Consider the following 280,350-nt stretch of genomic DNA (forward strand, 5'->3'; position numbering starts at 1 on the left):
TCCAAGGGGGGATGAGGGGTCTCTGACCTGAGAGAAAACGAGACCCTCTTGCTTCAAAAACAAATCCCCCTTGACCTATTTCTTTGTCCTCCCAGCAAGGAATGTTGTTTAGGCTGAGCAAGGATGAAGTTCTTGGGGGATGGGGTGAAGCGCGCTTTGATGGAAGGAGGGTCCACGGGGGAGGAGAGAGGGCAGGGAGGCCCCCACCCTCCAACCCTCAGAGGACAGGGCTAGCGTGTCTCTTCCCCCTGCTGGGTAGAAGCGATCTGAGGGCCTGAAGGCTACTGCACCTTCTCCCCCTGCACGCAGCCAAAGACGAGTGGAATTCATGACAGAGAAAGAAATCTTCCTCCTTTCCCTACTTTCAGTGGAAGCAGCGACTCCCCTGGCGCGGGCCACTCAGTTGCGTTTCAAGGCGGGGGAGGAGTGGGTGGACTGAGGCTCCGGGATCGGCTGCAGTGACGTAGTCCTGCCATTAGGTGTCAGCAAAAGCTCAGGGCCTCGGTGGGATGGGCGGCTCAGCGCTTCGCCCGCGTCCCCAGCCCTCTTTCCTCCCCGATTTCCAGTCGCCTCTGGCCTGGCAGGGTAGCCCGCTACCCGCATTTCCTCGTGTACATAGTTCCTCCTAGTCTACTAGGGAAGCTTTAGCTTGCTCTCCTTTTAGGACCCCGGAGGTGTGCCAGGCTCCCCTCTGTCTCCGCGCCCCTGACACCCCCTCGTCCTGCAGGGCCGCCTCCTCCCCAGCCCCTCCTGCGGCGTCTCTGCTCCGGACCTCGCCTCCTCCTGCTCTCCCTGGGCCTCAGCCTCCTGCTGCTGGTGGTTGTCTGTGTGATCGGATCCCAAAGTGGGTGCCCCAGGGGTGGACAGGGAAGGTGGCCATACTGGGGGGTGTTGACCGGCGACCGTGGCGGGGGAGTGGTGGGTGCAGGGGTGGTGGACGTAGCCCTCCCATTTTGTTCTCTCTGCACCCTCTCCTGGCCAGACTCCCAGCTGCAGGAGGAGTTGCGGGCCCTGAGAGAGACGTTCAGCAACTTCACAGCGATCACTGAGGCCCAGGTCAAGGGCCTGAGCACCCAGGGTGAGGGGGCTGGGGCCAGGCTGGGTCAGGGTCTGGGTCTGGAACCGGGGCAGGACTGGGGCTGGGGCTGGAACTAGGGCTGGGGTTGGGGCTGGGGCGGAAGCTGGGGCTGGGGCCGGGGCCGGGCTGGGGGGCCTGGAGCTGGCACTGGGGCCTGGCTGGGGGCTGTAGGGGCGCTGAGCAAGTCTCTCCCCCAGGAGGCAATGTGGGAAGAAAGATGAAGTCCCTGGAATCCCAGCTGGAGAAACAGCAAAAGGACTTGAGTGAAGGTCAGAGAGGGAGTGTGGATGGCTGTATGTGAGTGTGAGTCTGTGTGTGTATGTGTGTCAGTGTGTGAGAATGTGTGTATGTGTTAGTGTGGGTGTGAATGTGTGTTGAGTGTATGTGTAAGTATATATGTAAATGCATGTACGTATGTGTGTGTTGTGTGAATGTGTTTTATGTGTGTTGTGTGTGCATGTAAATGTGAAGGAGTATATGTGTGTTGTGTATGTGTGTATGTATGTGGGGGTGAGAGTGTGTTGTGTGTGTAGTGTGTGTAGTGGGTAGAGGTGTGTTGTGTGTGAGTGTATGTGGGTGTGTTGAGTGTGTATGTGGGTGAGGGTGTGATGTTAGTGTGTGTGTATGTGTGGGTGAGGGTGTGTCATGTGTGGGAGTGTTTGTGTGAGGGTGTGTTTTGTGTATGCGGGGGTGTGTTTGTGTGTGTGGGTGTGTTGTTAGTGTGTGTTGTGTGTTTGGGTGAGGGCTTGGTTGTGTGTGTGTTGGGTGAGGGTTTGTTATGTGTGTTTGTGTTTGAGAGTGTGGGTGAATTTGTGTTGTGTGTGAGTGTATGATGTGTGTTTTTTGTGTGTGGGTGAGGGTGTGTTATGTGTGTGTGTCTGTGTGTGAGGGTGTGTTGTGTCTGTGCGTGAGGGTGTGTTTGTGTGTGTTGTGTTGTGCTTGTGAGTTAGGGTATGTTGTGCGTTTTGTGTGTTGTCTGTGTGTGTATGTGGGTTAGGGTGCATTGTGTGTCTGTGTGTGGTGTGTGTGTGGGTTAGGGTGGTTGTGTGTCTGTGAGTGTGTGGGGGAGGGTGTGTTGTGTTTTGTGTGTCTGTATGTGTTGTGTGAGAGTATATATGGGTTAGGGTATGTTGTGTGTCTGTTTCGTGTTTTGTGTTGTCTGTGTATGTGGGTTAGGGTGTGTTGTGTGTATGCATGTGTGTGAGGATGTTTTGTGTGTATTGTGTATGTGGGTTAGGGTGTGTTGTATGAGTGTGTATGTATGAGGGTGTTTTGTGTGCGTTGTGTATATGTGGGTTAGGGTGTGTTTTGTGTCTGTGTTGTGTATGTTGTCTGTGTATGTGGGTTAGGGTGCGTTGTGTGTGTTGTGTGTGTCTATGTGGGTTAGGGTGTGGGGGGTGTATGTGTATTGTGTGTGAGGGTATGTTGTGTGTGTATTGTGTGTGTGGGAGTGTGTGTGTGTGTGTGTGTGTGTGGTGTGGGGGCCTCTGAGGCCAACTCCACTGCTGTTAGTGGCACCGCAATTGGCCCCAGCTGGAGGATGCGGGGCTGACCTCGTTCCCCTCCCCTCATTCCGCATCTCCGCAGATCACTCCAGCCTGCTGCTCCACGTGAAGCAGTTCGTGTCTGACCTGCGGAGCCTGAGCTGTCAGGTGTTGGCGCTCCAGGGCAATGGTGAGGAGGCCAGCCTGGCCCACTCGCGGCCTTCCCCGTGCCCCGGCGTTCCAGGCAGCGCCTCAGCCCCTGCGCCCCGTTTCTTTCTCCCGCTCAGGCTCGGAAAGTGCCTGCTGCCCGGTCAACTGGGTGGAGCACGGGCGCAGCTGCTACTGGTTCTCTCGCTCCGGGAAGGCCTGGGCCGAAGCCGACAACTACTGCCGGCTGGAGAACGCGCACCTGGTGGTGGTCACGTCCTGGGAGGAGCAGGTGAGGGCCCCGACGGCCTGGGAGGCTGGCTGGCCTCAGGAAGAGATCACCACCTGCCTCCTCTCTCCTCAGAAATTTGTCCAGCATCATACAGGCCCTGTGAACACCTGGATGGGCCTCCACGACCAAAATGGGCCCTGGAAGTGGGTGGACGGGACGGACTACGAGACGGGCTTCAAGTGAGTGCGCGCCCCCGCTAGGTCTGTCCGGCCGCCTTCCCGCCTGTGGCCCTGGGTGGAGGGGTCTGCAGCAACCTGGCTGCGGGTCCGACCTCCTGGGGGCCACAGCTGGCTTTGTCCCCAGGAACTGGAGGCCGGACCAGCCGGACGACTGGTACGGCCACGGGCTCGGAGGAGGCGAGGACTGTGCCCACTTCACCGCCGACGGCCGCTGGAACGACGACGTGTGCCAGAGGCCTTACCGCTGGGTCTGTGAGGCAGAGCTGCACAAGCCCAGCCAGGAGCCTCCTCTCTCTTAATTTATTTCCTCAATGCCTAGACCTGCCGAAGGTGTCCGGGACTGGGGATCCGCCCATCTGGGGGCCTCTTGTGCTTTCTCGGGGCTTTGCATCTGGGATTTCAAGGGCAGGGGAAGGATGGTGTCTGAGAAATGTCGGTGATGTTTGGACGGTGGGGAGCTTGAAACCTGGGGCGCCTTCTGCAGTTTGCAGGTTATCATTGTCAACTTTTTTTTTTTAGAGTAAAAAGAAATAAATATACCTAAACGTTCTATGAGTTGTCTGGTTATTGGGGATTAGGAAAGCAGGAGTGGGTTGGTTGGCATTAAGAAGCCTGGGGAGGGCAGGGCACTGTGGCATCTTGAGAACTGTGTGGGCTTTGGGCCAGAATGGCCAGACTTTGTTATTTACAGATATGTGAGTTTGGGCAAATTATTCTGTTTTCTGTGTCCCAGCTGTAAACGAGCCATCTTACTGGAGGCCATTCTACTTGGAGCAATAACCTCAGAACAGAACCACCCAAGATATATATATATGGAGAGAGAAAGAGAGAGAGAGAGAGAGAGAGAGAGAGAGAGAGAGAGATGGTGTCTTGCTCTGTTGCCCAGGCTGGAGTGCGGTGGCACGATCTCAACTCACTGCAACCTCCACCTCCTGGGTTCAAGCAATTCTCTTTCCTCAGCCTCTGGAGTAGCTGGGATCACGGGAGTGCAACACCACACCCAGCTAATTTTTGTATTTTTAGTAGAGATGGGGTTTCACCATATTGGACAGGCTGGTCTCGGGTGATCTGTTCGCCTCGGGTTCCCAAAGTGTTGGAATTACAGATGTGAGCCACTTTGGTTGGCAGAACCACCCAAATTTGTTGAGTGCTTCAACAACTTTGAATGAAACTCACTGGTGTCCTTTGCATTCATTACAGCGAACAGAAGCAGTATTCATAAACAGGTAGCAGATACAATGTAGACACAACCAAGAATCACCAAACATACCAGAAAAACCAGTACCGCAGAACAGAAGCACCAAAGTGGATGGAATCAACAACCAAGGATGGGAGTTAGGACAAACCGATTCAGACACAGAACTGTGGACAGAAATTGCCAAAGTATTCACCCATAAATAAGACCTCAGGTAATTCTGAAAAGTAGCGATGCTCTGACCAAGGTAAAATAAAGTTTGAAATGAACATGAAAGTACAGCCAAGAAGAGATCTATCAACATGTATTTTCTCACCATCTTCCTAAGTAATTACGAGTTTAAGAGAAAATCAAAATGAAAAAGTCAAGTGTTTTAGAAATGAACTACAAGAGTACTACATGCTGAAACCGTGGGATGGTCAAAGTAGTTCTTGGGAGAATATGTAGCGATAAGCACTTTTATTTTTATTTTTTTTTGAGATGGAGTTTTGCTCTTATTGCCCAGGCTGGAGTGCAATGGCGTGACCTTGGCTCACTACAATGCCCGCCTCCTGGGTTCAAGGGATCCTCCTGCCTCAACCTCCCAAGTAGCTGGGATTACAGGCACCCACCACCATACCCGGCTAATTTTTTGTATTTTTAGTGGAGATGGGTTTCACCATTTTGATCAGGCTGGTCTCGAAGATAAGCACCTTTTTTTTTTTTTAGAGAGATGGGGTTTCACCATGTTGGCCAGGCTGTTCTAAAATTCCTGACCTCAAGTGCTCCACCCACCTCAGCCTCCCAAAGTGCTGGGATTACAAGTGTGAGCCACCAAGCCCGGCCGAAGATAAGCACTTTTATTAAAAAACAAGAAAGGCTGACTTGAAATATGCTGTTTGAACTCAAGAAACTTGAAACAGAAAAATAAAATAAATCCCCTAAAGTAGAATAAAATAACGTATAAAAATATAAGCAGAAATAAGTAGAAAATAAAAATGTAGACATGATCATTAAAGTAAAATTTGATGCTTAAAAAAGTCAGATAAATATGAAGGAGAAAAAAAGGAGATACAGACATAACTTTAGAAAGGAGAAGATTACATAAGTACAGACATAGGAGATGTAATTACGTAACACTTCTGGATTTAAAACAGTAGAGCAAAGATAGTGTTTTTCCTGCCATAATTGTAATTTTTAGGCAAATCTCTGAGAAGCAGGGGTAATAACTTTCAAACTTATAAGCAAGAAAAATGAAGAGAAAATATTAAACTAAAGGAAGATAATAAAGGAGAACTCCTTCCCCACCCGAGAAAGAGGTAGATAAGAAAAAATCACAAAATAAAAGGTTGTTTATGAATCCAAATATGTTGCTGATTTTGTTAAATGCAAAATACCAAGTTATCTTGTTAAAAGACGAAAAAAATATTTCGAGGCAGAATAAAAATAAAATCTAACTATATGCCCAAGAGACACATCTGAAACAGAGGCTGGAAGCAAAATGGTGAAAGACATATTGGTCAAATTCCAACCAAATGGCTATCATGTAAAGTACACCTTATAACAAAAAGTATTACTAGAGATAAAGAGGATCACTTCCTAATAATAAAAGGTTCAATTCAACAGGAAGATATACCAGTATTAAATATGTATGCACTGAATAACATAGCCACAAAATATGTCAAACAAAAATTTTAGTATAAGAAAACAGACAAGTTTACATTCAAATAGATTATAAAACCTCTCTCAGTAATTGATAAGCAGACAAAAAAAATAAGGATACAGATATTTTGAATCGCAGATTATTACGATGTAACGTACACATTTAGTACACTGTACTCATTAAATATAAAATATCCTTTTTTTTTTTTTGAGATGGAGTTCTTGCTATGTTGCCAGGCAGGTCTCAACTCCTTGGCTCAAGCGATCCTCCTGGTTTAGCCCCCCGAGCAGCTGGAATTACAGCCATAAGCCCCCATACCCAGTGGAATACCTGTTCTTTTCAAGTATACTGAGACATTCTCAAAAAATTGAGCAAATACTGGGCCATTAAGCATGCTTTAAAGATTTCCAAATGGAGACTTTTCATTATAATGACCAGGAATGTAAAATTCTTCCTTTTTTTTTTTTTTTTTTGTCTTGAGACAGAGTCTTGCTCTGTCGCCCAGGCTAGAGAGCAGTGGATCTAAGCTCACTGCAACTTCTCCTTCCCAGGTTCAAGTGATTCTTGTGCCTCAGCCTCCTGAGTAGCTGGGATTACAGGTGCCCACCACCATGCCTGGCTAATTTTTATATTTAGTAGAGCTGGGTTTTGCCATATTAGCCAAGCTGGTCTCGAACTCCTGGCCTCAAGTGATCTGCCCATTGGGCTCCCAAAGTACTGGGATTATAGGCGTGAGCCACGTCGCCCAGCCTAAAATTCTTTTATCAGATAGTAACCTATCAAATCAAATGCAGCATTAAAAAGATAACATGTTCAAGGAGTATATATGCCAAGAATTCAAAGATGGTTTAACATGAGAAAAATCTGTTAATATAACAGATTTAGAGAGTGCAGAAAAATAGGTTAAATGTGTACAAAAGAAAACAATTACACAACGCAGAAAAAACACTCGGCAAAAGTTCAACTCTGATTTATGATGAAATCTTCCAGGACCCTAGCTGCTTCTATTTTATTGCTACGCTGTTTCAACCTATGGCTTCCATCACGTGTTCCAAGATGTTCGCCCTACTCCTGTCATGACACATTCCGGACAAGACAAAGGGGAAAAGAGAAGGAGAATGGCACATTCTGTCTATGAGGACACTTCCACCACTTCACTTTGTATCTCTTTGATCAGAACTCGTCCCAGGGCCACAGATAGCTGCAAATGGGGCTGAGAAATGAACTCTTTTCCATGAGGCCACATTCTAGCTAAAAACACAGGCTTCTCTTATTGTAGAGCAGAAGTCAGTAAACTTTGGCCCTGACCTGCTTCTGTAAATAAAGCTTTCTTTTTTCTACTCTTTCCTTTTTTCTTGAGACAGAGTCTCAATCTTTTCTCACTAACTTGCCCAGGCTGGAGTGCAGTGGCACAATCTCAGCTCACTATAACTTCCACCTCCCGTGTTCAAGCAGTTCTCGTGCCTCAGCCTCCCGAGTAGCTGGGATTACAGATGTGCGCCACTAAACGTTTTTTTTTTTTTTTTTTTTTTTTTTAGTAGAGATGGGGTTTCACCATGTTGACCAGGCTGGTCTTGAACTCCTGGCCCTTTTTTTTTTTGAGATGGAGTCTCAGTCTGTCATTCAGGCTGGAGTGCAAAGGTGAGATCTCGGCTCACTGCAACCTCCACCTCCAGGGTTCAAGTGATTCTCCTGCCTCAGCCTCCCGAGTAGCTGGGATCACAGGTGCAAGCCACCACACCCTGTTAATTTTTGTAGTTTTTGTAGAGATGCAGTTTCACCACATTGCTCAGGCTGGTCTTGAACTCCTGTGCTCAAGTGATCTGCCTGCCTTTGCCTCCAAAGTGCTGGGTTACAGGCATGAGCTACCAAGCTCAGCCTGTAAATAAAGTTTTATTGGAACACAGCCATACTTGTTTATCTACATGTCACTTATGACCGCTTTTGTGCTGCAAGAGCGGAGTTGAGTAGTTATGATAAAGACTGTATGGCCGTGTAAGCCTAAAATATTTGCTATCTGGCCCTTTATAGGAGATGTTTCTGGATCCCTGGCAAAACAAAAAGGGGATAATTGATATTAGGGGTAATTAGAAGCCTCCGTTACACTGCCGTTATTGCTGTTCAGCATCATCCCGGGTGTGCTGGCCTCACTGCACAAGACAGAAAAAGACATTTCAAGTTGTAAGAATTGGAAAGGAAGAGTTAAACAATATGCTCATTATACAGAAAATCAACACCATCAACAAATAATTAGCCCTAATAAGAAGCTTTGGCAGGTGTATTAGTCAGCTATCACCACATTAAAACGTAAAGAACATACAAGAAAAAAGTTAAATTCTTTTCAAATTAACGTATACATTCAATGCAATAAAAATAAAATTTTCAGTTGGTTTTTTTGTTTGAGACAGAGTCTCTCTCTGCCACCAAGGCTGCAGTGCAATGGTGCAACCTCCGCCTCCCAGGTTCAAGTGATTCTCCTGTCTCAGCCTCCCGAGTAACTAGGAGTACAGGTGCGCGTCACCATGCCTGGCTAATTTTTGTGTTTTTAGTAGAGTTGGGGTTTCAACATGTTGGCCAGACTGGTCTCGAAATCCTGACCTCAGGTGATCCACCTGCTTCAGCCTCCCAAAGTGCTGGGATTACAGGAGTGAGCCACCACACCCGGCCTAAATTGGATTTTCTTTTCTTTTTTGAGATGGAGTCTTGCTCTGTTGCCCAGGCTGGAGTGCAATGGCACGATCTCAGCTCACCGCAACCTCCACCTCCCAGGTTCAAGCAATTCTCTTGCCTCAGCCTCCTGAACAGCTGGGACTACAGGCGCCCACCACCATGCCCGGCTAATTTTATATTTTTAGTAGAGACGGGGTTTCACCATATTGGCCAGGCTGGTCTCAAACTCCTGACTTTGTGATCCACCCGCCTCCACTTCCCAAAGTGCTGGGGTTACAGGTGTGAGCCACCGTGCCTGGCCTCAATTGGGTTTTTAAAAGCAATCCAACAACCTTTAAGAAAATATATGTGGCAAGATAAAAGTCAATATAGGAAAAAAAGAAGAAATTGGAGGAAGGGGGAGCTAGCTTTATTAGACATTAAAATATAATACAAAGCTATAGTAATAAAAATAGTACAGTAATGATACAAGAACAAATAGGCCAGGTGTGGTGGCTCACACCTGTACTGTAGGCTCTCACACGTAGTTGTGGTGAGCTGAGATTGCACCACTGCACTCCAGCCTGGGCAACAAGAGGTGAATCTCCATCTCAAAAAAAAAAAAAAAAAAAAAAAAGAACAGACAAATAGACCAATGGAAAATTAATATACAATAAAGGTAACATCTCAAATTGGTAGAAGAAAGACATTATTGGGAAAACTGGCTATCTACATGAAGATAAATAAAATTGAATTTATACCTAACAGGCTATACTGGATACTGGATAGACTGAAGACCTAAACATATAATGTAAAATTACAGAGCTAGTAGGAAAAAAAAGAAAGACAGAAAAATCTATACTACTAGGAGTATAGAAGGGCTTCTTTTTTTTTTCTTTTTTGAGGTGGAGTCTGGCTCTGTTGCCCAGGCTGGAGTGCAGTGGCGTGATCTCAGCTCACTGCAAACTCCACCTCCTGGGTTCAAAGAGATTCTCCTGCCTCAGCCTCCTGAGTAGCTGGGACTACAGGCGCCTGCCACCATGCCTGCCTAATTTTTTGTATTTTTAGTAGAGATGAGGTTTCACCATGTTGTCCAGGATGGTCTTGATCTCCTGACCTTGTGATCCACCTCAGCCTCCCAAAGTGCTGAGATTACAGGCATGAGCCACCACGCCTGGTCAAAGAGCTTCTTAAATAAGGCCTCCAAAGCACATTCCAAAAAGCTAAAAGAATTTGTGAAATTGCATGAAAATTACAAATTTCAGTTCAACAGCAATGTATCAGGTAGGCTCCTAGCAAGCAACAGATGGCACACCCAAAAATGGGTAAGTGCAAGATTTTAAAATATGGGGACTATCTACAAAGGTGTGAACAGGCTTAGGGAAGCCACAAGAAATGGGGCAAGAACCCAGGCCTCCCAGAGTGGGGAGCTGTTACCACCTCCAGGACCGCAGGGAGAGGGCCTCTCAACAGGAGCCATGATACTCAGTGGGAGGGGGAGTGAGCTCACAGCTACTCTGCAGGGAGGGGCCTCACTTCCCTCCTCTTCCTGGAAGGAGGCTGGGAGCCAGATGGCAAGGGAGCAATTTGATGCAGTCATACAGCTCAGCCTCCCAGGCCACAGAACAACATGGAGAAGGATAGAGAGTGGATCTGGAAGGACAAATGGAAGACATTCAACACAGAAGGAGCCCGAGATGAAGAAATAGATAGGAAACCTATTGGAAAAGTAGCATCAGTATAAACAAGTAGTTCACAGATGAGGAAGCCTGGGGGTCTAATGTGCACGTGAAGACATGCTCGCAATTACTAGTGACTAGAGAAATCAAACATTAGCGAGCCATCTCTTTACACTTGTCCAACTGACAAACATTAGGAGGAAGTCAAGTGCTGCCAAGGTTGTGGGAGAACTTGCTGATACATTGGAATAGCCATTCTGCAAGGTATTTAGTGGAATTAGGAATGCCAGGTGTGGTGGCTCACGCCTATAATCCCAGCACTTTGGGAGGCCGAGGCGAGTTGATCACAAGGTCAAGAGTTCAAGACCAGCCTGGTCAACACAGTGAAACTCTGTCTCTACTAAAAATACTTTTAAAAAAAGAAAAATAGCTGGATGTGGTGGCAGGCACCTGTAATCCCTGCTACTCGGGAGGCTGAGGCAGGAGAATCGCTTGAACCTGGGAGGTGGATGTTGCAGTGAGCTGAGATTGTGCCATTGCTCTCCAGTCTGGGTGAGAAGAGCGAAACTCTGTCTCAAAAAAAAGAAAATGCATATCTATCATGATCCCCAAAATCCTACTTCCAAGTATATACACCAGAGAGATTCTCTGACAGGTCCATTATGGGACACTGTGAAGATGTTCACTGCGGTGCTGTTTGGGTAGCGAGGAGTTGGAGGCAACCTGGATGCTTACGGAGAGCAGAATGCAGGGAGCATGTCTGATGGGCTACTCTCCAGCGTTTAGAAACAGTGACTAGGGCCAGGTGCAGTGCCTCATGCCTGTAATCCCAGCACTTTGGAAGGCCGAGGTGGGTGGATCACGAGGTCAGAAGTTCGAGACCAGCCTGGCCAATATGGTGAAACCCCGTCTCTAGTAAAAATACAAAAATTAGCTGGGCATGGTGGTGCGTGCCTGTAATCCTTGCTACTCGGGAGGCTGAGGCAGGAGAATAGTTTGAACCTGGGAGGTGGAGGTCGCAGTGAGCTGAGATCAATTGCTTGAACCTGGGAGGCAGAGGTCGCAGTGAGTTGAGACCAATTGCTTGAACCTGGGAGGTGGAGGTTGCAGTGAGCTGAGATCTTGCCATTGCGCTCCAGCCTGGGCGATAAAATAGAGTGAGACTCCACCTCATAAAAAAAAAATTAGGAAAGAGGAGGTCAGTTTTTGTACGTTTGCAGACACTATGTACTTACTATTGTGATGCAATAGAGATGCCGCAGCACCGCCTGCACAATGTTGTTGTCAGAGAACCTTGAACTGAATCTAATTAGCACTAACTACCAGCTTATTGGCAATGCAGTGGGAAGGGAACATCCACACAGGCATGCATGCCGTCAGATCCAGAAGGCAGAAGATTTTGCAGCCTACTTATGCTTTCTTCAACAAAAAAAAAAGGTAAGAAAAAAAGAGGGGACAGGTTCAGTGGCTCACCCCTGGAATCCCAGTACTTTGGGAGGCTGAGGCAGGCAGATCACTTGAGCTCAAGAGTTCGAGACCAGCCTGGGCAACAACCCTGTCTCTGCAACAAATACAAAAATTAGTTGGGTGTGGTGGTGTGTGCCTGTAGTCCCAGCTACTCTGGAGGCTGAGGTGGGAGGATCACGTGAGCCAAGAAATATCGAGACTGCAGTGAGTGGTGATTGCACCACTGCACTCCGGCCTGGGCAACAGAGTGAGACCCTGAAAAAAAAAAGAAGCAATAGACTTAGATGAAATATTTGTAACATTTATAACAAGTAATTAATATCCAGACTATAAAGAGCTGCTACACAATTACAAGAAAAAAACCAACAACAACCCATCAGAGAAATGGGCAAAGAATATTATAGTAGGCATTCGTCATTTGTGTTTTAGAGAGACCCTTAATAATGTGCATACTTCGGGGGGGCACCAGTAGCCATAGGACCATATTCTTTGTCTCGCCCCCGATGTAGCTGGAGCAGGGTGGCATGTACCATGGTTGTCACCCACCTGGCACTCTCTCCAAGAACCTTGAGTCTTGAGTGTATAATGAAAATTTGTAGAAATAATTGAGAGGTCATGTGTAAGATCTTTAAGAAATCTTTAAGTAAAAAATGCAGGCTGGGTGTGGTGGCTCACCTCTAATCCCAGCACTTTGGGAGGCTGAGGTGGGCAGATCACCTGAGGTCAGGAGTTTGAGACCATCCTGGCCAACGTGGTGAAACCTCGTTTCTGCTAAAAATACAAAAATTAGCTGGGCGTGGTGACAGGTGCCTGTAATCCTAGCTACTTGGGAGGCTGAGGCAGGAGAATTGCTTGAACCTGGGAAGCAGAGGTTGCAGTGAGCCAAGATTGCACCATTGCACTCCAGCCTGCGTGACAAAGTGAAACTCTGTCTAAAAAAAAAAATGCAACCTGCAAAATTATGCATACAATATGATTCCATCTACATAGTGCACCCCTCCAAAAGAGCCACCTGCAATAGCTATGGATTTCCTTAACCTCCCAATGGTCATTACTCTTCTGTATACTCATCCTCTCTCTGTCACTGGATTCTTTCCATCTCAAAGATTTTTCTATCAAATAACCCTCGCTTGCTCCCCTGGTCCCTCTCCAGACATTGTTGAATCTCCTTCTTCTTCTTTTTTTTTTGAGACGGAGTTTCGCTCTGTCACCCAGGCTGGAGTGCAGTGGCTCGATCTTGGCTCACTGCAACTTTTGCCTCCTGGGTTCAAGCAATTCTCCTGTCTCAGACTCCCAAGTAGCTGAGATTACAGGTGCCTGCTACTATGTTCGACTAATTTTTTGTATTTTTAGTAGAGATGGGGTTTCATCATGTTGGCCAGGCTGGTCTTGAACTCCTGACCTCAGGTGATCCTCCTGCCTTGGCCTCCCAAGGTGCTGGAATTACAGGTGTGAGCCACCACATCCGACCTAAATCTCCTTCTTTATTGCTTCAAGTTAACTGTGCTTGGGGTATAAAGGGAGGAGTCTGAATTTGGAGTGAGGCAGATAGGGGGTCACTGTGTACTGTGAAGGAGTTACAAGCTTCTTGGAGGTATTAGAGAGAGGAGTTCTACACGTGAGGCTGAAGAATGCAGGGTTACAGCAGGACCCGTGTGTGTGTGTGTGTGTGTGTGTGTGTGTTTGTGTGTGTGTACTCCAGGCCAGACTGGTCCCAGCTCTGCTCAACAGCTATGTAGAGTGGGTGTGATATTTCTTGGCAGTGGGGAAACCAACTGGTTCAAGTGATTCTCCTATAAAACTTAATTGCCTCACTATGAGCCAGAATCCCATAGGAGGTCTGCCTTAGTTTGGGTAACTCCCAAAAGCAGAGCCTGAGAGAGGGACTTGAAGGAGATAGTTTTCTTGGGAGCTGATCCCAGAAAACAGGAGTGAAAAAGACGAGGGAGTGAGGAGGCGAGCCCAATAGGGGTGCATTATCAAGGCTGCTGCACATTTTGGGTGATGGAGCTCACCAGCATCTCCAAGCTTACAGAATGGCTGATCTGAAGGAGGGGTGGCTGGAGGATTTACCCAGCAGCTTCCATTCCCCATGGGCACCAACTCCCCAGCACGTCTGGGCTGTACTCCTGTTGGCTGAGCAAACTCCTATTGGTGCTAGAGAAAGCCCTGGGGCAGAAAGTGTGGCTCATGCTTGAGGGGGGACATTTTCAGCACAACGACCTGGTTGAGCGCTCATGGAACGACAGAATTTTTAGTAGAGAACTTTATAATATGCATATAATTTTTAGTAGAAAAATTCTGTCATGGTTGAAATCAGTGGGTCAAAGAGGTGCAACGTGGGGCATCAGAGGTGTCTGCTACAAGACCCCACACTCAGTCTCCAGTAAGAATCTGGGGATGCACAAGAATGAACTGAAGAAGCGTACAAGATCTGGATGAGAACAACTGTAAAACTCTAATGAAGGTCATAAAAATACTTGCATACACTTGCTGGGTGAGGTGGCTCATGCCTGTAATCCCAGCACTTTGGGAGGCCGAGGCAGGTAGATCACCTGAAGTCGGGAGTTTGAGACCAACCTGACCAACATGGAGAAACCCCATCTCTACTAAAAAGTCAAAATTAGCAGGGCATGGTGGTGCATGCCTGTAGTCCCAGCTACTCGGGAAGCTGAGGCAGGAGAATGGCTTAAACCCGGGAGGCAGAGGTTGCAGTGAGCCAAGATTGTGCCATTGCACTTCAGCCTGGGCAACAAGATCAAAATTCTGTCTCAAAAAAACAAAAAACAAACAAAACAAAAAACCCTGCAACTTTTTTTTTTTTTGAGATGGAGTTTTGTTCTTGTTGCTCAGGCTGGAATGCAATGGCAAGATCTTGGCTTACCGCAACCTCCACCTCCGGGGTTCAAGTGATTCTCCTGCATCAGCCTCCCGAGTAGCAGAGATTACACGTACCTGCCACCATATCCAGCTGTTTTTCTTTTTAAAATTATTTTTAGTAGAGACAGCGTTTCACTGTGTTGACCAGGCTGGTATTGAACTCTTGACCTCAGGTGATCCACCTTCCTTGGCCTCCCAAAGTGCTGGGATTACAGGCGTGAGCCACCACGCCCAGCCCACAGCTAACTAATTCTTGACTAGGTTGTCTCAATATTGACCTAGACTGATCTATAAATTCAAGGTTATGGAAATGAAAATTCTTGGGCTATGTCTTTTTGGAATTTGACAAAATCAGCCTAAATTTCTCTAGAAGACTAAACATATGAGAACAGCCAGCAGAAAAAAAACTTAAGCAATAATAAGGGGACTTGTCCTATCAAATATTAAGATATATCATAGATCTACATAATTAAAACACACTTGACACTGTCATAGGAATGGGCAGAGGAGTCAGTGACTGACGTAGAATAGACTCCAGAAATGAATCCAGGGAACTAGTTGAGGATGTTTTGGTTGTAAGTAACAGAAATCCAATGAGAACCAGCTTAAGTAAAGAAGGGAAGAAGTCATATGAAAAAGACACATGCCCAGGTATGTTTACCGTGGGCCAATTCACAATTGCAAAGCTATAGAACCCACCTAAGTGCCCCTCAACCACTGAGTAGATGAAGAAAATGTGGTGGCTGGGCACGGTGGCTCATGCCTGCAATCCCAGAACTTTGGGATGCTGAGGCATGTGGATAACTTGAGGTCAGGAGTTCCAGACCAGCCTGGCCAACATGGCGAAACCTCCTGTCTACTAAAAATACAAAAATTTGTTCGGCATGGTGGTGTGTGCTTAGAGTCCCAGCTACTTGGGGGACTGAGCAGGAGAATCACTTGAACTTTGGAGGCAGAGGTTGCACTGAGCTGAGATTACACCACTGCACTCCAGTCTGGGTGACGGAGCGAGACTCTGTCTCAAAAAAAAAAGAAATGTGGCATATATACACCATGAAATACTACCCAGCCATAAAAAGGAACAACATAATGTATTTTGCAGCAACTTGGATGGAGCTGGAGGCCATTATTCTAAGTGAAGTAACTCAGCAATGGAAAACCAAACACCGTATGTTCTCACTTACAAGTGGGAGCTGAGCTATGAATATGCAAAGACATACAGAGTGATATGATGCACTTTGGAGACTCAGAAGGGCTGAGTGGGGTGGTGGATAAAAGCGGGGGTGTGGAATTTAAAACTACATACTGGATACATGTACACTACTCAGGTGACAGGTGCACTAAAATCTCAGACTTCACCACTATTCAATTCATCCATATAACCAAAAACCACTTGTACCCTAAAAGCTGTTGAAATAAAATAGTTTAAATAAAGAAGGGAGTTTATCAGAAAGATAGTGGAATATCTTGGGAGTTTCTGGGCAGGGTTGCAACTGGGCCTTGTGTCAAAGTGGGGATGGGTGCTTTGTCAGGGACCTGGGACGTTCTCTCTGTACGTGAGCGCTACCTCTTTCAGAGGTTCAGATGCTCTGCCTTGCAATTTTCTCTCTCTCTCTCTCTTTTTTTCTGAGATGGAGTTTCATTCTTGTTGCCCAGGCTGGAGTGCAGTGACTCAGTCTTGGCTCACTGCAACCTCTACCTCCGGGTTCAAGTGATTCTCCTGCCTCAGCCTCCTGAGTAGCTGGGATTACAGGCATGTGCCACTATGTCCAGCTAATTTTTGTATTTTTAGTAGAGATGGGATTTTGCCATGTTAGCAAGCTGGTCTCGAACTCCTAACCTCAGGTGATCCACCCGCCTCAGCCTCCCAAAGTGCTGGGATTACAGGCATGAGCCACCATGCCCGGTTGCTCTTTCCTCTTATGGTGGACTGGCTTCTCTGTTCTTCAGTTCAAATCTTTACAACACTCCCCATTTTTTTTTTTTTTTTTTTTTTGCTTTTTAATTTTTTCATCCAACCCAAAATGCCAAACTCCCAAGTCTTATAGCTTGCAGATTCTCCCTACTCCCCCTGCCTCTTTTTAAAAATTAAAGTGCTGGGCCGGGCGCAGTGGCTCATGCCTGTAATCCCAGCACTTTGGGAGGCCGAGGCGGGTGGATCACGAGGTCAAGAGATCGAGAGCATCCTGGTCAACATGGTGAAACCCCGTCTCTACTAAAAATACAAAAAATTAGCTGGGCATGGTGGCGCGTGCCTGTAATCCCAGCTACTCAGGAGGCTGAGGCAGGAGAAATGCCTGAACCCAGGAGGTGGAGGTTGCGGTGAGCCGAGATCACGCCATTGCACTCCAGCCTGGGTAACAACAGCGAAACTCCGTCTCAAAAAAAAAAAAAAAAAAAATTAAAGTGCTAGATTTATTTTAACACATTCTGAATTGAGTGTGGAAAGGTGAAACAAACGCACAAGAACATATATACAGTATTTCAAAGTGAAAGTCTTTTCAAAAAATGATACTGCAGAAGAGATAAAGAATGTAATAATGGGGAATAGTTTAATCAAGAAGTTCTTATGACATTTGATTTTAAACCATATGTAAATACAGCAGTCTCTGAAGGATTTGGCAAAGATTTATTTTTTTTTCTAGTTTCAGTCTTTTAAAGTAGATACAGATTTCCTTAGGATGGAGCTGACTTTAAGAGAGTGCAAAAGTTGAGCACAAAGGATAGGATTAAATTCAGAAATGCAGAGTGATGAAGAGGAAAAGATACGGAGTAGGTGCCTTCAGCAGAAAACTGACCATCCGAGGTGATTACCTAATAGTCTCTCCTCTCTCTCTCTCTCGCTTTCTCTCTTTTCTTCCCAAAGTACTGGGAAAGACGCCAATTGACTCTGCTGGATCAGCTGACTAACACTGGCAGGATCAATTGCAGCCAGAGGTCCTGCCGTGGAAACGTGGAGGCGGTGTTGGGAGTGGGACATAGGGGAGGGAAAGTTAAACAGTAGCCGTCTCTTATATGCAAGTGCACATAGGAATTCAGTAGCTAACCAAGGAGGAGTTTCAACTCAGAATAGAAAAGATGAGTAAATGGTGGGGGGAACGTGGGACATTACTATCCCATCTATTGATCCCATCACTTTTTTTTTTTAACATTTGATGACGATAATAATTTTTTTTTTTTTGAGATGGAGTCTTTCTCTGTTGCCCAGGCTGGAGTGCAGTGGTGTAATCTCAGCTCACCACAACCTCCACCTCCCTGGTTCAAGTGATTCTCCTGCCTCAGCCTCCCAAGTAGCTGGGATTATAGGTGCCCACCACCGCACCTGGCTAATTTTTGTATTTTTTAGTAGAGATGGGGTTTCACCGTGTTGGCCAGGCTGGTCTCAAACTCCTGACCTGGTGATCCACCTGCCTCGGCGTTGGCCTCTCAAAGTGCTGGGATTACAGGCACGAGCCACCGTGCCCAGCAATAATATATTTCTTATGTGTGATTTTTCTCAATTCTGAATGCCTAGGATAATACTTCTCAAACATCCTTGTTAAAGGATTATACTTTGTACTAACTGAATAAAGAAATGGTAGAATCAGTACAAAGAGCTATGGCTCCTTTTCTATGACATAAGAACTCAAGAAATTCTTCCCTCCCCATCTCAAGTTGCTTGCTTTACTATAAATAAACCCTTTGAAACAGCTACTGAAGGTATAACCTGTGTGGTGGAAAACATCCCATGGCTAATGTCTTAATGCTTTCCTGGAATGATTTGCTAAAACGAACCATTCCATGATGTACTCCTATCAGTTGGTTCCCTAAAGGCCTTTCCACTAAATACAATGCCTTCAGCACAACAGATACTTTTAACATAAATTCATTCTATATTCAGATCTTTCAATTATAGTGGTTATGCTGTCATTTTTGTCAGGATAATAGTCACAGGTATAAATAGCTCTCTTTCTGTGATCCAAAACTAACAGTAAAAGAAAGTAGACACTAAGATACCAAAAATATTTCATACTTAAAGCCAAATGCATTTAGTTCTTTTCCAGGCAGCATGTCATAACAAGGTATCTATACACTTACTGTTTCTTTTCCAAAGCAACCGTTTGGGCCAAGCTTTGAGGATCTACTTGTCACCCATGATGAGTCATCTTACAATGTGTGTGTGTGTTTTTTTTCTTTGGAGACAGAGTCTCGCTCTGTCAAGGAGGTCAGAATGCAATGGCATGATCTCAGCTCACTTCAACCTCCGTGATATGGTTTGGCTGTATCCCCACCCAAATCTCATCTTGAGTTGTGGCTCCCATAATCCCCACATGTTGTGGGAGGAACCAGTGGGAGGCAATTGAAACATGGGGGCAGGTCTTTCCCGTGCTGTTCTCGTGATAGCAAATAAGTCCCACGAGATCTGATGGTTTTATAAATGGGAGTTCCCCTGCACAAGCTCTCTTGCCTGCCACCATTTAAGACATATCTTTGCTCCTTCTTTGCCTTCTGCCATGATTGTGGGTCTTCCCCAGCCATGTGAAAATGTGAGTCCATTAAACCTCTTTTTCTTTGTAAATTAGTCTCAGGTATGTCTTTATTAGCATGTGAAAACAGACTAATACAGTAAATTGGTACTGGTAGAGTGGGGTGCTGCTGTAAAGATAGCTGATAATGTGGAAGTGACGTTGAAACTGGGTAACGGGCAGAGGTTGGAACAGTTTGGAGGGCTCAGAAGAAGATAGGAAAATGTGGGGAAGTTTGGAACTTCCTAGAGACTTGTTGAATGGCTTTGACCAAAATGTTGATAGTGATATAAAGTCCAGGCTGATGTAGTCTCAGATGGAGTTGAGGAGCTTGTTGGGAACTAGAGCAAAGGTGACTTGCTGTGCTTTAGCAAAGAGACTGGCAGCTTTTTGTCCCTGCCCTAGAGATGTGTGGAACTTTGAACTTAAGAGAGATGATTTGGGGTCTCTGATGGAAGAATTTCCAAGCAGCAATGCATTCAAGAGGAAGCATAGCAAAAAAGTTTGGAAAATTTGCAGGCTGATGATGCAATAGAGTAGAAAAACGTGGCCGGTGCAGTGGCTCATATCTGTAATACCAGCACTTTGGGAGGCCGAGGCAGGTGGATCACCTGAGGTCAGGAGTTCAAGACCAGCCTGAACAACATGGAGAAACACCATCTCTATTAAAAATACAAAATTAGCTAAGCATGGTGGTGCATGCCTCTAATCCCAGCTACTCAGGAGGCTGAGGCAGGGGAATCGCTTGAACCCAGGAGGCAGAGGTTGCAGTGAGCCCAGATTGTGCCATTGCACTCCAGCCTGGGCAAAAAGAGTGAAACTTCATCTCAAAAAAAAAAAAAAAGGATAGAAAAACCTATTTTCTGGGGAGAAATTCAAGGCTGCTGCAGACATTTCCATAAGTAACAAGGAGCTGAATGGTTATCACCAAGATAAGGGGAAAATATCTCCAAGGCATGTCAGAGACCTTTGTGGCAGCTCCTCTCATTATCGGCACAGAGGCCTAGGAGGAAAAAATGGTTTTCTCTGTCAGGCCCAGGGTCCCCCTGCTGTGTGCAGCCTGGGGACTTGGTGTCCTGTGTCCTAGCCACTCCAGCCGTGGTTAAAATGTTCCAAGGTACAGCTCTGGATGTGGCTTCAGAGGGTGCAAGCCCCAAGACTTGGGAGCTTCCACATGGTGTTGAGGCTGCTGGTGGCACAGAAGTGGAGAGCTGAGGTTTGGGAACCTCCATCTAGATTTCAGAGGATGTATGGAAATGCCTGGATGTCCAGGCAGAGGTCTGCTGCAGGAGCAGGGCCCTCATGGAGAATCTCTGCTAGGGCAGAGTGAAAGGGAAATGTGAGGTTGGAGTTCCCACACAGAGTCCCCCCTGAGGCACTGCCTCATGGAGCTGTGAGAAGGGGGTCACCATCCTTCAGACCCCAGAATGGTAGATCCTCTAGCAGCTTGCACTGTGAGCCTGGAAAAGGCACAGACACTCAATGCCAGTCCATGAATACAGCCAGGAGGGGAGCTGTGCCCTGCAAATCTACAGAGGCAGAGCCGCCCAAGGCCATGGGAGCCCACCTCTTGCATCGGTGTGTCCTGGATGTGAGACATGGAGTCAAAGGAGATCATTTTGGAGCTTTAAGATTTGTCTGCCTTGCTGGATTTCAGACTTGTATGGGGCCTGTAGCTCCTTCATTTTGGCCAATTTCTCCCATTTAGAATGAGTACATTTACCCAATGCTTGTACCCCCATTGTGTTTGGGAAATAACTAACTTGCTTCTGATTTTGCAGGCTCATAGGTGGAAGGAACTTGCCTTGTCTCAGGTGAGACTTTGGACTATGGACTTTTGAGTTAATGCTGAAGTGAGTTAAGAATTTGGGGGACTGTTGGGAAGGCATGATTGGTTTTGAAATGTGAGGACATGAGATTTTTTTTTTTTTTTTTTTTGAGACGGAGTTTCGCTCTTGTTACCCAGGCTGGAGTGCAATGGCGCGATCTCTGCTCACCGCAACTTCCGCCTCCTGGGTTCAGGCAATTCTCCTGCCTCAGCCTCCTGAGTAGCTGGGATTACAGGCACGCGCCACCATGCCCAGCTAATTTTTTGTATTAGTAGAGACGGGGTTTCACCATGTTGACCAGGATGGTCTCGATCTCTTGACCTCGTGATCCACCCGCCTCGGCCTCCCAAAGTGCTGGGATTACAGGCTTGAGCCACCGCGCCCGGCCAGGACATGAGATTTGAGAGGGGCAAGGGACAGAATGACATGGTTTGGCTGTGTCCCCACCCAAATCTCATCTTGAATTGTAGCTGCCATAATCCCCATGTGTTATGGGAGGGACCTGGTGGGAGGTAATTGAATCATGGGGGCAGGTCTTTCCTGTGCTGTTCTTGTGACAGTGAATAAGTCTCATGAGATCTTATTGTTTTATAAATGGGAGGTCCCCTGCACAAGCTCTCTTGGCTGCTGCCATGTAAGACATATCTTTGCTCTTTCTTTGCCTTCTGCCATGACTGTGAGGCCTCCCCAGACATGTGAAACAGTGAGTTTGTTAAACCTCTTTTTCTTAATAAATTACCTAGTCCCAGGTATGTCTTCAATAGCAGTGTGAGAACAGAATAATACACTCCACCTCCTGAATTCAAAGGATTCTCATTTCTCAGCCTCTTAAGTAGCTGGGATTACAGGCATGTGCCACCATGCCCAGCTAATTTTTTCAAAACATATTTTTAGTAGAGATGGGGTTTTGCCATGTTGGCCAGGCTGGTCTCAAACTCCTGACTTCAAGTGATCTGCCCACCTGGGCCTCCCAAAGGGTTGAGATTACAGGCATGAGCCACTGCACCTGGCTGCAATCTGTTCTGATAAGTGTCTTATATAGGGGGAGAAGAAATGTTCTGGCTAAGCTACAGAGTCATCAGGTGAGGAGTGTTGTGGGAGAGGGGCAAGACGTTCCAGCTCTTCCATTGTCATCAAGTTCATGTTAGGACCTCATCAGTTAACCTGGACCAACAGATCCCTACAGAAAACCATTCAGATTTGCCACTGCAGGAGGAAGGCACAGGAGAAGAGGAGGAGGAGAGATTCAGTCTACTGTGATGCAGTGTAGAGGCTGCTGGTTAGAAAAAGTCAACTGACACAATGTGATGACAGAGAAGAAGAAGAGGAAGAGGAAGACAAAGAAGAGGAAGGAGAAGAAGAGGAAGAGGAAGAAGAAGAAGGAGGAGGAGGAGGAAGAGGAAGGAGAAGAATAAGGAGGAGGGAAGAAGAAAGAAGGAGGAGGAAGAGGAGGAGGAAGAGGAAGGAGAAGAATAAGGAGGAGGGAAGAAGAAGGAGGAGGAGGAGGAAGAGGAAGGAGAAGAATAAGGAGGAGGGAAGAAGAAGGAGGAGGAGGAAGAGGAAGGAGAAGAATAAGGAGGAGGGAAGAAGAAGGAGGAGGAGGAGGAGGAAGAGGAAGGAGAAGAATGAGGAGGAGGGAAGAAGGAGGAAGAAGGAGGAGGAGGAGGAGGAAGAGGAAGGAGAAGAATAAGGAGGAGGGAAGAAGAAGGAGGAGGAGGAAGAGGAAGGAGAAGAATAAGGAGGAGGGAAGAAGAAGAAGGAGGAGGAGGAAGGGGAAGGAGAAGAATAAGGAGGAGGGAAGAAGGAGGAAGAAGGAGGAGGAGGAGGAAGAGGAAGGAGAAGAATAAGGAGGAGGGAAGAAGGAGGAGGAGGAGGAAGAGGAAGGAGAAGAATAAGGAGGAGGGAAGAAGAAGAAGGAGGAGGAGGAGGAGGAAGAGGAAGGAGAAGAATAAGGAGGAGGGAAGAAGGAGGAAGAAGGAGGAGGAGGAGGAGGAAGAGGAAGGAGAAGAATAAGGAGGAGGGAAGAAGAAGGAGGAGGAGGAGGAGGAAGAGGAAGGAGAAGAATAAGGAGGAGGGAAGAAGAAGAAGGAGGAGGAGGAGGAAGAGGAAGGAGAAGAATAAGGAGGAGGGAAGAAGGAGGAAGAAGGAGGAGGAGGAGGAGGAAGAGGAAGGAGAAGAATAAGGAGGAGGGAAGAAGAAGGAGGAGGAGGAGGAAGAGGAAGGAGAAGAATAAGGAGGAGGGAAGAAGGAGGAAGAAGGAGGAGGAGGAGGAGGAAGAGGAAGGAGAAGAATAAGGAGGAGGGAAGAAGAAGGAGGAGGAGGAGGAAGAGGAAGGAGAAGAATAAGGAGGAGGGAAGAAGGAGGAAGAAGGAGGAGGAGGAGGAGGAAGAGGAAGGAGAAGAATAAGGAGGAGGGAAGAAGAAGGAGGAGGAGGAGGAAGAGGAAGGAGAAGAATAAGGAGGAGGGAAGAAGAAGAAGGAGGAGGAGGAAGAGGAAGGAGAAGAATAAGGAGGAGGGAAGAAGGAGGAAGAAGGAGGAGGAGGAGGAGGAAGAGGAAGGAGAAGAATAAGGAGGAGGGAAGAAGAAGGAGGAGGAGGAGGAAGAGGAAGGAGAAGAATAAGGAGGAGGGAAGAAGGAGGAAGAAGGAGGAGGAGGAGGAGGAGGAGGAGGAGAAATGAAGACCACCCAAACACAATGTGATGAGAGAAAGAAGAAGTAGAAAAAAAACAAAACCCAAACAAACCAGGCAGAATGGAAGTGAAGTAGTTCCCTTTAGGACGCCATGCCAAGTAGAAAGCCTCCCAAATCCTCCAGTTACTGGAACGTTCTTCCTCACAGATGATCCCACCTCCTCGCTTTGCTTTGCCATCAACAGTTATCTGGTTGCTCTTAGGGCTTTTCACCAGTTCCTTGGCTGTATTCACATCCTCCTCTACTTGCTTCCAATCAACTTTGCTGTACCCAGTATGGTTTGCAAACTGAAATAGAGAGAAAAAAATACAAAACTACCTTCCCCAGCTGTTGCAGCCAAAGTGCCAGCCTCCTGGAATATGGCACCTGTGCCCTACCCAGGGCTACCTCTGACGGACAGTGGGGTGGCCATGCTAGGCATTTGGCCCAGATTCCTGCCTAAATATGGCTACTTTGTAGCAAATTCTGCAAGGTCCAGAGACTTCAAACTTTTCCCAGAGTTTCCTTGACTGGACAGAGCCATTCTGTTGGGCTTATCTCTTGAGGACACTGTGGGGGCTCTGTGCCATCTTTTCCCACTGTCTTTCTGGAATCAACACAATTTTTCCACAAAACTGATGTTTACAGTTTTTTTTTTTTTTTTTTAATGAGACATAGAAATTGACCCTCCTGGTCTTAAAGCTCAAGAAACTTCCATTCATCTTCTCTGAATTCCTTTCTCAGGAAACTGACCATCAGGCATCCGGGATAGTATGTATAGGGGGCTGGCTGAAACTGTCCAGATCACTGCATCTGGACAGTGAGGTGCCGGACCTCTCATCTGACCACCCACTGGGTGTTAACCAACTCTTTTTCCTTACTTCACCCTAATTCCTGTTTTCCTGTATGTAGTTATATTTCTTTCTTGCTGTATAGACTCCTAACTTTAGTGGTCGGAGAGATGGATTTGAGACTTGTTTCCTGGCTGACATCACTCACAATAAAAGCCTTTCTTTCCTGGTAATACTCATTGTCTCAGTGATTGGCTTTCTGTCAGGTGGACCTAGACTGAACCCCTGGCATTCAGCAACACTGCCTGCCCTTGTTCTGTCCTCACTGCCCCTGAAGTCTTCAGTGCAGCATTATAACCACTCCTTTCATATCCTGAACTCTCCTGCTCCTCTTTCCTCTGTCTTTCTTGCCAGGTAAAACCCCAACCCTGGTTAAATGCTTCCTCTCTCTTACTTTGTTCCTGAGTGGCTGAAAAAAGCCATTCTGCACCTGAATGCCTGAGTGTGGCTATATAATAACAATAACAACAAAACCACCGTTATTTGATGGTCTGCCTGACTCTTTTTTTGTCTTCATAAGACACAATATTTATTATAACCAGGCAAGGGGCAGGAGACAGTTCCATTTTTAAATAAGACTGTTTTGTAGTCATTGCAAAGCCCCAAGTTTAGTTTTCTTCACTTAAACATTTGATATAAATAGGAAGCTATTTTCTTTCTTTTTTTTTTTTTTTTGAGTGGAAAAAAGGTGGTACCATCTCAGCTCACTGCAACCTCTGCCTCCAGGGTTCCAGTAATTCTCATGTCTCAGCCTCTCAAGTAGCTGTAATTACAGGCACGCACCACCACTTCTAGCTATTTTTTTTTTTTTTTGTATTTTTAGTAGAGTTGGGGTCTTGCCACATTGCCCAGGCTGCTTTGAAATTCCTGAGCTTGGGCAATCCACCCACCTTGGCCTCCCAAAGTGCTAGGATTACAGTTGTGATCCACCGTGCCCAGTCTAAAGCTATTTTCTTAATAGTTACATTTGTACCAAACATTAAATAAAATGGACATTCTTATCAGTTTTATATTTTTAAATGTAAGTACTATACCAGTTCTGAAACAGTGACTTCCAGCCTCTGTTATTTTTTCTTTAATTTTTTAATTAAAAAAATTTTTTTTGATCAGGTGAAATAATTTTATTTAGACTGAGAGCTGGAGAATGAGAAAAGGACCTGAGATTGTATACTGGGCTAAGGAGGAGAAGTGAGGTTCCAAAATGTCAGTCAAAGCTCATCGACCAAACGGACTCCACTTCCCAGCAACCTTGCGGTTAGTGCAACCATCAAAAGGCCTGCTGGGGAATGTAGTTGCCACTAAATTCTCCAAGTATGCCGACGTTACAAAAAAGATAGAGGTTTTTCATCATAATTAAATTTCCACAAACCTCCCCAATCACAAGTATTAGAAGAGGAAGTAAAAATCACATTTTACAGATCTCAAACTTGTCTTCAACATTTAGTTCATCATCTTCAAAAAACAGCTTCCCTGCTAAACTCATTAGCTATGTGATCTATCCCAGCAGCAAGAAGACGGCCATGGCATGGCAATCCTCTCCCCATTTTCCCTAGCCACTCAGGGCTGAACAGCAGGGTGAGGCTCAGGTAGGGGTGGGGGAGGGGAGCACAAGGGCCATTTTCCCCCAGTACAACATGGCATCTGAAGTTTGATGGGAGAGCAGAACTGGTGAAACTTGAGGGAAGGGTCACTGCTGGAAGAGGAGGAGGAATGCTCGCCGTGCTTGTGGTGCTGATGCATCTTTTCATGAGCTTTCTTCATTTTCTTCTGCATCTTCTTGTGCATCTCCGACCATGCCAGGAGCCAGGGGATTCACAGGAGGCATTCCAGGGGCAGGCGGTGGGTATGGAGGAGTGTAGGGACCGAGGGTTGGCATCCTGGATACCTGGCTGTGGCACAGGAGGAGGGGGCCCATCTGAGGGGAAAGCTGGATTGCCCTGGGGAGCTTCTGGGGGCGGAGGAAAGGGGCCTGGGGGAAAGGGTGGATTGACGGGTGGTGGGTGGCCAGGATTGGAACCTCCAGGGTATTTGATGTTGGGGGGATGTGGATTTGGCCCTGGCTGTCCGGCATTGGGGTTCCACATGTTTAGGTGTGTCCTCCACTCTTTCTACCACCACTTGGGCTTGATGTGTTCTCTGTGTTATTTTTAAACAACCATTATTTCACCTTTCCAGCAAGTGCTAAAGGGTGTACTTTTTTTTTTTTTTTTTGAGACAGGGTCTCACTCTGTCACCCAGGCTGCAGTGCAGTGGTGTTTTCTTGGCTCACTGCAACCTCCAGCTCCTGGGCTCCAGTGATCCTCCCACCTCAGCCTCCCAAGTAGCTGGGACCACAGGCGCATGCCACCACATGCAGCTCCTTTTTTTTTTTTTTTTTGGTAGAGATAGGATCTCACTACAGACTACAGGTTGCTCTCCAGCTCCTGGGGTCAAGCAGTCCTCCCACCTCAGCCTCCCAAAGTGCTGGGATTACGGGCATGGGCCACCATGCCTGGCTATTTTTGTTAATTGAAGCAAATTAAAAGTAAATTCAATTAAAAGTAAATTCATTTCTAAAAATTTCCTAATATTCTGGGAGGTCAAAACTAAGGCTCACTGTTCTTACAATACATACAGTCCTATGTTTATAAACAATATGTTTAAAAAAAGTACCCATTTCAGTAAGAAGAGTCTTTAAAGCTTCAAGTTCTTGAACTGTTAATGGAACAATGGCATTTTAATTTTATTCATTTAATTTTTTTTTTTTAATTTTTGAGGCAGAATCTCACTCTGTTATACAGGTTGGTATGCAGTGGCGCAATCTCAACTCACTGCAACCTCTGGCTCTCATGTTCAAACAATTCTCCTGCTTCAGCCTCCCAAGCAGCTGGGATTACCTATCACCACGCCCAGCTAATTTTTGTATTTTTACTAGAGATGGGGTTTCACCATGTTGGCGAGGCTGGTCTCGAACTCCTGACCCCAAGTGATCCACCTGCATCAGCCTCCCAAGGTGTTGGGATTAAAGGTGTGAGCCACTGCGCCCAGCCACCGGCATTTTTAAATGTGTAAATGCAGCAGAATACACTGTCTAGTATTGACATTGGCTCAAGTGAACTTTCAGTGCTCCTCAACATTCCTACAGACCCTATAAATCCATCCATTCTTTGTTTCTCTGAAATCATGGTTCCAAATGTTCTCCTTGCTTTGATCCTTTCTCACTCTCAACTGATGACTTTGTTTCCAATGTTGCTGGGAAAATGGCAGCCGAGGACTCACCCTCCTGCTATGTCTGGTGGTGGAGACTGTCTGGAGAGTCCCGAACTCATCCTTTTTTTTTTTTTTTTTTTGAGATGGAGTCTCACTTCTTCGCTCAGGCTGGAGTGCAGTGGAGTGATCTCAGCCCACTGCAACCTCTGCCTCAAGGGTTCAAGCAAATCTATGCCTCAGCCTCCTGAGTAGCTGGGATTACAGGTGCACGCCACCATGCCCAGCTAATTTTTGTATTTTTTAGTAGAGATGGGGGTATCACTATGTTGGTCAGGCTGGTCTCGAATTCCTGACCTTGTGATCCGCCCGCCTCAGCCTCCCAAAGTGCTGAGATTACAGGCGTGAGCCATGGTGCCCGGCCTTTCTTTGTACTCTTTAGAGCATAACTCCTTTCACTCTTTTCACTTCCTCACCCTCTATTATTTTTTAATTTAAAAAGTAATATGATGAGGCTGGGTGGGGTGGCTCGCACCTGTCGTTCCAGCACTTCGGGAGGCTGAGGAGGAAGGATTGCTTGAACCCAGGGGTTTAAGACAGTGAGCTGTGACAGAGCCACTGCACCCCAGTCTGGGAGACACAGCAAAACCCTGTCTGAAAAAAAAGTTTAATGTTTTAAGATATTTCAGATCTACACAAAAGTGTAGAGAAAAAGATTTTAAAAGATCAACAACCAGGCCAGGTGTGGTGGCCCACTCCTGTAATCCCAGAACTTTGGGAGGCTAAGACAGGCAGATCACTTGAACTCAGGAGTTCAAGACCCGCATGGGAAACATGGTAAAACCCGGTCTCTACAAAAAAATACAAAAATTAGCCAGGTGAGCCGGGTGCGGTGGCTCACGCCTGTAATCCCAGCACTTTGGGAGGCCGAGGCGGATGGATCACGAGGTCAGGAGATCGAGACCATCCTGGCCAACATGGTGAAACCCCGTCTCTACTAAAATACGAAAAATTAGCCCGGCATGCTGGCACGTGCCTGTAGTCCCAACTACTTGGGAGGCTGAGGCAGGCGCTTGAACCCAGGAGGCAGAGGCTGCAGTGAGCTGAGATCGTGTCACTGACCTCAAACCTGGTAACAGATCCAGACACCATCTTAAAAAAAAAAATTTAGCCAGGTGTGGTGGTGCACACCCGTAGTCCTAGCTACTTGGAGGTTGAGGTGAGAGGATCGCCTGAGCACGGGACGTCGAGGCTGCAGTGAGCCGTGTTCATGCCGCTGCACTCCAACCTGGGCGACACAGCGAGACCCTGTCTTTTTTTTTTTTTGGCTGTAAGTTATTCAATGCAAAATAATCTCCAATTTTACTGAGGTGGCTGACCACGTCCATGACTAAATTCGCCTCTAAACTGGAATTTGGTTGCTGACCCAGCCCCAGCCTCGGCTTTCTTGTCGGCACCAGGGGGCACAGCACTCTGCAGGTATCTCTGTCGGCTTCCCCTCTTGTGAGTCTTGCAGGTCGCTCACCCTCCAGACCTTTAGGTGGAGGCCTGCCCATCTCTGAATGGCTGCGGCATGGGGTGGCAGGCACCACCTCCAGGCAGATGAAGGTCATCATGGAGATACTTGATACACTCATTGGTAAGGTACCAGTAGAAACGTCTCCAGGCAAACTGTTCCTTCACGTAGCCTTGGGACTTGAGAGATTGCACGGCCTTCATGACATGCAGGTTGGGCACATTATCTCATCTGCCAGCTCTGGGTGCTTAGGCATGTGGACATCTGTCTTGGCCACCATGAAACCCTCCTTAAAAAGGAGTTCATGAATGGCAATCCAGTTCTTAGGCATCAACCTCTCTGAGGCTTTAGGGTCTGGGACCCAGAAAGGTGAGACCCTGTCTTAAAAACAAAAAAACAGGCCAGGCGTGGTGGCTCACACCTGTAATCCCAGCACTTTGGGAGGCCAAGGCGGGCGGATCACCTGAGGTCAGGAGATCAAGACCATCCTGGCTAACACCTATCCTGGCTAACATGGTGAAACCCCATCTCAATTAAAAATAATTCAAAAAAAAAAAAAAAAATCAGCTGGGCGTGGTGGCACGCGCCTGTAGTCCCAGCTAAACTCCTGGGGTTGAGGCAGGAGAATTGCTTGAACCCCAGAAGCCGAGGTTGCAGTGAGCCAAGATCACGTCACTGCACTCCAGCCTGGGTGACAGAGTGAGACTGTCTCAAAAAAAAAAAAAAAAAAAAAAAACCAAAAAAGCCATATACCTAGCATCTAGACTTCGTGTCTTTATATTTGGCCATATGTATTTCTGATACAGTTTAAAAGTGAGGCACCCACACTTAAAACTACCAATGGCTCCCTCTCCAATCCCAATCCCTGTTCCTTCTCTCACTGCGTAAAAAACACCTGAAGTTGCTGAGTATGGCTGTCAAGTTTTTGTGTTCTTGTATTCTAATTTTTTGTATATGTGCCCATTACCAGTGAGTAGCATGGTTTTGTGTGTTTCTAAACTCTAAATGATATTCTACTTAACATTAATCTGTGAATTGCTTTTCTTCACTCAGCATTTTGCTTTTGGGATTTATTTATGTTAATACATGTAGTTGGCTGGGAGCGGTGGCTCACGCCTGTAATCCTGGCAATTTGGGAGGCCGAGGTGGGAGGATGACCTGAGGTCAGGAGTTTGAGACCACCCTGGCCAACATGGTGAAATCCCATTTCTACTGAAAACAAAACAAAAAAACAACAAAAATTAGCTGGGCATGGTGGCCCATGCCTGTAATCCTAGCTACTCTGGAGGTTGAGGCAGGAGAATCACTTGAACCTGGGAGCAGTGAACCGAGATCATGCCACTGCACTTCAGCCTGGGAAACAGAGCGAGACTCTGTCTCAAAAACAAACAAACAAAAACAAACACACACACACAAAATATATATGGAGATATATTTTCACTTCAGTATAAAATAAGAAATGTGTTCCATTGTTTGACTATACTATACTTCCTACCACTTCAGTTTTGATTTTTAAGCTCGTTTAGGTTGTTTTCAATGTTTGCTGTTACAAATTATTCAAGGTTTCTATTTCTTATTGAGTAATTTTTGGAAAGTTGTATTTTTTTTCTAGTAATTTGTCCATTTTGTTTACATTGTTGAAAATATTGGCTCAGTATTGTTTATAATATTCCATTTTCTTTTTAATCTCTGCTGTATCTGGATTATGTCTCTTTTTTAATCCATCCTTTTTCTTGATCAGTGTTTTCAGATTGTGTTAATTTCAAAGAAGCAACGTTTGGCTTTGCTGATTGTTTCTACTGAGTCTTTGTTTTCTATGTAACTAATTTTAGTTCTCGGCCTTTTTTTTCCTTTCCATTGGCTGTGGGTAATTCTTTTTCTAACTTTTTAAGAAGGATGTTTAGTCTTTATGTTTTTCTTTCTTTCTTTTTTTCTCTTCTTTTGAGACAGGGTCTCACTCTGTTGCCAGGCTGAAGGGCACCATCACGGCTCACTGCAGCCTTGACCTCCCAGGCTCAGGGAATCCTCCTGTCTGTGCCACCATACCATGTGCCACCATACCAGGCATGTGCCACCATACCATGCCTGGCTAATTTTTTGTATTTTTAGTAGAGACGGGTTTCACCATGTTGCTTAGGCTGGTTTTGAACTCCTGATCTCAAGGGATTCACTGGGCCTCTTAAAGTGCTGGGATTACAGGCATGAGCCACTGTGGCTGGCCTCTTTATGTTTTTCTAATGTGAACCTATAAGAATATAAATGTTCTCCTATTGGTCTTTTGCTGCATCCCACAAGTTTTGATGTGTAATATTTGAATATTTTATTATAATTTTTTTTTCTGAGATAGAATTTTGCTCTTGTTGCCCAGACTGGAGTGCGACGGCACGATCTTGGCTCACTGCAACTTCTGCCTCCCGGATTCAAGTGATTCTCGTGCCTCAGCCTTCTGAGTAGCTGGGACTACAGGTGTGTGCCATCAACCTACCTAATTTTTGTATTTTGTATTTTTTTTTGAGATGAAATCTTACTCTGTCGCCCAGGCTGGAGCGCAGTGGTGTGATCGCGGCTCACTGCAACCTCTGCCTCTGGGTTCAAGAGATTCTCCTGCCTCAGTCACCTGAGTAGCTGGGACTACAGATGTGTGCCACCACACCCAGCTAATGTTTTGTTTTTAGTAGAGATGGGGTTTCACCATGCTAACCAGGATGGTCTTAATCTCCTGACCTCGTGATCCACCTGCCTCGGCCTCCAAAAGTGCTGGGATTACAGGCGTGAGCCACCGCACCTGGCCTATTATAATTTTTTTCTTTGATTTATAACATGTTAGAAGTAGGTTTTAAAATTTCCAAGAGTACAATAATGTTTAAATTGATCTGTTTGTTGATAGCTACTCACTAATTGCATTTTAGTGAGAGATCTATATGATATTCTTTCCTTGAAATTTTTTGAGACTTGCTTTATAGCTTATTACTTGGTCAATTTAGCATATATATATTCTAAGCATGCTTAAGTTGAATGTATAATCTTTAATCTTTAAGTATTTGGAGCAAGGTTTTATATGTTCTTAAATCAAGCTTTTACATTCTGTTTTTCAAATCTTTGCGTGCGCTCGCTCTCTCTCTCTCTCTCTCTCTCTATATATATATATATATATATGTATGTATGTATATTTTGTTCACTTGTTTGATTTTTTTTTTAATTGAGACAGGGTCTTGTTCTTTTGCCCAGGCTGGAGTGCAGTGGTGAGATCACGGCTTACTGCAGCTTTGACCTCCCAAGATCTAGCAATTCTCCCAACACAACCTCCCGAGTAGCTGAGACTACAGGCCCAAGCCACCATGCCCAGCTGATGTTTTAATTTTTCAGCAGAGACCAAGTTTCACTATGTTGCCCAGGCTGGTCTCAAACTCGTCTCAAGTGATCTGCCCATGCCGTCCTCCCAGAGTGCTGGGATTACAGGCATGAGCCACAATGCCTGACCTGATCTTTCAATAATCGTGGGAGATATGTTGAAATTCTCCATTCTGGTGGTGAATTTGTCAGTTTCTTTCTATGGATCTATCAGGTTTTTCCTTTTTTGTTGAAGTTTCTTTTTTTTTTTTCTTTTGAGATGGAGGCTTGCTCTGTCGCCAGGCTGGAGTACAGTGGTGCGATCTCCACTCACTGCAACCTCCACCTCCCAGAATCAAGCGATTCTCTAGCCTCAGCCTCCAGAGTATCTGGGATTACAGGCGTCTGCCACCATGCCCAGCTAATTTTTTGCATTTTTAGTAGAGATGGTGTTTCACCATGTTGGCCAGGATGGTCTCAATCTCCTGACCTCGTGATTCACCAACCTTGGCCTCCCAAATTGCTGGGATTGTAAGCATGAGCCACCGCACCTGGCCTGTTGAAGTTATTTTATTGAATTCATATAATTTTACAATCATCAGATCTTCCAGGTGGACTGAATCTCTTATTATTGCCACAAAACCTTCTATCCTTAAAATGCCTTTCTGTGGGCCCAGCCCACTGGTCCATGTGTGGCTCTGGGCACTAGGCTGCAGTCTTGGGAGCAGCATCCAGGTCTGGACGTGGTGTCCCTGGTGGACTGGGAATGCAGAGCCGAGGGAGGAGGGTGGGGAAGAGGGGAGGACAGCATGGAGAGTGGACACTGACATGTTGGATGGTGGCAGGATGGACCATTCAAAATGGGACTGTCCCCATGTCCTGGCATCTGTGTTGCCTGTCCACAGCTGGTGGCCAGCCTTCTGCTCCCCATGTGTGAGCGTGCTAAGTGCCAGGGCAGTGGTGCTGGCTGGAGAAACCCAGCCCAGGAGGCAAGATCAGCAGAGGGCGCGGCCACTTCCTGTATGAATCAGAACTCCCTGTTTGGAAGTGACAGAGACAGAAAGAATGTATTAACTCATAAAACCACCTCTTGTAAAGGGCAGAGGCAGAACTGTTCTTTGAGATTCCTGGGAGGAACCCAAATGTGGTTAGGAAGGCCTCCTTCCCTGCAGATGGGTCTCACTGTCCCAGACCCACCTCTGCAGGAGGCCATGCCCAGGGCTGCAGGCAACTCTGTCTTCACCTCCTCAGGACTCCGGGTGGGACTCCCGCTATGAACAAGTTTGCACAAGTCAGCTTCTTTTATATTTTTTTTTTTTTTTTTTTTTTTTGAGATGGAGTTTCGCTCTCGTTAGCCAGGCTGGAGTGCAATGGCGCGATCTCGGCTCACTGCAACCTCCGCCTCCTGGGTTCAGGCAATTCTCCTGCCTCAGCTTCCTGAGTAGCTGGGATTACAGGCACGCGCCACCATGCCCAGCTAATTTTTTTGTATTAGTAGAGACGGGGTTTCACAATGTTGACCAGGATGGTCTCGATCTCTTGACCTCGTGATCCACCCGCCTCGGCCTCCCAAAGTGCTGGGATTACAGGCTTGAGCCACCGCGCCCGGCCTTCTTTTATATTTTTGAGATGGAGTTTTGTTCTTGTTGTCCAGGCTGGAGTGTAATGGCACAATCTCGGCTCACCACAACCTCTGCCTCCCAGGTTCAGGCAATTCTCCTGTCTCAGCCTCCCAAGTAGCTGGGATTACAGGCACGCACCACCGTGCCTGGCTAATTTTGTATTTTTAGTAGAGACAGGGTTTCTTCATGTTGCTCAGGCTGGTCTTGAACTCTGGACCTCCCGTGATCCGCCCGCCTCAGCCTCCCAAAGTGCTGGGACTACAGGTGTGAGCCACTGCACCTAGCACAAGTCAGCTTTAAACTCTGCTTGAAAAATCACATAAAAGAAATAAGGAGAATGAAAAAAACCATGGAAGATTTCCTTTTAAGGGAAACCCGAAAACAGACATACCCACCGACTCGCAGAAACTGCGGTGAGGAGGAGGGGAAGCAGGGAATGTGTCCGAGGGTGAAGAGGCCGCGGCTCTCTGGAAGCCACAGGAAAAATATACTCCTGAAGGTGAGAAGCTCCCTGGTGTATCCTTGGGAGTATCAAGTATCAGGCACTGGAAGAAACAAGGCTGGGGTCAGTGTTCTGTTCACCAACTGTCCAGTGAAGTGGAGGGATTGGAGCTACTCAACCCCACGGTTGAGCCTTGTGTACGGAAACAGCCCGTCCCTTCAGAGCCAAGAAGGGAGCCTTTGAGTTGCGATGCTGGGAAGGCCACCATGCAAATATTCCTCCCCGCAAATCCAACCCATTCAATAATGAGTCTAAAAAAGTAACTAGCACAGCATTGATAAGATATGCCAAAGAAAAAATGTGGAAAACAGCAATAAAATTCAGCAGTAGATGAAGAATACTTACCAGAAAAAATGTTGCCATGGAGCAATTGAAAACTGTGCCTAACATTTTGCTGTGAACTAAAAAAATTAATTAAGTCATCCCCTTCGCTGGGCATGGTGGCTTACGCTTGTAATCCCAGCAGTTTGGGAGGCTGAGGTAGGTGGATCACCTGAGGTCAGGAGTTCAAGACCAGTGTGGCTAACATGGTGAAACCCCGTCTCTACTAAAAATACAAAAATTAGCTGGGCATGGTGGCACATGCCTTTATTCCCAGCTACTTGGGAGGATGAGGCAGGAGAATCACTTCAACCCGGGGGGTGGAGGTTGCAGTGAGCCAAGATTGTGCCATTGCACTCCAGCCTGGGCAACAGAGCAAAACTTGCACTCCCCGCCGCAAAAGGTAATTACCCTGATGCAGGAAGAGAATAAGGCAGAAATGTAAGAGCTCATAAAAGAGATTATGGGACAACAGGAACAGATGAAATGGAAGCTGAATTTCAGAACTGGAAGAAAAACCACACACTAGAGTAATGAAAAAGGAGGTCGGGTACAGTGGCTCATGCCTGTAATCTCAGCACTTTGGAAGGCGTAGGTGGTAGGATCGCCTGAGCCTTGGAGTTCAAGACCAGCCTGGGCAACAGAATCAGACCCTCCTCTCTACAAGAAGTTTAAAAATTAGCCAGGTATGGTGGTGCATGCCTATAGTCCCAGCTACTTGGGAGGCTGAGGCAGGAGGATCATTTTGTCCCAGGAGGTTGAGGTTGCAGTGAGCTATGGATGCACCACTGCCCTTTAGCCTGGGTAACACAGTGAGACTCTGATTCAAAAAAAGAAAAAGAAAAAAGAAATTGGAGGGAGCATAAATGAGAACAGTTACTATGGAAAACACTGTAAAGGACTAAAGAATAGAAATGAGAAAAGTAAACCAATGAAGTGGAAATACAGTAGATTAAAAACAAAATGAGAAAATTATGTATACATATATATCTATATGAGATGCAAAGGAAATTCAATATGCAATATATTCATAGTTGAAATCTCTAAAAAAGAAAACCAAAACAACAGATAAAACATACAGCTAAAGCTATAATTCAAAAAAGTTTTATTGAAATTGTCCAGGCATGGAGGCTATGCCTGTAATCCTGGCACTTTGGGAGGCCAAGGAAGGAGGATGGCTTGAGACCAGGCATTTGAGACCAGACCAGGTAACATAGTGAGACTCTGTCTCTACTTTAAAAAGAAAAGAAAGCTTTCCTGAAACAAAAGAGGCTTGAATCTATGCTGAAAGAGAAAGATAGATGTAAGGGAAAACTGATTGAGAATGTTTTTGTTGAGATCTAGCCTAGTAAAGTTATTGAGTTTCAAAAATAAAAAACTTTTTGAGCAACCAGGAAAAAAGATCAACTCTGTTTTTCTTTTAGGGGATAAAAATTAGGCTAGCCCTGGATGTCTGCAGACCCATGTTGAATGACAGGAGACACTGTGGGAAACAGATGCTTAGTGCCACAAAGAAAAATTAGCACTGAGACAAAGGATGTTTCAGTGAGGCAATTTTACATTCTGCAGAAAGGGTGCTGCTGTTAGCCATCTTGCCATGTGAGTACAATGAACAAAGGAAAAGCAGACATATTTATCCTTTACCCATTTGGGATTGTCCTTACTGCTGTGTCTGATCTTCATTGGTTGGAGCCAGACATCACAATCTAAACTGAAGCCCGATTGGCTAACAACTTAAAACTTTTCTAAACAGGTAAAAGCAATGGAGAACAAAAGGAAAAGAGGAAGTCCAAATAAGGAAGGACAGAAAGTTGCTTGTGAAAGGACTTAGAAAAGTAATAATGTAAAATCTTCATTAAAGTACAAGAACAGACTGTACTACATGCCTGTGAGCATGTCTAGCACAAATATCTTGGTTAAAGAACATAAAATATCTTAGTTATAGGACGTAGAATATACTTATTCCTTTATATCTAGCAGCTGTAGCTACACAGGATAGGGCTTAACAGTCACTAGTAAAAAGCAAAAAGGCTTTGAAGAAAGTCTTTAAAAGAGACTATTTCTAACATTTATTATTGTTATTATTATTCTTTAGCAAGAAAGGAAACTTTGAAGAGGAACATTTCTACTTCCTGCAGAGACAGAGCAAGATATTCAAGGAAAGAAAACGTGAGTCAGGGATTTCATTACAAGACCATAAAATTTTTTTCCCTCTCCCCTCTCTCCTCCTTCTGGCAACCACTGATCTTTTTACCATCTCGATAGTTTTGCCTTTCCAGAATATAGTATTATATAGTGGATGTATATAGTTTATAGCTTTTTTAGACTGACTTTTTTTTTTTTTTTTTGAGATGGAGTTTCACTCTTGTTTACGAGGCTGGAGTGCAATGGCGCGATCTCGGCTCATTGCAACCTCTGCCTCCTGAGTTAAAGCGATTCTCCTGCCTCGGCCTCCTGAGTAACTGCGATTACAGGCATGCGCCACCATGCCCCACTAATTTTGTATTTTTAGTAGAGACGGGCTTTCTCCACGTTGGTTAGGCTGGTCTGAAACCTCAGGTGATCTGTCCACCTTGGCCTCCCAAAGTGCTGGGATTATAGGCATGAGCCACCTCGCCCAGCCCAGACTGACTTCTTTCACTTAGCAATATACACTTAAGCTTCCTCCATGTCTTTTCATGGCTTGATAGTGCAATTCATTTTCCATTGTATGGAGGTACCATAGTTTGCTTATCATTTTGTGTACTGAAGGATCTGCTGGTCTCTTCCAATTTTTTGGCAATTATGAAAAGCTGCTATAGACATTTGTGTGGAGGTTTTTGTGTGGAGAGAAGCGTTCATTTCATTTGGGTAAATACCTAGGAGCATGATTGCTGGATTGTATGGTAAGCCTATTTTTAGCTTTATAAGAAACTTCCCAACTGTTTTCCAAAGTGGTTATACTATTTTACGTTCCCATCAGCAACGAAAGAGTTTCTCCTGTTCCACATCCTTGCCAACATTTGGTGTTGTCAGTGTTTCAGATTTTAGCCATTTAAATAGGTTTGTAGTAGAGTTCGACTGTTATTTTATTTTTTATTTTTTTGAGACAGAGTCTTACTCTGCTGCCCAGGCTGGAGTGCAGTGGTGCAATCACTGCTCACTGCTGCTTTGACCTCCTGGGCTCCAGCAACTCTTCTACCTCAGCCTCCCAAGTAGCTGGAACCACAGGTGTGTGCCACTATGCCTGGCTAATTTAAAGAATTTTTTGTGGAGAAGGGAGGTCTCCCTATGTTGCTCAGACTGGTCTCGAACTCCTGGGCTCAAGTGATTCTCCCTCTTTGGCCTCCCAGGTGTGAGCCATCATGCCTGACCCTCCAAATGTTACTTTAATTTTAAATTCCCTCATGACATATGACACTGAGCATCTTTTCATATGCTATTTGCCATTATGTATGTCTTCTTTGGCGAGGTGTCTCTTCAGATATTTTGCCCATTTTAAAATTGTATATATAGCTTGTCTTCTTGATGTTGAGTTTTTGGAGTTTAATGTAAATTTTGAATACAAGCTCATTATCAGCTATGTGTTTTGCAAATATTTTCTCCTAGTCTGTGGCTTCTCTTTATTCTCTAAACCATAGACAATTTTGAGAATGCACGATCTTAGGAAATATAGTCCTCATGAACCCTTCTTGAGGACATTACAGGAGGATAAACTTAAGTCAACTAAGGGCTAGCAAAAAGTAAATTTTAGCAAAAGGAAGGCAGTGAATGTTTAATATATTTACCATAGAACTAAGGCTAAAACAGGCCAGGTGCAGTGACTCACACCTGTAATTCCAGCACTTTGGGAGACTGAGGCAGGTGGATTACTTGAGCCCAGGAGTTTGAGATTAGCCTGGGCAACATGGCAAACCCTGTCTCTACAACAAAATACAAAAATTAGCCGCCTATGGTGGCTTGCCCCTGTAGTCCCAGCTGCTCAGGAGGCTGAGGTAGGAAGATTGCTTGAGCATGGGAGGCAGATGTGGCAGTGAGCTGAAATTGTGCCACTGCAATCTAGCCTGGGTAACAACAGCAACAAAAAAAACTCAAACACAAGTTCGTTGGTAGAATTGAGAGAGGGAATGAGGGAAGATGTAGATATAAGCCAATTTATTCATTGTTTTTAAAAACCAAATTTAAAAAGCGAAATCATTTTCTAGGAAAATATTATTTATCAAAAATACTCCAGAAGAGAGAAAATATAAGCAAACATGTCTATAAAGGAAATCCAGAAAGTTTTCAGAGAGCTGCCAGCTTACCCCAAAGAATCAGACTCGGATGGTTTCACAGGAAAACGCTAACCAACCTTTATTTTTATTTAATTAAAACATTTTTTGAGGCATGGTCTTACTTTGTTGCCCAGGTTGGGGTACAGTGACCCTGCCATGCTCACTGCAGCCTCGACCTCCCAGACTCAAGCGATCCTCGTGTCTCAGCCTCTAGAGTAGGTGGGACTACAGACACATGCCACCACGCCCTGGCTAATTTTTAATTTTTTTGTAGGATCTTGCTGTATTGCCCAAGCTGCTCTTGAACTCCTGGGCTCAAGCGATCCTCCTGCCTCGGCCTCCCAGGTGTTAGGATTAGAGGTGTGAGCCACTGTGCCTGGCCTAACAAACTTTTAGAGGAGATTATGCAAATACTGTTCCAGAGCACAGAGAAAGAGAAAAAAAGAATCTCTAAATTATTATTATTGTTGTTGTTTAGGTTTGTTTATTTATTTAAAATGTAAATTGACAATTTATAATTGTATAAATATATCAAGTACAAAGTAATGTTACAATGTATGAATACAGTGTGAAATAATTAAATCAAGCTGGTTAACCTACCTATTACCTGAAATATTTAGCATTTCTGTGGCAAGAACATTAGAAATTACTCTCTTGGCTCCAAATTATCTTTAAAAAACTCAGGGCATAGGCCAGGCACAGTGGCTCAAGCCTGTAATCCCAGCACTTTGGGAGGCCCAGGCGGGTAGATCACCTGAGATCAGGAGTTCGAGACTAGGTTGGCCAACATATAGTGAAATCTCGTCTCTACAAAAGTAACTACAAAACTAGCTGGGCATGGTGGAGCATGCCTGTAATCCCAGCTACTTGGGAAGCTGAGGCAGGAGAATCACTTGAACCTGGAAGGCAGAGGTTGCAGTGAGCTGAGATTGCGCCATTGCACTCCAACTTGGGCAATAAGAGTGAAACTCCATCTCAAAAAATATATATGTGTGTGTGTGTGTGTGTGTGTGTGTGTGTGTATACAAAAAATTAGCCAGGCATGGTGGCGTGAGCCTGTAGTCCCAGCCACTCCGGAGGCTGAGGCAGGGGAATTGCTTGAACCCAGGCGGTGGAGGTTGCAGTGAGCCAAGATTGCACCACTGCACACTCCAGCTGGGCGACAGGGCAAGACTCGGTCTCAAAAAAAGAAAGCCAGGGTGTTATTAATTCCACAGCTTAATAAAAATTACACAAACATTGCTTACCTATTTTAGATATAAATATAGATGCAAAAATCCTAAATAATATATTAGCAAATGATATCTAGCAATACATTAAAGGAATTAAGACCATTTTAACCAAATGGATTTTATTTAGGATATGCAAGAATGGCTCATTGTGATGATCACTCTTCTACCCATTCTCATTTACAGACAATAATAACAGTAATATCGTGCTACCACCTAACATGGTACAACATGGTAACAGAGGTGCCCCAAAAAGGAAGACGGAAAATCCCGTCTCTCACCTCATCCGTCTTTGGGTGGGTTGATTTCTCTTCTAGTTCAGTCACAACCCCACCTGGATATTCTGTGACTTGAAAACCAAAACTTAAAGCTAATCACTTCCAACACTCTTTATATGAGATAGGAGGGAAAAGGGGAAGAAAGAAATAATTAATTAATATATACATATTTATAACAAGCAAGAAAAGATACCCATGTTTGCTAAAGCACTTATTTCTACTGTAGTTGATGTGAATTCCTTCTTCTTTTTTTTTTTTATTTTTTATTTTGAGATGGCGTCTCCCTCTGTTACCCAGGCTCGAGTGCAGTGGCATGATCTTGGCTCACTGCAAACTCTGCCTCCCGGGTTCAATCGATTCTCCTGCTTCAGCCTCCCAAGTAGCTGGGATTACAGGCGCCTTCCACCATGCCAGGCAAATTCTTGTATTTTTAGTAGAGATGGGGTTTTACCATCTTGGCCAGGCTGATCTGGAACTCCTGACCTCAAGTGATCCACCTGCCTTGGCCTCCTGAAGTGCTGGGATTACAGGCAGGAGCCACTGCATCCACCTGTAATTTCCTTCCTTCACTACCCATTGAATGTTCCCTTTGCCTTCAACCAGCACTTTGGCAAATAGGGGATCTTTCTCTGATGGGAAAACACAAACCATCATTTCTGCAGGGTCTGAGTTCTTGGGTTTTCTGCCTTTCTTGGGTTGTTATTGTTTCTGTGAAATTTTGTTACAAGGCACGGAACTCGGAGTTCTAGATATAGCCCTCCCCATTGTGTAGCAGCACCCGCCTTTCCCCTTGATAACCAGGATGGGTCATTCCAGGCAGTACAGGGACCTCTCTTTTCCTGTTGCTCAGTAGTATGAAGGACCCCAAATGGCCACAGGGGAAACCTGCACTTCCGGTTCAGTGGAACCGATTGTTTCCTGATGGAAGGAAGCATTTCACCCTTGGGAAGTATGACCTCTAAAGTTGGTAGAACTCAAACACCAGTGTTATTAAATAAAATAGGGAGAGGCCATGTGCAGTGGCTTACGCCTTTAATCCCAGCACTTTGGGAGACCAAGGCAGGCAGATCATGAGATCAGGAGTTCGAGACCCTCCTGACCAACATGGTGAAACTCTGTCTCTACTAAAAGTACAAAAATTAGCCAGGCGTGGTGGTGGGTGCCTGTAATCCTAGCTGCTTGGGAGGCTGAGGCAGGAGAATTGCCTGAACCCGACCCGGGAGGCAGAGATTGCAGTGAGCTGAGATTGCGCCATTGCACCCTGGCCTGGGTGACAGAGCAAGACTCTATCTCAAAAAAAAAAAAAGTAATAGGGAGAAAAACACTTTGATTTCTGGACCTGTGAATTCTCACTATGGAGGAATTGTTCAAACTCTGTGGAGCATCCTGTAGGCTACCACCCCCATCCTGCAGGGGCCTGTCTTCCAGCTGGTGCAATTGTGGAGTTTTTACTAGGTAATTCCATTGTATTAGGTAAGCTGCATCTGGGTGATGGGGTACATGGGGTACATGGTAAGATCAGTGGATTCCATGGCTTGAGCCCATATACTGCACTTCTTTTGCTGTGAGTTGCTTGCTCTGCAGTGTGTTGTATATACTAATGACAATGAACACGGCCTTCTGAAAGTCCATGGGGGATAGTGCTGGCAGGAGCACTGCAGGCAGGGAAAGGCCAACCTACACGCTGAATTATGAGTCAATTTATATGTTACACCTTTCATGAGGTCTTTTGCCATTAACTTGTAACCTGCTACCAGGTAGGTGACTGGCTGATCTGCCATTCCCACCCACCTCTGAGGTCCAGCCTTTGGATTCTTTCTTCTATAATACATTATACCTGGGAAGTTTGGTATTGTGTGAATCTCAGTCAGCAGAGACCACTCCTGAGGACACCAGATTTCAGTCAACCAATCAAGCAAATCATTAGAGCTGCGCTCAGCTACTTCCACTAACCCCAGTGACCCTACAATCTCTAGGAAGTGCACCCTTACTATTAAAGGCCTAGGTGGCACATAGGCCTGTCTCTGTAATGTCATGGCTCAGAACAGGCAATGACTAAATCACAAATGCATTATCAAGGGCCGCCTGGCTAGATCATGAACACAGAAACTTGACCTAGCTCTGCCTAAGCTGTGTCTCCTGCCCAGACCGCCTTGAGGCTCTCTGGTATAACCTACAGCTGATTGATCGGTGATTGATCGGAGCTGCTTTGGCTGTAGGTTATCCTAGAGTACCTCAAGGTGGTCTGTGGAGGAGACAGCTTAGGCGGATCTCCATAGTGAGGGGATGTACCAGCAATGCCAAGAGAGGCTTGGACAGGTGAGGAATAGCCAGACATGCATCTCTCAGGACAGGTGGGGAATGGCCAGACATGCATCTCTCAGGACAGGTGGGGAGGACATTGTGGACTGCAAGTTCTCCTATCTCGCTCTGAACACTTATGATCAGAGACACCAGGAATGACCTCCTGGGGCCGAAAAGTGCCACCTCCTTCAAGGGCCCAAGGTAACAAATAGTGAGAGTACAATCACTTTTTCAGGGTTGGTGGTGGGTAAAACTCACAGAAAGAACAATGTATTTCCAGAGACCAGCCCCAACCTGTGTACAGACGCAGAAGCAGTCTCCAGTGGCAGACTTTGCTTGTCCAGGAACAGGAAGCAAATCCGTATGTTGGCCATAGGATTCTTTGCTCATCAACTTTATATCTGATGTACACATAAAGCATGTGGTCATCTTTAAAAACCTGTGCTGTTGGCCAGGTATGGTGGCTCACGCCTGTAAGCCCAGTACTTTGAAAGGCCGAGGTGGGTGGATCACGAGGTCAGGAGTTCGAGACCAGCCTGGCCAACATGGTGAAACCCCATCTCTACTAAATATACAAAAATTAGCCGGGCGTGGTGGCAGATGTAATCTCAGCTACTTGGGAGGCAGAGGAAGGAGAATCGCTTGAACCCAGGAGGCAGAGGTTGTGGTGAGCCGGGATCATGCCACTGCACTCCAGCCTGGGTGACAGAGCAAGATTCTGTCTCAAAAAAAAAAAAAGGAAAAGAAAAAACAAAAAACCTGTGCTGTTGCTGAGCATGGTGGCTAACATCTGTATTCCCAGCACTTTGGGAGGCTGAGATGGGCAGATCACGGGGTCAAGAGACTGAGACCATCCTGGCCATCACAGTGGAACTCCATCTCTACTATGTTGGAATCAGATGCTCAGTGCCACAAAGGGAAATCAGCACTGAGACAAAGGATCTTTCAGCAACACAATTTTTACTTCCTGGACTGCAGGAAGGGTACTCTCGCTAGCCATCTTGCCACAAGAGAACAATGAACAAAGGAAAGCAGACATATTTATTCCTTATGCATTTGGGGTCGTCCGTACAGCTGTGTCTGGTCCCCATTGGTTGGAGCCAGACCTCACAATCTAAACTAAACCCCGATTGGCTAACAACTTAAAACTTTTCTGTAAAAGCAATGGAGAGCTGGGACATTCCTGTGAGCATGTCCAGCACAGATATCTTGGTTAAAGTACAAGGACATAGAATGTACTACGTGCCTGTAGGCACGGCATGTCTAACAACTACATAGGATAGGGCTTAACAAAGTTATTAGCACACTTATTCTTTTTTTTTTTTTAAGCACACTTATTCTTCAACAAGAAAAGGAAACTTTAAAGAGGAACTTTTCTACTTCCCACAGCTAAAAATACAAAAATTAGCTGGGGGTGGTGGCATGCGCCTGTAGTCCCAGCTACTCAAAGGCTGAGGCAGGAGAATATGCTGGAACCTGGGAGGCGGAGGTTGCAGTGAGCCAAGATGGCACCACTGCACTCCAGCCTGGTGACAGAGTGAGACTTCATCTAAAAACAAAAAACAAAACAAAAAAACCTGTGCTGCCAGAAAATAACCAAATCCACCAATAAACATTTCTCTTCATACAAAGATTAGAATTATTATGTAATAAAATCCTGCAAGTGAGGAATGCATCCTGCAAGATTTGTGCTAATGAATTCCTATTTTGGAACCCATATTTGATTGATTAAGTTCCTCATTGGCAAGATTCCAGAGTTGGCAAAAAGGGCCAGGGTAAGATGGCATCACTGCTTTCACAGCTGCGCCGATCTGGAGAATTAGAAATGAAGTTTGCTCTTTTTGTCCTTTTAAGACCCGCTCCAGGCTGGGTGCCATGGCTCACACCTGTAATCCCAGCACTTTGGGAAGCCGAGGCGGGTGGATCACCTGAGGTCAGGAGTTTGAAACCAGCCTGGCCAACATGGTGAAACCCCGTTTCTACTAAAAATACAAAAAAAATTAGCCGGGCATGGTGGCAGGCATCTGTAATTCCAGCCACTCAGGAGTCTGAGGCAGGAGAATCACTTGAACCTGGAGGCGGAGGTTGCAGTGAGCCGAGATTGCACCACTGCACTCCAGCCTGGGTGACAGAGCGAGACTCTGTCTTAAAAAAAGACCTGCTCTGGGCCGTTCTTCTATGGCTACTTTGAAGTGATTTGACCCCCACCCGCCTTTGTTTTTCTCTGCAGTTTCTAGGTCACTCCATGGAGGAAATTCCTTCTTTCCTTTGAATAAATTCCTCTAAGTTAAGCTCCCATCATCATAGCGATCTGCATTCCATCATCCACAAGGCAAAGGGAAGCCTTTGCCATCAAAAGCTTTAGCTGTATTTTCTGTGGTTTGTTTTTCTCCAGAGGAGTTCCAGGCTGGTGGGTGGCTCTGGGCAGGGCATGGGCTTGGCAGCTTCCCTTTCTCCCTGCTCCCTCTCTTTTCCTTGGGCTTGGGGGCTTCCCTGCTCAGGTGACTGGGCTGACCCCACCCTCTCCAGCGCAGGGCCACACTTCCTGATTTTGTGGAGTAGAGAACAATTTACACACACCCACAATCCAAAATGCAACCCGATTTACCGTAATCCTTTTTATCTGTGAATCCACGATATCTGAGACAGGTTTCCACCAATTTAGAAAGTTTATTTTGCCAAGGTTAAGGACGCACCCATGACACAGTCTCAGGAGGGCCTGATGACATATGCCCAGGGTGGTTGGGGTACAGCTTGCTTTCATACATTTTAGAGAGACATGAGACAGTGGGGGTAGAGAAGGGGAGGGGGGAGGGGCTTCCAGATAAGAGACATAAGGTTGCATCCTTTTAAGTCTTTGATCTGATCAGGCTTTCACTGAATACACAATTTAGTCTGGCTCAGTGTGGGCAAATTGTGAGGGAGGTATGTAGGCTTTTTTATCTTTGTAGCTATCTTATTCAGATTCAGGAATAAAACTGGAGGAATAAGTCAGGCAAGACTTTTCCTTTGGCTTAGTGATTTTGGGGTACCGAGATTTCTTTATTTTTTTTTTAGATGGAGTTGCCCAGGCTGGAGTGCAGAGGCATGTAGCTCACTGCAACCTCCATCTCCTGGGTCCAAGCAATTCTCCTGCCTCAGCCTCTAGAACAGGTGGGATTATAGGTGTGCACCACTGTTAGGCCTCCAAGTCCAGGCCTGGCCATTTTAGCCTTGGTGACCTGCACGTACATCTCTGGAAAGTCCCCAGGAGCCAGAAAGTCTAAAGTAAGCACAAGTGATCAGGTGGCCACAGAAAGAAGTAAAATAACTTGTTCCTGCCTCAACTAATTGCTCTGCAAACCTGTACCCATTATTCCTGTTCAGCCTTGCAAAAATTTCTCTCAGACCTTGGGTTTCTCAAGCCCCCGACCCTTGTAACTATGTAATCACCGCATCCTCCCCTCTGACTGCAACTAATACTCCCCCACCCTTATGATCATGCCTGATTGTAATAAATGACCCCTACCTTGTGATCATGCATCCCGTGATGCCTCCGCCTCCCCAAGATGATTACCACCTTTAGCTGACCACTTGCTCCAACCTGTATAATCCATCCCCTCTCCTACCCCCTTCGCCTGACTCCTTTCTTGGACTTGGCCCGCTTGCACCCAAGCACAAAATAAATGACCTTGTTGCCCACACAAAGCCTGTTTGGTGGTCTCTTTACGTGAGCAGCACACATGACAGCCACCATACCCGGCTAATTTTGTAATTTTAATAGAGACGGGGTTTCTCCATGTTGGTCAGGCTGGTCTCGAACAACCTCAGGTGATCCCCCTGCCTCGGCCTCCCAAAGTGCTGGGATTACAGGCCTGAGCCACCACGCCCAGCCTATTTATTTATTGAGACAAGGTCTTGCTCTGTGATCCAGGCTGGAGTGCAGTGGTATAATCATGGCTCACTGCAGCCTTGAGCTCCTGGGCTCAAGTGACCTTCCTGCCTCAGACTCCTGAGTAGCCGGGACCCAGACAGGAGTTCGGCAGGACTGGTTTTGCAAGGTACAGGTCACAAGGACCTGGCTGCTAAAACAAGATGTGGTAAATAAGCGGATCAAAACCTGCCAAAACCAAGACGATGACTAGAGTGACCTCTGGTTCTCCTCACTATTCTTCATACGCTCGTTACAATCCATGAGCTTGCTAAAAGACACTCCCACCAGCGCCACGACAGTTTACAAATGCCATGGCAACACTTGGAAGTTACCCTAAGTGGTCTGAATGGGGAGGAACCCTCAGTTCCAGAAAATGCCTGCCCCTTTCCTGAAAACCATGAGTAATCCACCCCTTGTTTAGCATATAATCAAGAAATAATACTCCATTTAAAAAAAGATTAAAAAAAGAGAAATAAGCATAAAAATAGCCAACTAGTGGCCCTCGGCCCTTGGGTCTGCTCTGCCCATGGCGTAGGCAGGCTCTTCTCCTTCTTAGTAAACTTGCATTCGGTTTACTCTGTTGTGTTGGCTCCCTCTTCTTCTTCTTCTTCTTTTTTTTTTTTTGAGATGGAGTTTCACTCTCGTTGCCAGGCTGGAGCGTAATAGCAGCAGTCTGGGCTTACTGCAAACTTTGTCTCCCGGCTTTAAGTGATTCTCCTGCCTCAGCCTCCCGAGTAGCTGGGATTACAGGCACACGTCACCACACCTGGCTAATTTTTGTATTTTTAGTAGAAATGGGGTTTCACCATGTTTGCCTCATCTGGTTCAAGGCCAGGCTGGTCTCGAACTCCTGACCTCAGGTGATCTGCCCACCTTGGCCTCCCAAAGTGCTGGGATTATAGGCGTGAGCTGTTGGCTCCCTCTTGAATTCCTTCCTGTGTAAAGCCAAGAACCCATGTGACCTCCTGGGCTGACCTCTAATTTTGGGGTTTGCCCTGTGACAGGATTACAGGCAGTGCTGCCACGCCTGGCTAATTTTTTTTTTTTTTTTTTTTTTTTAGAGAGAGAGGGGTCTCACTATGTTGCCTGGGCTGTTCTCAAACTCCCGGACACAAGCCATCCTTTCATCTCAGCCTCCCAAAGTGCTGGGATGACAGGCATGAGCCACCCCGCTGGACCAATAGTTTTTTTGAAGGAGAATTTAAAAAAATTATGTACAGAAAACTCAACAGTGGATGTTCAACCGAGTTTAGTGGCAAGTTCTTTAGCCTTTGCCTTTTCCAGCTTAGTGACGTCTGAGCTACAGATTTTGGACCCAGGGCATTGCCGTAACCACCCAGCAGGTTCACCTTGCCCGCTGCCTAGACAGAGCCGATTTATTAAGACGGGGGAATTGCAACGGAGGGAGAGCGATTCATGCAGAGCCGGCTGTGCGGGAGACCAGAATTTTACTATCACTCAAATCAGTCTCCAAAGGTCAGAGGTTTTTTTTTAATTTTTATTTTTATTATTTTTTTCTTTTTCCCATGATGTTCTCATGATATAGATCAGAGTTTTTAAAGATGATTTGGCAGGTAGGGGCTTGAGAAGCGGGCAGTGCTGATTGGTTGTGGGGGGGAAACCCCGCAAGAGCTGAGGCAAGGGTCTGAAGCCTCAGCTTGTTCTCATTTAAATATAGAATTAGTAAATAATTAGAGATATAGTTACATAGTTATTGCTATATATAATCATAAATAATCACATAGCTATTCATATGTAATCACGAATATATACATCTATATGATCATATAATCTTTAATCTTACTATTAAGTCTCAGGTCAAGAAGGATGGGACTGAAGTGGCATTGGGAAAGAGGTGACCTTAAGGCAAGATGCTCTAAGCCCTCTGTCACGCCCGCATAAGCTGCTGGAGGACGCCTCAGCTATGCCACAGAGTCAGTGCTGTGAAAGCGCCTGCTGTTTAGCCAGCTAGGGAAGGAGATGTCCAAGATGGCCGAGACGTCTCCTTCCTTGGGGGAGTGAGGAGAAAACTCCGCTTCTCCAAGCTCCTGTGATAGGCCTGATGGCTGTCAGGGAGGCCCGCAGACATCTGGGGGCTTAACTGTTTCTATGTGATGCTGTGCTTCAGCGGTCACGTTCCATGTCTACTTTCATGTTCTGCTTCTGCACCTGGTTCCTCTTTTTCTTAGAAGGTAAGAATTAGTAATAGTAACATAAATCTTAGTGACCTTGTTATTTCTTGACAAGTATGAGAAAAGTGCTGTCGCCTTAGGTTTTCTCCTGGTCGCAGCTACTTGAAAGACCTGAGCCCCTATCTCCAAGACACGTGATTTACCTGACCCTATCACTGACCACCATTACCTCACCCTACCTACCCTGCCCCCTGCTTTGTACTCAGTAAAAGTCAGAACGTCCAGGCACTCAGGGCCACTGCTGGACTCCATGCTTTGGTTGGTAGTGGACCCCTGGGCCCAAACTCTGTTTTCTCTTTCTCATTGTCTTGTGTCTTTTATTTCCACAGTTTCTGGTCTCCACACCTGCAGAGAGGGGCTCACGGGACCCTGTAGGGCTGGACCCTACAATTGGTCAGGTTGGAGATGGAATCCTAGGGGGTCAAAGTGAGATTTCCTTGCTGTCTTCTGTTCCTGGGTGCGACGGCAGAACTGGTTGGGTCAGATTAGGGGTCTGCGTGGTGTCAGCTGATCCATCGAGTGGAGGGTCTGCAAAATATCTCAAGCACTGCTCTTAGGTTTTACAGCAGTGATGTTATTCCCAGAAGCAATTTGGGGAAGGTCAGACTCTTGGAGCCAGAGGCTATGTGACCCCTAAACTGTGATTTCTAATCTTGTAGCTAATTTGTTGGTCCTGCAAAGGCAGACTGAACCCCGGGCAAGAAGGGGGGCTTTTCAGGAAAGGGCTGTTATCAATTTTGTTTCAGAGTCAAAGCATGAACTAAATTCCTTCCTAAAGTTAGTTCAGCCTACGCCCAGGAATGAACAAGGACAGCTTTAAAGGTTAGAAGCAAGATGGAGTCCGTTAGGTCTGATTTCTTTCACTGTCATCATTTCCTGAGTTATAATTTTTGCAAAGGAGGTTTCATTGCCTCCCCAGTGACTGCGGAGCTCATCATATCTGCCATTGTAATCGGTCCTGATAGCTTCCACCACCTTAGCCAGAGCTGCTTTGTCTTCCTAGTGAGCCTGTGTGAAGGTGACAGTCTTCCTGGGGTCTTCCTGCGGGCTAGGCATCTCCATCCTGCCTTTCCCTGGGTAATGCGATAAGGGACCCCCAGTGTAGGACACGGCTCAGGCAGGGAGACAGCCAGCTCAGTGGGAGTCACGTGCAGTCACCCCCAGCTGAAGCTTCTTGTTCTCCGCCAAGGTGCTGACGGGGTTAACCCTGCTCACAAGGACAGGTGGGCTCTTCCCTGCCAGCAGCTTTCTTCTCCACCTGGGCCAACAGCCACTGCTTCTTTTCTTTCTTTTTTTTTGAGACTCAGTCTCACACTGTCGCCCAGGCTGTAGTGCAGTGGCACGATCTCGGCTCACTGCAATCTCCACCTCCTGGGTTCAAGCAATTCTCCTGCCTCAGCCTCCTGAGTAGCTGGGACTACAGGCGTGCGTTGCCACGCCCAGCTAGGTTTTTTTTTTGTACTTTTAGTAGAGACGGGGTTTCACCATGTTGACCCGGATGGTCTTGATCTCCTGACCTTGTGATCCGCCCGCCTTGGCCTCCCAAAGTGCTGGGATTCAGGCGTGAGCCACCGCGCCCGGCCTTCTACTTCTTTTCTTGCTTTGTCTCTGGTCTGTACCATGGTCCAGCTGACGCAGTGAGAAGCTGTTTCTTGGTCCCAGGCCTGGCTGAGTGGGTCACTCGCAGGAGTTGCTTTCAGCTGCTCATGGAGGTCAGCCCTTTGCCACTGCCACCAGATGTAGTCAGGCATTCAACAAAGCAGGTGAGGTCCCTTTGGGATGGATTTCTGTTCAATGCCACATGCTTAGGCCTTATCTCAAATGCCGAAGTTCTTAGGTGAGTGGGACTCACCACCTCCTCAGCTTCCTGCTTCTTCATGACAGCAGGGCTGGGGCTGTCTTCTGTCCTTGGCCTTCTTTCCTTTTGGCCTCTGGGGCGGCTAGAAAGGAAAGGCAATAGGCCTCTGTGCCTTCTGCTCAGTTTTGCTGTGACTGTAAAACTCGTCTCAAAAATAAAGTCCAGTAATAAAGGACAAAAACAAAAACAAAATCCCAAATCTATTATGGTTTCCAAGGCTGAAATGTGGAGTTTTAATTAGGCAATCTAGCTGTGTGTTTAAAGAAAAAGTCATTTCCTTAAACAAATCAATGCTTTTTTTTTTTAGACGGAGTCTCGCTTTGTCGCCCAGGATAGAGTGCACGATCTTGGCTTACTTCAACCTCTGCCTCCCGGGTTCAAGTGATTCTCCTGCTTCAGCCTCCCAAGTAGCTGAAATACAGGCACCTGCCACCACGCCCAGCTGATTTTTGTATTTTTAGTAGAGATGGGGTTTTGCAATGTTGGTCAGGCTGGTCTCTAACTCCTGACTTCAGGTGATCCACTCGCCTCAGCCTCCCAAAATGCTGGGATTATAGGCATGAACTACCTCACCCGGCCTTTTTTTTAAGATGGAGTTTTGCTCTTGTTGCCCAGGCTGAAGTGCAGTGGCACAATCTTGGCTCACTGCAGCCTCTGCCTCCTGGTTTCAAGCAATTCTCCTGCCTCAGCCTCCTGAGTAGCTGGGACTACAGGCACGCGCCACCATGCCCTGCTAATTTTTTTTGTATTTTTAGTAGAGACGGGGTTTCACTATGTTGGCCAGTATGGTCTTGATCTCTTGACCTCATGATCCGCCCACCTCGGCCTCCCAAAGTGCTGGGATTTCAGGCGTGAACCACCGCGCCTGGCCTAATTTTGTATTTTTTAGTAGAGAGGGTTTCTCCATGTTGGCCAGACTGGTCTCGAACTCCTGACCTCAGGTGATTCGCCCGCCTCAGCCTCCCAGAGTCCTGGGATTACAGGCCTGGTGCCTGTCTTGAAGGAAGGCTGTAACTCATTCACTTGAGGGTCTGTTAGTTGCTCGGTATTTTGCATACACTCTGTCTCAATCCTTCCAATGACTTTACTGGGTAGGTGAGATGATTATAATTGTAATAGATGGGCTGGGCGCAGTGGCTCACGCCTATAATTCCAGCACTTTGGGAGGCCAAGGCGGGCAGATCACCTGAGGACAGGAGTTTGAGAACAGCTTGGCCAACATGGTGAAACGCTGTCTCTACTAAAAAAATACAGAAATTACCTGGGTGTGATGCTGGGCACCTGCGATTTCAGCTACTCGGTAGGCTGAGGCAGGAGAATTGCTTGAACCTGGTTGCAGTGAGCTGAGCCATAAACAATAGCATGAGCACAGGTGCCTTAACGACATGTTCCAGCTGCAGTAGATGAGCGAGCCAGAGCCTGTTTCTTGCCAATGTAAAGAATGCTTTGTTCCCTGTGAAGAATCCTTTTAGTTAAATGATGATTATCACTTGCTTGCTGTCAATAAATGTGTGAGTCAGAATCTGAGGCTCTCAGCTGGGCATGCTGAGGCCCCCTGTCGTCCCACTCCTTTTTGCGCTCTCTGTGTCTGTTTCTCAATTCCTTCAGCACTGCCTGGGTTGGGGTCTCCACGACCGAGCTGGTCTCCGCACTCCATCTCAAAAAAAAATTTTTTTATAGATGAAGAAACTGAGTCCTAGGCCGGGCGTGATCACTCACACCTGTAATCCCAGCACTTTGGGAGGCCGAAGTGGGCGGATCACCTAGGTTGGGAGTTCGAGACCAGCCTGACCAACATGGAGAAACCCCGTCTCTACTAAAAATACAAAAAATTAGCCGGGCGTGGTGGCACATGCCTGTAGTCCCAGCTACTCGGGAGGCAGAGGCAGGAGAATCGCTTGAACTTGGGAAGTGGAAGTTGCGGTGAGCCAAGATTGCACCATTGCGCTCCAGCCTGGGTGAGTCCTAAGTGACTTGACTAAGGTCATTCAGTTGCAGCATGGTGGAGGCTGGAAACCTGCTTCTTCTCTCCCACTGCGAGGTTTATGGCCAGTCTCTTTACCACGCAATGGAGGAGAGGAAACAAGACATGTTAATTGTTACGCACATGACTGGCTTCACCAGCTTGGGGTACGAGTGAGGTTATGTCTCTTTTTAATATTCAAAGTTATTGCTCAAGTCCTCATAAGCCCAGATTAATGGGAAGTCCCTTGCCCGATTTCTTGGAGAATATATGGAGACTTACGCAGTTTAAAAGAGCCAGACCTGGGGAGTGTGGTGGCATTGGCCTGTAGTGGCAGCTACTTAGGAGGCTGAGGTTGGAAGATTGTGTGAGCCTGGGAGGTCGAGGCTGCGGTGAGCCATGGCCATGTCTCTGCACTCCAGACCCTGTCTAAAAAAAAAAAAAAAAGGAACCAGACCTTTTGCAGACAGAGATCCGGAGAATTCATTAAGTCCACCAACAGGCTCCGTTCTCTACTGTGACAGAGTTTCACTTTTGTTGCCCAGGCTGGAATGCGGTGGCACAATCTCAGCTCACTGCAACCTCTGCCTCCCAAGTTCAAGCGATTCTCCTGCCTCAGCCTTCTGAGTAGCTGGTATTATAGGCGCCTGCCACCATGCCCCGCTAATTTTTGTATTTTTAGTAGAGACTGGGTTCACCATGTTTGCCAGGCTGGTCTCGAACCTCCGACCTCAGGTGATCTGCCCGTCTCAGCCTCCTTAAGTGCTGGGATTTCAGGTGTGAGCCACTGTGTCTGGCCTCTACTGCCTTCTTGTTTCTGGGATTGCCACCAGATGCTGCTGCAGCAAACGGGTCCTACTCAGCCAGAGGCCACCCCTGCTTTGGCTGTGCTGTAGTCACCGTGGATCTGGCAAAGTAATAGAGGAGCTAAAAAGAAATTACTTAGGCAGTTGGTGAGAATAAGAGAGTCCTCCGTAAGGCATCCCTTTTAACAAAAAGCAGCCCCCAAATGATTTCTTTTCTAACCAAGAGCAGCCTGCAAAATCAAGCTGCAGGGCCCAGCGTGGTGGCTCATGCCTGTAATCCCAGGACTTTGGGAGGCTGAGGTGGGCAGATCACAAGGTCAGGAGTTTGAGACCAGCCTGGCCACCACAGTGAAACCCCTGTCTCTACTGAAAATACAAAAATTAGCTGGGTGTATCATGCCTGTGGTCCCAGCTATTATATTTGGGAGGCTGAGGCAGGAGAATCGGTTGAACCTGGGGGAGTGGAGGCTGCAGTGAGCCAAGATTGTGCCAATGCACTCCAGCCTGCAGTGACAGAGGGAGACTCCATCTCAAAAATATCCAGCCAGGCGCAGTGGCTCATGCCTGTAATCCCAGCACTTTGGAAGGCTGAGGTGGGCGGATCACCTGAGGTGAGGAGTTTGAGACCAGCCCGATCAACACGGAGAAACCCCGTCTCTGCTAAAGATACAAAATTAGCCAGGCATGGTCGCACATGCCTGTAATCCCAGCTACTCGGGAGGCTGAGGCACAAGAATCGCTTGAACCCGGGAGGCCGAGGTGGTGGTGAGCCGAGGTTGTGCCACTGCACTCCAGCCTGGGCAACAAGAGCGAAACTCCATCTCAAACAAAAAGAGAGAAGTGTTACGCGTGCCGCTTGTGCAGAGACCACCAGGCAGGCTTTGTGTGAGCAACATGGCCATTTATTCCCCTGAGTGCAGGCAGGTTGAGGCTGAAAAGGGCATCAGCAGAGGGTGGTGGGGTAGGAGTTGGTTCTATAGGTTGGAGCAAGTGGTCAGTCAGAGGTGGTAATTATCTTGGGGAAGGGAAAGGCGTCACGGGATGCATGATCACAAGGTAGGGGTCGTTTATTACAAACAGGCATGATCATAAGGGTGGGGAGTATCGGTTGCAGTCAGAGGGGAGGGTACAGTAGATTACATAGTTACGGGGTGGGGGTCTTGAGAAACCCAATGTCTGGGGGAAATTTTTGCAAGGCTGAACAGGAACAATGGGTACAGGTTGTCAGAACAATTAGTTGAGGCAGGAACAAGTTGTTTTACAGAGCCACCTGGTCATTTGTGGTTACTTTAGACTTTCTGGCTCCTGGGGACTTTCCAGAGGTGTACATGCGGGTTACCAAGGCTAAAATGGCCAGGCCTGGACTTAGAGGCCTAACAAGAAGGAACACACAAGTCTATTAGGGCAGAGAGGCTGTGGATTGCATTTAGTCTTTCTGTCAAAAGTAAAACTCGAAGAGCTATTTTTCAAAGAGTCTTTTAAATCTGGGGCTTAAAAATGCAATTGTCCTGGTTTCTGAACTCCATTGAATAGATCTGGGGATGAAACAGAAGCTATCAGCTTCCATGCCAAGCTGCCTCAGCACCTTTAGAGGATTCACAAGCCTTTTTCCACTCTAAGATGTGAACCAGAAAGTGTTTGTGATTCAAGCTAGAATGAGTTAAAAGTTGGCAAAAGAGAGATAATGAGAGGTAAGAGTTGTCAGATGGTTCTCAGGAGCTGAATAATTGAGTACTCTTAGCTATAGAAGAATTATCTCGGCCAGACACAGTGGCTCATGCATGTAATCCCAGCACTTTGGGAGCCTGAGGCGGGTGGATCATGAGTTCGAGACCAGCCTGACCGATATGGTGAAACCCTGTCTCTACTAAAAATACAAAAATTAGGCAGGCTTGGTGGTGTAAGTCTGTAATCCCAGCCACTTGGGAGGCTGAGGCAGGAGAATCACTTGAACCCAGGAGGCAGAGGTTGCAGTGAGCCAAGATTGCACCACTGCACTCCAGCCTGGGCCACAGAGCCAGACTCTCAAAAAAAAAAAAAGAAAAGAAATAATCTCTTTACTGTTTAATGTTTCACTTCAGCTACTTAGAGAGAAGCATAATGCAGGTTGAGTATCCCTTTTCCAAAATGCCTGGGATCAGAAGTGTTTTGGAGTTTTAATTAACAAAAATTTTTGGAATATATTTGCATAAACATAATGAGATATGTCAGGGATGGGACCCAAGTCTAAACGCAAAATTTATTTAGTTTCATATGTACCTTACACGCAAAGCATTAAACAAATTAAAAAATGTTTTTCTGAGACAAGGTTTTGCTCTGTCACTTAGGCTGGAGTGCAGTGGTGCGATCATAGCTCACTCTAGTCTCAAACTCCTGGGTACAAGTGATCTTCCTGACTCAGCCTCCTCAGTAGTTGGGACTACAGGCGTGCCACACAGACCTGGCTAATTTTTAAATTTTTTCTAGAGACAGAGTTTTGCTATGTTGTCCAGGTTATGAAGGTGATTTTATACAATCTTTTAAATAGTTTTGTGCATGAAACAGTTTCAATGGCATTTTGATTGAAACCTGTCACAGGAGGCCAGGTGTGAAATTTTCCACTTGTGGCTTAGAAAATTTTGGATTTTGGAGCCTTTCGGATTTTGGATTTTTGGGTTAGGGTTGCTCAACCTGTAGTAAAAAATAGTTGGCTGGCAGGGGAGTCTCTGTCCTTGCAGACTGGCATCTGCAGCTGTGACCACACGGTGGCGCTGCTATCATGATGTTGGGAACATAAGCGAAAAAGAAAAAAACCCAACTTTTTTTTTTTTGAGACGGAGTTTTGCTCTTGTTGCCCAGGCAGGAGTGCAATGGCGCGATCTCGGCTCACCACAACCTCTGCCTCCTGGATTCAAGTGATTCTCCTGCCTCAGCCTCCCGAGTAGCTGGGATTACAAGCATGCGCCATCCACGCCTGACTAATTTTGTATTTTTAGTAGAGACGCGTTTCACCATGTTGGTCAGACTGGTCTCCAACTCCCAACCTCAGGTGATCAGCCCGCCTTGGCCTCCCAAAGTGCTGGGATTATAGGCATGAGCTGCCTCGCCCGGCATAAACCCAACTTCTTAAGTGGTGAAAGAGTAAACTCCTAGAAATATGCAATAAGGTTTAACATCTATTGCAGTAATGTTTTAAAACTTTGCCTTTTGCATAAAAAATCGTGGTAAAATGCACATGACATAAAATTTAACCGTTTTTAAGCATGCATTTCTGTTGCATGCAGCACATTCATGGTTGTACAACCATCCACACAACTCTTTTCATCTTGCGAAACTGAAACTCTGAACCCACTGAGCAGTAACTCCCCATTCCCTGCCCCCCAACCCCACCCCCTGGCAATCACCATTCTACTTTTTGTTTCTATGAATTTGACTACCTTAGTAGCGGAATTATACAATATTTATCCCTGTGTGACTGGCTTATTTCACTCAGCATAATATCTTCAAGGTTTATCCATGGTTTAGCACGTGTCAGAATTTATTTATTTATTTATTTTGAGACAGTGAAGAAGGAGACCCAGGCATCTGAGATCAACTTTCCCTTTGACTATCACACTGCGTTTCAATAGAAGAAAAGGCTGACCGACTGGCGCCTCCTGTTTCACCTTCCTGTAGGTGGCAGGCTTGGTCTAGGGAAACTCTCCGGAAGACACTGTTTTTGCTTAAAACAGTATCGAACCCGAAACCTTTTCACATGTGAGTCCTAAAACTGTAAACCGGAACCCTTTCACATGTGAGTCTTAAGACTGTAAACCCAAGATTCTTCCATGTGTAATATCTAAAGTATAAGCCTATATAAAGTCGGAACCTTCCTTTGTTAGACGAACTGAGCTTTGGACCAATTATCGCTCAGGCTCCGGGGCTGGAATAAACTTCCTCCTTTTCCATTCAGTGTTCATGAGATCTGTTTCCCGCAGCAGCTCCTGCTACAACGGAGTCTTGCTCTGTTGCCCAGGCTGGAGGGCAGTGGCATGATCTCGGCTCACTGCAATCTCTGCCGCCCGGAATCAAGCGATTCTCCTGCCTCAGCCTCCTGAGTAAACCAGCTGGGATTACAGGTGTGCGCCACCACGCCTGGCTAGTTTTCGTATTTTTAGTAGAGACAGGGTTTCAACATGTTGGTCGGGCTGGTCTTGAATTCCTGAGCTTGTGATCCACCCACCTCGGCCTCCCAAAGTGCTGGGATTACAGGTGTGAGCCACCGCACCCAGCCAGAATTTCTTTATTTGTATTTTTTGAGATGAGTCTGGCTCTGTCACCCAGGCTGGAATGCAGTGGCTCAATCATAGCTCACTGCAGCCTTGAACTCCTGGGCTCGAAAGATCCTCTCACTTCAGCCTCCTGAGTAGTGGGATTATAGGCCCATGCCACTACACCCTGCTAAATTAAAAATTTTTTTTGTACAGGTGGGGATTTTGTCATGTTGTCTGGGCTGGTCTCAAACTCCTGGCCTCAACTGATCCACCTGCCTTGCCCTCCCAAAGTGCTGGGATTACAGGTGTGAGCCATTGTGCCTAGCCCAACTAATGTTTCTTGAGAGCCTACTCTGTGCTAAATGCTCTTCTATGTTGCAGGGTCACAGCACTGAGCAAGACCATGAAAAGCCTCACTTCCCCGGGACCTGCGATCTCAAGGATTCTATGGGGTCATCTACTGAATAGAATATGTTGGGCAGGTGCTGGGGGTAAGTGGGGAGCAGTGGAGATGGGGCTCAAGAGAGCCCTTGGGGGGGCCTCTGTTGAAACCCTGTCTACCCTCCAAGTGGTGACTTCTACTTAGCCCTAACAGGGAGAGAATGCAAATTCTCTTAGAGAGCCCTAACAGGTTACCAAATGCAAATGATTGTAAAGCTGATAGATGAATCGCATTGTTCCTTACTTTTTGATGAGCTGTTTCTTGAGACTTTTCCAGTGTTTACACAAAAACACTAGCCTTCCTCTGTCATGACTCTAAGGGCAAAGTTGAGGAGTCTGGGCCAGCTGTGTGCTGGGTTCTGTACAGGATGTTAGACACACAGAAATGACAAAGCCACGGGTCCTGCCTGGCCTGGTGCAGCAGGGGAGATAGTCAGTGTCCCCAAACAAAGATTACAGAATATTCCTGCATGGAGGTGGTGCCCAAGAGGGCCTGGTGAGCTCTACTTGGTAAGTCAGAGAAGGCTTCCTGGAGGAGGAGTTTACTCTTCTCTGAAGTCACATCCTGGAAGATGAGCTGAAGGGCATGAGATTGATGCCTGGACTGGGATTCCAGGGACTCAGCACATGAGAAAGCTGGAGATGGTCATGTGTGGAGCTCAAAGTTAGGTGCAGGGGGTTTGGACCTTTCGTATCTTGTACTGCTGAAACAGAGGCAGGTCTGCGATGCCAGGAATGTACCCCAGGGGTACAGAGTAGCAAGAGCTTTGGTTCTGGAGTCAGATGGAACTGGGTCTGTGTTCATTTGTACTGATACAGCCAGATGCCTTAGAATGGGTAATTTATCAACAACAGAAGTTTGTTGATCACAATTCTGGAGGCTGAGAAGGCCAAAATCAAGTACCAGGAGGTTTGGTGCCTGATGAGGACCATTCATCACAGACACCAACTTCTTTTTTTTTTGCATTTTACACTTTATTTAACATTAACAAAAAGATACATATAGTTACAGGCAAATGACAATTCAGTATACTTATTTAGGTAATAGTTTAAAATTTACATCCTTCACCGCCATAGAATATTTTAGTCTATGTAGTCAAAGTCTTCTGGAATTCCAAAAGTTTTATCAATTTTATTTTCTTCAAACCCAAATTTTCTTTTGGCCCAAGATTTTATTGCAAGTATGTTATCAGTCCATCTGTTAGCAGCTTCTTTGGCTACTTTATTTGCTTGGCATATTTCTTCCACGACTTGTGGGTCACAATCTTTGTATTTTTCTACTTCTGCCTTTAGCTGTTCCCTTTGGTCTTGAAGTGAAGAAAGTTCTTTTGCTAGCGTGGTTCGCTCTTCCGTTTCACATCGGCCAATTTTAGCTTTTTCAGTGCTTTTCTGTAGGCTTGCATGCCTTTGGCTTCCCTCAGACAACTGAGATTCCAGGGCCTCTAACGTTTCCTTGCATGAAGAGCTTTACCTGGAAAAGCCCAATAATAATTAGAAGTTCCGATCCTCTCGCAGTCAACCATACCATCATCAACTAAGCTTTGAAGGACTTCTTTTACTGACATAGAAGTAATGCCTTTCTCCTTGGGAGCAATCTTCTCCAAGTCTTTTAATTGAAATATATCTTTTGTTTCAAAAAACATTTCCATCATGCAAGTTCTCTTTTCTTCTGCACTCAATCCTTTTTTCTTTGACATGGTGCCGGCATGGGGGCTTCCGCTGGCGGGGCCTGCACACGGGGTGAGGGCTTCTTATTTTTTTTTGAGACTGAGTCTTGCTCTGTCACCCAGGCTGGAGTACAATGGTGTGACCTCAGCTCACTGCAACCTTCACCTCCCGAGTTTAAGCAATTTCCTGCCTCAGCCTCCTGAGTAGCTGGGAATACAGACGTGTGCCCCATGCCCAGCTAATTTTTGTATTTTTAGTACAGATGGGGTTTCATCCTGTTGACCAGGCTGGTCTTGAACTCCTGCCCTCAGGTGATCTGCTCGCCTCGGCTTTTCAAAGTACCGGGATTATAGGCATGAGCCATCACGCCCAGCCACAGACAGCAACTCTATGTGGAAGGGGCATGACGGAAGGGGCAAAACAGCTACCTCCAGCCTCTTTTATAATACCACGAATCCCATCCATGAGGGCAAACCTCTTGACTTAAATCACATCCCAAACGCCCCACCTCTTAATACTATCCTACTGGGTATTAGGTTCTAACATATGAATTCTGGGGGATACCAACATTCAGACCATAGCAGTCTGCATCTTGGCTGAGCCACTCACTTATGATTGACTTGGTTTTTTATTTTTGTAGAGGTGGGTCTCACCATGTTCCCAAGCTGGTCTGGAACCCCTGAGCTCAAGCAATCCGCCTGCCTCAGCCTCTCAAAGTGCTGGAATTACAGGTGTGAGCCACCGTGCCCATCCTTATGAGTGACTTCAATGAAGTTGCTTAATTGCTCTCTAGGCCTTAGTTTGCTCATCTGTAAATGGGGATAACAGCAGACCCTTTTCCCTAGGCCTATTATGAGGCTTAATTGAGATAATGATGTAGAGCACGGGGTACAACGCCTGGCATATAATAAGCTCTAACATATGTTAACCTGGTATTACAGCATTACTTGATCATGTGTCAGGAGCATTTTTTTTCTTTTTGAGATGGAGTTTTGCTCTGTCGCCCAGGCTGGAGTGCAGTGATGCCATCTCGGCTCACTGCAACCTCTGCCTCCCTGGTTCAAGCAATCCTCCTGCCTCAGCCTCCCAAGTAGTGGGTACTACAGGCATGTGCCACCGTGCCCAGCTAATTTTTTGTGTTTAGTAGAGACCCCAGGTTTTACCATGTTGGCCAGGATGGTCTCGATCCCTTGACCTCATGATCTGTCTGCCTTGGCCTCCCAAAGTGCTGGGATTACAGGCATGATGCACCGCGTCCGGCCACCTCAGCCCAAATTTTGTATTTTTAGTAGAGATGGGGTTTCACCATATTGGCCAGGCTGGTCTCAAACTCCTGACCTCATGATCTGCCTGCCTTGGCATCCCAAAGTGCTGGGATTACAGGCGTGAGCCACCGTGTCCAGCCTGGAGCATTTTTTTTTTGGTTAGTTCATTTTGACTCAAGTAGTATTTATTTCAAAAGTGTTGCTTCTTAGCTTTATGTGTTTATTTTTATAAATTTATGGGAAGTGAGCGTAATGTGGTTATATGCATAGATCATGGAGTGGTGAGCTCAGGGCTTTTCAGGTATCCATCACCCAAACAGTGTACCTGGTACCCATTAGGTAACTCCTCATCATCCAGGAATATTTAATTTAAAATTAATTTTATATGAAAACAAACAAATATATCAGATACCATATACTTGTGGCCAGTGGCTCTCCTGGCGTTTGCTCTCCTCTGACAGACAGGTGTGTGGGTGGGAAGTCTGGAGGGTGAGGCTCTGGACTGAGGCTTTTCTGGGGGCGGTCGAGGCATTTCTCCAGAAAGGCCTCCTTGGATGCCTTATTTCTGGGGTCCACTCACTCCAAGCTTGCGAACCTGTATATTTTCCTCTTAACTGTGGTCTTTCTGAAGGCAGGGTCCCTTCATTTCTGTGCTCCTGATACAGGCAAGAGCTGCCATCCTGTGGGCATATGATGCCACCCCCCAGGCCCCTCTGACTGTGCTTGGCCTCATAGACCCTTGTGATCACATCAAGACGACAGAAAACCATTTGGTTCTGATATGGGAGTGGGGCAGGGATGTGCTGGGTAGAGAAGGGCAAGTCTCTGGCTAGGGTTTCACACCTGGTCCTGTGCCCACGGACCTGGGTGAGGACAGGCATTTCTGTTTTCATGCCCAAATGTTGCATTTCCCAAGACCATCTCGGCTTCCACACCCCCATCCTGTGCCTATAAAAACCCTGACACCCTAGCGGGTAGACACACAGAGGCTGGACGTGGAGAGGAACACACCGGCATAAGAGCACGCTGACAGGCAGATGCCGGCAGGCCACTGACCAGCAGAATGGTGCGGAGTTTGGCTGAGGCAGCTGGAGGAGAGCCCAGCCACTGGGCAGCCTGACTCCGGCAGGGGGCAGGGGTGGGGTGGGAGACCACTTTCCCACTCCATCCCCCTTCTGGCCACCCCATCCACCCTGCTGAGAACTACCACTCAATAAAAAAAAAACCTTGCAGTCATTCTTCAAGTCCACATGTGATCCGATTCTTTCAGTATACCAAGGCAAGAACCCCAGGATACAGAAAGCCCTCTGTGCTTGTGGTAAGACAGAGGGTCTAATAGAGCTGATTACACATGCCACCTACAGACGGCAAAACTAAAAGAGGACCCTGTGGCTGGGCGCGTTGGCTCACGCCTGTAATCCCAGCACTTTGGGAGGCTGAGGCAGGCAGATCACAAGGTCAGGAGATCGAGACCAGACTGACCAACATGGTGAAACCCCATCTCTACTAAAAATACAAAAAATTAGCTGGATGTGGTAGCATGTGCCTGTAATCCCAGCTACTCAGGAGGCTGGGGCAGGAGAATTGCTTGTACCCAGGAGGCAGAGGTTGCAGTGAGCCAAGATCGTGCCATTGCACTCCAGGCCGGGTGACAGAGTGAGACTCCATCCCCACCTCTCCCCAAAAAAGAGGACCCTGTAACACACGCCCACTGGGGCTTCAGGAGCTGTAAGCATTCACCCCCAGACGCTGCCAAGGGGTCGGAGCCCCACAACCTGCCCGTCTGCATGCACCCCTAGGGGTTTGAGCAGCAGGACTCTGAAGGAGTGAGCCACTCTCCCTGTTGCAAGCCCTGTGAGAGGGACAAGGGAACCGTTCCCCCTTCAGTTCCACATTCCAGCCCCCAGTGCATTGTGACATTTCAAAAGCATGCATATCCTTTTGACATAGAGTATCCACACCACAAAAAAAAATCCTGAGTTACATGAATTTTATAAGCCAGGCAGGGAGAATTAGGCCTCTAGCAGCAAGACCACAAACCCTGCAGATGTAGATAAATGCAGAACACAGTGGATTAGGAAGGCGTGATCCACTCAAGGACAAGACAAAGAAAAGCAGAGTTTAGAATCCTGCAGGCTGTCACTGCTCACAGGAAGTGCCAGTCCTTATGAGCTGTTGCAAAAGCTGGGACTTTCTGGTGTTTGAGCTGCTGATGTCTTTTTTTTTTTTTTTTTTTTTTTTAATGAAGTCTCGCTCTGTCGCCAGGCTGGAGTGCAGTGTTGTGATATCAGCTCACTGCAATCTGTGCCTCCCGGGTTCAAAAGTAATTCTCCTGCCTCAGCCTCCTGAGTAGCTGGGATTAAAGGCACGCACCACCACACCCAGCTAATTTTTGTATTTTCAGTAGAGACAGGGTTTCACCATGTTGGCCAGGTTAGTCTCAAGCTCCTGACCTTGTGATCCGCCCATCTCAACCTCCCAAAGTGCTGGAATTACAGGCGTGAGCCACTGCGCCTGGTGATTTCATGGCTTAAATGGGGCTTCTTGTACCTCACCCTGCCTTTCCAGTGCACCCAGTGGAGACCGAGGGACAGTGGCCCTGGGGGCCAGTGACTTGAGAAGGAGACACAGATCTGAGGCCAGTGTGACCAGGGGTCAGGGGCCAGCTGGGCAGGAGCAGGGCTATCTCTTCAGGTCAATGGAGAGCAAGGCATTGGTGTTAATGTGTGGAGTGTGTGTGTCCCTGCCCCGATTGTGTATTCAGCTTCCTCCCTGCATCTCACCTCGGGGTCTAACGGGGACCTCAAACACAGTCTATTCCAAAATGAGCTTTTTTTTAGTTCCTCTTTCTACACTGCGCATTTAACCCACTCCAGCCCCCTCTTCCTGGCTCAGTTAAACTGCTCTCACTTTCTCAGCTGCATCCAAAGCTTCTTCGGGAAGCCTTGCTTTCCCTGCCCAGAGGCCCTCCCCAGCCAGTGCTGAATTGATGGTTCTTCCTCCAAGATCTACCTACCTTTTTTTTTTTTTTCAATTTTATTTTTTATTGTTTGTAGAGTCAAGGTCTCACTATGTTGCCCAGGCTGGTCTCAAAACTGGCCTCAAGCCATTCTCTTGTCCCTCTGTCCCTAAGTGCTGGGTTTACAGGTGTGAGCCACTGCACCTGGCCCAAAAAGTCCTTTTTTTTTTTTTTTTGAGATGGAGTCTTTGCTCTTGTTGCCCAGGCTGGAGTGCAGTGGCATGATCTTGGCTTACTGCAACCTCCACCTCCTGGGTTCAAGCAATTCTCCTGCCTCAGCCTCTGAGTAGGTGGGATTGCAGGTACCCACCACCACGCCCAGCTAATTTTTTTTTGTATTTTTAGTAGAGACAGGATTTCTTCATGTTGGCTAGGCTGGTCTTGAACTCCTAACCTCAGATGATCCACCCGCCTCAACCTCCCAAAGTGCTGGGATTACAGGCGTGAGACACCGCACCTGGCCATAATCTGCTTTTAATCTGACATCTCCTCACTGTCATCACAGCCACTTCCGTCCCAAACACCATCGTCACCTCTTTTCTGGGACTTTGGCACCAACATCCCCTGCTCACTCTCACCCCTAAAGGTTCATCCTTATATAGCAGTCTGAAGGTGACTTTAAAAAATGTATATCAGACCGTGTGTTGCCTTGTTTAACTCATCAGTGATCCCCCATTTCACAGAGGAGAAAACTCCTCAGGACGTCCATGCTCTTGAGGCCCCGTGATCTAGCCCCTTCCTCTCTCTCTGGCCCTGTCCTCTGCTTCCTCTGCTTCCCCTTCTTTGACTCAATGGCCTTCTCCCTCTTCCCCAGCGCATACCTGCTGTGCAATATGTGAGCGAATGAGCCAGAGGGAGGCAGAGAGAGAGAGCCTGTGGAGGAGAGAACGGCAGAAGCATGGAATGAGGCAGATAAACGGAGGAAGTCAGGGACCAGGAGAAGTGGAAACAGAAGGCAGAGAGGCCAGGGGAGTTCTCCTGTGATTTGGGTGTAGGGTCTTTTAGGCTGACGGTGCGATGGACTGCATGGTAAGCTCTGTGACTTGCACGTACACCTCCAGATGAGTTCCTGGAACTAGAAAGTCTGAAGTAACTGGAAAACCACAAAAAGGAGAAGAATGACCAGCGCTTGCAGTGCCTAATTAACTCTGAGACATTCTTCTATTGTTCCTTATTCCTGCCTCAACTGTTAAGGCAACTGGACTTTGTAACTGACCTTGTTCAACTGATAGGTCAACCTCATGACTCCAGACCCTACGCCCCCCTCCCAGTTTGCATGAAACCTCCCTAAACTGTAACTTCCGCAACTTTCCACTGCCTACCCCAAACCTACAAAACCAACTCCTAGCCCACCGCGCTCCGCTGACCCTCTTTTTGGACTCAGCCCGACCACACCTGGTGAGTAAACAGCCATGTTGCTCACACAAAGCTTGTCTGGGGGGCCCCTTCATTCAGAGTGCGCGTTTAACATTGGGGAACCTCAATTTTCTTCAGGGCCCCACCTCTTCTCTTTGTTGGAATTGGGCCTGGGACAGGTGGCTAGTGGGTCTGGGGCTGATGGAGTTGTGGGGGCTGGGAGCTGAGTTCAGGACTGAGTTCTGGACCAGGCTGGAAGATGGGCCTGGGTGGGACCTGGGAATTCGGGGAATTTGTCCCTTCCTGTTGGCTCTCCTGTGTTCCTCATTTCTGTGACTTGGGAGTGGGAAGGGGCTGTCTAGAAGGGGCTGACTGCTGTTCCCCCTCTCTATCACATCTTTTTCTCTGCTTCCCGTCCTTGAAGTTCCCAAAATTGTTGATGTCTCCAAATTCCCAACCAGGAACTGATTCTTCTGCTCCCATCCGCCAGCCTGAGCTGCAGGAAGCTGGGGCCTTCCTCCGAGGCACAGACGCCAGGCCCTCCAGCCCACCCCTACTGACTCCTGTCACTCCCCAGGGCGGTAAATGTAAGTCAAGCACCAGCTCAGCGGGAGGGAAGCCGAGCTTTCTCCGCAGCAATTGGAGGAGGTTAAAAGGAGTCGAGGAATTGATATTCATTGAGCACCTACAGTGAGAGGGCTTTGCTTATACAAAACAACAACAAAAAACAAAAAACACCCAAAACGGTCAGGTCAGCGTTAGACACTTTGCCTTACATTAACCCGTTTAATTCCAACAAGAACAGAGTGAGGCAGGTATTATCATCCCCGTTTCCAGCTGAAGAAACTGAAGAACAGAAACCTTGAGTCACTTGTCCAAGGTTCCCTTAGGGCTGGTAAGTGGCAGAACCAGCATTGAAAATCACGTTTGTTTGATTCCAAAGGGCCTGCCTGGCTTCCCACAGGGAGTCACTTGTACATGGATTAGACTTTTGTTTTTTGTTTTTTTCTGGGTTGGTGCTGGGCACAGAGATTGAATGTTGAATAAGGTCGTTCCTGAGGTCAGGGAGCTGGCAGTTGAGACAGGGAGAGAGACACAAAGGCCTTCATGCAGCACAGATTGATTGGGAGCAGACCAAGCGCGGGGACCTTTCTAGGTGCTGGGGATTTAGGACTGAGTGAGACAAAGTCCCTGCTGTCGCGGTGCCTGCCCGTATGTGTAGAAAGATAATAACCTAAATATATGACATTCATTATCAAATGGTGACGAGTACCATGGAGAAAAAGACAGCAGGGAAGAAAGAGAGGAGGGAGTGGCAGGGGGTGGACACAGAGCTTCCTGATGTGGGGACATGGGTGGACAGGGCAGGAAGCCCACCTTCTTGGCCTCAGGGCCTCTCAGACGGGCACTAGGAGCCTGTCCATTTCTGCCCTGTCCACTTGCCTGGCAAAAGGGGAGTCCAGGGTGGCTCTGCTGCAGGTGGTTTGGCATGGGTGGGCGCTCTCTCAGGTGGCCCCTTGGACACTGCCCTTTGGCATGTGGATCTTAAAGTCAAGGAGAGTTTTTCACGTTCATGCTGGTATTTGTGTACCGAATGGACTGTTACCATTTTGTTTCCTTAAAATAATTAATAGTCAGTTTGTTAAAGTACATTTTAAACCTAGTTTTCCTTAAGCTTCTTGTAAGTTCAGCTTATAAACGTAATTATTCGCCAGGCACAGTGGCTCATGCCTATAATCCCAGCACTTTGGGAGGCCAAGGCATGTGGATCACCTGAGGTCAGGAGTTCGAGACCAGCATGACCAACATGGAGAAACCCCATCTCTACTAAAAACACAAAATTAGCCAGGCGTGGTGACACATACCTGTAATCCCAGTTACTTGGGAGGCTGAGACACAAGAATCGCTTGAACCCGGGAGGCAGAGGTTGTGGTGAGCTGAGATGGCGCCACTGCACTCCAGCCTGGGTGACAAGAGCAAAACTCTGCCTCAAAACAAACAAACAAAAAAACATAATGATTATTATTTTTTTTTGAGACAGAGTTTCGCTCTTGTCATCCAGGCTGGAGTGCAATGGCATAACCTTGGCTCACTGCAACCTCTGCCTCCTGGGTTCAAATGATTCTCCTCCCTCAGCCTCCAGAGTAGCTGAGATTACAGGTGCCCGCCACCGCACCTGGCTGATTTTTTGTATTTTTATTAGAGATGGGGTTTCACCATTTTGGCAGGCTGGTCTCCAACTCCTGATATCAGGTGACCCACCCGCCTTGGCCTCCCAGAGTGCTGGGATTACAGGTGTGACCCACCAGGCCCTGCAGTAATTATTCTTTTAATAAATTGTGCTAAATAAGAGCCACCAACTTTACTTTCTCACTGATTAATGCATAATAATGAAAGTCAAAGACACAAAACTCTCTTAAATAATCAGTTTCATTCACCATGCAGTTAAATGCCTAGAAACGTTTTAAATTGAGTTTACACATTTGGTGTATTTTAGGGATTTGATTTTAACAATCAAAAACTAAGTAAATAAGGCAAATTAATATTGATAAGGAATCTCAAGGTCTCGTCAACATTCCAATATTGTTTACAAACCTCATCAAATTATTTCATACCTTTCAACTGAAAAAGAAACCACGAGTCTAAAATCAAGTACTTCATTTTATATTTTGATTTGTTATCTCAGGCTAATTCCAAATCTTTTAGTATGCTGAATTTTCTTACACATTATAATACCAAATATAGATTGCTCTTAAATTTAGCACAGATGTATTAATACTACATGTTAGATTTACTTCACCGTCTATATATTTAGTTTCACACCTTCCTAGGTTTGGAATACACTTTACTGAAGGAAAAGCATTCACACCTGTGTCTGCTGGGGTTGCCAGGCGTTGCCTGGGGCTACTTGCTGGACAGAGTTCTGACACTGGATGTGGGGTCTGGGCTGCTCATCACTAGAATAATTTTCCTGGAGCCACAGGGAGAAGTTCTCTATCCTTTCTAGTTGCTAAATCCATGCTCTCCAGATGGGATTGAACTCACAGCCCATATTTCTTGGGTTCTATATTTTTCCATATTCCATATTCTTTTTTGGTTGACTTGAATAGATGGAATACTGAACCACCACTATCATTGCAAATACATTCCTTCACTTTCCTGCTGGGGTGAACACAGAATTCTTTTTTTTTTTTTTTTGAGATGGAGTTTCACTCTTGTTGCCCAGGTTGGAGTGCAATGGCGCGATCTTGGCTCACTGCAACCTCCACCTCCCGGGTTCAAGCGATCTCCTTCCTCAGCCTCCCGAGTAGCTGGGATTACAGGCATGCATCAACACACCCAGCTAATTTTGTATTTTTAGTAGAGATGGGGTTTCTCCAAGTTGGTAGGCTGGTCTTGAACTCCTGATCTCAGGTGATCCACCCGCCTTGGCCTCCCAAAGTGCTGGGATTACAGGCGTTAGCCACTGCGCCCGGCCACAGAATTCGTTACCATTTATTCAGTGTGAGCAGGATCCAACTCTAGCAGGAATTTATGATTGGCTTATGTGGATGACCTTACGGGGGAATGCATTCTTTTCAGTCCCTATGGTGGTCTTCACCGTATCCACCTTCTGGGTGGGTTCCTTTTGCTCGACCTTTTGCCTTCTGGGGCAGCCCAGGACTTTCTCTTGGAAAGGGAACGTAGAAGAATCAGCAGAAGAATCAGTAGCACTCTCACTCTCACCCCTAAAGGTTCATCCTCATACAGAAGAAGGAGTCAGCAGGAGAATCAATAGCACTCATGCTTTGCTTTACACTGCGAGGTTACAGGAACTCTTGAAAAATCTCTTCCAGTCTTCCACGAGCTGTGGGTTGCTGAGCAGGAACACCCTTCACCTTAGGTAGGGGTGGCTCTTTCAGGCTTTGTTTGAGCAAGGTCATTCTTAGGTCTCTGGCCCTCAGAAAACTCCAGTTAGGACACAACATTCCCTTTACCTATTTCTTTTTCTTCTTTTTTTTTTTTTTAGACAGAGTCTGGCTGTCGCCCATGCTGTAGTGCAGTGGCATAATCTTGACTCACTACAACCTCTGCCTCCCTGGTTCAAGCAATTCTCCTGCCTCAGCCTCCCGAGTAGCTGGGACTGCAGGCGTGTGCTACCATGCTCGGCTTATTTTTGTCTTTTTAGTAGAAAAGGAGTTTCACTATGTTGGCCAGGCTGGTCTCGAACTCCTGACTTCAAGTGATTCACCTGCCTCAGCCTCCCAAAGTGCTGGGATTACAGGCGTGAGCCACTGTGCCTGGCCCCCTTTACGTACTTCTGAAATTATAGCTAAACTTCTGAGAGGGTCCTCCTGAAAGCCTTCACTTCATGGGAGTCTTGTGGGCGTCTCCTGCCCCCTGAGGTGGGAGAGGGGAGGACAAGCCCCCTCTCACCTGTAGAAACGCTTCTCCAAATGCCTCCTTCTCTTCCTTCCAGCCTGCTTTTTGTTTTTGTTTTAAAATCTCATCTGCTGTTATAAAGAACATCCACTTCTTCTGGAAAAATAAAACCCGCTCGTTTCCATGGACAGTTGGTGTGGAGGCAAAAGTGACTCCATCTTGGCTGTTTTTTTTTTCTTTTTTGAGACAGAGTATTGCTCTGTTGCCCAGGCTGGAGTGCAGTGGCGTGATCTCAGCTCACTGCAACCTCCACCTCCCAGGTTCAAGCAATTCTCCTGCCTCAGCCTCCTGAGTAGCTGGGATTACAGGTGCCTGCCACCACGCACGGCTGATTTTTTTATATTTGTAATAGAGACGGAGTGTCGCCATCTTGGCCAGGCTCTGGAATTTCACCAGTTAGCATTTTCAGAAAAAAAGTCGGCCTGTAGGCAAAACGTACAGAAAGAGCTGAATAAAATTTTCTTTTCTAATAATGAAAAGGGCTTATGTTGAGATGTTCTTCTATGTGTATTGTTTTGGATGATCTCCTCACTTTCTAGGGTAATTCCTGACATAGCAGTAGGAAATAAATCCTCTGAGAACTGGAGTATCTGACAGTTCTATAGTCTACCCTCTCATGCCATTGATAGTTTGACTCTACAATTCTAGGTTGAAAAAAATTTTCCTTGGAAGTTTGAAGACATCATCCTGTTGTCTCTTTGTGTTCAGTGTAACAGCTGAAAAGTGAAATCCATTCTGATTCTTGTTTCTTTGTAGGTGATTTACCCCCACCCCTGGTGGTTTTTAAAATTTTCTCTTTATCTGTGGCATTCTGAAATTTCATGGTGGTATACTTTGGGTCATTTTTGAATGAATGAGCTCAGCTGGGCTATTACTAGAACACCTAAATCTGGAGACCTATCCTTTTTTTTTTGAAGTGGAGTCTTACTTTGTTGCCAGGCTGGAATGCAGTGGCGTGATTTTGGCTCACTGCAACCTCCAACTCTCAGGTTCAAGCAATTCTCCTGCCTCAGCCTCCCGAGTAGCTGGGATTATAGGCACCTGCCACCATGCCCAGCTAAAATTTGTATTTTTTGTAGAGACAGAGTTTCACCATGTTGGTCAGGCTGGTCTTGATCTCCTGACCTCGTGATCCCCCCTGCCTCGGCCTCCCAAAGTGCTGGCATTACACGTGTGAGCCACTGTGCCTGGCCGAGACCTATCCGTTTTAATTCTAAGTAACGTCCTTGTATTATTTCTTTGATAATGTTTCTCCCTTTTCTTCCTCTTATTTATCTTCTAGAACTCCTATTAGTTGGATAGTCATTCTTTGAACTTATTGTTTGTGTTATTTTGGAGGTTTTATGGAGCTAATAGAAAAAGAACCCTTGTTTTTCCTCTTAAGTTTGAAATCCATTGAGAATCAAGACACAGTAGAGAGGTGAGTGGATATCGAGATGTTGGCATAATTGCTGATAAGCAACAAGGAGGATTTGACTTAAAATATTAGATCAAAATACTTCGAGTTAAGCAGATGCTTCCACCCAGTCACAGGCAGAGTTGGGCAAAGCAGGAGCAGCTCTACGTTGCAGGCAGAAAGTAGAATACATGGTGTGCTCCTTGTGGGCGGAAAGATACCAAAGGGAGTCCCCAAGGGGCGGAGCCAGGCATGCCAATCAGTCAGTCTCCTCCCCTGAGGAGGAGTGGGTTAAGAAGGGGAGTCTGTGCTGGGTGTGGTGGCTGATGCCCGTAATCCCAGAATTTTGGGAGGCTGAGGCGGGTGAATCACCTGAGGTCGGGAGTTTGAGACCAGCCTGGTCAACATGGGGAAACCCCCATCTCTACTAAAAATACAAAAATTAGCTGGGTGTGGTGGAGTGTGCCTGTAACTCGGGAGGTTGAGGCAGGGGAATCGCTTGAACTCAGGAGGCAGAGGTTACAGTGAGCCGAGATTGCACCATTACACTCCAGCCTGGGCAGCCAGAGGGAAACTCGGTCTCCAAAAAAAAAAAAAAGGTTGGGGGGAGTCTGGAGATAGAGTTTCCCTAGTGGGAAATATATTCAATAACCTGAGACCAGAGAAAAAATAATTTCTTCCAATTTAACTGTTTTATCATTAAAAAAAAACTATGTCTTTTTTTTTCCTGGAAGATTTTCTAAATTTTATATTTCATGGCATCTATTCATTTTTTGGAGTTAACAATATATATATTTTTAATTTTCAAAAGGTCTTGTTTTGTGAACAAGTAGAATATACAGGAAATTCCGGCTTGTCAACAAAGTGAATTCGGGAAAGCCCATAGAAAAACGGGTAAAGGATATGAAAAGGTAATTGATGCAAGAGGAAACCCAAATGACTAATAAATCGATGAAGAAATGTTCAAACCCACTCTTAGCCAGAAATGCAAAATAAAAGAACAAGGATATAGCATCAGCTTGGCAACAACTGGGATGTTAATAACATCAAGTGACAGAGCCGAATAGAGAACCATCATATACTGCTGGTGGGAATGTGGACTGGCAGAGTCATTCTGGAAAACAGTCTGGCAGCCCGCAGTGGAATTAGGTATGATAATACTCTGTGACCGAGCAATACCAGTCTTACTTCCCTCCCTCCCTCCTTCCTTCCCTCCCTTCCTTCCATTCTTTTCTTTCTCTTTCTCTCCCTGTTTCCTTTCTCTCTTTCTTTCCCTCTTTCTTTTCTTTTCTTTCTTCTCTCCCTTCCCTTCCTTTCTTTCTCTCTCTCTTTCTCTTCCTTTTCTTTTCCTTTTTGGGTCCTGCTGTTGCCCAGGCTGGAATGCTCTTGTGTGATCATAGTTCCCTGTGGCCTCGAACTCCTGGCCTCAAGTGATCCTCCCAACTCCAACTTCCCAAGGTGTTGGGATTGCAGGCATGAGCCACCACACCTGACCTGGATACAGTTTCCAGAGAAATTCTCACCTGGGTGCACATGGGAACACGATGAGGACATTAGTCATAGTGTTAATTGCGATAGTTGTTGGCAAGAACCCAGATTCATTATTAGGGGAAATAAACTATGATAGATACACACTCCTATTTCTCTCTCTCTCTCTCTCTTTTTTTGAGATGGAGTTTTTGCTCTTGTCATCTAGGCTGGAGTGCAATGGCATGATCTTGGCTCACTGCAACCTCCACCTCCCGGATTCAAGTGATTCTCCTGTCTCCACCTCCCGATAGCTGGGACTATAGGCACCTGCCACCATGCCCAGCTAATTTATGTATTTTTGGTAGAGACGGGTTTTCACCATGTTGGCCAGGCTGGTCTCGAACTCCTGACTCCAGGTGATCTGCCCACCTCAGCCCTATAAAGTGCTGGGATTACAAGTGTGAGCCACTGTGCCCGGCCTATTTTCCCCTCTTGACTCCATTTCGCTTTTCCAATTTCTCTACCCACCTGGGCCTCCACCTAGAGCAAGTTGTCTCATCTCTCCGTGGCTCCACTTCCTCCCCCGTGAAATGGGAATAATAAAAGTCCCTGCCTCATCAGGGCGTGTGATACATGAGAAAACACCTTGGAGAATTTAGGGCAGTGGCTGGGCCTGAGGACAGCATTTGTGTTGCCTGGGCCGGGGCAGGGTCTGGGCTGAGGGGGCTCTCTGGAGTTGGATTCCTCCTGCTGCAGGGAGAACTGTTTTTCTGCAAAGCCCTTTCCTCCTCCTGCTGCAGCTTCTGGATTTGAGGGACTTTACTCCCCAGGAGAGTGAAGTGAGTTGGGCCGGAGCTGAGAGTCTGGTGGCCAAGCCCACAGGAAGCTGGGGTCTGTGTCTCAGATGCGGGATTGGGCAAGAGCAGAGAACTGGTCCCTGTGATCCTGGTCAGAGATATTTGGAGACACCCACAATTCCGGGAAATTCAGAGGCAGGAAGTGAAAGGGGGAGGGAGAGAGGGGAAATAGAAAACTGTACCCCAGTTCCTCCTGGCCTGTCACCCCTTCCAAATGGTGCAATGAGTGAGGTGACTGGTGTGTGGAGGTGAGGAGAGCAGCCCAGGGGACCCCCTTCTCTGGGGATAAGAACAGAGATGGCCCTGTCCCCTGCCCCCACTCTCCAGGTGAGTTACAGCTCTGTTTCCTCTTATGTTTACTGTCCAAAGTCCCAGGCCAGGAGGTCCCAGGTTAGAGCTGGGACACCCAGACATTCGGGGGCAGGCCTTGCCCAGACCAGCCCCTCCTCCACTCTCCTTCTCCTCCTTGAGTGCCACCTGCCCCAGTTCTCCTGGCTTTAACCCCTCCTTGCCCAAGGCCAGGGCTGCCTGTGGGAACCAGGTGTCCGCTCTCCACACCTTTAGCAGGTAACTGAGGCTGGGGAGGCAGCTGGGACGGGGTTGTTTGGGAACGAGGAGACCTTGGTTCAAGGATGGTGAGGACCCTGTGGAAAACTGCTGGGTGGTCTTGTCCATTAGTATGTGGAGGGGTCTCCTGACCAGGTCAAGGCCCAAGTGGTCTCCTGAGAAGGGACAGGAACCAGCGGGATTTCAAACCTCAGCCCAAACCCCCTGCCAACTTCAGATCCAACCCAGGCCACCACCCTGACCCCTCAGACCCTGCCCTCCATCCCAGCGTCAGCCTTGACGTGAATCTGCACCTCTGCCGCAGCCCCCAGAGCAACCCCAGCCCAGTCCAGCTCCAGCCCGGGCCCATCATGGCCAAGGACTTCCAAGACATCCAGCAGCTGAGCTCGGAGGAAAATGACCGTCCCTTCCAGCGAGGGGAGGGGCCAGGCACTCACAGGCTGAGTCCCAGGAGAGAAAATCTATTTCGGAAAGGCAAGTGTGCAGTTTCTGCGGCGTTGCTCCACTCTATCACAGCTCGTGATGGCTCTGGCCCTTTGGGGTCTCTGCCGCATCCACTCTGAACAGGGACTGCGGAGGGCCCAACACCCCTGCTTGCCCCCTGACCCCACCTTCCTTTCTACACCAGGACCCCAGGAAAGGTGTGTGCCCAGAGGTGTGGGGAGATCTGGAAGATAACCCGCTGCCCTTCTCCCAACCCAAGAACACATGTGCCCCGTGTGTGCATGTGCACATATGTGCATATGAGGAGTGCAGATTCAGCTAGGACTCTGTGTATGTGTATCTTTGTGTGTGAGCGTGCATATGTTGTGTGTGTGTTGTATGTTGTGTATGTTCTGTGAGTATGTGTGTTGTGTGAGTGTACGTTGTGTGTATGTTGTGTGTGAGTGTGTGTTGTGTGTGTGTGTGTGTGTGTAGAGGTGGGGTGAGTTGGGGCAGGTGGGGGAAATAGGCACAGAGAGATCCTGGAAGCTTCCTGCTCCCCCCGTCTCCCAAGACCCCTTCTCTGGATCCTTCTCTAGTAAATCTTGACTGAAAGACCCAGGTGTCTTGGAAATGTTTTTCTAAATGGGAGTATTGTGGCAGGATCATAGCTCACTGCAGTCTCAAACTCCTGGGTTCAAGCCATCCTCCCACCTCAGCCTCTCAAGTAGCTTGGACTACAGGTGTGCACCACTGAGCCCAGCTAATTAAAATTTTTTGTAGAGATGGGGTCTTGCTGTGTTGCCCAGGCTGGTGGGAAAAGATTTTAAGGTGAGAAAGAGATCTGAGCAGTTCTAGGCAGAAGGCAAGAGCCAGGGATGGAGGAGTGTCAGTTGTGTGGGTACGGGTGGTGGAGCCAGGTTCCATGGAGGCAGGAGGGGCAGGGGCTTGGAGCTTACGAAGGGGATTGGTTAGCTGGGCTGGGAGGAGGGACTCCTCATTCCTAAGGCTGGCCAACCAACTGAGGGAGGGCTGCTGCTGGGTCGGGCAGGGCAGGGCAGGGGACAGGAGGAATAGATGGTCCCTCCTGGGGACCACTCGGGAACACCAGCAGTATCTTCTCTCCCTATAGTGGGCTGGCAGGACTTCCCACCAGGTGGGGGCCCCCACAGGCAGAGGCCCTGTCAGCCTCACTCTCCTCTGCAACTCCAGTGTCCATGTGGCGCCCTGTACATGGTGAACACTCAGACAGGATATATTGGATGCTGCTGAATCTTCTGAGGGTGAGAGAACTTAGAGTTCGAGCAGGAGGCTTGGCGAGAGGCCAGGATTTCTGAAATTAATGGGAGAGCGAGCTCACTCTGATGGACTGAGGGACACCAGTGAGGGGCCCGTCTGAAGGGATGTAGCCAAGTCCCTGCATTTCTCTCCAGCAGCCTGGGAGGTGGGGGCTGGGGGAATGTCATCATGTGAGCTGAAAAAGGTGAAGGGTTGTGGGATTCACTTACAGGGGTGGTGTCTGACTCAGGACAGTGACCTGGGGAGGAAGATTCTGGGCCCCTGACTCAGTCTCCCCAGCATGTGGTGGTGCTGGGCGGGGTAATAGAAATGAGAAGACAGGGTAGTCCACAGTCAGCGTCCAAGGCCAAGAAGAGCAGGCGTTCTGTTTGCAGGTGGATGCTGCAAAGACAGGAGCTCGGGGCTGGGGTAACTGGCATTGAACTGGAGGCAGCAGAGCAGGAGCCCAGCTCTGTGTGCAGGAGGACGTGAGTGCGCGAGTGTATGATTAGCATATATGTGCACATGTGAGTGTGTACAACAGAACCTGTGTTCATGTGTGTGCAAATGTGTTTTTGAGTGAAGCAAGAATGTGTGTGTGAGGGTATGTGAATGTGTGTGTGTTTGTGAGGGTATGTGCGTGTGTGTGTGAGTTTATGAGGGTATGTGAATTGTGTGTGTGTGAGTTTGTGAAGTGTGTGTGTGAGGGCATGTGTGTGTGAGGGTATATGTGTGAGTGTATGTGTTTGTGAGGGTGTGTGAGGGTATGTGAGTGTGAGTTTGTGAGGGTATATGAATGTGTATGTGAGTGTGCGTGAGTTTGTGAGGGTATGTGAGTGTGTTTGTGAGGGTATGTGAGTGTGTGTGTGAGGGTATGTGAATGTGTGTGTGTTTGTGAGGGTATGTGAGTGTGTGTGTTTGTGAGGGTGAGTGTGTGTGGGTTTGTGAATGTGTGTGAGCTTGTGAAGGTATGTGAATGTGTCTGTGAGTTTGTGAGAGTGAGTGTGTGAGTGTGAGTTTGTGAGGGTATGTGAATGTGTGGGTGAGTGCTGTCAGGGTGTGGATGGATCAAGGGGCGGGCGCGGTACCTGTGAGACGGCCTCTGGCTGAGGCGAGCAAATTCAGAGTGGAATGAGGTCTCTAGGGGAGTGAGGGCAGAGGCCATTGGGGAGGAGGCCTTGAGTGGTGGGCGTGAGGACAACAGGTGGGACCTGGAGGGCTGTCCTTGGAGAGTGGGCTTGGTGGAATGACCAGACTTAAGGATCTCAATGGAATTTGGGGAGGGGAGGGATTGTTCCAGTATGGATTTTAGGAAGAACACAGGACCCAGCTTCTGGAGTCTCCAATCTGAGGGGACAGGGGCCTTAGAAGAGCTGAGACTAAGGCCCAAGGTGATCTGGAGGCCTCTGCCACTGGCTGGATGGGAGGAAGAGCATTCACAGATCCCCTTCTCTGGATATGTGCCTATGCAGGGATGGGTCTGTCCCAGCCCCCTCTGTGTCTCCCAGTCCCCCAGCTCCAGGATCGGGGCTTTCAACACAGCTGATGTGAATATCCTGTGTCACGAGCATGGGTGTGTGCACCCGGGTAGCTGTGTGTGTATGTTTGAACATGGCGATATGGGTGCGAGGGTATAAGAGAGTGTGTGTGTGTGTGTGTGTGTGTGTGTGTGTGCGCGCGCGCGCAATACTCAAATGCTGGGGTTAAGGCCCGCGATGACTCCCCCATGGCCCCAACCAATCTCCCCACCCAGGTTATGCCTCCTCAGGCTTCGGGGCCCTGCCTTTACCCTCTGACTCCTGGCGCCCTGGCTGCTGGCTCCTGATGCCCCTCTCCCACAGGGCCACCTCCTGCCCAGCTCCTGCCACAGCGTCTCTGCTCCATAGTCCGCTTCAGTCTGCTTGCCCTGGGCTTCAACATCCTGCTGCTGGTGGTGATCTGTGTGGTTGGGTCCCAAAGTGAGGGTCACAGGGGCCAGCAGGGATGGGCAAGGAGTGGGGGAAGAGACACGGGCAGTGGTGGGCAGTGATGGGGGTGGTGGGAGGGGAAGGGATGGAGGTGGGGCGAATGTGGGGGCCGTAAGGGGCTGGTCACATGGACAGTGATGGGGACACAGCCCCTCTCCCTCGTCCTGACCCCGCTGCCACCTGACAAGGTGCACGGCTGCAAGCAGAGCTGCGGACCCTGGAGGAAGCTTTCAGCAACTTTTCCTCAAGCACCCTGGTGGAGATCTATGCTCTCGGCACCCACGGTGAGGGGCTGGATGGCTGGGCTCTCGTTTATCCGCACAGGTTTGCTGGGCTCAGTGAGGAGTCTGAGTCAGGGCTGTGTTGGGTGCTGTGGGGTGCAGGCTGGGCAGGGTGTTCAGGGGCCCTGGAGGATGTAGAAGAGGGAGGCTGGTGGGGACGGAGGAGGTTAGTGCCAGGTGGAGAGGTTGGATCTGCGACATCTGGAGGCCAGGAAGGCACCACGTCTTGGGGCAGTGAGCAGATGGAGTGTGGTGGGAGCCCTTCGGAGGGACAGGCAGATAAGGGTTATCCAGAGAGGTGAGGAGGGGCCCGGCCATGCAGGCGAGCCATGATGACAGAGCAAGGCTTTATTTTGAGAAAATGGGAACCCATTGAACGAATTTAGGCAGGAGAGTGGCCTAAGCCACTGTGGCAGTGCAGGGAGCTTGGGCGGGGTCGTGGAGGCCAGGAGGTGGACGCCTGCAACACCCAGGACGAGGTGCTGGCCCCCTGGTGCCCCAGGAGCATGAGGACGGAGGGAGGCTGAGCAGGGAAACAGTTGGCTTTCCACTTTCAGGAGGCAGCGTGGGTGACAAGATAACATCTCTGGGAGCCAAGCTGGAGAAACAAAAGCAGGACCTGAAAGCAGGTCAGAGAGCCTCCCGGGGTGTGTGTGCATGTGCGTGCATGTGTACGTGTGCAGTGTGTGTGTAGTGTGTGCGTGTGTGTGTCTGTCTCCGTACATGTGGGGTGGTGTGTCATGGATGTATGTGTAGTGTGTAGTGTGTATAGGTGTGTGTTGTGTGTGTGCATGTGTGGTGTTGTGTGATGGGTCCGTGTGTGTGGTATGATGTATGTGTGTGTTTGCATGTGATGTGTGTGGTGCATCTCTTGGTGTGTTTGTGAGTGTGATGAATCTGTGTGTGGGGTGGTGTATGTGTGTATCTGTGTGTGTGTGGTGTATGTGTGTGTGATGATCTGTGTGTGGGGTGGTGTATGTGTGTATCTGTGTGTGTGTGACAGATCTGTGTGTGGGGTGGTGTATGTGTGTATCTGTGTGCGTGTGGTGTATGTGTGTGTGATGGGTCTGTGTGTGGGGTGGTGTATGTGTGTATCTGTGTGTGTGGTGTATGTATGTGTGTGTGATGGGTCTGTGTGGTGTGGTATCTGTAGTGTGTATGGTGTTTGTGTGTGTGGTTTGATATGTGTGGTGTGTGAAAGTGTGTATGTGTGTGTGTGGTGTGTCTCTATGTGGGGGTGTGTGCCTATGTGTGTGGTGGGTGTATGTGTTGGTATGATGTGTCTGTGTGTGCATGTGGGGTAGTGTGGTATGTGTGTGTATGTATGTGGTCCGGGTGGCCTGAATGTGTGTGTGATGGGTCTGTGTGACCTGTGTGATATATGTATCTGTGGTGTGTGTTTGTGTGGTATGGTGTGTGGTGTGGTGTGTGTGGTGTGGTGTGATCTAGGCATGGTATATGTGTCTTTGTGGTGTGTGGTATGGTTGGGCATGGTATACATGTCTGTGTGGTGTGTGGTGTGGTGCGGTGTGGTCTAGGCATGGTAGAGTCTGTGTGGTGTGTGGTGTGTGTGGTGTGTGGTGTGGTGTGGTCTAGGCATGGTAGAGTCTGTGTGGTGTGTGGTGTGTGTGGTGTGTGGTGTGGTGCGGTGTGGTCTAGGCATGGTAGAGTCTGTGTGGTGTGTGGTGTGTGTGGTGTGTGTGGTGTGTGGTGTGGTGTGGTCTAGGCATGGTAGAGTCTGTGTGGTGTGTGGTGTGTGTGGTGTGTGGTGTGGTGTGGTGTGGTCTAGGCATGGTAGAGTCTGTGAGGTGTGTGGTGTGTGTGGTGTGTGGTGTGTGTGGTGTGTGTGGTGTGTGGTGTGGTGTGGTCTAGGCATGGTAGAGTCTGTGTGGTGTGTCTGGTGTGTGGTGTGGTCTAGGCATGGTAGAGTCTGTGTGGTGTGTGGTATGTGTGGTGTGTGGTGTGGTGTGATCTAGGCATGGTATGTGTGTCTTTGTGGTGTGTGGTGTGGTGTGGTCTATGCATGGTAGAGTCTGTGGGGTGGATGTGCTTCCCCAGCCACAGGCTGGAGCCGGGCAGGAGGGGACGTGCAGCACTTTCACCTGCCTGTCCTAGATCACGACTCCCTGCTCCTGCATCTGAAGCACTTCCCCATGGACCTGCGCTTCCTGACCTGCCAGATGGAGCTCCTCCACAGTAACGGTAGGGGTGGGACGTCTGCAGTCCCAGTGTGCGCGCCTCTGACTGGATCTCATCCCCCTGCCCCCTGCCCCCTCAGGCTCCCAAAGGACCTGCTGCCCTGTCAACTGGGTGGAGCACCAAGCCAGCTGCTACTGGTTCTCTCACTCGGGGAAGGCCTGGGCTGAGGCGGAGAAGTACTGCCAGCTGGAGAATGCACACCTGGTGGTCATCAACTCCTGGGAGGAGCAGGTGAGGCCACGCTTCCCGCAGGCAGGAGGACACCCTTGGAAGGCAGGCTATGGGAGGCTGGATCGGGCTTATTTTATCCTTTTAACCTAAAAAGAGAGTCCAGAAGCAGAATTGTAGTGGAGCTCTGGGAGGTTCAGTGAAACAACCATTGTTTCTTTTTTTTTTTTTTTTTGAAACAGAGTTTCACTCTTGTTGCCCAGGCTGGAGTGCAATGGCGCGATCTTGGCTCACTGCAACCTCCACCTCCTGGGTTCAAGCAATTCTCCTGCCTCAGCCTCCTGAGTAGCTGGGACTACAGGCTCATGCCACCATGCCTGGCTAATTTTTTGTATTTTTAGTAGAGACGAGGTTTCATCATGTAAGCCAGGATGGTTTCAATCTTCTGACTTCATAATCCGCCCACCTCAGCCTCCCAAAGTGCCGGATTACAGGCGTGAGCCCCCGCGCCTGGCCTCTTTTTTGTTTTGTTTTGTTTTTTAATATGTTCAGCTTTCTGATTTAAGGCAGGCGCTGATTCTGAGAGGTAGGAGGTTGCAGCCTGGAGCTTGGCAAAGAGACAGGAGCCAGGCAACCAGGTGATATGGAGCAGGTCAGGGGACAGGATACGGGACAGGATGACCAAAGAGGCCAGGACAGGCCGGAGAACACAGGGAGGGCACCGAGGGTCCCTTCTTGCTGTGCTGGGCTTCGAGTGCTGGTCACTTGGATGAAGGGAACCGAGCAAGGAGGAGCCCAGTGACTCACCTGCAGAGGGTTACTGGTTCCCTCCAAGGTGCTCTGTCTCCGCTTCCCATGGCCACTGCCAGACAGCAAAGTTCACGGAGAAGAATCAACCCATTAGAATAGATGGGACAGCTCTGGAAAAGGAGGGTAATAATGGTAACATTTACTAAGCACTTACTATGTGCTTTCATACATTTCTTCAAACCTCACAATCCCAGGGCACAGGCACTCGTATTATTCCCAGTTCAAGGGAGTGGGGGATGTCAGCACTAAGGGACAGAGAGGTTAAGTAACTTGTCACAAATTGAGCAAGAGATGGGACCACAATTCAGACCCACCCAGCCTCTTTAGCCAGTGTCTTCAACTGCTACGTGCTGCTTTGATCCTGTGGGGTCTGTGAGGGCCTTGTTCTCTATGAACTTGGAAGTTTTTTTTTTTTTTTTTTTTTTTGAGACAGAGTTTCATTCTTGTTGCCCAGGCTGGAGTGCGATGGCGTGATCTAGGCTCACTGCAACCTCTGCCACCAGGTTTAAGTGATTCTCCTGCCTCAGCCTCCCGAATAGCTGAGATTACAGGTGCATGCTACCACACCTGGCTAATTTTTGTGTTGTTAGTAGAGATGGGGGTCGCCATTTTGGCCAGGCTGATCTCAAACTCCTAACCTCAGGTGATATGCCTGCCTCAGCCTCCCAAAGTGCTGATATTACAGACATGAGCCACTGCGCCTGGCCTGAACTTGGAAGGATTTTATTGCCGCAGTAGTTAAGGCATGTGATACAGGGGCCAGAATATATGTAGTGTTTGCTTTGCATCAGGCTGCGTTAGTGCTTTACAGCATAGAGTGAGTATGAACGTATTTTGCTTACTGATCAGGTTGAACTTGCCAACATTTAATCAGTTTTGACCTCTACAAATGTCAGTTTCATGCAGTTAAACCTGATTTCAGTATTCTGTGACTTGGCACACAACAGGTTCATGACCGCTACAACTTCATGTTGGACAGAGCTTTCGTCATCATGAAGCAAACGTGTGTCCCACTTAATGCTTTTTTGCCTTGAATTTATCTGATATATAAATACCGGTCCTTGATTTTTTTTCACTTGAATTTGCTTGCTGTATCTCTGTCTATCCTTTCATTTCTTATCTTTTCAAATCTCTGTTTTAAAGGAATGATTCTCAGTCTTCACTGAACATTGTAATCGCTTTAAGAGTTAAAAAAATATATCGACTCCTGGGTCTCACCCTTAAAAATGCCGATTTAAATTAATCTTGGCCTTATCCTGGACCATTCCCTGAGGAGTGCCATGAGGCAGCTAAACTTAAGGTATTTCTCCTGTATAGATTTTTTGTTTTGTTTTGTTTTGTTTTTGAGACAAGGTCTGGCTCTATCGCCCAGGCTGGAGTGCAGTGGCATGATCTCAGCTCACTGTAACCTCTGCCTCCCAGACTCAAGCGATCCTCCCACCTCAGCCTCTTGAGAAGCTGGGACTACAGGCGCACCCCACCATGCCTGGCTAGTTTTTTGTATTTTTAGTAGAGACGATGTTTCACCATGTTGCCCAGGCTCGTCTTGAACTCCTGGCCTCAAGCGATTTGCCCACCTGGGCCTCCCAAAGGGTTGGGATTACAGGTGTGAGCCACTGTAATCCAAAAACTGTGCCTGGCAGGTTTTGTTTTTGATGTTTAAAAAATCTAATAAGTACCTTTCCTTATAATAGTTGAGTGTCTCATTTATATTTTAGATATGTTTCACCTTAGTCCTTTCTTTTTTCTGCTTTACATGCTTTTTAATTTTCTTACAATTGCTCTGTGAGAGGTGCTTTTTTTGTTTTCTCCTTTTTGGAATTTTGGAATCTATGTAGTTTATTTTGAGTTATTCCAGTGATTACTTGTATAACTTTAAATAATAGGCTGAAAATTACTGCTTTGAAAACTAAAAGTTTGTATGACTTCCATAGGAAAGGTGAGGAGACCAGGATACCTCTTACTCCCACATGCCTAAATCTTTTCTTTCCTAAGTTCCTCAAGTGTTTTATCTAAAATTTTTTGTTTTGTTTTTGAGATGGAGTCTTGCTCTGTCACCCAGGCTGGAGTACAATGGCGCGATCTTGGCTCACTGCAACCTCTGCCTCCTGGGTTCAAGTGATTCTCCTGCCTCAGCCTCCCGAGTAGCTGGGATTACAGAGGCCCGCCACCACAACTGGCTAATTTTTGTATTTTTAGTAGAGATGGGGTTTCACCATGTTGGCCAGGCTGGTCTTGAACTCTTGACCTCAGGTGATCTCCCCACCCCAGCCTCTGAAAGTGCTGGGATTACAGGCTTGAACCACTGCACCTGACCTTTTTTTTTTTTTTTTTTTTAATATATAGCTCAAACTTTTCAGTTCCTTTACTTATTCTCTTTTATTGATGTCTTCTTTCATGTTTTATGTCATTTTTAAAAAATTTTTTAAGCATGTAAAGAAATTGTTCTCCAACACCCCCTCACATTCTGAAGAAAGGCTTCTTTTCAAAGTCTGCTTTTCACCCCTCTCTTTGATATCCCAGTTCTTTTTCCTCTGTCTCATCTTCCTCTTTGGGGGCATAAGCTCCATGGTGGTTTTCCTTCTCTGTTACTTTTGTGAATGTGTACAATGCATTCTTTCCTGTGATTCACCCGGGAAAGGGGGGATGAATGATCCCGGACTGTCTTCTCTGATCATCTGGCACGATTTGAAACTCCTCTCCATCTTTAACACCGAGGGCTGGATCCTGCTAATTTGTAATCTCTGCCAGTTGTTCAGTTTCTTGTGGTGATGGGAGGGAGGGCTGCCAGCGGGCAGCGGCACGGAGCATATCTTGTCTCCAGGCACTTTCTCTCCAACTCTGCTGACTCCTCTGGACTTGGGGCAGCCTCACCTGCCTCTGAGGGCTGCCCCTTCATGCTTCTACTTCCTACGTGGAAAGTAGAAAATTTCCTCCTCAGAGTTTCCTTTCTTGTTAAAGAATAAATCCTTCTTGCTAATAACTCTTTGTTAAGCCCTATCCTATGTAGCTGTTAGACATGTTCACAGGGACGTAGTACATACTATGTCCTTGTATTTTAAACAAGATATGTGTGCCGGACGTGCTCACAGGCATGTCCCAGCTCGCAGCCTATGCTCCTTCCTTATGCCTTTTTGTTCTCCATTGCTTTTACCTGTTTAAAAAAGTTTTATTAGCCAATCAGGTTTTAGTTTAAATTGTAAGGTCTGGCTCCAACCAATGAAAATCAGACACAGCAGTAAGAACAACCCCAAATGCGTAAGGGATAAATATGTCTGCTTTTCCCTTTGTTCATTGTACTCTCGTGGCTAGTGAAGGTACCCTTCCTGCTGGCAAGAGTACCCTTGCCAGCAGGAAGTAAAAATTGCTTTGCTGAAAAGTCCTTTGTCTCAGTGTTAATTTTTCTTTGTGGCACCGACACAATAGGATGTTTCCAACATCCTATTTGTGGGATTCCAGAATTTTGGGATACAACAGTTTCTGATAATCAGATGAGGTGAATAACTGGAACCTTAGTTGTTTTTCTAGGGACTGAGAGTAGATTTAGGCAATTTTCCTTCAATGTTGGGGCCCCTTCGCTGGCTGTCAAAGAGAATTGTTGATTGTGCACGTTGCTCAATGGATCCATCCCTCCACTTCCTCCACAAAACCAGGTGACCACACCTCCCCCTGCTACCCTACCAAACTATGGGACCTAAGTCCCCAGGAACAGCTGTATGTGTAAGAGAAAGCCACTTGGAGGGGCTACTGTGCTGGGGCTGTGGGTGCGTGTGAGTCGCGGGGAGCCGCTTTCACTCAAGCCCCTGCCAGCTGGCTGACTGGGCTGTGTCCTCACACTCAGGCATTTTCCTATTTTGCACCGATTGCCAGATTCCACATAGCTAGATCATAATGGAGCCCTGGGCAGTGGGTCCAAGCTTAGAGGCTCCTGGGCCTGACAAATCTCAGAAAATGACAGCTACACATAAAGCGAGAGTGACCAGGGGACGATGTACCTGAGAGGCGAGTGAAACTGAGATCTTTAGTGGGTCTGGGGTCTGGGGAGGCAGTAGGAGCAGAGACCGGGATCAGGATCCCAGGAGTTTGAGGCTGTGGGCAGAAGACAGGGAGAGGACCAGAGCTTGGGTAGAGCCATAAGCTGGGAATGAAGGGGGATGCCGGGCCAGGGCTGTGAACAGGACAGTGTCCACTAACTCAGGTACAGGATTGGCTCTCTGGGCTCTGCAACTCCCTGCAAAGTGTGGTCGCTGCAGTGCCCATCTTAGAGGGCTTCTGAGGATTAAATGAGATCATCTTTGCACAGGCAGCATAAAGTCTAGCCCAGTAAATGTGCACTGAACAATAGCTATAGTGACAGAAGGAAAAGCTAGGAAGCAGTCTTGTTGGGAGCTGATGCTTCAGCCTGGGGGCAGATCAGGCTGGGAAAGGCTGAGGGGGCCACAGTTCCATGGCTGCATGGAGGGAGGATAAAGGCACAGGAGACTAGAAACTTCCTTGTCGTCTGTTTTTCCAGAAATTCATCGCACAACACACGAACCCCTTTCATACCTGGATAGGTCTCACGGACAGCGATGGCTCCTGGAAATGGGTGGATGGCACAGACTATAGTCACAACTACAAGTAAGTGGCCTCTTCCCTCTCCCCCTTGTTAGATTTCTCTGGGGACAGCCCCCTGGCCTTTCATTCCAAGCCACCCTGACTCGTCTCTCAGGGACCAAATTCCCCAATTCTCTCTTCCCCAGACTCCCAAACCCTCCAAGGCTGTGCTTTTCCGGGCTCGGGGTGAGGGTTGCTGGGACTGGGGGCAGAAGTTAGAGTCTGAGTTTTCTCTTGCCTCCTTAGGAACTGGGCTGCCACTCAGCCTGATGATTGGCACGGGCATGAGCTGGGTGAAAGTGAAGACTGTGCTGAAATCCAGCCAGATGGACGCTGGAATGATGACTTCTGCCTGCAGGTGCACCGCTGGGTGTGTGAGAAGAAACGAAATAGCACCAGCGAGGTGGCCTGACCCCAGAGCACCTCTGTCTAACCCATAGGCCACAGCTCCCCAGCTCTGGCTTCTCTGTTAAGGGTTTTGAAGAAAGGAAGAAAAATGGAGACAGGGGTATGGGGAAGAGCCGAGCAAAGATAGAAAGGAGGTAGTTTAAGAGTCCTTGACCCTGGAGGGCGGAGATCCCACCTCCTTCCCTAATTCATTGTAATTGTTAGAATTGTCAGCCTCTTCAATGGAGCAGGAAAAGAAGAAACAAATACTTGAATCTCTGTGTGGCTTGGTTATTTGGAACTGAGAAATGTAGTATGCAAACAAGGGAGAGGGGAGGGCGTGGGAGAGGCAAGGTATGAATCCTAGACAGCTGCTCCTTGGTCCCAAATCCTGAGGGAAACAAGAAAGGGGTTTGGAGTGGATGGGTTTGTGGCTGGCACCTGTGGGAGAAAGGGGTTTGGAGCGGATGGGTTTGTGGCTGGCACCTGTGGGAAAGGGGCTGGCTGGGCTGTGACTGGAGGGTCCACTTGGCTCCCAGGGCTCCCAAAGGAAGCATCTTTCTCTGCGGTTGGCTTCTCCCCAGACTGGGTCACAGGGAACACCCCAGCTTCACTCTCAGCCTTCAAGGAAAATGGTCATGAGGAGAAGGAGGATTGGTAAGTTGCTTTCTCACCACCATAGCTATCTCTTTTTGACCCCAAGCAGATCTAGGCAAATCTCCAGCACAGGTGTCACCAACAATCCCCACAGTGAGTAAACTAACCCCTCCGAGAACATTCTGAAACTGACCTTAAAAAGACCGTTAAGCCGGCCGGGCACGGTGGCTCACACCTGTAATCCCAGCACTTTGGGAGGCCGAGGCGGGCGGATCACCTGAGGTCAGGAGTTTAAGACCAGCCAGACCAACATGGAGAAACCCAACTGTACTAAAAACACAAAATTAGCCAGGCGTGGTGGCGTATGCCTGTGATCCCAGCTACTTGGGAGGCTGAGGCAGGAGAATCACTTGAGCCTGGGAGGTGGAGGTTGCAGTGAACCAAGATCGCACCATTGTACTCCTGCCTGGGCAGCAAGAGTGAAACTCCGTCTCAAAAACAAAACAAAACAAAACAAAAGACTGTTAAGCCATTATATTTTTTTATTTTTTAGGTTACAGAAGTAATACATTCTATTAGTAAAAAATGTTTTAAATGCCACACACACACACACACACACACACATACATACACAGACATACACACATATACATACACAGATACACACAAACACACACAAACACAAACATACACACAAACACATAGATGCACACATACACACACAAACATACACACAAACACATACATACACACATACACACACACACACACACACACGAGTGTCCTCTCAGCCCTCCGTCGTCTCCCCAGAATCCATTCTTCCATGTGTCCCATCAGAGCCCTTCCTGTGTACATGCTTAGATGCAGTATTATATGTCATTACATAGCTTGCCTGTTCCACTTGACAATACTTCATGGACATTGATCTAATCTATGCCATTACCTGAGAGCTGTTACCTCCTTAACTTAGCAGCTGTAGAGAATTCCAAAGTAAGGATGTGCCATAGATTATGGAATCATTCTCTGTGGTGGGCAAATGGCTGCCACTTTTGTTTCTTCGTTTTCCTATAGAGTGTTTCAAAGTAATTTTTGCTTGTAAGCTTGTGATAGGTCAAGACTTCCCAGTTTTCAGTTGCAAAATTTTCTAGGATTGCCCCTTCAAAATGTACATGATCGGCATTAAATTTAAAAAATTGTGAAAATAGTCTGGGCACATTGGTTCACGCCTGTAATCTCAGGATTTTGAGAGGCTGAAGTGGTGGATCGCCTGAGTTGAGACTAGCCTGGGCAATATGGTGAAACCGTCTGTACAACACACACACACACACACACACACCCACTGGGTGTGGTGGTGCATGCCTGCAGTCCCAGTTGCTTGGGAGGCTGAGATGGGAGGATACTTTGAGCCCAGGAAATTGAGGCTGTAGGAAGCTGTGATTGTGCCACTACACTGCAGCCTGGGTGGAGCGCGAGGTCCTGTCTCAAAAAATAAATGATGGAAGTAATAATACACACACTCTAAAGTTTCATAGGGCCAGAATTTTTACAGAAAACTGAAGTTTTATAAAGTATGTAAAACTAGAAGTATAAAGTCTATAAGACCAGAGGTTTTGCAGGGCAATAGGTCACTTGAACGGCCCCCTTTAGCTTCTCTTGCTGCCTGGAGAAGCTGCTTTTGGTGGTTCCAGCTGTTTCTTCTAGTACTGACATCTGCAGTTCTAAGTAAGACACACAAACTGATATTTCATCTTTTTATTAGTTGTAGACATTAGTCACTATCATGTAAATTAGGTAAAGTCATCCAATTTAGTCTACAATTTGTATTTAAATATTACTTTAAAATGTGTATCAGTTGTACCGGTAACAATATTGTTCCTGCTGAGTCAACTACTATAATCTGATTACATTTCCTTTCTTTCACAACTCTTATTTGTTCTGAAATCAGAATGAAAAGTGTTCCATTTAAAAAATTTGCCTCATATTCTTTGAACTTATTGCTGAGTCTTCCCGAACCGTAAAAAGCTTGACAATATCATTTTTCCAGATATTCAAGCCAGTCATATAATCAGTATTTTAGCTGTACTTGATGTTCTTTTTCCTAGAGCCAGAGATGTGATTCCAAGTTTTATGGGGTCTGAGGTGTAGACAATTATTCTCTGTAAGAATAATTACAATATTATGGATATAAAATTAAGCATAAAATTACCATTTATTTAAATTAGAAAAAAATCACAAATTTAAAAAGCAGAAAGATACCTGAAACATCACAGAATCTAGAAAATGCTATTTTTTATATATATATAAATTGTGTGTGTACGTATATATGTATACGTACACACACACACACAAACACACACACACACATATATATTTTGAGACAAGGTCTTGCTCTGTCACCCTGGCTGGAGCACAGTGGTATGATCATGGCTCTCTGCAGCCTCAAACACCTGGGCTGAAGGGATCCTCCCACTTCAGCCTCCCAAGTAGCTGGGACTATAGGTGCATACTTCCACGCCTAGCTAATTTTTAAATTTTTAATAAAGACAGGGTCTCACTAAACTGAATTTGAGATCAGAAGGCCTTCTGGTTGAAGACCAGTTTGAACCTCCTGGTCTCAAACTCCTGTGCTGCTCAAGTGATCCACCTGCCTCGGTCTCCCAAAATGCTGAATTTCCATGTGTTGTTATAGGTAGTTAGGCATAAGCGGGCAGGAGGGGGCTTTCCTAGCCATTAGGAATGTCAGGTGATGGTTCAGCAATGATCACATTGCCTCTCTAAAAGTGATAAATTGGCAACTGGTAGTGTCAGGGAGAGGCCATTTACCGAGGGTCAACACCTGTTGTGCTGAAGTGTCGATTGGATACAGATTCCAGGGAGAGGTAACTTTCTGGGCACGCACATTAAGAGACAAAATGGGCCGGGCGCGGTGGCTCACGCCTGTAATCCCAGCACTTTGGGAGGCCAAGGTGGGTGGATCACGAGGTCAGGAGTTTGAGACCAGCCTGGCCAATATGGTGAAACTCCATCTCTACTAGAAATATAAAAAATTAGCTGGGCGTGGTGGTGCGTGCCTGTAGTCCCAGCTACTCGGGAGGCTGAGGCAGAAGAATCGCTTGAACCTGGGAGGCAGAGGTTGCAGTGAGCTGAGATGGTGCGACTGCATTCCAGCCTGGGCAACAAAACGAGGCTCTGTCTCAAAAAAAAAAAAAAAAAAAAAAAAAAAAATGCCAAAATGGCGTAGTATGACCTTCTGGAGCACTCCACTGGGAAAAGGAAGAAAGCCTCAGATGGGTGTGCATACAACTTCCTAAACCAGCTGGGCGTGCTCACCTCCCCAGGATAAGGTGGGCGCATGGGAGCAGCCACCTAAAAGGAAGAATCATGGGAAAGGAGCCAGCCTAGAAAGTCCCTGGATCAACGTTAAACGTCGAGCTTGTTCTTCAAGTAGCCGGCTTGGGTCTCTTCCAAATGTACTTTCCTTTCCTGTTCTAAAGTCTTTTAAAATAAGCTTCCACTCCTGCTCTGAAATATGCCTTGGTCTCTTTTTCTGCCTTATGCCCCTCAGTCAAATTCTTTCTTCTGAAGAGGCAAGAATTGAGGTTGCTGCAGACCTGTAAGGATTCACCGCTGGTAACTTGGACTCCTGCCACGGGTGACAGTGTGAGCCACTGCGCTGGTCCTATAATATTTTAATAATTAATCTTTCAACATTCCTCAAAAACCCATCCCTCCCCTTTTTTGCTGCATACTGTTTGCTTCTGCATATTACAAACTCATTTTCTTTTACTTTTCTTTTCTTTTTTGAGACAGAGCCTTGCCCTGTTGCCCAGGCTGGAGCACAGTGGTGCAATCTCCGCTTACTGCAACCTTCGCCTCCCGAGTTCAAGTGATTCTCCTCACTCAGCCTCCTGAGTAGCTGGTATTACAGGCACCTGCCACCACACCTGGCCAATTTTGGATTTTTAGTAGAGACGGTGTTTCACCATGTTAGCCAGGCTGGTCTTGAACTCTGGATCTCCAGTGATCCACCTGCCTCGGCCTCCCAAAGTGCTGGGATTACAGGTTTGAGCCACTGTGCCTGGCCTTCTCATTTTCTAATTGAGGTTTTTTTTTTTTTTACTGTTGAGTTTTGATAAGTCATTGCATATTCTAGGTACTAACCCTTTGTTGGACATGTGGTTTGCAAATATTTTCTACAAGTCTGTAGCTTGTCATTTTATCCTCTTAACAAAAACCCATTTCCAAAAAGACTAATAGGATAAATAACATCTTGGCAAGTCCAATTAAGGAACTGAGAAAAGTGACAGGACCACAGGAAATAGGAAGGTTAAATGATACTTTTCCTGTTTTTATTTGGCTGGATTCCCAAAGCTGAGAATGATTGTTGATAAGGGTCTATTTAAAACAGGCTCACGCCTGTAATCCCAGCACTTTGGGAGGCCTAGGTGGGTGGATCACCTGAGGTCAGGAGTTCGAAACCAGCCTGACCAACATGGAGAAACCCCCGTCTCTACTAAAAATACAAAATTAGCTGGGCATGATGGTGCATGCCTGTAATCCCAGCTACTTGAGAGGCAGAGGCAGGAGAATCGCTTGAACCTGGGAGGCGGAGGTTGTGGTGAGGTGAAATCACCCCATTGCACTCCAGCCCGGGCAACAAGAGCAAAACTCCATCTCAAAGAAAAAAAAAAAAAAGGCCAGTGTTGGGTGCTTGCTGTGAAGTGCACCTTGACCGTCACACCAGCACAGATGGCCGGCCCCATTTCCTTGCATTCTTCTCTCCCCTGCCCAAGCTTTGAGGAGAACTGAGAAGAGGAGGAAAAGAAAGAGAAAGGAGGAGCAGAACGGCCCATGACTCCAGTCCTGGCTTGTGCAGTTTCTGAGATGATTCTTAGGAAAGCGATTCATTAAAAGGGTTCTTTGGAGAACTGGACAGGAGAATGGGGAAGCGGGAAGAGGAAGGGAAGGAAGTCCAGTGCCTGTGAGATAGAAGCTCACTGTGAGAGGAGGGTTCTTGTGAAAGGAATTCAGGAAGTGCTTGAAGGCAAGTCTTGCGTTGTTGGTGGTGGTGTAACTTTAGCTCGATCCCACTGGGGAGCATTAGAATCAGTGTAGGTCGCATCTCAGAATTGCCCCCATTAGGAACAGGGGAGCTGGAGGACTCACACCTCAAAACCCAACAGTCAGGGGTTAACATCCATTCCAAGATTTCCTGCCTTCTGGGTGCCCCAAAGAGGCATGCGCTAGCGGCTTGACGGCAGTCCTCTGACACAGAGACACTGGTGCTGATTGTTAAGAATACAATCAGCTGGAGACCAGGCGCTGTGGCTCATGCCTGTAATCCCAGCACTTTGGGAGGCCAAGGTGGGCTGATCACAAGGTCAGGAGATGGAGACCACCCTGGCTAACATGGTGAAACCTGTACTAAAAATACACACACACATACACACACACAAAATTAGCCAGGCATGGTGGTGTGCGCCTGCAGTCCCAGCTACTCAGGTGACTGAGGCAGGAGAATTGCTTGAACCTGGGAGGTGGAGGTTGAAGTGAGCCGAGATCGTGCCACTGCACTCCAGCCTGGGAGACAGAGTGAGTGAACCTGGGAGGTGGAGGTTGAAGTGAGCCGAGATCGTGCCACTGCACTCCAGCCTGGGAGACAGAGTGAGACTCTGACTCAAAAAAAAATCATAAATGCATATTGAATTTTGTCTAATGCCTTCTCTGCATGAGTTGATACAATTATGTAGTTTTTCTTCTTAGATTGTTAATATGGTGAATTACATTAATTGATTTCTGAATATGGAACCAGCCCTTCAGGCCTGAGATAAGCCCTACTTAGTTGTAGTGTGTTATTCTTTTATGCATTGCTAGGTTCCAGTTGCTAATATTTTGTTGAGATTTTTATGTCTATGTTCATGAGAGATATTGGTCTGTAGTTTTCTCCTATTACCTTTGTCTGCTTTCAGTATCAGAGCAAATGCTAGCCTAATAAATGACTTGGGGAGTGGTCCCTCTTTTTCTATTTTCTGGAAGAGATTGTATAAAATTGGTGTTGTTTTATCTTTAAATGTGTGGTAGAATTCTCTAGTTAAGCCATCTGGGCTGGTGATTTCTTTTTTGGAAGTTTTTAAACTATGAATTCAATTTCTTTCCTTCTTTCTTTCTTTGAGAAAGTATCTCTATTGCCTAGGCTGGAGCTCAGTGGTGCAATGATGGCTCACTGCAGCCTTGACCTCCTGCAGTGGCTGTACAGCTGGTGGGTGTTCAGCTCAGGTCACTGCCCACCTCAGCCTCCCGAGTAGCTGGGGCCACAGATGCACCCCACCACACCAGGCTCATTTTTATATTTTTTGTAGAGATGAAGTTTCGCCAGGTTGCCCAGGCTAGTCTCAAACTCCTGAGCTCAAGTGATCCTCCGGCCTCGGCCTCCCAAAGTGCTGGGATTACAGGCATGCGCCACCATGCCCGGCTAATTTTTTGTTTTTGAGACGGAGTCTCACTCTGTCACCAGGCTGGAGTGCAGTGGCACGATCTCGGCTCAGTGCAACTTCCACCTTCCAAGTTCAAGCAATTCTTCTGCCTCAGCCTCCCAAGTAGCTGGGACTACAGGCATGTGCTACCATGCCTGGCTAATTTTTGTATATTTAGTAGAGACAGGGTTTCACCGTGTTGGCCAGGATGGTCTCCATCTTTTGACCTTGTGATCCACCTGCCTTGGCCTCCCAAAGTGCTGGGGATACAGGTGTGAGTCACTGTGCCCAGCCTCAATTTCTTTATATTTCTAGAATGATTCAGTTTATTTAGTCTTGGGTAAATTTTGGTAATTAGTGGTTTTTCAGGCATTGTTACAAATTACTGAAATTTTGTGCATATTCATAATGGTCTGGAAACAGACGCTCGCTGCCACAAAGAAAAATGAGCACTGAGACAAAGGATCTTTTAGCAACGCAGTTTTTGTTTCCTGCACTGCAGGAAGGGTACTCTTGCTAGCCATCTTGCCACGAGAGTACGACGAACAAAGGAAAGCAGACAAAAATTTATCCCTTACACACTTGGGGTCGTCCTTACTGCTGTGTCTGGTCTCCCTTGGCTGGAGCCAGACCTCACAATCTAAACTAAACCCCGATTGGCTAATAACTTAAAACTTTTCTAAACAGGTAAAAGCAATGGTGAGCTGGGGCATGCCTGTGAGCACGTCCAGCACAGACATCTTGGTTAAAGTACAAGGACATAGAATGTTCTACGTGCCTGTAAGCATGGCATGTCTAACAGGATAGGGCTTAACAAAGAGTTATTAGCATTCTTATGATTTATTCTTTAACAAGAAGGGAAACTTTAAAGAGGAAGTTTTTTACTTCCCACGATTATTATCCTTTTAATCTCTTCAGGGTCTGTAGTAAAATCCCCTCTTTTATTCTTCTTTTTTTTTTTTGAGACGGAGTTTCGCTCATTACCCAGGCTGGAGTGCAATGGCTCGATCTCGGCTCACTGCAACCTCTGCCTCCTGGGTTCAGGCAATTCTCCTGCCTCAGCCTCCTGAGTAGCTGGGATTACAGGCACGCGCCACCATGCCCAGCTAATTTTTTGTATTTTTAGTAGAGACGGGGTTTCACCATGTTGACCAGGATGGTCTTGATCTCTTGACCTCGTGATCCACCCGCCTCGGCCTCCCAAAGTGCTGGGATTACAGGCGTGAGCCACCGCGCCCGGCCCCTCTTTTATTCTTAATAATAGTATTTTGTGGTGTCTGCTTTTTTTCTTCTTCATCAGTTTTGCTAGAGGTTTATCAATTGTATTGATCATTTCAAGTAACCAGATTTTGGTTTCGTTGATTTTCTCTACTGTTTTTCTGTTTTTAGCTTCACTGATATCTGCTCTAATCTTTGTTATTTTCTTTCTTCTGCTTGTTTGGGGTTTGTTTTGTGTTTCTTTTTTTAATTTTGTAAGGTGGGAGCTTAGGCTAATTGACTTAAGAGAGCTTTCTTCTTTTTAACACAAGCATTTTATATTATAAATTTCTCTCTAAGTGGCTAGGTGTGATGGCTCACACCTGTAATCCCAGAACTTTGGGAGGCTGAGGTGGGTGGATCATTTGAGGTCAGAAGTTTGAGACCAGCCTGGCCAACATGGTGAAACCTCATCTCTACCAAAAATAGAAAAATTAGCCAGGCATGGTGATGTGCACCTGTAATCCCAGCTACCCAGGAGGCTGAGGCAGGAGAATTGCTGGAATCTGGGAGGTGGAGGCTGCAGTGAGCAAAGATCGTGTCATGCACTCCAGCCTGGGTGACAGAGTGAGACTCTATCTCAAAAAAAATTGGGCAACAGGCCCCTGAGGCTCTGCCACTTTTTTTCCTATCTTTTTTTTCTCTGTTGCTTGGAGACACTTTTAGGGAGCGTCTATTGATATATATTCAGATTCACTGACTCCTTTATTATTCCATTCTGCTCTAGGTTCAACCATTGAGTTTTTTGTTTCAACTATTGTGCCTTTCAATTTTAACATTTTTATTTTTTAATTTTAAAAAATTCTACTTATTTAATTTTTTTTGAGATAGGGTCTTGCTATGTTGCCCAGGCTAGAGTGCAGTGGTGTGACCATGGCTCATTGCAGCCTTGACCTCCTGGCCTTGAGCAATCCTCTCACCTTAGCCTTCTCAGTAGCTGGGACTACAGTTGCATGCCACCATACCCAGCTAATTTTTAATTTCTTTTTCATAGAGAGAGAGGTTCACACTATGTTGCCCAGGCTGGTCTTGAACTCATGGGCTTAACTGACTCTCCTGCCTTGGGCTCCAAAAGTGCTGGGATTACAGGCATGAGCCACTGCACCTGGCCTGTTTTAACATTTTTAATTGGTTCTTCTTTATAGCCTCTACTTCTTTCTTTTTTTTTTTTCTTTTTTTTTTTGAGATGGAGTCTTGCCCTGCCACCCAGGCTGGAGTGCAGTGGCATGATCTTGGCTCATTGCAACCTCTGGCTCCCGGGTTCCAGCAATTCTCCTGCCTCAGCCTTCTGAGTAGCTGAGATTACAGGTGTCCACCACCACGCCCAGCTAATTTTTGCATTTTTAGTAGAGATGGGGTTTCTCCACATTGACCAGGCTGGTATCAAACTCCTGACCTCAGGTGATCGGCCCTCCTTGGCCTCTCAAAGTGCTGGGATTACTGGCATGAACCACTGCACCTGGCCTATAGCCTCTATTTCTTCACCAAGCCTTTCTATTTTTAACATTTGTTTCAAGAGTGTTATCAATGGCTCACTCAGGCATTCTTATAATATCTGATTTAAAGTCTGTCAGAGAATTTCAACATCATTGTCATCTTGGGATTGCCCTTTTGTCAAAGTTTTAGTTGTTATTTATATGTCAAATGATTTTGGATTGTATTCTGGACATTTTATTTTAGTTTTGAGATGGAGTCTTGCTCTGTCACCCAGGCTGGAGTGCAATGGCGTGATCTCGGCTCACTGCAACCTCGACCTCCCAAGTAGCTGGGATTACAGGTGCATTCTGCCATGCCCAGCTAATTTTTGTATTTTTAGTAGCAACATGGTTTTCTTGAACTCCTGACCTCAGATGATCCACCCACCTTGGCCTCCCAAGTGCTGAGATTACAGGCATGAGCCACTGGACCCAACCTATCCTGGACATTTTAAATGTTAAGTTATGAGATTCCAGGTCTTGTTTAAATTCTATAGAGAATGTTGATATTTTTGTTTAGCAGGCAATTGACCTGGTTAGGTCGAGGCTGTATGTTCCAACACACCTCTGTAGGCCATGCTTCCAATGTCAGTTCAGTTCTAAGGCCTTTTGATATGTTATGTTCTCTTCTGGTTTTTTAGACCTCTTTAGGTCCGTCATGGCTGTGTACCACTCAGTGGTTAGTGTGGAAAGTAAGCGGTAGTTTATTTATTAGTTTAGATCTCAAAGTCTTTAGGATGCTAATTAGGATAAGATCCTTACAAAAAGGGCTCAGTAGTTAGCCCTGGAGCTCATCTCCAACTTCATGGCATAGCTTTCCCAAGCACACGTATCTTCATGGTCTCCCTGGTACCCTCTGGTTTCCTGCAGCTCCTCTTTTTGGGACTACTATGAGAAACCCGAAGGTCTAAATGGAGGAAGGGCACAGAAAGGAAAGAAAAAAAAAAAAAACATTAACAACACAATGGTATTCACAATTTATTAGACCTTAGGCCAAAACTCTAAGGAAAGTTCCTCTCCCTTAGAGTTTTGGCCTCTGATGGCCCCAGTTATGCCACTACTGCCATTACTGCCATGAGATTGACCGTGGACATGGGCACAAGAAAAGAAAGGGGAGGAAAAAGCCCACAGGAGATTTCTGTACATGCTGTAAGTGTTAGGAGTTTCTATTTCTAGGCCTCCAGCCAGATCTAGAGAGCATGTCTTGGAGCCCCCTCTAACCATGCCACAGTGTTCATTTCTAGAATTTTGGCCATGCTGAACTCAGGTTGGGGAACAGTAGAAGAAATAATGGTAAACTCACTGCCAATTCAGTGGTGCTTCAAATTCTGATGTTTTTCTACAACAAACATGTTACGATTCATTTTTCAGGGTTTTCAAAAAGCGAATGCATATGTTCTACCCACCTTTTAGAGTTGTATTCCGTGGGAGAGAAAGGGTGGAATGTGTTTATGTCATTTTACCTGGAACTGGAAGCCCTCAGTAAATGTTTAAAAGCTCAAAATCCCAGTCAAGGCATTACACAACTGGAGTTGTTTAAAATGTTTAGTTTAGTTGAGTATGTATTGTATTGTCTACTCTCATTTATCTATGAGACCAGAGAAGGGCTATGACCCACAGTAATGGGGATCTAAAAAGCCTGTCCTCTCCTGCAAAATAACATCATATAGTAGATGTTCTGACCACATACTATAATCTCATAATCAAATGATCAAGTGCTTGTCAATCCAAATAAAATTTTGACTTAAAAAGAAAAGGAAACCGAGTGGCAATTGGGTTAAGACATGAAATGGTCAGTTTCCTTCTGCCTGCAATGAGTTTATTTTCTCCACGTACTCTTTTGCTTTTTTTCAAGTGAAATGGCACATTTTCTGGATGTGAGAGTTCATCAAATGATCACAAAAAAAGTCAAAAAATAATTCTAATCTGTGAATGAAAAATGGACATTCATACTTACCTTCATAAGTATTAAAAGAAAAATAATGCATGAAATTCCAAAAAAAAAGCTCAAAATAATACATTTTCTATGATCAAAATGGAATGAAATATTAAATATGTTAAAATCAATAACAAAAAAATAGAAAAAATCTCAAATATTTTGAAATTAATACACCTCTAAATCACCTATGGATTAAAAAAGAAATCACAAGATAAATTAGAAAATATTTTTAACTGAATGAAAATGAGGGCTGGGCACTGTGGCTCACGCCTATAATCCCAGCACTTTGGGAGGCTGAGGCAGGTGGATCACGAGGTCAGGAGATTGAGACCATCCCGGCCAACATGGTGGAACCCAAACAGTGCTTAGACGAAATTTTACAACATTCAGTGCTTATACTAGAAAAGAAAAAGGGCCAAAAATAAAAGAATCTAAGCTTTTACCTTAAGAGACCAGAAAAAGATGTTTGTATCTAAAATATGAAAATGAAGAAAATAAGAGCAGAAATCAATTAAATAAAAAACAAACAAAAATAAGGAAAATTAATTATACCAGAAATGGTTTTTGAAAAGATCAATAAAATTGATAAAAGTTAGATTGATTGAAAAAAAGCATGAAGACACAAATTGTCAGTGCTGGCCAGGCACAGTGGCTCATGCCTGTAATCTCAGCACTTAAAATGTTTAGTTTAGTATGTATTGGGAGGCTGAGGTGGGCAGATTACTTAAAGTCAGGAGTTTGAGACCAGCCTGGCCAACGTGTGAAATCCCATTTCTACTAAAAATACAAAAATTAGCTGGGCATGGTGGCGCACCCTTATAATCCTAGCTACTTGGAAGGCTGAGGCATAAGAATTGCTTGAACCTGGTAAGCAGAGGCTGCAGTGAGCTGAGATCGTGCCACTGCACTCCAGCCTGGGCAACAGAGTGAGACTCTGTCTCAAAAACAAACAAACAACAAAACCCCAAATTGCCAGTGTCAAGAATTAAAGAGGCCAGGCTCACACCTGTAATCCCAGCATTTTGGGAGGCAGGGTCAGGAGTTTGAGACCAGCCTGGTGAAACTCTGTCTCTAGTGAAAAATAAAAAATTAGCTGGGTGTTGTGGCACGTGCCTGTAGTCCCAGCTACTTGGGAGGCTGAGGCAGGAGAATTGCTTGAACCCAGGAGGCGGAGGTTGCAGTGAGCCAAGATTGCACCACTGCACTCCAGCTTGGGAGACAGAGTGAGACTCCATCTCAAAAAAAAAAAAAAAAAAAAAAAAAAGAATTAAAGAATATAAATAAGGATCCTACATACATACATCAAGAGGATAAAATGAACAACTTTTGCCAATAAATTTGCTCATAAATAGAATAAAATGGACTAATTACTTGAAAGATACATATTACCAAAACTAAAAAAGCGATAGGAAATCTGAACAGACCTATCTGAATTCAAATAAATTCACAATTTAAAATCTTTCAACAAAGAAAATATCCAGTTTCAGATGACTTCTCTGATGAATTCTATCAAATATATAGGTAACAATAATTAATTAAATGGAGAAAAGTATTTTCAATAAGTGGTGCTTGAACATGTATATATATGAAAAAATTGAATTCATAATGATCATAGACACACATAAAAGCTGAAACTATAACAATTATAAAAGAAAACACAGGCTGGGCATGATGGCTCACACCTGTAATCCCAGTACCTTGGGAGGCTGAGATGGGAGGACTGCTTGAGGCCAGGAGTTTGAGAGCAGGCTGGGCAACAATAGCGATATCTGGTTGCTATAAAATAGAATATTTAACTGGTGTGGTAGTGCATGCCTGTAGTCCTAGCTACTTTAGGAGGCTGAGGTGGGAGGATCACTTGACCCCAGGAATTCAAGTCTGCAGTGAGCCTGATTGTGCCGCTGCACTCTTGCCTGGGTGACAGCAAGACCTTGTTATCTTGAAAAAAAATTTTTTTTAATGGACAAGAGGTTTGAATGGAAACTTCACAAAAGAAGATATCCAAATGACCCATAAAATCTATGAAAAGACATTCAGTATCATTAGTGATCAGGGAAATACATATTAAAACCAAAATAAGACACCATTACAGAACTATTAGAATAGATATAATTTAAAAGTCTGAAAATATCAACTATGGGCACGAACGTGTAATAACTGGAAAGCTCATACATTGTTTTTAGAAAGGTATAATAGAAATATATTGGAAAATAGTTTGGGAGTTTCTTATAAAGTTTAATACATATTTACCATATAATCCAGTAATTTCCCATTGAGAGAAATGAACAAACATGGCTACGTAAAGACTTGTACCAAACGTCCATAGTAGCAAATGTTGATAATGGCCAGAATCTGGAAACAACACAAATGTCTATGAACAGGTGTGTGGATAAATGAATTGTGATACATTCATGCAATGGAATATTACTCAGCAATAAAAAGAGTGAACTACAATATTTGCAACAACATGGATGAATCTGAAAAACATGATGAGTGAAAGAGCCAGACCCCAAAAATGTACATAGTGTATTATTACATTTATTTGAAACTCTAAAAAAGGAAAACCTAATTTACAATGACAGAATGCAGATCTTTGGTTATCCCGGGACAGGGATCAGGGTGATTGACTGAGAAGTGGCACAATGGAAATTTTAGAGTGGTGGAAATGTTTTTGATCTTGATTATGATGGGGAATTACTGGATTATATGGTAAATATGTGGAGGTTGCAGTGAGCCGAGATCGCGCCATTGCGCTCCATCCTGGGGGACAGATAAATCTGTGCGCTGATTCTCTTGGATTTTTAAAGTAGACAATCATATCATTTACCCATAATGACAGTTTTCTTTCCCTTTTAACCTTCACATGTTTCAGTCACTTGTCTTTCTGTATGGTCTGGGAGAATCTCATGGAGAACTGGTGGCACGAGCGTGCTTTCTCTTGTTTCTAGCTTTAAAAAAAAAAATCCTGACAGGTAAAGGTTCTAGGAGAGGGTAAGAATTCACGAAAAAATGGCTACTTCTCGTGGTTCCAGTCGGGAGAGGAGGAAGCAGGGAGCGGGGTGGCTACAGGGGGACCCCCCGCGGCTGCTGCCACCACCGCCTCTGCTCCTAGTGTGGGAAAGGAGGTGTGAGTCCCAGCTGCGATCTGGCGGCAGCGCTGCTGGGGGAGGGTCGGCGGTGGGAAGGCGATGGCCGATTTAGATAAACTCCACATCGACAGCATCATCCAACGGCTGCTGGAAGTGAGAGGGTTCAGGCCTGGGAAGAATGTCCAGTTTCATTACAATGAAATCGGAGGACTGTGGTTAAAGTCTCGTGAAATCTTTCTCGGTCAGCCTATCCTGCTAGAACTTGAAGCACCACTCAGAATATGTGGTAACATCCATGGGTGATGCTATGATTTGCTGCGACTTTTTAAGTACGGTGGTTTCCCGCCAGGAAGCAACTACCTGTATCTTGGGGACTATGTGGACAGGGGAAATGAGTCACTGGAGAAGATCTGCTACAAAATCAAATATCCTGAGAATTTTTTTTTCTTCTCAGAGGGAACCAAGAATGTGCTAGCATCAACAGAATTTATGGATTGTATGATGAATATAAAAGAAGATACAACATTAAACTATGGAAAACTTTCAGACTGTTTTAACTGTCTACTGGTAGCAGCCATTGTGGATGAGAAGCTATTCTGCTGTTCTGGAGATTTATTACTAGATCTTCAATCTGTGGAGCAGATTCCGAGAATCAAGATCAAGGTCTTCTTCGTGATGTTTTGTGGCCTGACCCTGATAAAGATGTCTTAGGCTGGGACAAAAATGACAGAGGAGTGTCCTTCACATTTGGTGCAGAAGTGGTTGCAAAATTTCTCTGTAAGCATAATTTGGATCTTACATATAGAGCCCATCAGATGAAGATGGATGTGAATTTTTTTGCAAAGAGGCAGTTGGTCACTCTGTTTTCTGCACCCAATGATTGTGGAGAGTTTGACAATGCAGGTGCCATGAAGAGTGTGGACGAAACACTAATGTGTTCTTTTCAGATTTTAAAGCCTGCAGAGAAAAAGAAGCCAAATGCCATGAGACCTGTAACACCTCCAAGGCGTATGATCACAAAGCAGGCAAAGAAATAGATGTATTTTGACACTGCCTAGTTGGGACTTGTAACATAGAGTACATGACCTTCATTTTTTTTTTTTTTTTTGAGAGTTTCACTTTTGTTACCCAGGCTGGAGTGCAATGGCGCGATCTCGGCTCACCGCAACCTCCGCCTCCTGGGTTCAGGCAATTCTCCTGCCTCAGCCTCCTGAGTAGCTGGGATTACAGGCGCGCGTCACCATGTCCAGCTAATTTTTTGTATTTTTAGTGGAGACGGGATTTCACCATGTCGACCAGGATGGTCTCGATCTCTTGACCTCATGATCCACCCGCCTCAGCCTCCCAAAGTGCTGGGATTACAGGCGTGAGCCACCGCGCCTGGCCCGAGCTTCATTTTTAAGACTGTAATGTGTACTGGTCAGCGTGCTCAGATAGATCTGTGTTTGTGGGCACCGTTCCTTCCATTTTTGATTTAGTGAATGGCATTGGCTGGTTAGAACAACAAATGAAAGACTCCTCACTCCAAAAAGAAAAGTGTCTTGTGTTTTAATTCTCTTTTACTTTTGCAAACAATTTTAATGATGGTGTTAAAGCTGTACACCCCAGGACAGTTTATCCTGTCTAAGGGGTAAGTATACAATTGATCTTTTTTCAGTTCAGTGTAACCCATAATCATGTAAATGCTCGTTTTCTTTAGGACATAAAGAGAGCCCGAGGGTGCTCTGAATCTGTACATGTTCTTGTCATACAATGCATACTGTTGATACAAACCACTGTGAACATTCTTTATTTGAGAATTTCATTTCAAAGGGATTGTTTTTTCCTCTCATTGTCTTGTTATGTACAAACTAGTTTTTATAGCTAGCAACATTAGGAGTAACTTTCAACCTTGCCAGCGTCATTGGTATGATGTATATTTAATTAAATCACTCTTTTCCCCTACTGTATACTTAAGACAATGATTAAAGCCATTCTTTTCTTTCTTTCTTCTCTTTCTTTCTTTTTCTTCTTTTTCTTTCTTTCTTTCTTAAAAAAAGAATTCACAGAACATGTGGTGGAAGAAGGAAGCGATCATTGTCAACTGTGAAAAGGGGTCTCAGGGACAGAAGCATTTAGGAGAGAAAAGGAGATTGCTTGCCAAGACCTGGCAAAGGAATCAGACTTTAGGAGGACAGGCTTGCCAGACTAAAAGCACAACAGGTATTGAAAGGGAAATTCTGCAAGATTACCATTGTTAACAAGTTTTATCAGTCTGCTCATGATGGCAAAACCCAGAGCTTTTCTCACATGATTTTCATATTCACAAAAGGTCATGACATATCCAGGCGTCAGCATTGCAAATGTCAGAGATAGAGTTGTTTTTCCTAGGGAGTCAGCAATTTATAGAAAATGCTCAATGTTTATTTTGGGGACTAGAAGGAGAACTATTTTTTTTTTTTTGTATGTGAAACCCACAAGCAATTTATCAGCGAAATTCTGTGTGTTCCACCTTCACAATATATCCAAAATCACAACACTTCTCACAACCTCATTTCTCACCCAGATGTTATAGCAGCTTTTTAACTAGACTCTCTGTTTCCAGCTTGTTCTTATTCATCAAATTCACAATACAAATGCCACACTGTTACAGTTAACATATAAGTCAGGTTATGCCATTCCTCTGCTTCAACACCTTCAAAGTCTGCATCTCTGACTCAGGGTAAAAACAAATCCTTGATAACGGCCAACAAGGCCCACATTTTCCCCTGTCGCTCATCTACTCTTCTCCTTCCTGACTCACTTCTCTGTAAAATCTCTGGCAACTCTGTCAAATGGATGATCCACATACACATCAGACCTTCTCCCACCTCAGGGCCTTTGCCCTTGCCCTGCCCTCTCCCTGGAGCACTCTTCCTGCCAGAACTCCCTTGTCACTTGCTTCCTTACCTCCTTCAAGCTTTGCTCAGATATCACCTTCCCAGTGAGGCCTTTCTTGATATTTTGGTATGATTTGGATCTGTGTCCCCACCCAAATCTCATGTTGAATTGTAATCCTCAATGTTGGAGGTGGGGCCTGGTAGGAGGTGACTGGATTATGGTGTGGATTTTTCATGAATGGCTTAGCACCATCTCCTTGGTGCTGTTCTCATGATAATGAGGGAGTTCTTGTGAGATCTCGTCATTTAAAATCTGATGCCCTCTCTTCTCTTGCTCCTGTTCTTAACACATAAGGTGCCTGCTCCCCCTTCACCTTTCACCATGATTGTAAATTTCCTGAGGCCTCCCCAGAAGTTGAGCAGAGGCCAGCACCATGCTTCCTGAACATCCTGCAGAACTATGAGGCAGTTAAACCCCTTTTCTTGATAAACTACCAAGTCTCACGTATTTATTTAGAGTACTGTGAGAATGGACTAATATATGCCGTATACTTGAGGGACATTAAAAATCAACCCTATCTCATATCCCTGCTCTTTTTCCCCAAAGCACTATTGCCATGTGAGTGCTTTAGGGAAAAAGAGCAGGGATATGATATATATTGCCATAATATATATATATATATATATATATATATATATATATATATTAGGAGATGGAGTCTCGCTCGGTCACTAAGCTAGAGTGCAGTGGGGTGATCTTGGCTCACTGCAACCTCTGCCTCCCGAGTTCAAGCGATTCTCATGCCTCAGCCTCCTGAGTAACTGGGACTACAGGCGTGCACCACCACACCCAGCTAATTTTTGCATTTTTGGTAGAGATGGGGTTTTACCATGTTGGATGGTCTTGATCTCCTGACGTTGTGATCTGCCCTCCTCAGCCTCCCAAAGTGCTGGGATTACAGATGTGAGCCACTGCACCCGGCCTGTGACTTATGTATATTTTATTCATTTATTTTGTTTATTGATCACCCACTGGAAGGTAAGCTCTATGAAGGCAGGCCTTTTTTGTCTGTTCACTTTTGAACTCCTGAACTCTGCCTCTTGGGAAGGAGAGTGCTTGGCATGCCATACACGCTCAATAAGTCTTCGAATAGATGAATAAATGCATGTAAGAGTGAATGGATATAGCTTTATTGCAGCACTATTTACAATAGCAAAGACTTGGAACCAACCCAATGCCCATCAATGACAGACTGGATAAAGAAATTGTGGTACATATACACCATGGAATACTATGCAGCCATAAAAAAGAATGAGTTCATGTCCTTTGCAGGGACATGGATGAAGCTGGAAACCATCATCCTCAGTAAACTAACACAGAAACAGAAAACCAAACACCACATGTTCTCACTCATAAGTGGGAGTTGAACATTGAGAACACGTGGACTCAGGCAGGGGAACATCACACACCAGGGCCTGTCGGGGGGGTAGGGGGCAAGGGAAGGGAGAGCATTAAGACACATTCCTAATGCATGCAGGGCTTAAGACCTAGATGATGGGTTGAAAGGTGCAGCAAACCACCGTGGCACGTGTATACGTATGTAACAAACCTGCACATTCAGCACATTGTATACCAGAACTTAAAGTGAAAAAAAAAAAAGAGGAAGAAGAAGCTTCAAACTCACTGAACCAGATTCAAAAAAAAAAAGGGTGAATGGAGAAACATCATGTTCTTTTTTTTTTTTTGAGATGGAGTCTTGCTCTGTCACCAGGCTGGAGTGTAGTGGTGTGATCTCAGCTCACTGCAATCTCTGTCTCCCAGGTTCAAGTGATTTCCCTACCTCAGCCTCCTGAGTAGCTGGGACTACAGGCACGCACTACCATGCCTGGCTAATTTTTTGTATTTTAGTAGAGACGAGGTTTCACCATGTTGGCCAGGATTGGCTTGATCTCCTGGCCTTGCGATCCACCCACCTTGGCCTCCCAAAGTGCTGGGATTACAGGTGTGAGCCACTGCATCTGGCTCATCATGTTTTTTCATGGAAGATTCGACAATGTCAAAGTGTTGATCCCCAAATTAATATGTCAATACACTGCAAGACTGTGGTAGACACATATGTGAGCTACCCACGTCCCCCTTCTGGGAAGGATATGGTGTCCCATTGTGGGGAGTGTAACCTGCAGAGAGCTGCTTCCCAAGGTCACACCCATGTCGGGGTTGACCGCCAGTGACTGAAGGAGGTGGTGCTCTACAGGCCCCTGTGTCAGGCCAGTGCTGGACAGCTCCCAGGGGCAGCACTGTTTGAACTCCCAGAGCTCCCTGTTGGTTTGGTTGAAGGTCTCCAAAGTGCTGGGTTTCTCCCTCTGCGCAGTGCTGTTTCATCCACTTTTCTTTTCCAAGTGCTAATCCCTAATAAACAGCCTGCACCCCAAGTTCAGCCTCAACCTTGGCTTCCGAAAACCTAACCTACAACATATACTAATCAAAATACCAAATACCAAATAAAAACAAAACCGGAAACAACCTGGTCAGTCGCGGTGGCTCATGTCTGTAATCCCAGCACTTTGGGAGGCTGAGGCGAGGCAGATCATCTGAGGTCAGAAGTTTGAGACCAGCCTGGCCAACATGATGAAACCTCATCTCTACTAAAAATACAAAAATTAGCCAGGCATGGCGGCAGGTGCCTGTAATCCCAGCTACTCGGGAGGCTGAGACATGAGAATCTTTTGAACCCAGGAGGTGGAGGTTGCAGTGAGCTGAGAGCGTGCCACTGCACTCCAGACTGGGTGAGAGAGCGAGACTCTGTCTCAAAAAAAAAAAAAAAGGAAACAACCTAAATTTCTGATTTCTGTCAATGGAGAAGTGCTAAATAAATAAATTATGGTGCCTATGATGAAATGGGTGCAGGTAGACCAAGTACATTTTGTAAACTGATGCGGAGAAATGTTCCTGATAGATTAACTCCTAAAAAAGCACATAGCAGAACACAATCCCATGTACATAGAAAATATAACCTAAAATGTATTTCTTCTCCTTCTCCACCTTGTAAGACACTCAGGTTCCTTTCTACTGAAAGGGATATGCACATGGATTCGGGGCAACTCCCTTAGGGGCTTGGCAGGGGTCATGGGATGAGATGGAATCCTGTTCATGAAGACAGTGCATGTGCCGAGAGCCAGACCAGGATGCCAGACTTTCCCTCTTACAAGCTGTGTGTGATCTCCGGCCCTGAGCATTAGTCCATCATCCAAAATGCCTCCCCAGATGCTTGCGGGGAATGGTTATGTAAGGTAAGTGTCTGGAATAATGCCATCACAGATTAGATACTCAATAAAAGTTTGCTCTTTTCCTTGGCTTCTCCCTTCCTATTCTGGCCAAGAAGTTCTGTTCTCTGTCATCCCCTTCCCTCCTTCCGAGTGGAGTGAGGCGAATGAGGCCAGAGCTGGGCAGCTTAATGACTGGGACCCAGAGGATGCTGATGCTAGGGACTCAGGCCAGGATTGAGCAAGAGCACAGAATGGGCTTCTCTAGGACCAGGGTTGCAATGATGGAGACCCAAGAATTCTGGGAAATTTAAAGGCAGGAAGTGAAAGGAAGTGTGGGGTAGAGGAGAAACAGCAGCTTGCACCTCTGACTGCCTTTGATCCAGCCCTGCTCCCAGATGGTAAAAATGAGGAAGTTAGAGGCGCTCCAAAAACGAGGAAAGGAAGTGGCATGTCCTGGAGGAGGAGAGCAGAGCTGGCCTCAAACCCAACTCTCCCCACCCACACACAACTGCTGTGTGTTCCAATTCCAGTACATTCTCATTTACTGGAGGAAATGTTGAGGAAATGGGATGTCCCAGATTATAAGGCTCCTGGGATTTCAGACACAAGACCAGCAGGACTCCAGTCACCCCTACCCCAGCTCTCCAGGGCTCAGTGCTTCCGGCTCTAAGTGACGTCCCAGCTCTGGTCCTTGCTGCACAACCAAGGTGGGAATCACAGCCTCCAGACCCCCCACAGGTAATGGTGCTGTAGGGGCTGCTGAGATCCAGGGGACAGGGAATGTCAGAGGAAGCAGGGAGAGGGGGACTTTGGGTCTTGGGCGGGACTAAATGAAAATAAATTCAAGGGGGCGGTGTGGGATTTAATTACTATGTAGAGATTTAAGACTCTGTTCCCTTCACTGGATTCTAGATTGGGTTATGGCAGCCACAATCCCCTGTTATAAATTAAGACTCTAGGAGGCTGAGGCAGGAGAATCGCTTGAACCCAGGAGGCAGAGGTTGCAGTGAGTCAAGACTGTGCCATTGCACTCCAGCCTGGGTGACAAGAGTGAAACTCCGTCTCAAAAAAAATAAAAATAAAAATAAACTAAGACTCAAACTCAGACTCATGGCTGGCCCATTTCCAGCCTTATCTTCCGCCCCAGCCCAGCCATGCCCTAACCCCAATACTAACCCCAGCTCCTACTTTTTTTTGATACTGAATCTCACTCTGTCACCCAGGTTGGAGTGCAGTGACACGATCTCAGCTCACTGCAAACTCTGCCTCCTGGGTTCAAGTGATCTCCTGCCTCATGCTCCCAAGTAGCTGGGATTAAAGGTTTGCACCACCACACCCAGCTAATTTTTGTATTTTTAGTAGACATGGGGTTTCACCATGTTGGCCAGGCTGGTCTCGAACTCCTGACCTGAAGTGATCTGTCTGTGTTGGCCTCCCAAAGTGCTGGGATTACAGGAGTGAGCCACTGCAACTGCCCCCACCACCGCTATCACCAAGCTCCTACTCTAACCCCAGATTCAACTTGAATCTTAATGCCAGCCCAAAGCCAAAACCTCGACTGTATTCTATTTCTGAATTCAGCCCCAAAGTTAACCCCAGTTTCATCTATGGCTCCAACATGGATAGTGACCCCAGTCCTAGCATGAGACACGACCTCAAGTCCTGCCCGATTACTGGCCCACTGGGCAGTCCTGGCAATACATTTAGCTCTCACTTTACCCTCCAGTTTCACTCCCAAACTCAACCTGACCCCACTTCTAACTTGGCTGCAAACGCAGGCCCATTTCCGTCTTAGCCTTAACCCTGGGCTCCTTCTCAACCTGAGCCTCTTCTCCCAACTCAACTTCAGCCCTGCCTTCGGCTCCAACCTAGTCCCAACCTCCTATGCCCCAGCTCCGCCCCAGCCTGACCACTGGCCCTGCCTCCATTTCAGCTGTGACAGCCTCAGAGCCGTGTTGGCCCAAGCATGACAATGAATTATGAAAACTTGCAGCACTTGGAGAGTGAGGAGAAAGTCCAGGGGTTTAGAAATGGTAAGAGGAAAGAGGAAACTCTCCTAAAATGCCCTCTTTATATGTCTAGAAGAATTTCTCTTGTCATTTCTGTCCCTCCACCATGTGGGTCCCCATGCTGAGACCCAGGCTCCAGCCTCTGATGGGCTCAGTGTGGATGCAAGGTCCCCAGAAAGACCGGGACAGGGAGGATCACTGGACCTGGCTTCTCATGCTCTGCGGGGTGGGGACGAGAGCTGCGCTTTGGTAGAGGGGAAGATAAGTGGTTGGGTTTGGAGGAAACTCATTTGTGAACCTGACAGCAGGTAGGTGAGTCTGAGCCTGTGAAGGGCCTGGCTGCCCCCAGCTCTCCCTGTGTCCTCCTGCCTCCGCCCCCAGCTCTGACTATGGGACCCCTCATATTGCTATCGTCCCCCATCTGTGTGTGTGCACATGGGTCCCCAGGGGTGGGAGGGGACTGTGTGACTGAGGACTTGTGCTGATCCCTGAGATCCAAGGCCTGGGCATCCTCTGCCCTGAAATCCACCTCGTCCGGTCCTCCCCTGGCGTCCCCTGTGCCCAGCCCTCCTCGCTGGACAGCTCCCTGGGCCCTCTCCTTCTCCTGTCTCTGTCATGTCTGGACCCTCCTCATCCTGACACCCTCTCGTCTTGCAGGGCTGTCTCCTTCCCAGTCCCTCCTGCATCGTCTCCGCTCTAGGCCCTGGCTCCTCCTGCTGGCCCTGGGCCTTGGCCTCCTGCTGCTGGTCATCATCTGTGTGGTTGGATCCCAAAGTGAGGGTCACAGGGGTGGACAGGGAAGAGAGAAATAATGGGGTGCTACAGCAGGGCAGTGGTGGGGCAATGGTGAGGCCCACAGTAGGAGCAAGGGAGGGCACAGTGCTGGGGGCAGCTGTGGAGATGACAGTGGGCCATGGTGATGGCAATGCCACCAACAGCCACGGGGGTCATTACAGGGCCACTGAAGCACTAATGGGGTGATGGATGGGAACAGTGGTGGGGGCACTGATGGAGAGAGTTGATGGACCCATAATCAGATGGCTGCTGGCTCTGTCACTCATTAGTTGGGTTATGTACTCAAATTACTTCACCTCTCAGAGGCTTAGTTTCATCATCTGCAATACTGGACAATAATAGTGTCGGCCCCACGGGGTTGCCACGAGGACCCAACGCAGCAATGCTTATGGAAGGCCCTGCTCGGTGCTGGCACAGAGGACCCGATGAATCCCAGCTCTGACCTTCCCATCCACCTGTCTAGATTCCAAATTTCAGAGGGACCTGGTGACTCTGAGAACAGATTTTAGCAACTTCACTTCCAACACTGTGGCTGAGATACAGGCAGTGACTTCCCAGGGTGAGCCTGGCTTGGATGGGGCTCTGGGCTGGGGCCGGGCTGGGGAGGAGGAAGCTGACCCCTAAGCCGAGTCTCCATGTCCTTCAGGGAGCAGCTTGCAAGAAATGATAGCATCTCTGAAAGCTGAAGTGGAGGGTCACAAGCAGGAACTGCAGACACGTGAGAGACCCTGCGAGTGTGGGTGTGGGGGGCTAGGCTCTCAGACACACGTGGGGGTGGCAGCAGATTCAAATTTCAGAGGGACCTGGTGACTCTGAGAACAGATTTTAGCAACTTCACTTCCAACACTGTGGCTGAGATACAGGCAGTGACTTCCCAGGGTGAGCCTGGCTTGGATGGGGCTCTGGGCTGGGGCCGGGCTGGGGAGGAGGAAGCTGACCCCTAAGCCGAGTGTCCATGTCCTCCAGGGAGCAGCTTGCAAGAAATGATAGCATCTCTGAAAGCTGAAGTGGAGGGTCACAAGCAGGAACTGCAGACACGTGAGAGACCCTCCGAGTGTGGGTGTGGGGGGCTAGGCTCTCAGACACACGTGGGGGTGGCAGCAGACTGCTGGTGCCGAACTGCCCGCCCCTTCAGCCAGTAGCTTGAAAGGCAGCCTGCCTTCTCTGGAGAACAGGCTGGAGAAACGGGAGCAGAGGAATCCAGAGCAGATTTGATGACTGCGCCTGGGCATGATGTGGGGGATGGGTGGGGGCGGGAAGGAACGTTCCTAGGCCTGGCCCTGCGCAGGGGCATCTGAGCTCCAGGAACACAATAAGCAGAAGGCACACCTGGGCCGCTGTCCCCACTGCCCATCTGTGTATGTCCCAGTTCATTCTGAAATGCTCCTACGAGTCCAGCAGCTGGTGCAAGACCTGAACAAACTGACCTGCCAGGTGGCTGTTCTCAAGAACAACGGTGAGGAAGGTGTGGGGAGGGCCAGACCCTGCTTTTCTGCCCACAGCCCACTGGGCAGCGCCTCAGCCTCTCCACCTTATTTCGCCCCACTCAGGCTCCACCGAGAGGACCTGCTGTCCCATCAACTGGGTGGAGCACCAAGGCAGCTGCTACTGGTTCTCTCGCTCCGGGAAGACCTGGCCCGAGGCTGAGAGGTACTGCCAGCTGGAGAACGCACACCTGGTGGTCATTAACGCCAGGGAGGAGCAGGTGAGGCTTCTGGTACTCAGTTCCTAAGACACGTCACATGTAGGGAAATGGTGCTTAATCTTGGCAGCACATTGGAATCATCTGGGAGCTTCCAGAATGACTGTCATCTGTGCCACGCCCTCAGATTTAATAGGCCTGAGCACGGGGAGAAACATCCCCAAACTCCTCAGTTGATTTAATGAAGAGCTAAAGTTTAGAATCCCTAGTTCCAGGAATTGGCTGGGATGGGAAATCACCACTGCCCTTCTGTCACCCCAGAGTTTTGTCCAGGCATATCTGGGCTCTGCATACACCTGGATGGGCCTCAGTGACCCCGAAGGAGTCTGGAAGTGGGTGGATGGAACTGACTATGCGTCCGGCTTCCAGTGAGTACACCCCGACTTTCCATGCCAATGTCCTCCGTCAGCACTGCCCCCCGGGAATCTGACTGGCAGCTTCTCCTCCCCTGAACTGAATTTTACTCCATCTACCCTTCCTAGCTTGCTGTTGTCCTCTCCCCTCAGGAACTGGAAGCCAGGCCAGCCAGATGACTGGCAGGGACACGGGCTGGGCGGAGGCGAGGACTGTGCCCACTTCCACCCAGATGGCAGGTGGAATGACGACGTGTGCCAGAGGTCCTACCACTGGGTCTGTGAGGCTGGCCTGACCCAGGCAAGTCAGGATAGTCACTGAGCTGCCTTTTGCTGGACTACCCGGCCATGGAAATGGTGGTGGGAGGAGGATTCTTCCCAGGACCTCTGGGAGAGGAATAAACCCTGGAAGATTGGAAGCGCTGCCAACATTTTGCATTTTTTTCTCCTTAATTTTACAAAGATGATATAGAGTTCCTAAGCTTTTATTTGTTTTTCAACTTTTGAAAGTCAACTTCCTTAAGGTATAATTTTTGCATAATAAAAATGCACTCTTTTAAAGAGTAGAGATGACTTTGGCAAATATGCATGCCTAGGTGACTACCACTCCAGTGGCAAAAGAGAACATTGCCATCACCCTCCCAGTCCCCTCACGCCGCTGTGCAGCCTAACCTCTTCCCTGTTCCCAGGCAACAGGCAGTCTGCTTTCTTTCACTATTTATTGGCCTCGCCTCTTCTAGAGCTTCTAGAACTTCAAGTAAATGAAATCATACAGTATATACTCTCGTGACATCTTACGTATCTTGCGTTGCTTGATTTTTGGCAATTTAAAAATGGCAGAGTGGAGAAGCCAGGTGAAGCCTTTGAAAGTCCTATGTTATTGTGAAAACAGCATTTTCTTCTCATATAGATTTCAGTTCAAATCTTTTCTGTCACTTAAAGATGGCATAAACTTAGGATGATTAGGAAAAGCCATTGTTTAATTTCTCTGAAGATGCAAAGCAGATTTGTTGGGAGATGAAGATAAGATCCCCAAGTGTATTGGTTAGCAACTGGTGTGTAACAAACCACTCCAAAGCTCAGGGCTTAAACAATAAGCATTGATTATAGCTCAAGAGGTCATAGGTCTGGTCTGGCCAGGTTTGGGTCATCTTGCCTGGGCTTGTTCATGCATCTGTGGTCAGCTGGGGGGTTGGCTGGTCTAGGGTAGCCTTGCTTCCAAGTCTGACATTTGGCTGACTCTAGGCTGGGACAGTGGGGATGATTGGGTCACATTAGCCTAGCCTGGCCTTGTTCACAGAATGGTTGGGTAGGGGTCCAAGAGAGAAACTGAAAGAGTCTTGCTTGGAACTGAAGCATCATTTCTGCTGCATCCTATTGGCGAAAGCAGATTACAAGGCTGCCCAGATTCAAGGATCAGAGAAATAGATTCCACCTTTTGTTGGGGGAAACTACAAAGTCATAATGTGGAGAGAATGAATATAGAGGAGGGGTAGAGATTTTTATTTTTCAATCAATCCAGCATACCAGGGGAAGCATCTCAGCTATTAAGATCCAGCTTATAGGCTGGACATGGTGGCTCACGCCTGTAATTCCAGCACTTTGGGAGGCTGAGGTGGGCAGATCACCTGAGGTTCAGGAGTTTGAGACCAGCCTGACCAACATGGTGAAACCCCGTCTCTACTAAAAAAAAAAAAATCAGCCAGGTGTGTTGGCAGTCTCCTGTAATCCCAGCTACTCAGGAGGCTGAGGTGGGAGAATTGTTTGAACCCAGGAGGCAGAGATGGCGCCACTGTACTCCAGCCTGGGCAACAGCAAGACTCCATCTCCAAAAAAAAAAAAAAAAAAGAATCAGCTTATTAAGTTAAGCGAGGGCAGGACCCATTCATTGCTGTTTTACTGTACCCAGAAAACTCCCTGGCATATAGGAATGTTTCAATTAGATGTCAGGATTTGCTGATGGGTTGGTTGAGGGGTTTGAGAGAATGAGAGAGTCAAGGATAATTCCAGGTTTGGGGCTTGAAAACCTAGAAGTATGGCGTCCCAGTTAATCAAGATGGGGAAGACTATGTGAGAAGCTGGTTTTGTGGTGGGATGGGGAGATGAGAAGCTTTGTTTTGGCCATGTTGAGTTTGAGAAGCCTGCTAGATTTCCAAATGGAGTTTATTCTTTCTGTGTACCATAGTAAACATTTATAATTTTATTTAAAAGAGTTTTTTTTTAAATCAGTTCCACCAAGATACAGGTGTCAAAACAAAAGGATTTATTTCTCTTTCTCTCTCTCTCTACATATATATAGAGAGACAGGTCCTTGCTGTCACCCAGGCTAGAATGCAGTGGTGTGATCATAGCTCACTGCAGTGCTGAGCTCCTGGGCTTAAGCAATCCTCTCTCCTCAGCCTCCCAAGTAACTGGGATTCTAGGTGTGTGCCCCCATGCCTGGCTAAGTTTAATTTTGTAGAGATAGGGTCTCACAATATTGCCCAGGCTGATTTCAACCTCCTGGGCTCAAGCGATTGTCCTTCCTCGGCTTCCCAAACTGCTGGTATTACATGTGTGAGCTGCAGTGCTTGGCCACAAAAGGGTTTATTGAAAAGAGTTGAATGACATTTACAGAGTGTGAGCAGGATTGAGGAAGCCGACAAAGTGGTGGAGTCCCTGTGGCTGAGAACAGCAGAGACATCACCACTCTGAGGCCTGGAGGCACAAAAGGGAAGAGCATCCACCCAGATCACCCACCCAAGCAGCTGTGTGCCTGTCTCCCCTGGGCCTGAAAGGTTTTGGACCATGGAAGAGAAGCCACCCAGCAGGAGCATTAGACCACAGTTCTACCAGGGCCACAGAAGGTAGAGGGGAACAGAGCAGGAGAACCAATACACGGGAGTTCCCTCCAGAATTTCCTGACCTGGTAACTGTGCTACCTAAGAAACAATTACATTCTCCAGTTTTATACAGGTAACAGGACTAGGGAGGCAGGGAGGACATTAGGGAAAGTACAGGGAGGGCAACTGTGTGTTACAGATGGAAATAACTGGAAAGATAGATCACAGATTGAATTAGTCATTGGAGGAGATTGAAATGATCTCTCTGCTGACTTCCAGATTGGGTTGGACAGCCCCAAAGCAGTACAATCCCAGTTCCAGCCCCAATTCCAGTGCAACGTCAGCTCTAATATCATCCCTAAATTCAACCTCTGTCCCCATTGCAGCTCCAGCCTAGCTGTACTACACCCCCACGCTCGGCCCCACCATGTTTCCAGTCTCAGCCCCAAACTCAGACCCAACCCCAGAGAAGCCCTGTCTACAATCTTACCTCGACACCCAATCTCATTTTTAGCCCCAAGTATGTCAACCCATCCTAACCCCAGATACAACAGGCGTAATCCCTGTTTCAACCTCACCTGCGAACCCAGCCCCAGCCCTGCTCCTAGTCCCAATGCCTGGCTCCATATCCACTGGATCCTCATTGCCTACCTCAAAACCACCTTCACACCTACCTCCAGCCCTTATCTTGTGCTCCCCCTTGGAGTCCTTTCTCTGCCTCCATCTCAGCTCTCACAGCTGCAGAGACCACTTGGGCCAAGGATGTCAATGAGGTATGAAGACCTCAAGTGCTTAGAGAGAGGGAAGGAACATGATCTTAGAAAAGGTAAGACAAGCAGAAGATCCCCAAGACAGGCCTACTCCCCAAAGTTTGCAGAGGGCTGAGCTAGTTCCTCTTGAGCCCACTCCCCTGTGCTCCCCTCCCCCGGCTCAGTCTTGCACCTTGAGGAGCCTGGGGCACACATGGGGACACCTCCAGTATGGCCCACACCCTCCATTCACCCCCCAACCCCTGCCCATGCCTACTACTTAGGCCTTGGGTGTGCATGGCAGCAGCAGGGTCTGCCACCCAGAGTACAGGCCCAGGGAAGAGAGGTACATAGCTGCTTGTGTGGATGATCTGGGCTCCCAGGTGCTCAGAGGGTGGTCTAGAAGGGAAGGTACGGCTTGGGGTGAGCACACCACCTTTGGCCCTGGAGATTCCCAGTCCCACAGGAAGGGATGGAGTCAGAGGAGGGCCCGTGAGGGACCTTTAAAAGTGTGAAGCACAGGAGGTGTGGTAGCTGTAGTCTAAGGATGGAGCTTCTTTCTGAGACAGTGCCTCTTTCTATCTGCAATGAGGGAGTTCTCGTATCTCCCCTGTTGCTGTAGCTCCAGGGCTCCTGGTTTTGGTCATTTCTGTGACTCCAGTATGGACTGTGGTGATCCCCCTCTCTGAGGGTTCAGGGGCTGGCCTCTGTGGTCCTAGTCTTCAGGGGAGTTAGGGTCCTCAGTGGCACAGGAACAGGGAGGAGGAAAAACATGGGCTATTTAGGAAAGTCTTAAAAGGGAGACCATAACTTAACCTGCTTTCACAGATGAGTGTGAGCCTGTGAGGGGCCTGGCTGCCCCCAACTCTCCCTGTGTCCTTCTGCTCCTTCCCCCAGCTCTGACCATGGAGCCTCACGTACCACCATCATCTCCCATCTCTCTCTCTCTGTGTCTGTGTGTTTGGTGGTCCCCAGGGGTGTGAGGGGCCTGTGTGACTGAGGACTTGTGCTGGACCCTAGGTCCAAGGCCTGGGCATCCCCTACCCTGAAATCCTTCCCATCCTGCCCTTTCTTGGCATCCCCTATGCTCAGCCCTCCTCCCTAGACAGCTCCCCTGGGCCCTCTGCTCTTCCCGTCTCTGTCATGTCCTGTGCCCTCCTCGTCCTGACATCCCCCCCTCTTGCATGGCCACCTCCTCCCCCGTCCTTCCTGCAGTTTCTCCACTCTGGGCCCTGTCTTCTCCTGCTGTCCCTGGGCTTCGGCCTCCTGGTGCTGGTCGTCATCTGTGTGGTCAGATCCCAAAGTGAAGGTCACAGGGGTGGACAGAGAAGAGAGAAATAATGGGGTGCAGTGGTGGGGTGGTAATGGTGAGGTACAGGGTTAGTGATGGATGGTCAGAGAAAAAGTCTTGAGACAAGAAACAAATCTTTCAAAATTGTTGGAGCAGTGGTGGGTAGTGACGTGGTTCGAATCTGTATCCCTGCCCAAACCTCATGTTCAATTCCCAACATTGGAGACCTGCTGGGAGGTGACTGGATCGTGGGAGCAGTTTCTCACGGTTTGGCAGCATCCCCATTGGTTCTTCTGTTATGGCAGTGAGTTCTTGCGAGATCTAGTTGTTAAAAAGTGTGTAGCACCTCCCTGCTCTCTTTTCCTCCTGCTTTGGACATGAAAGATGCTTCACCTCCTCTTTACCTTCCGCCATGATTGTAAGTTTCCTGAGGTCTCTCGAGAAGCCAGACAGATGCCACCATCCTTGCTGTATAGCCTGCAGAACCCTGAACCAATTAAACCTTTTTCTCTCTATAAATTACCCAGTCTCAGGTATTTCTTTATAGCAGTGAGAGAACAAACTAATAAAGAAAATTGGTACCAAGATGTGGGGCATTGCCATAAAGTTACCTGAAAATGTGGAAGTGACTTTGGAACTTGGTAATGGGCAGAGGTTGGAAAAGTGTGGAGGGCTCAGAAGAAGACAGGAAGATGAGGGGAAGTTTGGAACTTTCTAGAGACTTGTTGAATGGTTGTGACCCAAATGCTGCTAGTGATATGGACAGAGATGGCCAGGCTGATGAGGTCTCAGATGGAAATGAGAAACTTACTGGGAATAGGAGCAAAGGTCACTTTTGTTACACCTTGGAAAAGAGCTTGGTTGGATTGTGCTGCTGCTCTAGGGATCTGTGGAACTTTGAACTTGAGAGAGATGATTTAAGGTATCTGGTGGAAGAAATTTCCAAGCAGCAAAGTGTTGAAGCGGTGACCTGGGTGCTTCTAACAACATGAATTCATATGCATGAGCAAATAAATGACCAAAAGCTAGCACTTACATTTAAAGGGGAAGCAGAGCATAAAAGTTTGGAAAAGTTGTGGCTCTGCCATGTGGTAGAAAAGAAAAGCCCATTTTTAGAGGAGGAATTCAAGCAGGTCACAGAAATTTGCATAACTGAAAGGAAGGCAAGTGCTAATAGGGAGGACAATGGGGAAAAATCCTTGAAGGCATTTTAGAGACTTTTGTGGCAGCCCCTCCTATCACAGGCCTGGAGGCCTAGGAGGGAAGAATGGTTTCCTGGGCCAGGCCCAGGACTCTGCTGTTCTGCATAGCCTTGGGACGCTGGTCTCTGCATCCAGCTCCACATGTGGGTAAAAGGGGTCCAGGTACAGCTTGGGGTATTGCTTCAGAGGGTGCAAGTGATAAGTCTTAGTGGCTTCCATATGGTGTTAAGCTTGCAGGTACACTGAATACAAGAGTTGAGGTTTGGGAGTCTCTGTCTAGATTTCAGAGGATATATGGAAAAGCTTGAATGTTCAGGTAGAAGCCTACTGCAGGCGTGGAGCCCTCATGGAGAACCTCTACTAGGGCAGTGGGGAGGGGAAATGTGGGGTTGAAACCCCCAAACAAAGCCCCCACTGGGTCACTGCCTAGTAGAGTTTTGAGAAGAGGACCACCATCCTCCAGACCCCAGAATGGTAGATGCAGCAGCTTGCACCCTGTGCCTGGAAAAGCCTCAGGCACTCAACACTAGCCCATGAGAGTGGTTGCAGAGGCTGAACCCTGCAAAGCCTCGCAAGACTTTGGGAGTCCACCCCTCATACCAGTGTGCCCTGGATGTGAGGCATGGAGTCAAAGGAGGTTACTGTGAAGTTTTAAGATTTAATGATTGTCCTGCTGGGTTTCAGATTTGCATGCATCCTGTAGCACCTTTATTTTGGCTGATTTCTCTCTTTTAGAATGGGAGTATTTAACCCAATACATATACCTGCATTGTATCTTGGGAATAACTAAATTGTTTTTTATTTTTGCAGGCTCATAGGTGGAAGGTACTAGCCTTGTCTCAGATGAGACTTTGGACTGTGGACTTTTGAGTTAATATTGAATGAGTTAGGACTTTGGAGGACTGTTGGGAAAGCATGCTTTGTATTTTGAAATACGAGAAGAACATGAGATTGGGAGGGGCCGGGGTGGAATAATATGGTTTGAATGTAAGTCCCCACCCAAATCTCATATTCGATTGTAATTCCCAATGTCGGAGGTGGGGCCTAGTGGGAGGTGATTGGATCATCGGGGCAGTTTCTCATGGTTTAACACCATTTCCCTTGGTGCTGCCACGATGACAGAGAGTTGTTTAAAAGTGTGTAGCCCGTCCCCTCCTCTTCCCCCCTCCCCTCCCTCCCTCCCCCCTTCTTTTTGGTAGCGCTTCCCCCTGTCGCCCAGTCTGGAGTACAATGATGCAATCTCGGCTCGCTGCAACCTCTGCCTCCCGGGTTCAAGCAATTTTCCTGCCTCAGCCTCCCAAGTAGCTGGGATTAACAGGCACTCACCACCATGCCTGGCTAACTTTTTGTATCTTTAGTAGAGACAGGGTTTCACCATGTTGGCCAGGCTGGTCTTGAACTCCTGACCTCATGATCCACCTACCTCATGATCCACCTGCCTCGGTCTCCCAAAGTGCTGGGATTACAGGTGTGAGCCACCGTGCCCTGCCAGCACCTCCCCCCACTTTCTTTCTCCTGCTTCAGCCATGTAAGATGCCTCACTTTCCCTTTGCCTTCTGCCATGATTGTGAGTTTCCTGAGGCCTCCCCAGAAGCCAAGCAGATGCCATTATGCTTCCTGTACAGCCTTTAGAACCATGCACCAATTAAACCTCTTTTCTTTATAAATTACCAAGTCTCAGGTATTTCTTTATATCAGTTCAAGAATGGACAAATATAGGCAATCAGGACAGAGTATTTGGGGACAGTGATGAGGGCAGCTTTGGGCCAGTTGTGTGGCAACTAGGGGACAGACAGGAAGGCAGTGTTGGGCTGTGATGGTGAACTGGGTGTTTTGTAGTCAAACACACCAGAGCCTTGAATCCTGGCTCCTTCTTTTTTTTTTTTTTTTTTTTTTTGCAACCCCAGCTGTTGCAATCCCGGCTCCTTCTTACTAGTTGTACAACATGGACAAATCATTTTACCTCTCTGAGCCTTAGTTTCATCCTCTATAACATCGGGACTACGATAGTGCCTGCCCCACTGGGTGACTGTGAGGAATGAGGGAGACACTGTGTATGAAGTGCCCTGCTCAGTGCTGGCACAGAGGCCACCTGATGAATCTCATCTCTGATCATCCCAAATACATTCTCCACCTGATCAGGTTTTCCAGATCAGATGGACTTGCAGGCCCTGAAAAATTTTCAGCCCTTTCACGTCAAGCAACGTGGGGGAGGTTCTGGCACTGAATTCCCAGGGTGAGCCTGGCTCGAAGTGAGCCTGGGTGGGGAGTCGGGGCAACTGATTCTTGGGGACTGAGTTCCCTTATCTTCCAGGTGGAAGCTTGCCGAAAAGGGTGACTGCTCTAGAAATTGAGGTACAGGAACTGATTGGGAACTGCACGCAGGTAAGAGACCCCCAAGGAGCGTGGGTGGAAGTGTCCCGTGGGCTCTCAGGACAAAGGCAGGGGTGGTAGCAGCCTTGTGAGTGCTGAGCCACCCTCCCCTCCAGCCTGCAACATGAATGACACTCCGTCGTACAGTGTGGGGAGCAAGCTGGAGAAGCAGGAGCAGGAACTCAGCAGGTCCGAGGCCACCCTGGATGTTGTGTGTGGAGGGTGAGCGCTGCTAGGGCCCGGGCAGGGCACTGTTGAGGGGATTAGGGGTGTCTGACCTCCTGGGACCTTTGCTGTCCCCCACTGCCCATCTGTGTATGTCCCCAGGATGGATGACCACGTTCCCTCAAGTCCTGCATCTGGTGGCTGACGTGCAATGTCCTGTCCTATAATATGGCTGCCCTTGAGAGCCCAGGCTTCATCCCACCCTCCCCCATGGGATCCTGGCCTTCATTGCCCTCCCCCATGGGATCCTGGCCTCTGTCCATCAGGCTCCATGGGAATCTGGTGCCCCCGGAGCTGGCTGGAATCCAGAGACAGCTTGAAATACCCCAGCTTGGCTATAATGAATACATTTTAAACAATCCTGCTAACTCCATTTTGTCCAGTCTGAGCTATGTAGGGCATTCTGTTCTGAGAGCTTGTGGTCTGAGACACCTGGCATCTTTGTAACCAATTTTCTGAGAAACAGGGCCTACATCCTGTACATTCTGTTTTGCAACTGTGTAACTGCTCACCCCATAGCCTGAGTAAAAACAACAACTTTAAATAGAATTTTTTTCTTAGGCACTCCCCCTTCCCCAACCTGCTCCTTCTACTTCTGTAATAATCTGCTTACCGCCCCCTGACCCTAAACTAGTATAAAAATGTTGGCAGCCATTTGTTCTGGGCTGAGAAGTGTGAGCTCTAACTGACTCTCGGACACTGGCCGTTAAAGGTGGACTCTCAACACACTCAGAGTGTAGCACTTCTGTTTCCAACTCGCTCGGGTATAACAAGCTGCCAACAGCCATCTTGCTTTTAGGCATTTTGGCCCAAGGCTGAGAACCCTCCACCAGCTGGAGAACGCCCACCTGGTTGCCATTCACTCCAGGAAGCGCTGATGAGGCCCTGATGATGAGACCCCCCAGCCTAGGAGCACCTACATCTGGGTGGAGAGAAGTCACCACCACCCATGTGTCTCAGATATTTGTCCAGACCTTCAAAGGCAGCATATATGTCAGGATGAGCCTCAGTGAACATGTGGGAGCTTGGGAATGAGGGGATGGCTCAGATGATGGGACACACTTCAGGGGAGTGCGCCACCGTCCCGTGACTCACACTCTGCTCAGCTTTGCCTTCATGGTCCGACTTCTCCCCTCTGTCCCTTACCCGAACGCTGCTCTGTTGACCTGCATGGTCGTCTTTGTAGTCCGAATCTTCCCCTTGTTTAGAATCTACTCATCCTTCAGATGAGCCAGGCACAGAAAGACAAATACTTCATGATCTCACACATGTGGAATCTAGAAAAGTCCAATTCATAGAAATTGAGGGTAGAATGGTGGATACCAGAGGCTGGGGCTCGCCGGAGCAGGAGAGGAGACGCAGGTCAAAGAATACAAAGTTGCAGTTAGACAGGAAGAGTAAGTTTTCCAGATCTATTATGTGGCTTGGTGACTATAGTTAGTAACAATGGAATGTAAATTTTTTTGTTTTTTTGAGACAGAGTCTCGCTCTGTCACCCAGGCTGGAGTGCAGTGGTGCGATCTTGGCTTACTGCAACCTTCACCTCCTGGGTTCAGGTGAGTTTCCTGCCTCAGCCTCCCGAGTAGCTGAGATTACAGGTGCCCAACACGGCACCCAGCTAATTTTTGTATTTTTAGTAGAGACAGAGTTTCGCCGTGTTGGCCAGGCTGGTTTCAAACTCCTGAACTCAGGCGATCCACCCACCTCGGCCTCCCAAAGTGCTGGGATTACAAGTGTGAGCCAACGCGGCTGGCCAGAATATAAATTTTAAAACTGCGAAGAGAATAGATTATAAATAGTTGCCTCACACGCCAAAAAATGTATCTGAGGTGATGGGTATATTAATTAGCTTTATTTAATCATCCTCTAACTATACATATATCAAAATATCACACTGTACCTCATAAATATATATAATAATTATTTGCCAATTTAAAAAATAAAAGGGCCAGGCATGGTGGCTTATGCCTGTAATCCCAGCACTTTGGGAAGCTGAGGTGGAAAGATCAGTTGAGTTTGAGACCAGCCTGGGCAACATAGTGAGACCCCATCTCTATTTCTATTTAAAATAAATAAATAATACAATTAAATGTTTAAAAAGGTAAAAATCTCTTCATCCTTCAGATCTCAGTTTAAACATTACTTCTTTCATGGCTGGGCACAGTGGCTCATGCCTGTAATTTCAACACCTTGGGAGGTAGAGGTGGGAGGATTGCTTGAGCTCAGGAGTTTGAGACCAGCCTTGGCAACATGGCGAAACTCCATCTCTACAAAAAATACAAAAACTACGGCCAGGTGTGGAGGCTTACGCCTGTAATCCCAGCACTTTGAGAGGCAGATGTGGGCGGATCACGAGGTCAGAAGTTCAAGAACTGACTGGCCAATATAATGAAACCCCATTTCTACTAAAAAATACAAAAAAATTAGCCAGGCACGGTGGTGTGTGCTTGTAGTCCCAGCTACTTGGGAGGCTGAAGCAGAATTCCCTGAACCCGGGAGGCAGAGGTTGCAGTGAGCTGAGATCGCGCCAGTACACTCCAGCTTGGGCAACAGAGTGAGACTTTGTTTCAAAATAAAAAAAAAAAAAAAGCAAAAACTAGCCAGGTGTGGTAGCTCATGCCTGTAGTCCTAGCTACTCAGGAGGCTGAGGTGGGAGGATTGCTTGAGCTTGGGAGGTGGAGGTTGCAGTGAGCCAAGACTGGGCCATTGCACTCCAGCCTCAGCAACAGAGCAAAACGCTATCTCAAACAAAACAAAACAAAATTACTTCTTTCAGGATAGGCTGCCCCATTCCCTGTAGGAAAAGGAATTTCCTGCGGTTCTAAGTCCCTCTGTAACTCTGTGCTTCTTCCTCTGTGCCCCCATCCCCTGGCCATTACTAGTCCAGATGTCTGTCCTACCTCATGGACAGAGCCCCAGGACGGAGGGACCACAGCTGCCCCTCCACTGATGTCCTCTCAGCTGCTGGTGCTGGGAGGTGGGTGGAGGGAAGGAGGGTCCCAAGGAGCAGACATAGTATTCCACAGTCCCAGGGCTCACATGGGAATTTTACTTAGATCTCTCTGCCAGATCCTGGCAGTGCTCTGGTGCACACATTATCGCTAACAGCTGAAAACCACCTTGCTGACTCTGAATCAGCCGTCACTCCTAGATTTTCGTCATTTTTGGCCTTGGTCGATTCTGGATTCTCTCCCTTCCATCTTCTCCCTGATTTTCCTGGGGATGATCTCTCTCTCTTTGGAGTGGGGCCTTCTCCTCACAGGCGTCTGCTTCTCCTCCTCCTCCTTCCTCCCCCGAGGTGTCCATACTCCTTTCTGTTCTGCAGGCTCCTGGTCACACAGGTCACCCTGTATCCTCCCTGCCCCATGTACCATGCCTCTGTGTCTACTGGCTCAACCTTACCTCTTACACAAACCTCTGAGGATGCAGGAATCTTTAGATAACTCTCTTGCTGCTCTTTGGGGTGATGGGAGATTCAGAGTTTGTCTTCAGCTCCCTTTGCCCACACACCAGCTGTCATCCCTGCCTTCTGTCAGTGGCGCCTGCTGCTGCAAGGGCCTCTCCCTGATGTCTTTTGCCTGCCCTTCACCTGAGAGGCAAAGCACAACCCTCTCTGCTCTGTTCAACCCCAACCCCATGCACAGTCAATCATCCTTGTTCCCAGAAGTTCCACCCCATCCGTGGTCAGAGCTCTGACCCCTTTTACGATGAACCACGCCAATGACTCACTTTCTGATTCTCCTCTCGCTTTTCCCAGCGGAACTGTATCTCATTCTGCAATGCAGTGAGGCTAGCATTGGATTATTGTCTCATCTCTGGACTTGGCTTTATGCAGGCCTATGATCTGCATCATGGAAGCTTTGGCTGTTGGTGTTGAAAGTTAAACCTTTGAAATTCAAAAAATCTTCTCTCGGGCCAGGCACGGTAGCTTCTGCCTGTAATCCCAACACTTTGGGAGGCTGAAGTGGGCAGATCACAAGGTCAGGAGTTTGAGACCTGCCTGATCAACATGGTGAAATCCTGTCTCTACTAAAAATACAATAATTAGCCAGGCGCGGTGGTGCATGCCTGTAATCCCAGCTACTCGGGAGGCTGAGGCAGGAGAATCGCTTGAACCTGGGAGAGAAAGATTGCCATGAGCTGAGATTGTACCACTGCACTCCAGCCTGTGCAACAGAGCGAGACTCCATCTCAAAAAAAAAAAATCTTTTCTCTCCTCTGTGGCCTGACTCTTGCAATCTAGAATCACCTTGGCTTTCAGAAGTTTGCTTTTGTTAGGAGTTTGAAAATCCATTCAGAAGTGCAGCTGACTTATATCGTCTATTGTTCATACCCACCCCCAATTTAGGGCTGTGACTAAGGAGAGCTGTCGCTGAGGCCTGAGCGCTGGGCAGTATAATGCTTACACAGGGGTTTGCTGTGCGTGACAGAGGCCTCCTTTGCTGCTCCAAATATTATCTACTGTAAGCCTTTCATTTAATGTCTTTCTGCACTGCTTGGATTTTTTACCTGCATAAATCGTATTATTTAAATTAAAAACCAACAAATAAATGAATGAGTTAAGATCGTGCTATAATGGTCACCCCCACAGTGAAAACAAAATCAGACAATTCCAGCCTGGTTGGGAGAGGATGATATGGGGCAGGTTGCAGCCACCAGGAAGGGACAGACAGGGGAGGTTGTCACAGCTCTGAGAAGCTGGAATGCTTACAGTGGGATTAGGTTAAATTGGGGCATTCGGTTGGTGGCAGGCTCCATACAGTAAGTATACTCAGAAAGTGGGACAGGGACTGGGAGGAAGCTCAACTGATCAGGCACAGCTCATGCACCAGTACACTCACAGACTGAGCAAAACAGTGCTTTTTATTTTATTTCACTTTATTTTATTTTATTTTTAGATGCAGTGTGGCTCTGTCCCCCAGGCTAGAGTGCAATGGTGTGATCTTGGCTCACTGCAACCTCTGCCTCCCAGGTTCAAGCGATTCTCCTGCCTTGGCCTCCCAAGTAGTTGGGATTACAGGCACCCACCACCACGCCCAGCTAATTTTTTTTTTTTTTTGAGACAGAGTCTCTCTCTGTTGCCAGGCTGGAGTACAGTGGTGTGATCTTGGCCACCTCAGCCTCCCAAAGTGCTGGGATTACAGACGTGAGCCACCACGCCTGGCCAGTGGCTTTCTTGTCTCGTGTGTCTGTGTCTCCTCTCTTCTTGTAAGGACATCAGCCATATTGGATTAAGGGCATGGCCTACTCCCACATGACTGCATCTTAATTTATTACATCTGCAACGACCTATTTCCAAAAGATGACATTCTGAGATACCGGGGGTTAGAACTTCAACCTGTCTTTTGAAGGATACAATTCAACTCATAGCAAGTTGTGTGAGATGCCCTTGTATAATGAATAGTCTCTGCGTTACCTAATTCCAAAGATTTTCTGTAGTTTATGACCCCAGAGTCCTTTTTTTTTTTTTTTTTTTGCTGGAGTCTCGCCCTGTTACCTCCGCTAGAGTGGTGTGATGGCGCGATCTCAGTGGCTCACCTCCCTGGTTCAAGCAATTCTCTTGCCTCCACCTCCTGAGTTTAAAAAAAAAAAAAAGACTGTAAAAGAGGAGCTGTGCTTGTTACCTTCCTGTTGTGGGTGTTTCCTTGTGAGGGCAGGAGATCCGGAACAGTGGCTGCTGTCTCATGACTACGAAGGGAAGGCTAAGAGTCGCGTCGAGCTGTTACTGTTTGGCAGCTGTAGCAAGGTGAACGTGCTGTGACCCTTGGGGGAAGGCAGAGAGCTGGGAGTTCAGCTGTCCACGTAGCAGGTCCACCACCAGCTTCACACCAGGCACTAAGTAAAGTGACCAGCACGTCCTGCCTCTCATCCAGAATGAAAAGATCCACTTATCTTACAGTTAACCCACTTCCAGGTTTGGAAGAAAAAGGAATGGCTAGGGTTAACAGAATCTGAAGAAAATGTATGAATCATGCTAGAAAAGTAGACAAATGCTTCTAGTATTGCCCCGGCAATTCTTAGGCTTTGTAATATCAGAATAAGTCACAACTGGTTATGTTTTAAAAGTGAAAAAGCAATCTCATCGTATATTATTCATGGGGTACATGATTACTTCATGGGGGTGGACAGGAACGGTCTACTGCCATTTGATAGAATGGTTTCAGAATGAGAAAAGAAAACCATTAAATAAATCAGAATGAGTAATGGGCACCGCTCTTAACTATCCGTTTTCCACAGCTTGATTTGCACCATCTAAGAATGAGGGAGCTAGACATCTATACCTTCCAAACACTCAGGCATAGCTACTACCACTTAAAATCAGCCAGTTCAGAAGTTAACACATATGGCCAGGTGTGGTGGCTCATGCCTGTAATCCCAGCACTTTGGTAGGCCAAAGCGGGTGGATCACCTGAGGTCAAGAGTTCGAGACCAGCCTGGCCAACCTGGTGAAACCCTGTCTCTGCTAAAAAATGCACACATACACAAAAATTAGCCAGGCGTGGTGGCAGGCACCTGTAATCCCAACTACTCGGGAGGCTGAGGCAGGAGACTCGCTTGAACATGGGAGGTAGAGGTTGCAGTGAGTTGAGATCGTGCCACTGCATGCCCGCCTGGGTGACAAGAGCAAAACTCCATCTCAAAAAAAAAAAAAAAAGTTAACACATAAATTCTCCAGTTTCATACCTTGACCATGATGAATTGAGACTAGGAATGGAGTAATTGTGTTCCAGAAACTCACAAGGAACAGAATGAGGCGAGACTGCCTTGGATATCTGTAGAAAAACTAAAAACAGTTTTTAGTTTTTGCAACTGCAAAAAACTAAAAACTGCTGCCCTCTGTGTTCCACCACTGCTCTTCAGGCTTTTATAAGATTCTCAGCACATCCTCCTTCTTAAAGGGAAAATCTTCTCCATCACTCTCATTAAAGGCAAAGAGGGATTGAGTCATACATACTCTGCCTCCTTCTGCCTGAGAATCACCCCGTTTCCTTCTTGAACCTAGAAGCTGGTTCTGTCAACATTGTGGGATCCAAATTGTGCAGGAGGACCAGTTAGAATGACCTTCTATAGTGTTAGAAGACCTTCTATACACGCAGCCATAGCTACTTCCACTTAAAATCAGCCAATTCAGAAGTTAAGACATATGGCCGGGTGCGGTGGCTGTAGCCATCTAGGCTGGGGAAGAGAGATACATATTTATTCATTGCTGCTACACTGATGCCCATGGACCGTTGATGCCCATGCCAGTTATGATAGGATGCCAGGTTCTTTGCACACGGTGTAGGTATTTCTTCTTGCTCCTTGGGCGGTATATGTTTAGTGGGGGATAGAGGAATTGATGGTAAAAATCAGGACAAATCATGTTTCTAGTAATAAACAAAAAAAACCTCAGCAGATTTCCAAGAATAGTCCCCTTCAGAGTCATCTTTGGTTTACAGCCTCCCCAAGTTCCTTCAGGCACCAACAGGCAGTCCTAGATGGTTTAGTCAATACTCTTGGCGTTCTATGCAACATTGACTCTAACTTTGTCCTCTCTTAACTGTCCCCAACTGGTGTTTAGGAATTTATGCTACCCTACGACAGCAATGGTCTTCGGGTGAGGCTGGCTCCAGCCAGTCCTAGAGGTAGGACCCAATGAAGTAAGTCAATCGTGGTGGAACCAGCCCCTTTGTCGGTGGCTGGTTTAGTCATAGACATGTGGCACAATTCTGGCAATGGCTGAGGGACTGTCTGCCGGGGGCTGTAGGAGCAGAGATCCTTACTGCTAAGGGGCACCCACTGGAAGAGACGTGATCATCTTCCTCTGCACGTTGTTACGCCTAGATGCCATATCTGCAACTTTAAGAGGAAAAAGCTAAAACACTGAGGGGATAGACTGAAAATATGGGAAGAACCTGAGTCTTTGATGATGATGTTGAGACACTGATAAGCTAATCTTGGAGTATTCCTACTTCTAGTTTTATTGATTTATGAGAGCAATAAAACTGAATGTGTTGGTGTTCCCCGTCCCCCAAATGTATATGTTAACTCCTGAAGCCCAATGCGATGGTATTTGGAGGTGGAGCCTTTGGGAGGTGACTCAGTCATAAGAGTGGAGGACGCGGGCCAGACATGGTGGCTCACACCTGTAATCCCAGCACTTTGGGAAGCCAAGGCAGGTGGATCACAGGTCAGGAGTTCAAGACCAGCCTGGCCAACATGGTGAAACCACATCTCTACTAAAAATACAAAAATTAGCCTGGAATGGTGGCAGGCACCTGTAGTCCCAGCTACTCGGGAGACTGAGGCAGGATAATCACTTGAACCTGGGAGGCGGAGGTTGTAGTGAGCGGAGATTGCGCCACTGTACTCCTGTCTGGGTGACAAGAGCAAGACTCTCTCAAAAAAAAAAAAAGAACTCATGAATGGGATTGATTAGTGCCCTTATGAAAGATGCTTTACCAGATGTAGCAGCTCATGCCTGTAATCCCAGCACCTTGAGAGGCCAAGGTGAGAGAGGATTGCTTGAGGCCAGGAGTTTGACACCAGCCTGGGCAACAAAGTGAGACTCCCCCCCAATCTGTTATTAAAAAAATTAAAAGTTAGCCAGGCCTGCTGGTGTGTGCCTGTAGTCCTAGCTACTTGGGAGTCTGAGGTGAGAGGACTGCGTGAGCCCAGGAGTTTGAGGCTGTAGGGAGTTATGACTGTGCCGGTGCCCCAGCCTGGGCGACACGGTGAGACCCCGTCTCTGACAACAACAACAACAAAACCCAGAGAGCTAACTGTCCTTTTCTGCCGCGTGAGGACACAGTGAGAAGGCATCAGGAATGGGCCCTCACCAGACACCTAATCTGCTGGTGCCTTGATCTTGGACTTCCCAGCCTCCAGAACGGTGAAAAGTCAATTTCTGTTGTTTGTACCACCCAGTCTATGGTATTTTGTTACAGCAGCCCAAACAGAATAAGATATGAGAGAATCTATTTCCTTACTGTTTAAGTCAAGTTGTATTCTTTGGTGCTTACTGCCAGCAAGAACTAATTGAGATGATTTATGTAGCCAGTGAGCACACTGCTTACTTATGCTCTCCTGGATGGCTTGTGACTCAAAGTCAACATGGTCTTCCCTTCATTCTGGGGCTGGTCGTACCAGAACACCACTGAGCCTTCTGGGCACTGCCAGTTCTCATCACCATCTGCAATATGGGGTGGGATCATGGGAAGCTGAGCCCATCATGAGAGGCAAAGACAAGGGCAAAAGTGAGAGAGACAGATTGAGAAGAAATGGTGAGTTGGGCATAGTGGCTCATGCCTGTAATCTCAGCACTTTGGGAGGCCAAGGTAGGAGGATCCCTTGATACCAGGAGTTTGAGACCAGCCTGGGCAACATAGTGAGATGCCATCTCTCTTTACCCCTCCAAAAAAAGAAAAGCCAGGTGTCGTGGTACATGCCTGTAGTCTCAGCTACATGGGAGGCTAAGGTAAGAGAATTGCTTGAGCCTTGGAGGTTGAGACTACAGGGAGCCATGGACCATGCCACTGCACTCCAGCCTGAATGACAGAGTGAGACCCTGTCTCAAAAAATAATAATAATAAAAGAATGGGTAGAGTCAAGGAGGTGTATGTGTTGTGTTGGGTGCTCAGCAAAATCAACAACCACTGAAGGATCCAGCAGGTCAGTGTAGAAATCGATAATGAGATTTGAGAGGAGTTAGGAAGATAGCTTCCTTAATAAAACTAAACTTCAGGCCGGGCATAGTGGCTCACGTCTGTAATCTCAGCACTTTGGGAGGCTGAGGTGAGTGGATCACTTGAGGTCAGGAGTTCGAGACCAGCCTGGCCAACATGGTGAAACCCCATCTCTACTAAAAACACAAAAATTAGCCAGGCATGGTGGCATGTGCCTGTAATTCCAGCTACTCTGGAGGCTGAGGCAGGAAAATCGCTTGAATCTGGAAGGCAGAGGTTGTAGTGAGCCGAGATTGTGCCACTGCACTCCAGCCTGGGTGACAGAACAAGACTCAGTCCCAAGAAACAAACAAACAAACAAAACCCCACCAAACCTGGAAATTCCATGGGTTAGCCCAGGTAGGAAAGGCCCTAACGCTGGATGGTAACTCCAGGGTCTCTGAGTTTTCCCCTCTTCTTGGGGCCGTTTTTGCTCTGCCTCCATGCTGAAAACACAGCAGGTTCTTCTCATAGCTGTGGCCTGTCTGCAAACCACACGGGGTTCACTAGCCAGGTGAATCGAGATGGAGCCTTCTTAAAGACTTAAGCAAATACTTAGGGATCAAAAGCTCGCCTACATTTGTTTATTTAAACAAACAAACAAGGCCAGGCGTGGTGCCTCTCACCTGTAATCCCAGCACTTTGGGAGGTCGAGACAGGTGGATCATTTGAGGTCAGGAGTTGGAGATCAGCCTGGCCAATATGGTGAAACCCCATCTCTACGAAAAAAAGATACAAAAATTAGCCAGGCAGTAGTGGCGCACGCCTGTAATCCCAGCTATTTGGGAGGCTGAGGCAGGAGAATCACTTGAGCTCAAGAGGCAGAGGTTGCAGTGAGCCAAGATCGTGCCATTGCATTCCAGCCTGGGCAACAGAGTGAGACCCTGTCTCAAAAAACAAGCAAGCAGACAAACCCTTAAATAGCCCTTACTTCTTGCTAGGAATTGTTCCAAAAACTGTACAAATATTCACTCCTTTAATCCTTTCAACATTCCTAAGAAGTTGTGCTAATAGTAACAAGGTGCTATTATTGTGTTAGTTCATTCGAGGTGCTATAACAAGACACCTTAAACTATTAATTTATAAGCAACAGAAATGTGAGCTAATGCCTGTAATCCCAGCAACTCTGGAGGCTGAGGTGAGAGAATTGCTTGAGGTCAGGACTAGTTTGGGCAACCAAGTCAGACTCATCTTTGAAAAAACAAACAAGAAACAACAGAAATTGATTGCTCACATTTCTGGAGGCTGGGAAGCCAGACGATTTGGTGTCTGGTGAGGGCTTGCTCTTGTAGATGGCACTTTCCAGCTGTGTCCTCACAGGGCAGAAGGAGTGAATAGGCTTCTTCAGGCCTCTTTCATAAGGGCACTAATCCCATTCACAAGGTCTTCCTCCTCATGAAGAACTCAGTCACCTCCTAAAGATCCCACCTCTTTTTTTTTTTGAGATGAAATTTTGCTCTTGTTGCACAACCTGCAGCGCAATGGCGTGACCTCAGCTCACTGCAGCCTCCGCCTCCTGGGTTCAAGTGATTCTCCTGCCTCAGTCTCCCGAGTAGCTGAGATTACAGGTATGCGCCACCATGCCTGGCTAATTTTTGTACGTTTAGTAGAGATGGGGTTTCACCATGTTGTCCAGACTGGTCTTGAACTCCTGACCTCAGGTGATCCACCCGCCTTAGCCTCCCAAAGTGCTGGGATTATAGGCGTGAGCCGTTGTGCCCAGCCAAGGTCCTGCCTTGCACTGGGGATTAGATTTCAACATATGAATTTGGCAGAGAGAGGCACAAACATTAAGATCATAGCAATTATCTTTTTTTCTCAAAAGTAGGAACTATGATGTTTTTTGGGGGATGAGAGAACTATTGCAAAGAGAGGTTGAATAACTTGCTGTAGATTATACAGCCAGTAAGTGCCAAAGCCAGAGCTTGAACCCAGGCAATCTGCTTCCAAGACTCATGTTTGTCCCACCATGCTGTATTACCTCTTAATATCATATACTAAAATGTACTCACATTCCACACTCAATATATTTTTACAATTAAAATTTTAAAAGACTTCTAAGATTTTTGCCATTTCAAATCTTAAAAGGAAGTTTATTCTTTTAAAGGATTATTCATCTGCAGGGTGCTCACTGAATCTATGATCAGCTCTGATTTCTCAGCAATCATGAAAAACATTTAGAAAATCCTGCAAAGTGAAAAAAAGCTTCAAATTGTTATCCAATATAATGAAAATTTAAGAATATGAAATTTAACAAAGAAATGGACTCATGTTTTGTAGACATTTTTTAAACACTTCAGCATTCATTACTTTAGATTTTTAAGTGTTCCTTTTGTATTTGGAAATCAATACACTTTTTCCTATCCTTAGCATTTCTATAAGCAAGGGGAATGCTTTTAGCCCTAAGCCCTGCATACTCAGGGAATAAATAAACTCTCCTCACGGACAACAGGGAAATAAACCCAGAAACCACAAGCCACCCAAGAACAGCTGGGCTTTTTTTTTTTTTTTAAGACAGAGTTTCGCTCTTGTTGCCCAGGTTGGAGTGCAGTGGCGCGATCTTGGCTCATCACAACATCCACCTCCTGAGTTCAAGCAGTTCTCCTGCCTCAGCCCAACAAGTAGCTGGGATTATAGGCCTGTGCCATCACGCCCGGCTAACTTTTGTATTTTTAGTACAGACGGGGTTTCTCCATTTTGGTCAGGCTGGTCTCGAACTCCTGACCTCAGGTGATCCACCTGCCTTGGCCTCCCAAAGTGCTGGGATTACAGGCGTGAGCCGCCGCACCCAGCCAACAGCTGGGCTTTTACATGTTATGGAGCTCAGGTCTCAGCCCACCCTGCTGCTCACTGTGTTCAGCACTCACTGGCCACGGTCCTGAAACATCAGCTCTTGGGTCTGTGGCATCAACTTCCTGTCTCCCAGATCCCTGGGCTTAGGGAAGGGGAAGCTGATTACCCATATATCAGCGTACCCTTCCTATGCACCTGGTTGAGGAGGTGCCTGAGGCCTTGCCTCACCTCTCTGTAGGCTTATGCAGGTGTGACTTCCCCCCAGGGGAGACCCTGACATCCCTTCCTCACAAATGCATTTTAAACCAAGATCGCTCTCATTGCAAGAGACTCCTGATTGTGAAACCAGGAGAGAGACATAGGATGAAAGCTTGAGATGGAGGTAGATAACGCTGGGTACAGCTCTTTGAATGGGATAGAGGGAAGGAACCCTAAGGAAAAGAGGCTGCCTAGCATTTAAATGTTTTGACAGGGCCTGGTGCTGTGGCTTATGCCTGTAATCCCAGCACTTTGGGAGGCCGAGGTGGGTGGATCACCTGAGGTTAGGAGTTTGAGACCAGCCTGACCAACACAGAGAAACCCCGTCTCTCCTCAAAATACAAAATTAGCTGGGTGTGGTGGCGCATGCTTGTAATCCCAGCTACTTGGGGTGGGGGTGGGGGTGGGGGTGGGGTGGGGGTGGGGGTGGGGGTGGGGTGGGGGTGGGGGGTGAGGGGGTGGGTGCTGAGGCAGGAGAATCACTTAAACCTTGGAGGCGGAAGTTGCGATGAGCCAAGATCATGCCATTGTACTCCAGCCTAGGCAACAAGAGCAAAACTCCACCTCAAAAATAAAATAAATATTTTGACAGTAGGGGAGAGGGAGGAGAAGGCTTTGCAGAGGAAATGGCATGGAGACGTGGGCAGGGGCAAAGGAAATTCCTGGCCAAGAAGAGGCACAGAAACAAGCGCACTGGGAGGGATAAGCCCCGCCCTGCTGAAGGACAGGAAGAGGCTTGTGTGGCATCCGCTGCAACCAGTTACAGCCTCCTCAGTGTCTGGGCCCTCTTATGGCTTTGGGACTTTCTTGGGGCTTGGCCAGCCCCCACGTGACTCCTCCTAGTGTTCACAAAGGCTCCTCTGTCTTGGGGACAGAAAGCAGGCACCCTTTACTTACTTGGCCCCCAAAAACTCTGCCTTGCTATGTTAGATCCTCTAGGATGTGTAATTTGCATCCCTACAGAAAACCTGTTACCTGACTCCCTGTCCGCTCCCACCTTCGCTTCTGGTTCTGATTGACATTCCTTGGAGAGGTAGAGACTCTGGCCAGGCCAACCCCTGAGGGCTGATGTGGGCACTGTTACCATGTCCACTAAGAGCCTGAGTCCTTCAAGTCAGATGCCCAGGTCTCAGGCTGGGACGGGGAAGGTAGACAAAGGGGGCCAAAAAACTCAAAAGTAGCTGAGAGGTTGGTACAGCAGTGGGGAGATGACAAATACCACCCTCTGGCCCCTTCTGGTCCGACCTACAAATCCAGACAGGAGGGCACAGCGACTCGGAGTAGAATTGGACTGGAGTAGAATTGGACTGGAGTAGAGATGAAGGGGCGGCTACCTGTGGCCAGAAAATGGGATGAAATGAAACGGACAGGAACCAACCTTTGTAGGATGCCTGCCCTGTGCCTGGAGTTGTGCTGGGTCCTTTCCAAGCTTAACTTCACTGAAGTCTCACCAACAATCCTTTAAAGCATTACCCCCTTGTTATAGATGCCTGGAAATGATTGGAGTTAGAACTCAGGAACTGTGCTTTTAATAATTCACCAGGTCCAATTGGAATCTCATTCCTATTCTAATAATCCATTTTAGTTGGGCTTACACAGTTTTAGGATTTTTTGGCCTTCTTGCATCTGAACCCTTTCCTTTAAAAAAATTTCCATCATATTATTATTATTTTTGAGATGGAGTCTCACTCTGTCATCCAGGCTGGAGTGCAGTGGCACAGTCTCAACTCACTGCACCTCTGCCTCCCTGGTTCAAGCGATTCTCCCACCTCAGCCTCCCAAGTAGCTGGGATTACAGGCCCATGCCACCACACCCGGATAAATTTTGTATTTTTAGTAGAGACGGGGTTTTGCCATGTTGGCCAGGCTGGTGTCAAACTCCTGACCTCAGGTGATTTGCCCGCTAAAGTGCTGGGCTTATAGGGGTGAGCCACTGTGCCCCAGCCCCACCTTATTATTTATGAAAGGAGGCAGAACCCATCTGCCTCTAGACACTGAAAGTACCAGGTTCTCACTCTTCCTGCCACCCCTTCCAGCTAGGATGAGAGCATGTGGCCTAGGTTCCCGTGGTCAGGATCACTGGACTTGGATTTGGGAGTGCAGAAGCAGAAAACATTTCTTTTTTTCTTTTCTCCTTTTTTTTTTCAGATGGAGTGTCGCTCTGTCACCCAGGCTGGAGTGCAATGGCATGGTGTCAGCTCACTGCAACCTCCACCTCCCCGGTTCAAGATTATTCTCCTGGCTCAGCCTCCTGAGTAGCTGGGAATACAGACTGGGAATTCAATGATTCTCCTGCCTCAGTCTCCCGAGTAGCTGGGAATACAGGTGCCCACCACCACACCCAGCTAATTTTTGTATTTTTAGTAGAGATGGGATTTCACCATGTTGACCAGGCTGGTCTTGAGCTCCTGACCCTGTGATTGCGCCCAGAGACAGCAGAGAACATTTCTGAGGAGTAGCAGCAGTGTCTAGGCCCAGTGGTTATAGAGGGCTGCCAGCAGCGACATCTGGTGTCCTGTGGTGATAACGGTGGCTTTAGCAACCCATTTAGGCTTGTGGCCATCTGCATTCCTGCCAAACCTGGCTCTGTAGGTGTCTTGGTGATTTGATGAACTACACAGCATCCTGTGATAAATCATTTCCTTCCTTAAATAAGTTAGAGTTAGTGTCCATGGCTTACGACTCAAAACTTTGATAGAGATGTTGGCCAAGTACCAGACTTAATTAATAGAATATGCCACGCAAGACATATTTAGGCCGGGCTTGGTGGCTCACGCCTGTAATCCCAGCACTTTGGGAGGCTGAGGTGGGTGGATTACCCGAGGTCAGGAGTTCAAGACCAACCTGACCAACATGGTGGAACTCCTTCTCTACTAAAAATCCCCCCAAAAAATTAGCCAGGTGTAGTGGCAGGCACCTATAATCCCAGCTACTCAGGAGGCTGAGGTAGGAGAACTGCTTGAACCCAGGAGGCAGAGGTTGCAGTGAGCCTAGATCACACCATTGCACTCCAGACTGGGCAACAGAGTAAGACTCTGTTAAAAAAAAAAAAAAAAAAAAAAAAAATTGGAGATTTAGACACAGACCAGGTACAGAGCCTTTAGCTGGGAACTTTCCCCAGGCACTTTCCCCTACTGTCCCTGATCTCCTGTCCTGGACACTGGGCTGTCCAGAGAGACCCAGGAGTCAGGTCCTCCAGACCCCCAACATGTAATAGGGTGGGAATGGGTTGGTGACGACAGAGGGAAGGGATGGGGCCTGGATTGGAATAGGCACTAGAGACAGATTTGGTAGAAGGCATAAGAAAGGGGGGTAATGTAAATACAAAAGTTAGCCAAGCGTAGTGGTGGGCTCCTTTCATCCCAGCTACTTGGGAGGCTGATGCAGGAGAATCACTTAAACCCAAGAGGCGGACGTTGTAGTGAAGTGAGATCACACCACTGCACTCCAACCTGGTCGACAGAGTGAGACTCTGCCTCGAAAAAAAGGAAGAAGTACTGTGAGGTAGGATTCCCAGCACATCCGAGGCCTTGGCTCCGCCCTAGCTCCAGCCTTAGCTCTGTCTCATCTGTGCCCCCCTCAACCCTATCACCAGCCTCCCCGCAGCCCCAGACTCAGCAAAGTCCTACCCCAGTTCCAGTCCCCACACCAGGAAAGCTCAGGAGACTTGGCTCCGTGTCCTTCTTCCAGCTGGTGTGGTCGTCCAAGCAGACTTGTTCCAGGTACACAGGGAGCCCCTACCCTCCTGCTTCATTACCCACTTCCCCTTTCATTCAGAGCCTCTCATCGATGTGCTCCCCAACCCTGAGCCACAAACCCTGAACTCTGTGTCCTTATCGCCTCCCCAGGTCACGTGCTTCTCCCACTTTTCCAGGCCCTGGGTGTGGGCTTTAGCTCTATGCTGACTTTCCACAGCCTGGTCTCTGGGTGATCCAGGGAAGGGGGCATTCTTGGGGGTGAGGGGTGACAGGCAGCTCTATTAGGTCTTAGAAACCCAAATCAGCTGAGCCAAACAATATAGAGCCTCGTATTTTTGAGCACCTTCAATAGAGCAGTGCTTCCTGTGGGTAACCTACTCACTCAAGCCTGCCCACCTCCCTCCTGGTCCACCTTCTGCAGAGGGAGCCCGTTGGTGGGGGTACTGGGAAATAGATGGGCTCAGTTCAGGGCTTCCCTGAGGTGGCAGGCTTCAGAGGCCCCAAGAACCTCCAGCAGGAGCTCCCATGAAAAAGCCGTGTTGGGAGCATTTGAAAGCAGGCCCTAAGCCCGGCATAAACAGGCCTTAAAGAAACTGGCCATAAACTGAATATCCATAGCATTGTGACATCCTCGTGATGGAGGGATGCACATTGCTAGAAGTTGTTGGTTTACTGGAGCCAGGGAAAGAAAGAGCTAACCCGCCCTTGGGTGGAAGACCGATGGGGGGTTTCTGAACCACAAACAATAGCATGAGTGACACGTGCCTTAATGACATGTTCCAGCTGCAGTAGATAAGCGAGCCAGAGCCTGATTCTTGCTACTAGTAAAGAATGCTTTGTTCCCTGCAAAGAACGCTTTTATTTAAATTATCATGCGCTTGCTGGCAATAAATATGTGGGTCAAACTCTGTTCGAGGCTCTCAGTGGGGAATGCTGAGGTCCCCCGTCTGTCCCTTAACTTTTTGCTCTCTATCTCTATGTCTGTTTCTTCAGTGCCACCTGGGTTGAGGTCTCTACCACCGAGCTGGTCTCGGCGAGCCCCAGAGCAGTTCTAGAGTTTGCAAACATAGATGCATTCCCAGATCCTGTGGTTCCCAAAGCAAACGATGTACCATGCTTGGCCCTTTTTTATGATCTCCCTATAGACATCATCTAGCTCAGCATCTGCTGTGGGGGCTTTCCCCGCATGGCCGGGCTTTGTGGTTTGGTCCATCCGTGTCTCCTTGTGCTACTGCTGCATTCCGTGGAGCACCAGGCACCGGCTCCACTCATTCAACGACTTCTTTGTCCAATGTTTCTGTCATTCAGTGATTCAGCACTCACTTTTGGCATCTTTGTGTGTGAAAAATCCAGAAATCAATGATGTAAGGTCCCACCTCTAGGGCCTCGTGGTGTAAGGGTAATATGAAGGATAAAGGGCCTAAGACAAAAATGGAGAATTTCCTCCCGGGCTGATCAGAAGCGGGATAGCACCTGTGAATAGCCACTGTACTCCAGCCTGAGCAACATAGTGTGACCCTGCCTCTAAAAAAAAAGAAATTAAAAAAATTAAAAGATGATTTCACTACAGGCTGAGAAGTAGTCTGATGGGGTTGGCACAGGCAGATAGGAGCTGGCATGGTCAGGGACTCTGCAGGGGAGGCTTTTCTGCACCATAGTGGCTCCCCATCACCCCAACAGCAGTGTGCCAGGGAAAACGAAACCTTGGAATAAATATATACATCTTCTTGGAGAGTTTATATATATATATATGTATTTTTTTTTTTTAAGGCAGAGTCTTGCTCTGTCGCCCAGGCTGGAGGGCAATGGCGCCATCTTGGCTCACTACAACTTCCTCCTCCTGGGTTCAAGCTATTCTCCTGCCTCAGCCTCCCGAGTAGCTTGGACTACAGGCGCCCATCATCACACCCAGCTAATTTTTGTATTTTTAGTAGAGACAAGGTTTCACCATGTTGGCCAGGCTGGTCTTGAACTCCTAACCTTGTGATCCACCCGCCTCAGCCTCCCAAAGTGCTGTGATTACAGGCGTGAGCCACTGCACCTGGCCGAGAGTTATATTTTTTTCTTGAAGGTATGAGGAGAAAAGGTTAAATTATTTATCTTGTCACTGAAAGCATTATTTTCCTATGAACACACGCATCAAAAATGGTTATAAAGTAGAATGCAGCTGGGTGCGGTGGGTGACGCCTGTAATCCCAGCACTCTGGGAGGCTGTGGTGGGTAGATCACTTGATCTCAGGAGTTTGAGACCAGCCTGGACAACATGGAAAAAAACCTGTGTTTTGCCAAAATACAAAAATTAGCCAGGTAAGGTGGTGTAGACTTGATATCCCAGCCACTTGGGAGGCTGAGGTGAGATGATCACTTGGGAGGCTGAGGTGAGATGATCACTTGAGCCCAGGACGCGGAGGTTGCAGTGAGCCGAGATTGTGCTGCCGCACTTGGCAACAGAGTGAGACACTGTCTAAAAAAAGAGTAGAATGCAAAATTCTGCATGAATTTTCAACATAAAACAAGATGTTTCAAAGAAATTTCCCACATGCAAAAGGCAAGCGCTTCTTACCCCTCTGATTGCGGCCTGACTCCTCTCTCCTCTGTCTTCAGCTTCCAGTACCAGTGAGTGCTACTTCAGTGGACATTTGGGAGCAGTATCAGCCTCTGGAATAATATCTAACTTCTTTAGCCTGGCCTTCAGGGCCTTTCAGACAGGACCTCCTGCCCCAGCAGCTTCATCCTACGTTATTCTACACATTCTCTGTTCTCTACACAGCGGCTATTTATAGCTCCCCAAACAATAAACAATGTGCCAAGCTAGTTCATGCCTTTGTGATTTTCCACAAGCTGCTCCCTTTGCCTGGAATGCCCCTGCCCACATATCCATCTGGCAAACTCCTACTCATCCTTCAAGACCCAGCTCAAGGAGCCCCTCTTCTGTGAAGCCTCCCAGCAGGCCTAAGTAGAATGAGTCAGTTCCTCCCATGCAGCACTCTACGGTGTAAGTGTCCCTGTCCTTGTGCTGACAATTTTTTTCTTTATATGATGATCCTCTGATTTGATTGTGAGGCTGAGAGGGGAGAGACTGTATATTATTTATATTTGTATCTCCAGCCCTAAGCATAGCACCTGGCATGTGGTAGCTGTCTATAAATATTTTGTATGAAGTTTTATTTTGGTTTGTTTATTTATTTATTTATTTATTTATTTTTGAGATGGAGCCTTGCTTTGTCTCCCAGGCTGGAGTACAGTAGCAAGATCTCAGCTCACTGCAACCTCTGCCTCCCAGGTTCAAGCGATTCTCTTGCCTCAGCCTCCTCAGTAGCTGGGACTACAGGTGTGTGCCACCACACTTGGCTACTTTTTTGTATTTTTAGTCAAGATGGGGTTTCACCACGTTAGCCAGGATGGTCTTGATCTCCTGACCTCATGATCCGCCTGCCTTGGGCTCCCAAAGTGCTGGGATTACAGGCGTGAGCCACTGCGCTCAGCCTATTTTTTAATTTTTTTTTTTTTTTTTGAGATGGAATCTCCCTCTTGTCACCCAGGCTGGAGTGCAGTGGCATAATCTTGTCTCACTGCAACCTCCGCTTCCCAGGTTCAAGTGATTCCTCCTGCCTCAGCCTCCCAAGTAGCTGGGATTACAGGCATGTGTCACCATGTCTGCTAGTTTTTGGATTTTTAGTAGAGACGGGGTTTCACCATGTTGGCTCCTTCTACAGAAGGTGGTTGGGGAGGGAAGTGGGCAGGCAAGAGTGAGTGGTCTCAAGCTCCTGACCTCGTGATCCACCCGCCTCAGCCTCCCGAAGTACTGGGATTACGGGTGTAAGCCACCCGCCTCAGCCTCCCAAAGTGCTGGGATTACAGGTGTGAGCCACCGTATCTGGCCTTCTCTTTTGCTTTTAGAGTCAAGACAGGGAGACTAGCATTTTCTCACAAACTTTGGAAAATGCTAAGGGAAAAGAAAGAAGAAAAAATAATGAGAAAAGTAGAAATTTCCATTGAATCTCTTTATAGCCACTTACATTTTATAACCCATGTGACTCTACTCAGAATTTACCAGGCCAATATGGTGCCTTGACCTTGAGGCATTTTTGTCATCAGAAGTAGCCAGGTGAGAAAGGGGCTGCCGTGCTGTTCAGTCCAGCCAGTTTCCTCAAGCCACAGCAATAGCGGCGACAGAGGCCAAGCGTGGTGGCTCGTGCCTGTAATCCCAGCACTTTGAGAGGCTGAGGTGGGAGGATCATCTAAGGTCAGGAGTTCAAAACCAGCCTGGCAAACATGGTGAAACCCTGTCTCTACTGAAAACACACAAAAAATAGCTGAGTGTGGCGGCAGGCACCTGGAATCTCAGCTTCTTGGGAGGCTGAGGCAGGAGGATCACTTGAACCCGGGAGGCAGAAGTTGCAGTGAGCTGAGATTTCACCACTCCAATCCAGCCTGGGCAACAGAGCGAGACTCCATGTCAAAAGGAAAACAAATAGTGGCAATGGGCTCTAACACATATCATATTTCAGCACTGTTCGAAGTCCCTTACTTATGTATGTAATCAGTGACCCATTTAATCCTTATAGCGACTCATCAGGTAGCTACTGTTATTACCCCCATTGTAGAGATGAGGAAACTGAGGCACAGAGAGGTTGAGTAACACTTGCTCACAATCATATAGTTACTAAGTGGTAGAGCTGGAATTCAACCCCAGGAAAGCCAGCTTGGGAGTCCATTCTCCTAGTCTCTGTGCTATTTTACCTCCATGAGCAAATGATGACAAATTTTGCTAAGAATATAGGGAGCCTGAGGTAGGAGAGGAATGTGTCCTTTCACAGCCCTAGTCCCAGGCTCTGGGATGCCCTTCTGGCTTCGTAAGCATTCTGCCAAGGTCCTCAGACTTACTTAGCACAACACCCAGACACAGAGGGCCCAGGCTTCTCTTTGACTGCCCAGCATTCTGCCTCACCAGGGGAGACAGTGATTCATTTAGCTTGGAGCAGAGTCCTCAGCAGCCTTCTCAGGAAGTGGGATCCCCGCCATCCCCAGTGGCTGAGGACCTGCTGGTTCTGCCTCCCTGGTGACTTTCACAACAGCTCTCCAGGCTGGGGAGACAGGTGGAGCCACTTTCCTAAGCTGTGTCTGTCAGGACCTTAAACCTTCACGAACTCCTGTACTCCATCCAGGGCATTTCAAGCAGAGAGCAGGACATATACAAAAATTGAAGAGCAAGAAAAAGCTAGGCATGTCCACAGATCAGAGGAGAGAGTGGCTGACGGGAGGGTGCCAGAGGGAGGGCGGAGAACGTTTGAAATGGTAACCTAGGTCTACCTTCGATTATTGCAAAAGTACAGAAATGTAATTTTTCCCCTCTATAGGCAATGGAGAGTCATTGAAGGTCATGCTGTGTTTTTTAGGTTTACAGTTTAGCTCTTCAAGAAGCTGTTTTTCTTCTGTATATGCAGATTCTTTCCCAACGATTAGGACACACTGCCATCATGTGGCTCAGTGTATGCATGATCCCAACTTAAGTTGCTGAATGTTCTGTTCACATTGTTTAATAATTAAACCAAAGAACACATCTCGGAATTCAAACAGCTGAGGTAAAGCAATGTTACCCTGTAAAAAAAGGACATTTTCTATAAAGTGGTTCAAAATATCAATACCTGGGTTCGATGATCTGATTTCTTACTTTGCTTTTAAAACTCTAACCTGGCCAGGTATGGTAGACTGTAATCCCAGCACTTTGGGAGACTGAGGTGGAAGGATTGCTTAAGTCCGGGGGTGTGAGAACAGCCTGTGCAACATACTGTGACCCCCTCTCCACAAGAAGTGAACAAATTTAGCCAGGGGTGGTGGCATGGAGTCTGTAGTCCCAGCTACTTGGGAGGTGGAGGTGGAGGATTGCTTGAGCCTGGGAGGTCGAGGCTACAGTGAGCCTTGATGGTGCCACTGCCCTTCAGCCTGGACAAGACCCTGTCTCTAAAAATAAATAATGAAATAAAAATAAAATTCTAACCTAAGTGTTTAGAGGTTCTGATCTCAAGGATCTCAAGAGACACCTTAGGAAAGTGGCCCTACCAGTTTCTCCAGCCTGGCGTGCTGTTGTGGTCCCTTGTTTTAGAATCCTAAGTTTTCCGTCCCTGCAATGGTTCCGCCCTTTTCAGGGTAGTTTGCATCAAGCTGCCTCCAGGACATTTCCTTTAACCGTGCCAGATTTTGTTTCCGCGCTGGGATTATTCTCCCTGGAGGTTCCACAGTTGACAAACCTAAATTCAATTTTTTTTTTTTTTTTTTTTGAGACGGAGTTTCGCTCTTATTACCCAGGCTGGAGTGCAATGGTGCGATCTCGGCTCACCACAACCTCCACCTCCTGGGTTCAGGCAATTCTCCTGCCTCAGCCTCCTGAGCAGCTGGGATTACAGGCACGCGCCAACATGCCCATTTACACCATTTTTTTTTCTCTGAGCTTCAGTTACTGCATCTGTAAAAGAGGAACAACACCGGCCGGGTGCAGTGGCTCACACCTGTAATCCCAGCAATTTGGGTGGCCGAGGCAGGTGGATTACCTGAGGTCAGGAGTTCGAGACCAGCCTGGCCAGAGGGCAAAACCTTGTCTCTACTAAAAAATACAAAAATTAGCTGGGCATGGTGGCAGGTGTCTGTATCCCAGCTACTCAGGAGGCTGAGGCAGGAGAATTGCTTGAACCCAGGAGGTGGAGGTTGTAGTAGCTGAAATCTTGCCACTGCACTCCAGCCTGGGCGACAGAGTAAGACTCTGTCTAAAAAAAAAAAAAAAAAGATGACACCTGTAGGGTCTAGCCCTACAGGGTCCATTGAGCCCCTCTCTGCTGGTGGGGAGACAAGAAATTGTAGAAGTAAAAGACACAAGACACAGAGAAAGAGAAAAGAGAGTTTGGGCCCATTGGTTCACTGCTAACCAAAGCCTGGAGTTTGGCAGTCGCCCCAATGCCAGGACACTCTGACTTTTATTGAGTTGCAAATCTGGGGGCAGGGTAGGTAGGGTGTGGCCTTGGTGGTCCGCGACTGGGGGCAGGGTAGATAGTGTGTGGCAGTGATAGGGTCAAGTACATCACGTGTTATACAGGTAGGGTCTCAGGAATTTCTAGTAGCTGAGATGAGGTAAGGAGCATAATGCATCAGCACTTTTCCATACTTGTTAAGAAAGAACAAAGACATTAAGATTGATATTACTTTTACTGATTATCTCTTCTAAAAACAAAGGAAATAGGTACAGAAACGGAACATCAAAGTAGATATGGGACATGACCACTGAAGCACAGCACAACACAGATGCATGACAGAGGCCTTAAAGTGTCTTGCCTTAGGGTCATTTCTTTCACAATGTCGCCCCAGGTTCACACTTCCAACCTGAGAGGCATGAGTGAAAGAATTCAAATCACCTATGAATAACTAATAACTACTACGATTATATTTCTAGTTACTTTCTTCTTCATTATTTAGATGGAAATAGGCTGAGGCTTATGGCTTCTGCCTCGGTGTTTATGGGATCTCCCCGCTACGGACACCTTCATAGGGTCACAGGGTTATCATAAGATTAAAGGATAGCATGTGTAAACAGTGCCTGGCACATTGCAGGTCCTCACATTGAGGGAGTCCTGTTTCATCCCTCTGTCCTTGAGGGCCTGTCATTTTTATTTTGTTTATATTTATTTATTATTATATTTTTGAGAGGTAATCTCTGTCACCCAGGCTGGAGTGCAGTGGTGCAATTTCGGCTCACTGCAACCTCTGCCTCCCGGGTTCAGGCGATTCCCCTGCCTCAGCCTCTCAAGTAGCTGGGATTACAGGTATGCACTACCACGCCTGGCTAATTTTTTTTTTTTTTTTTTTTTTTTTTTTGCATTTTTAGTAGAGAAAGGATTTCACTATGTTGGCCACACTGATCTCGAGCTCCTGACCTTAGGTGATCCACCCACGTCGGCCTCCCAAAGTGTTGGGATTACAGGCGTAAGCCGCTGCGCCTGGCCTGGGGGCCTGCTATATTAAGCACAGAGCAGGCACGCAGTGGAGGTCTGTGATTTGATATCCGAGATTTACCTGGTCCTCAGCAACGTTCCTGAGAACAAAACTACTCATCCCCTCAGGCTTTTGGGACCACTTCTATTTCCACGCGTTGGCAGTGGACCCCGGGCTCGATGGCGTTTGCAATCCACGTGTCTCCGCTGTGCGCAGCAGGAGGCAGGTGCATGGGTGTGGGCAGGGCCCCGCGGCATTCATTCCTCGCCGCTCCCTCCCCGGAGCTCGGGGTTGTGTGTGTACATAATTCAATCCCCGTGGGACTGGAGTCTGGCCTCACCGGCGGCTTAGCGGATTGGCTGTCACAGCTCTCCCCCGCCCTCCATACCCCCCGCGTCCCAGGTGGCTCAGGCCCCCGGGTGATTTCTGTTTACCAAGAGAGCTTGTCCAAGTTGGGCTCCATCTCTGCCCTCGCTCCCCTTTGGGGCCCCCGCCCGCCTGGGAAGCGGAGAGAAAGCCGGGCCCAGCCCTTCCTCGCCCTTCCCCTCCCCGCACAGCCCCCCTGGAGAGGTCGGGTAAGGGGGAAGGAGTATGCGTGGGACTGGGAGCCCTGGGCCTGGGGGATCTGGCTGTTCCCATCCCGGTGCGTCGCGCGGACCCGGGAGTTCCAGCCCTCGGACTGGCTCCGGCTCCCTCCGCCCCGTGCCATCGCTCTCGGGGTGACTGGCCCACCGCGGACGAGCAGCCAGAGGCTGGATCTCAGGGATGCCAGCTCCCCAGCGAATGCACAGGCGTGGAGGCTTCTCTCACAGGTTTTTTCCCACCCCCGCAGACGGCGATGACCCTCCAGCCCGCCGGACCCCCGGATGGGGGCTGGGGCTGGGTGGTGGTGGCCGCAGCCTTCATGGTGAACGGGCTGTCCTACGGGCTGCTGCGCTCGCTGGGCCTGGCCTTCCCTGACCTTGCCGAACACTTTGACCGAAGTGCCCAGGACACTGCGTGGATCAGCGCCCTGGCCCTGGCCGTGCAGCAGGCAGCCAGTGAGGGGGGCCCTGAGGCGGGAGACGGGAACGGGGTGGAGGGGCTCCGAGTGGAGGGATAGGAGACCCACCTAATTATCCAACAACCTGAGAAAGGGCTACCGGCTCTAGAAAAGAGTGCACCTTTAGGTCCAGGAGAGGAATCATTAGTTCGAGGGAGGCAAACAGCCAATGAGAAGTGTTGGAGAGAGTTTGGGGGCCCAGGGGCCTGTCTTCCATTGACCCCGCCCCCTTCCAGGCCCCGTGGGCAGCGCCCTGAGCACGCGCTGGGGGGCCCGCCCGGTGGTGATGGTTGGTGGTGTCCTCGCCTCGCTGGGCTTCGTCTTCTCGGCTTTCGCCCGCAGTCTGCTGCACCTCTACCTTGGCCTGGGCCTCGTCGCTGGTGAGGGAAGTGGGGTGCCCGCTTCGTTCAGGGTGAAGGTGGGGACCGGAGCTTGTTGGGACCTGCGGTAACAAACGAGGTGGGGGGCCTGGTGTGGAGGGCGGGGCTGGGAATGCAGGGACTGGTGTCCCCAGGGCCAGCCTCATCCCCTCCCATTCATTCGCAGGCTCTGGCTGGGCCCTGGTATTCGCCCCTACCCTGGGCACCCTCTCCCGATACTTCTCCCGCCGTCGAGTCTTGGCGGTGGGGGTAGCGCTCACCGGCAACGGGGCCTCTTCGCTGCTCCTGGCGCCCGTCTTGCAGCTTCTCCTCGATACTTTCGGCTGGCGGGGCGCTCTGCTCCTCCTCGGCGCGATCACCCTCCACCTCACCCCCTGTGGTGCCCTGCTGCTACCCCTGGCCCTTCCTGGAGACCCCCCAGCTCCACCGCGTAGCCCCCTAGCTGCCCTTGGCATGGGTCTCTTCACACGCCGGGCCTTCTCAATCTTTGCTGTAGGCACAGCCCTGGTTGGGGGCGGGTACTTCGTTCCTTACGCTCACTTGGCCCCCCACGCTTTAGACCGGGGCCTAGGGGGGTACGGGGCAGCGCTGGTGGTGGCCGTGGCTGCGGTGGGGGATGCGGGTGCCCGGCTAGTCTGCGGCTGGCTGGCAGACCAAGGCTGGGTGCCCCTCCCGCGGCTGCTGGCCGTGTTCGGGGCTCTGACAGGGCTGGGGCTGTGGGCGGTGGGTCTGGTGCCTGTGGTGGGGGGCGAAGAGGGCTGGGGGGGTCCCCTGCTGGCCGCAGCTGTGGCCTATGGGCTGAGCGCCGGGAGTTATGCCCCGCTGGTTTTCGGTGTCCTCCCTGGGCTCGTGGGCATCGAAGGTGTGGTGCAGGCCACAGGGCTGATGATGATGCTGATGAGCCTCGGGGGGCTCCTGGGCCCTCCTCTGTCAGGTAAGGACCTGAGCCCGCAGATCCACTTACAACTATCCTCTGCCCCTGGGCTTCAAGGCTTCTGAATTCCTTTACTTATCCTCCTAGGCTTCCTAAGGGATGAGACAGGAGACTTCACCACCTCTTTCCTCGTGTCTGGCTCTTTGATCCTCTCCGGCAGCTTCATCTACATAGGGTTGCCCAAGGTGCTGCCTTCCTGTGGTCCAGCCTCCCCTCCAGCCACACCTCCCCCAGAGAGTGGGGAGCTGCTTCCCACTCCCCAGGTTGTCTTACTCTCCCCAGGAGGCCCTCACCCCACTCTGGATACCACTTGTTGATTATTTTATTGTTTGAGCCCCTCTCCCAATAAAGAATTTTTATCGGGTTTTCCTGAAACCTCCAACTGTTCACCAATCTAGGACCCTGAAAACATTCTACTTAAAACAGCCAGAAAGGCTGGTTCAAAGGAACAGGCTCCCAGAAGGCCCTGGGGATGAAGAAGTGTTACTGTCTGTCCAGCCAACCCCTTTTTCTTTGCCCAAGTCCTCGCTGTAATAGGGAAGCTTTGAGAAGTTGTCTCCCAGCCAGTTTCAGTTAGTTCCTGGGGCTGGGGGTAGGTTGCTCGTGGGTGCTATCTGCCCCATCTTCATGTCTCTTACTCTAGTACCCAGACCTCCCAGACTGACTCTCCCCTGCATTTCAATCGCCTTCTTCTTCTTGCTCTGTTGCCCAGGCTAGAGTGCAGTGGCGTGATCTCGGCTCACTGCGTCCTCTGCCTCTGGGTTCCAGCAATTCTCCTGCCTCAGCCTCCTGGGTAGCTGGGATTATAGGCGTGTGCCACCACACCTGGCTAATTTTTATATTTTCAGTAGAGAAAGCGTTTCTCCATGTTGACCATGTTGGTCTTGAACTCCTGGCCTCAGGTGATCTGCCCGTCTCCGCCTCCCAAAGTGCTGGGATTACAAGCATGAGCCACCAAGCCCAGCCTCAATCTCCTTCTATGGGCCTGAGGGAAATACAAGAATCCTAGGCCCAGACTTCAGCTTTATCTGCTCTTTCCAAAGCTATCTGCACATCTATACCCTGTGTCCTCAGCATTCTCTCAATTTCTTTTCTAAGCCACAAGGATAATAGGGAAGAGGGAGGTATGTGGTGCGCTAGAGAGCAGAGTCCAGGGTTAAAATGCCTTGGGTCATCAGAGCTCCTGGATACGCTCCCCCACTCCCAGGCATGACTCCATTCAGCCAACCCAAGCATGTGGGCCCCAGCTCATTTTGAGGTTGTGATTATTATCTAATTTTCTTATTTGATTTTATCTCAAAGGGACATTCTTTTCTTATTTGATTTTATCTCAAAGGGACATTCTTGTTTCCCAAACATGAGTGTTCAGAGAAGAAACTTAAGAGGTAACACTAGAGATGGTATACGAAACATGATAAGTCTCTTGGCCTTTGATTTCACAGTTGATGCACAGCTCAGTGAAGCAGGAACTCCTGGATGTTTAAAAACTCCTGGGTCCTTTAGAAAAAGTTAGGAAAGTAAAGGAGGAGAAATAAGAGTCCTCAAGAAAATACAAGAAGGGGTTGGCACACACTTTGCAGGAGCCCCAGGCCTGCTCCAGGGGGAGGCAGATCAAGGATCTTAAGGCACTGTGGTTCTGTGGAGGCCAAGACGTGGAAAGAGAAGACCTGGAGCTGTCACGCTCTGACTTTCTGGGCCTGACTCTGTGGAGTTCAGTCCTCTTCCAGCCCTTCCTTGGGCAGGGGAACTTTAGTATCCAGTGCTTCTGTTACAAGGTCCTGGGGCCTGGAGGTAGCAGCTGAGAAGCAGGAGAAGAAGTGGGGCAGGGTGATAAGAACTCCACTCCCTGAAAGAAGGAAGGCTCCAGCCACCACAAAAGAAGCCGTATAGTTGCCTGTCACATCCCGGAGGAAGCCTAGGTCCAAGAGAGAAATAAGAATACACATGGGTGATCTGTTTGCTGGGGCTGATGGCTCAAACACATTTTTGGGTGGGGGGAAGACTTATCTCAGAGGAGGTGGAACTCCCATGGAATAGTTGGATAAACTTGAGAACTCTGGTTTCCCAAAAGGGCCTCAAAAGTTAATTTCAACTACCTCCCTGCCTTCAGAAAGGACCTCCAAACTAGCCGGCAGGTATCTGGAGATCCAGATGGAATCAGGCATACTTATGTCTTTCTTTCTGCCAAATGTGGCCTTTCTAAACCTTCAGTTAATAGCTAAGAGGAGATAAGGGTCTGAAAGTTCTGGCACTCTGAGCCAGCAGAACTTTGACCAGGTGCCTCAGACACCTGGTTTAGGGCCCGGTGGGCCCAAGGTCAGGGTAGACACTGGAATGCTACATCTATGTCTGGCCAGGTTCTGCCGGGTCTTCAGAAAACCCAAGCTGTAGGCACCCTGCCAAGGGTTCCACTTAGTTTCTCTTTGTCTTTGCACTCAGACTTTCTCGGCCCCACGTTCTTTGCCCCTTGGACCTATTTCAGGGATGCTATGGTTGGCCACGCAGGCTGTGTACTGTACTACACCAGAGTACAATATTCACGTATACTGTAATGAGAATAGTAGCCTCCCCAGCCGGGTGCGGTGGCTCATGCCTGTAATCCCAGCTAATTCTAGCACTTTGGGAGGCTGTGGACAGATCACCTGAGGCCAGGAGTTTGAGACCAGCCAGGCCAACATGGCGAAACGCTGTCTCTACTAAAAATACAAAAACTAGCTGGGTGTGGTGGCGCAAGCCTGTAATCCCAGCTACTCAGGAGGCTGAGGCAGGATAATCGCTTGAACCCAGGAGGTGGAGGTTGCAGTGAGTTGAGATTGTGGCACTGCACTCCAGCCTGGGCGACAAAGCAAGACTCCATTGCAAAAAAAACCCAAAAAAATAGGCTGCCCTAGCTGTGCAACATGGCAGCCCTGATCCCCTGGGAACCCCATTCCACTTACCTGATAGAGGAGGTCCCAGCAGCCCCCCGATGCTCTCTATCATCTGCAACAGTCCCAGGCCACAGTAAATCCTGCTAGTCCCTACTAGTTCAGGCAGCACGGAGAAGGCCAGTGGGGCCAGCGCCCCTGATGTGAAGCCGTAGGCCACAGCCAGAGCTACCAGGGCTGTGGGAGCCCGAGCTATAGGGAACAGGGCTAGTGACACCCCAGTCAGTGTGGTCCAGAGCATCAGGAGTCGTGTCACGGGCCCTGGGACTGCGTCTCCTAGCCATCCAGAGGCCACACGCCCCACGAGGTCAGAAATAGCAGCAACTGAGAGTAGGAAGGCAGCAGGCAGTGGGTCCCAATCCAGGTCCTGCAAATGGGCCACCAGGTGGAGGTAGGGAATGAAGTAGCCAGTGTTGATCAGGGTGAGGGCAACAGTGTAACGGAGGAAGGGGCCATGATGGAGGAGGGAGGTGAGTTGGGCCCTGGGACCACCCACAGCAGTCTCTTCAGCCAGGGAGGGTGGCCGGAGGAGAGCACCACAGGCCACCAGGTGGAGGGAGATGGCAGACAGCAGCAGTAGGGACCCCCGCCAGGCGTAGCAGCTGAGCAGCCACTGGAAAAGGGGGGCAAATGCGAAGGAGGAGAGGCCCACGCCTGTCAGTGCCAGCCCAGTGGCCAGGGATCGACGGCGAGAGAAGTAACAGGATAGGCAGGCCAGGGTCGGAGCGAAGGTCAAGGCCCAGCCAGAGCCTGTCAAAAAGGAAGAAGTGGGGTTAGGGACTCTCTTTTTTTTTTTTTTTTTTTAATTTTTTTTCAGATGGAGTCTCACTCTGTTGCTCAGGCTGGAGTGCAGTGGCACGATCTTGGCTCACTGCAACCTCCACCTCCTAGGTTCAAGTAGTTCTCCTGTCTCAGCCTCCCAAGCAGATGGGATTACAGGCACATGCCACCACACCCATCTAATTTTTTGTATTTTTTAGTAGAGACGGGGTTTCACCATATTGGCCAGGCTGGTCTCAAACTCGTGACCTCATGATCCACCCGCCTCAGCCTCCTAAAGTGCTCACCGGCATGAGCAACTGTTCCAGTCGGGGTTAGGGACACTTAGGGAGCTCAGGGCACCCGGTAATCCCCACATCGCCCAGCAGCAGAATGTAGTACTTAACTTGGTGTCCCACAGACCTGGGATACAGTCTTGGTTTGGACACTTTCTAGCTGTGTAAACTTGTATTTTACTTACACTAGCAGCCTCAACCTTCTCAACTGCACAATGTAATAATACGCTTTTTGGGATTGTGAGGATTAGAGACAGAGTCTGTAAGGTAACTAGCACAGAACTTCGGAGTTAGACCTGGGCTGTACCATTTCTGGCTGTGTAACCTTCATTTGCCAAGTTGTATAAGCTTTAAAGCGTTTCCTCAGCTGTAAATAGAATAATGATATCAATTTCACAGTCACAGAACCTAGCACCATTTTATAGTAATTCTTCCTTTTACACTCCAGTCCAACTAGCCCTGGGCTTGTAAATTGGTTTCATTTTTTTTCTTTTTCTTTTTTTGAGACGGAGTCTCGCTCTGCTGCCCAGACTGGAGTGCAGTGGTGCAATCTCAGCTCACTGCAACCTTTGCCTCCCGGGTTCAAGGGATTCTTCTGTCTCGGTTTCCCCAGTAGCTGAGATTACAGGCATGTGACACCACGCTCAGTTAACTTTTTGTATTTTTAATAGAGATGGGGTTTCACCATGTTGGCCAAGCTGGACTGGAACTCCTGACCTCAAGGGACTCGCCTGCCTCAGTCTCCCAAAGTGCTGGGATTACAGGTGTGAGCCACCACGACTGGCCGGTTTTCGTCAACTTTGAATTTCCTAATTCCTCACCATGTTTGTCTGTTTAGCAACCGGCCAGATTTCATCATCTCTGAATTTCCTAGTTCCTCACCACGTTTGTAGGTTTAGTCATTCCTTTTAAGATTTGCCTTCTGGGCACAGGTGCTAGCTAAACTTTCTCTCAGCTTCTCCCTGAACCTTTTGGAAGAAGCAGGAAGGAGGTGACCATCCAACCATCTAAGCATTTGACTCTTCTGCCTTGTGCAGGCTCTCACCTGACAGCAACCCAATACTCAGGTATAGGTGGGTCAAGGAGGTAGCAAAAGAGGCGAGCAGCATCCCCAGCGCAGCCAAGACGCCTCCAGTCATCACCACCGGCCTGGGCCCGAACTTCGTGCTCAGGGCACTGCCTACCGGGCCTGAGGAAGTGGAAGGGGCGCTGCGAGAAGATCTCGGGCGTCTCCCCGCTTGCATCTCCCACCCCTCGCCTTCCCCTTTCCGGTCCCCGCATTCCCTCTCCCTTCTGAGGGTCGAAGTCCGCCAGATCCAGGCACAGCACTCACTCCCAAACTGCTGCACCGCGATTCCTATGGAGGCGATCCAGGAGATCCGCGATGCTTGCTCCTCAAACGCCGCCACAAACTCCACGAAGAAGACCCCAAAGGAGCGGAGCACCCCGAACACCAGCGCCGACTGGAAGAATGCCGAGAGCACCACCATCCAGCCCCAGCCCCCGTCGGGGGGCTCGGCCGCACGCACCATCTGGGCGGTAACAGGGCTGCTTGCTACCCAGAGCCTCTGCGGGAGCCGGGTTCTGGACGCCGCACCTCTGCACACCCACCCACGCAGCCAGGTGGCTCGGGGCCGAGAGGGTTTGGAAAGGCAGGTAGAGAGGAAGGACCCGACGAGGCGGCGAGAGGCTCATGCACTTTTTCCCAAGTGGGGGCGATGTACGATTGAAGACCAGGCCCGCGCTGGCCAGGCAGTAGGCTCCCAGGGGCGTGGTTCCCCGGGCTCGGAGCTGAGCTAGTCCAGGCCGGGGCCGGATCGATCCCGGCTTAGTGTTTGGCTGGGAGCTAGAGGGCAGAACTGCGTTTGGGCCACACCCCTGGAGCGCGCCGGTCTCCGTGTGGAAGATCTATTTTATCGCTGGGGTGTCGGCGCCGGGCCACCCAGGCCAACATCCAGGTCCAGAGTTAGCCAATCAGGACGCGGGACTCCCGGGCAGGGCGGGATTTAGGCTTTCTTGGGACCCGCGCAGTGAAAGGGCGCATGCGTAAGAAGGGGAGTTAGGAGGCAGACTAGATTGGGCCCCACGTGACGCGGGGACTGCCAGGAAGCTCCCGGGGTGCTTCCGTTTCCTCTTCACCTAGCGGGCCGACTCATCCTCATTTCTGCACCCAGACCCACACCGAAGGGTTATTGGTGGGTAAACTGGTTCTGGAGAGGAAAGCACTGTCTTGCTTTAATGAGGTGTTCCGGAATTGCAAGGCCCTGTTGGGGGTAGGGGAGGGGTTACGAGAGGAGACGGAAACGGAGTATCTGTCGGAGCGCGTGAAGCTACTAACACGCAGCCCTGTCCACGCGGATCTAGAGGCCTGGATCCCTGAGAAGTTCAAAGGCTAAGGGAAGAGAGAAGGGGAATCAGTTGGACTCCCGGCCTTCATTTCTGTAGTGGGAATTCGTTCCTGTCATTTCTGTTCCCACTAACAGGAAACCTACAGGTCACAGAGACCAAAAATAACTGAGGAGAGGAAGGGCGGCTGTAAGCTCACACAGGGCCCTGCCAACACCACCTGCCTCTTCCTCACTGGCGCTGGAACTTTTTCCTCTGCCCTCTAGTAACAGCCACTTCCTAACCACCTTTTATGATCTCATGGTGGGATAGACTAAAGAGACAAACTCTGACCCTGGCCACTGGAGCAGTCAGCTCTCTCCTACCCAACTGGTCCTCAGGCCCCTGGCCAACACCCCCCCAGTCCTTCCCATTCTCCATAATACCAATGACTTGGATTTCCTGTTCCTTCATTATAAGCCAAGCTTCTTAGGCACGTGCCTGTAGTCTCCCAGCTACTCAGGAGGCCGAGGCAGGAAAATCGCTTGAACCCGGGAGGCAGAGGTTGCAGTGAGCCGAGATTGTGCCACTGCACTCCAGCCTGGGTGACAGACAGTGCTAGACTCCGTCCCAAAAAAAAAAAGAAAAAAAAGAAATATGGAAGTAAAAGCCATTCTGATGAGGTTTCAGATGGGACTGAAGAGCAAGGTACTAAAAACTAGAGTAAAGGCCATCCTTGTTATGAACTGGCAAAGACCTTGGCTGAACTGTGCCCATGCCCAAGGGCTTTATGGAAGGCTGAGCTTGAGAGTGATGAACTAGGGTATCTGGCAGGCAGAAGAAACTTCTAAGCAGCAAAACGCTGAGGCTGTTGTGTGGTTTCTTCTAACTGCTTATGGTGATCTCATAGAGAGAAGAGAAACAGAGTGGAAAAATTTGGAAAATTCTCGGCCTGGCCACGTGGTAGAGAATGAAAGAGCATTTTCAGGAGATGAATCCAAGGGTGTGGCTAAGTCACTGCTTGTCAAAGAAAAAGATTAACATGGCTGAAAGGGAGCCAGGTGCTATTCCTCAAGAAAATGAAGAAAGTCCCTGAAGTCATTTCAGAGATATTTGAGGCTAGCTCTCCCATCACAGGCCTAGAGGCCTTGGAGGACAGAGGGTTTCAGGAGACAGGCCCTCCATGGGCTCCACCACCCAGGGCTACCTCAGGACTCTGCACCCCAAGCCCCAGTGTAACACTCTGTGGCCCACCCAACCTGGTAGGGGCTTAAGTGGCCCCAGGTGTTGCTTGTATTGAAGCTCCAGAAGGTGCAAATCATAGACCTTGGCTGCATCCTTGTGATGCTAATTCTGCAGTCTTGCAGAATGCAAGAGCTGTGAAGGCTTGGCAGCCTCCACACAGATTTCAAAGGATGTTGTTCAAAGCCTAGGGGCCCAGGTAGAGACTTGTCACAGGGGCAGAGCCACTAGAGAACGCCCCCCACCAGAGCAATGACCAACAGAAATGTGATAGTGAAGTTGCCTCAGAGAGTGCCTACCAGGACAATACCTATTGGAATTGTGGAAGTGAGGTCACTGCAGAGTCCCCACTGGGGTAATCCCTGGTGGAGCCATAGGACCAAGGCCAGTGCATAGAGTCCTCAGTAGGGCAATGCCCAGTGGAGCTGTGGGAGCGGGACCACCACCAGGCCCCCAGAACTTCGGAGTCACAGGCAGTATGCAGCCCCACGAAAGCTTCAGGCACCAGATTCCAGCCCACTCACCAAAGTTATAGGGGCTGGGTTGCTTAAAGCCTTGGGGATCCAACCTCCACCCTGTGTCAGAAGATACCACATTTAGTCAAAAAAGATTACTCTCTACCTTTAAAATATAATGTTGACCGGGCGCAGTGGCTCACACTTGTAATCCCAGCACTTTAGGAGGCTGAGGAGGGCAAATCACAAGGTCAGGAGTGAAACCCCATCTCTACTAAAAATACAAAAATTAGTTGGGTGTGGTGGCAGGCACCTCTAATCCCAGCTAATTGGGAGGCTGAGGCAGAAGCATCGCTTGAACCCGGGAGGCGGATGTTGCAGTGAGCCGAGATTGTTCCACTGCACTCCAGCCCGGGTGACAAGCGAGACTCAAGCCCCCGGCCCCCCGGCAAAAAGATGTAATGTTGGCTCTGCTGGGCTTCAGACTTTCTTGGGGGCCTGTTTCACCCCTTTCTTCTTGCCTATTTCTCCCTTTTGGAATAGGAATGTGTACACATGCCTGTTCCCATCATTGTATCTTGGAAGCAGATAACTGGTTTTGATTTCACTAACTCACAGATGAGACCTTGATGCTGCAGTGAGTTAAGACTTTGGGATTATGGGGATAGAATGAATGTATGTGAGGGCAGGAGTTTTGGGGGCCCAGGGGCAGAATGCTATGGTTTGTATGTCTCCTCCAGAAATTCATATGTAAACTTTCAGTCCTCAACATGACAGTATTGAGAGCTGGGGCTTTTAAGAGATGATTCCATTCTGAATCAGAATGGGCTCTGCCATTCATGGATGATGGGTTATCATGGGAAGGGAACTTGTGGCTTTACAGGAAGATGAAAAGAGACCTGAGCTGGCAGTGTTTGCATACTTACCACTTCCCATGTGATACCCTGTGCTGCAGAGAGCCCCCACCAACCAGAAGACAATCACCAGATGTGGCCACTTGACCCTGGGCAAAGTTTCAGTGTCTGTAAGAAATATATTCCTTTTCTTTATAAATTGCTCAGCTTCAGGTATTCTGTAATAAGCAACAGAAAATGGACTAAGACAACCACAAACTTTCAGTGTTGGAGGGAGTTGCAGAGATTATGTTAACTGACTTTTTCACAGATGAGGAATTGGAAGGCCCAGAGGGAGGTAACATCAGAATTGACCTCTGCCCATGGGGCAGAACAGAGATATGCACCCAGCAACACAAAGGACAGGGGAAAGGGTGGGAGAGATGCATGCACTGGACCTGGGATAGATTCAGGATCCCCTTGCTGGGGGAAGGTGGGCTGGCATGTTGGTTCTAACTCAGTCTTCTCAGTGCCACCTCCAGCCCCTGTGGTCCTTAGTGGACCCAAATCCTAGCCCTTTTCCTTGGTGGTGGAGGCATGTCCCGAGTATTAAGATCCCCTCACAGATGCATGCCCCAGCCTCTTGGTATTATTAGCGGCTTCCTGGTTTCTCCCTGCCGCCTCCACACCTCAGGCAGGAAGTGACTTCAGAGCGGCAGGATGCAGGTGGCTCCGGAGAAACTTCATGAAGTCACTGGTTCCTACACAATGAGCAGGAAGGCAAGGGCAGGGAAGGGGACAACAAGGACTATTTCAAATGTCTGGTGGGAAGGGACAGGGGAATGGTACAGAATCCAAGATGTTATCCAGGAGGAAGAGCTCTCTTCCCTTGTCCCCAAGCCCCCCTCCACTCCCTCACCAGGCAAGAACCCAGGACACAGCAGGCAGCACAGAAAGGCTTCTTTATTCCATCCAATCTGCTAAATAGAAACCATGGTTCCTTCTTACATACTCTTCTACGTTCCCTTCTTCCTTCTTTAATTCTGCAATGGGGGCCACAGGTGGAGGGCTATTCCCTTAGGGATACCAGAGCAGCTTTTTCACTAGTCCCCAGGTGATAGCCACTAGTACTGACTTATCGTTTAAGTTCTACCCCGCGAATTCAAAAGTGCTTCTTACTTTCCACCCTTGTCCCATAATCAAATAGGCCTCAGGGCAGCTAGGGGCAGAACTATAAATCAAGGCTTCAGGGCATCTTCTAACATTTCAGAGACTCCACCCATTCAAGAGACAATCCCATTCCTAACTTTCTACCTACCTTGCCTACACCAGAAACTGCACCCCTCAGCCAACCTCTTAATCCTACCTGAACCTTGGTCAACTAGAACAGGCCTTTGGCCTATCAGCTAGTCAATCTTTTAAATCTGTAATGCCAACAATAATCTCAACCAAACTAAAGCAAACCCAGAATGGAACTCAGCCCCTTTTCTTTTCCTATGGAAGGTTCTAATGCATTCACTGGTTCTGGACAGGAATGCAGTGATGGGAAGACCAGGTCACAGACCCAGCTTTTCTAAGGTAAGGTTACAAAGCACCGTCACTTTCTAGAGGCAAAGAAGGTTCTGGCATCTGGACACTTGCCAGAAGATGTCCAAAACCCAGTAAAGGAAGAAGGGGTTCAACTCAATAAAGAGAACCTCAAGTAACATTCAAACCCAGATACCTCCGTAGTATAGGCTGGGTCAAGACTCTTTACCATCTAATCAAGGTAAAGAGTTTCATGATTCTTCCCTAGGTCATAACATTCATAGAGAGTGGACAGAGTCAGAAAACGTCACATCATCTCTGATAAGGAATTTCTGATCTCTCCCCCATGGAGCGATCAACTCAGTGCTAAGAACAGGCCCCCTGTGGGAGGATGACGGGCTCAACTTAAGCCCTTTTGAGGCTCTACCATTATAGATGGATACAGTAGCGCCAAACCCAAGTGCCCAGATTAATCGGTCATTTTAGCTTTTGGACCGTCTTGCAGAAAAAACTGCCGGCCTCTACCTGGAGTGATATGGAATCCCCCGCACCCATAGCCTCTAGGACGCATTTATTATTACCTCCATTTTAGGCTCAACATAATGGTTCCTATCACTCTTGAAGAACAGAGACATGTCTAAATCCATTTCTAGCCTGCTAGAGAACCTACAACATCCAGAATACCAGAGAGGGTTCCTGACCCAATTCCACAATCCCACGTGCTCCCAGAGCTGCCCTAGAACAAATAAAGGTTCCAGACCTAGAATTAGAGGGGCAGGACACAGAGAACCCCTTTTTCCATTTTAAACAAACTAACAAGCAAACAAACAGGAGAAAGAACAATTCTAAAGATAAAGGTTATGACAGAAATAATATAAAACACCCAAGCCAAAGGAGCGAGCCAAGGGCTAGTAATCTCTGCCAGCAGAGCTGTGACCTCAACTTCTGTGTTCCAGGTCACTTTTGATCACACTTGTGGAAGAAGGAAGTGAGAAATGGAATAGAATGAAGGTCCTGGTGCCACCCAAAGGCCTCAATAAATTATATTTACAGATAAACCGAATGCAGTGGGGGCCATAGGTGGAGGGCTATTCCCTTAGGGAGACCAGGACTCCAATCTCTCCCCTCGCCCAGCCCCTAGCTAGCTCTCTCCTCAGGAACAATCTGGCTCATGGGGAAGAGGTTTTGACCAGCAAAACAGAGGCAGATCTAGCCGGGATCTGCCACCCCTGCTCTCCCCAGCGAGAAATTCAGATGGTGGCAATTTCTGATACCAAAGTGGCCTTGCACACCCCCATGCCCAAGCCTGATAGGGAAGCAAGGCCTGAGCCTGCAGCTTTCCCCCCGACAGGAAGCAAGTGGGGTCTGGACCTGCGCTCAGCTAGGGCCCCCCAAGAATGTGGTAGTGCACTTTGGTGTTGGTAGCAGCTCCGTGTTTCTGGCGCAGATGCAGCCGCAGTTGACTCTTGTGCCGGAAATGCAGGCCACAGGGGTCGCACTGTGGGAGGACAGCCAGGTCAGGGCCTGCCCCATCCACAACCACCTTTTAGGTGTTGGGGAGGGTGCTGTCCAGCTCTCCCAGGAGGGAACTGTCCAGCGGAAGATGAGCTCTTCGACTCTCACATCCTGCCAAATCCTCAGGTGTGGCTGAGGGGCCAGGCCCCACCTTATTTAGCAAAGATTTTCCCACTTGTTAGTTCCTCTCTGAGAAAACAGCACCCAGCTGAGGAGCGTAACTTCTATACCTGCCCACCCCTCTTCCCAGCCTCCACCCCTTATTTGCTTGGACTCTTCCAGCCTCTGCCCATTTCTAAGAGATCTGGGGACAGCAAGGCCTGCACCTCTCGGAGCCCACACCCAGGCAAAGGAGAGGTAATTCTAAGGCACTGGGCAGGCCAGGTCAGGTACCCACGTGGTAAGGCTTCTCGCCGGTGTGGATGCGAACGTGGCTCTTGAGGGTCTGTAGGTGGCGGAAGCGGGTCCCGCAGGTAGGGCAAGGATAGGGCTTCTCCCCTGTGTGGATTAGCACGTGCGCCCGCAGATGTGCCACCTGGGAGGGCGGAGATTTCAAATCATGTTTCTGGGAGAGACAGAAGAACCCTCCCTATTGGCCCTCCCCACTTCTTGCAGGTTTGCCTTTGAGGCCGCTTGGAGACTGGTTTCGTACCTGTACAAAGCGTGAGCCACACGTCTCACACTTATAGGGCTTCTCTCCTGAATGGATGCGGCTGTGCGTTTTCAGATTTGCTGGCCGGTTAAAACGGGCTCCGCAGATTGAGCAGTGGTAAGGCTTTTCCCCTGGAGGCAGAGAAGATGGGAGGTCAGGCACTTTGCCCAAGGACAGCTGTGGGCTTGAATACCGGGGCCCTCTCCTCCTCTACCTGTGTGCACTGTGCGATGACTGGCCAGGTTGCCCTTGTAGCGGAAGGAAGACCGGCAGAGCTGACACTTATAAGGTTTGTCTTCATCCCCAGGAACCAAGGGGTCCAGCCCCGATGAGCACCCAGCCACAGCCTCACAGTTCTGGCAGCTGAAAAATTCACTTCCTGGCAAGGGGTGTGGGTAACGGCAACCGTAGTAATTAATGAAGGCTAGCCAGGCACTAGTGAATCCTCAAGCCACACTGTAGCTTTCGTTTTCCCAATTTATTGTTAAGACTTCTGGAACTGGTTTGACTTGCTTGAGGCTAAATAAGAAGATAGTAAGATGAGCCAGATCTGACTCCATATCTGACTCCAGGGTACTCAGCTAATCTCTTCAATAGCAGTGGTGGTGGCTGGGCGAGGTGGCTCACGCCTGTGATCCCAGCACTTTGGGAGGACGAGGCACGTGGATCACGAATAAGATCAAGAGATCGAGACCATCCTGGCCAACATGGTGAAACCCTGTCTCTACTAAAAATATAAAAATTAGCTAGGTGTGGTGGCGTGTGCCTGTAGTCCCACCTACTCAGGAGGCTGAGGCAGGAGAATAGCTTGAACCCAGGAGGTGGAGGTTGCAGTGAGCCGAGACTGTGCCACTGCACTCCAGCCTGGTGAGAGAGTGAGACTCTGTCTCAAAAAAAAAAAAAAAAAAAAAATAGTGGTGGTAGGTGGAGGCCCCTGCTAGTGGGAGGAGGTTTCTGTTTCTCCATTTTTCTTTTGAGACAGGGTCTTGCTGTGTTGCCTATGCTGGAGTGCAGTGATGTGATCTTGGCTCACTGCAGTCTCTACTTCCTGGGTTCAAGTAATCCTTCCACTTCACCCTCCTGAGTAGCTGGGACTACAGGTGTATACCACCATGCCTGGCTAATTTTTATTTTTATTTTTAGTAGAGACCAGGTCTTACCATGTTGCCCAGGCTGTCCTCGAGCTCCTGGGTTAAAGTGATCCTCCTGCATTGGCCTCCCAAAGTGCTGGCATTACAGGCATGAGCCACCATGCCTGGCTAAAATCTCCTCCTCACTTGTACCACTCTGGATGACAGCTTGCAAGACAGTCCCTGACAAGCTTTGGGCTGAACATTCAGCCCCAAAGGGGATAGGCCAGAAATCCTCAAACTTTGCTGCTTATTGGAAGCACTTGGGGAGCTTTAAAAAAATGCTGATGACTCGTTCCCATGTCCAGATATTTCAATCTATGGAGCATGACCTGGGCAGTGGGAGTTTAAAAGCTTCCTAGGTGATTCTAATTTGTAGTAAAGTTTAGGAACCATTGGAATAGGGCTTTCTGGGGAGCTTTTTTGCTGCAAACTTGCCTGGAGCAGTCATGGGAGAAAAGGCAGGAAAGAAGTGCTCTTACCTGGTAAGAATGGACGAGCTCGCTCAGAGGGGGATCCAGAGGTCTCTTGAGCCTGGGGCGTGAGGAGGTGGGGGGTATTGGCTGGAGCCCCACATTTGAACTGCACAGTGGCAGCAGTTGGAGAGAGCCTAGGCAGATGGCAAGGCCCAGAGGAAAGGGTTAAAAGAGATTGTATGGACAGCGTGAGTAGGCGGGGAGGTGGGGGAATCTCTCCTGGGAAATTTGGAGCCAAAGTCCTGCCCTCTGGAGGTGAGCCAATATTGACCAATGAACCACGTACATTGTACTGCCAAAGTGCCACCCTGCTGGATAAATCTGGTCCCTGGCCAACTCCCTAAGGTGGGCTAGTGTCTCTGAAACCCACCCCATCTCCTTTCCTCCTGACCACGAAGGCCCAATGGCTCTGTCTCCTGGCTGAGGCCAGCTCTGACAAATCCTTGAGGTTCTAGACTCTGTACCTGCTCTGGGGACCAGGAATGGGTCCTTCTTCGCTGCTGCTGCTGCTGCTGCTGCTGCTGCTGCTGCTGCTGCTGCTGCTGCTGCTGGAGGCTTCATCTCCACTGGGGAGCCTGGCTTGGGGGCAAGGTTGACCAGAACTCCTCTCCCCCACCAGGCTCCCTGCTTGGGAGACCTGAGAGTTTAGCACGATGTACTTGTACTTTTTCCAGTTGCAGGCCTTGGGGTCTGGGCTGGCTGGACTGGGGGGGCCTTGACGGCAGCTTCGAGATTCAGTAGGTGGGTCTGGGTGTCCTTCGGAGCGCCTGGGACTGCCTGGTGGAGGGGCTGTTGGGGGTGTCGGGGGTTCTGCTTCCAGAGGCCGCAGGGAGATGCCCAGAGGTTCATAGCTGGGGAAAGCGTGATCAACGTTAGTGCCATTTCCCAATCTCTGCCTTTGCCCTTAACACCTGGGGCACCACCTCACCCACAGAGAACGCCGACCCAGGCTCTCTCACCTGGCCTGGATGAAGCGGTGGCATGCCTGGACCACGTGCTCCATCTGCAAATAGGTGGCAGCGGCAAGGACTGCTGGTGCAGTGGCCGGAGAGAGGCGCAGGCGCGAAGTGTACATGAAGTCCAGGAGAGGGGCGAAGCCTCTGGCTTCGGGACCTCCGGGCAGAGAGAGCACGTCCACCCCGACTCCCGCACGGCCCCGGAAGATTGAATAGAAGAAGCCACTGGAAAGAGAGCAGATGGGTCCATTAGGGGCTGGGGAATCAAGGGAGGCACTCGCCGTTTTAGGAAGCCCCGCCCCCTGAAGAAGTTTCACCTCCTCACGATCACCGCGCCCCCAGTTCTGGGACGCTCGGTCTCCTGCTTCTGGAAGACTTGGCTTCGGATTCCCTCTCAACGGCCGTCTGGCCCCGCCCCTTTCCCATTTGGCCCCGCCCCCGTCGCAGGCCCCACCCCTCGAACCTGCAGGCGATGAGAACTGCCTTGTGTGCCCGGAGGGGTTGCCCGCCAACCAGCAGCGTGACGTCAGTGAGGATCCCGCGCAGGCGCAGCTCGTTGAGGTTGCCCAGCACGTCGGAGGAGTGGCGAGTAAACTCGCGGACGTAGCCCAGCGCTCCCTCCGGGGCGGCGGGGGAACCCATAGCGACGCAGGCCTGCAGAGGCCGTGGAAAGTGCGCTAGATCCAGGCAGTCCTAAGACACCTTCCCTCCTCTGTTTGCCTTTTCCTTCCGAGGTGCAGCTAGAGCCCGGGCCTCTAGCCCCTAGCCCCGGCACATACAGCCTCCCTCCTAATTCTTGCTCATTCTGCCCTCAACGACACCATCGCTCCCTTGCCTCTTCCAGATCCCACAGCGCTTGGAGCCAGTTGAAGGTTCCACACCGCTGTGTCGTTGTTGAGCGTGGGGAATCCCGCGTCCAGCGCCCCTCCAGCACCGCCACTTCCCTCTGCTCGCCTGCGTCCCAGCGTCCGACCCTACCTAGAGACCTCACGGCCTGCCGTCCGCACACCTCCAAATCTCAGCCGAAGCTCCCTTCCCCGAACGACGGAATTCTGCGACTCCGGTCTAGTTCCCAGTCCCTAGTGTAGCCCAATTTCTGGGACTCAGGCTTGCTGCCATCCACAAGCCCCAACCCTCTTCGGGGACCCAGCAGTCTGGCTCCCTCAGTCTCTCGTTCTTACCCCCGTCCCGCAGGGGCCGCGACTTCTCTTCTTAAGGGGGGCGGGGTCTCTCTCCCCTCTTGGCCTCGGCTCCTTTATCTAGCCGGGATGTCGGGGGCGGGGGTGGAGGTGGGGTGAACGCCTGGGTCTGTATCCTTCCTTCCTCCCTCGCTCTCCAGATGGCAAGCCCAGGGCGGGGTCTCCGTCTCGAGGGCGGGACCTCAGAAACCAGGGGTGGTCGTAACGTAGGGGGGCCTGGGTCACTGCAGGTGGACACGAGGACGGGGATGTTGGAATTGGGGAGGGGTTTAGGGATATCGAGGTTGGAAATACGGGAGTCTGACTCGTCGGAAGGCCTGGGCCAGTGAAAATTGGTGTGCTGGCTTTTGGGAGGGTTTGCCAGGAGCCAACCTTGGTTGCAGGACAAAGTGCGTACAGCAACCCCCTCTCCTCCTCTTTTACTGGGTTAGGGGAGAAAAGGGGAGCCCAACGAGACAGCAGGTTTGGGGAGGCGACAGTGGGCACCCGTGGGGTCTCAGACAGGGGGAGGGTGTGGTGTGAATGACAGGCTCCTCTACACGGCCCTACAAAAAGGGGGGTTCTGGCCGGGCGGGGTAGAGAGAGAGCGGATATGATTTCTAGTTGGTTTCCTTCCATTGTCCTGCGACCGGACGGCTCCGCCAGCTGTTTCCCCTCGAGGAGGTGGGGAAAGCCCCGAGGTGGGGGCGGGAGGGCGAGAGACGCTCGGGAGACGTAGGCGTCCGGCCTCTCTCGCTCCCGACTCTCTTCTGAGTCCTTGTAGGGACCCAGAGAGACAGACTCACGCCCAAAGCCCGCTCGCTCTCCCCCAGTCCCCGCTCTCGAGAGCCTCGGGTACCCGCCCGTCGGCAGCGCTCGGAGGCTGGCGGGACGCCGCGGTCCAGCGCGGCAAGTAGGCAAGGCTCGGCAATGTGCGGCTCCTTCCACGAGGGGGCGGCCGAGCACCGGCCTCGTCTCGCCCCTCGTCTCCACCCGGCCGGGGGTGCGCTCAGTCAGACCCGGGCGCAGGATCCATTTGGTCTGGTCGGCTGAAACCTTTAGCCTCCTCCCCTTTGCGCGGGTTTATTTTGCACCTCTGTCTCCTAGGAGGGGACTAGGGTCGGGCGGAGGGAGTTAGAGTTAGGAGACCGAGGGGACTTTCCCCTCGGCCTGGGGTTCCTCCTACCCGAGGTGAGAAATCGCGGGCTGTGGGAGCCAGGGGAGTGGGTGAGACAAGAAGCGGGACCTGAGCATGGAACTCCGGAATTTCTTTTCGAATTAAGCTAGACACTGCCACCCAGATGTCTTTGGAGGTGACTTTTAATTGAACATTAATATTAAAATTGGGTGGGGTAAACAAGAGAAGCGAAGACGACATGGAGGAGGGAGAGAGGGCAGGAGGGGGCTAACAACCCTAATTTGAAGTCCCTGATCTGAGAGATGGGCATGGATCACACCCTCATATTTTGTTTCAGGAGAGCTTGCGGGGAGGCAAGGAAAGGCTCATTGGGAGCAGGGGTGCTAGAGCTAAATCCAGCTGCAAAGCAGAAGCTTCACGGATATGGGCTGGGGAGAGTGTACAGTTGGCTAGGAATGACCGATCATGGTCCGTGGGGCTGGATATCAGGCCCGGGGACCCCCACTTCAGACTGGAGTGTGTTTTTATTTGAATGCATGAAAGAACAGCTGAGAACCCAGGAACTGGGGACCACTGAGGATTCAGGATGATGAGGTGGCTTTGACATGTGAGGGTTACTTGGGTCTCTGCCCAGCTTGGAGATGGGAATTAGACTAGGGGGTCCCTTTGGCATCAGGATGGAGTATTATTTGGTCGGTTGTGGGGTGGCTGTTTATTATGGGGTGTTAAGTTGATTTGATTGTTATGAGCACTGCTGGCTGCACTCAGTCTTTGAGGGCCTATGTGGTAAATTTCAGATATGGAGCTGATTTTGAAGCTACATTCGTTCTGGGTGTTCTGACACCCACAATTTAGAGAGTGTGATCATCTGTGTCATCTTGGGTTATCAGCAGAGCCAAAGTAGTCATGCTGATTTGGGGGTGCAGTCTATTTTGGGGTGCCATCTAAGTCTCAAGGCTCAGATTAGATTTGGGGGGACAGGACACTCAATTTGGAGTTTTAAAAATTACTTTGAGGTGGAATATTGTAGGAGGCTGGGAGCAGGTTCAAGGCTTTCTGTGATTGGGGGTCCTGGCGGGGGAGTGAACTTTTATATTTGAGTCTTGTGGAAACTCACTTTGACGTGGGCTATTCCTGTGTGTGCACGAATACCCAAGATGCTTTTTCCTGGGGGAGAAACAAGGTGAGGGCCATGAGGACAGGAGACTAAAGTTCTGGGATGTCCTTATTTTGCGGGGAGTGGGGGTGGTTATCACTCTGGATGCTTTTGGTGAAGCGAAGGGATAATCAAAATATGAGACTGATTTGGGGGTTCACTTAATTTGGAGCACGATCTTGGTTCGGGATGTCTTTTGCTTATAGTGCCCTCTCACCCCTGATTCTAGAAATTTCTTTAGTGAACCCCCAAATAAGCCCAGGATTCTAAGGGAGAAACTTGGAAAGGGTGTGATATCTCCTTTTATTATTATGTGGCTTGAAGGAGAAGCGAAGGTGAAAAGGTGGTTTCAGACTCTGAACCCCACTTTCTTAAGGGAACACACCTTAGTTTGGGGGAAGTTGAAGGAAAATGGGGTGTCTCTTGGCAAAGTGGACATCCCTGATCAGAGCAGTGCTATTGGAACTGTGGCAAGGAGGGGTGCTGGTGGAGTACAGTAGGTGATTCTTGTACCCTAATTTTTTAGGATGAGCCCCAAACAGAAAGCAGACAGAGGACTGGGAGTGTGGGTGAGATAGGGGGAGGGGTTCCCCACGGCAGCCCGGGCTACAGGGTAAGCCAGGCCAGCTCCTCGCGCCTGGGTCCCTTCTCTCTTCGACTCTCCTCCCCTCTCTCCCTCCCACCGCCCACCCCCCCAACCCAAGAAAAAAAAAACTGCCTGTGCAACAGCAATGGCAGATTCCAATCCTCCAGGCTTTCCTAAACCACCACGGAGACCAGCCAGGGGGGAGGGGAAGGGAGGATCGGGCTTTCCTGCTTCCTTAAGACAGGGGCAATGAGCTTGACCTCCTGGCCTCTAACCCTTTGAAGAGTGCTTCCCGTGGTCTGGAAGCCAGGTGTCCTGGACCCTAGCCCCCGAGCGGTGTGTGTGGGGGGTGCTGGAGAGACGGGGAGGAGGAAGGAGGGAGTGACTTCCAAAATTGGCATCGGGACAGAGCAGGGCTGGCGGGAGGCAGGCAAAAGATGGAATTTTCCTGAAAAAACGGGGCTATCTGAGGACCCCAAATTTGGGGAGCTAGTCCAGGACCGTCCCCCCAACATCCTAGATTTTTTTGGGATTTTTTGGGGACCCCGGGACCCCTCTAGATAGGGTGAGGAATGTAGTGTTGGGGGAATCTGACTGGGGCATTGCAGCTGCCTCTCCCGCCGAGTTGGAGACGGATGGGCTGGGACGGGTTTTGGGGGGGTGTCCCCGATTCTGACTGGGAGTGGAGGAACCCCCTCCTGAGCTCTCTTGTGGGGGTGCCCCCTCCCCAGGGCACTCCCCAGTCCCTGAGCCAGCCGAGAGGAAGGAGGCCAGCGATGCGACTGGGGCGGCTCCTTTCTCCTGCACCCCAAATGTGAGGGATGCACCCCAAATTTTGCTCTTTTCAAAATAGGGGACCAGGATCTCAGGGGAGAGTAGCTGAGGTAAGTGGGGAGGGAAGTGTCCTCTGTTTTCAGGAGACATGGCGGTTGGGGGGAGGTTTGGAGGTACGTGCTGGGGTGGGGTTGGGCTTTGTCAGTCTTGGAATTGGGGGGGATGATTGGAGAGGCTTTCTCACACCCCTAAACTGTGGCCCCCCCAGACAGAAACCAAAGGCTGAGACCAGAGAGCCCCTCAACATCCCCAGCCATTAGGATAGTGTTTAATTTCTCTTTCACCCCCACAAAGGCTCTGCTGAGGTGGGAGCTGAGGGCAACTCTTAGTTTGGGGGCTCTGGAGGGTGGAGGAGGAGCAGGAGGCCTTGGCAGAATTTGATGGAGGACAAAGAGGGGTCTCTGGGAGGGGTCTGGCATCTTCGGGGGCCTAAAAAGACTGCTTACATACACCACCTTAGATCTTTCAGATTGTTCAGAGTTTTGGGGGGTGTGTCGGAAGAGGGGGTGGTAAAAGATGCCATGGGATATAGGAGGGTAACTTCTGGATTTTAGGGGATAATATTTTGATGTGCAGAAGGGATTTTGGCCCTTGGATTTTGCTTTCTGAGGGGTATTTTTAAAAAATCAAGTCCTGGACAGGAGAAAAGGGCTGAGGGAAGGCCTGGCGTTGGGGGTGGGGAGAGGCATGTTTGTCTCAGCTTAAACGTGGCTCTCTGGGGTGGGCCCGCCTGCCTTGGCCTGGTGGATGGGCTGATGGAGGTTGCTGTGGGGGTGGGCTCAGGTCCTGAGGGGCCCTGGGGAGTGAGAACAGCACTGGGGGTTGAATACCTGGCCCCCCGGGTCCAGATGGCCCTCTTCCTGGGTTCTGCTGCTCCCCTTCCCCCTGGTCTCCATTTCCTGCCTTTGGCCTCCATCTTGTGGCAGGCCCAGGGCCCAGGGCGACTTCCGGCCCCCCTCTCCCAACCATGTTCCGGCCCCACCACCTCTGGACTGCCAACTCCCAACCCTGCTGGCCTTGGCCCTCTGTCTCTCCTTGCTTTTCTCTTGGGTTCTGACCCAGGGAGGGGAGGGATGGACACAGGAAGCCTTGGGTCCCTGCCCTTGCTGAGACAGGAGGCAGTCTGTTGGTCCCCCCAGTCATTCCCTGTTTCGTTTGCCTCTGACCTCACCCTAGAGATCCCCTGAGCTGGGTCCCTACAGGGGGAAGATGGCCCAATCTTACGACACTGTGAGCTCATACCTGTGGCCCCTCTCCTTCCACTTGCCAGCTCAGCTCCTGTCCCTGGTTCCTCCCAACCGTTTTGGGGGGCCATGTTTGCCTTTTAAGGCTTCTCTCTCCCACTGCTCCTGCAGGTGGTGCTGGGGTCTTCCCAGGACTGTTGTGTGCTCTCTTCCTCTCAACCCACCCGGTCCTGCTCCCGCCCCAGCAGCACACTGTGGTTTGTACGGCACTGTGGCCACGTCCAAACCACACTGTGGTGTTAGAGCGAGGGTGGGGGAGGCACCGCCGAGGCTTGGCCCAGGGAGGCCATCCTGGAGAAGTGACACAAAAAACACGTGGGGCCTTATGACAAACTTCTTGCCAGGTGGGGAAAGAGAGGGTGGGGTACGCAAGCACTGGAAACAGCCCCTCTAAAATCTTCGGGGCAGTTTCAGGAATACTGACGGCCAAAGACCCTGGGAGTAAGTTCTGCCTCCAGAGAACAAAGTGGAGTCTTTGTTGCCCACACCCAGCTTCCCTGGCTCTAGCAGCACAGAAATATTGGCACAAGGAAGCAAGTCTGCCAATATTGGCTGTGCTGCTGCAGGCAGGGTGGCGAGAGCGACTGAGGAGGGGCTGAGCCCCCTACGGGCCGAGGAGAGGGGACAACCCTCTTCTGTTAATAATGTGAAGCAGGCAGCACAAAGCTGAGAGGGAAATCTTTATTATTTTCTGTATAAAAATGTCCATCAGATGAAGGTCAAAGGGGTTGGGGGCAGATGCTTATGTGGGAACAGCGAGGTGGCAGCCCCAGCAGCCTTTCAGCCCTCTCTCGTGCAGGCCTTGCTCAGAGTCCCAGGAGATCCACAGGTCTGGCATGAACAGTGAGAGGGGTCAGAGGTGGAAGCCTCAGCAGGAGAGGAGAGGAGGATCAGCAGAAGTCATGAGAAGGCCAGAATCCAGGGTCAGGCTGTCTGGAACAGGAAGTAAAGTGGGCCGAGATGGAGCGAGCCCCCAGTGTGCTTCCGAGGCCAGTCCCACCTCCCTGAAACACCCTGCTACGGACTGACCTAATGCCCTGTGCTGTGAGAGCACCTTCTCTTCTGAAAGCCCTATACAAGGGAGGGGCCCCTGTGGAGACCCTACCCGGCCATCCAGGTGAGCACTCTCTCCCCACCCCGTTAGCTGTATGAGATGAAGACTCCTACCCTGGTCGAAGTTGAGTTTCTTAGCTGGAGGAGTCTCTCCTAGCCCTTCAATATCCACCAGGTCACTGTTGGCGTCGGAGTCGTTCAGAGCACTGAGTGTCACATCTGGGAGGGGGACATAAGCTAGGTTCTAGGTTTCCCTGACAGCCTCTCCCCCAACCCCGTGCTTCTCAAAGCTTCGTGCTTCCCCTCCCCTTTGCCCCTCTCTGGGAACCTCCACAGGGACAGGAAGAGAGATTGACCCTTCTTTGACCCAGGCCCATTTCTCTCACTGAACCTCAGATGGGACCTTTAACCCCTAGGCAGCAACTCCACAGCCCTCACCAGCCTTCTGTTTCTTTATGGGGGGACCCCCGGCCTCAGGGACACTGGAGCTGCTGGGAGGAGGGGCAGCTGGAGGTGACAAGACACCAGATGCCACCTTCTTGGGCCCTTTCTTGGGTGACTCAGCTGGAAGGGGGATGCCAGAGTCTTCATATACCTTGCGTTTCACAGTGGCCTTTATCTGAGCTCTGCAGAAAAGAGAAAAGAGGTTAGGAAAGGAGTCATCAGAGAGACTAACAGAAGGGAGGGGAGAGGAAAGGGTTCCGGGAGTCCCTTCCTAAGAATCCAGATTGGGGCCCCAACCCATTGGTAGGGTTCTCACTGTCCTGAAGCTTTGCACTCACTCAGGGTGGATGGAGTGTGGAGAGTAGAGTCCCTGCACTGAGTAGTGCGGACTCTGAATTCTCTTCTGGGAGAGACATCAGGTAAGGCTTGGTGGTTTACAGGTGGATCATGATTTACTGATCTAGTTCAGGATTATCATACCCCTGGAAACACTGTAGTAGGGTCCCCCAAAATTTATATAAATAACCAGGGGACCTCCATCATCAAATACAGTAACTGAGCATCTCAGGCATCCTAAATTCACATTCTTGGAAGGATTACCACAGCATTTTAGGAACTTCTGACTAACGGTGACAATTTTATTCTTTCAGTCCCCAAGGGGATTCTAACAAAACTAGCGACAAAGTAGGGAAGCAGTTGAGCTGGAAAGGAGTTCTGAGGACGATGGAGCCTTGGGTAAGGAGGAAGAAAGCTGCCCACCCCCCTTTTCTGGCAGCCACCCTCCCTCACACTGTCCGTTCCTTGATGACACAGCTGATGTGATTAAGATCGTCCCCAAATCGCTTCACAGCAGCCCTCAGCATCTCTATCTCCGTCTCCGTCCACTTCGCACTGTCAGAAGGGGAGAGGGGGGGGATAGCAAAAATGGGAGGAGGGGTGTGGGGCCAGCCCACAGGCTATGTGTCCCACAGCCAACCAGCTGCCTCCTCCCGACTTCTGGGACCCTTTCCACGGATGCATAAAGAGATCCTCCATAGGGGAGGAAAAAAAGCTTTTGAGGCTCTGCGGGAATGGGGAGGACCCCAATCACAAATCCCAATCACCTCCACCTTACAACACCCCTCTCCATCATCAGCGTTACACGGCTGCTGTACATAGCGCACTGAAACCAATTCGCCAGGAGGGGGCTTTACAGACAGGGCCTCCGAACACAGCCTGCAGCCGTCTGGGGGAATTCCATGAACTGGGGTGGTTGGGAGTGGTGGTGGTTTGTGGTCGGCCTGTTCGCAGCAGGGAGAACCATGAAACAGGAGTCTGGGGTATGGGCCTGTGTGTTCAACTGTCATTCATTTCCTCATCCAGCGATCATTTATTAATACCTACTCTGTGCTGTACCAGGCACAAAGGGAAACTAACGTCTGTCCCTGTGCTAGAGAGGGTCCGTGTCTGTGACCGAGTCCGAGCGCCCGCTCTCAGCGTCCACGTCCCAGTTCGGGCTCACGTACCCCGCAGGGGAAGAGTCGGCCACCGGATGCAGCTGCATCGTCAGCTCCCCGAGCTTCGTGAAGGCGGCGCCGGCGGCCGAGAAGATCTCTCCGACCTGGGGGCGGGGCAGCGTCACGGGGGGCCGGCGCCCGCCCTCACCATCCCGCCCGGAGCCCCTAGCCCCACCCCAGGCTCGGCTCTCGCCCGCCCCCCGCCCCCCGCCCGGGGCGGAAGAGCCACGCGCCAAGTGGGGGGCCCGCCCTCCCGTGGCCGCCAGGGAGCGCTGTCCGCGAGGGAGGTCGAACCTTTGTGGACGCTGACGTCATGGCCCCGCGCGCCTCCTCACGGAGACGCCGCTGCCGCCGCCGCTACACGCGAGCCAGGACCGTGGAGAGCCGGGAGACGGAGCGACTCGGGTCCCCGCGCAGGAAGTCCCGCCCGTCCCGCAGCGGATAGGCTGCAACCCGGTGGCTCCCCGCCCCGTCAGACGCAGTTGATTAGACCACTCGGCGCGCCGGGGCGAAGGGGGAAGCCGTAGCCTCACTTCCGCGCCACTTCACTCCACTTCCGCTCAGGGTTCGGGACTCCTCAGGCCGAGTCCGACCTCCCGCCTCAGCCCCGTGCCCGACCCCACTAAAGCACAGACACAGGGCTTAAGAGAGCGGATTCTCTTTATTGAGATTCGGGACGCAGAGAAGGGTGGAGAGAGAGAACAGCCCCCCAGCCCCAGCCCTCTCCAAGGGGGCCGATGCCAGGGATGGGAGAAGAAGGGATTCAGTCTCGCCCGGGAAACCCAGTCCCGCAGAGGGCGCCGGCAAGGGTGGGACGCGACCGGGGTCACGCGGTGCAGGGAGTGTTTAAATAGAGGAGGGGCTGGAGCGGGGAAACGCGCCCGGGCTCTAGCGCACCATGTATTCCTTGCGCTTATTGAGCCGAACTTGGCAGAAAGAGAAGCCCCCGAGGAGGAGGTAAAGGCCCGCGGCGATGAAACAGTTGTAGCTGACTTGCTCGTAAAGGTTGTATATGTTCTGGGGGCCATTCCTAGGGGTGGGAATGAAGCAAAGGTGTCAAACATTAAGAGTAGTCAACACTTGCTGAGCGCTATGTGCCCTGCAGCGGTCTAGGCGCTGTTACGTGTATTACTTTATTCAGTCTTCTTGACCATCCCATGGGATGAGATCTGTCATAGCTGCCATTTTGCAGAGGTGGACTGAGACGGACGGAAAAGTAAAATATCTAAAGACGCCACACCTAGAGTGGTGGGTTTGGGATGGCCGCTGAGGTCTGACTCCCTAGCTCCTAACTACGTTCTCAAGAAAGCAGCTCTCCTCTCCCAATTGTCTAACCTAGGGGCCCAGATCACCCGGCCTCGCCTCCTCCCACCTGCTCCCAGCCCGCCTCCCCCACCTGACTACTTACTCGAAATCTTTCTCCGTGAAGGGAACATCCTCAATCAACACAGCGGAATGGACATTGAAAAATATTCCGAGCATTATCTGGAAAAGGGGAATGGGTAGGTTGTTGAATTCAGGCAGCTGCCCTCACGTTCACTTCGTAAACCCCTCCCATTTCTAATGTTGCTACAACACCCGAGCCTGAGATTAACCAAAACGAGGTAGTGGTTACTGCATTCGGACTCAGCCACCTGGAACAGGGCGTGAGGTGGTGACATTGAGACAAGTGGCTGAGGCAAGGGTAGGAATAGGGTGACCAAGCCATCTCTCCCAGGAACCCAGCAGATCGTCCTCCCTGGAGGCGTCATCATCACGGGACAGTGCGGAAGAGGGGAGGGAGAACCGGCACTTCTACATATTCATTTATTCTTGAAGTGGCGGTGGGTGGATTACTGGGGAAACAAGGCCCAACTACCCATTTCTAAAACAAGCACTCTCTTTCCCCCCATGTCCTCCATTCAACTCAAGCACCTCTCAGGAACCCCGCTCTTGTTTCTCCTATCTTGAGGGGTCTCCACATTTACCAGCCCCAGCTCCTCCCACTTCAGGGCCCTTCACTCCAGTTCCCATTTTCCAATCTCTGTCTCTTCCTCCGGGGCCAGTTCATCCCCGGCTCCTTCGGCCTGCCTGCGGCCCAGAGTGTCCTAGCTCCCAGCTCGGAGCCCCTCAGGCCCTCTCGGATCCTTGCCGGGGAGTCCCCTCACCAACATTATCACTCCCCAGGCGCTGAGGACGATGCCGCAGGCGGCCAGCTTCGGCCCACAGCACAGGAGCGACGCCATGAAGAAGGGAGTCAGAGATCGCCGAGGTGCAAGCGGGCTGGAAAAGCGGTGGGAGAAAGCCCAGGATGCGCTCGGCTGGCTGCAGAGGGGGCGTGGCCCCGGCCTCAACCATCCCGCCCGGGGGTGGCAGGCGGACAAGGTTGGGCTCCTCTAGGGACTTTCATGGGAGACGGCGCCGGCTGAAACCGATACAGCTTCTGTGAAAACCCTTCTTGACATCTGTAGCTGGGGCGTGAGTACTGGAAGAGCGAGGGCCCCCGGTTTCTTGGTCCCCCACCTGCGAACGGGAATAGAAGGAGCTGGCATGTCACGTAATCAAGTCTGGCAAGTCACGTGAGGAGGAACTAGCACTAACCAGGCCTTGGGGGAAAAATTCTAACTGGTGGAGCTCCTGTAACTGGGGCGATGGGGTCTTAAGATCGGAGGATTGGAATCATCTGATTTTTATCTCTGATACATTAGCCTCGGGTTCTCTCCTGTGTTGGGAAAATGGTAAGTGAGACGGATTTTCACCAACAGGGAGCGTTTCTATCTCTTCTTTACTCCTCCCTTTTAAAAATCGAGATTCTGAGAGTATAAAGGAGTTAGGATCCCCTTCTGGTGTGGCTAGAAAGCTTTAAAATTGCTGAGGGTTCTTAGTATTGGAACTTTTTCTCCTAAGTAATATTTTACCATCACATTTGAAATACTGTAACTCTAGATGCCAGATCCAGGAAAAATGGGCGGTTAAGTCCAGGGAAAGCAGACTATGAGCTGGTTGTGAAGGTGAGCAGTTCTGTTAAATATACAAAGATGTCACTTGGCTTCTCTACTTTAAACTGGGGAAACTGATGATAGGTCTTTTGAATAACGTAGAACACAACATTAAAAAATATAAATAGGTTATCCCCTCCAAAAAAAGCTGTTTGTATACTTAACTGGTGAGTGACAGATCTGTAATAATATAGGAATGTCGAGGCGGGCGTATCACTTGAGGTATGGAATTCGAGACCAGCCTGGTCAATATGGCGAAACCCCGTCTCTACTAAAAAATACAAAAATTAGCCGGGTGTGTTGGCGTGTGCTTGTGATCCCAGCTACTCGGGAGGCTGAGGCGGGATAATCGCTTGAACCCGGGAGACGGAGGTTGCAGTGAGCCGAGATGGGGCCACTGCACTCCAGTCTGGGTGCAGAGGGACACACACACACACACACACACACAATTTTGCACTGAGCAGGTTGTACCCACTCTAATGAGGACAATGACCTCAGAATAATTGAGAGGGATCATTTGACCCTGAGACCCCAGGACCAAACAAGGAAACACTGTCACTGGCTAGAATAATTTTGAAGTTCTTATTTATTTTGTGCATATTGTTCTTAAAAGGCTTGCAAAAGAGAACTTGGAATGTGGGAAACACATAGATCCTAGAATGTTAAAGGGGCTGGGAAAGTAGCCTTGAAACATGAAGTATATGCCTCTCATCTGGGACTGTCTGGGCAAGGAAGCCATTTTGGGGCAGTGGTTTTTATTCTGCCCTAAAAACACTATTCTTACTCAGACACTTTTGAGGTACTTGGGTGAATAGGAGAAATATGGGTGGAAGGAAATTGCCAAAGAATAGAGTCAGGAATCTGTATGTTGGCCACCAGGCATGAAGCTGAGGTGGTTGATTTTTCTAAGAAATCCCCCTGCTCCATGATCTTGGATGTTTTGGAAGCAGGGTCAGGGCCTCAGGCTAGTGCAGGGTTCAAGGGCCAAATCCAGTCTGTAGCCTGCCTGTTTATGTCTCAAACAAAGCACATTTGTTTGTGGATTTTTTTTTTTTTTTTCATTTTAAATAGTTGAATAAACCAAAAGAAGACTATTTTGTGATGTGAAATTTGTATCTCAGTGTCCATAAATAAAGTTTTATTGCAACATAGTCATGCTCATTTCCATATTGCCTGTGGCTGCCTTCATGCTGCAGCAGGAGAGCTGAGTCGTTGACAGTGACTATGTGGCCTGCAAAGCCTAGAATATGATCTAGCCTTTGCAGAGAAAGTTTACTGCTCCCCTGGGCTAGTGGGATACTAACGTAGGGAGTTTAACTGGGGGAGGAAATAGATCCTTAGCAGCAGAGACTTCAGGAGAAAGTATGAAATTCAAGATAGAAATGTCAGTCCTAAAGCCGATGTGAAGTCTTCCAGGTGGGGTCACTTTAGGGCTCAGATAGTGACACTGTTCTCTATGCAGCTGGGCTTCAGATATTCATAGGGCAGGTCAAGTTGCTCATTCCGGGCTGTAATCTCCTTTTCCAGGTTTTCCAAATCTGTTCGGAATTGGTTTAGCACAGCTTTGGGCTTGGGACCTGAGAAATATTTTTCTTTGTGATGCCCCAGAGGCACCTGAGACAGAACAGAGGGATCATCAGTCAGTTTCTAAAGACAATCGAACCTAGAGCCCAGACCCCCACTTTGATGTTTCCTTCTAACTGTCATTTCTCTCTCCTAAGAGTCCCCTCTCACCATGTCCGGCTGGCGGCGACCCAGATGCCATGTGATGGTCATTTGAAGACAGGCCTGCCGGACATCAGGTAGTGACCCCATCACTGTGGCCATTGTCACGTCTTCCTTGGTGGTGGGTGGGGGCATCCGCATTGTACATGGGGCATTAGGAACCCAGGCATACCAGTCCAGCTGGAGGAAGCAACTGTAACACTAGAACCCTGGTACTTAGGGTTTGAACTCCCGTCTCTCCCTCAGGCCTCCCAGGCGCCAGACACTTGCCCTCAGGGACCTGGGCTTTCAGCTGTCCATACCTGGCCTTGGTTGATGGCTGCATGCTGGGCGGTGCATGTGAAGATGCACATGGTGAGGAAATGGCAGAGTTGACCCTGGGACTGGAAGGAGACAGGGAAACCTGTGCAGGAAAGGAATTAGAGTTAGAAGCCACAGCATAAGAGGAGAGAAACAAAGGCTGATGTTTTGGGATGCCCATATTTTAGAATTGATGAGTATTTGTTCATTTTATTTAGATATAGTTGCATCAGACATGGGTTTGAGTCCTGGCTGAATCACTTACACTTGGTTACCATAGGCCAATTACTTAACCTCTTTGAACTTAAGTTTTTTCACCTGTGAAATATGAGCGATAGCTACATTGAAAATGAGATGATGTATCAAAATCACCTGGTAGGTAATACATGCTCAATAAGTAATAATTATTGTTACTATGGAAGGATTGGAGGCTGAAAAGTTCTGAGTGACCAAATATCCCTTGCCTCAAAAAGTGGTTAAGAATTGAGAATGCATGGCTGGTGACTCATGCTTGTAATCCTAGCCCTTTGGGAGGCCAGGGCATGAGAATTGCTGGAAGGTGAGTGACAGAGCAAGACCCTGTCTGCATTTAAAAATTAAAAAATAAACAAAGAATAGAGAATGCTGACTCCTATTCCTGGACAGAATGACAAGTCTCTGTGTTAAATAAGGTGGGGAACAGAAGTCATGGATTTCCAGTGTTACAGCTAAGAGGGGCTCCACAGGGGTTATCTCTGGCCACTCATTTTACAGTGGATGTGGGGGCTCAGAGACTGATAATTTTTTTTTTTTTTTTTTGAGAAGGACTCTTGCTCTGTTGCTCAGGCTGGAGTGCAGTGTCACAATCTCAGCTCACTGCAACATCTGCTTTTTGGGTTCAAGTGATTCCTCTGCCTCAGCTGCCCAAGTAGCGGGGATTACAGGTGCCTACCACCAAGCCTGGCTAATTTTTGTATTTTTAGTAGAGACAGGGTTTTACCAGTTGGCCAGGCTGGTCTTGAACTCCTGGCCTTAGGTGATCTCCTCACCTCGGGAGAGCTCTCCCAAAGTGCTGGGAGACCCGATAATTTTATCAGTTAATTGGAATAAATATAATTACTCTCATTTTATAGATAAGAAAATCAAAGCCCATAGAGAATAAACTGTCAGGAAGGCTAGTTGGAAAAAGGCAGAGGCTGACCTTGAACTTAGGTTCCTGACTGCTAATCCCATGCCATTTTTAATTTTAGCACACTGCCTCTAAAACGTCCGTTGGGAAAATTAGACAAAGGTGGGCTATATGAACTGAAAGAGAACGGGGGAGGGCAGGTAGTGGAGGTTAAAGTTAATGTGTGTCAGGAACTGAATGTCTTTGGCTCTTCTTGTATTGAAATCTAATCCCCATTGTGATGGTATTTGGAGGTGGAGCCTCTGGGAGATAATTAGGGCATGAGGGTACAGCCCTCTTGAATGGGTTTAATACCTTTATGAGTGGAGGACAGAATGCTAGTTTGCTGTCTCTCTGCTATGTGAGGATACAAGGAGAAATTGGGTGTCTGCAGCTTGGAAAAGGGCCCTCACCAGAACCTGGTTTTGGACTTCCAGCCTCCAGAACTGCGAGGAATACGTTTCTGTTGTTTATAAGCCACCTAGTCTATGGTGTTTTTTTGAGATGGAGTTTCGTTGTCGCCCAGGCTGGAGTGCAATGGCGTGATCTCGGCTCACCGCGACATCTGCCTCACAGGTTCAAGCAATTCTCCTGCCTCAGCCTCCTAAGTAGCTGGGACTACAGGTGTGCACCACCATGCCTGGCTAATTTTTGTATTTTAGGTTTGACTATGTTGACCAGGCTGGTCTGGAACTCCTGACCTCATGATCCCTCCACCTTGGCCTTCGAAAGTGCTGGGATTACAGGTGTGAGCCACTGCGCCCCACCGGTGTTTATAGTAGTCCAAACTGACTAGGAGCCTAAGGGACAGTACAGAGAAGAACTAGAGAGAATTTGGTCCTGGAAGGGGGAGGTGGCATACCCAGCTTCCCCAGGGAGAGGCTCCCTCCAGGGTAAGGATGTTTGCCACATTCCCAAGATTGGCCATAAAGGCTCCCCAGTAAATGTCTATAGTTGTCCCACAGAGGCAGAGGATGATATTCAAGGCCCGGGTCTGAAGTGTGAGAGGGAGAGGCTGAAGGATGAGTGACAGCAGTCCATGCTGGTGCCTGTGTGATAAGCTTAAGAGCTCAGCAAAGGCTATTTCTTCCTTAAAGGTTCAAATGTAGGGAGTGAGGGTTGACTAAAGGTAGTGGCGATTCTAGCCATAGGGTGGTTAGGGAGGGAGGGTTAGGTTAGACAAAGAAATCTGAGCCCCTAGGATCAGGGTGCTGAGTTTGGGTTTGAGGCAAAGCACGTATAGTATTGAGCTTACATCCAGAGCTGACCTTGCACTGTAGCAGGTGTGCAATATCCCTGGACCCTCTAGGTGTGTTGGACAGTAGCAGGTAGGAAGAGAGGGAGGGAAAGCCAGGTGGGTCATTGGGGACTTTGGAGGGAAAATCTTCCCATTTACATCCCCAGGTAGGAAAATAGGGAACCATCAAGAGGGACTGTGAGCCCAGAGGGACTGTGTAGACCCCTCATGGCTGTGGCTCTGACCTGGTGGGTGCCAGGATATGGCAGCTCAGGGGCATCTGTGACAGGTGGGGTGGGACTAGGGGTTGATGGCCAGGGTCTCCGAGGAGGACGGTCCTTGGGTCTCTAGAATTGTGCTGAGTCTGAGGAGGTGGGAGTGGGATGCACATGCTTTCCTGTGTGGAGGGAGGGAGGTGTGATCAGGGGCTGGGGTCCTGTCCCAGAAGGACAGGGCTGGGAAGGGGCCCTGCCAGAGTCTCCCCAGAGCTTCTGTTTCTGGAACAGATCTTACCTCTGTACTGGGCCTGGCACAGCCCCACCTCTGTGATCTCACGACACCAGGCCTGCAGCTCAGGGTCCCCACTCACCACGTCATCTCTTTGGTAGAAGAGGTGGACGATCCCCTTCACATACCTGCCCGGGGGAGAAGGCGCTTGAGCCTCTGAGAGCAGAAGGCCCTGGCCTCTGGCCTCTATTCTTTCTGTGGCATTTGCCCAACGCTTCCATAGTATCTGGGAAGAGAGCTTGCCTTGGGACATCCCCAGCCCTCTAAACACACTAGCATCTCATGGAAGCAGATGTGGGTCCTTAGTTTAGGAATTTGCAGAGTTGCTGTCATACATCCTCTGAAAATCCTGATTTTTCCAGACCCCTCCCATTATTCCCCAACAGTTTCCCTCATCTCTCTCTGCCCCATCCCAGTCTCCTCATTTTCAGAGCCACCCACCATGTCCTTACTGTTCTTCATCTCTCCCCAGGATTGAGTTCTCTGCTTCTCCTATCTGGACCGTCTAATTTTCTCGTTGCTTTTGCCCCATGCTGGCTTCAGGCCAGAGGCCCCCTTCTCCCCATTACTCAGTCCTCCTTACTCACCTGGCAATGATCTCCCAGAGCCGTAAAGCATCATGGGCATAGAGAGCACTTGGGAGTCCCAGTAGGCCCCGGTCAGCCAGGTCGTCAGGAGGACAGAGTGAGCAGTAGGTCAGCTGAGCCGTCGCGCAACGGAGCAACTGCACGTGGCCCCCTCCACCTGTGCTCACTGCCTGGGATGGGAAATGACAGGTCTTAGAGGGGAAGCAGGGCTGGAGAATCATCACATCTTCCATAAAGCAGGGCAGATGTGGGATTTCCAGATATTAAGACATGGGTATAAAAGGGACAGGTTCATAGGTTAAGAGTGAGGACATTCCCACTTGGTGGGTCTTGTATCCTGAAAGTGTCAGCTCATGGAGAGATGGATGAGGCAGTCCCATGCCCTGTACCCTTCTCACCTTATCAAATATTCCTCCATCTGAGATGAGTTGGGTCCGGGCCCGGGTGTTGATTTCCATGGTGTAGCGGATATGGGGGATCAGGAGCTGGGGAGGAGGAGACTGGAGGTCATGGCTAGTGGAGGCCATGCTTGGGTCCTTCCTGATAGGGCCTGGCACCCAGCATGCGCTTTCTCCTCTTGCTGCTTTCCTTGACAGGCTGGTCTCCTGCTGCTCTGATCATTCACTCTTGTGCTCTCCAATTTCCCAGCGAGCTGGGCTCTGGACCCAGACTGACCAGAATTTTAACCTACACTTTATGCCTCTTTTTTTTTTTTTTTTTTTTTGAGACAGAGTTTCGCTCTTGTTACCCAGGCTGCAGTGCAATGGCGTGATCTCGGCTCATCGCAACCTCTGCCTCCTGGGTTCAAGCAATTCTCCTGCCTCAGCCTCCTGAGTAGCTGGGATTACAGGCACACGCCACCATGTCCAGCTAATTTTTTGTATTTTTAGTAGAGACGGGGTTTCACCATGTTGACCAGGATGGTCTCAATCACTTGACCTCGTGATCCACCCACCTCAGCCTCCCAAAGTGCTGGATTACAGGCGTGAGCCACCGCGCCTGGCCTACGCCTCATTTTAATCCGCAATCTCTTCATTTGTCAACAGGGGGCAGTAATAGACTCTCTTATCTCAGGGGCAGTGGTGATGCTCACCTAAGTGATGTATGGCGTGTTCAGTACACACAAGAGTCCTGGAATAGTAGCTGTCCTCTTCATTGTTTTCACCTTGAATATAGGTGTCTTATGAATCAGCCCCTTGTGATTTTCTTTGCTCTCTCCTCTGTCATTCACATTCTCTTAAACTAGCCTCTCTACTCATTAGCAAAGCTGCATCTCCATCTTTTAGTTGGTTCAGAGCTGGGTTTCTTTAGGGGATGGGTGGGGAGAGTACTTTTGGTCAGAACTAGAAGAGCTCCATTCAGCTACCTGCTTTTTTCTTTTTGAGGCTGAGTCTCTGTCACCCAGGCTGGAGTGCAGTGGGACGATGTCAGCTCACTGCAACCTCCGCCTCCTAGGTTCAAGCAATTCTCTGCCTCAGCCTCCTGAGTAGCTGGGTTTACAGGTGCCTGCCACCACGCTGAGCTAATTTTTGTATTTTTGGTAGAGATGCGGTTTCACCATCTTGGCCAGGCTGGTCTTGAACTCCTGACCTCGTGATCTACCTGCCTTGGCTTCCCAAAGTGTTAGGATTACAGTTGTAAGCCACCACACTTGGTCTCAGCTTCTTGCTTAAGCAAATCTTTCTCCACCTCTGCTTAGGCACTGTTGGGTCCCTCTTCTCCTGCTTTTCCTTAGCTATTAAAAAGAGGCCACCTGATCCTTAACATGCTTTTTTTTGAGACAATGTCTTGCTTTGTTGCCAGGCTGGAGTGCAGTGGCGCGATCTCGGCTCACTGCAACCTCCGCCTCCTGGTTTCAACTGATTCTCCTGCCTCAGCCTCCCAAGTAGCTGGGACTACAGGCACGTGCCACCACACCCAGCTACTTTTTTTGTATTTTTAGTAGACATAGGGTTTCACTATGTTGGCCAGGATGGTCTCGATCTCTTGACCTTGTGATTTGCCCGCCTTGGCCTCCCAAAGTGCTGGGATTACAGGTGTGAGGCATCATGCCTGTCTGTATTTCTTCTTTTTTTAAAAAATCTTACAATGTTTGTCTTCCTTTCCACATAGTTACTATGCAGGTTTCAAGCAGTTTTGGTGTTTGTCTGAATTGTTGATGCTGGATGCTGGCAATGACCCAAGTGATACCTTTGGTGTTAAGATATCAAAGCAGCTCACATTAATCTGAAGCTTTTCAGAAGATTCATGAAAGATGCCGAATGTCACAGGAAGCCCAAAGTCCGCATGAGGAGAGATGCCTAAGGATGAACAGTCCCTAATAGTAATAATTGCAAGAACTAGCTGGGTGAGGTGGCATGTGCCTGCAATCCAAGTTACTTAGGAGGCTGAGGCAGGAGGATCATTTGAGCCCAGGAATTTGAGACTAGCTTGGGCAACATAGCAAAACCCTGTCTCTACAAAAAATAAAAAAAATTAGCCAGGCATGGTGGTACACACCTGTAGTCCCAGCTACTCTGAAGGCTGAGGTTAGAGAATTGCTTCAGCCCAGGAGTTTGAAGCTGCAGTGAGTTTTGATTACACCACTGAACTCCAGCCTGGGTGACAGAGTGAGAACTTGTCTCTGAAAAAAAATTGCAAGGCCAGGTGCGGTGGCTCATACCTGTAATCCCAGCACTTTGGGAGGCCAAGGCAGGCAGATCACCTGAGGTCAGGAGTTTGAGACCAGCCTGACTAACATGGTGAAACCCCATCTGTACTAAAAATACAAAAATTAGCCGGGCGTAATGGTGAGTGCCTGTAATCCCTACTACTCTGGAGGCTGAGGCAGGAGAATCTCTTGAACCCGGGAGCCGGAAGTTGCAGTGAGTTGAGATCACGCCACTTTACTCCAGCCTGGACAACAGAGTGAGACTCCATCTCCAAAAAAAAAAAAAAGGCAAGAACTAATAATGTTTTTTGTAGCATTTAGCTTGTGTCACACTATTAAGTCATTTTAACCTTTAACAACCTCACGATGGAACATGTGAGGACATCTGGAAATTATTGAGGCCAGGGTTCAGGACTGAGACCCCAGCAGTCCAAAGCCAGAGGCTGCACAGGCTACTGTTAGGACATCTGCAGACTTAACCGTCATGTGCATCCACCAGCAAGTCAGCCGTCTGCCAGGGGATGGCATTACTGTGGTGAGTGGAGACAGCGAGAGGCCTGAACTAGGAAAGGGAACTGGGTGAATAGAGGCTTCAGTTGTTTAAGTGCAGCAGAGGATGGGGACACAGGAGACAGCTTGAGATGAATTAAATCCAAGATGCCATTAATCGGCTGGTCTCCATCTTGTCTCTGTTACCAAGGGGGTCACTCCAGAGGTGGCACAGTTATACTGACCAGGCCTGGGGGATCTGGGTGGAGGCCCCCAGCTGAAACACAATTCAGTTGTTTTTACCCAGGACTCACTTGCGTATCTTACCAATACATCAAACTCCATGTACCTAAAAAAAACACCTCATTTTTGCTGACTCTGGCTTGTTCTAACTTTACTGTTTCTGACAATTACTCTGGTTTGTAAGCCTGTATCATTTTTGTGCCCCCTCTGCCAAGTTCCTTATATGTAAAGTATCATCAAGATTTTGAGAACATTTTTTTTTTTTTTTTTTTTTGAGACGGAGTTTCACTCTTGTTACCCAGGCTGGAGTGCAATGGCGCGATCTCGGCTCACTGCAACCTCCATCTCCTGGGTTCAGGCAATTCTGCCTCAGCCTCCTGAGTAGCTGGGATTATAGGCACGCGCCACCATGCTCAGCTAATTTTTTGTATTTTTAGTAGAGACGGGGTTTCACCATGTTGACCAGGATGGTCTCGATCTCTTGACCTCGTGATCCACCCGCCTCGGCCTCCCAAAGTGCTGGGATTACAGGAGTGAGCCACCGCGCCCGGCTGAGAACAGTTTTTTAAAGCAAACACAGGTCTTATTTTGCCTTCTCCCTGGCAATATATACTGAACTCACTGTTTTATAAAATTACAGTATTTATTTATTAAATTTTTTTTTTTAATCTAGAGACTGGGACTTGCTATATTGCCCATGCCGGTCTTGAATTTCTGGTCTTAAGTGATCATACTGCTTTGGCCACCCAAAGCACTGGGATTACAGGCGTGAGCCACCACACCCAGCTCTTAAAACCCCAGTATTTCTAGGTTAGTACGGCACACCCACCCCATGAACTTACAGGTGTGGCAGAAGCTTGTACTGATGGCTTTTCTCTGTCTTGCACCCAGGCACGCTGCGGCTACTGTTTCCTCTACTACGTTTTAGGTTTTTTCCTTTTCGTTCCTGTCATTACCATGCTAGCGTACATCTCTAGCCACCTTACTGTTGGGCAGGTATGAGCGGCTTGCTGGCTGCTCTTCCTTGCCTTTTGATCTGTTTTTACTTAGCTGACTCCTCAGTTGGGGTAAAACATTCTTCATGAGTACTAGACTGTTCCAGGCTGTCTCATGTGATTTCAAACTCTAGTACCAGATACTGTTCTCTGGTTGGCTCTTATGGGCTAAATACGAGATCTGTTTTTCTGGTTAAATGCTAAATCTAAGGTAGGAATGCGGCTTGGGTTTTACTAATAGTGTTCAAGTCCTACTGTGAGCGCACTGCTAGACTGTCAGATCTCAGAATTTCAGAGGGTTCCTGTAGAATGTTAAGTGACTAAACTTAATTAAAATAAACAATTAAAATCAACATCTCAAGATATCGATACAGTCTTGTCTTCACTCACAAATTGCTACAAAGAGTTTTTGCTGCGGCAATATAATTTGATATTGGGCTGTTCCTCTCTCTGGGGTCTGAGGGATATGTGATGTAATAGATTAATAAGTAAGTACCTTGAAGATGGGGTGCAGTCCTGGGAGGCACCGCATGGTGGCGACAGCGATGACCTCAGCCACCAGATGAGTGTTCAGCAAGTGATACTGGAGCTGATGCAGTTGGAAATCTGAATTTCGGACCCAGGACTTTGCCAGGAGCCAGGCAAGTGGGGGATCTGAGGGCAGGAACAGTGTTGGGGTTGGGGAGCTGGGGTTGGGAGGCTGAATCTGGGAAAAAGAGAAACGATTGAACTCCCATTCTGTATATGACATTATAGTCAGCATTCTTGGGGGAACAGAGATGACTAAGTGAGATTGCCTTCTAGGAGGCTGTAGCCCAGTAGGAGGGCTGTGACCCCTCCCAGGCTGCCTCTTGCAAGCTGTAGTGCCCTGATGTCAGGTGGAGTGCAGGCGAGACTGGGCGAAGGGAGTCCAGAAGGAGGCCTTCACAGTGGCATGGGAGAAATCTGTCGGTTTGGGGTTGGCACTCACATGGTGGTGGAATGTGAAGGAGAAGCAGGGGGTGTGAGATTATTGACAGTTCTTGTCAACTAACTGTTAAGAATAGTGAGAGAAGGCCGGGCATGGTGGCTCACGTCTATAAGCTCAGCACTTGGGGAGACCGAGGCGGGCAGATTACTTAGCCCAGAAGTTCAAGACCAGCCTGGGCAATATGGCGAAACCCCGTCTCTACAAAAAATACAAAAATTAGCTGGGTGTGGTGGTGCATGCCTGTGGTCCCAGTTACTGGGGAGGCTGAGGTGGGAGAATTGCTTGAACCTGGAGGCACAGGTTGCAGTGAGCCAAGATCACACCACTGTACTACAGCCTGAGTGATAGAGTGAGATTCTGTCTCAAGAAAAAAGAAAAAATGAGAGAAAAGATATTCAAGAGATGGTGAGGGTTCAGAGTCAGAGGCCACTGAGAGATTAAATAGTGATTCTCAAAGTCTGGTACTGAACTGGTAGTATCAGCATCACTTTGGAACTTACGAAAATGCAGACTCTCAGTTCCCACCCCAGACATACTGTATCAGAAAGTCTGGTCATGGGACCCAGAAACCTGCATTTCACCAAGCACTTCAGGTGATTCTGATGCATGCTGAAGTTTGAGGACCACTGGATATGGGATGAGAACTCCATGAGGCCATTTTGACTCTTGAACAAGTACTTCTAGTTGGGTGAGTCAGGGGATACTAGGGTACAGGCAAATAGTGTGACATGAGGACAGGTCTCACTGAGTGAGGATGGATGGGGTTTAGGAGCCAAGAGCGAGGGGGCTGGGTCCCTGGGAGCAGAGGTTGAGATGAACAGAGCACAGTGTTGTGGGGGAGGCCCAGTGCCCTCACCTGGATGACCATGGGCAGCAGCTTCCCACTGGGCTCCATCTTCAGCATGACAAGGGGGGCAGCCAGGTACTGCTTCTCTCCTTGGATCACGTTAGTTGGAATTCCATCCAGTAGGATGAAGTCAGCTTCAAACAGGGAACCATTCTGGGGATAGGAGGGATGTATCCATTTCTAGAATTCAAAGTCTACCACTACAGGGCCAGGGCAAAGAGCAAGACTTTTGTTTTGTTTTCTTTTTTTGGAGACTGAGTCTTGCTCTGTTGCCCAGGCTGGAGTGCAGTGGCGCAATCTCGGCTCACTGCAAACTCTACCTCCCGGGTTCAAGCAGTTCTCTGCCTCAGCCTCCTGAGTAGCTGGGATTACAGGCACCCGCCACCATGCCTGGGTGATTTTTGTATTTTTAGTAGAGACGGGGTTTCACCATCTTAGCCAGGCTGGTCCTGACCTGGTCATCCACCCGCCTCAGCCTTTCAAAGTGCTAGGATTACAGGCGTGAGCCACTGCGCCCGGCCAGGGCAAGACATTTAGTCTAGCTTCTTGCCATTCTCCTGCATCAGTTCCAGATCCTGTTGGGAGAACTAGAGCACCTGGTCCAGGTCCTCTCATCTTAAAATGAAGGAACAGCCTGGTGAGGGTAGATGCCTTGTGTGTGGATGTGTGGTTGCAGATCTGGGTTTGGAACCAGGCCTGCTCAACCCAGTTGGCATCACAGACATTGTAAACTGACCCCCTGTCAAAGGCCAGGCCCCTTTCTGATCATCACCAAATGGTTTGTGCTCTGGTTTTGGCTGCCATCAGCTCAGCAAATGCTCTTTCATTCCCTATTCAAATCTCATCTCCTCTGCCAAATATTTCAGAGGGCTTTTTCTAGCTACCCCTGCCGCTGCACACGGCACACACATGCACACGCACACATTCTGCCCAGGCTTGTCCTCCTCAGCACAGTCCATTGCTTCCAAACCCCACTTTCTTTTTCTAGAAAGCATCTCCAATTCTCCCCACCTGATGGCTCTTTCACCTTTCTCTTTGCCCATGAACACTGGAGTCCAGAACACCGTGGCCAGGGAATGTCACTGTTCCTGCTAACATCTCCAGCCCCTCTCTGCGTGCTGGGGATCCATTCTGTTTTCCCCTTCATGCTGGGAGCTCCTCATAGTTTTTTCCCCTACATATTTTATTTCTGTATTTTTCTAGCACAAAATTGCACCAAGGGGCAGCGTAGTACTGCAGCCTTCCTTCCTCTGAGTCAGTTTGGTTTCTCTCTGTCCGTTCTCACCACACTAAGGAGAGGACAGTGCCAGGCAGGAGAAGGGAGGTACCTGAAGTTCTCTCTCCAGCTGAGTCCGAAGCTCTTCCATCCCCGAGGGCAGCACTAGCCTGGAGGGCAGAGAGGTCGAGCGTCTCAACAGCATGGGGTTGGCACCATTGAGGAACTGGTAGCCGAACAGCTCATCGTCCTGCCAGCACTGGTGAACCTTCTCTGTGGTGGGCGGTGGAAGGAGGATATATGTACCACAGCCTGCACATCCTTCTCCTCCAGAGTCTACCCCAGGGATTCAGGCATAGGGGCCACCCTGAACCCAGCTTCTGTGTTTTCATTCTCAAGGCCTCTCTGAGTTGACCGGACATGATAAAGTCTCTTCTTGCAAGGAGTTACAGGAGACTGTGGAGAGTGATGGGTCATCCAAAGGACCCTTTAAGGGATTATGGAGGTCTCGGGGAAACACTGACCAGCCAGGGTACTCTTCTGGCCCCAGAAGATCTGATCAAAGTCTTCTAGGCAGTTCCAGGAGCTCAGGAAAGTGTAAACACGTTTGAGGACCATCTCCAGAGCCCTAGGACAGGTATTGAGGTAACTCATTAGCCGATCTCTTGGTCCCTCACCATCTCCCATCATTCATGGACCTCCCAGCCCTTATTCCACTCTGAGGTCCAGCCTTTTTCTCACCCTACCTTCAGTGTCCATTCAAAGTCCAGCCTCTTCTCCTCATGGAATCTCATATTTGGAGGTAGATCATCCTTAGAGTCTGCAGCTATGGTCAGGGGTAACCCTTCCTTCCAGGTGGCCCAGCTAGGAGTTGGGGACAAAGCTTCAGGAGGGATGTCACGGTCAGTGATGGGGGCAGGGTCAGGGAAGGGGTGGGACAATGGGTGGGGGGAGTTTAAGGGGTGAGTGGTCACCAATAGATCTGCTGTCTGTCTTTCAGTTCCTTCTCTCGATGCTTCTGGAACACGTCCAAGGCATTGTCTCCTGGCAGGCGGGCTGCAGAGACATCAGGACAGTTGGCCACATGGCACTGTCTGGTCCTGTGCCGGCCTCTTGTCCTCATCTCCCTGTGCGTAGCCGTATTCCATGTTTTCAGCCTTGCGCGGTTGCTTTTATCTCTGGCTTTGCCGCATTTGATTATCCCCCAGACACATTTATCCCATCTTTGCCAACTTTGCACTCCTGCCTTCTCTTATTTCAGCCCTCATCCTTTGCCTATAGATAAAATCTTCCTGTTTGCCACCTTCACTCATGCTTGCTTCTTCACTTATCTTCCCCAACCTGGCCTGATTTCATCAATATCTATGGTTGGAAAAAAATCACCTTAATTAAGGTGATGAAATCTTAGTCACCCATATGCCTACGCCTACTGTCTACTACAAAATGCTTTGATTAATTTCACATCTTAAACCTCATCTGCCACGCCTTCTTCACCTGTTCTCAAAAGATTCTACGTTTGCCTTTTTTTTTTTTTTTTTACCCTCACCTTTCTGGATTTACCATCATAGTCTGTATCTATTGACTTCTTCTGGCTCATTTCTGCACTTACACTCACCTGACTCAAAGTCATACAGATTCGATGTTTCCATCCCTACCGCCCTCACTTGCCTCTGTATTCATCTCTCTCTCACTTATTACCCATGGTTAAACATTCAGTACTTGTCATCCTCGTTCCTCCCACCTCCTGCCTGCCAGTGGCTTCTTGTGCTTCACCAGTGTCTTCCATGTGATTCTAGCCAAACCAGCTCACCAACATCCTATCATTTGGTTCCCTTAACTGTCTGCTCTCACGGGTCACCTGCCCTCTCCTGTTCCATGTGGTCCCCTCACCTCACTTCTGTGTCACCTAGACATCTCCTTCCTACTTTTACTTTGCTTCTCTGTTTTCCTGGATCGCTGCAACTCCCACTTTCTGTCTTTGCCTTCTTGGAAGATGGGAACTCCAGATCACTTATTCCCTGCCTCCAGCCTCACACGCAGCCTCACTTAGCCTGTGTGAAACTTTGGGGATTGATAACTCCCTTCCTGTTTCCTGTCTAGCACCCTGGGATCCCTATACTTAGCCTGCCCTGGGCCCCTCCCTACATCCTCTAAGTCCTCTCCGACCGTCCTCAGCTCTGTCCTCCCAGCCCTGCAGCAGTTCCCGGGACCCCTTTCCCGACACCGCCCGCTCACCAGTGCCCTCGGGCAGGCTCAGGATGTCCTCGCCTTGCACCCAGCAGTAGCAGGGGAAGGTCGCCTCCGTGCAGGTTCCAGGGCCCTGCACTGTGATGCGGTCACAGAACCATGCGTCGTCCACTAGCCGGTGGTGTTTGCGCAACTTCACGAACTGCAGGAGCCCCAAGTCCTCTGCAATGTCACGATCAAACACCTCTTCCTGCTCAGACCAGACCCAGGCCAGACTTAGTAGGAGGGACCCGACAGAGGCCGTTTCGAGGAGGGAGCCGCTCCCCTGTGCAGCCTGTTTCGCAGGGCCTCCAAAGACGGCATCGCCTCGTTCCCGCCCGGACTCAACCTGCTCCTTGGGCCTCAGGCGCCCGGAGTGAGGCGGAGGACGAGGGCCCGCAGCGCCTGAAGCTGGTGATGGAGCAGCATCGCCCACGTGGGTTCCACTAACTGAGCTCTCCCCGCACGCGGATGCTTGGAGGAGCTTCACGTCCGACCCCTGGCCTCATGCTTACACAGGCTCTGGGTCACTGGGAGAAGGCGCTGGAGGCTGGCGGGACCAGGGGCGGGGAAGGGAGAAGGGGTTGAGCCCAGCCCGGGATTCCAGCTCCGGACCTTGTCCCTGACTTTGCCCCGCGCGTCACAACTCCGTGGAAGTCCCGGTCCCGAGGTCGCGCTGTCACCTTCCCCCAGCCTCCCGCCCTCCCGCCGCGAGCCCAGCCAGGCCTGGGCCCAGGGTCCCCGCTGCCCCGCTCCCCTCTCTCCCCGCGCTGACCTCGCCCCGCACGGGCCGCAGCTGCAGCTCCAGTTCTGCCTCCCCGCGCGCCCCGACCAGCCACAGCTGCACGCGGTTGTGCGACCCGGAAAAGAGCCAGGCCCCGGTGGCCACGCGGATGCGGTAGCAGCCCATGGCGCCCCCCGCCCCACCCCGGCAGCTTAGGCGAGGGGAGCCGGGTCCCGCCTGATTCCCAGGACTACCCAGGGCCACCAGCGCCTCGGGGCCAGTTCCGACCTTTAAAAAACAGGTCTGCGGCCCCGCCCTCCTGGCAAGTTTTAGTTGCTCCCAAGTCCCCGCCCCAGACTAGCCGAAACCTGCGAGCAGAGCTGTAGAGCCGGCTGCGGGGACTGGCTGTTCCTCCTGGTCCAAGCGTAGCTGCAGGATGATAAACGGGCCTGTGCCAGGGTGAGGCCAACGGGGTGGGTGTGGTGGGGCCTTCCTAGACCTCCCGGGAAGGCGGGATCGGGGTGGGTTGGAGCGAACATGGATGAGGACTCGTAAGGTCTCCAGGTCTTTTGGGGAGCTGGGAAGAAGTCGGGGATGAGTCCATCTTCCAAACGGAGAGGAACGTCCGCTTTTCTGGGCCGGGACCTGGGGAAGGCAGTGGGCCGGCTTCGGCCTGGGAGGCTGTGCTTGGGTCTAGGGATGTCCCGCTGCTAGACCCGGTGCGGCCCATGTCTTCCAGTACCTGAGCTCTACCGTCTTTGAGCGCTGTGCTTCCGTCAATGACCAGGGGTTCCCCAGGCTACCTAGAACCTGGAAGTGAAGGAGCTCCACCCTTGCTCCCCACTCCCTTTCAAATATCCGGGCATTGGGGTCCCAATGTACACCAAATATCATGGGCCAGACCTTGGAGAGAGGCCTGAGGCAGGGCAGTGAAAACCTCATTTTGTCCAACCTCCGTAGCGGGTACAGACAATGCTAGGGACCCAGGAACACCAGTCGGGGTGTTAGGGTACGGTGTAGAATTGCTTAGGGACCTGGCATACATGGGCCATTCCCACAAACTTTGCCTTTTCCAGGTGAATGCAGCCCCTTCCGCTCCAGTAGATTTCAGGTTAATTTTTATCCCCGTTTCCTGGTCTTGCATGAGTATCAGGTCTTCTGGAAATCCAGGAACAGCAATTGGGCCACAGCTGTTGAGGGACTTTGTCAACATTGAAGGATGAATCAGAGCTCCGGCTTTGTCACCCATCCATTAATCAGTCAGATGAAGCCTGCTACACAGGTCCCTGTGTAGATCTTGATTCAAGTGATTAGAAGCATTTGGCTCTTCGTGGATATGTCCGGTGGTCTGGGCTAGGCCGGTGGAAGGTGAATCTGCTTTCTTGAGCCAGTTCTCAAAATTGACTTGGTTCCCTAGTTGTTGGTAGAGGTAAGTGAGAGGGGGTTCTAGCCCCGCCTTCCAGCCTCTGGACCTCCCAGAAGTGTCTGCTCCTCATTGGATTCAATTCCTTTTTTTTTTTTTTTAAAGATGGGGTTTCACCATGATGGCCAGGCTGGTCTTGAACTCCTGACCTCAGGTGATCCACCCACCTCGGCCTCCCAAAGTGCTAGGATTACAGGCGTGAGCCACCGCGCCCGGCTCAATTCCTTTTCTTATCTTTTAGGTCCACTCTGTCCTGCATCCTCTGTGCTCAGGACTGCATATCTGCCATTTGCTGGTCCCCCAGCAGCTTGCAGCGCTTGCCAGGGCTCACACCCGCCCCACCCCACCCCCAACCTGCCCCACGCGGGGGGGGTGGGGACTAGGCTGCAGAATTAACCCTTCAAAAGGGGAGTGAGTGCTGTCCCTTCCACGGCCCCAGGCGATCGCGTCCCCCGGCCGCCGCTTGCTCGCTTTCTCGGACACCATACCAGGGCCCCCTTAGTCGCCCCTCAGCGTCTTGCCCACCCGGGGGCGGGGCCAGGCTCAGCCCCCGACCCCTGCGCCCCCAGGTCAACCCCAAAGCACAGCGGTCTGCGCGCGGGGCGCGGCCGTGGCTCCCGCGGCGCCGGGCAGCCGGGAGGGGGCCCGGTAGTTGGCTCCGGTCCGCCCTGGCCCTGCCCAGTTCGCCCCGGGGCCCACCTGACTGCGACGGCGCCGCGTCTGCCAGGCCCGGGTCATCACCGTGGCCGCCCCGGGCCGCTCCAGTTTCGCCCGCCTCCAGCTCCGGCTCCGGCTCCAGCTCCGGCCCCAGCCCCCCCAGCGCCTGGCCCCGGCCTGGCCCCGCCGCCGCCGCCGCCGCCATCATCGGCTCCCCCCGCCCCGGTCCTACCCCCACCCCCACCCCCGGAAACAGTCCCCCCCCAGCGCCGCCGCCGCCGCCGCCGAGAGGAGGCCGCCGCAGCGCAGCAGACGCCGACACAAAGCTCCGAGCGCCCGACGGCCTTCCCCGGGACTGATCCCCGGCAGGACACCGCGCCGCGCTGGCCACCAGGCGGGTGGACACCGAGCGGGGCGCGGGTCAGGCTGCAGCACCCCGGCAGGGGCGCAAGACCACTGACCCCCAGGGAAAGGGATCCCTCCTCCCTTCCCCCTGCACGCCCTTCACTCAGCAGTGCACACTGTTTGAAAGCATAACACACAGGCTCTCAGGGTGCAGAAATGACACGCCAGACTCATAATCAGGCCCAGTGGGATCCACAGACCCAGGGTCAGCACACTCAGAGGGCCAGCCCTGGATACACACACACACACCAGGAGTGCGCAGGGACGCTCAGCAGGCCGCAGACAAGGAAGGCCCTGGCCCCGAGTAAGGGGCACACATCAGCGACCACCAGCGCAAATGAACACACAAAGCTGGCTGGGTACTTTGTCCCCAGCAGCAGATAGATCCACATCTGTATACCTGAACGTAAATGCAGAGGCCTTGGTGTCGGCCTCTTGGGACAACATCAACGAAACACCAGGTGGAAGCACACACAGAGAAAACACATTCCTGAAACTCCAGAGGGACAATCCCAAGGACTCCTCCCTGGTGCTAGAAAATTTGAAACTCTGGAGATGGAGGAGCCAGGCTTCAGAGCTTCTTTCCTTAAAACCTCTCTCAAACAATGCAAAATATAAACAAACAAATTAATGTAAAGCCACAGAGCTAGCCATAAAAAGAATAAAAGAATCAGACAAACTTTGGAGTCATGGAGACATAGATAGAAAAGTAACAGAGTTGGGCTGGGCATGGCGGCTCACGCCTGGAATCCCAGCACTTTGGGAGGCCGAGGGGGTGGATCACTTGAGGTCAGGAGTTCTAGACCAGCTTGACCAACATGGTGAAACCCTGCCTCTACCAAACAAACAAACAAACAAAAAACAAAATTAGTCAGGCATGGTGGTGCACGTTTGAAATCCCAGCTACTTGGGAGGCTGAGGCAGGAGAATCGCTTGAATCCAGGAGGCGGAGGTTGCAGTGAGCTGAGGTTGCACCATTGCACCAGCCTGGGCAACAAGGCAACAAGAGTGAAACTCCATCTAAGGAAAAAAAAAAAAAAAAGAAGCAGAGTGGGAAAATAGGCCCACTACCACCTTAGGAGGGTTCCAGGGAAGAACCCCACCCCCACTCCAACCAGGTCACAGTGCCTGGAGTTCTGAGGGGCCCAGGCTCCCTGAGCCAGGAGGAGAGGAAGAAGTCCAAGGAAAGATGGTGAGTGTGGGGGCCAGGGGCCCAACACCCACTCCCTATAGCTCCTGGCTGCTCTGTTTCCCCTCCTTTCCTAAAACTTAGCTGTCAAAACTTAGCTGTCTCAGAGATACCCGCAAATGGAATTCATAAAGGTGTACCCAGATGTCTCTGGAACCTGTGGCATCACACAGATGCATGGCATCTGAGGCTGCCTCCCCTTCCTCAATCCAACAGAGCATCCTGGGTCCTTTTTCTCCTCCCAGGAACAACTTACCCAGAGAAACACGATGCTCCAGGACCGCTCACTCCCTGCCTCCTGCTCTAGGCCCATATTATTACCACCTCACTCATCTTCTAGGCCCTTTCTAGCTTCCAAGAGTTCCTTAGCAAAATAGCCAAACCCTCTACAGTCCCACAGGGTCCCAGACCCCCCTCCTGGCACCTACCCTGCCCCAGGTCGCCTGGGCTGTGGCTGCCCTCATGCCTGAGCTCCTTCCTCCCTAACAGGCTGGCAGTCATCCCTGCTTCAAGCTGTCCGACTTCACACAGCCATCGCTGCCCTCCACTCCACCCACCTCCCCTCACGCCAGCGCTGCCGGCCCTCTGATGCCACCAAGGGCTTGCTGGTGGCACTGCTGGGTGTGGGCCTGCCTGCTGGTTGCGTAGGCCTCTTTGCTCATGTGGCTCACCAGGCTTCCCACCTGCCCTCGCTGGAGCTGCTCACCTGTCAATGCCTCTTCCACCTTCCTTTTTCCCTGGTACTTAAACTGCGTGGCAACCCACTTCTGGGACTTTCTGATATACGAGGCCGGGCCTGCCTCCATGCGCTGATCCATATCTTCAGCATTGGATGTGCCTACAGTGCGGTTCAGTTGGTGCCTTCTGGCAATGCTGCCACCATTTACAAAGTTGGTTCTATCGTCTGCTCCGCTCTCCTGGCTCTCTGCCTTGAGAGCCAGGGTCTCAGTGGCTACAACTGGTGTGGACTGCTGGGCAGCACACTAGGACTAATCATCATTGTGGGATCTGGACCAGGGACACTGCAGGAGGGGACCACGGGTGTCTACACCACCCTGGGCTATGTGTTGGCTTTCTTGGGAGGCTTGGCACTGTCCCTGGGGCTTCTGGACTACCATTCTTTGGACTTCCCTTAAAGAGCCCAGTATGCAAACAAGGTCTTGTAACCCTAGGCTCTTGCTAATCAATAGCAGTCAAGTCTTATTGACCAATAGCAGTCAAGTCTTATTGACCAATAGCAGTCTTACTAGCCAATAGCAGCCAATTCCTGTATGCAAACAAAGCCCTGTAACCATACCCAATGATAGTTCTGCTTTGCCCACACCCTGCTCTCCCAAACCAATCGAGCTATTTCACTCCCTATAAAATCCCATGTCTGAGAGGAGTCCGTGCGACTTCTCCGGCCCCTCCTGTCGGACCGCAGAACCTCACCCGGGAGCCTGAATAAACCCTTCACATTGGATCTTCTCGTGCTGGCATCAGTTTCTTCCTTTTAAACTCGGCGAGAACAAACCTTACAGGCAGCATTGCCATCATTATAGCCCGGAACCTCAGCTGTGAGAGGGAAGGGAAGGTGGAGGAGTGAGACAGAACTTGGGAGCCCGGGGGTTGGGAGGGATGGGGGCAAAGACTGAAGACAAACATGGGAGGACAAGTGACTGGAAAAGAACTGGTGTGAGAGAGGGATACCTGTCAGAGTCAAGGGTGACTTGGGGACTTGACAGAGAGGGCCTACCTAGAACACCTGTCTGATGTGGTAAAAAGAATAAAGAAGAGGCTGGGCGTGGTGGCTCAAGCCTGTAATCCCAGCACTTTGGGAGGCCGAGGCGGGCGGATCACGAGGTCAAGAGATCGAGACCATCCTGGTCAACATGGTGAAACCCCGTCTCTACTAAAAATACAAAAATTACCTGGGCATGGTGGCACATGCCTGTAGTCCCAGCTACTCGGGAGGCTAAGGCAGGAGAATTGCTTGAACCCAGGAGGCGGAGGTTGCGGTGAGCCGAGATCGAGATCGTGCCATTGCACTCCAGCCTGGGTAACGAGCAAAACTCCGTCTCAAAAAAAAAAAAAAAAAAAAAAGAATAAAGAAGAAAAAATAAAAAAATAAAACTACATATGTTAACTCATACCTCGGCTTTCTGTTAAAACTGCTCTCTATAACCCAAATGTGAATAAGTAATTAAGGACTGTAATTTCCACCCTACCCAGACAATGTGTAAACAAATGCTGGGCACGGTGGCTCACGCCTATAATCCCAGCACTTTGGGAGGCTGAGGCGGGTGGATCACAAGGTCAAGAGATCGAGACCATCCTGGTCAACATGGTGAAACCCCGTCTCTACTAAAAATACAAAAATTAGCTGGGCATGGTGGCACATGCCTGTAGTCCCAGCTACTCGGGAGGCTAAGGCAGGAGAATTGCTTGAACCCAGGAGGCGGAGGTTGCGGTGAGCCGAGATTGCGCCATTGCACTCCAGCCTGGGTAACAAGAGCGAAACTCAGCCTCAAAAAAAAAAAAAAAAAAAAAAAAAAGAAACAAATGCTAATCTTGACTTTTGTGAACCACTTAAGTAACAGTCAGAATGTCAAAACGTCCCCCTGGCCCTCGGAGAGTCCGGAGCCCCTCACCCTCATCTTCGCCCAGGAATCCACTGGAATGTCCAGAGCCCCTCACCCTCATCTCCACCCAGGAGGTTATTTACAGAATCTGCTAGCCCTCAGAACGTCTGAAGCCCCTCACCCCCACCCCTGCCCCTCACCCTCACTCCTGAGGTGGTTTTACGGGTATAAAAGGTCTTGACACCCTCCTTTTGGGGCCACGGGTTGGAGAGACGCGAGTGGTCGCCAGCAATAAAGACCCTGCAATTTGGCATGCTTTTGTCTTGGTGTTGACTTTCTATGCTCGGGCCAGTACAACACTTTGGAGAGAAGGGACCTGTCTAGGGTCCCCTCTGGGGGCCAACCTACCCTAAATGCTGGCCAATCTTCCCTACATAAAACCCTTAATTTCTCTGATGTCATAGTTACTTTATAATTCCCACAAAATCCCTTCTTGAAATTTTTCAGCATGGCTTCTAAAGGGGTGGAATGGCTCTGGGAGTGACCCATATTAACACTTCAAAGAAACAATTCCCGCAGTTAGGAGAGTGTTAGTTCACTCACAGCAGTTCCCTTTCCCAACCTAGCAAGATGCAGCACGGAGCACTCTCCGATTTACATTCACTTCAGTCCTTTTACAATGCCCAGAGGCTTCTTCACTCAAGCCTTCTGTGGCTGTCTCTAATTCTTACAATTGCTCAATGCATGAGGCCCTTCCTAATGGGCCCGATACATTTTACGACTGATGAGTTGGGTTGGACATATCTACACACACAGACACATCCAATCGCTCTCCTTCCAATTCAAAACCATAAGCAAAAAGCTTCCAAGGTTAGTTACAGAGACGGCTTCCTTCAAAAGTGCCGATCTGGCACCCGTGGGTGCTTCCACCCAAAATGGGGTGGGCTACTTTCCCAGGTTCAATCTTACCAAATTCAGTTGTCCAGACTTCCCCAAATACTTGTTCCTCCTCGGTGTTCATCAGCCACTGGGTGGATCCACACTGCAGGGCCTCCCTGCTCTGCTCTGGCAAGGCTTTTCCAACAGGCAAATACCTGCCCAGGAGCGCTCTGAGGATGCGTCACCTCAGCGAGCAGGAGTCCCCCTGCAGGGATGCTCCACAGGGCTAGGCAAACCACCTGAGACTTTTTCCTGCTGTCTGCTCTCCGAGACTCGCTTCCCAGCCAATGCACCAAAAATGTAGCAGGAGCGGCCACGGGAAACGGATCTCTCAAACAACGAATAAAGGAGGGAGGAGTTTAGTCAGCCAGGAGACCAGGCAGTAATTTGTCGAAAACTCAGTTCCTCTAACAAAGGAAGGTTCTGCCTTTATATAGGCTTATACTTTAGATGTTACACGTGGAAGAACCTTAGGTTCATAGTTTTAGGACTCACATGTGAAAAGGTTTCTGGTTTGATCTTTTTTTTTTTTTTTTTTTGAGACGGAGTTTCGCTCCTGTTACCCAGGCTGGAGTGCAATGGCGCGATTTCGGCTCACCGCAACCTCCGCCTCCTGGGTTCAGGCAATTCTCCTGCCTCAGCCTCCTGAGTAGCTGGGATTACAGGCACGCGCCACCATGCCCAGCTAATTTTTTGTATTAGTAGAGATGGGGTTTCACCATGTTGACCAGGATGGTCTCAATCTCTTGACCTCGTGATCCACCCACCTCGGCCTCCCAAAGTGCTGGGATTACAGGCTTGAGCCACCGCGCCTGGCCTGATCTTGTTTTAAGTAAAAATAGTGGCTTCTGAGAGTTTCCCCAAGGACTAGCCTGTCACCTATAGGAAGGTAAAACCGGAGGCGCCAGTCAATCAACCTTTTCTGTTTCTTTTTTTTTCTTTTTTCTTTTTTTTTTTTAATAAACCTTTTCTTCTATAAAAACACATCATGATAGTTAAAGGGGAGGATCATCTGAGAAGCCCCAGGTCTCCCTCTTCACTCCAATGTACCTGAGTTGCCATGAGCACGTACCGTGTGGCAGACATCTGGAAATGTCCCTGGGGAGACACAGGCACAAGACAGTGAGTGATGCTGCCGTTTCCCACATGTCTCACATTGTACTTCTCTGGTCTTATTAGGACTAAATGAGTACCTCAGTCCAAAATCACAGTGAGCAGAACCACTGCAAACCACATACCTGGGGTCTTGAAAATAATTCCATGCAGGTGAGACTTTCAGAAGCTCTCCATGTCTGTCCAGAAGGGCCCCACAATATAGCTGGAGGGACTTTGTGTGTGGCTCAGCATGGAGCACAGGGAGGATGTTCAGTCCCACTCACCCCCTTGGCCAAGCGCCCTTGTACAGTGAACAAACGGCACAACCATGCTAGGCAGAAGCATTTTACATCAGTCCCCTTCAGACTTAGTCTCACAGGCATCATTTGATGGGGGGATGGAGGATGAAGTGTTTTTTTTTTTTCTTTTTCTAGATGCTTTATTTGCTTTATTCTATAAGTTGAATCACCTCAAGCAAATGCCTGAGTGCAACTAGCCAAGTCGTCCATCTCATAGATCTTCATACAGCAGGCTGTCGCTGGTGAGTGAGTGAGCTGTGACATCAGCTTAAAGGACAGCATTCTTTTGAATGTGAATAAAATAGAAAAAGCCAGAGTGCATTGTGTGACCATGGGGCAAGACACTCTCCCCTTCTCGTTCTCAGGTTTCCTATCATAAAGGACAAACTACTGTCTAAAGTCTCTCCTATTTCTTTCTTTCTTTCTTTTTTGAGACCAGTTTCACTCTTGTTGCCTAGGCTGGAGTGCAAATGGCATGACCTTGGCTCACTGCAACCTCCACCTTCTGGGTTTAAGCGATTCTCTTGCCTCAGCCTCCCAGGTAGCTGGGATTATAGGTGTGTGACACCATGCCTGGCTGATTTTGTGTTTTTATTAGAGATGGGGTTTCATCATGTTGGTGGGGTTAGTCTCCAACTCCCGACCTTAATTGATCCACCTGCCTTGGCCTCCCAAAGTGCTGGGATTACAGATGTGAGCCACCTGGCTCGGCCTTCCTAGTTAAAATTCTATGAGGTTTGTATAAAAGGAATAGAGTGGGAGCCCAAAAACCAGTAAGATGAAAAAGTAGTGTTTCCTCAGTTCTCAGATCCAAGGAAAAAAAGAAAGAAAGAAAAAGAGAAAGTAGTGTTTCCTGCCACTTTAGAGGAAGGACTCACATATTCTTCCTTCCATCAGCCTTGAAGGAGACTAGCGCCCTCACTCCCAACACCAGGTGGCCTTCCCTACCCCTTCCCCAGAGCCTCCAAGAAGGCCCCTAGCCTGCCACCACTAGCAGGAACAGGCACCAAAACCTTTCCCCTTCCTGTCCCTTCCCACCTCCCCAAAGGGCTGGGGACATCAGATGTGTCCTTGTTAGTTCCATCCAGCTCAGCTTTAGCTGGGGAGCTAATTTCAGAGGAGTCAGGCTAAGCTTTAGGGTAAGTAAGTATTCTTCCTGTCTTGGGTAGTTTCCTCCCTGAAAAATGAGGACAGAGTTCTAAGCTTTTCTCTATTTCTTAAATTATAATTTTAAAACTGCTGGACTGACTGGGTGCAGTGGCTCACACCTGTAATCTGAGCATTTTGAGAGGCCGAGGCGGGTGGATCATGAGGTCAGGAGTTCGAGACCAGCCTGGCCAACATGGTGAAACCCTGTCTCTACTAAAGATATAAAAAATTAGCTGGGCATGGTGGTATGTGCCTGTAATCCCAGCTACTCAGGAGGCCGAGGCAGGAGAATCGCTTGAACCTGGAAGGTGGAGGTTGCAGTGAGCTGAGATTGTGCCCTTGCACTCCAGTCTGGGTGACAGGGCGAGACTCTGAATTAAAAAAAAAAAAAAAAAATCACCAGACTAATATTTACCTTGAGAATGCTTCTTCATTTTCCTTTGGTGCCCTTCAATTCCAATACATCTGTTTTGGAAGAAAACACAATTAAGATTACCCATCACGACAACCACTATCTCCAAATCTGTATTTATTCCTTTTATTCATTATAAGTCTCATCCACCCGAGGACAGAACTTTTTGGAGACAGGAATTGTATGCTGTTTAACAGTGCTTTGATTCTTCCACAGTACACTCATCCTTGAGATCCTGCAGGGGATTGGTTCTAGGATACTGCCCCCACACCATACCAGAATCTGTGGATGCTCAATCCCTTACATATAATGATGCAGTATTTGCATATAACCCACACACATCCCCCATATACTTTATTTATTTAGAGACAGGATCACCCTGTGTTGCTCAGGCTGGAGTGCAGTGGCACAATCACAGCTCACTGCAGCCTCAGCCTCCTGGGCTCCAGTGATCTGCCTAACTCAGTCTCTTCAGTAGCTGGGACTACAGGTGCACACCACCATACCTGGCTATTTTTTATTTTTAATAAAGACCACATCTCACTATGCTGCCCAGGCTGGTCAAGCGATCCTCCCGCCTTGGCTTCCCAAAGTGTTGGGATTACAAGTGTGAACCATCATGCCTGGTCCCATGTACTTTAAGTCATCACTAATAAAATGTATAGATATTGTACAGTGGTGACAGTTGTTATGCTGTATTTTCTATTTGTATTTTTATGGTGTTTTTTTCAAATATTCAGCCTCATCTAGTTGAATCTGAAGATGTGGACCTGCTGATGCAGAGGACTGACTGTATCTAACTTAGGGTCTTCCATGCAGCTGGCACTTAATATATTTTATTGACTGTTTTAGATAAAATTCAACAGATAATTCCTAATAAAAACTCTTAAAAGTAGGAAAAAAAGGAAACCCGAGTCCTTCCTCTAAAATGGCAGGAAAACCGCCTGGGCAACATAGCAAGACCTTGTCTCTACAAAAAAATTTTAAAAATTAGCTGCTGGCCTGTAGTCCCAGCCACTCAGGAAGCTGAGGCAGGAGGATCCCTTAAGCCCCAGACTTTGAGGTTACAGTGACTGCTCTCCAGCCTGGGTAAAAACAGGCTCTAAAAAGGAAGGAAGGAAGGAAAGAAGGAAGGAAGGCAGGGAAGGAGGGAAGGAAGGAAGGAGGGAAGGAGGGAGGGAGGGAAGGAAGGAAGTGGGGAAGGAAGGAAGGGGGAGGGGAAAGGAAGGGAGGAAGGGAGGGAGGGAGAGATGGAAGAAGGAAGGGAAGGAGGGAAGGAGGAAGGGAGGGAAGGAAGGAAGAAGGGAAGGAAGGAAGGGGAGGGGAAGGAAGGGAGGAAGGGAGGAAAGAAAGTAGAGTATAACTATTGGAAAGGAAGAGACAAAACTGTCATTATTTGCATATGAAATGATAAATATTAGACAGCCAAAGAAGCCTAAGAGAATCAACTAACATTTTACTGGAAGTAATATAAGAATTCAGTATGATGGCTATATACAAAATCGAGAGATCAGCATACAAAATTTGTTTTTAAAAAGATGGCTACCTCAAATACTTTTCCCATGTACCACCAATAACTAATTAGAAAATGGAAGATAGATCCCATTTACAATGGCAATAAAAATGTATGAAGTATTTAGGAACAAAAATACAAAGATCTTTTATCTAACAAAAGATGTGTAAGATCTATATGATGGAAACAGACTCTTCTGAAAGACATTAAAAAAAGTGAATACATGACAAGAGATATCACGTTCCTAGAATGTTGTACAGATGTTAATTCTCAAATTAATCTGCAAATTTAACGTGATCCTATTCAAATCCCAAGACAGTTTTTGGTGGTGGCTATTTTTGAGACAGGGTCTTGCTCTGTTGCCCAGGCAAGAATGCAGTGGTATGACCACAGCTCACTGCGACTTCGACCTCCCAGGCTCAAGCAATCCTCCCACTTCAGGCTCTGAAGTCTCTCATATGATGTCTAAGAAATGGTGACAAATCTCACAAAGGGAGTAGGCTCAGAAGGGCTGGAGTATTCAGAGAAGGTGTCAAGAAGAAAGACAAACTTGAGATGGCTTTTGAGAGATTCAGAGGATTCCCTCAGGCAGAGTGAAATAAGGGCATTTTAGATGGACAAAGGCACAGACAAAAGCAGAAATGGGCATGGTGTGACCAGGGTATGGTGAGGGGCTGCTCTGGCTGGAATGGAGGGCTGCCACAATAATGGAAATGGTGAGTGAGGGAAATAAAGTTGGATTGGCAGCATAGCATCAAGGTTGCCAGCTTATTAACTCACTCTTCCAATATGCCAGCACTGGCCTGTTGGGAAAAGTAATACATCATGTAATCGAACAAAAGGCAAACAGAGGCAAGCTCTGGGAATGGGGGCCATAAACAGGACTCGCCCCAGAGTAGCCAGATGTAGGCTTTAGATATGTAATGCAGACTGAGCATCCCTAATCCGAGGAGGAACGTCTCATATGGTGTCCGAGAAATGGTGACACATCTCACAGAGGGCCTGGGCTCAGGACGGCTGGAGTATGAGACGTTCCCCCTCCCCTGTGGACTTAAATAAGTGGCCAACTACTTTTTTAAAAGATGGCTACCCTGTAGTGCTTTAACTGGACCTATTTAGACAGCGCCCTACACACTGGAGAAGGAAGACACTGTGTGAATCTAGTAAGTCTACAAGACAAGACTTCTCTCTTTTGCCTTGTCCTTCCTCTCCAGGGTGATGACAGCTCTGTGGGGGTGGAGATTACACATTTCTCTTCATTTCAACAACAAGGAAATAAATTAGTGGCAGAGTACATTCAATTGTTGACATAGTTTTGGGTGGGAGAAATTTTGCTATTATATCAACTTAATTTCTTAAAATAGTCTAGTGGGATTAACTTAATTTCAATGGACAGAAGTCTCCTGGAAGTGAAGATCCTTTAAAAATCCTGGAATATACATTATAGTAAAAGAACAAAGCACACCTCAGCCTTAAACAACTGAAGGAGAATGTCAAGTACTAGTAGGTGGGAAAGTGGCTTTGATTTTCAGTTTGTGGGTTCTGAATCTACACAAAGACAGGATTGCATTCTGAAAACCTGAATTAATTATTGTCCTTACCTCGATGGCATACAAAATTAGCAATACAGTCATCAAAATTACAGTCGTAAATATTGCAAAGAGTAGGGTTTTGATGATGTCAGATCTTGAAACAACTTTAGTGATCTAAAAAAAAAAAAAAGGAAAGAACAATTTTTTTAAGAAAACAAAGAGATAGGATGAAAGCTAACTATTAAAAACCCCAGCATTCCAAGTGAGTAGCTTACAAGTTCTTTTTTATTTTTTTGAGACAGGATCCCACTCTGTTGCTCAGGCTGGAGTACAGTGGTATGATCATGGTTCCCTGTAGACTTGACCTCCCTGGGCTCAGGTGATCCTCCCACCTTAGCTAGCCTCCTGAGTAGCTGGGACTACAGGCATGTGTCACCACACCTAGCTAATTTTTGTGTTTTTTTGTGGAGACAGGGTTTCACTATGTTGCCAAGCTGGTCTCAAACTCCTGACCTCAAGTGATCCACCCACCTTAGCCTCCCAAAGTGCTGGGATTACAGGCATGAGCCACCTGGCCAAAGTCACAAGGCCAAGACAAGCTATGGCCTGTGAGTCCCAGGTTCTCCTGTGTTGGCACTTTCTGACATATGCTAAATGATGGGAAAGTCCGGGTTTCACCTTTCTGTGTGGTCCTCACCTCACTTGACTTCTCCTCTTTCTGTTCACTCTGGGCTTCTGTGCTGTCGATATAGCTCTCAGTTTTCCACTGGTCCGTATCACATTCTGCCTTGGACACCTTTACTTCTTGCTGTTCACTGAGAAGTTTCATCAGGAGGTCTGTCCTGGAGATGAGCTCAGCCAAGGCTAATTGCATTTGGGTCTCAGAGCAGCCCATCTTCAAGGTCATGATAACATGAGATATGAGACTTCTCACATTGTTGTTAGGGATAAGGGACCATAGCTGCTGGTTTAGCTGAATTTCAAACTGATCACCTGGGGATGAAAGCAATGTGTAATTGAAGTTTTTGGGCTTGGGGAACAGGTCAGTGCCCAGGTCATTGTTTTCAGAGATGGTGCCTTCTGGCACAGCAGTGTTTCCCATAAAAATGTTTTCTTCACAGGCATTTCCTGCAGTGGTGTTTTTAACATCAGTGCTTTCTAGAAAGTGTTCTGAAGGAGCAAATACCTCCGGAAAAGAACTTTTTGGAATACTGTCTCCTAAAGATGAAAAAGCCCCTTCTGAAGGGGAATTTGTGAGACTCTTTGCTGCAGAGAACGGAGGGCTCTTCACCAGCATCAGTCTGTTGAGAGAAATTTTCTTTCCGAACTTTCGACTCTTTTCGGCCTTGGGTGTTCTGTGGACCACACGGGAGCGAGTTTTATGAAAGCGGTATTTTTTTCTGGAATTTATGGTTGGTTTAGCAGCCTTCATATTGCTCGTGTGATTCTTCCGGGCTTGTAACACCTTCATGAACGCTCCTTCAGGATTCCCTATAGATGCTTCTTCAAAGCAATGTGCAGTGTTTGTAAGACATGCACTGTTGCAATGCAGCTTGACTGTCTTGCTTACAACCTCAATGCTATTTTTAAATTGGCAGAGGCAGCAGGCCATATGGCTAGGTAAGATCCTATAGATAAAAACACAGAACAATAAATTAATGGTGAAGGGGTTTCTTGAGTAGGTAAAGGAGGCGGACCAATGCTACCACAGGGCTGGGCAAAAAGGTGTTATTGAGGCCTATGGACTGGACAGTTGGGTAGGAACCAGAAGGCCACAGGAAGGAGGACAGAGGTGCACAACAGAAGGGTAAGCAAGGCAGTGAGTATGGTATGCCTAGAATAAACGTGGTTGGGATTAGAATTGGTTGACACTTATCAGTAGTTTAATTCAGAAGTATCTCTTCCCAACTCAAAAGTTTCACTTTGGGCTGAAAGTACACAGGAAGAGGGTAGACTTCTAAGAAGTGTCTGAATAAGCCCCCAACTTCTGTAGTCCCTTTCTCAATTCCTGTTGGGAGTGGGAAATATTAGACATTCTCTGGGCATTAAAAACAGCTTAGTTTAACATGTATTGTGGGGTAAAAAATAACAGAGATTGCATTGGCCAAATCTGGATGGACATTTGAGCATTCAAAAGAATAACAACAACAATAATAAGCTACAACATAATTAATATAAAGAAGAATCCATGAAGAATGATATTCAAAAAGAAAGAGGGGGTGTTCTTCTTTATTGAAATAATGCCAGCTAGTAAATGCAGAAGGAATGATAAAATGTGAAAAAGTGTCACTTTGCACCACCAATGTAATAAAAATTGATTCAGACAAGGATTATTATTGATACACAGTTGTGTAAAAAGACACTTGAGAACAGGATCTTCACTGATTTCAAAGTACCACCCCACAGATTATTTATTAATTACCAAGGGGAAAATTATTTTTTATTTTTTTTATGAGACAAGGTTTCACTCTGTCACTCAGGCTGAAATACAGTGGCAAAATCATAGCTCATTGCAGCCTCGACCGGGCTCAAGTGATCCTCCAAATTCAGCCCCCCGAATAGCTGGGACTATAGGCTTGCATCACCACACCCAGCTAATTTTCTTTCTTTTTTTTTTTTGTATTTTAGTAGAGACAGGGTTTTACCTTGTTGCTCAGGCTGGTCTAGAACTTCTGGACTCAAGTCATCTGCCCACCTCAGCCTTCCAAAGTGCTGGGATTACAAGCGTTAGCCACTGCACCCAGCAAAATAATGACAATGGAGGGATCTGGAAGATCACCTTAATCAAGTGATCAAACTTAGCATTATGGGCCACCTGTGGTCACAAGGCAGGAAGGATGTATCACTTATGCAGTATTCTTCCCAAAAATGCTTAACTTGAATCTCATCATGAGGAAACAGAAAAATCCAGATTGTGGGACAATTTACAAGACAGCTATCTTTGACTCTTAAAAAATGCCAGTATCATGAAAGATAAAAAAAAGTAGAGGAATGTTTTAGATTAAAGGAAACGAAGACATGACATGCAGTGCCTGACCTTTGATTGGATTCTGTACTATTCTTTCATCTTTACAGTATGTTTGAGTTGTTTTCAAAATATAAATTTGGGCAAAAGAGAGACCAAGATAATTGATTATTTTTGTGGCTTATTGGGGGCAGTTTTAGAGAGATTAAAAAAACCTCTGTTATCTGGAGTAAATCTCAAGGTTAATCTTAAGCAGTATACCATGGTCATTAAGAATACAGATTCCACAGCCAGACTAGGCTTAAATCCCAGCTCCACTAATAATGTGAATTTGGGCCAACTGCTTAATCTCTGTTCCTTGGCCTTGTCGTTATAATAGTACCTACCTCTAATGAGTTTTGAGGATTAAATCAATCAATACCTGAAAAATGCCTGGCACACAGTGAGTGCTCAATAAATGTTAACTACTATAATTATTATGTTGCAGAGGCTGTGGGGGCATTTTCTGGGTCCTTCAAAAGGATGACTTTATCAGGACCTCATTAAATCTGTGAAAACAGAAGAGTGTCTCATGGATATATGATGTCTGAGTTGGGAGTACAACATATAGAGGTTTTTTTTTTTTTTTTTTACTATCTCCAGTAATGGGTATAAGCAAACATAGAGAGTTTTATATTAAAACTGCATCCAGTAAGTTGGCCTGACACAGTTTTCAAACCTATAGAGAAATAACCACTAGTGACTAGTAGTGTTCTTTTGTGTCCAGTGGAAGCCTTTGATCTTCATATAGAAAGAATGGACCCAGAACCATAACCTAGCATTTTACTTATATAGCAACCTTAACTCTGACACAAAGGTGTTTCTTTTGTTTGTTTTGAGGCAGGGTTTCACTCTGTTACAAAGGCTTGAGTGCAGTGGTGCAATCTCAGCTCACTGCAGCCTCTGCCTCCTGGGCTCAAGCGATCGTCCCACCTGAGCCTCCTGAGTAGCTAGAACTACAAGTGTGTGCCACCATGCCCGGCTAATTTTTGTATTTCTTGTAGAGATGGGGTTTCACCATGTTGCCCAGGCTGGTCTTGAACTCCTAAGCTCAAGCAACCCTCTCTCCTTGGCCTCCCAAAGTGCTGGGATTACAGGCATGAACCCAAAGTTTTTGTTATTATTTTCGTGCCTTCAACTTATTTTAAACATTTTCCTTTAAGCCTTAGGATGGCTGGGAAATATTTTCAAATGGTATAATGAACACCTGTATAACTTCCATCTGGAATCAACAGTTGCTTTTTTTTTTTTTTTTTTTCATTTCCCACCTAACCCCAACAGTTGCTAATACTTTGCCACATTTGCTTTCCATGTATGTATGTCTACACATTTTTTTGGACAAACCATTTGAGAGTTAGTTGCAGATATAATGAGCCTTCACCACTAAATAATTCAGTGTGCAGTCCCTAAGAACCAAGGCATTCTCTTCCATAACCCGAATACTATTATCACCCAATGAAACTTAATATTATCATTGCCTACTATGTAGTCCATATACAAATTTTCACAATTGTCCCAATCATATCATGGCTTAAAAAAATTCAGAATCCAATCAGACATCAAACATTGCATTTAGTTTTCATGATTCTTTAGTCTCCTTAACTGTTCCCAGAAGTGTTTTAAAGTATACTGACAAATCTTTGAGACTGTAAATGACCTGAGGTATAGATTATTCTTACTTGAGAATAGTAATTTTCCAATATGCATTAAAGATCATTACACACGAGCCAAGACTCAAATGAGCTGGCCTACTTTCTTTGTATATAAATGTGTAAACTCCTGAAGACTTCCAATAATGAACTCCAATAGGGCAGTTAGTTCAATGTCTTTTGGGTCTTGATGACAAATGGTTACAGAGAATAGGAGCATTTTTTCCTATCCACTAATGGTAAAGAAAAAAGCAGACAGAACCTCACTATGTTAGAGAACTAAGTGAGAAACCTGGTTGATGAAGAGGACTTCATCCAGAGAGAAAGGGATCTAGCTGACATGGAAGATGCTGCAGGAGGCTGAGGAAAATGAGGCTAGAGCAATAAAACAGATTTGACAACGTGGTGAAGATAAGAAAGTGACCTGACAAAAATGAATGCAGCAAAGTGCTAAATGAAGGGCCCATTCCATGCTAATCTCGTATAATGCCCTCAACTAGCCTTAGCATACCTGACTTTCTATTTAGCTTGCCATATTGTGTGTTGGGGGCAGGTGGCACAATTTAAGTTACAGTAAGTTGTGTAACAAACTCACAATAGGGCCCTGCAGATATATATAGGGTCATACTCTGTCACCCAGGCTGGAGTGCAGTGGTGCCATCTTGGCTCACTGCAACCTCCACCTTCTGGGTTCAAATGATCCTTCCACCTCAGCCTTCCTAGTAGCTGGGACTTAACAGGTGTATGCCACCACACCTAGCTGATATGTGTGTGTGTGTGTATGTATGTATATGTATACGTGTATATGTATATATAATTTTAACTGCAAAGAAGGCCAGGCATAGTGCCTCATGCCTATAAGCCCAGCATTCTAGAAGGGTGAGGCAGGAGGATCACTTGAGGCCAGGAGTTTGAGACCAGCTTGGGCAGCATAGTGAGACCTCGTTTCTACAAAAAATTAAAAATAAAATTGAAAAAAAAAAATAGATACCTCACAACATATATGCAAATTAACTCAAAATGGATCATAGACCTAAATGTAACTATACAATTTCTGGGAGAAGACATAAAAGAAAATCTTTTTGACTTTGGATTAGACAACAGGTTCTTAAAGATTTCTTTTTTTTTTTTTTTTTTGAGGCGGAGTTTCACTGTTGTTACCCTGTTACCCAGGCTGGAGTGCAATGGCGTGATCTCGGCTCACCGCAACCTTCGTCTCCTGGGTTCAAGCAATTCTCCTGCCTCAGCCTCCCGAGTAGCTGGGATTACAGGCACGCACCATCATGCCCAGCTAATTTTTGCATTTTTAGTAGATACGGGGTTTCACCTTGTTGACCAGGATGGTCTCGATCTCTTGACCTCATGATCCACCTGCCTCGGCCTCCCAAAATGCTGGGATTATAGGTGTGAGCCACCGCGCCCAGCCAAAGATTTCTTAAGTAAGAAACAAAAAAGCACAAACCATATAAGAAAAAATTGCTAACTTAAAGCTTATAAAAATTAAAAACTTCTGCTCTTCAGAAAACATTTTTATTTTTATTGTTTATTTTTTATTTGGAGACAGAGTCTCACTCTGTTGCCCAGGCTGGAGTGCAGTGGTGCAATCTTGGCTCACTGCAACCTCTACCTCCCAGGTTCAAGCATTTCTCATGCCTCAGTCTCCTGAGTAGCTGGATTACAGGTGTCTGCCACCACTAATTTGTGTATTTTTAGTAGAGATGGGATTTTGCCACGTTGGCCAGGCTGGTCTCGAACTCCTGACCTCAGGTGATCCACCCACCTTGGCCTCCCAAAGTGCTGGGATTACAGGCGTGAGTCACTGTGCCCAGCCAGAAAACACTTTTAACAGAATGAAAAGACAAACCACAATCTGAGAGAAGATATTTACTAAACAGGAACTGGAGGTGGAGGCTTCAGTGAGGTAAATGGCTGCACCACTGTACTCCAGCCTGTGTAACAGAGCAAGACACTGTCTAAAAACAAAAAACAAAACACAACAACCACACACAACAGTGGAGGACAAAAGACAATGAAATGGCATATTCAAAGTGCTGAAGAAACTATCAACCAAGAATTCTATACCTGGCAAAACTACCTTTGAAAATGAAGAGAAATTAAGATGTTCTAGATAAATAAAAACTGAGAGACTTTGTTGCTAGAAGACCTGCCCTATGAGAAATACTAACGTGAATCTGCACAAAGAAATAAAAAGCACTGGCTGGGCACAGTGGCTCAGACCTGTAATCCCAGCACTTTGGGAAGCTGAGGCTTGAGGATCACTTGAGGTCAGGAGTTTAAGACCAGCCTGACCAGCATGGTGAAACGCTGCCTCTACTAAAAATACAAAAACTAGCTGGGCATGGTGCTGTGTGCCTGCAGTCCCCACTACTCAGGAGGCTAAGGCACTAGAATCACTTGAACCTGGGAGGTGGAGGTTGCAGTGACTGTGCCACTGCACTCCAGCCTGGGCAACAGAGGGAGACTCTGTCTCAAAAAAAAGGAAAGAAAAAGATAATTGCATAATGCAATAATTATAAATCTAGGTGATGAACATAAAATGTATAAAGATGTAATGTGTGACAATAACAGTATAAAGGAGGGGGTGAGAGTGGAGCTTTAGAGAAGCAAAGTTTTGTGTACTATCAAAACAAAGTTGGCGTTAGTTTGAACTACAATGTTATATAATTAAGATGTAGCTGAGACCACAGGTGTGCACCACTATACTCGATTAATTGTAAAAAGCTTTTTAGAGCTGGAATCTCACTATGTGCCCAGGCTGGTCTCCAACTCCTGGCCTCAAGCAATCCTCCCTCCTTGGCCTCCCAAAGTACTGGGATTATAGGTACACACCACTGCAACTGGCCACAAATATTTTGTTTTTTTAGTTTTCATTTTTTGAGACAGGGTTTCACTGTTTCCCAGGCTGGAGTGCAGTGGCACAATCATGGCTCACTGTAGCCTCGACCTCCCAGGCTCAAGTGATCGTCCTGCCTTAGCACCTGAGTAAATGTGACTACAGGCATGTGCCACCACATTCAGCTAATTTTTAAATTTTTTTGTAGGGATGAGGTCTCAGTATGTTGTCCAGGCTGGTCTTGAACTCCTGGGCTCAAGCAATCCTCCCACCGCAGCCTCCCAAAGTACTAGGATTACAGGCATGAGCCACTGCACTCAGCCCACAGATATTTCAAAAATCTCAAGTCAAGCACCTAAACTTCCACTGGAGGTAACTAGGAAAAAAAAAGAAAAAAAAAGCTCTCAGCAAACTGAACCCAAAGCAAGGAAATACTAAATATTAGAGGAGAAATAAATGAAATTGGGAATAGAAAAACAACAGAGAAAATCAACATAGTTAAAAAGGTTGGTTCTTTGAAATATCAACAAAACTGACAAACTTTTAGCTAGACTGACCAAGAAAAAAATAGAGAAGACCAAATTATTAAAATTAGGAATGAAAGAGGGTACACTACTACTGTTCTTACAGACATAAAAAGGATTATAATATGAATAAAAGGATTACATAAAATATATGCTAATAATTAGATAACCTGGATGAAATAGACACATTACCAGAAAGATACAAACTACTGAAACTTATTTGAGAAAAAAAACAGAAAATCTGAATAGACCTATGTCAAGTAAAAAGATTGAGGTAGTAATCAAAAAACTTCCCTTAAAGAAAAGCTGAAGACCAGACAGCTTCGCTGGTGAATCTAGCAAATATTTAAAGAAGAATTAACACCAATTCTTTTACCACAATTTTCTTTTTGAGTTAAAGTTCTCATTTATTGGATGGGTGTGGTGGCTCACACCTGTAATCCCAGCACTTTGGGAGGCCGAGGTGGGCAGATCATCTGAGGTCAGAAGTTCAAGACCAACCTGACCAACGTGGTGAAACCCCATCTCCATCGGAGTCTTGTTCTGTCGCCCAGGATTGAGTGCAATGGTGTGACCTAGGCTCACTGCAATCTCCACCTCCCAGGTTCAAGCAATTCTCCTGCCTCAGCCCCCCGAGTAGCTGGGATTACAGGCACCTGCCACCATGCCCAGCTAATTTTTGTATTTTTAGTAGAGATGGGGTTTCACCACGTTGGTCAGGCTGGTCTCGAACACCTGACCTCATGTGATCCACCCACCTTGGCTTCCCAAAGTGCTGGGATTACAGGTCTGAATGACCGCACCCAGCCTCCATCTATTTTTTAACTTTTATTTTAGGTTTAGGGGTACATGTGCAGGTTTGTCATATAGGTAAATTGTATGCCAGGGGGTTTGGTGTACAGATTATTTTGTCACCCAGGTAATAAGCATAGTACACAATAGGTAGTTTTTGATCCTCACCCTCCTCTCACCCTTCACCCCCTAGTAGGCCCCGGTGTCTATTGTTCTTTGTCCACATGTACTGAATGTTTAGCTTCCACTTATAAGTGAGAACATGCGGTATTTGGTTTTCTGTTCCTGTGACAGTTTGCTTAGGATAATGGCCTCTAGCTGCATCTACTTCGCTGCAAAGGACATGATCTCCTTTTTTTTTTTTTTTTTTTTTTGTGGCTCCATGGTATTCCATGGTGTATATGTACCACATTGTCTTTATCCAGTCTACCACTGATGGGCATTTTCCATGTCTTTGCTATTGTCAGCACAATTCTTATCAAAATCCCAGCTAGCTTCTTTCCAGAAAGTGACAAGCTAATTCTAAAAGTATATGGCAATTTGCGGCACCCAAAATAGCAAAAATAATCTTAAAAAATAACAAAGTGGGATGACTCAAATGTCCCAATTTCAAAACCCAAATCAAATCTACAGCAGTCACAGTGTGATACCAGAATGTGGACAGACAGATAAATCAATAGAATAGAACTGACAACCCAGAAATAAACCCTCATATTTATGGCAAATTGGTTTTTGACAGGGGTGCTAAAACAATTCAATATGGAAATAATGGTTTTTTTTTTTTTTTAATGGTGCTGGAACAACTGGACATCTATATGCAAAATAATGAAGGTGGACTCCCTATACCTCATACCATTATAAAAATTAATGCAAAATATGCCAAATACTTAAACCTAAGAGCCAAAATGATAAGACTCTTAGAAGAAAACATGGGAGTAAATCTGATGACCTTAATTTAGGCAACAGTTTTTTCTTCTCCAAACTGGATTTGTTTTTTATTTTAAAACAATTTTTTCTTTTGAATTTAATGAAGTATTACTAGCTAAAGCCAGGCTGACATGGTGAAAGGAATGTCAGACTGATGAAAGGTATGCAGCCTGATTTAAAGCCAAACCCTGAACCCTTTTAAAGAAGAATAAAATATTTTATACACAAAAATGACACCAAAAGTACAAACAACCAAAGGAAAAATAAATTAGATTTTATCAAAATTAAAAACTTTTGTACATCAAAGAATACTCTCATGAAAGTCACAGAAGTCACTGGATGAGAGAAAATATTGGCAAATTATCTGATTAGGTCTAATATGCAGAGTGTCCAGAAGATACACAGAATTCCTATAATTCAATAAAAAGACAACTCAATGTTTTAAATGGGGAGAGGATTTGAGAAAAACGTTTCTTCAAGTAAGATATATAAATGGCCCATATGCACATAAAAAATGTTCAATGTCGGCCGGGCGCGGTGGCTCAAGCCTGTAATCCCAGCACTTTGAGAGGCTGAGGCGGGTGGATCACGAGGTCAAGAGATCAAGACCATCCTGGTCAACATGGTGAAACCCCGTCTCTACTAATACAAAAAATTAGCTGGGTACGGTGGCGCGTGCCTGTAATCCCAGCTACTCAGGAGGCTGAGGCAGGAGAATTGCCTGAACCCCGGAGGCGGAGGTTGTGGTGAGCCAAGATCGCACCATAGCACTCCAGCCTGGGTAACGAGCGAAACTCCGTCTCAAAAAAAAAAAAAAAAATTTCAATGTCGGCTGGGCGCGGTGGCTCACGCCTGTAATCCCAGCACTTTGGGAGGCCGAGGCGGGTGGATCACGAGGTCAAGAGATCGAGACCATCCTGGTCAACATGGTGAAACCCCGTCTCTTCTAAAAATACAAAAAATTGGTTGGGCATGGTGGCGCGTGCCTGTAATCCCAGCTACTCAGGAGGCTGAGGCAGGAGAATTGCCTGAACCCAGGAGGTGGAGGTTGCGGTGAGCCAAGATCGCGCCATTGCACTCCAGCCTGGGTAACAAGAGCAAAACTGCGTCTCAAAAAAGTAAAAATATAAATGAAAAAAAAAAGTTCAATGTCTTAACTCACTAGGGAAATGTCCATCAAAAACCACAGTGAGATACTACTTTACACTCACTGGGATGGCTGTAATGAGAAGAGAGACAATGACCGTGTTGACAAAGACATGGAAAAATTGGAACCCTCATACGTTGCTGGTGGAAGAGTAAAATGGTGCAGCCACTGTGGAAAACAGTTTGACAGTTCCTCAGAAAGTGAAATATAAGAGATGCCGTATGATCTAGCAATTCTACTGCTAGGGATGCACCCTAGAATTAAAAACATGTCGACACAAAAACTAGTACATGCACGTCGACAGAAGCATTAGTCATAAAAGCCAAAATAAAGTGGAAACAACCCAAATGTCCGAAGTGATGAATAGAGGAACTGACATAGTGAAGTCTCCATACAATGGAATATCACTCAGCCTTGCAAAGGAATGATACATGCTACAGCATGGGTGGACCTTAAAAACAACATGTTTTGTGAAAAGAAACCAGAAACAAAAGGCCACATACTGTATGATTCATTTATATGAAAGATCTGGAATAGGCAAATCCATATGGACTCAAAATAGATTAGTAGTTATCTGGGCCTGAGGGAAGAGAGCAATGGAGAGTGATGGCTAATGGGTGCTGTGTTTCTCTTTGGGTGATGCAAATGTTCTGGGGTTAGATAATGGTGATTGTTTGCTATGTGACCTGTGAATATACTAATCACTACTGAATTGTACCCATTATAATACCGCATTGTATAGTATGTGGATTATATCTCACTTTAACACAAAGAAGCATGGTGTACTATACGGAACACCAGGTGCGAAGACCAAACATGCCGGTAGATGGAAAAAAGAGGAGTGAAGATTCACTGTCCCTTGACCAAGGTCAGAGTGAGTCAGTGGCGAGGCTGGGAGCCACACAGGTTGTCTGCCTTGTGATCAACCTCTTCTTCCTATTCCAGATGGTTTTTCAGTGCCATTAACCTGTTTTGTAACACTTATATTCAATAAGATAATGTTACACAGAGAAATTAAGAATGTGAGTGCCACATGACTGGTTAAGCATGGTTTCTCAAACTAGGGCTTTAAATATCCTTCGTGCTTTTTTTGTCATTAAAACCTGTAAGATCACTGGTGGGCTCTGTGCAAGTAAGCTACCCCCTGCTTCTATATCTTCCCCTGCCCACTTTCCTCCTAGCTATTAAAAATGACTGTAGGCTGGGCACAGCAGCTTATGCCTGTAATCTCAGCACTTTGGGAGGCCTAAGCAGAAGGATAGCTTGAGCCTAGGAGTTTGAGACCAGCCTGGGTAACATAGTAATACCTTGTTTCTATTTAAAATAATAATAATAATAAATATGACTGTAAAGCAATATGTAGCCAAATCAACTTAGCAAAGTTTGTTATCTTTCCTCTAAAATTATCTCACTCTCCAACCTGCCTTCTCTCTTGACAGCTCATCCATAGCCTTGAGCTCAGCGTTATCTCTGAACTAGGAAGCTCTTTTCCAGCTGACATTAGGATCTTTGCATTTGTCCCCAATAAAATCAAAATATAGGGTCACTCAATATTATCCTATATTCCTCCTGTTTTAGGGCATTCTTTTCTTGACTAAGGTTGTGTCTGGACCATGGAGAGACTGAGTGGGAACTGGCTCAACAGCTCAACTTTGAGGACTCTATAGCAACTCTTTTCCACAAACCAAATGATAGGAATATTTTTATTTATTTATATTTATGTTTCTACTTTTTGAAAGTTTTTCTGTAGAGTTCGGGGTATCACTTTGTTACCCAGGCTGATCTTGAACTCCTGGAACTCAATTGATCTGCCTGTCTTGGCCTCCTAAAGTGGTGGGATTACAGGCGTTAGCCACCGAGCCCGGCCTCCAGTGTTTTTACATGCACAGTAGATGACCATTTCCATTTCTGGTTCAAGTCCTTCATTTTATACATTAAACTAAGGTGCACTGACCCAGTCCATTGCCTTTTTGACATCTTTATGGGAATAAAATGTGGCAAGCTTTTAGCCTCAAAGACTGTCTCAGAGTCAAAGTTTAAGAAGTATTGCTCTAAATAATTTTTTAAAATATGCCTTATTAGAAGAGAAAAACTCAAATATTTTTGTACCAGCCTTTTGCTACAGAACAATGGGACAGAATAAAGGTAGCTCACAAAATAAGGGAAGATTTTTTGCCTGTTTTTTTTCTCTCCAAATTCTTCTATATAGGTCCAGACAGATGGGTTCTGTTTCCTTTCTACTAACTGAGGAGACAGAGATGAAAGGACTGGAGCATGTCATCACTGTCCTAGATGTACTGAAATCCCAGCAGCTTTAGCTGAAAAAATGTCCAAAGTAGGCTGTGAAAATAAATTTAAATGACAAACTCCAAAATGATCTATGCTAGAATCCCAAGGGAGTCAGGGAAAACTGGTTCCATCGAGGAAGGTAGTCAAAGAAATAAGATGACCTAGACCCTCATCCAATATGTGTGATGTACTTGGGGAGAAAGTAACCCCTTTCCTTTATTCATCTACATAGGTCCGTGAGCCATGAAAACAATCTCTCCATACCAAGCTCCTCAATACAAGACCTCTGACTGTATCACATAAACCCTTTTTCAGGGGCAAAGACTAGAGAATCTGAAATGGTGAGCCTATTTTTTTTTTTTTTTTTTTTTGAGATGGAGTCTCACTCTGTTGTCCAGGCTGGAGTGCAGTGGCATGATCTTGGCTCATGGCAACTTCCACTTCCCAGGTTCAAGTGATTCTCCTGCCTTAGCCTTCAGAGTAGCTGGGATTATGGGTGTCTGTCACTACACCTGGCTAATTTTTGTATTTTTAGTAGAGATGGGGTTTCACCATGTTGGCCAGGCTGGTCTTGAACTCCTGAGCTTGAGTGATCTGCCCACCTCAGCCTCCCAAAGTATTGGGATTACAGGGATGAGCCACCATGCCTGGCCATGAGCCTGTATCTTAAACTCTTGAGAATAATCTTGAAGAAGACTCCCTGGCAATGAAGAATAACCAAGAATCAGGCAGACCTGGGTTTGAATTCTGGCTCTGTCACTTTCTGGTGAAGTGACTTGAGTAATGAACATGAACCTTTCTGGGTACATTTATAGCCCAAGGCAGTTTGAGGAATAAATGAGTACAGTCCCTAGCAGTGGGCTGGACACAGCACATGATGGTGCTCAGCCATCATGATGTCACACCAGCACTAGCCAGTGAGCATAAACCCTGGGGATGCCCAGAAGTGGTACAGTCAGGAGCTCCAGAAGCATGGGATTCTCAGAGGGAAATGGAGGTCACTGCTCTAAAGGTCCTATTCAAGTTAGAAAGTAGGATACAATGCACACAAAGCCAAATTGTCATCATTTAGCTCCTATTACAGAGGAACTAAGAGCTGCATAGAAAATGACTTGTAAAGCTTGTAAGTGGTTCTGCCACTTAATAGCCATGTGAACCTAAGTAAATTACCCAGCATCTCTGAGTTTCAACTTCCTCATCTGCAAAATAGAAATGATAATAATATCCACATCACAGAGTTGTTGGAAAAATGAAAATGAGCTCTCATAGGAGCTCTCATTTACCATATGCCAAGCACTATTCTAAGAATTCAGACATGTTATCTCACTTGTATAAGCACTTGTGTCTAGAACATAAACAGCACCTAATAAATGTAAGTGTTGAAAAAATGCTATGGGGCAGAGGAGAAATGCTAAGCTTCTGTGAAAAGACAGCTTGTTACACAGGGGAGAAGAATAAGCTGCAGTGAGAGAAGAAAACTGTAACAGTTGCCAGGTGTGACAATCTCAAGACTTTTCAACCATTACAAATTTAAACAGCCACCCTCAACACCCCAAAGCACAGACCCGAGTTGTTCTTTTCATCTTTAATGTTTATGCCTCTCTGTTCCGGTACATACCAAAACGTGATGACAATACCCTCAACTGCGCAAACTTTTGTGCATCTACCGCTATGTAAAGGAAGCTGATGTCAGCAGACTGGGGGGAACAACAAGGCATGTTTGTGACTGAAGCTCAGTTTGCCATCACAGTGTGGCCACACCTACATCACTAATAATCTAATAGTGGGATAAAGCCTGGATTTTCCTCCTATTCTCTCTTTGTGCTTACATTCTTGGCATGATATTGCTGTACCACAGACAAGCCAGCATGTGAGTGTGCTCTATCTGAATAAAGTATAGCCTTTCTACATTGCAAAGTCATCCAGCTTCTAAAATTATGGAGTTTGTATTGTTAGAACCAATGAAATGATGAAGAATTTTTAAAGATAAGCCATCAGACTAGACCTGTGTATGGAAATGAAGGAGAAGCACTTTAAAATCAAGGAAAAAATATAAACATGCTTAACATTTAGGATGATCAACCATTGCTGGTTTTCCATAAACCATTTCATTCATGATTTCATCTGTAAGAGATATGATTGTTGCTACCATTCAGAGAGGGACTTTGATAGCTGCCTGGTCCTTCTCGCTTGGATGCCTTGCAAATAAATGCCCTCCTTTCCCCAATACAAACCCTTGATATAGCTGTTTGGTTTTACTGCGCTTGGGCCAGCAGAACCCAGTTAAGTACACTAATAAGCTCTTGGTATGCCTTTGAGATGGATTTCAGATTCAAAATAGACTGACCCTACCACACTCACTTGGCCAGGCACTATTTGTCAATAACATAGATGCTTCATTCAAGAAATTTACTGGGTTGTAACTTTTGGAACCCAGGGGCGATTTCAGAATTTTGTGGGGTCTGAACCTTATCTAGTGAAAACATAAGAAATCATGAATACAAAATTTGCCAGGGGCCTTCCCAGAACCTTGGAAGGGGCCTGTGCAAGTGAGAAGTCCTGAAGCTTAGGCTCTTTTCAATTCACCATCAATCCACCACAGCTGGGGCCTCTTTTTTTTCTTCAAACTTACGTAATGCAGGGAAATACATTCTTTCAACTTAGAAACACCACAGAATGGTGCCATATTGGTCATAAAATTACTTGGCAATTTGCCTTTGGAACAAAATGCAATGGGGCTATATGTCACATATGCCAAATATGACTCTGCAATGTAGCTTTGTTTACTAGAAAAATTTGACTCCAAACAAAGGAGCCCAGCCCCCAACATACACTTGCTGTGTTGAGACCATTGTGTCAACCTTTGAAAGTAACTGTGTCTTAGTTTGAAGGGTACAGCTCTATTCTGTTTATATGAAATGAGTACTAATTTCCAGTATCAGCTAGCTCTGATTTTTCTCATCACCATGAAGCAAATGCCTTTTTCTGTTGTTTAAGATGAATACAGAAACTCAAGATAAGCAAGGTGGTGACTCCTCGAGTCTTCCTTAACCCATCACCCATTCCTACTTTGTCCTCCCCTTGTCACCCTGCTGTACAGATGTCCACATAGCTCTCCTATGTTTTCCCATCAGCATCTGCTTCCTCCTTGAGGTCTGAAAGTCCCCATCTTGGTGTGTCTTTGAGATGGATTTTGTACCCCCAGCACTCAGTACAGTACCTGGCACAAATGGACATAGCACTGAGTGAATGTTTTTGAGTGAATTCATTCATTTTTATCAGCTGTGATTCCAGTGTTTTCTCGGTGTTGCCTACATAATTGTAGTGAAGCTGGACAGATTATTATTTTTTTTGAAATCGAGTTGAACTCTGTTGCCCAGGCTGGAGTGTGATGACATGGTCTCAGCTCAATGCAACCTCTGCCTCCTGGGTTCAAGTGATTCTCCTGCCTCAGCCTCCTGAGTAGCTGGGATTACAGGCACCTGCCACCACACCCAGCTAATTTTTGTACTTTTAGTAGAGATGGGGTTTCACCATGTTGGTCAGACTGGTCTTGAACTCCTGACCTCAGGTGATCCACCCACCTCAGCCTACCAAAGTGCTGGGATTACAGGGGTGAGCCACTGCTCCCGGCCACCAGATTCTTATGAGGGACTCCCAGTGTTATAAAGTGCTTAGTAACGGTGGTGAGTTTAAGACATTTTACTAATGCTACCTACACCTCTTGGTGGAGGGACCTAATGAGCCTGTTCTCTCAGGTGAGGGCAAAAGAAAAACAGACCCTCAGTGTCTTTTTCCTAAGTTAGGCATCAACAAATTAATGAGGACAGAGAGAAGCATCTGCAGAAACTGTTGCTCTAGTCCAGACACTTCCTAAACGCCTCCCTCTACCTCAAAATGAACTGTGTGAAACTAGACTTCTGAAATACAAGAGAGGTGGAAAGTCCTTTCCAAAGTCAGATGTAAAGGAGAATTTTCACCTTGAGTCTAAAGCCCCCTTCAGGCCATTGAACATACCCACTCTGATTTGCCGGTTATGTTATACAGAGAAATCACAGAATTTTTGAGCTGCAAGGGAATAAAATTTGTATTTATGGTCCAAGAGTAGTCAGGAAAGCATATGGAATTAAGCTATGGTGATGCATTCTCTTTACAAATTGTTTTTTGTACCATAACTTAACATAAACACCATCTTGGCCAAGTATGGTGGCTCACACCGGTAATCCCAACACTTTGGGAGGCTGAGGTGGGCAGATCACCTGAGGTCACAGGAGTTCAAGACTAGCCTGGCGGAGGTTGGAGGACAGTGGCACAATCTCGGCTCACTGCAACTTCCGACTCCTGGGTTCAAGCCATTCTCGGGCCTCAGCCTCCCGAGTAGCTGGGATCACAGGCACGTGCCACTACATCCTGCTAATTTTTGTCTTTTTAGTAGAGACAGGTTTTGCCATGTTGGTCAGGCTGGTCCCAAACTCCTGTGACCTCAGGTGATGCAGCCGCCTCGGCCTCCCAAAGTGCTGGGATTACAAGTGTCAGCCACCATACCTGGTCCTGCACTTTGGATTTAACTTTGATTCCTGCTCATATGCACAGTTTCTAACTGCTTAAATGTCTGCAACATTTAGCTACAAGGAAGGAAGCTTAACACAAAGTCCTCCAGGGAGCAAAAAACTGCACCACCATGCCCAGCTGATTTTTTTGTATTTTTAGTAGGGATGGGGTTTCACTATGTTGGCCAGGCTGGTCTTGAACTCCTGACCTCAGGTGATCTGCCTGCCTCTGCCTCCCAAAATGCAGGGATTACAGGCCTGAGCCCCTAAGCCTGTCAACAAGGCTAATTTGAGGGTCATTTGTTTAATGCCTTTTCTTGCCCGTGCCAAAGGTCAGAACTAGGAGAAGCAGAGCAGGTCATATATAAGCTATGTAAGGCTCTGGGCCTTTGTGCCTTAGTTTCCCCACTTGAGAAAAATGAATGGATCTTAAGACATACTTTTCAGAGTTTGTAATGGGCTTATACCCAGCTAACCAATAATTGTATGAGGTTTTCACATGTAAATAGTTGTTGACATGTATTCATTTTCTATTTCACTTACAAATTGTGTAAAAACTGCATTCCATGCCAGGCCTGAAATGTTCCAAACCTAAGTTCTATGAGTAAATTGCAACCAAGATTTCTACAAAAAAAGACACAAGCCAAAGGAAAAAAAAAATTATTTCAGAACATTTATCATTTGCCGTGATTCTAATTTATATAGGATGGAACATAGCCTCAATCCTTTCTCTGTGCACTAAAGAAATCTCACTGTGGACGATACTAGCTTATGATTTATACTTTAACATTGCACATGTGGTGCATTCGATACAAAACAGCGAATGCTCAGTAAGTACTTGTGTTTAGTGATCTTTATTTCTCTAGAACAGGATTTCACAACTTCAGTGCCATTGACATTTTGGTCTATATAACTCTTTGCCACCAGGCTCGGTGGCTCAAGCCTTAATCCCAGCACTTTGGGAGGCCAAGGTGGGTGGATCATGAGGTCAGGAGTTTGAGACCAGCTTGACCAACATGGTGAAACCCCATCTTTACTAAACATACAAAAAATTAGCTGGGCATGGTGGTGGGTACCTGTAATCCCAGCTACTTGGTAGGCTGAGGCAGGAGAATCGCTTGAACCTGGGAGGTAGAGGCTGTGGTGAGCTGAGAGCGCGCCACTGCACTCCAGTCTGGGTGACAAAGCGAGACTGTCTCAAAAAACAAAACAAAACAAAACTCTTCGCTGTGGGGGTTTGTCTTGTACCCTGGAGTATGTTTAGCAGCATCTCTGGCCTCTGCCCACCAGATGCCAGGAGCACACCCACAGTTTTGTCAACCAAAACTGTCTCCAGACATTGCCAAATGTCACCTGAGTACAAAATCACACCAGTTGAGAACCACTGCTCTCTGATGATTCACTATGATCTGTGTAATAATGTTCACACTAATCTTTGCTAGAGACAAAAAGGATTTGCTATATAATTTTAGTTAACTTTCTACTGGTAAAATTTTAATCATATTTCAAAATGAATAGCAAAGAGGTTTATAATTAAGTTTTATAAAAACTTAACATAATGGAACTATGTCAGGGCTGCAAGTGAAGCCATTCAACATTTTTCCCTATTAAAACAATTTGAGAACTACAATATGCACAAAGTGCACATAATATAAATGTTGTTTATATTTAATTTAATTTCTGAGACAGGGTCTCACTCTGTTGCCCAGACTAGTCTCAAACTCCTGGCTCAAGCGATCCTCCTGTCTCAGCCTCCCAAAGTGTTGCGATTGCAGATGTGAGCCACCTCACCTGGCCAAATGTTCAGTTTAATCATTATAAAGCAGATACTCATGTAACATCATTAGAAAAGATCACCGTTAGCATCCCAGAAGCCCCCAATGTGCCCCTTTCCAATCATAAACCTCTCTCTAATCCTTACAGGTAACCACTATCCTGACTTTTGTAATAATTTTCTTGCTTTTAAAATGTAGTCCTGGCCTAGGATGGTGGCTCACGCCTATCATTCCAGCACTTTGGGAAGTCAAGGTGGGTGAATCACCTGAGATCAGGAGTTCGAGACCAGACTGGCCAACATGGTGAAACCCTGTCTCTACTAAAAATACAAAAATTATCTGGGTATGGTGGCGGGCACCTGTAATTCCAGCCACCCAGGAGGCTGAGGCAGGAGAATTGCTTAAACCTGGGAGGTGGAGGTTGGAGTGAGCTGAGATCGCACCATAGCACTCTAGCCTGGGTGACAAGAATGAAATTCAGTCTCAAAAAATAAATAAGAGATAAAATGTAGTTCTGGCTGGGCATGGTGGCTCACACTTGTAATTCCAGCACTTTGGGAGGCCAAGAAGGGAGGATTGCTTGAGCTCAGGAGTTCGAGACAAGTCTGAGTAATACAGCAGGACCTCCTCTCTAGAAAAATTTAAAAATTAGTTGGGCATGTTGGCATCACCTGTAGTCCCAGCTACTAGAGAGGTTCAAATGGGAGGATCACTTGAGCATGGGAGGTCCGGGCTGCAGTGGGCCATGTTTGGTGCACCACATGCAAAAATAAATAAATAAATAAAATAAAATGAAATGAAATGTAGTTTTACCTATTATGTGTCAGTCATAAACAACATAGTTTAGTTTTGCCTCTTGAACATTATATAAATGAAATCATATTATACATATTATTTTCTGTATCACTTCTTTCACTCAATAATCTGTTTGTACTTCTAAGATGTATGTTGCTGAGGCTGGTTCAAGACCTGTGTTGTGCTTCCAATAAGGTAGTCACTAGCTACATTTGGCTAGTGATAGTGGCTAATGCGACTGAGGAACCGAATCTTTAATTTCAATCATTTTAATTATTTTTAAATTTCAAAGCTGACACTCAATGCAGTTGTTAGAAAATGTATGTTTGCAACACTTTGGGTATATGATGCTACTTTTTCAACTGCAAATTTTATGAAATCTAAATATAGACTAAGGTGTGGTTTTTTTTTTTTTTTTTTTTTTTTTTTTAAAGATGGGGTTTCACCATATTGGTCAGGCTGGTCTCGAACTCCTGACCTCAGGTGATCCGCCCACCTCAGCCTCCCAAAGTGCTGGGATTACAGGTGTGAGTATTTTTGTTTTTGAGATGGAGTTTCATTTGTCAGCCAGGCTGGAGTTCAATGGTGCGATCTTGGCTCACTGCAACCTCCACCTCCTGGGTTCAAGCAATTCTTATACCTCAACCTCCCGAGTAGCTGGGATTACAGGTGCCCGCCATCACACCCAGTTAATTTTTGTATTTTTAGAGGAGATGAGGTTTTGCCATATTGGCCAGGCTGGCCTCAAACTCCTGACCTCAGGTGATCCACCTGCCTCAGCCTCCCAAAGTACTGGGATTACAGGCATAAGCTACCTAACATCCAACCAGATTAAGTATTATTATTATTATTATTATTAACTTTCTCCCTAGATTTCTCAGCAGAACAGATTAAGTTTTTTTGATAAAAATTTAGCAACAAAATTTGGACTTTGGTTAAAAAAAGTTGGTATGGAAAAAAGAATGTAAACTCCACAATTAATTTTTATACTAATTACATGTAGAAATGATACCACTTTGGACATTTTGAAGACTTAGTATGAAAATAGACTATCTCATTAATAGCATAATAACATGTTGAAAGGATAATATTTTGGATACATGGGTGAAATAAAATATATTAGCATGTTTCACCTGTTTCCTTTTTAGTTTTATTTTTTAAGTGACTACCAGAAAAGTTAAAATTATGTATGTGGCTTGCATTAGGTTTCTAATGAGCAATACTGCTGTAGAGTATTCCATTGAATGATTATACTGCAATGTACTGATTGTGGATGGATGCTGAGATTTTTCTAATTTTTACTTATTACAAACAATGCTGCTTTGAACATTCTTATACTTGTATCCTGATAACATTTTTGCCTGAGTTTCTCTAGAATGTAATAATAAGGGTACAAAATTGCTTTCCTAAAATTGTGCTATTTCCAGTGGCAGATTGAGAAAAGGCCAGGTCGCTACCCATCCAACCGCTACCAAATCCCTAAAAATTATAGAACAGAAATAATTTTAAAATCTACAACCTTAGCTCAAAATGTGGAAGCAGTTCTACAAATGCTCCTTTATCAGAAATACTCGGTTATTGGTTGGGACAGGGCAGTAGGAGAAGCCAGAGGCACATCAACCCCACATCCTTCTTCCTTGGGCCAGGCAGCAAATAGTGTCTTCCTCCAGGCAGGAACAATTGTCTGAAAGTGGGCAGTGTCCTGGAACCCTGGAGGAAGGGTGTATACTCCCTTACTAGCCATCTCCCACACCTTCCTTATTCTCAGAAGACTCCATCTGGAACACAACCCGCAGAGAATCGGACCTCTCCTCTAGAGCTAGAAAACAGAATTGTCTGGTTCTAGTATTTTTTTTCCTATCAATAAGATATCAGACAAGGTTGGGGGAAAGTATTTTAAAGTGACCATAATTCCTCTTCTTAGATTACTAGGATTGTTTTTTGTTTTGTTTTGTTTTGTTTTTGAGACAGAGTCTTACTCTGTTGCCCAGGCTGGAGTGCAGTGGCGCGATCTTGGCTCACTGCAACCTCCACCTCCCAGGTTCAAGCGATTCTCCTGCCTCAGCTTCCCAAGTATCTGGGATTACAGGCACCCACCACCATGGCTGGCTAATTCTTGTATCTTTAGTAGAGATGAGGTTTTGCCATATTGGCCAGGCTGGTCACAAACTCCTGACCTCAGGTGATCCACCCACCTCGGCCACCCAAGGTGCTGGGATTACAGTCGTGAGCCACTGTGCCCAGCATGTGTTTTATTTTTAATTTAGAACTCACGTATGACTTGTCTATATAATTACATTAGTTCATTGTAAGTTGAACTATTGATGTGACACACAAACTCTTGTGAAAAATGCCAGTTACTCCTAATGTAAGCATTTTTTCCAAAATCATTTATGTGTCTAAACTAATTCCTTCTATAAATCAGTAAGAAAACGATAAAACAATTCAACAGGAAAATGAACAAAGGACAGAAAGCTCAGAGAAGAAACACGAATGTTCAATAAACATATAAAGGTATTTAATTAAATTCATGAGTAATCAGAAAAATTTAAATTTAGATGGAATCCCTTTTATTCACCCATAACATTAACAAAGAGTTGGAGAATACCCAGTGGTGAAAAAGTGTGGGGAAATGAATGCTGTCATATTCTACTGACAACAGAGTAAGTTGGCACAACATTTTTGAGGGCAATTACAATTTTATGTCTACATAGTCATAAATACCCCATACCCCAACAATTCTATTTCTAGATATTTATTCTACAGGAATAATTTCCCATGTTCACAAAGAAGCATGTGCAGGGATTTCATTGCAGCAATGCACATAACAAGAAAACTAAATGTAATCTAAACATTCATCAATGGGGGAATTATTAAATAAACTATGATGCATCCATACTATGGATTATGCAGGAGTTTAAATGAATGGGGTAACCCTCTAAGTACTGGGAAGGAAAGAAATCTAAGGCATATCATGAAGTGAAAGAATCAAGTTACAAGATGTTACCACTTATGTAAAGAAAAAAGATTTTAAAAACCACACAACAAATCTATTTTGCTTTATGTAAATATGTATGTAGGCAATGGGAAAAAGTCTGGAGGAATATATACTAAATGCAGGGTATCGTTACCTCAGGTTTGAGGGAGTAGGGCACAAGGAGGGTTTTTGTTATATCTGTTGTTTCATTTTTATACATTAAAAATAAAATCATGGGCTGGGGGTGGTGGCTCATGCCTGTAATACCAGCACTTTGGGAGGCCAAGGTCAAGGATCACTTGAGCCCAGGAGTTTGAGACCAGCCTAAGCAGCATAGGGAGACCCTGTTTCTACAAAAAATACAAAATTAGGTGGGCATGCTGGGATGCACCTGTGGTCCCAGATACTTTGGAGGCTGAGGTGGGGGATCTCCTGAGCCTGGGAGGTGGAGGCTGCAGTGAGCCATGATTGTGCCACTGCATTCCAGCCTGGGGAACAAAGTAAGACCTGTCTCTGGAAAAAAAAAAAAAAAAAAAAGAGAGAGAGGAATAAAAGGGAATATAATCATATATTATTTGTATGATAAAAAATAAATTTAAATTGCCTCTTACTTTAAAGAGAGCTCACCAAATTTAATTCTAAAATAACCATAGGATTGCAATCAACAGAGGTTGATTCGGGGTATGGAGGGGAAATACCTTTTCTCAGAAGTACAGACCTCAAAATTCTAGACCAAGAATGATCTTATAATGCAGTTAGTTTTTTTGTCATATTTGGAGAGAATATACTCACAGTTTCTTGGTCCAACGGTATGCCTTCCATACCTTTCCATCAATGTAAGAAATAAGGTTTCTTTGGAAATTTCTGTGAAGAAACACAGTTTATATCCTTGAATAGGTAGGAAAAGAATGAACAGGGTAAGTAAAAGAATCATGGTAATCTTGTCAGGGATATTCAGTTACAGAAAATAACACCTGCCTTCTAATTTCCAGAGCTATCAGCTTTCCAGTTTGTACAATTAATCAAAAAATAATGTGGGGCCACTGGCACAAATGATGAGGTGTCTCCCAAAGCTTAACTTCCTATCCATCCAATCTTTTAGACAGATGATGCCAGTTAATTACTTTGAATGTAACTATTTTATCCAAAAGCAATTATGTGTCTAAACAACTCCTTCTACAAATCAATACAAAAATGGTAAATAATTCAACAGAAAATGGGCAAAAGCTTATCATTATCAACAAATAAGAAGAAAGAAACCCTATGCCAGGTAACACCAAAGCTTTGGCCAGAGCCCTCCGCTGAAACATCCTAGGATTTTTCTTTCCACTTCTATTACAACCGATCTGATTTAGCCCCTTCACACTTTACTCCTAGGTTTTGCTGGACCTTTCTATTTTGTCTCCCTGAATTAAGGTTTCTCCTCTAGGGCACTCTATGTGTGGATTCTAAAATAATTCTTTGCATGTCTACACTTGAACATAAAGCACAAAACAAAATAAAATAAAATAATCTTCCTGTTTTAATTATTTAATCTCTCTTGCTTGGAAACTTTCAATGGCTTTCCATATCTCACTGTATAACTTTCAAACTCCTATAGCTGATAATCAAAGTTTTACATAATCATATCTTCATTGTTCCTTCATGTGATTCTGTGCAGTGAGATTGTTCTACTAAATTCCAACCATACCTGTAGCCATGCCTTCGCCTAGACTATACTCCCATTTTTTTTTTTTTCTATTTAACAAATTATAGCTACTCTTTAAGACCCAAGTAAAGTTTTAACTTATCTGTGTAGCTTTCCCTGACCTCCACACCTCAAGGATCACAGATTCTGGTAAATTCTAGCACTGCTGTTCTGCATTATCTTTTAGTACTTAATTATATATACCTCCCTTTTTATGCCTATTCTCTCTCTTCCTTCCTATCATTTTCATGTTCTGGAGATGGTAGCATACTTGGCCCTGGGTTGGACACAAAACGAGTGCTACATATAGAAAGCCAGGGACAAAGATGAGTTCCGGACAAAACTAAAGGACTGAGTAATCATGTTAACAACCAACACTCCTACATATGCTAGGCACCGATGCAAGTGTTTCATGTATTCACTCACCTAAATTTTGCAACAATCCTGTGAAATGGTAACTAGCATAATCTCCAGTTTAAAGATGAGGAAGGGCTGGGTGTGGTGGCTCACGCCTGTAATCCAAGCACTTTGGAGGCCAAGGCGGGTGGATCACCTGAGGTCGGGAGTTCAAGACCAGCCTGACCAACATGGTGAAACCTCATCTTTAAAATAAAATAAAATAAAATAAATAAAGATGAGGAAACTGAATCACAGAGCAGAATAACTTGCTCTGGGTCACCAAACTAATAAATGACAGACCTGGGTTCAAACCCAGGCAGCCTGGCTCCAGAATCAACTCTTAACCACTTAGAGCATCATCACTGAGATGGGGAGAGGGACAAGCTGCTGTAAAGAGGGTGAAGTGAAAATGGGAGGAGAGCGGCAGTTAAGCAATGATGTGATGAGGCTAAATAAAAATGGATAAGAAAACGAGTAAGGGTTAAAGACTAGAGTAAAAGTAAAAGACTGGAGAAGGGGCCTAACAGTAAAGGAGAATGAGGAGAAGGAAGAGTGGACAAGCAAAGGTGAAAGCAGAAAGTCAGCTGTCAGTATGGCCTGGGGAGATAAAGAAGGCCCAGGAAGGCCTCCAGGAAAAGCTTGCCATGTCACGCAGGACACAGAGGACAATGGAGGAAAGGTGATACTTACAAGATAGTGAAGGTGCCATTGTAGGTGTTTGACTCTGGCACAGGCACGTGGCGGAGCTTCTGCTTTTGGCTGAGATCAATACATGACAGCGTCTCATCTCTGCAGGTGCAGAGGTCACATATGTTGGTGCTTGCGGAGGCCTGTTCCCCTGGAACAGTTAAAGCCTTATTTTGGGCGTAAGTTTCAGGCTGCACCAATGAATTTTGAGTAGGGTCTAGTTCAGTAGGTGGACCTGTGACTTCAGTCAGGTTTTGATACTGAGTCTGAACCTCATCTGGACGAGGAGCTGTAGTCTTCTCCAGGGCTGTAGAATGTCCAGTCTGTGTAGTGGGTTCTGGAGTTATGGCAAGCCCCAGATCTGGAGGCTGAGTTGAGGTCTCCTCCGTGGTTGGAGACAGTTTAACCTCTGTAGTGGATTCAGCAGTGATGGTAAGCCCCAGGTCCAAAGGTTGAACTGTGACACTAGGCGATGTTGAATGCTGACCTTGACCCTGACCTGGTGTTGGAAATGTCACCCCGTAATGAGCTGGAGGTTGAGCTGCAACCTCCTTAGATGGCTCTGGAACCTGAGCTGGGACCATCTGCTGGCTTGAAGCTTCTACCTCCTTAGGGGGCTCTAGAGCCTGAACTGTGGCTTCCTGCTGGGCTGGAGAAGATTCAAGCTCCCCAGAAGACTCAGAAGGCTGAACTGGCTGCTCCTGCTCACTGGGGGAAAGTTCAGGCTCTAGTTGTAATTGAGAAAGTCCAACTTGCTCACGGGGCCCTGGAGGCTCATCTGACTTCACCTGGCGTTCCGGAGGCAGGCCGCCCGGATACAGCATATCCACAATTGAATCTAAATATTTATCCTGCAAAGTTTGTTTCTGATGCTGAGGTTTTGCTACAAATTGATGTAGAATTCCCAGAATCTTAGCAAGCCTCCAACGCTGAGCTAAATCTTTCTTCAGGTTCTTGGGAGAAAGAGTTTCAGGCTCTAGTTGTAATTGAGAAAGTCCAACTTGCTCACGGGGCCCTGGAGGCTCATCTGATTTCACCTGGCGTTCCGGAGGCAGGCTGCCCGGATACAGCATATCCACAATTGAATCTAAATATTCATCCTGCAAACTTTGTTTCTGATGCTGAGGTTTTGATACAAATTGATGTGGAATTCCCAGAATCTTAGCAAGCCTCCAACGCTGAGCTAAATCTTCCTTCAGGTTCTTGGGAGAAATTATAAACTCTGTTGCTTTTGAATCCTGACTGTCTCGAGGTGGAACAAGTATTTCATCTGCCTGATGATCTGCAGCCTGATCTAAATCTGCAGTTTGAACCGTACTTTTCAAGTGACGAGGCTGAACTAGGGGCTGGTTCTGATACCAGCGGAGCATTGGACCCACCTGTGGGAGCCCTTCTTGCCGAGTCAGCTTGTCATTCATATCCGGGTGTGCAGAAAAGAAGTGCTCGGGCCCCGGGGGCAGCTCTCCAGCTGAATCTGTGTCCAGAAATGGACCCAAATTTTCAGTCGATTCCTGGGGCGGGGCTGACCTCTGGGAGGAAGCAGAGGACCCCAGGTAATCAAAGCCCCCCAGGTCTGCCGAGGGAGTACACGCATGGAGAGATTCCCATGGGAGATCGGAGGAGCGGGAAGACCGGGGCTCAGTCGGGCCCAGGGGGTTACAGGTCAGCTGGTGTGGGTCTTTGACCCACTTCAGAGGCGAAGGCTCCTGGATTGGTAGCCACAATAGGTGGCACGCGAGGAGGGCCAATAGGGCGCAGAGACATAGCCGGTCCATGATAAGCACTGGCGCCGCGCATTGAGCGGGAACCGTTCTGGCAGCCGCTAGAGGCTCGCGTTCTAGGCAAGCACACGCCCCGCCCCGTCCTTTATGACATCATTTTTTTTTTTTTTTTTGAGATGGGGTTTCGCTGTTGTTACCCAGGCTGGAGTGCAATGGCAGGATCTCGGCTCACCGCAAACTCCGCCTCCTGGGTTCAAGCAATTCTGCCTCAGCCTCCCAAGTAGCTGGGACTACAGGCGCGCACCACCATGCCCAGCTAATTTTTGTATTTTTAGTAGAGACGGGGTTTCACCTTACTGACCAGGATGGTCTCGATCTCTTGACCTCGTGATCCACCCGCCTCGGCCTCCCAAAGTGCTGGGATTATAGGCGTGAGCCACCGCGCCCGGCCATGACATCTTTATTTACACTACCTTTATTAGGATCGGGTCCAGATCTGCTCCATGGGCGATCTTATGTCACAATCCCGCCCAAGCCCCCCTTCCCACCCCGCCCTGACGGAACACCGCTCCCCTCCCCTTAGCTGGGAAGGATTTGGGCCGCAGACCCCGGTGGGTCCCAGGACTCCAGCAGCCTGGTGGGGTGGGATGGGGTGGGGACAAGGCAGAGCTTCCCAGGGAAGTCACAGGACCTTGCCTCAGGATATTCAGAAGCGCTAGCCCAGTTCTGGCAGCCTGAACTCTTCCTCCTCCAAGGTGAAATCTGAGAATACTCGTTCTGCCAGGGAGAGCAAATGACCTGCAAAATGTGTGCCAGTTAGGGTGGCAGGCAGAACGCACATTACGGTGATTTATTCCAAAATGTTGCCATTTTCACTAAATTTTCTATATCTTTTGTTGCATGTTTGATCATTGATTCATGACCCTATTGGGTAGGGGCCGCCAGGGAATAAGCAAGGACTCCAAATTTTCTGTAGGAGGGCTGTTGGGGGTAGGGAATTCAGTCTGGGAGAGAAGGCTTCAATGCCAGTGAAGAGCCCTTTGCACTCGCCTGGGAGGAGGCTGAACTGTCATCCTGCCTTGACTTAACACATTATCCTAGAAGTTACAGTGCCACCCTTCAGAGGTCTACCCTGTGTGCACACATGGAGAAGAGGCTTAGGTTGTTAAGTCAGCATGTTAAATAAAGTTCCTGAAATGTGACTATAAACTAGAACCCAGCTGACTTCCCCCACAGCCGTTCTCACCTATCTTATTACTGACTGATGGTATAATTACCAGTGTGTCAACTCCAAGAAGGTGATTCATCTTATTCCAGTGCCTAGCATAGGCATATGGTGCATAGCGATGGTTTTAAAAATTGAAGTGGGGCCAGGCACCGTGGCTCACATCTGTAATCCCAGAACTTTGGGAGGCCGAGGTGGGCAGATCACTGAGGTCAGAAGTTTGAGACCAGCCTGACCAACATGGTGAAACTCCGTCTCTATTAAAAATACAAAATTAGCCAGGCATGGTGGCCCATGCCTGTAATCCCAGCTACGCAGGAGACTAAGGCAGAAGAATCACTTGAACCCAGGAGGCGGAGGTTGCAGTGGGATGAGATCATTCCATTGCACTCTAGCCTGGGTGACAGAGTGAGACTTGTCTCAAAAAAATAAAATAAGATAAATAAAATAAAATGGAAGGGATTCCAAGATTTGCCTCCTTTAGGGATGGATCTATTGTTATAATCAGATTTCTGAAATCAGTGCTGACTTCCTCTCACATTTCACAGGAAGCTAGATTTCTTAAAGCTTGAAGTTTCCTTGGTGGGTTTTATTTAAATTAAAATAATTATTTTGGCTGGGCATGGTGGCTCACACCTGTAATCTCAGCACTTTGGGAGGCTGAGGTAGGTGGATCACCTGAGGTCAGGAGTTTGAGACCAGCCTGGCCAAGACAGTGAAACCCCGTCTCTACTAAAAATACAAAAATTAGCTGGGCATGGTGGCAGGTGCCTGTAATCTAGCTACTCGGGAGGCTGAGGCACATGAATCACTTGAACCCAGAAGTCGGAGGTTGCAGTGAGCCGACATCAAGCCACTGCACTCCAGCCTGGGTGATAGAATGAAGGTTTGTCTCAAAAATATATATATTATTATTTTACAGGGAAATACTTCAAAACACTTTGCAACTTTGGGGTGAAAATTAAATAAAACACTCTAGCTCCAAATTTAATTCCCACTGAAATGAAACTTTCGCTCCTTTAAAAAAAGCATTCCGTATATAGTAAATAATGACTTAGGTGATTTCACTATTGTGCTAATATCATAGCATTTACTTACACAGACCTAGGTGGTATAGCCTACAGCACACCTAGGCTATATAGTAGGGCCTATGACTCTAGGGTACAAACCTGTACTGTATGTTACTGTACTGAATCCTGAAGGTAACTGTAACACAATGGCAGGTATTTGTGTATGTAAACATGGAAAAGGCATAGTAAAAATACTGTATAAAAGATAAAAATGGGGGCTGGACACAGTGGCTCACACCTGTAATCCCACCACTTTGGTGGCTCACACATGTAATCCCACCTGAGGTGGGTGGATCACCTGAGGTCAGGAGTTCGAGACTAGCCTGGCCAACATGGCAAAAACCTGTCTCTACTAAAAATACAAAAATTAGCTGAGTGTGGTGGTGCACGTCTGTAATCCCAGCTACTCAGAAGGCTGAGGTAGGAGAATCGCTTGAACCCGGGAGGTGGAGGTTGCAGTGAGTTGAGATCATGACACTGCACTCCAGCCTGGGAGAGAGCGAGACTCCATCTCAAAAAAAAAAAAAAAAAGATAAAAATGGTATACCTGTATAGGGATCGCTCCATTATACTCTTACGGAACCACCATCATATATATAGTCTATTGTTAACCGAATTTTGCAGCACATGATTGAGAATGATTTACAGAAAGATCTTCAGCAAAATATCCCCCACCCAAGATATATGGGAGATGTTGAGATCCAAGTAATAAGCCATATTTGAAAGGCATTATAGTTTTTGGAAGCTGTAGGACAATCATTCTTAAGGCCAGTTACCTTGTCCCCATATCTCTGGGATCCTGTTTGAAGGGAGTTCTAAAAAGGTCTGTGTTCAAGCAGCCCAGCATCCCTAACTCCTGGGGTGGGGGAGAGACTAACCCCTCGCCTGTGTCCACAACTAGAGTAATACAGTCCTCAGTTCTCTCTCCAAACTTCAAATAAGGGGTCAGATCCAAGGGTCAAGAGTTCAGGAAAAGCCTCAGAAATACCCTGCACTCAAAAGCAGTTTCAGAGTTTCACATTTTCCCAAGAATGAAACAAATTATCCTCCAAATTCTGCTGCTTGCTTTGAATTATGGTGACACTGGCTATGTTACTCTACCCTTGATTTTTTTTGTTGTTGTTGTTTGAGATGGAATTTCGCTCTTGTTGCCCAGGCTGGAGTGCAATGGTGCAATCTTGGATGGCCACAACCTCGGCCTCCTGGGTTCAAGCAATTCTCCTGCCTCAGCCTCTCCGAGTAGCGGGGATTAAAGGCATGTGCTACTATTTCTACATGTTGGTCAGGCTGATCTTGAACTCCGGACTTCAGGTGATCCGCCCACCTCGGCCTCCCAAAGTGCTGGGATTACAAGCATGAGCCACCGCTCCTGGCCCTATTATCCTTGAGTTATTTTATTTTATCTTTTTTTTTTTCTTAAATTAGAGATGGGGTTTCTCTATGTTGGTCAGGCTGATCTCGAACTCCCGACCTCAGGTGATCCGCCCACCTCGGCCTCCCAAAGTGCTGGGATTACAGGTGTGAGCCACCACGCCCGGCCTATCCTTGAGTTTTTATCTCCACATACTTCAACTACCATGTAGTTCTTCTTCCCATCTGACATCTACAATCTCTTCACTGGACCTGTACTCCACAGCTGTTTTACCACTTTCTGAAATAAAGTTAGCAAGGATCAATTCAGAATCTTTTTCATTCTAAAACTTCCTACATTTAATGGTAGCACCCCACAATGAGACATTCTTTTGGTTTCTAAAAGCAGAAAATAAGAGCATTTTCCTGGAAGTTTCCTCACTTCCTCATCTAACACTTTTTCTTTTTCTTTTTTTTGGAGACAAGGTCTCACTGTGTCACCCGGGCTGGAGTGCAGTGGCGCTATCATAGCTCACTGCAGCTGGAATTCCTGGGTTCAAGTAATCCTCCTGCCTCAGCCTCCAGAGTAGCAGGGATTACACCACTGGGCCTGGCTAATTCTCTTTTTTAGAGACATGGTCTTGCTTTGTTTCCCAGGCTGGTCTTGAACTCCTGGCTTCAAGCGATCCTTCTGTCTTGACCTACCAAAGTGCTGAGATTTCAAGCATGAGTTGCCATGTCCAGCCTCACACCTCAGTTTTTAACATATATATGAAATATCAACTGTGTTTGGTTCAAAGGACTTTATGATCTTACAGATAGGAACTAAGGAATAGTAACATGAGAAAAAAATATGGAAACAAAAATGTTCATTGATAATATGATTAAATGGAAAGGCTTCAGGTAGGGGGGTCAAAGTAAGTTCAAATCTGGAATAGAGAACACTGAGGTAGTAGACACTTCACATTAGAAGCAAGGCTAGGTGTCTACTCCCTGAGAATCAAAATTACACCAGATACAATGAACAAAGCCTCAGAGAGAGAGAGCACATTTAAACATTTTATTGCCAGAAAATGGCCTACATACTCTATAGACAATACAACTTCCTTCAAGGCAAACTACAGCTATAAGGCTTTTGGTCTAAGAAGTTTTGAGTGTGTGCAAGGGGTACTTTTGCATACTAGGGAGAGGCAAAGAACCCACACATTTGGCTTGTTCTTAAAGGTTGTTATTCAGACTTGACAGTTGATGACCAAGGAAGTAAGACTTTCACTACAAGGGCTGCCCGGGTTAGAAAGCTGAGAGCAATCAGGGCCACCTCCTACAAGCAAATAAAGGTCTGTGGTAACTTAATTAGGATCTCAGTCTCTCATCCTTCAGGGCTGTGAAGCAAAAGAGCAGTTCTGTTCAGGTACTCTTTGCTAATCATCAGGTTTCCTTTGGGCACAGCCTATGTGTGAAATCTGAGTACCTAGGGGTTGAATCTGAATACTGGCTCCAAGCTCAAGAAGAGAGGTAGACAGAACTAGAAGTTAAACTAAAAACAAATTCTTGGCCAGGCGCAGTGGCTCACGCCTGTAATCCCAGCACTTCGGGAGGCCAAGGCAGGTGGATTATTTAAGGTCAGGAGTTCGAGACCAGCCTGGCCGACATGGTGAAACACCACCTCTACTAAAAATACCAAAAAAACAAAAACAAAAACAAATTCTTATAGATGGTAGCGAAGACAGTAAATATGAACAAAGGAGACGGGTAGGTCCTCTTAAGACTCCTCAAAAACTTCCCACAGTTCATATACCTACTGCAATGAAACTTTCACAATGTCACACCGTGTTGTGCCCGGCCAAGGAAAAGCCATAGCTATCTGCCAACCAGCACTTCTTCTTCTCACCATAGGCATAAACATCACCCTAGAAGCCTACACATTGCAGGGAGAGAGAGAAATATACTAGTTTTGCATTTAAGTACAGAGGAATCCATCCTGACATTCTGTTACAAAGCCTGTCATGTGTCGCCTTGCTGCTATAATAAGACAGCACAGTGCAAGAACAATGTCCCCTGGGCTGGCCTGATAATAGTCAAAATACCGGCCAGGTGCAGTGGCTCATGCCTATAATCCTAGAACTTTGGGGGGCCGAGGCAGGCGGATTGCCAGAGCTCAGGAGTTCAAGACCAGCCTGGGCAACACGGTGAAATCCATCTCTACTAAAATAGAAAAAATTAGCCAGGCGTGGTGGTGCGCACCTGTAGTCCCAGCTACTCGGGAGGCTGAGGCAGGAGAATCACCTGAACCCAGAAGAGGGAGTTTGCAATGAGCCAAGATTGCGCCACTACACTCCAGCCTGGGCGACAGAGAGAGACTTCACCTCAAAAAAAAAAAAAAAAAAAAAAAAAAAATAGACAAAATACCTTAGATGTACACAAGGCTTCCTGGTTTACCAAAAACATTTTCTTTCCCTGATGGAGTGGGGATCAGTATCCATGTTCACAGACAAGGTCGACCACACCGTCAGATAAAAGCTGAGCTTTTGCAGGCTGAGAAGAGTGCATGAAGGTCAGCCTCTCATTCATGTTTCTAGGTGGTAATACACATCAGGGATTCAGAGTGGTGAACAGATGTCAGGGATTCCTGCCGACTTGTTGCTAAGGGAACTTTTGTGAAAATGCCCTGAATCCACTGAATCCACAAGGCTTGCCCATTGCTTTAAAGTCCTGCGGAGTCGCCACTGACCAGACCAGCACACACGTGTGACAAAGGGGGTGGCTCCTTCTGAGTTTAGGCTAACAGAGTGGTGGACCAAAGGTCAATTTGTCTAACAGCAGGGGCTACAAATACTGGCCACAGCCCCCACACCAAGGAGCAGGGTGATTTAGTAAAGATGTCAGAAAACACCTTGGTCTTTTTAGTCACAATTACCTATCCGCCCTCCCCCCGACCCAGCCGCCACCAAGCTGCGGGCCCTAATTACACCTTTTGTGAACAGAGTTGATGACTGTCTGAAAAATACCAGCACGAGGGACAAGGTCACACCAATTTTAGGTGATTTTCATGTTGCAGAAAGAAAGGGAAAGGCTCTGTATTAAAATCAATTTGTGTAATATAGCCAACATCTATTAGATGTCAGGGAGCTCAGATCCACTATGTCTACGAATCGCCAGCATTGAACAGCCCTGGACTAAAAAGAGCTGGACTGGTCTGTCAATGGCTTAGTGGACAGGCACAGAGCCAAGCAAATCTAATTTCAAATTCCAGCTTCATCATTTTATCATATGGCCTTTAAAAATAAACCTCTAGGGTCTTACCAAAAAAAAAAAAAAAAAAAAAAACCCTCCAAGGATTGCAATAGAGAATCTCCAAGTAGAACTGCCAAGTCTCTGCATTTTACCTCCCTCTTGGCGTTCTTTCTCTCATCAGTCTGGCCTGGCACTACCTCCCCACTAATGGATCATCTGTCCCATGTGTGTTCTCTCTAGCCTTCTGAAGGAGCTAGTCTGCAATATGGTTCTCGATGAACCATCCCTCCCTCGTAACCACACCTGTACCCACCTCCCTTCCAAATTGACTCTGGACAGGTCCTGTGACCACTTTCCCAATAGAATGTGGCAGTAACGATATGCCAGTACTGGGCCTAAGCCTTAAGAGCACCTGGCAATTTATGCCTTTGCATTCTTAGAAGCCAGCTACCACATAACTCCAGCCACCCTGCCGAAGACAAAGGCCATGTGGAAAGACACCACATAGAGAGGCCACATGAAATAACATCAAGGCACCAGACAGGAGAGTGAAGATGACATTTTGGAGGCTACAGCAAGTTGAGCCTCCAGGACTCTGCCCCAGCCAACATCTGATTGCAGCTGCATGAGAGACAAGACAGACCAGCAGAAGAACCACCCAGCTGAGCCCCATCAATCCACAAAACCATGTCAGATAATAATAAATTGTTGTTTTGAAACACTAAGTCTTGGAGTAGCTTGTTACATAGCAATAGATAAAACATCATTCCTTAATTATCCATAGCACAGCCCACTCTCTCCCATAGACACTCCTCATAAACGCTTGCAGCACAACTGCATGAACCCAAAATGGGAGAACAAAGGGTAGAGTGAAGGAAATCAAGTTTAAGGGTGACCCTCAGCAGCCATTCTAGTTTTGCTAGTAAACAGTGTCATATTCTGTTAGTACCCCAGAGGTCCAGACCAGCCAACCAGATCCTGGATTCTAAGAATACCACCTAGTTCAAGGAAAGCTCTATTTTGTTTGTGTTCCAATCGCACTGTCCCCCAGAATTATTGCCCAAAAGTTCTGGGAGGTTTTGTAGATGCCTTATCGCCTCCTCCAGGTCCCTAATTTCCTCTCTCTATTAAGGTCACAGGAATTCCTGGACCCTGTTAGACCCTCCAACTTGTCCAGCCACTGGGCTTGACCTGGTACCATGTCTGTCTGTCCAAATCTTCCCCAGGATGGAGATCTAGGCTTCTCTATCCACCTTCCCCAAGAGCTGTTTCTCAGCCTCGATGTACCCCAGAGAGCTGGTGCAAATCTTCCCACATGTGGGGTTCCCAGGACTATGGAGGCGATCTCAGGCCTAGCTTGGAGCTGACAGAAATGCTCCCACATCCTCTATCTCTGGCCTCAGGTCTCTTCCTGTATCATATCTCTCAAACGATGTTAAAAGACTTCTCAATTCCTCTCCCTCGTCATAGCAGAAGAAACCCTCAGGAAAGATTTTTCTAATTGATTTTATCTAATAAATAGCTGTGGGCCTTGGCTGTAAGGCCTCGTTCCTTTGCTAGAAGTTGACGTTTCCCTCTGCGCATTCTTTGAAGAGCTGCACCACTCTCTGAGTAGGAAGGACCCTTGTGACCAGAGTCCTTGGGCCTACCAGAGACCTCTATACTTCTCTGCCTGTCCTGAGGTTTTCTTGCAATCTGCTCTCTGGAAGCCAGATACGTGCTGTATCATTTCTTGAAATCTTGACCAAAGATACTGCCCCAAAAACCAAGACCTCGGGCCGGGCGCAGTGGCTCACGCCTGTAATCCCAGCACTTTGGGAGGCCGAGGCGGGTGGATCACGAGGTCAAGAGATTGAGACCATCCTGGTCAACATGGTGAAACCCCGTCTCTACTAAAAATACAAAAAATTAGCTGGGCATGGTGGCGCGTGCCTGTAATCCCAGGTACTCAGGAGGCTGAGGCAGGAGAACTGCCTGAACCCAGGAGGCGGAGGTTGCGGTGAGCCGAGATCGCGCCATTGCACTCCAGCCTGGGTAACGAGCGAAACTCCGTCTCAAAAAAAAAAAAGAAAAAAGAAAAAAAAACCAAGACCTCCTCCAAGCTGGCCTCCTCTTAAGGGCTGGCTGGCCATCAGATCAGATCTGGTGACCCTCTTAGAGTTAGCTCCCAACTCCCTTCCCCAGTGTATGCTCCCTGAAAAGGCTGGGTCTCTCAGTTCCCCTTGCTTCATCTAAACAAGGAAGATCCCCTTGGGAAGCATCCAGTGTGCACACAGTTTTCAGTGCCTCACTCCCCTCCACCAAGATAGGGTTTCCTGGTATCACTCTTTCCATTAGGGTGAAAGTTTCACTGGAATAGGGAGCACATTAGAGATACTGTGCTCAGCCATGTACCCACAATCCCATCCCTCACCCAGGAAGCTAGTACAGTCCATCTGTCTGTACTTGTTTCTCCAACAGCTGCCCTGGCCTTCTGAACTCCATGCCTCCAAGCAAGCTCAGATGCCACTGGCTGACATTTCATGAGGTTTACCACCTCCATTATCTATGGGCCTCCTCTCCAGTCTCAAAATTAGCTGGAGTCCAGATGCTAGCCAGTCTACCCACCAGCCTGGGGAGCTATGCATTCTCTGAGTCTGTCCTTGAGGACTCACCCCATCCCAAGGGACTCTACTTGCCTATCCTCTATCCCCACCCAGCCCTCAGCCTTGAGGTCCAACTTGCTCATGTAGGATATTCCCAGACGCCAAGCACCTGACCCACAATCCCCCCTGTTGAAACTGCATCTGCTTTGGCCCTGAGAAGAGTCCCATCCAGTACTTAGGCCACAGGACTCAGGCCCACTGTGGGAAAACCCCCCAGCTGGCTCTGAGTAAAGTCACACTTTGGGGTTTGCAGGGAAGGTCCTCCAAGTTGCTTGTGGATGCAGTCATCCTCATTTTAGCCCTAGAGGTTTAGCCATCCCTTAGCGACACTGTCACCAGCATGCTGACCTCAGGGGCTGCGCGTGCCCTTTCTCCCCATGGATCGAGACCCTTTGCTCACTTGCTGTTTAGCACAGTTGAGCCCAGGTTATCACGTTTAAAAGCAGCACAGGCACAAGGGATGATATTCAGCCATCTGAGCTGCTAACAAAACATGTGAGCATTCCTTGTTGAAGATCTGACTTCACCTCTCTCATGTCCAGCTTGCTTGTCTATAAAATGGGGGAAGTACCTCACTCTTCACAGAGCTGTCGGGGAACTGGTGATAATGTGCAGGTACCGTGCCGGGCAGGTACTCAGCAGTATTCCTCACACAGATGGACGCTTTTGTTGCAAGTTACTAGTCAGGAATGGTCTGAGAGGCCCTGAGACACCGGAGATCTCCTACCTTTGTATATATATGCCAGAGGATGGGACAGACACAGCCAAGACTGTCCCGGTTGTTAATTCTGCTTGTCCCCTGGGCCTGGTCCACCATCCCTTTCCCGGGAGAATAAGCAGTACTCCACTCGTGCTAACTCCTACCCACCCGCCTCACCCCTACACAAAACACAGCTGGCTCAGTCCAGCCTGGGATGCTCCTCACCAGACAGACAACCATCAGACAAATTTCCACATCAGGATTTCCTGGAAAAGGGTGGCCAGCCGAAAGACTCCCAAAATATATATCCCTCCCAGGGCTTTCAAGCTAGAAACAAGGAGGCTGCCTGCTTTTTTCTTGAGATAGAATTTCACTCTTCTTGCCCAGGCTGGAGTGCAATGGTGCAATCTCAGCTCACGGCAACTAGCTAATTTTGTATTTTTAGTAGAGGTGGGGTTTCTCCATGTTGTTCAGGCTGGTCTCGAACGCCTGACCTCAGGTGGCCTGACCTCAGGTGACCCGCCCGCCTCAGCCTCCCAAAATACTGGGATTACAGATGTGAGGCGCCCAGCCCACGTTTGCTTTCTTTTCATCCTAATCTCAGGAAAAAAACTGGTAAAGGAAGGGCAGGGCACACCTGAGCCTCTCCTACAAGCAGGGGATCTTCTGATTCTCCACATAGAGAACCAAGAAGGTTCCTGGAACACACTCTGCTGACACCCCATGAAATCTCATTCCGGCAGCCTCTAAACTTTGCTCAAATGCTACTGATCCCTTCAGAAGAGATTGCGTTGTTCTCTGGACCTGAAAGCAACCTAATGTACTTTTGTAAGGCCAGACTCTATTGCTGACAATGTTGCCACAGGATACATCCTCGGGCTGACTCGCCCTGTAACCATTTCCCTTCTTTCCTTTTCTCCTGATGAATTGCACTGAGCATTTTCAGTCAAAATTCGCTACTTTGTTCTCTGTGAAGTAGGTCAACAGTTAAATTATAAATAAATTCAGCCTCATGATTTCTTCGGCAGTTTTACCAGAATGTTTAGGAATACGGACACAATTGAGGGTAACTGTTAATTTAGTCTTTACAAGAATCCTGGGGGCAGACGGACTTCTAGTAAAAGGGATGTCCTGGAAGGTCACCCCCCGCCCCCGCCCCCAGCACACAAAGGACTTTAGAAACTTCGGGTCTCACTCAGGCTGTGACTGTGAGCTCAGTGATTAGAGAACAGCCTGTCACACAGACAATAAACAGCCAGCTGCCTTGGCTCAGCAGGTCCTGTGTAACCCTGGGGCCAGGCCAGAACCCCAGGAACAAGTCACTTTCAGGTTCTGAACTTTAGCCTGGGGAGGCTGGACCAGGGAAGTGGGCAGTGGTGGGGGCGAGGGGGCCTACGGCACCCCGGGATCAAGCCTGCTGAGGGGGCTCTGGCTGGTGGCCAACAGGCTAGGCTGACCAGAAAGTGGGTGGCCCCGAGGCGGCCAGGCAACCTGACCCAGGGCAGCACGACCGTCCACGGGTCGCCAGGCTCTAGGCTCCGGGGTGGAGACGGGGCTGCGGGATCGAGTCGGTGCCACTTTTGAGACTCCTGATCCTCCGTGCATCTTCCCAAGACCGCCAGACTCCGGCAGAGCCCTTCACCGGCCCCTGCCACTGCCAGGAACGCGCCCGCCTGCTACTGAACTCACACAAGCAACAAGTTCTGGCTTCCTTAGGGCCGCCACGATGTGCTCTGGAGGCCCGGCGCAAGAGGGGAGCTCCCGGCGAGCCCGAGTTGCCCACGCCCCGAGGAGCGCCCGCTGCCGTCGCTGCCCGCCAAGAGCGTGGAGCTACAGGTCGCACCGGCAAGGGCTGCCCCCGGGGTGGCCCTCAGAGCGGGACGCTGCGGCATCCCCGGAGCGGGCAACAGGTACGCGAGCGCACCGAGGACTGCAGCCCCGCTCCTCCCGCCCCGGCCCTCGCCCCTTACCTCCAGCAACTGCACGTAGCTCGCCGGGAACCAGCCGCGGAGCCCGTCCTCCTTCTCGCCTTCCCACCAGCCGCCGTCCGGGACCTGCAGCAGCGTGATCAGCGTGCCGCTCCCCGGAGAAGGGGTACAGGGTCCGGCAGCGAGAGCCGGACATGGCCTTGGCGCCCGGGTTCACAGCGCAGCCTGCATCCCCGCCGAGCCCCACGGGCTGGGCAGCGGCTCCGCGGGGTCCCAGGCGCCCGGCGCTCCGGGCTCCAGCGCTCTGGGCGCGCGCCGTCTCTGGGGTGCGCGGGGGGTCCCCGGGCAGGCAGGGGACGCGCGCTCCGCGTTGGGAAGCGGAGACTCGCAGGCTTCGCTGAGAGAGCGGCGACGCCCCCGGGCCGGGCAGCTCGGAGATCCCAGCTCTGGGCGGGGAGGCGGGGCTCTTGGCTCTCAGCTTGTTGACCTGGGATTCGGCGATGTCTGCCCTCTCCGCAGCCTCCTCTAGCTCGTGCTGGACTCTCTGGCATCTTGACAGCTGCGTGTTGGCCTGCTCCTGCTGCCCAGGAGATGGGGCGAGGGGGCGGGGGTGCTGAGACTGTAGAGTCTCTCAGTCTGATTATGAGGTGCCCTGTCCCTGAGGGCCTCTGAGGAGTTATTAAGCCACCAGGGCCCTGGACTCCCTTTCTCCAGAGTGTGAGATCAAGGCTCTCAGCTCACAACCATGCGTACTGCCTTGGATCACCTTGCAGGGGCTACGGTCCCTCCTAAGACCTCCACATGTTCCTTTGTACCTCTTCTATATGGTATCTGTTCCGTAGAGATCTTTGGAGGAGACCTACGCTCAGAACTCTCCCAAGACACCTAAAGGTATACAGACCAATGGCTCAAGTCTCCTTTGTCCTGTGCCTCTGCCCAGCACCATCTGTCTAGGGCCGGGCCACTCTACTGGTCTATTTGGGGGAATTTCAAGGATTTCTGACTAAGGTGGCCTCCTGGGCACCCTCTAGCCTGCCAATCCTGCTGGGACTGTACTAATCCCATGTGCACGAATTGCTCTCAATACTGAACCAGTTCAAATCTGCTTCCCTGAGGCTAGGATTGAACTGACCAGGCTCCTGGGCAGGGAGGAAAAAGAGCAATGGGAGAAGCTTAGTCATTTGTCCAGGCCAGGGTCCCCTAAATTTTGGTCCTCAGAAAAGTAGTCTTGTGAGATGCTCTGCATACAAATAAGAAGGGTCCAACATCAATTGTGAGAAACGGTATATTCTGGAACCCCTCTTCCACTTTTTTACAGTTGATGACATATCAAACTCTACAACATCTACGAAATCTGAGAAATCCTTGAGGTAAAGCAACCAGTGTAACTTTGTTTAACTCAGAGTTTCCCAAACTACTTATTTTCTATAAACAAAAAAGGTCAGCTGGGTGTGGTGGCTCATGCCTGTAATCCCAGCACTTTGGGAGGCTGAGGCAGGAGGATCATGAGGTCAGGAGTTCGAGACCAGCCTGACCAACATGGTGAAACCTTGTCTTTACTAAAAATACAAAAATTAGCTGGGCGTGGTGGTACGTGCCTGTAGTCCCAGCTACTCAGGAGGCTGAGGCAGGAGAATTGCTTGAACCCAGGAGGCGGAGGTTGCAGTAAGCCGAGATTGCGTCACTGCATTCCAGCCTCGGCAACAGAATGAGACTTTGTCTCAAACAAAAAAAAAAAACCAACAAAAACAAAGAAAAACAACAACAAAAAAAGAAAAATCTCCCCACAGCCCCAGCTTCCTGCTTTTAACATCCCTCGGAACCAGTGTCCTCAGACAATACTTTGGGAGACACTGATTTCAGCCCATTCCATTTCTTTCCTGTTGATTTCACCTATTTGATTAAAGGGTGGATAAAAAAGGATGGAATGGAGTGGAGGGCACTAGGGAGGGTTGAGGAAGGCTGGAGATGGGGGTGCCTAGGAGGGTGGGCTGTGGTGGGATGGTGGGAATTAGGATGAGGTATCTCAGGTCAGGTCATGGGAGCAGGAAGGGCTGGGAGCGTAGGCTGGGGTGGTTTGGGAGAGTCAGGGTGATCTAAGGCCAGCAGGATAGGCTAAGATGCCCTGGGGTGGGTCACGTGAGTCACGGTGGGTAGGATGAAGGGGATGGATGGGGCTGGCCAAGTCGGGTGAGGCAAGAAGGCACAGAGGTGATAGAGGTGGGGAAGGCTTAACATGGACCAGGAGAGGAAGAGGGCAGATGTCTCCGTGTTTATAGCCTGCAAATGCAAACTCAGGCCTGGGACTCAGAGGACTTTACCAACCAGGAACCTGCTCCCACTCAGGGATGGCAGGGACACCCAGGCTGCCTCAGAGACAGTCTGTCTGTGGGCACTCCCAGGGACCTCCTGTGCTCACCGCCTCCTCAGCCTGCCTCTTGTAAGACTTCACTTTGGCCTGCAGCTTGTCCACCAGGTCCTGGAGCCTGAGGATATTCTTGCGGTCCTCCTCAGCCTGCAAACAGAGCACACGTGGCAGGGGCCCGCAAACCCACGGCCACTTCTGATGGGGCTAGGTCCATACAGCATTCGCTGAGGTTCTACCTGGTAAGTCATCTCCTTGACTTTGCGTTCGTATTTGTGGGCCCCCTTCAGGGCCTCAGCTCCCCTCTTCTGTTCCACATCAAGCTCGTTTTCCAGCTCCCGCACCTGGGTAGGGTGAAAAGAACACAGAATTCAAGTCTGTTCTCCCAGGCTTCTCGCATGGACTCACGGGCCAGTCATTCTAGGGTGAACTCAAGATTCAAGATTCCCTAATGGGATTTTTATTAGGATTCACTAGGGGTGGCTGGCAAAATGTTAGGGTAATATTAGGGAAAGTTATAAGATTATAGTCTCAAACTTTTTGGAAAGCTGAAAGGTTTTAATGGAATGGGCTGAAGGCAGCCAGTTCTTACATCAGAACTTTAAGTCATAGGGTTAAAGATTAGGATGATAAAAGCTTTCCCAGTTAAGTCAGTTTATGCCACATCCCTTTGTCCCTGCTCTAATCTGTTTGCTCATGTAAACTGTGTGCTAGACGGTCCCCTTAGGGGGACGTCGAAGAGGTCTTACCCATTAATGGTGTTTATTCTAGGCACCCCCCAACCAAGACCTTTTATTCGTAAAAACCACTCTTTTAACCATGTTAATTATTCACAAGCATGTTGACTTAAAATCTGTTATTAAATCTATACTGAATACCTGCGAGGAGGAACAGAGAGTCATAGACGGCTGCAATCGCCCTCTGAAAGCAGCAGAGGACCATCCCTATCCCACTAAATCACCCTACTAGGTGTGAGCGTGTATTTTATTCATCTGTTGCTGAGTCAAGGTCTGCAGGACAGACCTCCACCGGTAGTGATCAGTGTCTCAGGTGGTGACCCTGACGTGACACTCGTCACAGATTTTTGCCAAGAATGTCTCCTCCTAGGGATTGGGAGCCACATTTTATTGACCAGGTCACCACAAGCCCATGCAGGTGATTTGAGTAAGTGAGAACAAGATGCCCTCATTGGGCAGAGGCAGCCTCAGGTGCACAGAGCATCGCTGGTGGGTCAGGCTTTGCTTAGCTGCCCCCTCCCGTGGAGCCGGGTAGTTTGGCAAGGGCAGCACAAGCTCCCCTGACTTGTCCTTGCAGGTGAAACCTGCCCAACTGTTCCTGGTGATCCTGATTACAGATCAAGTAAGGCGGCAGGGACCATGAAGAGAACCTGGGCCAGAAGTCAGAGCACTCTCCAGGCCCACTTGATAGATTCAAAGCAAGTCAGCCGCCACCACTGAGCATGAGTTTCTGTATGTTTAGGATGGAGACAGTATTTCCTGCCCAGCCTACCTTGAATGTGGAGATCGAATTAAAGTATGTAAAAGTATTGTCAGAATGACAAAGCACTACACAGGTGTTGTTGATTTCACAGTTGCTTCTGCCTTCCCTGAAGTCTTGAGGGGAAACGGCAGCCACTGAGGATGCAAGTCATCAGCTGTGGTCCCAACTCCACAATCCAGAGATTCAAGCTGGGAGGGGCAGCAGCCAGCCGTATGCTCCACTCCACCGGGAATCCCAGTGGCTGCAGAGTAGGGGCGACTCTGGGCTTGGAGACTCACTAAATCACCTATGAAAACTACCAATGGGACAGGCTCACTCTGGGCACTGTTCCAAAAACCTCCCCACCCTCCACCCACCGAAAACTGTCTTCCATCAGGTTCTACAAAACATTTGTTTTCCTGGGAATTCTTTCTAGGCTTCTGTAAGGCTTATGGAAGTCACATAACTGGGCAGGGGATGGGAGGACAGTAAAGGTGCCTCACCATGGGAGGGGGAGGGTGGCCGAGGGCTCCCCGCCAACCCAGAAATTAAAGTATGACAGAAGGTGTCATGTAGACCTAATCCTTTTCCCATAGGAGAGATCCATGAGAACAGGCCTAAACTCATTGTAATGGAATAGGACTGGGGATGATTGAAAATAAACCTTAAAAGAATTTTGGGGGAAGTTCTAACTTCCCTGGTGTTTACTTTTGTTATTCAAAAAGCCTATGTGGCCTTGTTGTTTTTAGCAGACCCCTCAAAAAAAAGTCCTTTCACATTTAATGGGACTATGTGCCTGGGGAGGATATCCTCGGGTGGTTTGCATAAAGAATGACTGTATTTGGGGCTTTCCTGCTGGAAAAAGTTGTCTCCTTTTCTTTTCCTCCTCCTCATCCTCCTTTCCTCCCACTCTTTCATTTCCTGTCTCCCTGGGACAAGAGACATTCTAACAGCCTCCTCCTCAGAGCCCTCCTCCAAAATGTCAACCGCTAGTGCAGCCCATTTAAAGAATAATTGAAATTAAACCACCCGGGTCTAAAAGGAAAAGCAAGGGGGACAGGAAACAAAGGGAACAGTCGGCAAAGAAACTGAACAATACGTGCAGAATATGCTCTCAGATAAAGAAAGAGCAGATGTCCAGGCGTTGTGGGGGTTGAGCTTTTCTGGTGCATCAACCTAAAGGAAGAAGCCCCAATCACCCTGTTTTGGGGGTGGAGCAAGAAACATACCTGTGCCAGAACTGCAGCCTGCGGTGAGAGATGGGAAAAGCTGGGGAGGGAAGGAAACCTGAGATCGGGAGAAAACAGAAACTGCAGATTTTGTGTAGGATGGGCTTCGTTTATCAAAGGGAAGCTTGGTCCAAAATGTAAATTCACCACGATGTGTCATTTTATGACTGTAAAGTATATGTTAATAGCTTTTTTCCATGTATGTGTGTGCCTCTGAATCTACATAGCAAATGGAATGGGAACATTAACACACATCATTCTATTTCACTTACTGAGGTGTGAGCATACCAAAATAGAGGGTGTGTGTGTGTGTGTGTGTGTTGGGGCATAGGAACAGGTGAAAAAGAAAAAGGAGAGAAATAAGGCTCACAGGGAATTTCGCAAGCAGTCCTGAAACTGAATTTGCAATCTATTTCATCAGTAATCACTTTCCCACCACCTCAATTTCTGGACTGTGGTTCTGTCCGAGGCTGTCACTTTCAGAGTGAGAGTCCTCTCAAAAACTCTACCCGGTTTTCCAGTTTCTGGATCTACTTCCCGCCCTTCAGCGCCAGCTGCTCGGCCTCGTCTAGACGGTGCTGCAGGTCCTTCACTGTCTGCTCCAGGTGGGCGCTGGTGTCCTGTTCCTTCTTCAGCTCCTCGGCCATCATGGCAGCCTGGTTAAGTTCACAGGACACATCAGAAGCCCCGTCCGCCCATCCCTACCCAGAGTTGCAGAAGAGGTGAAGGTTGGGATCATGACGCTGAGCCTCCCCTTTCTGACTCGGGTCAGTCACTGCTGATTCTTCACAGCCTCCCTTCCCACTTTGCCTCGTTTGGGACTGTACCTCTTTACATCTGTCTGGGAAGCCACCACTAACCGATTGTGGTCATAAGAGATGAAACATACTTGCCACGCCCTGGCTCAGAGGCCTCCCTTTCTCAGCTCTGAGCAGGAAGAACAGAACTCACATCTGTGACGGCCTTCTTGGCCTTCTCCTCTGCATTCCTGGACTCCTGGATCGAGTTCTCCACCTCTGCCTGGCACTGAGCTATGTCAGCCTCCAGTTTTTTCTTGGTATTTATCAGGCTTGTATTCTACAAGAATTAGATATCAGGGGTGTGGGTTCTATTTGGGCACTTACAACCATTGGAAGGGGGAGGGTTGGGTGGGGAAGGAAGTAAATCATGATCCTGTTCCATTTCTTATTTTTCACATGGGTGGCCTGCTGGGTACAGTACTGTACATCAGTACTGTACATTCTTTCTTCATTCTTTTTTTTTGAGACAGTGTCTCACTCTGTTGCCCAGGATGGAATGCAATGGTGCCATCTCAGCTTACTGCAACCTCTGCCTCCAGGGTATAAGCCATTCTCCTGCCTCAGTCTCCTGAGTAGCTGGGATTACAGGCACACGCCACCACGCCCAGCTAATTTTTGTATTTTAGTAGAGACGGGGTTTCACCATGTTGGTCAGGCTGGTCTTGAACTCCTGACCTGGTGATCCGCGCACCTTGGCTTCCCAAAGTGCTGGGATTACAGGTGTGAGCTACCGCACCCAGCCTCTTTCTTCATTCTTAACTGAACAGAAAGTCCTGAAACAGACCCAAGAATTGTACATCAAAGAATTGAATAAATGATAAAAGTAGAATTTCAAATATTTGAGGATGGATAGATTATTCAGTAAAAGGTGTTGGAACAAGGAAATGATTGATAGACATACTACATAAAATGAAAAATAATGCAAATAGTCAAAATCTGTCATAAATAGAATTGTAAGCGTGATGACAAACTGGAAAACATTTGCAATATGTATATTACAGAAAAAAATTCCCTTTCTTAACATATAAATATGGCAAATCAATTAAAAAAAAAGGGCAAAAACTACAAATGGGTGAAACACACTAGAAGAAATACAAACGGCCAACAAATGTGATAAAACGTTCCACCTCATTAGCAATAAAAAGTACTAAAAACTCAGTGAGGTGTGTTTCAGCAATAAAATTGGTGACAATTTTAAAAATAAGAGCGAGAATATATTTGAGAATTTGTAGAAGAGAATGCTCACACATTTTCCCAGTGGAAATAATAACTGGGACAACCTCATTAAAGAACAATTTACAATGTATTACAAGTACCTTTGCTGTTTATACCCTGGAATTTCATTTTTAGAAATTTATTAACTTCTAGAAATATTAAGATGATAGTAATCATGGAAGTATGTGAAAATTTAGTTATGAAGAAGTTCATCACAACAGCCTTTCTAATAGTAAAGTTTTTATTTAAAACAATCTAAGATAACCACAGAGGATTGATTAAACGAAAGTACCATAATATACAAGTAGAATAGCCTACTTTTCTGTCATTAAAAAACACATTGCAGAAGACTATTTAAAGATGTCGAGGCCAGGCATGGTGATCCTGCCTGTAATCCCAGCACTTTGGGAGGCTGAGATTGGAGGATCACCTGAGGTCAGGAGTTCAAGACCAGCCTGGCCAACATGGCAAAAGCCAGTCTCCACTAAAAATACAAAAAAAATTAGCTGGGCACAGTGATGCAAGCCTGTAATCCCAGCTACCTGGAAGGTTGAGGCAGGAGAATCACTTGAATCTGGGAGGCAGAGGTTTCAAGATTCTGTCTTAAAAAAAAAATGTCGAGATATGTTCATGATTGTTAAATGAAAAAAAGAGGCTGCAAAAGATTGTTTATATTTTTACAAAATATACTTATTTTATTTTTAATTAAAACTGGTCCCAAACTCCTGAGATCAAGCAATCCCAAAGTCCTGGAATTAGAGGCAAAAATATAATATTTATATAATTCACAAGGGCCTAAGAATGAGAGACCCAGGAATGTTAATAATATGCTTGATTTTTTTCTTCCATGTATTTGCTTGTTTTTTCTATTTTTTAAACAAAGGAGTTTTTAAGACTTTATTTTATATATATATATATGTGTATATATATATATATATATATATATTTTTTTTTTTTTTTTTTTTTTTTTTAGGCAGGGTCTCCTTCTGTTGCCCAGGCTGGAGTACAGTGGTGCGATCATAGTTCATTGCAGCCTCAACTCCTGGGCTTAAGCGAACCTCCTATCACGGCCTCCCAATGTGCTGGGATTATAGGTGTGGCGCTGAGCCGGGTCAAAAATAATTATTTTGAAATAAAATCTTAATATTCTAAGGTTTCCACTTAAATAGTACTTCCAGGTGCTCTGTGCAGTAATTAATCCTTCGTTGCTCTGATTTCCTCACCACATGCAGCATCTTTTATCTTTAATGTTTGGATGAGAGAAAGCTCAGAAATCTGTCAATCAAGAGTCAGTTATTCCCAGAACCAAGCTTAAAGAAACTTGGTCTTGACAACTAGTCTGGGAGGAACCAGGTGCTCCTTCCCATGGCGTGGGCCCTGAGCGGAGGGACAGCGGAAGCAGCTGGGGGTGCAGGAGGTGCTACCTGCCCCAGGGAGGACCGTCAGTGGAGGGGTGAGGGTGGGCGCACCTGGGAGTGCAGGAGCTGCACGCGGTCGCTGGCGTCCAGCAGCTCCTGCTCCGACAGCCTGCGGGTCCGCTCCGTCTGCTCCAGGGCCACCTTCATTTCCTCCAGCTCCTCCAGCAGGAGCCCATTCCTGCGCTCCACGATGGCCAGCTGCTCCTTGAGGTCCTCATTGCTCCTCAGGGCGTCATCCAGGTGCAGCTGGGAGTCCTGCAGGGGAGACCCGGAGTGAAGTCAGAGCCACCTGGCAGGCTGGGGCCCGTCCAGGTACACAGAGACGGCCACCACGCTCACCTTGAGCTGGCCCTGGACCGTGCGCAGGTGTTTTTGGGTCTCTGCCACCTGGTGGTTGGAGTGGCCCGGCTGAATCTCCATCTCATTGAGATCTCCCTCCATCTTCAGTCTCAGGGCGTCATTCCGGCTGCGGATTTCAGCATCCAGCACGCTCTGCATGGCCTCCGTTGCCCGCTGGCTATTTCTTTTTAACTGCTCGATTTCTTCATCCTTCTCAGTGACCTTGCGGTCTAGCTCGGATTTCACCTGGCTCAGCTCTAGCTGCACGCGCAAGATCTTGCTCTCCTCGTGTTCCAAGGAACCCTGACGAAAGCAAAGGAGTGACTGGGAGTGCCGTGGACGGCCACTTTCTTGAATGGGTATTTTCATTCCCATACGATCAAACAGGTATTCTTTTTTTTTTTTTAATTTTAATTTAATTTTTTTGGGTGGTAGAGACAGGGTCTGACTATGTTGCCCAGGCTGGTTCTGAACTTCTGGGCTCAAAGTTATTCTCTCTCCTTGGCCTCCTGCAGTGTTGGGATTACAGGTGTGAGTCATCGTGCCTGGCCCAAATAGGTTTTTTTTCTTTTTTGAGACAGAGTCTCCAGTGGCACGATCTCGGCTCACTGCAACCTCCAACTCCTGGTTTCAACTGATTCTCCTGCCTCAGCCTCCCAAGTAGCTGGGACTACAGGCACGTCCCACCACACCCAGCTACTTTTTTTGTATTTTTAGTAGAGATAGGGTTTCACTATGTTGGCCAGGATGGTCTCAATCTCTTGACCTTGTGATTTGCCCGTCTCGGCCTCCCAAAGTGCTGGGATTACAGGTGTGAGGCATCGTGCCTGTCTGTATTTCTTCTTTTTTTAAAAAATCTTACAATGTTTGTCTTCCTTTCCACACAGTTACTATGCAGGTTTCAAGCAGTTTTGGTGTTTGTCTGAATTGTTGATGCTGGATGCTGGCAATGACCCAAGTGATACCTTTGGTGTTAAGATATCAAAGCAGCTCACATTAATCTGAAGCTTTTCAGAAGATTCATGAAAGATGCCGAATGTCACAGGAAGCCCAAAGTCCGCATGAGGAGAGATGCCTAAGGATGAACAGTCCCTAATAGTAATAATTGCAAGAACTAGCTGGGTGAGGTGGCATGTGCCTGCAATCCAAGTTACTTAGGAGGCTGAGGCAGGAGGATCATTTGAGCCCAGGAATTTGAGACTAGCTTGGGCAACATAGCAAAACCCTGTCTCTACAAAAAATAAAAAAAATTAGCCAGGCATGGTGGTACACACCTGTAGTCCCAGCTACTCTGAAGGCTGAGGTTAGAGAATTGCTTCAGCCCAGGAGTTTGAAGCTGCAGTGAGTTTTGATTACACCACTGAACTCCAGCCTGGGTGACAGAGTGAGAACTTGTCTCTGAAAAAAAATTGCAAGGCCAGGTGCGGTGGCTCATGCCTGTAATCCCAGCACTTTGGGAGGCCAAGGCAGGCAGATCACCTGAGGTCAGGAGTTTGAGACCAGCCTGACTAACATGGTGAAACCCCATCTGTACTAAAAATACAAAAATTAGCTGGGCGTAATGGTGAGTGCCTGTAATCCCTACTACTCTGGAGGCTGAGGCAGGAGAATCTCTTGAACCCGGGAGCCGGAAGTTGCAGTGAGTTGAGATCACACCACTTTACTCCAGCCTGGACAACAGAGTGAGACTCTATCTCCAAAAAAAAAAAAAAAAGGCAAGAACTAATAATGTTTTTTGTAGCATTTAGCTTGTGTCACACTATTAAGTCATTTTAACCTTTAACAACCTCACGATGGAACATGTGAGGACATCTGGAAATTATTGAGGCCAGGGTTCAGGACTGAGACCCCAGCAGTCCAAAGCCAGAGGCTGCACAGGCTACTGTTAGGACATCTGCAGACTTAACCGTCATGTGCATCCACCAGCAAGTCAGCCGTCTGCCAGGGGATGGCATTACTGTGGTGAGTGGAGACAGCGAGAGGCCTGAACTAGGAAAGGGAACTGGGTGAATAGAGGCTTCAGTTGTTTAAGTGCAGCAGAGGATGGGGACACAGGAGACAGCTTGAGATGAATTAAATCCAAGATGCCATTAATCGGCTGGTCTCCATCTTGTCTCTGTTACCAAGGGGGTCACTCCAGAGGTGGCACAGCTATACTGACCAGGCCTGGGGGATCTGGGTGGAGGCCCCCAGCTGAAACACAATTCAGTTGTTTTTACCCAGGACTCACTTGCGTATCTTACCAATACATCAAACTCCATGTACCTAAAAAAAACACCTCATTTTTGCCGACTCTGGCTTGTTCTAACTTTACTGTTTCTGACAATTACTCTGGTTTGTAAGGCTGTATCATTTTTGTGCCCCCTCTGCCAAGTTTCTTATATGTAAAGTATCATCAAGATTTTGAGAACTTTTTTTTTTTTTTTTTTTGAGACGGAGTTTCACTCTTGTTACCCAGGCTGGAGTGCAATGGCGCAATCTCGGCTCACCGCAACCTCTGCCTCCTGGGTTCAGGCAATTCTCCTGCCTCAGCCTCCTGAGTAGCTGGGATTACAGGCACGCGCCACCATGCTCAGCTAATTTTTTGTATTTTTAGTAGAGACGGGGTTTCACCATGTTGACCAGGATGGTCTCGATCTCTTGACCTCGTGATCCACCTGCCTCGGCCTCCCAAAGTGCTGGGATTACAGGCGTGAGCCACCGCGCCCGGCCCTGGCGTAGTTTTTTTTTTTTTTTAATTGGGTTATCTTCTAGTTATGAAGTTGAAGAAGTTCTTTATATATTTGGAATACAATCTTTCATTAGATGTATGTTTTATAATTTTTTTCCTCTCAGTCTGTGCCTTGTATTTTTGCTGTCTTTTTAAAAAGAAAGCTTGGACTTGATGAAGTTTGGTTTTTTTTCTTTTGTAGCTTGTAATTTCTGTGTCTTATCTAAGAAAACTTTGCTTGAGCCAAAGTCATGACCTGTCTTTACTATGTTTCTGTCTAAAAGTTTTATAGCTCCAATTTATATACTGGGGTTTATTATTTATTTTGAGTTATTTTTTATATGGTATGAAATAAAGGTTGAGATCCATTGTTTTACATATCGATATCCAATTATTCCAGCACCTTTTTGTGAAGATTATCCTAATTATCTTGATATTTTTGTTGAAAATCGATTGATCATATACATGTAGGTCTATTTCTGGACTCTATCCTGTTGATCTATATGTCTATCCTGAATATTAGCAATATTCTTGCTAATAATAGATATTACTATTTCACATATTAATATCTACTGCTGAGCTAGCTTTATAGTTAGCTAAGTCTGGAAAGCCAGGCAGTATAAGTCTTCCAACTTTGTTCTTATTTTTCTAGATTGTTTTGGATATTCTAGATCCTTTGCTTTTCTATTTTAACTTGAGAGTCTGCTTATCCCTTTCTATAAAATAGCTGTTTTGATTTTGATTGATGCCTAGATCAATCTAGGATGGTCTTGAACTCCTGACTGCATGATCCACCTGCCTCAGCCTCCCAAAGTGCTGGGATGGATATATATATCCATCCCAAGCCACCGCACCCTGCCTGAATTTGACTGTTGTATATTTCACATGTAGGTGAGATCATACCGAACTTGTCTTTCTGTGCTTGCCTTATTTAACTTAAAATAGTGCCCTCCAGGTCCATATGATGATCACAAATGGAATCATTTCCTTTTTAAAAATGCTGAATAATATTCCATCATATGTATATGCCACAATTTTGTTGTCTATTCATCCATCATTGGGCATTTAAGTTGTTTTCACACCTTGAATATTGCAAAGAATGCTGCAATGATCATGGCAGTGCAGGTATCTCTCTGAGATACTGATTTGTTTCAGATATATGCCCAGATGTGAGTTGCTGAATCATTTGGTAGTCCTATTTTTAATTTTTTGAGGAACCCCCACACTATTTTCCATAATGGTTGTTCCAATATATATTTCCACCAACAATGTATAAAAGTCCCCTTTCTCCACATCCTTACTGGCACTTGTTAGTTTTGAATTTTTGATAATGCTCATGCTAACAGGTGTGAGATTATATATCATTGTAATTTTGACTTGCATTTCCTTGATGGTGACTGATGTTCAGCTCCTTTTTATATGCCTGTTGGCCATTTGCATGTCTCCTTTGGAAAAATGTTTGTTCAGGTATTTTGCCCACTTCAAAATCAGGTTGTTTGTTTTTTGCTGTTGAGTTGTATGAGTTCCTTATATATTTGGAATATTAACCCCTTACCAGATACATGGTATGCAAATCTTTCTCCTATTCTGTGGTTGCCTTTTCATTTTTGTTAATTTTTTTCTTTGCTGTGTAGAAACTTCTTAATTTGATATATTCCTATTTATTTTTGCTTTTGTTGCTTGTGCTTTTGGTACCATATCCAAAAATGGATATGGATTTTGATGGACTACCCCGCCCCCCAAATTATTGTTACGACCAGCGTCATGGAGCTTTCCTATATGTTTTCTTCTAAAATTTTTATGATTTCAGATCTTACATTTAAGTCTTTAATCCACTTTGAGTTGACTTTTGTGTATGGTATAAATAAGGTTGAATTCCATTTTTTTTAAAGTTTATGTTCAGCTTTTCAATTCTTGTTCACAATTGCTTTAGATATTAGAGGTCTTTTGTAGCTCAATACAAGTTTCAGGATTTTTTTTTAATTTCTGTAAATATTTCTGTGAAAAATGCCATTGGAATTTTGAATGGAGTTGCAATGGATCTTTAGATTGCTTTGGGTAGTATAGACATTTTGACAATATTGATTCTTCCTGTTCATGGACATGGGATTTTGCGGAATAGGTTCACTGTGCACTGATTACCAACTTCTCTGAGTTTAGTAAGACTGAACCCACTTAAATGCAACAAATTAAATGTAATGAATTTATTAACTACAGATAGACAGCAAGGGACAATGAAAGCCCAGTGTTGATTGCAAGCATTCCCTGTCTCTGGAAAGCTGCTGTGGTGGATGGAGTGTCATATGGACGTGCTCCACCTGTACTGCAGCTGAGGGACCTCCCCAAAAAAAGCGGTCTGCTCTGGCTTTTTGTTTTCAGACAGGGTCTCACTCTGTTGCCAAGACTGGAGTGCAGTGGCACTACCTCCGCTCACTGCAACCTCCACCTCCTGGGAGATTCTCCTGCCTCAGCCTCCATTATAGTTGGGGCTAAAGGAGTGCACCACCAGGCCTGGTTAATTTTCATATTTTTAGTAAAGATGGGGTTTTGCCCTGTAGCCCAGGCTGGTCTCCCAGAGTGCTGGGATTATAGGCATGAGTCACTACACCTGGCTGGGTTTTTAAATTTATTTTTTTTAATACCCTGGGGTATGTGACATACTGGGCTAAAGCACTGAAGGATATCTTATTTCTAGGGGGAACTGGAATAGAGCCTGGGCTGTTCTGGCCAACTCCTTATCTCAGGATGCTGAATGCCCAGCACGTTGTATAGTTATTTTTGGGAACTACAAGCAAGAAAGGGGGAAGAACCAAATCAATGCAAGACTCCCCCACCCAATAACTGTCTTGCAGATATCTTTACATTTATTTGTGACTTTCCAGCGTATTTCATTAATGTTTTATAGTTTTCAGGGTACAGGCCTTTCACCTCCTTATTTAAGCTTATTCCTAAGTATTTTATCCTTCTTGATATTATTGCAAATGGAATTGCTATCTCAGTTTCTTTTTTGGATAGTTCATTGTCAGGGTATGGAAATGATACTGATATTTTTCGGTCGATCTTTATATCCTGCAACTTTACTCAATTTATTTATTAGTTTTAGCAGTTTTTTTGGTGGAATCTTTAGAGTTTTCTACATATAAGAAAGATCATGTTAGCAAATGAGACAATTTAACTTTTTCCTTTTCTATTTGATGCCATTTTGTTCTTTTTCTTGCCTAATTGCTCTGGCTAGGACTTCTAGTACTACTTCATGGTACTAGAAGTAGTGAGTATGGATATCCTTGCTTGTTCCTGATGTCAGAGGAAAACTTTTGACTTTCACTGTTGAGTATGACTAGCTGTGGGCTTGTCATGTATGGCCTTCTTATGTTGAGTTACATTATTCAGTACCTAATTTATTGAGAAATTTTATCATGAAAAGATGTTAAGTTTTGTCAAATTCTTTTTCTGCATCTATTGAGATGATCATTTTTATTTTCCAATCTGTTAATGTAATGGATCACATTTATTGATTTGTGTATTTTGAACCACTTTCTCATCCCAGGAATAAATCTAACTTGATCATGGTGTATTATTCTTTTAATGTATTGTTGAATTTTGTTTGCCAGCATTTTTATTGAGGATTTTTGTATTTGTGTTTATCAGGGATATTGCCTTGTAATTTTCTTTTCTTGTAGTGTTTTTATCTGGCTTTGGGATCAGGGTAATGCTGGTCTTGTAAAAAGAGTTTAGAAGTGTTCCCTCCTCTTTAATTTTTGGAAAAATTTGAGAAAGATTGGCATTAATTCTTCTTTAAAGGTTTGTGGAATTCAGCAGTGAAGCCATCTAGTCTTTATTAGTGCTCTGTTCAGATTTTGTATTTCTCCTGACTTAGTTTTGTAGGTTGTAAGTTCTGAGAATTTATCCATTTTTTTATGGTACCCAATTTGTTGGTGTATAATTGGTCACAGTAGGCTCTTATGATCCTTTGTATTTTTGTGGTATCAGTTGGAATGACTCATCTTTCATTTATAATTTTATTTACATCTCGTCTCTTTTTTTTCTTAGTTTAGCTAAGGGTTTATCAATTTTGTTTTTTTCAAAAAACCGACTCTGTTGATTTTTTAAAATTGTTTTTCTCATCTCTATTTCATTTATTTCTGTTCTACATTTTATTATTCCTTTTACTAACTTTGGCCTTTGTTCTTATTTTTCTATTTCTTTGGGGTGTAACTTTAGGTTGTTTATGTGAGATCTTTTCCTTTATTAATGTAATCATTTGTTGCTATAAACTTCCCTTCAATAACTGCTTTTGCTGCATCCCATACATCCCATTTTTTTTTTTCCAGTTTTGTTTGTTTCAAGGTATTTTTGTCTCTTCTTTTAATTTCTTCTTTGACCCATTGGTTTTTCAGGAGTGTGTTGCTCAATTTCTGCATATTGTGAGTTTTCCAATTTTTCTCCTATTATTGATTTCTAGTTTCATTTCATTGTGATTGGAAAAGATATTTCACATGATTTCAATCTTCATAGATTTGTCAAGATTTATTTTGTGGCTTAACATGTGATCTATCCTGGAGAATGTTCCATGTGGCTTAAGAACAATGTGTATTTTGCTTCTGTTGGATAGAATGTTATGTATATGTTCATTATATCTGTTTTGTATCTAGTGTTTAATTCCACTGTTTCCTTATTTATTTTCTGTCTGGATGATCCATCCATTGTTGGGTGGGGTATGGATTTCTTCTACTACGTATTACTATTTTATGTCTTCCTGATGAATTGATCCTTTTGTTAGTATATATAATGACTCTCTTTGTCTCTTATGACAGTTTTTGACTCGAAGTCTATTTTAGCTCATATAAGTATAGCCACCTTTGCTCTCTTTTGGTTATTATTTTTATGGGATGTGGTTTTCATCCATTCATTTTCAGGCTCTTTGTGTTCTTAAATCTAAAGTGAGTCTCTTGTAGACAGCATATAGTTGGGCCTTATTTTTAAAAATCCATGTATCTTCTATGCCTCTTGATGAGAGAATTTAATCTATATACATTTAAAGTAATAATTGATAGGTAAGGACTTAGTATTGCTGTTTTGTTAATTGTAGTTCCTTTCTTCCTCTCTTGTTGTCTTCTTTGTGGCTTCTTTATTATTATTATTTGTGGCAGTATGCTTTGATTCTTTTCTTTTTATCTTTTTTGTATCTACTACAGGTTTTTTTGTGTGTGTGATTACCATGAGGCTTACATAAAACATCTTGCAGTTATAATAGTCTATTTTAAGCGGATAACAATTTTTATTACATACAAAGACTATACACTTTTACTTCTCCCCCATATTTTATATTATTTATAACACAATTGACATCTTTTTATTTTGTATATCCAACTATATACCATCATCACAGTATTAGAGAATTCTGAGTTTGACTATATACTTACGTTTATCAGTGAGTATATGTTTTCATGTTGCTAATACACGTTCCTTTCATTTCAACTTCAAGATCTCCTTTTCACATTTCTTGTAAGGCAAGTCCAGGGGTGATGAACTTCCTCAGTTTTGGTTTGTCTGGAAAAGTCTTTATCTTTCTTTCCTTTTTTGACATGAGTTTCCAGATTGAAAAGGTTCTTCAAGTGCCTAGAGAAATGTATGAAAAAAGACTTGTCAAGACACATTATCATGGAATTTCAGAACACGGAGTCCAAGATATCTTGAAAGCTTAGAGAGCAAGGGAGAGGGTACATACGAAGATCAAATATAAAGGACTGGGCATCAGCTTTGGCTTTGCCTGCTTCAATAAACAATGGTAGAGGCAAGAGACACCAGAGCAAAGCTTGTCAAATTCTTAAGAAAAACTATTTCCAGCCTAGAATTCTGCACCCAGCTAAATTAGCAATCAAATATGAGTGTGAAATAAGGACATTTTCAGATGTGCAAGATTTACTTCCCATGCATTCTTTCTTAAGGAGCTGCTGGAGGCTGTGCTTCTTGAATGAGAGGATAAGCCAAGAAAAAGAACATATGGGACACAACAGATAGGAATCTAACATAGGAGAGTGGTGAGGGGACTCTAGGATAAGGGTGATGGGAGGGTCCAGAATGACAGTTATGCACTAGGTGCAGAAGGAAACAAGTCCAGCTTGAAGAAGTAGGACACCGGGACTCCAGGGAGAGGCATACTGAGGGTTTCCATCACCACTGTCCCCACTGCCATCAGGCTAACTCTCGTTTTTGAGGTGGAGTCTTGCTCTGTGGCCAGGCTGGAGTGCAGTGGTGCGATCTCGGCTCACTGCAACCTCCACCTCCCGGGTTCAGGCAATTCTCCTGCCTCAGCCTCCCATGTAGCTGGGATTTCAGGCGCCCACCACATTTTTGTAGTTTTACAAAATACAAAATTTTGTAAATTTTTGTAATTTGTAAAAATAAGCCCAGCTAATTTTTGTATTTTTAGTAGAGACGGGGTTTCACCATGTTGGCTGGGATGGTCTCGATTTCTTGACCTCGTGATCCTCCCGCCTTGGCCTCCCAAAGTGTCGAAATTACAGGCGTGAGCCACCACACCTGGCCCATGCTAACTTTTAAATCAAGGACTAAATACCCAGAGTCTGCCCCAGATTTTTCTCTGTGTTTATCTTATTTTGACCACATACTGATAAAGTTCCTGCTCGTTCTTCCACACTCTGACCCTTGAGCTACTGTGGGTATCATCTAGTAATGCTCTGCTTTGACTTCTGGGAAGTGGAGGGGAAGTCATGATGAGCAGAATATACAGAACAGCTTTCTCCTTCTGGCTATATCCTGGCCAAACATCTAAAACCTGGCCCATCCTCCAGTGCTACCGTATGTCTCACCTGTGCTGAGCCCAGTGTTTCCCAGTGTTACTCATCATCTTACTCAAAGATTTTCTCATAAAAGCTCTTATAAACGCTTAGGGAAGCTGAAGCCAGATAATGATGCAGAGGCTGTTCAGTTTATCTTCTCCTCCTGAGCCTTCCTCAAACAGTGGTAACATCACCCTTTCCTTATCCTTCTAGATTGGTGCTTGCTTCTCAGTTTTTCAAGATGAAAGTTGTCACGTTGTTTAGGGTTGCATTTATTGGTGGAAAACTGTAAAGGAAACAAGAGAATGATTAACAGAAGTCATCATTGTGGTTATCACTGGGGGTGGACAAGAGACTGCAATTGGGGAGGGATAAACAGAGGCTTCTAAAGGACTGGTTATATTTTGTATCTTTTTTTTTTTTTTTTGAGATGGAGTCTCACTCTGTCACCCAGGCTGGAGTGCAGTGGCGCAATCATGGCTCACTGCAACCTCCACCTCCCGGGTTCAAGCGATTCTTCTGCCTCAGAAGTAGCTGGATTACAGGCACCGGCCACTATGCCTGGCTAATTTTTGTATTTTTAGCAGAGATGAAGTGTCACCATATTGGCCAGGCTGGCCCCAAACTCCTGACCTTGTGATCTGTCTGCCTTGGTGTCCCAAGGTGCTGGGATTACAGGTATGAGCCAACACATCTGGCCTATATTTTATATCTTAAACTGGGTGGATGATTATTTATCTTATTATATTAGGTTGGTGCAAAAGGGATTGCGGTTTTTGTCATTACTTTTAATTTGCCATTACTTTTAAATATTCAATCAAGCAAATTTTATCCATCCTTCTATTTGTATGATGCATTTTACAATAAACCATTTAAAAAATCAGGTGCTGTTAATAAAATTGGAAGTCAATGGAAACAAGTAGAAATAAGAGATATTTATGCAGAATCTTTGGATAGTAAAAATACCTGCAAAGAGAAAGGACAAGAAGGGACATTTTATTTCTTTTAAAGTGAAAGCAAGTTTATTAAGAAAGTAAAGGAATAAAAGAATAGGCAGAGCATCTGGGAAGGGACATTTTATTCCCCCCTCTGGCTTTTTTGTTGTTGTTGTTGCAAGCAACAGAGACCTGCTCAATTTGACTCAAAAAGAGTAGGGGTTGTTTTGCGCCTACACACGGAAGAAACTGGAATAGTAAAACTTAGACAGTGTTTCCTACAGGTATCTCGGCGTGTCTGTCTGCTCTGTTCCCTATTAACTATACAGATGCTCCTTGACTTATAATGGGAAATAATCCTGAGAAACCCATTGTAAACTGAAAATATCATTAAGTCGAAAATGCATGTAATACACCTAACGTAGGCTAAGGTAGCTTAGCCTAGCCTGCCTTAGATGCACTCAGAACACTTAACATTAGCTTAAAGTTGGCAAAATTATCTAACGCACAGCCCATTTTCCAATACAGTGCTGACTATCTCATGTGATTTATTGAATATTACGCTGAAAGCAAAAAGCAGCATGGTTGGATGGGTGCTCGAGGTGCAGTTTCTGCTGAATGTGTATCACTTTTGCACCATCCAAAAGTTGAAAAATACTAAGTTGAACCATTGCAAGTGGGGATTGTCTGTATAACAAATTGCCCCAAAATGTATTGTCTTAAAATAACAACTACCACTTATTTATTGGCTCAAAATGCTGAACTTTGGGAAGGGATTGACAGGAACAGCTTGGTTCTTCTCCGTGTGGTGTTGGCTGGGCCACCTTTCCTGGGGCTGGAGGATCCGGGTGGCTTCACTCACATGTGTGGCTCAGCAGAGGTGTCTAGAACAGCAAAGGACCGGCCAGGCCAATCTCTCCAGCAGGCAGTCAGTCTTCTTTATTATGGTAGCTCAGGGCTCCAAGAGAAGCAAAGGGCAAGATGTCAAGCCTCTTCCTGGTCAAGAACTGACGCCGTGTCACTTCTGCATTCTGTTGGTCAAAGCAAGTCACAGGGCCAGTCTAGAATGCAGGGAGGAGAAACAGATTTCACCTCATGATGGAAGAAGTGCTTACGAGATGAGAAGCATTCTTGGCAGCTATTTTTGCAAACAATTTGCTGTACCCGTCTTCCACCTCATAATTTTGGTGTGTACGTAATTTTAGTTTGCTATTGCTGAACTCTGTTTTTCTGTCACCTCCAGCTTTATTGCTAACTAGCAAATCTTTTTTTCTGTGTTTAGGTTTACTAAATTCCTAAGAACAGTTGGTTTAATTAATCTCTTTACCTCATGTCAGTGGTCAGAGGTCAGAGGCCATCCTATTTTTTTTCACTGAGTTTTTATTTTGAAAAGCCTTTGGGAGAGTTACAAGAATAGTACCATGAATATCTATAGATGCTTCACTTAGATTCACCAGTTTTAACCTTGGGCACATTTGTTTGATCACACATTCGTTCTCCATGCATATATATGTGTATGGAGTTGGTTGAAGACATCATGACGTTTTACCTTTAAATACTTTAGCATATATCTGCTGAGAACAGGGGCATTCTCTTACACAACCACAACCAAATTACCACACTCAAGAAATTTAACATTTATATACAACTATCATCTAATGTACTAACTATATTTTCTACAATTGCCCCATAATATCCTTTATATATCATTCTTTTTTGATCTAGTATTTAATCCATAATCACAATCAAAATGAGTTACCATGTCTCCCTAATGTTCTTTTCTTTTTTTTGAAAGACAGGAGGATCTCACTCTGGTCACCAGGTAGGAATGCAGTGGCTTGATCATGGCTCATTGCAGCCTTGACCTCCTGGGTTCAAGTAATCCTCCCGCCTCATTTTTTGATTTTTTTGTATGTACAGATGGGGACTCACTATGTTGCCTAGGCTGGTCTCGAACTCCTGGGCTCAAGTAATCCTCTCGCCTCTGCCTCTCAAAGTGTTGGGATTACAGGCGTGAGCCTCCCTAATGTTCTTTAATTTGGATAAGTTCTCTGTCCTTTTTTGCCTTTTAGGACATTGACATTTTGGAGAGCCTAGGCTAGCTGTTTTGTACAATGTCTTTCAATTTGGATTTGCCTGATTGTTTCCTCATGATTAGATTCAGCTTAAACATTTTTTGGCAAGACCACGCCATAGGTGATGTGTGGCCAGTCACTTCAGGTGCTACTCTTAGACAATCGCTGGCCAGCTGCCTGTGCGTACTACCATCCCATCCCCACCTTCCATCATTTCCATTGCCTGAAGTCTTCCAGGTAAGTTTGGCCACGGAAAGATAATGGTGGATGATTGGAGGGCGGGAAGAGGGGAAAGGCTAGGATATTGCCCCTATTTCTCTCTTTTCTGTGACTGCTTATCTTTGTGTCTCCAATTCCTCCCCAACAAATGCTCCCTCTGTGGTTTCAGCTCCCCTGGGGAAATGCCCTCTCCTTAGTTCTTCTCCTTCTGGTTGGCCTCAACTTCTGTGCTCTGATAAAACTACCTTCTCCCGTTGACTCTTTAGTTCCAGGGTGGCAGTTCCTTTTAGCTGTTGCCGACCCCTCAGTTGCCTCATCATCCCATCCTGTGTTTGGTGTCTCAGCTTTTGCATTTCCTCTGTAACCAATTTCCTTATTAACTTTCCTGTTTATTTTGTTTGAAAAGTCTAGGGTGGTGTCTATTTTCTCGACTAAACCTTGATTAAGATAGTTAGGGTGTTCATTGTCAGTGTGAGTTGCGTGACTTGTGGAATGGGGCCACGTGGTAGAACATAAGGCAGCATTAGCAACAGGAGGTATAAGATGGGAAATTCCTTTATAAGGATAAGTAAGCAGCATAGGCCTCCTCCCTGGTTACACAAAAGGAAATATACAAAAAAGAAACATCTCAAGGTGGTAGAATTTTGTATGATTTTTATATTATTTTTCTTCTTTTCTGTTCATCCAAATTACCTAACTTTTTTTTTTTTTTACACTGGACATAGATATTTTTGACATGAAGAAAAAATTGCCAGCATGCTGTATGTGTAAACAAATGAAGGAGAATGGTGTGCAGGTGTTCATGTTGTACACAATAAGATGTGGTATTATCAGAGGATACAAAAATGGCTGACCCCCATCAAAAGACAAAATTACAACAAATTTAGAGACCTTAATTGGCTTTTATTTGCCATTCTAGAATAAGGTAACATCTCATTCTACAAAATAGAATAAGTGCTCTGATGAGTTGAACAGAGATGGTTGGTTTTATCAGCAGAAAATGGCCAAGGAAAGCAGAAATAGGAAAGAAAAGGTAAATGGGTTGTTTCAGAGTTACTTTTTTTATAAAGATTAAAGCAGAGTGGATTTCCTTATTATACCAGCTAAAATTGTGTTGTTTGGGGATTTGGCTATTATATCTCACTCTCTTGATTTCTTGGAAGGTCAGATAAACAACTTAGTTTTGTCTTGAGTGACTCCATTTTGTCATGAGTGACTCCATTTTGGTTTGGTCTGTTGGGCTTAGTGTAGGAGCTCAGTCAAAATCAATGGCCTCCTATACATTTTATTTAATACCCCCACAAAACCATTTGGCTCCCAAACTTTTTTTTTTTTTTGACAGAGTCTTGCTCTGTCACCCAGACTGGAGTGCAGTGGTGTGATCTCGGCTCACTGCAACCTCCGCCTCCTGGGTTCAAGTGATTCTCCTGCCTCAGCCTCCCAAGTAGCTGGGACTACAGATGCATGCCACCACACCTGGCTAGTTTTTTATATTTTTAGTAGAGATGGAGTTTCACCATGTTAGCCAGGATGGTCTCCATCTCCTGACCTTGTGATCCGCCAGGCCTCCCAAAGTGCTGGGATTACAGATGTCAGCCACTGTGCCTGGCCCAAATCTTTTAAATAGAAAAAATAAAGGCCGGGCGCGGTGGCTCATGCCTGTAATCCCAGCACTTTGGGAGGCCGAGGCGGGTGGATCACGAGGTCAAGAGATCAAGACCATCCCGGTCAACAAGGTGAAACCCCGTCTCTACTAGAAATACAAAAAATTAGCTGGGCATGGTGATGCGTGCCTGTAATCCCAGCTACTCAGGAGGCTGAGGCAGGAGAATTGCCTGAACCTAGGAGGCGGAGGTTGCGGTGAGCCGAAATTGCGCCATTGCACTCCAGCCTGGGTAACAAGAGCGAAACTCCGTCTCAAAAAAAAAAAGAAAAAGAAAAAATAAGAAGGTCATTCAGTGTAAGATGATAAAAAGAGTAACAAGATACTACTCTTATTTCTTCATATAAAATGCTTATACTTTTTTGTATGTCTAATTTGTAATTTAGTAATTTAAAAATTTTTTATGAAAAAGGAAATAGTAAAATGGGAAATGGTTCAGTTGTTGAGGTTTTCATGTGATCAGTCTAGCCCACAAATGGGCAAATCTCTATTGATCATGAAAAAACTACACTGGTTCTTATGGAAATGTTTACATTTAATAGGTGACATAACAGTGATTGTTTATAACAATTAAAGGTATCTTTCCCAATGTTTACTTAGTCAGCTATGCTTAGGAGTTTTGGAAAGCTTATTAGAGACTAAAGAATTTAAAGGGGTACCAGAATAGCTGAAGCATGAGTTAGAATTCATAGAAAATGAGTAAAAAAGGCTAGGAAATATTAGTGAAAAGATCAAATAGATTGCCAGGCTAAAATAAAACTGCAATGATGAAGACAATGGAAAACACTGGAGACAAAATGGATTACTGGAAAGAAGAAGTACAAAAACATAGAGTTACTCAGTAAGTACCAGATTTGAAAAATTAACAAGAAGTTTTCCCAGAAGAGCCTAACATAGGAAATATGCACTGCAAGTGAGGGCGTGCGAAAACCTGCTTCTGCTCTACATATAATCCAATACAATCTGGTCCAGAATGTCTTGAAAAGTCAAAAGAAGATAGTTTCCTAGGTGTTTAACTATTTCAATGGCTCCTATCGGTAAGTCATAGCTAGCAATGGACTTTTGACTTAAACCTGCTTGTGCCTGCTGCTATGTTTTGAATGTCTCCTCCGAAACCCATATTGAAATTTAATTGCCATCGTGATAGTATTAAGAGATGGGACCTTTAAAGGGTAATTAGGTTATGAGGGCTTGGCCCTTATGAATAGATTAATGTTATCACGGGAGTGGCTTAGTTTTCATGGGAATTAGATCCCCATTTTCTCTCCCTGTTTTGTGTGCTTGCTTGCCTTTCTGCCATGGGATAAATCAGCATGAAAGTCCTTGCCAGATTCTCATGCCATGTTCTTAGACTTTCTAGCCTCCAGAACTGTGAGTCCAATAAACTTTTATTCTTTATAAATTATCAAATTGGTGATAGTCTGTTACAGCGTCAGAAAATGGACTAAGACACGGGGCAAAACCTGTATGTAGTCAGAGTCTAATTAAGGCTATCTCAAGAGTTTATTCAGTGGGCTCACTAAGTGCTACATGTGAGAATAAGAAGATTGTTAATTCTGTCTGAAATGAAGCATACTAATAAATGAATGCATTGACATTTTATGTGAATAATTATGACCTTCTAGTATTGCATATTTAATGTTATGGCTTAGAAACATGAAAGAAAGTACCAGGTCAGAGTTAAACCTGTTTGTCTTTACCACCCACACCAAAAAAAGAATCTAGGTTGAAGTAAGAGCTCTGATTCTGAGAATCTCTTACTTTAGGATTTTCCATCGACAATGTTGGGAAACATGATCTGGACTATGCAATATTTGGCTCTTCATAGGCTGCAAAATTTTGAAAGGTGCTGGTGTGAATCTTAGCAGAGATCTCTGGCCTAGGTATTCCTTTATCTTTACTTTCTCCCAACTTTATCCCGAGTAAATATCTCAATAGAGCAATATCTACTAATTCACAGGGCTATAGTGACATTCTCTTGACACATCAGGAAAATTTTAAGAAACAAGACTGGGAGGAGAAAATGGGCTTGGGATACCTTCTCATAGCTATGCACCTAACACTACCCAGATAATAAAAAACCCTATAGATTTTATGTTCAAAAACTGGTATTAAAAAAACAACAAAAAACAAAGCAACCTGGTATTTATTAGTTATATAACTCAAGCTTTTTTCTCTTAAGTTTTCCCCCATTCTGTTTGTAGAAGTTCCAGGTCATGATTACCTTTCCAATTTCCAGAGACACTATAAAATAACCATCATCAGACTTTTAGCTGTAGGTAATAAATAGAAGAGTTATTATAACATTCTGAGCATAATAACTGGTGTTCCTAGAAGTATCCAGGACAACCGTCTAAGGCCTTGAGGTATCAAACAGGCATCTAAATGGAAAATAAATCTGAACTGTGTTCAGTGGATGGTTGAGATTCCTTTGAAAGCTGTTGATGTGCAGTTATGTGAAATACAACAGCCATTTATGCCCATAATCTGCTTGAGAGTAATCATGTACATAGTTAATACTCCCAACTACTTTTCCATTCAGATCATTTCTATTTGGTTAATTATGTAAAAGCAAATATTTGTTCAGAGCAATGCTGCTCCTCCATTAATGAACTACTGCTTGGTCCCCTCATTATTGTACATCTCAGTCACTTTCAATGATGCTCAAAAAGCATACCTCCCAAAGGAGTCTTTTTTTCCCATGCTCATTCAGTTTAACTTCCTCTCCTGGTTTATCTAAACAGGGATTCATCTCCATTTCAGGAAGTACTTACTTCACAAATTAGCTTTCCTTATATTCCTTCTAAAGCAAAACAAATCTAGTTTAGTTTGTTTCTAAGAATCGAGGTCAGAAATGCTACAACTTAAATTTTGTAACTGCTTAACAAGGAACACGTTGGCTGCTAGTTTTTCTTAAAGACAGTATTACCCATTTCCAGAGTACATATATTTTAAATTAATAGACTTTATTTTTAGAGAAATTTTAGATTTACAGAAAAATTAAGCAAAAAGTAAGAATCTATTTTTTGAGCAGAAATTTTGAGAGCTGGCAAAATTTCAGGATCTGTTGTAATAGTTGGGTTTTTGTTCCATTCAGCTGTGGATACACCAGTAGCTTATAGCCAAGTGCATATTTGTACCCATCAAATCCATGAATGAGATAATTTTCTTTAAATCACATGGCTCTAAATTACGGGTTTTACATACAGTTAGCCCTCTGTAACAGCAGAGGTGGAATCTGTGGATACAGAGGGCTGACTGTTACCTGAAAAACCAGGGTTTGTTTGCCTGGTGAGTAACAATCGACTCTCCATGCGAATGCAGGAGTTTTCTTATAAGAAAGGCTGGCACTGGGAGTATTCTCCAAATCAGTGTCTTCTCAAGGGAAAGTGACAGGAGGCTGTTGACAAAAAGAACTAAATTGTAAAATATTTAAAAAGGTTTATTCTGAGTCAAATATGAGTGACTAAGGCCCATGACACAGCCCCAGGAGGTCCTGAAAATAGGTATCCAAGGTGCTTGAGTCACAGCTTGATTTTATACATTTTAGGGGGACAGAAGTTACACAGATACCAATCAATACATGTCAGGTGTGCACCAATTCAGTCTGAAAAGGTGGGGCAACTCAAGGCAAGAGCCTCCAGGTCGTAGGTGGATTGAAAGATTTTCTGACTGGAAATTGGTCAAAAGAATTGCGTTATTATCTATTTTTTTGAGATTGAGTGCCATTCGCTCTGTCACCCAGGGTGGAGTGCAATGGCACAATCTCAGCTCACTGCAAACTCTGCCTCCCAGGTTTAAGCGATTCTCCTGCCTCACTCTCCTGAGTAGCTGGGATTACAGGCACATGCCACCACACCTGGCTAATTTTTATATTTTTAGTAGAGACAGGGTTTCGCCATGTTGGCCAGGCTGGTCTTGAACTTCTGACCTCAGGTGATCCACCTGCCTTGAAGTGCTGGGATTATAGGTATGAGCCACAGCACCTGGCCAAGTTGTTATTATCTAAGGATCTGGAATCAATAGAAATGAATTGTCTTGGTTAAGATAAGGGGTTGGGGAGACCAAGATTCTGAGGTGGGAGGCAAGACTTGATTCCAGAGGTGGGGCTTGGACACCAGACCAGTTGAAGACTAGCTAAAAACAGGTGCTGGGGGGCAGGGGGCAGAAATACCTCCTCATAAGACACACGCACCAGTGCGCCATGTCAGTTACACCTGGAGGTTACTGCCCCTTTCCATGGCAACGACCTGACAACTGGGAAGTTATCTCACTCATTCTAGAAATTTCTACATAACCCCCTTAATTTTCATATAATTACAAGTGGGTATGAGTGCAGACCTGCCTCTGAGGTGCTACGCACACTGCCTATGGGGTACCCCCACTCTGCCAGGAGGAGGACCTCCGCTGCTGCTGGTCCACTGCCGCTTTCAATCAAAGCTGCTATTTAACAGCAGCAGCTGACCCTTGAATTCTTTCCTAGGAGAAGCCAAGAACCCTTCAGGGCATAGCCTCAATTTTGGGGCTTGCCTGTCTTGCATCAGTTCTTATTATGCAGATGAAGTTTCCAGGTAGCAGGCTTCAGAGAGAATAGGTGGTAAATGTCTCTCTTTTTTTAAAAATTTATTTTTATTTATTTATTTATTTAAGATGAGGTTTCACCCTGATGGCCAGGCTGGTCTTCTTGAGCTCCTGACCTCAGGTGATCCACCCACCTCGGCCTCCCAAAGTGCTAGGATTACAGGCATGAGCCACCGAGCCCAGCTGTCTCTTACCAGAGCTAAAAAGGTGCCAGACTCTTAGTTCATCTCTCCTGGATCAGGAAAAGACCTGGAAAGGGAAGGGGATCCTCTACAGAATGTAGATTTTCCCCACAAGAAACAGCTTTGCAAGGCCATTTCAAAATATGTCAGAGAAATATATTTTGGGGTAAAATACTTGGATTTCTTTCGGGGTCTACTGTCTGTCATTTGAGGCTATACTAGAGTCAGACTGAGATTTAGTGTCTTATTGCTACAAAGAGTCTGTTTTGTCAGTCTTAAGAGCTCTGTTTTAATGTTGATGCTGGTCAGTTGTGTCTTTTTTGTTTGATGTAATCCAATTTGTCCATTTTTAATTTTGTGCTTGTGCTTTTTGTTAGGTTTTGAATGGAGGCGAGGGTTAAAGAAAGACAGAGAGAGAGAGAGAGACTCAGCAGCAAATGCAGGCATTCATAAACCTATAGAGGTGGGGGATCAGCTTAATGTCAGTGCCCACTGCTGCTCACATACAAGCTGGGGTACTTACAGGTGTGGGCGGAAGGGGTCTAGGGAGTATGGCTTGCTGCCTGGCAGGATATTGATAAGATGTTCCTATGATCAGGTGGTTTGGCCTCTGTTCTGGTGGAATGTGGTATTCCTTGCATTTTCTCTTAGCAGAATATAAGAGGCAGGCTGTTTCTCATGGCCCTAACCCTATGGAATGTTTCACTTTGACCAAGGTCTGTGAAATGGTGGGGTACTTAAAAAATGGTGCAGTTTGGACTAACACTTTTGGGGACTCTTGTTCTTTTTGACTACATATATTTTCTAGGAGGACAGCAAGTTTCTGGATACTCTTAAATATTACTTGTTGGAAACAGATGCTAGTGCCGCCAAGAAAAATCAGCACTCAGACAAAGGATCTCTCGGCAGAGCAATTTTACTTCCTTCAGAAAGGGTGCTCCTGTTAGCCATCTTGCCATGAGAGTAAAATGAACAAAGGAAAAGCAGACATATTTATTCCTTACACATTTGGAGTGGTCCTTACTGCTGTGTCTGATCTCTGCTGATCGGAGCCAGGCCTCACTATCTAAACTAAAACCTGATGGGCTAACAACTTAAAACTTTTCTAAACAGATAAAAGCAATGGAGAACAAAAGGAAAAGAGGAAGTCCAAATAAGGAAGGACAGGAAGTTGCTTGTGAAAGGACTTAGAAAAGTAGTAACATAAACCTTATTTATGTTAAAGTACAAGGACGTAGAATGCATTTCATGCCTGTGAGCATGTCTAGCACAAATATCTTGATTAAAGCACAAGGACATAGAATGTACTTATTCCTTTATATCTAACAGCTACTAGGATAGGGCTTAACAAAGAGTCACTAATAAAAAAAAAGAAGGCTTTGAAGAAAGTTAGTCTTTAAAAGAGACTATTATTTCTAACATTTATTATTCTTTAACAAGACATGAAACTTTGAAGAGGAACTTGTCTTCTTCCCACATTACTTGAGAGCTTTAAGTTACTCAATGATTTAACTTATGATGGTGGTTATCTTTAAACATGTCATGATTTTTTTTCTTTAACCATTTTTAGTGCGGACTGTATAAAACATACAAAAGGCCACCATACTTATATATAATTTAAAAATAATTTAAAACAATTAAAAAGCACCCAGATAGCTACAACCCAGTCCAAGAGTTAGAATATGGACAGAATCCCACGATGCACAATTTCCCTACACCATCCCCTACCTGCAACAAACCTCTTCCTCTTCCAGAAGTCACCACTCTTCTAACCTTGTGACAATCACTTCTTTGCATACCTTTATAGTTTTATCACTTCTATATGCATTGCTTAGTTTTGCCTTTTATGTTTAGATCGTCAGTCTACTTGAAATTTATGTATGATATCAATAAATAAAAATTTATGTATGATATAAATTTTTGTATAAAATTTCTGTATGATATAAATATAAATTTATTTGTGTATGATAAAATATATGACAACGCGTCTCTGTCTCAGCACTGTTTATTAGAATTTCTACTTCTCTACCTGATCTACACTACCACTGAATCAGGAGATTAGAAGCTGGAGGCAGGGAACCTAAGGCTGATTCATGCTGCTTATCAGGGAAAGGAGGGGTTGAATCCAGCTTAGGTTGAAACTAAGCCGGATTCATCCCTTTCCAACCCCTCCTTTTTTCTGCGAGGTAGTTGAAAAATGAAAGTACCTCTGACTGGGCTGGGCATGGTGGCTCAGGCTTGTAATCCCAGCACTTTGCTGAGGCAGGCGGATCACTGTGTCAGGAGATGGAGAGCATCCTGGCCAACATGGTGAAACCCTGTCTTTACTAAAATTCAAAAGTTAGCTGGATGTGGTGGTGCGGGCCTGTAATCCCAGCTACTCGGGAGGCTGAGGCATGAGAATCGCTTGACCCAGGGAGTCTGAGGTTGTAGTGAGCCAAGATCGTGCCACTGCCCTCCAGCCTGGGCAAAAAGAGTGAAACTCTTCTCAAAAAAAAAAAAAAGAAAGAAAGACCTCTGATTAGTCCCCTCCTGCAACCAATCAGTCAGACTGGTTGGAGGCCAATGGGAAACCTCTAGCGGGTATTTAAAGCTCAGGAAATTCTGTAACGGAGGCTTTGAGCTGCTTGCTGGAGCTCATTCCTACATGTGGAGCATCCTTTCATTTAAAATAAGTCTTGGCTTTTGCTGCCTTGCTTTGTGTGTTTTGTCTAATTCCCTGTTCAAAATGCCAAGAACCTGGCCAACTACCCTCAACTGGCAACATATTTTGGTCAGCCAGCCAGGAGGTAAGCCCAATGTTTGGGATTTATTTTTCTCTTTTTCCCCTTTCTATCTTTTTTCCTTTCCAACTCTGGACCCTCAGTGGACAGCGCCTGAGCATGGAGGCAACTGCAGGTTTCTGGCCGGGCCAGTCTCCAGTGAACTGCAAGGTTTCCATGTAGCAGCGCCTGATCACCACCATCCGGTTTGGGTGAGGGACCTGAGTCCTTCTCTTTTTTGGTCTTTCAGCAGCTGTTTCCTGGCAGGGCAAATGGTCAGAAATCCCACATGTACAGGCCTTCATGGCGCTATGCCAAAACCTAATAATTTCCCCAAAGAAAGTCCAAAGGCAGGGCTAGATATTATAGATGACCCCCTTTAACAAGGGTCACCTGTCTTTTATGGTGAACAGCAACCGTCCCCATGTAGCCCCTTGCTAAGTGCTCCTGAGGCTAAAACCCACACTGGACACCCTACCAAGTCCGCCTCACACTCAGGGGAACACCATGTTCATCTCGCCCTCCAGCCCTGCTACCCCTTAGGGAAGAAGCAGGAGCTGAGGGGCCAGTCCTAGTGCAGGCCCCTTTCCCTATAACTGACATACAACAGTGTAAGGGAAAGCTAGGAAGCTCTTCTGAGAACCCCAGGAAATTAGCAGATGGGTTCCAAATTTTGACCATAGCCTTGGATTTCTCATGGAGAAATGTCCAATTCTAGCAACCTCTTGCACCCCCTTTGAAAATAAATGAATCTTTTAAGGCTGCCCGCCAGGAAGCAGATGATCTATTTGCCCCAAACCCTCAGGGCAATCACCTGGGCCCAGACACAGTCCCCACTACTCTGATCCTGATTGTTGGGACTCTAAAACGCCCATGGAAATGAACAGCTGGGCTAAATTTCTTGAGGCTCTCCTTGGAGGCATGAGAAAGGGAATAACTAAGGCAGTAAGTGATGATGAACTAAGGGAGGTTACACAGGGTGAGGTAACCCTTGCCACACTCATGCTACGATCTGGAAGGAAGGGGACTGCTAACTAGCAAATACTCCCCTATACAGCATGGGCCTGAAATTCTTCAGCTTTTGGAAGCCATACATCTGCTAAAGGCTGTAGCCATTGTAGGGGGCATCAAAGGGACTTAACCCTTATAGTGCAAGGAAACAAAAACTGCTGGAGAAGCCACAGCTGTAGTTCTCAGGGCACAATCCCCCAGATCCTAGCACTGCTTCCACTCTGGTCCCCCAATGGAACCTGAATACACACCACAGGAGGAGCAGTTAATAAAGGAGCAAGGGGGACAAAAACAAGGATCCTGGTGGTGTATCGCATCAAAAACACATTTCCCTCAAGCAGCCCAATGGAGAATTATAAAAACCCTGCAGGCTGGGCGTGGTGGCTCACGCCTGTAATCCCAGCACTTTGTGAGGCTGAGGCGGGTGGATCATGTGCGGTCGGGAGTTCCAGACCAGCCTGGCCAATATGGGAAACCCCGTCTCTACTAAAAATAACAACAATTAGCTGGGTGTGGTGGGTGGGAGCCTGTAATTCTGGCTACTTGGGAGGCTGAGGCAGAAGAATCACTTGAACCTGGGAGGCAGAGGTTGCAGGTGAGCTGAGATCGCCCCTTAATAAGGGCAAAGGGGGAAACTGATTTCACAAGAGTGAAACTCTGTCTCAAACAAAAACAAAAACACCACCACCAAAAAACCCGGCTTAACTCTTTCCATATGGGGAGAGCTGCCAGCCTGGCCATGGTTAACAGGCTCTTCTTTGGGTCTAATTCAGCTTCTTTGGTTAAGCATGTCTTTCAAGCCTGCTCACTGTGTGCACTTAACCCAGGAAACAAAATACCTCCTCTAATAGAACCAGTCCAGAGGAGAGTTATTTATTTTTTTGAGATAGAGTCTCGCTCTGTTGCCCAGGCTGGAGTGCCATGGCACAATCTCAGCTCACTGCAACCTCCACCTCCTGGGTTCCAGCAATTCTCCTGTCTCAGCCTCCCGAGTAGCTGGGATTACAGGTGCCCACCACTATGCCCAGCTCAGAGGAGACTCTAATAGAACATACCTAGGAAAAGACTGGCAATTAGATTGCACACATATGCCAGCTAGTGCTAACAAGATTTTGTTAGTGCTAATAGACATCTTTACTGGTTGGGTTGAAGCTTACCCTACCAGAACAGAGAAAGCTAATGAGGTTATAAGGATTCTCTTAAAAGAAATAATCCCCCCTAATTTGGGTTACTTCAGAGTCTCCAAAATGATAATGGCCCATCCTTTCCCAAATAACTTAAGGGGTTGCTAAGGTTCTCAGAATCAAACACTATTTACATTCAGCATAGAGGCCTCAATCCTCTGGGAAAGTAGAAAGGTCTAACAAAACTCTAAAGTGATCATTAGCTAAGCTGTATCAGGAAACAGCAGAAGCTTGGATCAGCTTACTGCCCATAGCCCTCTTAAAAAATCTGTAATACCCCTGGAGCAAAAATTAAGCCCATACTAAATGTTATATGAAGACCATTCTTAACTAATGAGGTAATTACTGATTCAGAAAAAGCTGATTTAGTAAAATCCCTAGTTAACCTAGGACAATTTCAGTAGGCTTTATAAAAGTTTGGAACTCAAAGGCTTCCCATATGGGGAACTAACCAGCAACCCCAAATCAGGCCAGGAGACAAGGTGCATGTCAAAGCATGGAAGGAGGGATCATTTGCTCAATAATTACAACCCAAATGGAAGGCACTGTTTTCAGTAATACTGGCCACGCCTTCTGCGGTCAGAGTACTAGGATTAGATAGTTGGATCCTTTCAAGGATCAAGTCTGTGATACCTGAAGTCCTGGACCTGGAACCTGAAGTTCCCTTCAGCCAATACACCTGTGAAGGTCTTCCTTCAGGGACGACCTGAAGTACCTGTTTAGAAGACAGCCAAAAGACAACTGTTATAAACGGGTTCTCAGTGCCACAAAGAATCAACGCTGAGACTATGGATCCATCAGCAAGGCCAGTTTTACTTTCTGCAGAAAGGCTGCCACTTGCTAGCAATCTTGCCATGAGAGCACACCTGAACAAAGGGAACAGGAGCATTTATAACCTGATACAACCACCCTACTGCTATGTCCAGTTTCCACTGGCCTGAACAGGACGTCACATTCTAAGCTTTACCTGACTGGCTAGCAATTTAAAACTTTCCTACCTAGGTAAAGGCAAGAAAGAACGAAGAAGAGAGGAAGTGACTTGTGGAATGCTGAAAAAGGCAAAAGTACTTCTTAATAAGGGCAAAGGAGGAAACTCTGATCTAATGCTTGCCTAGGCTTGCCCAGACGTGTCAGGACGAATATCTGGGACAGCCAAGGAAACTTTGAAGAGGAACTTTGTTTCATTTTCTACAATAAATAAATGCCTCTCAACTTCTCTTGATGTTTTGGTGGCATAGTTACTGTAGGCTGGATAACAGAACCCATGTTTTTATATTTTTTGCAAATTAATTGCCTTTGTTCAAACAGTTGAAATTTCTTCCTATGTAGTAATTAAGTAGAAAATTTTAATTCATTTCTATAGCAAACATTCCTGACAGCATAGGTATCTACTTCCTGAAGTTCATTAAATCTTTTAACCAAATTCGTTTCTTCTTATCTAGAGATGATCATGCGGTAAGGTTTCCAGCCAGTTCCAAATGAATTCACCACCCCTGGCTATCAAGAAACTACCCTGTCTTCACTAGACAGAGCAGGGTGAGAGTTCTGTGATCCCCAATAGGATCGTGCCCTAAGTCAGCATGAAGCAGTTACAGAAGAAAGACCATCAGTCTGTTTGCCTCCCATAAAGACTTACGGGGATCATGTCTCTCAGTGGGGAAATGAGGCAGGAGAATAGGGCCTGGAGGCAGGAAACCTGAAGTTAATTTATGCTCACTGGATCAGAGGCTACTGCCTTTTCAACCCCTCCTTTCCCTGCGTGGCAGTTGGTGTGTGTTTGGCAGTTGGTGTGTGTTTGGCAGTTGGTGTGTGTTTGGCAGTTGGTGTGTGTTTGGCAGTTGGTGGGTGGCAGTTGCCACCCCTCCTGTTTCTGCCTGTCAGTTGAAAAATGAAAATACCTTTGATTTTTCCCCTCCTGAAACCAATCAGACTGGTTGGGGGGCCAATAGGAAACTTCTAGAGGGAATTTAAAGCCCAGAAGATTCTGTAACCAAGCTCTTGAGCTGCTTGCATGAACCTGCTCCCACTGTGTGGAGTGTACTTTCACTTAAAATAAATCTTTGCTTTCGCTGCCTTGCTTTGCATATTTTTGTCCAGTTCTTTGTTCAAAACGCCAAGAACCTGGGCAACTACTCTCAACTGGTAACACCACCTGTGTCGAAAATGAAGTGTCTATATATGCCTGTTCTTGGGCTCTCCATTCTATTCCAATTGTTCTACTTGTCAAACTCTGTGTTAATATGATGCTACCTTTAAAGCAAGTTATTTCTGTTGAAGTCTGGCTTGTTTGCACATACTTGCCTGATTGCAATCTCCTAATTTTGTGGAGACTTCCTTTCTTGTCCAGTATGATTCACTTTGTAAAGGTCTTGGGTGTTCTTGAAAAGAATGTGTGGTATACAGTGTTCAAATCCCTTCAGGTCCCATATGTAGGCAGTCATTTTCCCCTAGGCAGGCTCACAGAGTCCAGATGCTTGGTCAGAGCTGGCGTTAAGCATGAGATATAGACTAAGTTCTCTTCTATGTTAATCTAGCCCTTGTGTTGACACCAGATGGTGATTCTAGACGTCCGACCCTCTTGTGTTTCTCTTGGGTTATCTGCGGGCCAGCTTACTTCAGTTGGAGATATTCTAAATTATTAGAAATACGTCAATAAGTTAGAAAATCAAAGGGAAATCACTCGGATCTTTATTTTCTTCCTTCCTGAAGGTCCTTGTCTTTAGGGTGCAAGGGGGGCATCACCTACTTTTTTCTACCAAGAACATTTAAACTCTTGCTCCCTGTTAATCTTCCCTACCCTCCCCATCCCCCCAAAAGAAAATCCTGCTCCTTTTGTTCCTCTAGAACAATGGGTGGGTTCTTGCTTTTATATAACTAAGTGATCAAACTGTATACCTCCCCAAATTAATAACGCTGAGGTACTTTAAAAGCTCTCTTCTTAAAAGTAGAAATGGCTAGCAAATCTTAATTTCACTATGAAAAAACCTTTGGAAGATATACAAGTGGCCAATAAACATAAGAAAAAAATGCCTGACATCATTAATCATTAGAGAAATGCAAATCAAAACCACAATGAGACACCATCTCACACCAGTCAGAATGGCTGTTATTAAAAGACTGAAAAATAACAGATGCTGGTGAGATTGCAGAGAAAAGGGAATGCTTATTCACTGCTGGTGGAAATGTAAATTAGTTCAACCATTGTGGGAAGCAGTGTGGAGCCTTCTCAAGGAACTTAAAACAGAACTGCCATTGGACCCAGTAGTCTCATTATAGGGTATATACCTGCAACAGTCCATTTTCATGCTGCTATAGGGATATACC

At 47.2% G+C, this 280,350-nt stretch overlaps 11 protein-coding genes, 2 long non-coding RNA genes and 4 pseudogenes across 28 annotated transcripts in view; 8 read left to right on the forward strand and 9 right to left on the reverse strand.

The window, feature by feature from the left end:
• ASGR1 (asialoglycoprotein receptor 1) overlaps positions 1 to 3,730 on the forward strand; it is a 5,051-nt gene extending 1,321 nt beyond the window's left edge. For both annotated transcript variants that reach the window (XM_012457417.3, XM_012457419.2), the window contains exons 3-9: positions 728 to 844; positions 983 to 1,078; positions 1,276 to 1,347; positions 2,666 to 2,752; positions 2,850 to 3,001; positions 3,074 to 3,180; positions 3,305 to 3,730. In XM_012457417.3, coding sequence (XP_012312840.2) covers positions 728 to 844; positions 983 to 1,078; positions 1,276 to 1,347; positions 2,666 to 2,752; positions 2,850 to 3,001; positions 3,074 to 3,180; positions 3,305 to 3,479 — 806 coding nt within the window. In that variant the 3' untranslated portion in view covers positions 3,480 to 3,730. The remainder of the gene's footprint in view (positions 1 to 727; positions 845 to 982; positions 1,079 to 1,275; positions 1,348 to 2,665; positions 2,753 to 2,849; positions 3,002 to 3,073; positions 3,181 to 3,304) is intronic.
• A 22,374-nt stretch (positions 3,731 to 26,104) lies between these two features.
• Positions 26,105 to 26,631, reverse strand: LOC110569092 (proline-rich protein 13-like; annotated as a pseudogene).
• Positions 26,632 to 57,767: 31,136 nt separating this feature from the next.
• On the forward strand, positions 57,768 to 66,384 carry LOC135275761 (uncharacterized). Its single transcript, XR_010343342.1, has 4 exons — positions 57,768 to 57,917; positions 58,434 to 58,543; positions 65,507 to 65,843; positions 66,263 to 66,384. It is a non-coding gene; the product is annotated as an uncharacterized LOC135275761 (long non-coding RNA).
• LOC105720768 (meiotic nuclear division protein 1 homolog) lies at positions 59,577 to 60,190 on the reverse strand (annotated as a pseudogene).
• A 6,057-nt stretch (positions 66,385 to 72,441) lies between the features above and the next one.
• ASGR2 (asialoglycoprotein receptor 2) lies at positions 72,442 to 86,897 on the forward strand. The gene is made up of 9 exons (XM_064378381.1): positions 72,442 to 72,768; positions 74,818 to 74,987; positions 78,056 to 78,172; positions 78,370 to 78,465; positions 79,020 to 79,091; positions 80,578 to 80,664; positions 80,741 to 80,892; positions 86,153 to 86,259; positions 86,482 to 86,897. The coding sequence occupies exons 1-9, from the start codon at positions 72,713 to 72,715 to the stop codon at positions 86,645 to 86,647; spliced, it is 1,023 nt and encodes a 340-aa protein (XP_064234451.1). The 5' UTR covers positions 72,442 to 72,712; the 3' UTR covers positions 86,648 to 86,897.
• A 14,654-nt stretch (positions 86,898 to 101,551) lies between these two features.
• LOC105720765 (serine/threonine-protein phosphatase PP1-gamma catalytic subunit-like) lies at positions 101,552 to 102,489 on the forward strand (annotated as a pseudogene).
• A 5,616-nt stretch (positions 102,490 to 108,105) lies between these two features.
• On the forward strand, positions 108,106 to 128,722 carry CLEC10A (C-type lectin domain containing 10A). Of its 4 annotated transcripts, none has more exons than XM_064378041.1 (11): positions 108,106 to 108,315; positions 109,511 to 109,610; positions 110,244 to 110,360; positions 110,845 to 110,940; positions 111,028 to 111,099; positions 111,348 to 111,419; positions 111,751 to 111,837; positions 111,932 to 112,086; positions 112,345 to 112,451; positions 120,815 to 120,885; positions 128,660 to 128,722. In XM_064378041.1, the coding sequence occupies exons 2-10, from the start codon at positions 109,544 to 109,546 to the stop codon at positions 120,852 to 120,854; spliced, it is 813 nt and encodes a 270-aa protein (XP_064234111.1). In that variant the 5' UTR covers positions 108,106 to 108,315; positions 109,511 to 109,543; the 3' UTR covers positions 120,855 to 120,885; positions 128,660 to 128,722. The 4 variants fall into 4 exon arrangements, with proteins under 4 accessions (XP_064234111.1, XP_064234110.1, XP_064234108.1 ...); XM_064378040.1 differs by lacking the exon at positions 128,660 to 128,722 and adding an exon at positions 120,990 to 121,307; XM_064378038.1 differs by lacking the exons at positions 120,815 to 120,885; positions 128,660 to 128,722 and adding an exon at positions 112,590 to 114,249.
• A 17,070-nt stretch (positions 128,723 to 145,792) lies between these two features.
• SLC16A11 (solute carrier family 16 member 11) lies at positions 145,793 to 148,426 on the forward strand. Its single transcript, XM_064378385.1, has 5 exons — positions 145,793 to 146,109; positions 146,367 to 146,574; positions 146,813 to 146,956; positions 147,123 to 147,890; positions 147,978 to 148,426. Exons 2-5 carry the CDS (start codon positions 146,373 to 146,375, stop codon positions 148,205 to 148,207), a joined length of 1,344 nt encoding a protein of 447 aa, XP_064234455.1. The 5' UTR covers positions 145,793 to 146,109; positions 146,367 to 146,372; the 3' UTR covers positions 148,208 to 148,426.
• Positions 148,427 to 149,288: 862 nt separating this feature from the next.
• Positions 149,289 to 157,579, reverse strand: SLC16A13 (solute carrier family 16 member 13). Of its 2 annotated transcripts, XM_012457415.3 has the most exons (4): positions 153,206 to 157,579; positions 152,918 to 153,061; positions 150,830 to 151,567; positions 149,289 to 149,805 (listed from the first exon to the last, which is right to left on the reverse strand). In XM_012457415.3, the coding sequence occupies exons 1-4, from the start codon at positions 153,402 to 153,404 to the stop codon at positions 149,603 to 149,605; spliced, it is 1,284 nt and encodes a 427-aa protein (XP_012312838.1). In that variant the 5' UTR covers positions 153,405 to 157,579; the 3' UTR covers positions 149,289 to 149,602. The 2 variants fall into 2 exon arrangements, with proteins under 2 accessions (XP_012312838.1, XP_012312839.1); XM_012457416.3 differs by lacking the exon at positions 152,918 to 153,061.
• Positions 157,580 to 157,672: 93 nt separating this feature from the next.
• On the reverse strand, positions 157,673 to 164,199 carry BCL6B (BCL6B transcription repressor). 4 transcript variants are annotated; one of them, XM_064378383.1, is made up of 10 exons: positions 163,962 to 164,199; positions 163,447 to 163,637; positions 162,987 to 163,208; positions 162,560 to 162,878; positions 162,492 to 162,523; positions 162,034 to 162,161; positions 160,636 to 160,800; positions 160,422 to 160,552; positions 160,167 to 160,304; positions 157,673 to 159,752 (listed from the first exon to the last, which is right to left on the reverse strand). In XM_064378383.1, the coding sequence occupies exons 2-10, from the start codon at positions 163,623 to 163,625 to the stop codon at positions 159,636 to 159,638; spliced, it is 1,431 nt and encodes a 476-aa protein (XP_064234453.1). In that variant the 5' UTR covers positions 163,626 to 163,637; positions 163,962 to 164,199; the 3' UTR covers positions 157,673 to 159,635. The 4 variants fall into 4 exon arrangements, with proteins under 4 accessions (XP_064234453.1, XP_012312837.2, XP_064234454.1 ...); XM_012457414.2 differs by having other exon boundaries at positions 162,492 to 162,878; positions 163,993 to 164,199; XM_064378384.1 differs by lacking the exon at positions 160,636 to 160,800.
• A 5,583-nt stretch (positions 164,200 to 169,782) lies between these two features.
• On the reverse strand, positions 169,783 to 172,505 carry CUNH17orf49 (chromosome unknown C17orf49 homolog). 4 transcript variants are annotated; one of them, XM_012457406.2, is made up of 6 exons: positions 172,407 to 172,505; positions 172,122 to 172,216; positions 171,406 to 171,507; positions 170,611 to 170,798; positions 170,287 to 170,391; positions 169,783 to 170,048 (listed from the first exon to the last, which is right to left on the reverse strand). In XM_012457406.2, exons 1-6 carry the CDS (start codon positions 172,425 to 172,427, stop codon positions 170,044 to 170,046), a joined length of 516 nt encoding a protein of 171 aa, XP_012312829.1. In that variant the 5' UTR covers positions 172,428 to 172,505; the 3' UTR covers positions 169,783 to 170,043. The 4 variants fall into 4 exon arrangements, with proteins under 4 accessions (XP_012312829.1, XP_012312826.1, XP_012312831.1 ...); XM_012457403.2 differs by having other exon boundaries at positions 169,783 to 170,052; XM_012457408.2 differs by lacking the exon at positions 171,406 to 171,507.
• Positions 172,506 to 172,754: 249 nt separating this feature from the next.
• On the reverse strand, positions 172,755 to 174,464 carry RNASEK (ribonuclease K). Of its 3 annotated transcripts, none has more exons than XM_012457409.2 (3): positions 174,264 to 174,464; positions 173,521 to 173,597; positions 172,755 to 173,142 (listed from the first exon to the last, which is right to left on the reverse strand). In XM_012457409.2, exons 1-3 carry the CDS (start codon positions 174,447 to 174,449, stop codon positions 173,001 to 173,003), a joined length of 405 nt encoding a protein of 134 aa, XP_012312832.1. In that variant the 5' UTR covers positions 174,450 to 174,464; the 3' UTR covers positions 172,755 to 173,000. The 3 variants fall into 3 exon arrangements, with proteins under 3 accessions (XP_012312832.1, XP_012312834.1, XP_012312833.1); XM_012457411.2 differs by having other exon boundaries at positions 174,260 to 174,410; XM_012457410.2 differs by lacking the exon at positions 174,264 to 174,464 and adding an exon at positions 173,747 to 174,073.
• Positions 173,937 to 188,970, forward strand: LOC105720761 (uncharacterized). Of its 2 annotated transcripts, XR_001108213.2 has the most exons (3): positions 173,957 to 174,829; positions 176,812 to 176,892; positions 177,062 to 188,970. It is a non-coding gene; the product is annotated as an uncharacterized LOC105720761 (long non-coding RNA). The 2 variants fall into 2 exon arrangements; XR_010343343.1 differs by having other exon boundaries at positions 173,937 to 174,829; positions 176,812 to 188,970.
• Positions 175,659 to 193,146, reverse strand: ALOX12 (arachidonate 12-lipoxygenase, 12S type). 2 transcript variants are annotated; one of them, XM_012457401.2, is made up of 15 exons: positions 193,076 to 193,146; positions 191,005 to 192,366; positions 190,239 to 190,440; positions 188,978 to 189,059; positions 188,745 to 188,867; positions 188,528 to 188,631; positions 188,116 to 188,276; positions 186,797 to 186,940; positions 185,467 to 185,676; positions 180,992 to 181,078; positions 180,594 to 180,763; positions 180,013 to 180,134; positions 177,118 to 177,218; positions 176,825 to 176,995; positions 175,659 to 176,704 (listed from the first exon to the last, which is right to left on the reverse strand). In XM_012457401.2, exons 2-15 carry the CDS (start codon positions 191,137 to 191,139, stop codon positions 176,525 to 176,527), a joined length of 1,992 nt encoding a protein of 663 aa, XP_012312824.2. In that variant the 5' UTR covers positions 191,140 to 192,366; positions 193,076 to 193,146; the 3' UTR covers positions 175,659 to 176,524. The 2 variants fall into 2 exon arrangements, with proteins under 2 accessions (XP_012312824.2, XP_064234456.1); XM_064378386.1 differs by lacking the exon at positions 193,076 to 193,146 and having other exon boundaries at positions 191,005 to 192,736.
• Positions 193,147 to 193,775: 629 nt separating this feature from the next.
• On the forward strand, positions 193,776 to 195,763 carry LOC135275703 (solute carrier family 35 member G5-like; annotated as a pseudogene).
• Positions 195,764 to 200,944: 5,181 nt separating this feature from the next.
• LOC105720734 (leucine-rich repeat-containing protein 37B-like) lies at positions 200,945 to 231,958 on the reverse strand. Its single transcript, XM_064378057.1, has 5 exons — positions 230,187 to 231,958; positions 228,203 to 228,274; positions 204,825 to 205,755; positions 204,197 to 204,301; positions 200,945 to 201,135 (listed from the first exon to the last, which is right to left on the reverse strand). The coding sequence occupies exons 1-5, from the start codon at positions 231,956 to 231,958 to the stop codon at positions 201,121 to 201,123; spliced, it is 2,895 nt and encodes a 964-aa protein (XP_064234127.1). The 3' UTR covers positions 200,945 to 201,120.
• A 12,000-nt stretch (positions 231,959 to 243,958) lies between these two features.
• On the reverse strand, positions 243,959 to 275,136 carry LOC135275704 (myosin-13-like). The gene is given in 10 exon segments (XM_064378058.1): positions 243,959 to 244,636; positions 246,476 to 246,571; positions 246,661 to 246,765; positions 249,639 to 249,785; positions 250,081 to 250,206; positions 252,614 to 252,817; positions 252,902 to 253,204; positions 253,867 to 253,976; positions 265,889 to 266,080; positions 274,923 to 275,136. Coding segments are annotated over 10 exon segments (2,175 nt in total).
• Positions 275,137 to 280,350: the final 5,214 nt, after the last annotated feature.

The sequence above is a fragment of the Aotus nancymaae genome, unplaced genomic scaffold (assembly GCF_030222135.1).
Source record: "Aotus nancymaae isolate 86718 unplaced genomic scaffold, 86718_ANA_hifiasm-v0.15.2.pri h1tg000018l, whole genome shotgun sequence".
NCBI lineage: Eukaryota > Metazoa > Chordata > Mammalia > Primates > Aotidae > Aotus > Aotus nancymaae.

What these genes read in the sequence shown, in the direction of transcription:
- ASGR2 (XM_064378381.1), top strand. Translation starts at nt 72,713, where the DNA reads ATGTGGACTGGCAGAGTCATTCTGGAAAACAGTCTGGCAGCCCGCAGT. An exon ending in GCAGCCCGCAGTGGAATTAG is followed by an intron (nt 72,769 to 74,817) that starts GTATGATAATAC and finishes CCTCTGCCGCAG; the next exon opens with CCCCCAGAGCAACCCCAGCC. An exon ending in GACTATAGTCACAACTACAA is followed by an intron (nt 86,260 to 86,481) that starts GTAAGTGGCCTC and finishes TTGCCTCCTTAG; the next exon opens with GAACTGGGCTGCCACTCAGC.
- CLEC10A (XM_064378038.1), top strand. Translation starts at nt 109,544, where the DNA reads ATGACAATGAATTATGAAAACTTGCAGCACTTGGAGAGTGAGGAGAAA. An exon ending in CAAGCAGGAACTGCAGACAC is followed by an intron (nt 111,100 to 111,347) that starts GTGAGAGACCCT and finishes CATGTCCTCCAG; the next exon opens with GGAGCAGCTTGCAAGAAATG. An exon ending in CAAGCAGGAACTGCAGACAC is followed by an intron (nt 111,420 to 111,750) that starts GTGAGAGACCCT and finishes TGTATGTCCCAG; the next exon opens with TTCATTCTGAAATGCTCCTA.
- SLC16A11 (XM_064378385.1), top strand. Translation starts at nt 146,373, where the DNA reads ATGACCCTCCAGCCCGCCGGACCCCCGGATGGGGGCTGGGGCTGGGTG. An exon ending in GGCCGTGCAGCAGGCAGCCA is followed by an intron (nt 146,575 to 146,812) that starts GTGAGGGGGGCC and finishes GCCCCCTTCCAG; the next exon opens with GCCCCGTGGGCAGCGCCCTG. An exon ending in CCTGGGCCCTCCTCTGTCAG is followed by an intron (nt 147,891 to 147,977) that starts GTAAGGACCTGA and finishes TTATCCTCCTAG; the next exon opens with GCTTCCTAAGGGATGAGACA.
- SLC16A13 (XM_012457415.3), bottom strand. Translation starts at nt 153,404, where the DNA reads ATGGTGCGTGCGGCCGAGCCCCCCGACGGGGGCTGGGGCTGGATGGTG. An exon ending in CGCGGTGCAGCAGTTTGGGA is followed by an intron (nt 153,062 to 153,205) that starts GTGAGTGCTGTG and finishes CCACTTCCTCAG; the next exon opens with GCCCGGTAGGCAGTGCCCTG. An exon ending in GAGTATTGGGTTGCTGTCAG is followed by an intron (nt 151,568 to 152,917) that starts GTGAGAGCCTGC and finishes CCTTTTTGACAG; the next exon opens with GCTCTGGCTGGGCCTTGACC.
- BCL6B (XM_012457414.2), bottom strand. Translation starts at nt 163,625, where the DNA reads ATGGGTTCCCCCGCCGCCCCGGAGGGAGCGCTGGGCTACGTCCGCGAG. An exon ending in TCATCGCACAGTGCACACAG is followed by an intron (nt 160,553 to 160,635) that starts GTAGAGGAGGAG and finishes CTCTGCCTCCAG; the next exon opens with GGGAAAAGCCTTACCACTGC. An exon ending in CCGGCGAGAAGCCTTACCAC is followed by an intron (nt 159,753 to 160,166) that starts GTGGGTACCTGA and finishes GTCCTCCCACAG; the next exon opens with TGCGACCCCTGTGGCCTGCA.
- CUNH17orf49 (XM_012457403.2), bottom strand. Translation starts at nt 172,427, where the DNA reads ATGACGTCAGCGTCCACAAAG. An exon ending in GCCGACTCTTCCCCTGCGGG is followed by an intron (nt 171,508 to 172,121) that starts GTACGTGAGCCC and finishes CCCTTCTGACAG; the next exon opens with TGCGAAGTGGACGGAGACGG. An exon ending in GTCATCAAGGAACGGACAGT is followed by an intron (nt 170,799 to 171,405) that starts GTGAGGGAGGGT and finishes TCTTTTCTGCAG; the next exon opens with AGCTCAGATAAAGGCCACTG.
- RNASEK (XM_012457409.2), bottom strand. Translation starts at nt 174,449, where the DNA reads ATGGTTGAGGCCGGGGCCACGCCCCCTCTGCAGCCAGCCGAGCGCATC. An exon ending in AGCGCCTGGGGAGTGATAAT is followed by an intron (nt 173,598 to 174,263) that starts GTTGGTGAGGGG and finishes CCCCTTTTCCAG; the next exon opens with ATAATGCTCGGAATATTTTT. An exon ending in TTCACGGAGAAAGATTTCGA is followed by an intron (nt 173,143 to 173,520) that starts GTAAGTAGTCAG and finishes TCCCACCCCTAG; the next exon opens with GAATGGCCCCCAGAACATAT.
- ALOX12 (XM_012457401.2), bottom strand. Translation starts at nt 191,139, where the DNA reads ATGGGCTGCTACCGCATCCGCGTGGCCACCGGGGCCTGGCTCTTTTCC. An exon ending in TGCTGCCCATGGTCATCCAG is followed by an intron (nt 185,677 to 186,796) that starts GTGAGGGCACTG and finishes TCTTTTTCCCAG; the next exon opens with ATTCAGCCTCCCAACCCCAG. An exon ending in CTCTGGGAGATCATTGCCAG is followed by an intron (nt 180,135 to 180,593) that starts GTGAGTAAGGAG and finishes TCCCCCGGGCAG; the next exon opens with GTATGTGAAGGGGATCGTCC.
- LOC105720734 (XM_064378057.1), bottom strand. Translation starts at nt 231,958, where the DNA reads ATGGACCGGCTATGTCTCTGCGCCCTATTGGCCCTCCTCGCGTGCCAC. An exon ending in TACCGTTGGACCAAGAAACT is followed by an intron (nt 205,756 to 228,202) that starts GTGAGTATATTC and finishes TTTTATCTATAG; the next exon opens with GATCTTACCTAGCCATATGG. An exon ending in AAGAGGAGAAGTCAAGTGAG is followed by an intron (nt 204,302 to 204,824) that starts GTGAGGACCACA and finishes TTTTTTTTTTAG; the next exon opens with ATCACTAAAGTTGTTTCAAG.